Consider the following 216,352-nt stretch of genomic DNA (forward strand, 5'->3'; position numbering starts at 1 on the left):
CGGGGATCCGCATTCCACGTTTAAAAATAGGTCCCAGGGTTACAATGGGTATGGAGGGATCAGGAGGTCTGGTTTTCTCCTCGTCACCTCCAAGGATGAGCAATTCTCCAGTTTCCCAGCTGCTGGATGCTTCTGCTTGCTCCACACTGCAATTTAAAAATTCATGGATATGTCCAACACCCATATCCTGTGGTTCAAGTCCCACAAGTCTGGAGCTGGAGCTTTGTTGATCTGGATGCATTCAGAAGTACATCTGCTGGTCAGTGGGGAAAAAGAAAAAAAAATCAGATTAAAAGAGTGAGGAATATGAGACTAACTGGTACCACGAAGGCTGCTGTCTACATATTTAGGTTTAAAATGTTTGCAGTTTGGAGATCTATTATTTTTCTGACACAAAATAGATAAAACAGTGCATCTCTTGCTATCACCAAGCACGAAAGTAACCTTCAGGAGAACTGGTTGGGAATTTCTGTATCAGGTTTCATTCTTCTTTGCCGGTCACTGTTCTTGCAACTTGATGTCAGGCACTACTGTGAGTCAAAGAACCATCAGTTATACATATTTTTAGCTTATTAGGACAAATTCCTGAGATGCCTCTGATGAACCAGGCTTTGTAGAGGGCCACTGTATCCTGCCAAATGCATGGTCTGACTCCAGTATATACTTGTGCTACCTAACACAGGACACTAACTCCTTCCCTCTACTCTTTCTTTGTACTGCAGAATCAAGAGGCCCACAGTCCCATCTCGTCCCCTGCTGTGCAGGCACTCAACTATGATGGTCTCTGTCATAAGGCAGAGCTTCCAACTTAAAAGCTGTTTGTTTTTCCTATTTGTGTTAAACATTCCTCTGCTGAGCGATTTTTAATATTTGCTAAATATGCTTTAATTACTGTTCAGAACTGTCTCTGATCTTTTAACCATGTTATAAAAGGAGTTTATATAGCAATTAAAAACAGGTTTTACCCCAGAGCATGCACTCGAGTAGCCAGTGTCGTATTTCTGATAGCTAACAGCATGTTAAAAATGGATTTGAGCCAGGCATCAACAACAAAAAGAGACTTATATATGCTTAATTTTACCACAGTGTTTTTAAAGTCAGAACCGTATTTTGAATTCTCTTATTTGGGGCCAAAAATCCTTCCCCTGAAGGCAATGCTAAAACCCTATTGATTTAGGTCAGTGGGGCAGGATTAGGTTCACAATGAGTCTTGTTCTTTAAGAATTAGCACAGACTTTGATCGAAATTAACATTTAAAATGTGCACTGACAAGACCACCAGTGGCCACGTGAGCATACACAGATGAATGCTGCATTTTAGTTTTACAGCTTTGGAGTGAAAAATGCATTTCTGCATTTTTAGACCAAAATCTCTCATTCACATAGAGTCTGGGTCCCACACATTTTGTATTATTTTTTAAATGAACTCTGCATTTTGGGTACCTCAAAAGTCAGGCATTGCTCTTGCATTCATTTATTCAGTGGGTTGTTTCAACCTGAGTCTGATGAGGGATGAAAATATGGACCTGGCTTCCACGAAGACCTTAACCCATAGCCATTTCAGATCTCCAAGCAGCACCTCCTCCTGTTTCATTGTTAGTATTCTGCTCATCCTATTTTTCCTGATTTGCTTTAGTCTGTCTCGTGCAGGTTGTAAGCTCTTCAGGGCAGAGGCAATGCCTCTATTTATAAAAGAGCCTGTGAAGTGGTGCTGCTGAATCAAGTGGTTTGTTGTAATAACAAGAAATTTTAGTAGAAATCTGAAGTGGAAAAGTAGTTTCCTGGTGTAGCCACCTCCGCTCTGGACCAGGCTTTAGGGGAGACTGAGAAGTGGAAGAACTCCAGATATCTTTCAGGTAGGAAGGCTGCAGTCAGAAAAAGTCTCAGAGCTAGGTTTCCTGTATCTTTTGACTTCCAGTAAAACACCATGATGATGAGAGCAGGCGGTGCCCTCCTCCCATTGATTCTGCTGCAGACAAGGCTTTCTTCTGACACCTGCATTTCACTCATGTTCCCCAGCGACTGGCTGGGAACCTTTGCACAACTGGCACACAACACGTGCATTCGCACAAAACGCTCTCGTTCTCGTAAGGCACATGGTTTCCTGCCTTTGTGGGCCAATTATGTATTGTTTCAATGAAATTTACTGGCACTATCCAGCTCTCCGCTTTTTTTTTTTTTTCCATTCATGCAATATTGGCTGTCGTAAAACTGATGCTTAATGCATAGATTGGTGATTCTAATACTCAGCACACAGACACTACTAGCTTCAGTACCTGTAAAGGATCGATGTATTTTATCATCATCACAGGTGTGAACATAAACTAACTTCATTTACACTTGGATTGTAGAAAATTAGTCTAAACTCTAGTTAGCATATTGAGGCACTGCAGACTTCATCTTTCTATTCACGTAGACTCTCAGATATATCATTTTCTTTTTGTTACAGTCGAAGTTGCTCTTTCAGAACAGCCATGCAGAGGCATTTTCTGTCACAGTTCAGCAGTGTTTGGGGCCATGGCATTTGTCACCGCGTTTCTAGTTAAAGGCTTTTTAAGGCATCATAAACCGCCGTTTGTAAGTGACTGTGCATTAGCTACCATGATTCTTGCAAACAATAGCAGTTAATGTGCTTATTGAACTGCTTGGTACGGACATGGTTTGCTAAAGTGAGGGGGAGCCCAACAATGCCTGTCTTATTGCATTCAGAATAGGGCAAGTGCACGTCGGCGAGCAGAATGCCTGACCTTGTTTCACTACAAAATTTGCCCGCTATTCTTTCTTCATGGAAACACTTCCAGGTTTTTTGAAGGGACCTTTCTCTATCAAACAGCAGCTGATTATTTAACAAAGTACAAGGCAGTTTCCTCTCCAGCCAACAAAGGCAGGCACTGCACTTTATCTCCGGGGATTTCTCCTGGCAGCTTTGCTTTGGGTTTTGAGAAATAAGGCAAGGACCATGCAGTGGAGGAAGAAGCAGTGATTTAAAACCCTCTGACTGGAGCAAGTTTTTAATAACAGTTGTTTTCAAAACACGAGCCAAATGCCAGTCTAAACCACAATGGCAGGTTTTCCTAAGTGATCCTGTGTACTACCATGTATCTCCACCCCGTCATTGAGTGCCGGTGTGCTAAGTCATTTTAAATTCACCTTTGAGGTCACTTTGAAGCCAAGTAGCTGAAGGCCCGGTTTTAACAGGTGAATTCTGGTTCTCACAGTATGTTTACTGAAACCAGCTTTCGCTCTGCAAACATACTTCTTATCCCATCACCACTGCCTCCCAACAAGAACGCTGTGCTGTTCTCTTACTTCCTCCACTGAAAATATCCCCCAGATTTTAAGCTCCAGGAAACAAGCAAAGGGCAAGGCTTTTTTTCTTACTTTTCTCTTCTAAGTTCATGATTTTTTAGTATACAAACTGAAAGCCAGTTAACCCTCTCTGTAACAAATTATAGCTTTGATGCCTCCTTCAAATCTAATATAAAATTGATGCTAGGTTTAAGAAGTAATTATAACAAGATCTTGATTACCACATACCTGAACCACAGTTTAATAATCAGCTCTTGCTCTGCTCTGGTTTACAATAATGGTTTTGTCATACTGCTTTGTCTTTACAGAAGCTAATGAAAGACACTTCACATGCCCGTACCTCTTTTCGCCCTGGGAATGTCACAGCTTCTAAGGACAGAAAAGTTTTCCCACTGGCCTTTTCTGTGGAGGATAAATCTCCATCATAAAACATTTTCTAGGCAGCGGAGCAGGATGGGGTGGGGGGGGTGTGAGAATGTGTTTCAGAGCTTTTTCCCTCGTTGTTGAAAGTGCAAAATAAGCCTGATGCAAGCATCCAGACAAGCGGGTACACTTGGCCTGACTCCTCTTTTGCAGTTGATGAAGGGTGGCCAAGGACTGTTGGTTCTATTACATAAAGCTTTGTGTGTGTATTTAAGACCATTCTGGACATTTTATTATTCAGCAAAACTCTTCTAGGAAAATACTCAGTCTGGACAAAACTCCTGACAGAAATCAGCTTAGCAATGTCAGAGAAGATCCCCTCCTTGCCACCTGATGTTGCAGCAGAGAAGTTCTGAGTGTCCCAGGGTACTTAAATCTCCTTCCAAGGGCTGGCCATGGCAGGACTGAACGCAGAAAGCAGCTTTTGGAGGAGACACTGCTGCTCTCAGATGATACAGCATGGATACTCTGTCAGCTGGGAGTGCTTGAACCCAATTGACAGCTGGCAAACTTTGAAGAAATAAAATAAAACATCTTTTGTGACATTACCATGAAGCAAGATGAATTATCTTAAAAGGCAGTGAGAAGAGAAACCCTAGGAATAGAAAGATAGGGTGGAATAAGATTTCATTCGCTTCTTGCCATCTGGGAATAAGATTTGTGAGGAAACATTGTTCTTACCCTTCTAAACGGCCAATATCTTCTCAAACCCAGCTAAGCTGAGGCCAGGCAAGGTTTGTGGTTCACATTAGCAGATTCTAATGACATGAGTTTACAGTAATAGTCTAATAGTTCCATGTAACAGTGACTCATAGCTTATTACTATAGCAATAGGAATGTAAAGAGATCTCATTTGAAAAAAAAATTATTTGGATAGTTCACATCCTTTCCTCCCTACTCATGAATTCCTGTGTCTTTGACTGCTGGCTACTAAAAATAGGATCCTTTTTGTGTACCATCTAGAGAAAAGGAAAACCTAGAATCACAGAGACAGTAGGAGGGGGCCAAGGTCCTAACATACAGAGCCTTTGGGAAATATTTGTAATGAAAGCCCTCTGAGCATGCAGGAATGTCTTCAAAAGATGGGAACAATCTAAGTCTAAGAAGATATTTTGCAGGAAGAAGAAGAGTTGATGAATCGCACCAGCTCCCAGCTTTGGTATTTTGCACCATGAGGATGGGAAGATTCATCTCTCTATTAGATATAGAACCAAGCTACAGTTTTGTCTTGGAGAAGCTGTTCCACTTCAGCAGCAAGAGAGGAAGCTTCAGGAAACAGCCCAGGATCAGCCCTGTGGGCTCATGAGCCAGAGAGGAGCCACAAAAGAAGGAGACTCACTGGGAGTCACTTGAAGTCATACAAATCTCTTAAGAACAGCTGCAGGAAAGGGGAACTGGGGAGACGTGAGTAAGGTATCTGCAAATTAAATGGATTACCACCACCACCCCTTTGAAAAAAAACAAAAAACCGCATGGCACCTCAGAAAGAAACCGCTGAAGTGCGAAATCATGCGGCAGGGAGAGCTGTCACAGAGAATCAGAAATTGATTTAATAGAGAAAAATTGACTGCTGCATAATTTGTGCAGATTTCTAGCTGAGAGAGAGATATCCACAGCTCCTAAGGGCTTAGCTGCGGGCACCGTATGGTGAAAGGTGTGGAAAGCAAAATTTTATAGTTGGTAATTCTACGTGTACTGAATGCTTCCTCTTCAATACTGAACAATTAAAATCGATGACAGGATGCTAGGTAACAAAAGAAAATGACTGATCAATATGCATGTCTTGGAGCTGAAGAAAAACCCGTCTGCCGAGAGCAGCATGCTGATGAGGCGAGATTTCTGAGAGCTCAGATAGAAAATCTTAAAAGCTTCCATTCCCGATGCTCGATAAAACAATGTAGCTAAGCAGATGCCAGATGCAGTGCTAGGAGAGGTTAAGTCACCAAGGAGGCTAAAGAATAACTGTTAGGAAAAACAGGGAATATTCATTTTTAGACTAAATAGCTTTAGAGTAAAAAAAGCGTTGCTTTTTCTTTGCCTTTCTTTCTAAAGATCTCAAAAGCCCTTTACTGATATTGAAAAATTATGTTCTTTGCATACCCACGTGAGGTTTTAGAGATGCTGAGACACTGACATTTTAAGGCCAACATCCATTTTAGTCCTCAGCTCAAATCGCTTTAAATCTCATTTCCACATATATTTCTGTTGGGAATGTCTGCCAAATGATGCCAAAATTCAAACACTAAATCTTCTAAGATTCAGTAGTTTTAAATCAGTTACCCAGATTTCTGAACACTTTTGAAGACGTTGCTGTAAAGCAGTCTGCAGGGTCTGCCATGGCTCCGGCAGGACAGGGAATGGCACGTGGACCTTCAGGTTCACTTACCCAGTTTTCCTCTCCTGAACGGTGTTTTTTGTTTCTGAGGCAACAGATTGTAAACTGGCACACGAAGAGTTAAGTACCATAGGACTTACGGCTCTTACATTTAGTTCTGCTGACACAAACAGAAGGTGAACATAGATGAAGATTAGAGCCAGAAAAATGCTGCAAAAACTTTGTGAAAGTTCACTTCATTGTAACCCCCACATTTGCCTGAAACATATTTCCTGTGAGTCCATCCTTTTCCTTACTTTAGCATCCTAAACAGTGGATAAAGACCCATTTCATCACCTCATGACTTTGATTTCATTAACAAACCAGACAAGATTCATAGCGTTGAGCTGACACGTTCTCACTGGGCTTGGAGCAAAGGTTCTCCTCCTCCTGGTCCTGCACCGTCTCACCTGCAGAGCCCTCCCACTCCCTCGGTGCAGGTGAAATGAGCAGCCATCTACCTTACGAGCCAGCAGGACCTTTCCCCCGCAGACTGGCACCCAGCCTGGCATTCTACTTTGCTCTTTCCCCATGTGAACGCATGGCAGGGCTGAGAGCTGTATGAAATCTGGCCAGTCCGGGGAGAGCCTGGATGCTTGGCTGTTGAGGAAACCCTGGCACGTTCCTCCTAGTGCCTCCGTGCTTCCAGCCATCTGCTGCCTGCCTCCTCACACGGGGGGCTCTGCATTTGCTGGGAAGGGGAGGCTTGAAAGCGCAGCACGGAGCCAGCCCCAGACACCGCGCACGGCTGTCCCTGCTCTGCAAGGCAGTGAAGGAGGGTGTGAAACAGGAGGAGGAAAACAGTTCCAAGCGACCTTTTATAAAGAGATGTAAAGTCTTTCACGGCCAACGAAGACCACGTTCATTCCCTCTTTCCAGTCCAGGCCCCACCAAAACCCAACCTAAGCAAGCCTAGGAATTGGGGAAATTGAAATTGAAGCCCCTCCGCCAGCTGCCAGCCAGGAGGATCTCCAGGTGCAGCAGTTCACACCTGCTGGTGCACCATGACATGCCTCTGTGGAAACCATCTTATCCAGCTGAGATAGAAGAACCCGCTCTCTGGTGGACACGGACAGCCCCAACCTCTGCCACTGCATCAGCAGCTCTAGCAGCGGAAAAGGGAGGAGAGAAAGGCGTGTTGCTAAGCCGGGCTCTGCTACAGGAACAGAAAATGCATTGTTTGTAAATCAGACTTTGGAGCAGCTTAAGACTTAAATACACCTTCAATTACTTAAACCTTTGCAGAGCAGCACAGCCCCAGAGTGGATACGACCAGCCATTTTTATGCATAATTACATTTTCTTCCCTATGCTAATTTTTTTCCTGTAAATATGCCCTCTGGAACAAGCAGTGCCTCAATCATGATAAAGTAATTCTTTTCATGTCGGCATAATGAAGAACAGAATTTGATCCATCAAGGGGCAATACTTCATCTCTCACCCTCCATCTCTGAAGCTTGGAACGTTCTGCAGCAGTTACTGAATTTCACCAGGTAAATGCTGTCCTCCAGTAAATGAGGAAATGCTGCCGACGTTCCTGCATTGAAATGGAGGATCAGGAATATTTCTTCTGGCACAAGAGGAATGACAGCTAGAAAAGAGCTACTGCAGCTGGACCCCCTGACCCCACCTGAACTACTGCCAGATACAGGCAAAAATCATTTAACTGCTCAAACCGGGTAAACAGGTGAGTGGTGTAAAGCTGCACTGAAAGAGATGGGATGCCAGCACTTCTGGGAGTAGGACTCTCCTGGCAGGCTGCTCTTGCCAGCGATTTCCATCTAGAATAATATATTCAGGGATGGTTTCCATATCGCTGTCCATATGTTCACTTGCAGTAGCCATAGCAAAGACATTACTTCATATGCTTTATAGGGAATATTGTCCAGCAAGCGGCTTACTGTATGGCCTCTCCTGTTGTGAAGCGCAGCTCGTCCTTGACCTCCAGAAATTCCTTCCAACCAACGCTTCCGTGATTCAGTGATCCTTCATCTTTCCCCATGGCAGGGCCTTGGCCTGACAGCTGCTGGGTTTGCAAGTTATTTCCCTGGCTTGGACTGACTCCGAGCCAAAGGAAATAAAGCTGGCAAAATCCTCCAGATTGCTGCACTGCAATATATCCCCTGCCGGGGCCTCCAGAAGGGATGTGGAGTAGGATCTAAGCGCCCAGCATCCCTGCTTGCTGGGGCGGGAGCAGAAGCCCTGGCTCCGTCCCCTCCAGCCTGTTGGGTACCAGGGCTGAAGCAGGTCCAGGATGGCGACACGCACAGACCACAAAGTCGAAAATGAGACCTGGAGAAGAACCATGCGCGTCTGAAGTACAATTCCTTGATAATTTTCCTCCTGGCATGACACAACTCTACCTCTCCCTTCTCCAGGCACAGCCAAAAACCTCCACTGAGGAAGATGTTTAGGCAAAACATGAAAAAAAAAAAACAACCTACCTCATATCATTTCTGATTAACACTTCAAGACCTAGTATTTATTCTCTGATGCCCAAGGAGATTCAGCCTGCTGGGTTTTAATTCTTTATTTTAAAATGTTTTCACAAGTAGCAAAAGGTTGTTTTTTTGAGGAAGGAACACAGAATTGTTGACTATTTTCAGAATGGCTATACAACACATATGCTTTTCCACAGATTCGTATCAGGATAGAAAGTAATATAAATATATATGTAAATATAGAAAAATAAATGATTTAGTACTAACAGGTTCAACTAGGACAATTTCAGTGAGGAAAAAAAAAATGGAAAAAAAAATTGAACAACACAACTTTATAAGACCCTTTTTTAAAGGTATTCAGAATTTTGACCTTTCACTGAGTATGAAAGAGGGGAGAACCACAACTGCCACTGAAATGTGTTTACAATAACTAGATTTTATATCATTCATAGATGTCACACTTTATCAAGTTACTGTGACAAGACAGATATGAAAATGCCAGAAGTGCATAAACTCTGTTTTTTACATAAAAGAGGATATATATTTAAAGCGCATATTTTAAGTTTTAGGGCTGTTACCTCACTTTACCCCAAAATAATTATTTTAGCCTACAAGACAACTGTAACTGCTTGCAATAAAGCAACAGTCTGACAGTACTTGCCCGGCATCTGAGCCAGGCAGGCAGAAGGGCTGGGGCACAGAGAGCAGGATGATAACGAGATCCTGCCGAAGCACTGACATCTTACGCAATTAACTGGAATATTTCATTCATCTACCAGAAGTCAGAAGATTTAGAAATCCAGCTCTTGTTTTTGCCTTTCCTTGCAGAAGCAGTACTTCCCCTGTTTGGCGATCACCAGATCATCTATTACAAACATTATTTTTTCCTCATTTCCAACATCCCAAGTCCCAAACCACCTGTCAGGACCTGTGCAGAGGACACCACGTGAGGTTCAATCTGCCAAAACTCTCCCTATTTTTGGTACAGCCTCCTTAGAAGAGGGTGCAAGGGGCAGTGGAAGAAAACCCACTCCTCTTTTCTCCACCCCGGACCTCGGCCGTGACAGCGGGTCAAGGCACAGCTGGTCCGTCCCTGCCGTCTCCCCTCCATCCCAGGCAGCGGGCAGGAGCCCTCGGAGTGCCAGCACGGGCCATGGCCTCCCTCTAGCGTCTGCAGCACACCTCCTGTGCCTGTGCTCCCCCCTCACCAGTGACCAGAGTCCTTTCAGCTCTCAAAACAAGAGGAAACTGGTTTGGTCCTGTGAGTAATGACCCATAATTAATGTTTATAGACACTCCAGAGTATGAGAATTCACGGAGCCCCAGGAGCGCCTGGGGATCAAGCAGCCTCCAGAAACTCTTCTATAATTAACATTTAATGATTATGCAGAAACCCTGAGGCAAGCAGCTGTCTCTGCTTCTGCAGGAGAGGCCTGAGGGCAATAGGACATGAAGATGAACTATTTAGAAACCCATCATCAGCTTAACTTTTGTCCTCCCATGCCCACGGTCTTCTCACTTGTTCTAGCAAGACAGAGACGTGCAAACGTCACCTTGGCACAATGGCAGCAGTTATATTGTAGGAGAGACTGAAAAACACCCAGCTCGTAGGCCTATCCAAAAATGGCCCCTGACGCTATCGTTAGGTGCGCGAACAAGCTTTGCCCTGTTCAGGACAAGGGCTGGCAGCTCTCAGCCAGGAGGAACCAGCAGCGGCCCATGGACAGGACTGTGCAGCACCCGATGGTAAGGGACCATTCATTGAAAGGGTGGGTGAGGCAAAGGCAGGAGTGCACATTTCTGTCTGCACCTCAGGCCTGGTAATGTTTTAAACCAAATCCTGGGGGGAAAAAAAAAAAAAATCACATCCAGATGCAACCTTAAAAAGGTAAACTAGTAAAACATTAATCCATAAAATCAACATGAGTCAGTGGCTGAAGTAATGAACAAAGTGGCAGAGTTCAAGCAAGTGCAGATACATAAGCAAGATTCTTCTCTTCCCAATTCAGAAAGTAAGTATTTACTGTAATTTACTATAAATCCATTTAATACACCAATGGGTCTCTTTAAAATGCAACTTTGGACAGAACTCTTGCCCCCCACCCCTGAGCATGGAGAACTGGTAAGATCCAGTAGTCGCTCTGCAGGATTCAAGGCTAAGTCTAATAAGCAGAGCGTATCAGTGTTGCTCCTAGCCTTAATCACAGAAATACATTAATGATCACAGTGGTTAATTAAAATATACTCTTTCCTATTAATGTAACATTAGCCTTTATATTTCAAACAGCCCAGCTGACAATTTAATACACTCTTTTAAATTTAAATTCAGTATTTATCCTTGTACCTTTGAGGCATCTCAAAAGCTGCTGTGTTTTGGAAGGCTCTTCAAGGTGAAACAATTTAAGATCTGGACCCACTTACGTGCAGAGCTCTGTTCCTGGTCAAGTCAATGAGCAACGGCAGCCTGCACTTTGTGCAGTAAGGACTTTCACTGAAAAGCTATATTTTAAGACTGTATTTCTACTAAAGGAAAGCTCTATTGTAAACATTTAATAAGATCTGGGAATATAAAATCCTGGTATAAGGTCACTTAATCAAATGTGACCTGAACAGAGACAGACAAGACCAACATGGTACAAGAGCTTTTAAAATAATAGGAAGTATTTGTTTACATTCAGGTTTTAAATGTGTATTTTCTGTATTTTCAGTGAAAGTGCTTACTGCACAAAATGCTGGATGCTGTTGCTCACTGACTGGAACATCAACACCCACACAGTTGCTTTATTTCCCCTTCCAAGTTATGAAAAAGTGCTAGAGAAAATTCTTTGCTCCTGGTCACAGGCTTTAAACACCGATTGCAAGGATCCAGGTTCTGAAGTTGTAAAAGACCCTGCATGAACGACCCCACGGTCCGAAGGCACAGCCAGGACAGACTACAGAAGAGCGCCCTGCTCTCAGGACTTTGCATCACGGCAGCATGAGGGATTTTGCCAGTCTCATCCAGAACCATTTTTTGGTGCAAGGATTGGTGTAATCACAAATTGTAATGAACCGTAAGATACTTGGAAACTCGTTCTTCATGGTTTTGCACTTGACTGGAATCAGCCGTTTGAGACGAGCACCTGAAAGACAGGTCATACAGGCAGAGGATTACACAGAACCACAGTCAGATCCTGTATCCATTTCCTCCCCACAGCAGCACACACACCACAGGATCCAGGTTTGCTCCTGATTGCGTGTCATCTCATTATAATGCAACTACCTCTCACCCTGAAGAACAAGTTTCTGAATCCCAAGCCCTCTGCTAAGAACACTTCACTCAAATACGTAGCAGGACCCCACCTTGCATGTGTAGGGCAGCTTGCGCTGGTGGGAGTGATAAAGGCCTAACGAACTGCAGACATAAAAGAACAGAGCACGGTTTCTTGTGGAATGCAAACAGGAATACACAGTCCTGACTACTTCCAGGTGTGTATGAAGAGAAAGTTGAGAGACTAAGCTGCTTCTAGATGGTCAGCTTTGCTGCGTTATCTCCAGTTCTTTTTCTTCCTACCCTGATTTACTCAGATAGGCTGCAGATGTTACCTACCAAGGGGCTGCAAGGAATCACTCTGCTAACACGAACTGCTTTTTCTGAGGCATTCACCAGATGAGACAGCTCTCCCTGTGATTGCTACTGCTTGAAGGAGCAGCTCTTCTAAAGAGGAACCACTCTCCTTATAATTCTCCATAGGGATAGTCGCTACCAGCTAAACTGTGCTGCCCAGCGCAAGTGATGACACTGAGACCTGCATGAGGCAAATAACCAAGATTTCATAACTGCAGCAGATGCTTAAGTAATCCGTGGAGCTCCCAGAACTTGCCACCAAACCCTTCTGCGTGTTATTTACCCCACGCAAACAAGGAACTCTGTGATTTCTATAAGCCTGTACTTACACGCATGTTTTTACTGGTAGAGTTCAGGTCATTACAGATGGGTATTTCTTATCCTGTTGTTCTAATGAAAGGTATGATGCCAACAAAGAACTGGTGAAGAACTAAAAGGACTTTGCCACAAATCTTGATGACTGGGGGCCGATGCACCATGCTAGGGGTGTTCAATAGATTAACGGCCATCATATGAAATTACTGTTTCAAGGAAGATGGAGCTAATTCATAGGTCTGCCACTGGCTTCGTTTTGGAATAACGTGTATCTATCTGACCTGCTTCCAGTTTAACCTCTGGCATGTCATTTAAAATACCACATCAGATACCTCATCTAGAAAAGAGACTTTACATGCAGACACTCCTACTGATATTACATATCCTCCATACTATTAGGCTGTATTGCACTTACTCCCCAGCAACATACGCAAGTGTAGGATAACTAGTGGTTAGAGAAAAGCAATCTGAACAGACTTGACAGAAGTAAATTGGTGGATTTTCAATTCAGAACAAAATATGTCACAGATTTTTCCAGTCCAAGTTGAACATTCATTCCATATTTTGTTTACCTATCCACAATACTCAAGGATCTCTGCAAAAAGCTGCATGTTCATTACCTGCTACTCTATTCCCAGCATTTACTCACACCCTGAATTTATTATAATACTTTTCTCTTTAGTAGCGTATTTCCTGTATGGATCTTGAAGCACTTCACAAGCCTGACATGCAGATACAACATCTCTGAAGCAGGCAGCGTTAGCCCACTTGACAGCTGGAGCACTGAAGCAGACAGCTAAGGTGCTCGCTCGCGGTCATGCAGAAGTTCAATGGCAGGGTAAGGAACCAAATCCAGGTCCCTGCCTGCACAACAAAATTATAAAGCCGCTGTTAGTTTTAATGGCTGCTTCTAATAGCGATAAATCTCTGTTTGCTTAGTGAAGGGCATTACACCCAGGGCAAGCCCTGTGCCTGGGTGGATTTTCACACACGTGAAACGTAGGTCAGTGGTGAGAACCCAGGTCTGAGACCATGTTACCAGTTCTGTAACTATCAGCTATTTGTTTTCTCCTTTCTCACCTGTATTTGTCTAATCTATTTAAACACACCTAAGACTACCCCTCATTCTGCATTTGTGCAGTGCCCAACATCACAGCTCTGATCTCAGCTGGAGATGTTACTGTAAGAAAAAGTACAATGTTGATATGCAATTTAAAATGAGATATTTGTGAGATCTTACCCGGGGAAAGACTAAGAGCAAATTTGGTCTGAAAATCACATTCATTGCTTTCCAGGTAATCATCTGAAATGACCACCACCATCCTCCGACACCTGAAAATGAAGCAGTCAGGGGAGAAAAAAATAAGATGTCAGCAGAGATGCTTCTCATTCTCACTGGTAGAAGTATGTATTCTGAATTGCTGTGGTGGAGAAATGAACCCGCCAGCTGTGTTCCAGCAGGAATTAACTACAGAGCAAGGACTACTGACAAACAGATAGCTACGTTATACACAAAAACCTCATTACAGATACACACTCATATACCAAAACATGAGGAAATAGCAAAGTCCAGATTGCCTATGCAATCTTTATTTGGTCCTCTGTCTATAAATTACAAACAATGCCACCTTAATTATCTGCTTACATGCTGCCTTTATTGACTGAGCATAACCAGTACTTTTTAGTATTAGAATGAACTGGACAGAGGTTTTTTGTACTCATATTACTGCGAATTCACCTGGTTTCATAAATTTGAGCTCCATTCTCCAGTCTGTTGCTTACATTCGAGGTGCCTGGTTGCAAACTACATATAAGGCTTTTTATGGAAAGCTACGCTGTAAAACAGCCAAAACAGTGAGGCCTTGTGAAGGTCTCTGTTAACGCCAAGCCCCCTCCCTTTGAAAGGCTGGTGTTTAAAAGCCAAACACCTGCCTTGGGATTTTTCACTCCCTATCTGGGGAGTTGCTTTCATGTCCCACAGCTCCCACCGCAGCCGAGTCCCACACAGGTCTGAAGGATCCTTGAAGTCAGTGCCAGAGCCAACACCAGTGCTGCCCCCTTGAACTGTGGGGTGGAGCTAACTCAGCCTGGAGCTCCATTCACTTCCAGATCACCTCCAAGGATGTGACTGCAGGATATTACAGCCAAAGAAAAGGGATCGAACGTAAGCAGCATCACTATAGTGGCATTTCCCTTGTGAACACAATGAAGCGACATGTTTGGGAATGCTCAAGTCTTCCTTCTTGAGCCAAGAGCATAAAACAAACCCCATAAACACATCCTTGTGCATTTTTACTGCTTCACTGGCACCACACTGCAGACATCATGGTAAAATGAACATAATGTTCCATTACACTCAGCTGTCCCAGACAGCCACGGTTCACTTACCTCCTTTCTATAAGTTCTCCGCTGATGGACCACACACACGTTCCTGGCAAGACATCCCGATCAAATACACAGAGCTTCAGTTTGAACTCTGTTTGTTCCAGCTCCCTGATCATCTCCTGGACAAACTGAAGGTCCTTCTGACAGTAGCAGATGAAGGCATCAAACATCTCTGCTGTGTTCCCTGAAACCATTAAAGATTTAGCACTCATCTTCTACTATAAATGAAGTTCACTCCTGTAGTGAACTTTCACTAGCTCCCACAGACTTTGACTCAGAATCAGGAGGTTGACAGAGAAGCTCTGGCCAAACTTGCGAAGGTAATTTAACACTTTCCCAGCCAGGTACCCTTCAGCCTGGCTCCTGTCCATAACAGGGCTGGCAGGAGGTAACACATGTCTATGCCTTGACTGCTTTGGTTCACAGTCCAGGCTAGTCACAGAAACCCACATCTGCTGGCAGTGGTTAGGGAAGAATAGCTAAGATGCAGACACGCAGAATCTGCAGAGGCAATAACATCCAGCCACAGGGAGCGGGGGTAGACAGAGTCTGGGAAGAGCCAGAGGGAGCAGAGTACCCCACATGATGCAACTCAGAGCCCTGATGCTCCAGGATTTCACTGGGCATCATGTATCTAAAATATCCTTACGGCTCCAGGAACTAGTTCTCTAGTTCAGGTCACAAAGATACAAACCTCCCAACCAAAACCCTCCTGCAGGCCCTTCATCCAGCAGTCCTGACACTCGCTGTCTACTGAGCTACAAGGTGGGCCTTGAAATTTGGAAACTGCAATTTTTATGGCTAAGATGTCAAACTTGGGTACCTGAAGTCATATCCTAATTGGCCCTGTATTCCAAAGATGTTAATGTCTGGCAGCTCTCGTTTATTTAGCACTTAATGAAGTATTAAAGTGCTATATTTTAAGGGCAATGCCTCTCATAATTAAGCGCCTTAATACTGCTGGATTGTTTCCCACTGCCTTATTTTTTTTTTCATATCAATGTCACTACATATATTTTCAAGTTTTTATGCCAGTTAAAGCCTACCACAGTGAAAAAATAGGTCAGGCTCTAAAAGCTGCTGGGAAAAGTAGGAACCCGGCAGGCAGATCCAGCTCCAGAAGCATCCAGTGAAGCAGAAGGGTAGCTGTCTGCCAGGCCAATCAAACCGTGGGTACTGCTTCAGGGGCACAGCGCCAACTTGGGGGTCACGTCAGGCAAAACTGCCATGTACAAACACCAGCATGTTGGTCTATGGACATTTGGGGAGGGTTAACGATGTCCCCACGTACAGCAAAGGTGACCACCCACAGTCAGACGAGTCAGGGGAGCATCTGAAGAGGTGAGCTGGCACAGATCCATTCAGCCTCGGCTGCTGCTCTGTCTGTCACTGAACTTTATAAGATGTCCGCTTCCTCAGCCCACGGCTGCGCACGCAGCCCAGCGCACGGGTGGAAACGCAGAAGAGTGCGCACGCAGCCCAGCACGCAGTTGCACATGCACACAGTTGCACACGCAGAGCTGCAGGCACAGCCCAGCAAGCACACACACAGGGAACTGTGTTTCCTCTCTCCCCCCACTTCACACCCAGCCATACTTCAAACCCTGCTTCCTTTTTATTCAAGGTGGTTAAATCTGCTGAAGACAGGGCAGCATAGCCAACCAATCATCTCTGACATCCTTCCCCCCTGACTCCAACCCACAGTGCTTTCAGCAGCTGTTGCTCTGTGCCAGGCTGTGCTAAGGGACACGTTTCTGGGAAGTCTCCTCCCATGCGTGTCCAGTGGGCTCTGTGCCAGCCTGTTTCTGGGTACGGCGTTCCCCAGGATTACTTTTCCTCTCTGCCCTAGGGAACAGGAAAAATGAAAGTGCCTGCAGACTACCAGCTAAAGCATTCTGGCCTAGGCTATGAAAAGTCACGGGGAGTAGTAAAAGCAAACAAGTCTGTGCTTCCTACGGGGACCTGCTACAGCTGAAGGCAATTCCAACACAAGGTATCAGGCAGCAATGTAATCATGGGCGCTTACCGTACGGATCATCCCTGGTGGTGATGCCCATCAGTTCTGACGTCTTCGGCACGCTGCTGTCTACTGCTGGCACTTGAAGCGGCTGGTCGGCCTGCTCCTGCTTCTTCTGTAAGTATTTCCTACAGTCCTCCTCTGCAAAAACACACAACCAATGCAAGAGGCTTTACACTGCTGGGGTTCTTTAAAACAGGAACAGCTATTTCATGGATCAGGGATATCAGAAGGAAACCCCCTGTCTAGTTTTTTTGGTACCTACAATTTCTCTCACCCCTTTTTGAACCTCTTGATACTGGCTCTACCACCTCCTCTAGCAATTAATTCCTGAAGCTCGCTCTTGCTTTTTAAACACTTTATTCATTTTAAACCATCTCCTATAATTCTTAGTTCTAGTATATCCCAGTATACTTTCAACAGATGCATCATGTACATAAAGGTCTCAGCTCTACTGTCTGCTCTCACTGTTATGCACTTCAGAGTATTTAAAAACATAAAATAATTGGTGGGGATTCTCCATTAGAAGTCTTCATATTAGCTTTTACTAATAAATGTAGACACACACTAGCTTGTTCACACCACCGCCCTATCGCCAGCCAGAACTGCATGTAAAATTCTAAGGAGCCCCTAAAACAAGCTTTATATCGTGCAAGAGTGTCCTGGTTTAACCAGGATAGGGTTAAGTTTCCCCAGCAGTGGGGGGGAGCTCTAGCCGGGTTATTCAGATACCATGTGGACGTCACATCCTGGCAGGTCACATTTTCCTGGCGCGGGAGCGCGGTGCACTCGTGGTTTTGTACATCGTGCTTCAAACTTCTGTATTTGGTAGCTATTTTGCTCTGTTCATTGCTATCACTATTACTGTTATTGTTATTGTTGTTGTTTGTTGTGTTGCTATTGCATTGTTGTATTAAACCTTTCCTTATTTCAGTCTTGGGGCTTTGTATTTCACTCCCTTTGTGGGGGAGGGGCAGCGGCCGCGTGGTCTCAGACCCCGGCAGAGGCTAAACCACCACAAAGAGCTAGTGGAGATCCTCTTTATCTCAGGCAGAGAGGGTGTGTACCTCCCCTCTGGGATAACTGAAGGGCAAGCAGGCCTGTCATCTTCACTGCTGTGAACTTCCCAAACAGGACAGTGATGGACACAGATCTATTATAAACAGATTTTGTTTAAAAATGAATGATAAATCTCAATGTTAAGTCTGTGGAGAAGTGACAAGAAACCTTGCAGCCTCTGCCACTCTGCAATATGCAATCACAGAAGAACTTGAAAGTAAAAGGAGATTTGAAAACAGGAATTAACAAAAATATGAAACTCCCTAGAGACTTCTCCTTTACTTAAGATTTTAAAAAAACCCAACAAGTATCAATCAGAAAAGTACTGATCACTCAGAGAGTTAGGCTGGCACAGCTAGAGATCACTGGTACCATGGCAGTAGCAGAGTAAAGGATTTCCTGGCAGTGCAGGATGAGGGTAGGAGCCCAGTAAGCGCTGCTGTAGTACAGCCCTCATTGGTAACGAGCAGGTCTGCAGGCAGCCCAGCTCCTGAGGCCTCATCCTCTGCTTCTATCTCATAGTTTTGCATCTCGTGACTGGATTATCCCCAATCTAATAAAGAGTCAGATCTGATCAAAGCTTTTCCTGAGGCTGTGGCATTCCCAGTCTGCCTCTTTCCTCCTCCTTTCTCCCCAGACCTGCAGTGGAGAGAAGACTCAGCTGCATTCTTTACCAGGCAGAAAGTTCAGATTTCAGGTCTTTCCTTACTTAAGCACAGCCTCGTGTCCCACCTCTCTGCTAGCTGACTGTTGCCGTGAGGTGTGCACATTTCGTGTCAGGTCAGTCAGTGTCTTTGAAATCACGATTAAAGGCACTTTGAATTGACCAGCGGGTTCAGAGGTTCCACGGGAAGAACTGGCACACAGGCACCACCTTCCATGTGCCTTGGTCCCCTAGGTAGCCAGGTTCACAACCCAAAATATTGCTGAATAGGCAAGAACAGGCAATTATTTAAAGGCATACTAATACTAGTGCTCAATATAGAAATGTTCATTTTAAGCGTATTTCCTCCATGTCTTCTCTTCTTGCTTCTCCCAGCTGCAAAAGTGGCATCTATGATGCCCTGCCCTGCGTTTTTCTAGACTGGTGCCCAGAGCTCATCACCCCACTACTCATGGCTGCCACACATTCTCATTAACACAAGCATTCTCCCGATTCATGTAGTCAAGCCTACACACAGACTTCTGATGGCATCATGCTGTGACCCCAGACCCCATTTATCCCTACAGGATAAACCTGAGAGCTGGGCAAAGCTTTCAAAACAAAACACCGGAGCCTCATGGTTTTATTACAAGTTCAAACCTGGGACCATATCACACTGAAACTGCCAGTAGGCCCAGCAAACCTGCAGGGATGAAAGACATTCACTAATCTGGCATGGATTAGTCCCCAGATGGAAACAATGCCTGACTGTACAGGTTAACGAGAGCGACCGAGGGTCAGAGATGACTTTGCAGGCCCATAAAGAAAAAGGATGCAAACCAATACAACGAAGTAGCAAAAAGCTCCTCCAAGCTAAGCTGTCTCGCTCCACCCAGCATCTAACTAACACAGTGCGGGCTTTACATTCCTCCAATGGTCAAACAAAAGCCTGAGGTATTGGAGAGAAAAAATAAAAACATGACACCTAAAGTGCAAAATGATTAGCACGATGAGAAGAGAGAGAAAACAGACTCAGTAACCGTTAAGCAGGAAAGTAGAACTTTTATAACAGGTCAGGAGGAAACAAAAATCATTGAATTTCATCAGGGAAGAGTTAGCACAAACGTACCAAACCAAGTGACTTCACATCCCTAAAGATGACTGTACAACAAAATAAGCTGCTGAGAAAGATCACAGTTAGGGCAGACCTGCTGGGATGGAAAAGCTGCATCCTGCAAGTGTCTGTACTCCAGACAGCGAAACAGAGGAGCTGCTGAGACAGCCCCACTGTACAGAGTGGCCAAAAGCTGAACTATTCAAGGCCGCAGGAGACACCAATTTTTAGCATTCTAAGCATAGCCAGCAATGGAGCATACAATGAGAAGACAGGGAACTGGTTCTGCAGTAGAAACCACAAACCAAACATGTCCTCTGGAGCTGCACAGCGCCAACGAGTTGCGTTTAACGGGGATCCTGTGTCCCAAAGGAGCTTGGCTCATTTGCCCACACAAAGGCATAAGGTGTCACTTGAGAGACCCCAGAGTGTCCAAGACATCTGTTAGCATGGTATGCCACTGGATGTACAAATGACCTGTGTCCATCAGGAGGTAGAGGCCGTGTGAGATATCCTGACGCCTCTCAAATGACTTGAGATGTGAGCAGCCGAATAGTGCCCCAGATCTGCACCTCCTATGATGAAAGCACAGACTGCAGAAACCTCAATACTGAGTTTTCTGAATCTGAACTGAACCCCACTGCACGAGTCCTAATGGCATACACAAAGATGCCCTTGGCAACAGGAAATACTGTGCATAAGAGTGCACGCAACTGTCCATTTCCTTTCCTCTTATGAGGATAAGTATCTCCAACTTCTGCAAGAGCTCAGAGTGCTAGCATGAGGTAACAGGCCCTGGCTGCAATCCTCAGCCAAAAGTAATAGGATAGGAATGGCCATGCTGGGTCAAGGCTGAGGGTCCATCTACACTAGTATCCTGTCTCCAGCAGTGGTTAAAAACAGATGCCTAGGGGAGAACATAAAAATAAAATAAGTGTACAGTGATATTTTCCTACAATAATATATCTTTTAGGTATAATCTACAATCTATTTTCATAATCTATCTTTTGGACAATTTGCAGTTAAGGAATTTCCTGAGCCAGAGGCAATATTTTTGTGTTGAATAGCCCTCAGCGGGTTTTTCTTCCAAGAATTTATCTGTCTCCTCTTATCAGCGTGACCCACCGCCAGGCTAAACTTGTGACTTTCCTGAAACTCAAGTTCCTCCCACTCATTCTGCTGTTGTCTATTCAGGCTCTGACAAAGACTGGCCACCACATTCCCTTCCAGGGGTCCAGCTCCTCAATTCAGAGCTGGAAGAAGCCTCGGTGATGCCAATGTTTCTGTGAAGCCCCAGCTCTCTAGCACAGCTGGAAGCTTCTGCTATTTGTTATGAACCTCTGATCAGTGGATCATGAAGCACACTGAATTTTTTGTCTTTCCCAACACTGAGTCTTCAGAGTGTGTTCTTGAGTAGGAAGAACTACAGGCATATGGGAAAGTCCTCCATTGCTCAGGAGGACATTGGTCAGGTTGTCTACATAGATGAATTTCTACATCTTCACTTATCTCCATGAGTAACAGGAAGTGAGATTTATTATTTCTTCATCACTAACCCAGTAAGCTCTATTATACAACACAGGACTTCAATGGAGTCTCTGGCTTTGGGAATCCTTTGGCAATGAATTTTCCCTTCTGATGACAGCTGGCTTCCCTCTGAAATTCTGTGATCATGAAGAATATGAAGAGTCTACAAAGAACAGGTCTTCAAAACAGTACTACGATCTGCATACTTCTCACTGACCTATGTCAATTTTTTTCAGTTTGCAAGAAAATTTTTTTCCCTTCCATTATGTGGTTCCACACACTCCTCATCTCTCCCTGCAAATACCTTCCCATCACACTAGAACTGCACGTCATCATTTTCACAGTCCAGTGTCTGTGCAACCTGTCTCCTGGCTGACCTGGCCCAATGTGTCCTCTGACACACAGAAACTTTATTAAGACTGGGCTCTAGATTACTTTCAAGGGCTCATGGTTAGCAGAAATACAGTGTGCTTCTCCCTTCTCTCCCGGAAGCTATGCGAGGCTGCTATGAAAACACCGAGGAGGTCACTCCACAGTCTGGCGAGGGCCTTCCTGCTTGCGTGGGATTTTTTCTTAACATCACCTCCCCGGACAGAGCAGCAAAACCCAACACCAGCAGCATCCCCTCCCTCCCTCCCTGCCTGCCTCCCCGGCATCAAGGAAGCACCGCGCTTAGCTGGGCCCCGCTATCGCAGAGGGCGGCAGGAGCCGCACGCAGCGCTCCCAGGACAGCCCGGGGCCCCGCCAAAGACACGGCCTCCCCGCGCCGGCCCACAGCGGCGCCGCAGAGGTAGGGCCAGGCTCGGCCCCGCAGACACCCGGGCCTGTGGCAGGCCCTGGCCGCCTGAGGGGCCACCGCTCCGCCGGCCTCCCCGGCACCTCCCGGCCCGGGCGCGGAGGGCTCCCCGCTGCCGGGGCCGGCGGCGCGGGTCGGGTCGGGTCGGGTCGGGTCGGGGCGGGCGGGCCCCGCTGAGGGCAGGGGCCGCCCAGGGGGCCGGGGGTGCCTCACCCACGCTGTCGGTCAGGTCGAGGAGCACGTCGTGGCGGCCCAGGCGGCGCAGGAGGTCGAGGAGGCGGCCGACGGTGGCGCCGCCGGGGCAGCGGCACTGCCAGTCCTCCAGCAGCGCGGCGGTGGGGTCGGGCCGCGCCTCCAGCCGCCGGATCTCCAGGTACTCGCAGCCCAGCTCCTCCGCCAGCGCCGTCCAGTCGGCGGCCGCCGCCGCCCGCGGGTTGAGGTAGAGGCCGAGGCGGCGCCGCACGCCGTAGTTCAGCGCCACCATGGGCATAGCGTGGAGGTCGGGCCGCGACGCGACGGGGCCGGGGCCGGGGCCGGGGCTCGCCGGCGCCGTGGCCATGGCTCTGGCGACTCCCGCGGCCCTTTCGCTTCCCGCCTCGCCCCGCCTCGCCGCCGCCCGCCCTCCCCCGGCCGCCGCCGCCGCCGGGCGCTGCCCGCCCTCCCCTGCAGGGTGCGCGGCGGCCGCGCGTTTCCCGCCGCCTGGCTGGAGGCCGCGCTGCCTCGGAAGGAGGCGAACGGCGCTGGGCCATCGCCCTCTCCTTCGGCTCCGCTCCGGCCGCGGGCAGCCTCGGACGGGAACGCGCGGGACCCGTGCTGTGTCGGGGGAGACGCTTCTGCCATGCAGGGAACAGTGCTGTCCCTAACGCTGTTCTCCCCTTTTCCCCCCCGAAATCACCTCAGGATGGCTACATTCCCGTCCAGCCCCCTAATACGACAAACGGTGGGATTATGAACATGGCCCCGACAGGGCAGGTGTTCAAAATCACTTGGTTTGTCTCCTTTAGGGTAGAACTCGCTTTTGTGTTCAGCAGCAGTTCTTCTCTCAGTCCAGTCCTGAGCCTGTCTACCCAAGTCAGTGTTGAAAGAGATTTAACAGAAGTTACAAAAGGGGCCCAAACAGATCCCTAGTGGTAGTAAATCCAGAGCCATATCCCATCTACTGAGAGAGGGCTGCTTTGGGGATTGAGGAGTTCAAACCTGGGCTGTCCGTCTGGTGACAATGTTCCACGACAGCACAGATAGAGCTACCTCCAGATTCCCAAACTCTTCAAGCAAGCACAACATTCTGCATAAAACCAAAATGCTTAAAGTGGCCAGGGAACCATTTTAGCCAGTTTTTAGTGCTAAGTACAAAATACAGTTTTCAGCTGTGAACTGAACAGTTTCCAGCTTCCAGGCTGGCACCAAAAGCAACCTGGGCACTGCAAGGACTCCAGGGCTGTTTTCAAGAGGAATTTAGTGTTTCTCCAAAGTACTGTAGGAGACACAGTAAAAAACCGTCCTCTGAAGTCTTGCTCTGTCTATGGATCTCTGTGGAAATGAGCAAGATAAAATATTCCAGTAGCAAAACTTTTAATTGCACAATGAGTGGTAGTTTTAAAGCTTTAAAACATGAAAAATTAGCATAAGAAAGTTCACTAGAAAGAGTTCTGACTGAACAGCTGCCAAATAAACCATCTGCTCCAGTTTGTAAAGAGAGAAGTTTAGCTGTGACAGCTGTAAGCACCAGCGGAAGGCAAAAGGCACTGGAAAAGTAGCCACACCTCCTCCAAACAGAAAGGCCACGCCATTTTGGTTAATTAATATTAGTTGGGCAGCCCCTTGCAACCAAAGGACTTTACAGAGTTGAGAGTGATACAGTGTCCATGGGGGTGAGACCCTCAGCGCCGAAGGGCAGCCAGTCCTGGAGAGCGACAGGCGAACCGCCTCGGAGCTCACAGCAGCAGCCTAAGCACTGAAGTGAAAACACGAGATCCCATCACCACAAGCAGTGCTAATCCACAACCTCCAAATACCCACCTCCAGCTCGTGTCCCTGGGAACGCTGAAGAGGCAGATCCCTAGTTGCTCTGCTGTGGCCAGACTTCTACGCTGGCTTGGTTCAAGGAGATTAACTGTTACCCTGGCATCTTCAGTAGCGTAAGCTCACATGGAGCGCTTCTCCAGCACGCACCTGGACAGCCTTCACCATAGATCTTTCTTGTGAGGAAAGTAAAAATCTATCCCCCTGTCCTTGTGCTGCATTGGCATGTGTGCAGGTCCTCCCCTGCCCCTGGGATAGGGACTTCTTCCCTGCTGCAAGTGACAGATGAACAGTGAGATACTGACTGATGCTGCAGAGTAAATCTGATCGCAAAGCAGCCTTGACATGCAGAAAAATGTGCACATGGCATTTCTACCCCCAAGTTCACAAAAAGGAGGGGAGGCCTGACAGGTACAGCTCTAGGCTTGGACTTAGGAAACTAGGGTTTCTGGTAAGGTGTGCGCATGTATTTTCAAAGGTATTTTGATACTCAGTTTGGGGGTGATAGGAGGGGAGGCTCTTCCCCAGGTCTCATTAACATTGGGCCAACGGTTCCTCCCAGTAGTATTTTAATTTCATGAGCACAGTGTGGCAGTGGAGCCGCACAGAACCCCAGGCGAGCTGGAGAGTTGAGAAACCAGTGTCTCACCGAGGGGCTCCTCCACAAGGTCCTTTCTCAGATCTCAAATGCAGTCTTAAGCAGAAGGGTAATAATCCAGGCCCTTCAACAGCATGGCTGAGAGCAGAAGGCTTTGCTTCTGCAAAACTTTCCACTCATGGCAAAGGAATCTGGCCTGAGAAGTTTGGTACTGCACCTTGGGATTAAAACCCTAAATGAAGACATGCTTCATTCTTCATTGAACATCATATGACAACTACATTTGAGCCTTCACAAAGTATCCTTACTTGGGAGGAGGCAGGGAGGATGCATGGGGGAAGACAAAATGCTGAAAACCCCTTGAAATACACAACTGTCAGTTACATCTATTTCCTTCTTTCCTTGCAGCTTCACCATCACTGGCCCCACCCAGACCTACAGAGCACTCTCCTTCCATAGTCACCTCCTCCAAGAACAGCAGCCCAGTCAAGATGCAAGTCTTGATGTGTCGCAGGATCCACGTCTTAATCTGTGCCCATTCTAAAGGGCAGATACATCCAAAAAGCAAAAGTGCAAGGACCAGTCCCCATATTTACTGGTCTGGCTGACTCCAGTTTGGATGCATTCTGGCATGATAGGAGTTCCACCTCATGAACAGAGTGGAAACTGAGCATCAGCCTTGGCTCCCTCCTGTCTGTCTGCATCGGGGGGTGGTTAGGCCAGTGGAGGCCTTCAGAGATACCCCATCCCTCTGCTCATATCTGGCACTATGTATCCAGAAGAAAACCTGAGCAAGAAAAGCTACCTAGAAAATAGTAAACAAAAAACAGACCTGGCACAGTTTATATCCATTTGATGTAGGGTGGCTTTGTCAAGACTATTTTGTGACAGTCCTTAGCACATGGTTCCCTCAAACTGTTCTCGAACAAGGTTCTGGAATGTGTTTGTTGGCCCTGGCAAAATAGTGCTGGGGAATACACTAACAGTGTAACTGGCTGGCTGAGAGGAGGTCCGTACTTGGGCTTGTGCCTCAGATCTATTTAGTTTAGTAAGACAGACACAGCTAAATAACCCTGGCTGCACAGTCCCTGTGCAGGGCTGGACCACCTTCTGCCGTGAGGTAACGTGACTTTGCATGAAATCAATTTTTCCCCTTTATACCTGAGGAAGAAGAGCAGAATTCACAGCCAGTCCTACAGATGCAGGGCAGCTGCCTAGAGCCCTCCGAATGCCATCCAAACCTCCCCAGTATTGACGGGCTTCTGGTTGATGTGTCGGCTCCACTCTGGGGCTGTCACAAGCGGTTGTGTGTAGGTCTCACCTAGTTACTCCTGCCTGGGAGAGAGCAGCACTCAGTGCCCAGGGGGTGCGAGTATCTTCTCCCTTTATGCCCTGTAGTTCTGAGACTATAGCCAGACATAGTCGCCCTGCAAACAGAACCAACAGGACAGGATCCATTCAGTAACAATCTCTAAGTGCTTCCCAGCACGGGTCTTTCTTAACAAGAAAGAAAGAACCTCAATTTCCAGGTAAAGAAGCTGGTGTACTACAGCATCAGTTACCTCTGTCAAGTCTTAGACCCTCCTGCTAAACTCTCTACCCAGAATTAGTGCCTAAACACAGAGACCTGGACAGAGACTCTTCTCCCAGGCTCACCTGCAGACAGAGGAGGGAGACAGGTGCTTTTTTGGTACAGGTCACCTGCCCTATTTAGGACATAAGGTGATGAAGTCACTCCCAAGAAGTCCTTTTTTTCTTTCCAGTGACTGTGAAGAAAACTAGGGTGACTAGCTCAGCTGCACACCCTTTTACTTGCCCCCCTGCCCCCGAGTCTCCCATTAACTTTACTGCTGTGTCCCCTACTAGGACTAATTTCTGTTTCCTTACTAAGTCCTGCCAGCTATGGTGCTGAAAGGCAACAGCACAGCTTGCCATGAAGCTAAGGAATAGGGTGGAAATGGGTGATCCAGTATGTGAACACTGGCTAAGCACATGGAAAGGGCGATTTATCTGCTCCCACCACTTAGGATAGTCAGAGGAGTCACAGGTTTAATCTACTCTCAAGGACCTCCCGAGGCACCATGTGAGCAGCTCCGTTTATTGAACAGTCTTTCTTGTCACTTGTGAGTTCTCCAAGAAGCTGCTCTGTGCTCAAGGAAATGGCTGTGTGACATATGAATGGGATGTGGCTGTTACCCGGAAGAAATGGTGATGAACTAAACACACAGACCAAGGGCAGGGCAGGGAGGGCATACAGAGCACCAGGCTCTTTGGGGACAGTAGCAGATTGTAAACATCAGATCTTCCTGTACAGCAAGGAACCTGCTTGACTGTTGGCAAGATCACAGAACTGTTTTTGCAGCAGTGTCCACAGAGCAGATTGATCTCCCCTGTTCCCTGAAACTACCGCATATGCTTTGCTGCACTCTTCATTGTAAGACAGCCAAACAAGACTTGGATTGCCATCATAATCCAGGCCTTGTTTAATCATGTTAAACTTCCTGTTGTCCTGTGGGTCATGGCCAATACCAGCGCTGTATAACCAGTTGCCGTAATTGCTCAGATGTCATAATCCACCTTGAGAACAGAGGAAGAAAACAGTAAGAAGAGCTGGTCTGGCCCTTGGTGAATCTTCTCTCCCCATCCACCCCTTACTTGAATATAATTTTGGTGTATTTGAATTCCTCACATGGGAATCAATCTGGCCCCACTGGGGTAGTTAGAGCTCTCCCATGTAGGTGCAGTCATCTCTCTCAGAAGAGGACCATGCTGCATGGCTGTTTTGTACAGCTGGGATCAGCTTCCCAGGCTACTTCACTTCGTGGTCCTTAGGTCAGATAGGTAAAAGTCTTTCTGTTTCCTTTTTAAAAAAAAAATCTCTCTCTTTCTGCCATCATCTGGCAGACTTCATGACAACTAGCCCTAGCTTTTGAGTGCTAATATTCCAAGAAACAGTAGCCCAGTACATTTCAAGTATGAGAAAATTCTTCCTGACTGGTTACCTAGAGATCACAGACTAACAAAATCATCTCTGTAGATCCTCTTAGTTAGTCTGGAGAGAAGTCTAACTCAGACTGCATGGAGTGACCACACAGAGTGTATGAAGATGCAGTCAGTACAAACACTGCAGTTGTTTCCCTGCCATACTCAGCCTTCATCAGGCAATAAGCCTCAGCTCACAGGGACTTGGCAGAGAGAGGTGCTTTCCTATGGAGACACTAGAGCTCTCCTGACGTATGTAGTAGGCTGCACATCATCAAGTTATTCTACATCTAAACAAATAAAAAGCTCTCAAGGATGCTTACACAAAATGGAGCAAGGCTCCTGAAACAGGCACAAATGAGAGCAGAACGTGGTCCAGTCTTGAGTGCTCTTCAGCTGGTCAGGGTGGCTTAAATCCAACATCAGAAGCTTTCCAGTTGTAGGACAATTCAAACCTAGCTCAGGAGGGGAGTGGCAGTGATAGCAAATAGGGTGTGGGATCTCTGAGCGTTCCTAGGAGGGGTGTCCACATTGCGAAAGCGTAGCACTGGCAGCTGTGGCACAAGTTTGCAAAGACACGTCACTAAGCAGGTTCAGTGCTGTTCTCTTCTCCCTTTACTGCAGCTGCAGCAACAACCAGTCCACACAGTGGATTCCAAAATCTCAGCTGCTCCTTAAAGTGAGGAGCTCCACGCACCCAGATGGCAGAAGGCACAGGGGAATGGGCTCAGCCAAGTTCCCTTCCCCTTCCTCTGCAAAGCCAGCCGAGAGCAGGGGTCAGGGTGATCAATAGCCAGCTATGCTCCCTGTGCACCAGGCTTCCCCTTCCCAGCAGCACTTCCTCCAGCCGGTGAGATAAGGAGGGGAAGAAAGATGCCATCGGAGGCCTGATTGTGCGATTAAGATGCAGGAGAGTGTGTGTGGGAGGCGAGGGCAAATCCAAGGGGGACTGGAGGAGGCAGGCTCATTTCCCCCTCAGCCTTGCCCCTTCCTGGCATTCTCTTCTGTTTGTTTCTCTCCCTTTCCTTGGGGCCTGACCCTGTGAATGAAATCATAGCTGAGATTCTCTGTTCAGGACACCAGACGTCTCTGGCCTCTCCCCTGGCTTCAGTGGGTTGCAGAGAGCTTGCCCTAGTCTCCCTGCCTGTTTGGTGTGGATGACAAACACCCTCTTCTTCACAGGCATGCGCAAACACTCGGTGGGCCTTTGCTAGAAGTATCAGAGATAAAATATGCATTGCTTTCCGTTTTTAGAGGCAAGTGAGACCAGTTTCAGTTCTGCACTGGCCTCTACCATTCAACAGCCATGTTCCCCATCAAACTGATGTCTCCTGTATGTTTGGGGATGCCACCAAGTTAAAGAAACACAACTGTCAAGCAATATTTCAGTGTGACACAAGCTGAAAGGAAGGGACAGAAGGGCACAAGGACCAGCCTGTGCCACACCAACCTACAGTGGCAGTCAGCATCTGGGGCTTCCCGAGGTGAAACAGCTAGTGCAGAATGCTAAATCCCACTTCCACCAAGGGTGGTAACATTCATGCCCATATGAATAAAAGTAACCCAGGGAGCGTCTTTCTAGTGTGAGACCTTCCAGGTCTTCCTCACTTGGGGAACAGGACCTGGGATCTTCCGTGGCCCTCTGAGTCTGACTGCAAAGCGAACCAAGCTCCTATCTGAGGAAGGCAAGGCTGCCCGCCCGTCGGAGCAAAGCCTCAGTTTCTGACTCCCAGCTCTTAATCAGCTGGCTGAGTACGAGGCTTGCCGGTGCATGAAGCGATCTGCCTTCTCTGTGAAATGAGGTCACCTTTGTAACTGGTCTGAAAGCCATAGCTGATAGGTGCTATCAAAAGCCAGATACTACAAATCATTCAAAACGGTCCTAGTGGCTCACTCTGCAGGACAGGCATGCACAGATGTGTTTGCGCATTTGTGAGTGTTGTACCATTTTTCTGGAGGGCCACTGTGTGTCACATACAGTACACTCAGGCTACAGGAACTAGATCATCCATACTGAAATGCAGCCCCTGCTTGGCAAGTCACTGCTACGAAGCTTAGGGCACGCAGGGTATCAGCTATCATACAACCCACTGAAACTGCAAAAGAAATGCACTCAAGATTTTCCATCACAAAATCTGGTGTGAGCTACCAAGACTACTTTCTGGAGGATGCTGCAGAAGTCCTGCACCATGTTACTGTGCAAGCCCAGCACTACTCACAGCACTAGTGTGAGTCACAGCAATGGGAAGAGCACCCAGATCCTCCTGTAGATCTCTGCAGCCAAAGCTGCAGGGAAGCTCCAAGGAAGCTCAAAAAAAAATATTACATTCACAAAAAAGGCTCTTTTATTACAGATAATGCCAAGGTGACTGGGCTTTCTCTGTACCTCCAGCCATCCTAGGGAGTAGAAAGCTTACTAATTACCAGTAGCCTCTTGTATCGCACAGACAAGATCTCTAATGTGCAGCTGATATTAGTATTTGGTCTTTTTCAGTCTGTACCATTCAGTCTGGTGCAGAACAAATGCAGATTCACTTCTTCAGCCTCAGTTTTCACTGCTCAGCATGGTGCTACTGACGGTGTCTCCATCAGTATCACCAGAGATAATGGCAACCAAGCAAAGATGCACAGAGCTGAACTGGGGACTGCCAGCCTGTTCAGACCTTCCTGGGAAGAAGCTATGGGAACTGAGGACAGAGAAGCAATTTAACTATTTAACTGAGCTTGCATGGCTGCTGATTGGCATATGAGAAACAAATCGGTGCTCCAGTTGGCAGGGAGGCCAGTGACTCACCAGAATGAAGAAGGATGCCTCTAGCAAGGGCAGAGCTCCCTGGAAGCTGATCCAGCTATTGTCCATACTTGCCTGTTCTTGACTAGATGGCTTCCCTGTCCACAGTGATCAATGCAAAGACGCTGTGCCAGCGCTGGCTTCAGTGGCCAGAACATACTTCTTTTTATGTTCTGTTTCTGGGCTGTCCTCCTCCCCAACCTCTGGGGTGAGCAAGTCAGAGCACTGCTAACATAATTTATGTTTGAAGGTTTTCTCAAGTGTGACAGATGTCTAGCTAAAACCTTTACATGGAGGATCAAAACTACCATTGCAAACTTCCTAGCTACATCTTGGTTGATGGCAGCTTCACTCTGGCAAAACTTCCTTTTCTTACGTGAGCTTTGGCCAGTACATACCATGCAAGCAGTATATAGATGCACTTCTATTCAGCCTGAAAATTACCAGTCATCTTCTGTATCCTTCCTTATTAGGCAGAGCTAGTCCTCCTGTCTGTCACTCAGGACAGGGAGCACAGGCAACTCCACAAACACAGAGGGTTCAGTCTTACAGGCAGGTATTCGAACCATTCTGGCCCCATCCCCCAGGCCAGGCCCAGGTCCTTGGTGAGAAAGCTGGCAACATTCTGCCACCCTCTGTTAGACATGAAACCCCATCGCAGCCAGCTCTTGCATGTTGGCATCAACAAAAGGAACCCCTGTTTTGTCCTCTGCAGAGACAAAAGACAGCGCTGGGACACGATGACATTTTTGGGCACTCATAAACCAACCTGTGGTCATGCATTCACAGCCATCCAAGCAGGTAAGGCAGTGCCAGCGTACAGCGGCAGGGAGAGATTTCAGTGAGGTTTAGCTGGCGTGCAGCCACTAAGATCCACTGGAAATTAAATAGGAAATTAGACTGAAAATGAGGAGAATTTTTGGCAAGAAAACAAGGTACAGAAAAATCTCAGACTGGAAAAGCAATCAAGTGGATTGCAGAGAATTTTGCAGAGCGAAATAAATATACAGACAATAGTGAGATGGGCCAAGAACAGAAAGATTGACAGGTGACTAATAGCAGAGAGGGATGTATTGGACAAGTCCCCAAGGGTTAGTACCTGAAAAGTAGAGAGCCTTGTCTGTTGTTAAGGAAAAGATTTATTGTACCTGTGTACAAATGGATACACATGGCATTAACGTGAAGAAAGATATGTAGGTGTGTGTTTCACTGATTCTGATATTTTAATCTGTTAGTCCCTCCAAGTTTTGAGATATTATGATTGCTATTCATGTGACAACAAAGCTATAAAAGCTAAAGAAAAGCGAGGATATTAAAAGGCTGTGGCATAATGAAAGATGTGATTTATTCTAATGTTTTAACCTTCTAACCAAAACCAATCAGAAGAACAAAATGCAGCAGGCATGGCAATCTAGCATTGACAAGAAGGGCTGGTCAGCCTCTGTGTGACTAAACAGAAGGGATCAACAGGTTGTAACACTTCCACCTAGGCAGGAAAATCTAGCTGCAGTGCACCTCACGAGGCACGGACCAACCGGACAGAGCCTGGCCATTCATGATACCCTGTGGGCCTGCTCCTGTATGGTGCTCAGTCTCGGAAGGGAAGCCAAGTATCCTGCACTCCCAGCAAATCGAGGGGTTGGATTCTTCTTTGCTGGCAACAGTTTAAATGACAGGCCCTGAGAATGCTGACAGTTCCCCTACGTAAATCTGAGTTAGGGTTTGGGCACATGTTAGCATTGCAGACACGTGAAAATCAAAAAGACACTCAGCCAAACCTGCAGTTTCTACTGACCTTTCCAATACTCAAAGAACTGAAGGTCCTTTTTCCAGGGGACCTCTTTACTTTGAAGCCTGACTGAGGAAAAAAATGAACTGCCAATGAAGACAAATGCTGACGTAGGCAGTTATTAATAAAACAATGACAGCCAGGGGCACCTTGGTTGACAAAATGTTAGGATGAAGTGTAATACCTCTCAGTGGTATTACAAACAAGCCATGTTCCTTCTTGCAATGGTTTAGAGATGATCCATTCCTCCTTTCAGGTGTTGCAAAGGGAAGTCTTGTGCACTCAAAGGATGCTCAAATCGTAATGGATTTTGATTATTTGTTTTGTTGGTGTTTGATTTTTTTTTTTCAAATTAAAAATGACTTACATGTCACACCACAGCTGGAGATATGCTCTGGCCTAAGCTAGTATTTTCTTGTTCAGCTTTACTCCAGGACAATGTTTATGTGAAGTCCATTTCTGTAGCAGAAACTAAACCCAGAATTACCTGGCAGCAGTCCCCGGTAACATTTTGCTCCTGCAGTGGGGTAGGAACAGATGAGGGGGATGACTTTATGTTTGCAGGGGTCCAGTGGCAATTACAGTCCTTGCCTACAGTCCAGGCAAAACCAGAGGCCTGCTGCCTCTGGGGCATCTCATCTCTAGCTCCAGACATCTAAGGTTAGTCCCACCACTGCCATCCAGTGCCATTTGAGATGCTGTAGGGCATTTGAAAGAGCCACAGAGGCCTGGCAGATGTGACACAGGCCCTGAGGGAGATGTGCTCCTCTGCAGCCACAGCCCGATGCTGGGAAGACTGCCCTAGGGCATCTAAAACAGTGCTGTACGCTCAGGTGTGGGCACCTACCTCACATGGAGAACAGCTCACGCAGCACAGGCAGCTGTAGGGTTTTCTGACTATATGGACTAGGTATTTGTTGGACTGAGAGGTCAGAGCCCCATTTCACATGTAGACACCCACACTAAGACTCAGGGTCTGGAGCTGAATCTCATTCTGATTCCTGTGTAGTGCAAGGCAGAAAGAATATCTGGTTTCTTGGGATGCACACTGCTGGGTTGGTTTCTGCTCTGTCACAGATTCTCTGGTACACTTGGGCAAGCCTGAAGCCTGGATTCTCTCCAAAGCTGGAGTGTCTCCGGAAACAGCATCTTTACTCTTATTGTGCTGCTGTTTCCCACTGACACGTGTTAATAACACTCCCCGTAGCTAATCAGATTCTGGGCAAAAGTCTCAGTGTCTACACAGTGTCCAGCACCATGGTGCTAACAGTAAGTCCCCAGCAACATCCCAGGGTGGTGACACAAGCGCTATGAAAGAACATTTGTACAACACAATGTTGACAGCCTCTTCTCTTACATTCTCTGTTGTAAGATTGTACCTTTCCTCTCCAAATATGGTGATTCATACACACCTCTTAATGAGAGAATCCTTCTGGCATACTTCAGGGCCACAAATCGAAAGTAATTCTGCCACACCAGTTCAAACAGGACTCTAAAACACAAAGCCATGTCTGTATTTCACTGTGGGTCAGATAAAACTACTGAATTAAGATTTTGCTTCCATAGCACCTGTCGTTAACACCATGATGTTTATTCACAGCAAGCAACTTCACATACCTTCCCATGATACCAGTTCTTGCCCCCAGCCTACTCACCTAGCTTGCACCTGGATGACTATAGTGAAAGCAAACTTCGCATGAATCACTTGGGAATCTTTCCTTAACTCGAGTGCAGGAGCAGAATTTCAGGAAACCTGTTCCTCATCCGTCCCTACTGGGATGTAATTCTCCAGAGAGCAGGGCGAGGACCCGATTCAGCTTCGCACTTCCGCATGAGCAAGCTTGTCAGCACATTCCTCCGAGCTTTGCACCAATTTAAGCAATAACCTTTGTAAGGGACTTAAAGGCACCTTTCAAAACTGGGTTTACAGTGGTCTAGCTCATGAGATCAGGTGCTAGGCCTGCATAAAATAGACAGTTTTATATAAAAAGAGCTTCTTATAAAATGATGGCACCCCAGCCTTTGAGACCTGCTTCAGCTCTCTGGCATATTGGAAATATTCTGCTCAGCTGACGTTTAGGCTTACAAGATCTTTTCTAAAAATCTCATTACAAAACAGGACACTGTCCAGATGCTAAAAACTAGTGTGGTGATACTGAGTTTCAATCAGTCCCTCATGTGCAGCCACCACGACTTGTATTTCACTGTACAATTGGCTGTAGTGCCTGGGAGTTTGACAGCTTCTTTTTTATAATTATTTATCACTTTAAAATGCTCAGATCACCATGGCCCCTCAGCTGCAGGCAGGCTGGCTGACTATTAGATGGAAAAACATGAGTATGTTCATTTCTTGAAATATTGTCTTTGAAAAAAAAAAGCAAAGCATACTCTTCAACAGGAAAAAGGTCGTGTGAATTGAAATTGAGTATTTTGGTCGGAATTGTTGGCAATGTTCTGCCTGTTTGTCACCAACCATTGTGCTGTTTGACATGTTGAAAATGTAACAAACCAATATGAAAACAGTTCTACACTATGCACAGACTTTGTGGTTTGGGTTTTTTCCCATCCAGGTCCAGTGTTAGGCCGGGCTCTAACATGAACCTACTTCTCCATAAGAGCTCCCTACCAGGCTTTAATTCACAGTGTCTGGGCAGATCAGAGTACATGAGCAAGTTCAAGGCCAACCCAGGGATGGATATGGTGACCTCAACTGTCCCCCAGACTCCTTCAGGACAACCTGCAGGCAGGCAAGCAGCCAGTGGTGAGGTGAAGAAGAGCACGGGTGACAAGGCGGGGTGCATTAAGCCCACTTCCCAGTCCCCTCTTCCCCTCTGCTGTGGTGGTGTGGTCATGGCCAGGCAGCCGAGCAAGCACGGGGCATTTGCTGGATTGTGGCCAGATGTCCTTCTGACACCATGTGATTTGTGCAAGTCACACAGTCACTGAGCCTTTTGGGTGAAACCCTGCTCATATCCTTGGCGTGAGAAACCCTCTGGGTTTTATTTGTAAATCATTCTTCTTTCTTCTCATCTAGCCCATAATAACAACACAGAGAGGGATGGTGATGATTTACAGAGATCAGTTTTAAAAATCATGAACCACATTTTCCAGCAATAATAATGACAACTAGCATTAATAATCTTTACTTAAAGTGCCTAGAGCCTCTAGATGTCAAAGGCAGACTAATAAATCCATAGTGAAACAGAACTGCAATGCAACCCAGAAGAACCGGACAGCAGGCACAAGAAAAACAAGCATTAGTTAAGAAGAAAGTTAAGAAATCACTCTCTCGTGTGCGTGAGATGCCTGTTTCCTTTTCAGAGAAAACAAGCCACAGTGATTGCGCAGGGACATACCAGTATATGCTCTGATTTGCCATTCTCTCTTTTTCATACTTCTGGATCTGCTCATAGATGTATCGAGGTGAAATGCAGCCCAGTGCCAGCCTGAAAGCAGGATGATGTCCTGAATGCAATGCAGGACTGACAGCTTGATGTCTGCGCGGAGGGAGTGACGGGGCAGCTTTGTGTTTAGAGTTGTCTGAAAACTTTGCTCAGTTTGCAGTTCTGCCACTGACTTCCCAAACAGCTTCCCCAAGTCAAGTTGTATGACATTTTTGCAACTCTGCAGTCTGAGAATCAAAATCTGTCCCCTTCCCAGTGTATGACTGTTAAAGGAGTCTCCAACCTACTGAGATAAATCATTTTACAGAAATTTGACAAATTTTGCCTAAAAGACTTTGATCAGCTGGTGACTTAGCGCACCCATGACAAACCCAAAATGGATCTCAAATGTGAAACTCCACATCAACTGTCCCAGCTGTTCGACAGCCCTCCTTTTACTACAAACCTATCTATCATATGCCCAGGGCTCCTTTTCCTACAGTACCTTAGTGTCTCATTTGAGCAACCACAGAAGACAAATGACTTGCTGAAGATCTCAGGCACGGTAAGAAAAGTAGGGAATCAAACCCAGCTCTGGCATTTCAAACCACTGGGCTCCTTCCATTTGTTCCAAATCAGTGCTGTGCAAGACAGGAAAGAGCTTGTAGACTCCAACCCCAGGTAAAGGGTGATAAGGAACAACTTTTACCTTGATTTTCCTAGAAATGTATTTTACTGCAATTTCCCACTAGGGTTTATGGAAACATTTGATGTTCTAATGGATTTTGGAAAACAGGAAGAAAGGGCCTGAAGAGTTTTCCCTTAATTGTTGACCAGCTCTAACACTTTGAAATGGCCAGTAGGAGATGTGAGTGACTGGCTGCAATCTAAACCGGTCTGATTTTGATTATCTGACAGAGAAACACTTTGGGGCAGGCAGATCAGGACTGTCTGCTCTGGGCAAACGGCCAGCTTGGCAAAACTCGAGTGGAGACCAAAAATAATGAACTCCTGCAATGCCAGTGGTCCCGGAATCCCAAAGTGCCACCAGGTGGAGCCATCCACTGCAACCACTGAAGCCAGTTGAAAATAAGAAATCCTGACCTGTAACAGCCTCAGAAAATCGTTTCACACCGCAATTCTGTCGGAAAAACACTCCAGATGTCCTCAGCATTAGGCTGAAGTGGGTTCTGCCGCTGCAGTTTCAGTCTGGAATTAACTGTGCCCCTTCTAGCACCAGACACTAAAACCCCTAATTAGAAGTCATCGTATTTACCCAAACCAGAGATCCTTTTGCAATAGGAATAATCAGAAGTGTCTCTTCACTCCACAAAACCATGGCCAAAGACAAGTGGTGTGTCTCTGCAGTGCCCTGTCCACATCACTGCTCCCAGCACACTGGGCTCTCAGCACAGTACTGCTACACTTCAGCAATTCCTAATTGCAGGGATGTTCCCAGGGAACCACTGTCTGGAAGCGAAATAAAGAGCAGCTCTGAGGCTGCTGTACCCCAAGCAAAAGGGCAAAAGAAATCACACCTAGACCCCTACCCATGCCCAGTGAGCACTCAGCAGACAGGTAACATCAGTTTGGGATGGGAGCAGGAAAGGAGCTTCCAGTCTCACAACAAAAATCTTTACCATGGTGCAAATTTAGTTGAGTAATCCATTCCCACCAGTCCATTCAGAGTCTCCTTGTAAGATGCAACCGGGTTCTGTGCAAGCAAACTAACAAAAGGTTTTAATACTTTATGTGCAACCTGCCAAATACGTTTTCTTTCTAACTGGAGCCAGAGCAAACTGGCAGGGCTGGGCTCCCTCTCATGGCTGCCTGCAAGGACTACAGAGCTGCCCAGTTACTGCCTCCAGTGCACAGGAACTGATCAGGCCAGCAGTTTCCCTTATAGCTCTGTCACAAGCTATGCTCCCTGCTTCAGCCTGTAGCACATTTCTTTCTACAAGCACTGTGAACCTGGCTGTGCTGCTCCCTGCCCATACCCACCTAACTCTGGATCAATAATCCACTTAGAAGCACCAGTGGGACTGGTGGCTGGTTCCCCTGTCCATGTGGCTGCTTATTTGGGTTTGAGAACAATCGTGCCTGACAGCACCCAGCAGTCAGCTGCAGGAAGCCTGTTATTTCTGGGCCACCCACATTTACAGCAGGGGGCAGATCTTCCATTTTCTGAGCACTCCATTGACCATGCAGAGGACATAGGGAAGCCTGATCTCTATCCCCTTCGCTGCACAGGTTACAATTGCTAAAGGGCTGTTCTGGCTCACTGGGGAAGACAATATTTGCATAACAAAAAGGAAGAAAGAGGTTTTCCAGCACTGCTTGTATTAACGCTGGACCAACAGTAGAAGCTGTGCATGCTTGCACTGGTTTTGGCTGGGAAAGAGTTAACTTTCTTCATAGTAGCTTGTGTGGTGCTATGTTTGGATTTGTGATGAAAACACTGCTGATAACACACCAATGTTTTTGTTACTGCTGAGCAGTGGTCACACAGCCTCAAGGCCTTTTCTGCTCCTCAGACTGCCCCACCAGCCAGCGGGCTGGGGGTGCACAAGGAGCTGGGAGGTGACACAGCCGGGACAGCTGACGCCAGCTGAGAGAAGGGATATCCCCTACCATATGGTGTCATGCTCAACTGGGGGAAGAAGAAGGAAGCGGGGGATGTTCAGAGTGATGGCGTTTTGTCTTCCCAAGTAATTGTTACACATGATGGAGCCCCGCTTTCCTGGAGGTGGCTAAATATCTGCCTGCTGATGAGAAGTACTGAATGAATTCCTTGTTTTGCTTTGCTTGTGCACGAAGCCTTAGCTTTACCTATTAAAGTGTCTTTATCTCAACCCACGAGTTTTCTCACTTTAACCCTTCCGATTCTCTCCCCCATCCCACGGGCGGGGAGCAAGGGAGCGGCTGTGTGAGGCTGAGCTGCCTAGTGGGGTTAAACCATAACACTGGTCCCCAACAGCAAGGGAATGCAGGAACTTCTGTAGCACAGCTTGAAAGAATCCCCTGGGAGCTGTCCCAGTGAGGGCACTTAACCCATCTCAGCTGGAGAGATGCTACCCCCTTTATCCACAAAGCTGTGCAGGGCCTGATGCTGTTGGCAATCAGCACACGTGTCTTCATCTAAATTCACACAAGGCAAATTTAAGGCAGTTCCTCAAACTAGACCAGGAACAAGTTCAAAAACGGTCAGGATGCACAGACAAAATGCAGTCAGGAGCAGCTTCACTCCACCAAAGCAAGGGAGCAAGAAGTAGCTGTAATTATTGGCTGCAAGTTTTTAAACCAGACTACTCGGAACTTCCTACTATTTTTAACTGTGGGCAGCAGCTTGGGTTGGTTATTTCTCACCCCATTTGCAACTGCAGCCCTTCAGGCTGCTTTTTACTCCTCCAAAATGGAGGAACTACATTGCTGATGGCATGGAACAAGGGAGTAGAAAGGGCAAATCAAGGTAAAGGAGCTAAAAAATTATCCCAATTCCAAAAAGTTGATGGGGAAAAAAGACTTAAGAGGGACGGCCACTAACCTAGGTTCCTAAGTATTTGGCTTACATTCCCAGTTCCTGGATGACCTCTTTTTGATTTAGTTTGTCTCTCTGAAAAACTGAAATAATGCTAATTCCCTCCTTTGTAGAGCGTTATACAGGAGCTAAGGAAATATTATTAGGAAGTGAAACTGCAGCCTCACCCACTTGCACAGCCATATGTAGAAGGGGGAGGATGCCGACAAGGAAGTGTAAGAGTTACCGTGTCCCAAAAATAATACTGGAATCTCATTAAAGCCTGGGTCTCTCCTCCACTGCAGGAGATGTCTGTTTGTCGATCAGTCACAGGATCTGCCACAAAAAACACCATCACCTTGTTATCCTCTTGGAAAGTTTCTCAAGGGTAGGGAGCTTAAAATCTAGGGATGTTCAGCAGTAGGGATGTCTGCTTTGGGGACATAAGATTGTGTCCTGGTCTTCCTTTTTTTAAAGGACCACATCAAACATATTAAAAATTACTGACTAACAGGATGTTTTCTACCCAGCCACAGGGCAGCTTCTTCACACAGGGAATTTATCTTCATTTGCTGTACGAGTGAACAGAGGCTTAGTTACAGTTTGAAGAGCAACCACTGCCTTTGGGAGGCCTCCATGTTTTGATTCTCTTAGCAAGAGTCATCTCTGAGTAGGATTTCATGGGAGCAACTGCCAAATAAAGTTCTCTTACCCTTCTGTCCCAAATCCTCCATTGCAGGGATATACCCTTCTTCCACCCCTGGAGCCAGAGGCTTTAGCTGATCTACCACCCGCAGGGATGGCCAGACCTTCGCCTCAGATTCCACCGCTTTTCGGAAATGGGTGTAGACATTGGGCAACCTGCACAGATTGCAGCACAGTCAGATCTCCACAGGATGGCTACCCTGGCCCCTCCACACAGCACCACATAGCTTCTGCAGATGGAGGGTTGGCTTTCCAGGCTGCGTATCTGTGACTTGTGTTTGTACATTGCCTGACACAATAGAGGTAGATGCCCGTGGGGCTAGCAGCAATGAGGAGTTCAGTCCTTCATCGGGTTTCTTTCTGCTTCTGATGCAAAATGTGCCTTTTCAATTTAAGGTGTGTCCTGATGGGGCAATCCATAAGGGTCAGATTTATCTCACCTAACTTCTGATTACCCCTAAGACTGACCTCAATGTAAAAATTTGTAACCTCCTCCTGCCTTTTCAGTCAATAGAGAGAAACGGGCATTTTTATGGCCTGCCTCTTCTGCCCTATTTTATACATTTTCTATAGGATACCATGAATCACTCAACTCCATCACCTACACCTCAAGTGACTATTGAGGGAGCTATGAAGAGTCCACACTCAAAGGGCCACTGTCACAGGCAGCTGCATTTAGCCAGACGGGGTAATGGAGCAATTTAGTCCAGTGTCACAAAGGGTCTAGGCACTGCAGACTGAGTATGCAAACTGTGCTGGTGGAAGGGCAAAGAGAAAACAGTCCCTCAATAAACAGTCAAACAAACCCCTTGGTTTTATGCATATTGAAGCGTAAATCCTACTGGTACAGAGGGATGAAAGTGCCCCTTCCCCTTGATGTGTATGAGCATGACAACACTCTTCCATAAATGAAGATGGACTAATGGGTCCCTTCCTCGTGGGACTGGATGACTAAGACCCCTCCTGAGCCATTCACTGGAGTGAGAAACAAATGGGACAGTGGAGGGGTGAGTGATACCATGGAGCACCCACCTGGCAATAGGCCCCGAAGGGCAGGTCCTCCCGATGATACAGCGTGGGTGCCCAGAGTGTGTGAATCTTCACCCTGTGCTGACTACACACCTGGCACAGCCTCTTCTCCACGTCCTGCTCCTCCTGCGTGGCCTAGGGAGAACAAAATGCAATGAGGCCATGGCTGCACGGCCTCAGCTCCTGCATGCCCACAGACCCTGGTCCCTGGTCTTGCCCTCCTCCCTCATCTCCACATTTAGCTTCAGCCCTTTGGAGAGAGGTGGTTATGGACAATCTCTGAGTATTTCCCTCTGCAAATACCTGCAGTGCAGGTCACAGAGTGATTCCTGCATTAGACAGCTCTGAGGTCCAGACTCTGCTAATACTGAGTGCATCTATGTACATATATACATACGTGTGTGTGTACACAAAGCCTCCAGACCCAGTGGTTTGGATCCAGAGCCCTCCATTGAATTCAGCAGGCTCTGGATCAAACTACTTAGCTCTGTGAAGACAGGTCAGTGACATGCCAACCCCATCAGCAGTCCAGGACCGGACTCTTATGTTCTTTAACATGCTGGTGGGCAACTGCCTAAATACGGGTGCTGTCAACTCACCATGGGCCTTTTCTACACTCAGTACAATATGCCCCCTGGCAGCTAGCTCCTGTGCAAGGAAGGCGCCAGGAAAAGGCAGCTTGATGCAAACAGAAGGAGAAATGCACTCAGCTGACCTAAAATGTCAGTTGCCGGAAACTCGTCTTCCTCAAGACACAGCACTTGCAAGTGATCAATCACAAATAGCTGCTGTCATCCAGCAAGGACTCCCACCCAAACACATACACCATCCCCATCCCAGGAACTAGCCAGTTTCCCCAAGGTTAACAATACCACAGGCAAGAAAGGCTCTGAACACACAGGATCTGTATCACTGCTTGACTGTGGAAGAAACCTCCACAACCTAATTTTATCTTTTAACAACGTCACTCAGATATTTCCCTTACCTCTTAATGGAAAGCCACAGCACTGACAGACCCCAACTGAGTAATCAGATCACAGACCACATCTTCCGGCTTCCCCTTCCTCACAACCAGGGTACTGCAAACAGAAAATACTGGCCTGTATTAGGTTTGATGTTATTGTTATTTGTGTGTACAGGAGGCCCTAGTCCCAGCCCAGGCACCCATGTACTAGTTCTCTCTGGAGCACAGACAGTATGTGGAGGCAGACAGACAGGATTTGACTAACCTACATTTTTTAGGACCCAGTGAATGCAGTTTGCAAGCCTCTGGGGCTAGGTTTGTGTCAAACACATTTCTACTACCCCAGATGCCTTACAAAGGATGACTGGGCAGAAAGCCAGGCTGTTACCTAAAAGTAAATGTCAGATCTGTTCATCCTCACACACTAAGGCTGAGATTCATGAACTGATTCCTCTTTCAATTCCCTTCACAGGTAGCGGTGGCCTGTGGGCAGACCCCTCTCCACTTTCATGTGGGAGTATTCAGACAAATTCTTTCCTCTGAACGCTCTGTGTTTGTAAGAGTCAACAAAACTTCCCTCCCACCTTGCAACCTCACCAACTGCCCAGCTGTGTACCCAGGGAACCAGACCAAAAGAGAAGCTGTGGTGAGAAAGTCTGTTAAAGGTGGGTGCACAGGTCTGTGAGGAGCCTCATACGTGACTCTGTCCCCTTCCCTGTCTCCCTCTCTCGCACACACACACACACAGACTACTGCATCATCTAACACAGGCCTGTGATGGAGAAGTTCTTGAAGGGGTAATACAGTGTTTTTATCAGAATAATTTAAAGCATAACTGAAAAGTTTCTTCAAAAGATGGGCTGGGTTTGAAAAGGGCAAGGAACAAGGGGTGCTGCTGAGAGAGCTGCTCCCCTTACTTCCCACAGAAAAGCAGAGACCAAACTGCCCACAGGGAACACTGCAGACTGGATGTGGAGGAGAATTCTGTCTACCACTGCATTAAGAAGATACTTCATGGTTATAGAAATGGAGACTAGGTCTTAGCATGACTCTATAAGCCAAAACGTCTTGCTAACATTTTTTTTTCATCTTGCTTTTTTGTCACAACTCTTCACAACCACACATCTCTCACTGCAGAAGACCAGTCTCCTATCAGCCGCTGACAACAGCACAGCAGCACCCAAGCAGCTCTGAATCTGTTCACTACAGGGTGTGGGTGCAGATATCCACTGATTAATTCTTTCAGTCTCCTATAACATTCACCATCTGCATGGTCCACGCTGCCATTTCTCTTGTTTTTACTACCACTGTTATGCTGCTCTGGGAGAAGACAGGCTGGCTGACACACCTTCTGCTAAGCAAAGCCAGATGTTATCTACGGTAATGGAATTCTTCAGCATGTAGACCTTCAGGCCCTGGTCTATCCCAGGTTTCTAAAGGCATAATGAAGAAGGAATCCCTCAAGACCCCCTTCCCACAGTGCAGTCTACCAAAGAGATTGGGTTTAGCGGGACAGGGCCTGAGCAAACTTAACTCTCCAGTCTCACAAGCCAGGATCCATGTTGGTCTGTCTCAAGCCAACTCCTAGGGAAAACTCGCTAGGGACAAGGAAGGACACATCACAGTGGCTAGTGTTGTTGCCTACATCTCAGAAGACTGACGTTCATGACTCCAGTCGTAAGGACTCTGGGCAAAGCGCTCAAGGGTAGTGCCCATCTGTGGTATCTGAGTTAAAGAAAGCAAAACCCCGCATGGTGCGCAGCCTGGATGGCTCTTCGCTCCTTTGCAGATGCCACAGCAGGTCATCTGAACAGGGGCTATGTACGGGACCTTATTGTACCTAACAGAAGGGCTGTGGCTCTCTGAAATGAGTTATCAGAGCCCAGACTATCTGACATGATTTGACTCACAGCACGGATATGCATATAAAACGAGTAGAAAAATAAAAACAGACATATCTGCACGGCACTTTCTCAGCTACCTTCCTTTTTTCTTGAGCATTTTTCTTCGATGCTTCACTCTTTCCAGAAAAAACCTGAGCCGATGGGGCCCTGTCTGTGGGAAGCTGTAGCGGTGGGTGCCCAGGTGGTGCCGGGGATTGATGCAGCAGAGGGAAATAACGAAATCTACATTGCTCTGAGCCCAGCGAAGCACCTGGAAACACAGAGAGGGCCAAAGAAGCTCTCGGGAGCAGGATACAGCGCGCACCTCCCCTCAGCCTACCCAAGAGCGGGGTTTCTTCTAAAGAAATATCCGGGGCGCCGCCGGCCGGGCCCTACCTGGTATCATGGGCGCGCAGGTCGCAGCGCAGCAGGCAAACAGCCATTCTCGCTGCCCCCGACATGGTGCCTCAGCCGGCCCCCTCAGCCCGGCTCGGCTCTGTCCTCCCTCAGCTCGGCGCCTCGCAGCCCGGCCCGCTGCCCCCTCAGCCCGCCGCGCCGGGGAGGAGCCGTCCCGCCTCCGGCTCCCTGCGGCCGCCCCCACCATCTCCCTGCGGGCCCGTGGGACGGGCCGGTCCCGTCCCGCGTCCCGTGAGGGCGGCGGGACCAGGAAGAGCCCTCAGCGGTGTCGGCCGGGGCTGTGCGGGCGCAGAGGAGGCGGCGGGGCAGGAGGCCCGTTTCCCTTGCTCTGGGGTCCCCACGCCTTTCCATGGCAGCTTCTCACAGGAGCCCCGCCTCGGCCCATCACACTTATTGCTGAATTTGTGGGATTTTTTTTTTTTTATTTATTTTTATCTCCATAATCTCTTTATCTTCCACATAACTGGCACTGGAAACCACCTCACACAGACGCGTGGCCCCGTTGAGCCATTGTGCTGAGGCACAGCCATGGTGAAACGACCCCCTGCAACGAGCACCACTCACCCAGCTCTGACAGTTAGTATTCATTAGTATTTAGCCTTTAGGTGCCAAGGCCCGACTTGACTGCACCCTTGCCTGCTAGAATGTGAACCAGCTTTGCGGATAGCTTGTTCACCTGCTCGTTAACAAAAGGTGAGCTGTAGATTAGCAATAATAAATGTGTTTGACTCCCGACAGCACCAGCTGAAGTGAAAAGGCTTACCTCATCCTATAGTTTCCGTAAGTCGATGTTGGACACCAGTGATCACACATCCCTTACACACTGAATTGTCCCTCGGGATCCTTTTTTTTTCATTCAATGGCTCTCATAATAAGAGGAAATGCAAAAAAATACCCAGCTTGGCTCAGAGGTCTCCAGCCACATGCTCCCCTTGTGTAACTCCCCTGGTTCTCCTGGAGTGGGAGAGGATGGGGAAGGGGTTAACATGTTGCAGCAAGGAGTTGGTGATGATTGAACATCCAGGATGCCCAGAGAGGTTGTGGCTGCCCCTCCCTGGCAGTGTTCAAGGCCAGGTTGGACGGGGCTTTGAGCAACCTGGTCTAGTGGAAGGTGTCCCTGCCCATGGCAGGGGGGTTGGAACTAGATGGTCTTTAAGGTCCCTTCCAATGCAAACCAGTCTACGATTCTATGAAATTAATTGCTACAGCTCATTTAAGTGCCTGAATTGCTGAAGTGGAGCTTTTGGTGGGGCTACACGAACTCTTAGATGCTCACCAAAGATTAAATGTGGTACCCAAACCCCAGTGGGCCCTGGGGAGTCTTGGCTTTATTTCCATCTCCTCCAGGCCTGCAGGTCCTTTGCATGCAATCTGCATTGGCTGGCTGTGGGAAGTGATGCCAGTTCCCTGTGTAACCACATGACACATCATCTCCTGATTCCTTTTCTGTGCAACAAGGGCTCCTCTTCCTGGCTCATCAGACTGCAGCCTGCTATAAGAACCAGTGACTCATCCCAGAGGGTGAAGGAAAAGTAGAGCCAAAACTTTAGCTCATGCTCACGGAAAACACTGTTGTCGGTTTGTAATGCATATGCCATAGAAGCAAACACTTCTCTTTATTGTATTAGAAATGAAGGGATTTTACAAATCCAGTTTATAAATCTTCCCTGTTTGCCTTTGTCTTCATTTGGACAAGGACAAATAGTGCAGTTGGCTTTGCTTTTGTTTGCAGTCAGGTTTCCCCCACGATGTCTTGGTTGACATTAAGCTGGTCCAAGTCTGGCAATAATGACATCCTCTTGTAGCTTACTCATAGCTGCTAGACAGCCACCCACTTGCATTGCATCTGCAAGAGGTCTTATTTAATGGGTGTGCAAAAGAGAGGTGCCCTACTGCCTGAAAAAGGTTTATTTCCTATTGGCAAGGAAGGCTGGTTTCCACTAAACAGAAACCTCTGCAACATAAATGAAGAGAGAAGATTTGAAACTGTTGATATACCAATGAAGAAACAAAAGTGAGTTTAAAAGCAAGTGAGTCTCTGCGAGCTTTCTATTTGTATAGATAAAGGGTGCAAGGTGTCCAACATCGCGGTAGTGGCAAAAGCACCATGATTTTGCACCAACACGGCTGTTAAATGTGACGACCTTGGCAGCAAGAGCAGGCAGGAAAAACAGATGTCCATAAAGGACAAATAGTCTGCTCAGGCCCAGAACCCAGACCTCCTTACACCCAACACCATACCCTTTCTGTTACATGGTTGGAAGTCAGGTTTATTTCCTTCACACTCTTGTAGGAAAGTACAAATCTTGCTGCACACTCAAGCCAGTGCTTTCTAAAATAGTGCTGATTGCATCCACTCTGTAGTCTACCCTGATAATAAAGGATGGTAGTTTTTTGCTTACACAGTTGTTTCTCCTTAGATTAATAAAGGATGATTTTTTTTGATTACACAGTTGTTTCTCCTTAGATTCTGCATTTATGTCTGCTCAGTCCCTGCTTCTGTGAGACCTTATGAAATCATCCTCTGAAAATATGTGTAATGGGGGTGTTTACGAAAAGTGGTGGTGAGGAGCACTTTGTTTTAAAATTAGAAACCAGGAGACCTGGCATCATGAACTGCAGGCTCTCCAGTCTCCTTGCCTGGATTTTCCATTCAGATGAACACAGTCAATGAGAACAAAAGCTTTGTTTTTTTTCCACTGACACCTGTCTCTTTACTCCGAGACGGTGTTCCAGCTTTCCATTCTCCCTTTGGGAAGCAGAGAAGCTTTGCCAACAGGTGCGGCAATACCATCAGTCTCTATGCCAGTAGGGAGGAGAACACGTTTTCCGTTGTCATTTTTGTTCTTTTAAGTATCCTCCAAGAAACGGCTTCCTTCCTGGAACCCTGAAGTTGTTAGGTAATTCATGGGACATTGGGGAGGTCTGTGTACTTTGACAAAATTACACAGGGGACCTGTGATAAAAGAATTGGATGGCCATGAACTATTCAGACCTAGGAGAAACCTAGGGACCAGGCTAGACATTATTTAGCAATTGCTTCTTGCAAAGTGAACAGCGGCACACAATGCCTTGGACTTGGACAGACCCCAACTCACAAGTCAATAATCATTTAGCGGTACTCTTCCCCTTGCTGATTTGGGTGTCCTTTTCCACTCATTAAAGCCATTTATTGTCTCTTGTTTATTCCTGGAGTTGAGTGTTAACAGTCAGAAATGTCTGTTGTACCCATCTTGGATTACAGAGCCAGAGAATTGTCCTGTCCTGTCCTGTCCTGTCCTGTCCTGTCCTGTCCTGTCCTGTCCTCTCCTCTCCTCTCCTCTCCTCTCCTCTCCTCTCCTCTCCTCTCCTCTCCCTTTCTGCAGCTAGCTTGCTGTGATGGAAATTCAACAACATACAAACACCAGTACTTTTGTTTTCCTAGACAGAAACAGGCTGCCGGGAAACACTGAGGCAAGGGAAGGCAGAAGTCTTCCTCAATAGTGACAGCCTTCTGTCGAACAGCAACAGTGTTTAAGACAACAGACACAGCAGCAGCAGGTTCACCCATGCACTGAGCAGCACTGCAAACAATAAGGTAGAAGGTGACTGCACACGTGGCTGTGAATTCTTCGAGAAGTTTTGATTATGTTAAAGGCTCACACTTGATCACCTTCCCCCAGGACAAAAAAGCTTTCCTCTGCTGGACAGTTTGCCTCCAGCACTGCTGTGTCATTACATCACTGATTACAGTCTTTGAGATATCATCCATCAATGTCCATGTTCATAAGCATCTGTGCCCAACTTCATTCATGATGCATACCACCATCTTAATTCAGATTGTGTTTCATGTGTCTAAAGTAACAAATGGGCCTGAATAATTTCCTCTTTCATTTCGGAAGCAAATCCCAACTGTTGCTTCTTTTAAGTCTCTCTGAAAATGATGCTTTTGCTCTTAGCTTGTCATGCATGAAAAGTTTGACATCATTATTTGATGTTTTACTGAGTCTCTCTCTTGAGCCCTTTACAGAATCTTGAATCATGTCATCATTAGCTGTTTTCATAAAAGCATAAAACCTTCATGATCAACATATAATGCAGCACTGCTCAGACAGAATGTAGTGACTCTGTTACCAGTCCTGCTGCGTCCAAGTGTATGCTCTAATGTCTCTTTGGCTATGACAGGTTCAATCTCATTTTCCTGAATTTGAGTAGCATGCTAAATCTGTCCACCAGCATGAAAGACCTCTTTCTTTTTATGCATATCTGATACTCCACCTAGATCTACCTTTCAGCTTTTTGAACCATTAGTTACAGTGGCAACCTGCCTTTACTGCCAAGACCTCCCATTCCAGAAACAATGCTTTGATGTTTTGACTGCAAAAGGCTTGGCACTCTCCTTTGTGGTGGAAGCAGAAGGACACAGACCCACTCAAAGAGTTCAGATCACTACCTGCATAAATACAGCCACTCTTCTTACTAGTAAGAGACTTCCCTGGAGTCATTTGTCATGCCTTCTGGTTTGGAGGGGTTTTGCCATCAGGTACTGTGCAGGGACCATCTGGCCTTGGTTCTACTATGATGGTTCTTGTAGGAAAACATACAGACTGATTGCTCTTTGTAGTTCAGCTTGTGACCACTATTCATTAAATCTGTCATTTCCTCTTCTGCCTTTCAGCGATATTTCCTCCATCAGGAACCTAATGACCCTCTGCATGCTCTCATCCACCTACAATTACTGGACCTGTCTGAGGTTTGCCAAGTGGCTTAAATACTGTTTAGCATCTAGTATCAGCTACTGCTCATGGCTGTCATATGAGTTTGAAACACACTCTCACCTGACTTAAAATAGTAGAAAAGCCCTCAAAATAGTAGAAAAAATATCTACCCAGGTAAAGGATCAGACATGCACAACTGTAAATGAAGTAGCTTAATATTAGTTAAGTGTACTCACATCCTTGGCTGATGTAATTCAGTATGGCTTCAATGGAGCTAACCAAGGACTTGCTTCAACCCTCAGGTTGAAAAGGCTTTTAAAGCAAAGAAAGAAATTGTGGTTTTGTGGTCACCACTAGACCCAAGAACATCATGTCTTTGTTGTGTTCTGATCTGTGCTTCTCCCTGTGCTCTTGGAACGGATCATTTCAGCCCTCTGTCTACAGCAGAATTTCTTCTGCTGTAAAATGGATGTAACATCACTTCCCATGTAACAGCACAGGGCATTTTGAGTGTTGACTGCCTTCATATTAGAGACCCATCTCTAACAATGCTAATAAAAGCACAGAATATTCTAGACAAAAATATTTATAGAAGGATATAGTCAAATCATCTTAGACATTTAAAAACACAGATCCAAATGTTACTGTCCACTGAGTTAAATCAATAGTCACTAGGCCATTTCTGACATGCAGGCTGTGATGCAAGGACAAGAAGAACTGCAGCCTAGATGAGTCTCAGTGTCTACTCAGCTCAACAGCATGTCCACAGCAGATAAGAGCACTGTCTGGGACAGAGTAAGATGTTAAGAGTCCTGCCATGGACGCTGAGGGCCAGTTGTCCTATACAGCATTTTCTTCTTCGTATCCCCCACTGGATAGAGGTTTGTTTATGTTGAGTTTTATTTTAAGGAAGCAGTATTTCTGGGAATCATATAAACACTTTTGCTGGGTAATCATTATGAGAAGGAAATGACTTTATAAGGGCTCCTGTATGGGTTTCACATCTATTAGAATTTTCTCCTGGAGACAAACCTCAAAGCCATCGTGGTCTTGCAGCCACGTCCTCCTTGCCCTGCAGAAAGTCAGGTTCTTTACTGGAGACAGGAAGAATCAACACTGACCAAGGATGTGAAGCATTGGCCCGCAGGCTCAGTGTAGAGAGCTTGGTTCTGATCCTGCAGGTGACAGTGGCATTGTGGTTTGGCCACGCGTTACCAAGGAGAATGGCAAATGAATGGAAACCAAAAAAGAGTTGAGAAAAAAGCCTTCACTTTCTCCACTTCTCCCCAAATTGTATTTACTGTAGTCCCCACCAAATTATACCTAAAATAGCTTTTGTCTGTTGCTATTTAGCCATTTAGGTCAGCTCTACCAGCTGCATTAACTTGCCCCTATTGTACTGTTGCAGTTGGATCGTTGCCATTCTCCCCCCATGGGTTTTCTACAGATCTATATTTCAAAGTTATGGCTCTTGCAAAGCTCTGCTGTGTGAGTTCAGACAAGCTAAAAAAAATTAGTCATGTTTCCTCTAGTCCTGCTGCTTTACTAGGCTTCCTATTTGCAATCAAATTATTTTTAATTTTGACTGTGTTCCTATTGTTTGCCAGGAAGATAATCATCTTATCTCGCCACCGGGATATTTCTCTCCTTTCTCATGTAGTTTCAGATGGATTAAATAAATACCCCTTACACAAAGCACACCAAGCTGGGCAAAAGGGCATTTCGCCATCACTGGCTGATCTGAAATTTAGGAAATGTCTCCCTTTTGGAAAAAATAAAAGATTGGAAGGACTCAGACATGCTATAATGGCAGCTGTGCTAATTGTATGCACTCAGTTAATTTTTATCCATCTCAGAGTAGCTTTATGGAAACATGTGGGTGAAGTTAAAAGTTAGCAAGTGACATGGCTTGGCTTATCGGTGCCAAACAAGGGCCACAGATGATCATTGTCCAATGTTTTGGTAAGGGAGAAGCCAAAAAACACCTGTGGTTCTGTGGGACCCTTCTGCTTCTTCTTCCCAGATGAAATGGTGTCAGCTGCACACAGGGAACAGGGCATCCTCCACTGTGCCATCTGTCTGATGAGAAGGCTTTTCACAGGACCACCCAAGATGCTCTTCTCCCCCTCTATGTGTCTGGAGGTCGTATCAAAGGGACTTAAATGGGAGCAGGTCACTTCACTGCATTTTGAGGTCTGATTCTGAGTCCTTTTCAAGGGAAGGATAAATGCCCAGCAGAAGTGAGCAGGCTGCCAGCTCAGAGCAAACCGAATGGGGAAGATCAGGCACCTCTCAAACCTTTCCAGTTTCTCCAGTATCCCCTCCATGGAGGAACTGGCTCGTTAACACGCAAATGACAGTCGCGCAATGGAAAGTTGTATGGACAAGTGACACCGCTCGAAACCAAACTGCTCTGTTTTGTGTTTTATAACCTTCACCCATATACACTTTCGTACTGCTGGATGCTGAGTGGTTTACGTCCAGCTTCCTAATTATCGAAGTGCTGCTGCTTGTATTTTACCACAGATGAGGAAGTGAGGACATATGGCTTTCGTGATAAGAGATTTATGTGAGCTGTCTGTGCAACAGTGCTGTAACTTTCTATACAAGTCCATTTATAAAACAAAACATGTGTAAACAGTCAGGTTTTGATTGTTTTGGTGATTTCTTCCCCCTCGTGACAGATGTAAAGGAAAAACTGTAGGTTTCCACTTGATGTGTGCAGATAACTTTACGACCAATGGGAGAGATCCCAGTTGTGGTAAATCAGTCTCTACTTCCCTTGATTTCTGTCACCTAAAGTCCAGCTCCACGTGGGTGGATGGGAAAAAATACAAAGAAACTCAGGCTCAATGGCTGCTCATATATGATTCACTTTCAGCTGTAGGAGTACAAATATGCCTGAAAGGTTCTGGTAAGAGCTTCTTCATTAAGAATAGAGTAAGGAGTGCAAAATACCAATTGAAATGGCAGCTGTAATCCAGCGATTATAATGGGTGGCTTTGACTACATCCCTGTAGATCGGTTACCTTTCAAATCAGGTGAGTGATTAGAGAAGTTGGGTCATAATCTCAAGGAGCAAAATCATATTGAATTCAGTGGCAACAAAGAACAGGACAGACTGGATATACATACCTAAACCCATGTCTGGACCATGCTCTTTCAGTCCTTCTCTGATCCTCTACTCAAGAGGAGCCAGTTGCAGGGTGGAAAATGTTTGTTCTTCTCAGGAAAAGTATCAAGATTTTCTCTGAACTTTCTGGGAAGGATGGAAATGCAAGATGTCCCCTGTGATTTTTGGCTTTCTTGCAGTTTCAGCTGTGAATGCCACAAGAACAGTATTTCTTGTGCGATTTTTCATAATATTCAGGTGCCTGATGAACCCATAATTATTCTGGGATAGTTCTGACCTTACCTGAGAAAGTCTAAACTGGGTCTGTTTGCAGACAGGTAGTACAACTCTTCAGGGCTTTCAGCTCCACACCTTTCACCAGTGTGATATATAGAGTCACCCTGCAAATACTGTTTGGATGACACCAGTTCCAAGCTCCATGCACACATGAAAAAGCATCACAGAGAAATTCTCTCTGATGTCATTTGCTTAACAACCCACCCAGAAATCAGACCCTCTTCACTTTCACTTTGTCCTTTTTGGAGATGATTTTTCCGTCTGTTTGGGTAGAGAAGGTGAGTCATAGAACAAAGACAGCGTGGAAACTTATATTCAGCTATGAAAGTGCATGTGACAACTACCAGGAAAAAAAAATCATTCACGCAACTCAATCTCACTGTAGTCACACCCAGCTTGGAAGAAATACGAGTTAAAACCTGTTCCTTTTGGTTGATCGATGCTGCTGGCTGCTGCATGCTACTACCTTCCTCTGCGTGTCACACTTAGCCTTCAGCATTTGTTCCTTAAGACCTGAAAAATCTCTCCTGTCAGCTGCGTACAGCTAGGTGGATGGACAGAAATGTTGCATTAGAGAGGGCTGGGGGCACCCCTTTGCTCTGACCCCTCACAGAGCAACTTTCTAACTCCCCCAATATGGGGTGTTGCAGTATTCCCGTGTGGTCGATGGGCAACAGTGCATGGAGAGTGCTCCTCTGCTCTTGGGTCCTCATGCTTTGAACCCTCTTCTCTAGGACGAGGCCCCTGCATTTTATCTTCAAGTGCAGGACTCACCCTTTCCTTTTAAAATACGGTTGCTGCTGCTGCCACCTACCTTTTACACTGGAGTGGATGCTAGAAATTTCCCGTACACCGAGCCTGGGAAGGAGGCTGGGATTTCCTCCCCAGCCTGAGGGATTATAAACCCAAGTTCTAGCCCACGGGATTCATTTGTTGTGTGAGCAGGAGGCATTATCTGCTGTCTGTGAGAAACCGTTTTCTGCCACAGCAGAGGAAAGATTTCAAAACTCGTCGAGAAGGAGAGATCACTTGTTGCTCTTGTCTGGTTGTGAGGGTTTTCATACAGCAGATCTTGGTGTCTGCCCTGCAGAGCATATGGTTGTATCAGCCAAGGAGCATTTCATGTAACAGGAGAGGAAGAGAAAGGTAGCTGGGAAGTGTGCAGCCCCTCAGCAATAGGGATCTGAACCTGGCTCTCACCCTTCTCAACCACTCCACGACGTGGTTCTTGTAAAATGGAAGCAGAGGTAGAGATGAAGTGCTGTCCCCAAATGTCTGTCCCCAGCAAACCTCTGTATACGTTCACGTGTATTTCGGGAACAGCACAAGGAATGCTGACACATGTGGTCTGTGGGTCCTGACCAGGTTTATCTATCAGTCCCCAAATCGCTCAGCTTAGCAGCAGTCAGAACATGTAGGAAATGGGGGAGTATTTAAGCAAAATATATGTGGCTTCTATGTGGGTAATATCAAGAGAGTCATAGGACAGCTCTAGCCCTTTTTTTCCATGTGCTTTTCCACAGCAAACAGCAGACCCACGATTAATCTTGGGCGAGGAGGAGCTGCAGCCGATGCAGGTCTGACAAGCCCAGGTGCTGCCATGCAGAGGTTTTGGCATCACAGGCTTGTGTCTACATGCTGAAATCCCACCCAAGTCCATTACCAGCTCCAGTCTTCAGCTGTGAAGCAAATCTCCACAACACATTTTCTGAGTGACTAATTGGTTTCTTTTCTTTACACCGAGATGGCATCATTCCTGTGCAGTTTGCCAACTAAGTATAGGAATGATTTCACCCACTGCCAATACACAGCCATCTTGATGGGAGAGAAAGCCTGACAGACGTCTCACAGCACACAACAGCTTTATGCTGCCGTTTAGGACAGGAAGCAAGAAAGGATATTATATCAAACAGAAGGCATGGGAGAATTTCAGGTTAGACGAAGCACACAGAAGAATTGTCACAGAAGAATTGGGTTGGTGCTCTGGGACCTGCGTTTGCTTCCTGCAGGAACCCTAACATAGCCCAAAATAGTAGCAGTTAGGTAAAAGCCAAATATCTTCCCCTTTTTCTGCACACAGAAAATACTAATGCTTATGTCATTAAAGGAGAAACATAAATAGAAAAGCCTGGGGCTGTGATTTGCAAAGTGCTTGGTCTGTGGATGAACCATCAGCTTTTCTAATACCTATTACCCACTTGTGCCAACAGACTGTTCACTGAAGATATTATCAGGATGATATAGTCCTTCATATCCACCCCAACATGTCAACTAAGAAGAATCAGAGCACACATCTATACATTTTGCATGTGGCATAGTTTTCATGTCACCAACTGGCACATACACCAGCACAGCATGGGACCACGTGCACCAAAGAATGTTTCCTAACGGCAGTTTGGACACCGTTTTCGAAAAGAAGGGAGAGCTTGGCCATATGAGTATAAGGTATGCCACTCCTGTTATCATCAGGGACAGAGAATAGCCCGCATCTATTTTATTTCCCCATATGGACCCACTACAACCACTGTCTGCAACACACTGTTTTTACCAGTGCTCTCCACTGTGCACTCTCTATCAGGTTTTCAGTCCTCTCCAGAAACATGGTGAAGCCAGTCAGCCGGCATTTGTAGAACACATGAAACTATGAGCAGAGCCACACACCTCTGTCTGTTCTTCTGCCAGGCTTTGTAAGTGTTTTCAAGAGCAACTCACGGAGGCAGAATCCGGGGGCAGATCCTTAGCACACCCATCAGCAGAGAGCTGTTGACATCAATGGAATCAGGCTTTACACACATGACGATCTTTATATCGTTTAGGAACACCCTAGACTTGAAACCCCTGTAGCGGGATTCCTGGGGCATCAAACACGTTCAGAAAAGACAAGCTGCTTGGAAGGAGTTTTCAGCAGTAATTGGTGCTTGCCTAACTGATTCCCATTAAAACCAGGAGGTTTTAAATTTGCTGCTTGTCACTTAGTGCCTTATAATACTTGAACCTGAAGTCCTGGGGTCCTGTGCCTAGTTCCCAAGGTAAACACATGTGATTTATTTCAGAAAGGCATCTGCAGCACAAGAATTCATTACATACATACCCAATGGGCAGCAGCCAAAACATTTCAAACGTGCCAAGTTACCAGCATTTTATTAAAAGCTGTTAAGAGTTAGAGGGGAAGGTGCAGAGAAAGGCAACCTCCTTCCCAAAGCCAGGTGGTTTAGAATAGACTTACGCCGCTTCCCAAATGGATGAGGCAAGCGGGAGTCAGAGGTTCCTTCCAGCAACAGCTCGGTCCCCTTGGATGTCTCTCCATAAGCTGCACAAATATTCTGGGGAGGGGGAGGGAGAGAGAAAAGAGTGAAACCTATTCAATTACATCAAGATCACGACTAGCCCTAGTAAAATCATTTATGGAGTGAGGGAACCCAGAGCGGTTTGGGCTGGAGCCATCTGCTGTTATTTGGTATATACAGAATTGGTTTCTATGGATTTTATTAATAGGTCACGCGATTGTATATGAGGATGTGAGATCCGAATCTCTCAGGAGGGGTCCCTGGTTGGGGTTTCTATTGCCTTTATAGGCAATGGCTCAAACTTTCTTGCAGAGGCAAGTTCTTAAAAACTTGAGGGGAATGGGTCTGGGTTTAGGATTCTGCGCATTTTTTTCTCTCCCCCTGCCAAAATCTTGAACTGACTTTGTTCCTGTTTCTCTCCACAACACATTTACTAAATGGGGAAACAGGGAAATAATCAGAGAAATATTCTTACTTACTTTTTCCATTGTCTGCATGAATTTTCTCTTTTCCACCAGACTGAGTGGTATCTGGTACAAAACTCAGGTCCCACTTTGATCCATCTTTCAGGCACAAGGCTCGTGTTGCCCCTTTGCTCAGGGGTGAATTTTGCCTTTACGCCATCGTTGTCTCTCCCCACACAGAGAGTCAAGCCCAAAGGGACTTGGACGCACAAAGGAGGCTTGGGACAGGCGGGTGTAAATGGGAGCAGCCCAGAGGCTGCTCTACCTCCCACAGGGAGCTGCGTAAGGAGCCCTGAGTTCTTCTGGAGAGCACGCTGTGACAGCGGGTCAGAGCTTGGGAACAGCTGAGAGCCTCCCCCCTCCCTTTGGTCTTAACTGTGGCTGGCTTTTGCTTCAATTCCCCCTAAAAGGAGGCAAAACCAAGCCAGGTTATCAGGGAGCAATCCTTTCACCACATCCTCACGCCCTGCCTGCATGGAGAAAGCTGGGCGCTGCAGAAAGCTGCACTGCAGCAAGGTTTCACCAGCTTCTCCAAGGCTCCAACCCATGGAGCCTCATCAACACCGTTTCTCATCATCTCCTGGTTTTTCAAGTTAACCCGAAGTGGGACAGTTCGGTCCCAGCCCCCCTCTTTCAGAAGGTCCCAGAAACCCTCCGCTGGAGCACAGGTCAAATTCCATCTTTCTTGAAAGCAAAGGCGGGGGATCCCACGGTGTCTAACCGGGCCTGATCCGAGCTGCGGGACCGGGGGAGCCCCACCGGGACCGAGCGGGGCTGCGGGACGGGGCCTCAGCCGCAGCGCCGCCCGGGCTGCGAGTACCGTGTCGTGTGTGTGTGTCCCGTGTGTCCCTCGTGTCCCCTCCCCGGGTGGGAGCTGCCCCGCGGGCCGGGCCGGGCTCCACCCCCCGCCGCGGGGGGCGGCCCCCCCCAGTCTGTGGGACCGATCGCTCGATCTGTCGGTCGGTCGATCCGTCTGTCTGTCGGTCGGTCGGTTTGTCTGTCGGTGGCGGGGGGGGCCAGCCCGGCCCCCCCGCACCCTCCCATTGGCCGCGGCAGCGCCGCGCGTCACCGCTTCCTCCCGCTTTTGTGCGCCGCCCCGCGCCCCGCTGCTGCCGCCGCGCCGCGCCGAGCCGAGCCTTGCTGAGCCGAGCCCTTGCTGAGCCCAGCCCAGCCGGGCGCTGGGACCTCCGTGCTCCGACCCGCCGGGCATGGCCCTCCGCGGGTAGCTGCGCCGCCGGACTGGTAAGTCTCCCCGCTCCCCCCGCCCAAACCCCGGGGACGGGGCGGTAGGTCCCTGCAGCCGCGGTGCGCGGGTTCGTTTCGCTCTTTTAATTGTTGTAATTGTCTTTTTCGCAGCGGTGGCCGAAAGTTTTGCAGCCGGGTCTGGCTTCGGCGGCTTGTTCTTCCTCCCCTTCCAGCCTTGCAAGGGGGGAGCTCGTCCCTCCGGGCAAGTAGCTCGGCTGGGTTTGGGGAGCCGTAGGGGTCGAGCAGGGGGTTGGAGCGGCTCCCCGAGAGGGGGGCGTGAGAGGCCGGGGGCGTGGGTGCGGAGCACGGGCAGGACCTGCCTCCCCTTTGGGGATTTACCTTCCCTGGCGCCGGGGCTCCCCGGCACAGCCCCCGCCTTCTGTTAGCGCGCTCGGGCAACTATTTTTCCCAGGTTCTTGCCTGGGTGCCATGAGTCAGCCCGGGAGCCCGTCCCTGCCGCAGCTGTCTGACAGAGAGCGCCGGGATTAGACCCGAGCACAGCCGGTCCCGTTCTCGGACGGGTTGAACCGTGGAGCCAGCGGGTGCGTTGCTGGCGGCAGGCGCTTGGGCCCCGCGTCGGTGGGAAGCGTCACGGCCCTGCCGGGGAGCTGCGGGGATGCCCGCACGGCCCTCGCTCTCCAGCCGCACCGTGAGCAAAGTCCTCCCTGCGCAGAGCCTGTCCTGAGCGGTGAGGATGAGCTGAGCGGCGGGGAGGCAGGCTCTGCGGCGGGCACGAACCCCCGTGGGCGAGGGCAGCCGGTACCCGAGCGGCGTCAGGGACCGTGCCGGCTGGCGGAGCTGGGGAGTTGGATTTCCACCCGGACGGAGCGAGCGGCTGTCGTGGGGAAGCCCTGCCACGAGTCAGGCTGATGCTCTGGGAGGATTTGTTCTGCCGGCACCAAAGCTCGGCCCTCGGCGGCCGGGTGGGGAGCGAAGCGGAGGTGGGAGCCGGGTGCCAGCGCGGGTGGGTGTGTGCCGGCGGGCTCGCCAGGTCGTGCGCGGCGGCCAAGCGCGTCTCTCGCTGGCCTCGACGCCTCTTGGAGAGCGGTTTCCTTCTCGACTGCTGCTTTTATCCTCCTCTTCAATTCCTGTCTTGTAATCCGGTGGTTTTCGGAAGTAGACCCGCTCCTGGTTTGGTGCGGGGTCTGCCTGTATTGCCTGTGCGTGGACTGAAAACACGGGGCTCACTTGGGATTTGGAGGCTTGGGATTTGTGTGGAGTTTAAGTGATCCTAGGGATTTCCAGGGTCAAGCTCTTTTGCTTCTACAGTGAGTGTGAGCTGTTTGGGGGAATTTCCTTCTGTGGCACCTTGTGAATTTGTTTCCAGCCTGACATGTGCAGTTTGGTGTAGCTCCGTGCAGGATTTGTGCCTGGAGCACAGCTCTTGAAGCTGTTCCTCAGGCATGTGGGAGCTTGGCTACGTTTAGGGGCTTGCCTGTGACTGCCTGTGTCTTGTCATACCTGCATTGGATGGTCCAGTTTCCAGAACTCCTATTTTGACATTAGTTATAAATGGCGGTTCAAGGTTTCCCAGGACTCCTGCAGATTTGGAGCATACCTCCACAGCTGGGCACAGCCTTTGCCCTAGGAAGGTTATGCAGCTTGTAAAAGCTCCTCTGTTGGAGGCTGGACGCGAGGCTGGATGGGCTGCCAGCCTGGTGGGATGTGGATTTAAAGGCTCTTTTATACCTTCCTTCTCTAAACGCGTTTTGGTACTGTAATTTTTTCCGTGTGTCTTAAATCTCCATCAGAAACCCACAGCTCTGCCCTGTCAACGTGTGCTGATGGGTGATGTGTTTCTTTTTTTGGAGGCTGTTACAGCCTATGAGAGAAGTGTGCTCACGAAGAGAGATGTAGTCTGGATTTTCATCCAGGATGGAGAGACCGCGTCGTGAAGAGACAGTGATTATGGCAGCCAGAGGAGTGCAGTCATCTCTCCATCCATTCTGAAACATTGCTATTCCTTGATGATGCTTCTTGGTGTTAGCATGCAGGTTGGACTTCATGTGTTTTCTGAATTTTCCCATTGGGAAGATGCCGGTGAGGATCGCACAGTGTGTCTGGCTCCCTGTCAGAGCAGTGGGATGGAGTGTGCTGCTGAGGCATGGAAGGTGATGTGCTTCCAGTCCAGCTCTCCCCAGATGAACATGGGAACCAGTGCGAAAGCTGGGGGGATCTTCTGCCAGAGGAGTCCATGAAGATGATCAGGGGGCCGGAGCACCTCTCTGACAAAGACAGGCTGAGAAAGTTGGGGTTGTTCAGCCTGGAGAAGAGAAGGCTCCAGGGAGACCTTATAGCGGCCTTCCAGTACCTAAAGGGCACTACAGGAAAGCCGGAGAGGGACTTTTTACAAGGGCATGTACTGACAGGAAAGGGGTGATGACTTTAGACTGAAAGAGGGTAGATTTAGATTAGATACAAGGAAGAAATTCTTTACTGTGAGGGTAGTGAGACACCGGAACAGGTTGCCCAGGGAGGTTGTGGCTGCCCCGTCCCTGAAAGTGTTCAAGGCCAGGTTGGACGGGGCTTTGAGCAACCTGATCTAGTGGAAGGTGTCCCTGCCGGTGGCAAGGGGGGGTGTAACTGGATGACCTTTAAGGTCCCTTCTAGCCCAAACCATTCTGTGATTCTGTTCTGGTTGGTCTGGCCCTGCAGTTGGAGACCTGCAGGTCGAGGCTAGAGGGAAGTGAGTCAGGGTTTGCTGTAAGAAGGGATATCTTTTATTAGACTGCTTGGTGAATGTAGACTGGCTTTGGAGCATACAAGCCTGTCTACATGCAGAAGCAGCAAGCTCAGAGCTGAGAGTTAGGAGGGAGTGATTGCTCTAAGCTTACCTTGGCTCTTCTAATTCAGGAGATCATATGAAAGAAAAAGAAAAAAGAAAGAGATATTCAACTGCAGTTCAGCCTGTACAGTTCATCTGGTCTAAGGAAATACATTTTCTCTCTCTACAAATCTCTCTACTCTTTTAAATCCTGAGACCCAGCACAGGAGAGGGACATGCATCCCACATGCCAGCCTTTCTCAGGAGGTGGCTGAGCCCTTTGCAGCCCAGCTCCCATGAAGGGGAACTGTGGGCGACGGGGCTAGGGCTCACTGATGCCTGACAGCAGCAGGAGGCTGCTGGTCTCAGTCACTTCCACTCCCTTCTCTGCACATAGTACAGGCCAAGTGCAATGTGCACAGAAATGTGCAGAATGTCAGCTGTGCACCAGGGAGATGGAAAATGCATTATGGAGCCATAAGAAGAGGAATATGGAATTCAACTTTTTTTTTATTTCCTCAGACACTTTTTAGAAAAGCTATAAATGGTCCACTGATCCGAAACCTGGCAGCTTCACTCTCAGTCCCCAGACTTTATATATTTTCTTATTTAAGTTCCACTTAATGGGGAAATGGGTGACCAGGCATTTTCAGTGGGTCCCTCCAGGGAACAGTTCCCTGTCCCCATATGTGGCCATGCATGCTGCGTCAGGACCACACTTGCCTTTGCTGAGTGTGATACGAGATGCAGAGATGACAAATGTCATCTTGGTTGTACCTGAAACATGCTGTTTCTGCGGGCTTGCCCTGTACCCCGTGCAGCATGAGCCTTCGTCTGATGTGGTGAATGCTGTGGTGAGCATCAGATGGACGAGTGTTTTTCTGTCCGTGAAGGTGCAAGTGAGCATGCGTGAGCATGGATATGTGGGCAATTTTGTTTGTTTTCTGTCTGTCCCTGCAGTTCTGATCTGGTCTGGCTATGTAATCTTCCCATTAGTCACTAAAATGGCACCACTGTCCAACTGAATCAGTCTGTCCTAGCTCATCTGTAATGATGCAAGAAAGAAAAAGCAAAGATCTCCTGTAAAATAGATGCTCTTCAAAGCCACAGGGAGACTATTCCCTGCAGAAGACTGATAACACAGGAAGGGAGAGCAAGAGAAGAACACTGTAGCGGGGCTAGCAGAGAGTTTTGGGGCTACAGGCTGGGGGTACACGGATACCTGCTTTGTTTCAGCTCTGGGGCTGTTGCTTCAGGAGGTTTCCCTGGAGCCACAGGGCTTGGGGCCAAGCTGAGACGAGAATGGTGGAGGATACATTAGTGTGGCCTGCGGTGGGGACCTATGGAGGAGTTTGGCCCAAAGCCGGCTCACCTGGTGCCACAGCAGTTGAGGTGGAAGGGTTCAGTGAGCTGGAGGTGTGTGGGTTCAAGGTCGAGCCCTGCGGCTGCTCGCAGCTCTTTCCCCTGCCTCCCCATATCTGTGACCCAGGGTGGGGACATGCTATTGCTTGTCATTGCTGTGTCTGATCTCAGGTGCCAGCTTCCTTTCCCAGAGCACTTGAGACATCTGCGAAGGCTATCCAGAGGGTTTGACCTGAACTTTCTGAGGCTTTTAGAAGTCAGGGACACGTGTAAGGTATACCTGTACCCTGCTGGAGAGGGGGATTCAGCTCCCAAATGCATTCCCCAAACACTTTTTCTTACCCTGAAAGATCCTAATATAAATGTTAGTGGAGACCAAGGGACTCAGAATTTAATGAGAATCCGTAGTAGGCTGGAGCCTGTCCTGCTCTCCTGAGGTAAAACCCAGGTTGGCCACCATTTTATGCAGAACTAATCGTCATTTCTGTGAAAGCTCGCCTAATTTTATACTCTCCACTCTGCAAGATGATCTGGGGCAGCCCAGGGAGGACAAGCCACAACAGCAATGAAACCCAGGGTGGAGCTGAGTCAGGGTTTGGCTCAGCACTGTAAAGCTGCAAGGGACAAAGTCCGGTTGGCAACACGTGCTGCGTGCTGTGCCCTGCAGCATGGGCCAGATCCTGGAAGGAGCCGGCCAAACTACTGTGTGGGCCACTGTGTAAACAGCAGGTGTGTGGGCCAGGTCCTCAGTGGGGTGGGAAGATGGGGTGAGTGTTCAGGTAGTGATTAAACACCAAATTGCCTGAAAAAATAGCCCTAGGTGGGTGAATTAGAGCCGCTCTGCAAACCTGCTATGGCCAGGAGCTCGCGTGTTAAATAACAAAAAGCCATCTGATTGATAGCTAGATGATTCAGAGGAAAAAAGACTGTACGATTGCTTTGACAAAATAATTTGTGAGATAAGAAGTCTTTGCAAAGGTGGTAGGAATGTCTTAAACCCAATGCTGCTAAAGGGTGTTGGTGACCTCTGCAATGCTTTGAGTGCTCCTGCACCACTAGGACTGTCCTGGAGCAATTGCATTTGTCTTGTCTGTGTGGAAGGGTTTCTTGCACAGCAGCTTTCAAATGCCCACAAATCCCCAAGGGACAACTGAAAAGTTTGCACGTAACAGTAATTAGCCCAGCCATCATGCGCAAAAGTGAACCAGGTTCTACTGCTGCTGCCTCAGTGTGGAGGTTCAGAGGAAGATGCTTCTTCTTTAGGGTATCTGTTGAGGTCCATCCTTGTTGAAGTTGTCCTTGTCCTTCAGTCCTGAAGGTAGTTAGACTAGATGATCATTGTGGATCCCTTCCAACTGAACTATTCTATTCTATATATGCACATGGAAGTCCATCTTGATCAGGATGGTGGATTACTTGGTTGCTTAGTGCTTTTGTGCTACAACCTCTTTGGGTTTTTGTGGCTGAGCAGAAGTCAGATTATCAGAGCCTAGTTGTAAACTGGAAATAGTGCAGTGCCCTCCCTGATAAGAGCTTAAAAGAATATAGCAGATATTTAGTCTCTTCATAGGGTGCTGTTTGCACCTGTTGCTCTACAAGATGACATGAGTGATGCCCTATCCCAGGGCGTGAGGACCCTGCAGAAGGGTGGTGAACACAGGGTGATGGGCATATCTGGCTCCTGCCAGCTCTCAGTAATGGGGAAATCTTGCCTCTGATTCGGGTTAAAGGGTTGGGGTATCCCCTGCATGGAGTGGCTTGAGTGCTGTGATAAGGAAGGCTTGATCAAGGAAAATGGCCTGGGGAGAAAGTGTAGGGTGAGACCTGTTACAGCTGGTGGTGAAGGTGAACTGAAGGAAAGGGATGTGCGCATGCATAGAAACCCGGTTTTAAATATTTAAATATTACATTTTTCCTTTCAGCCTCTCATCCCTCCCTCTCTGCCACTATCTGGGAAGTGCCCTGTAGGGGACTGTCCCTTTTTTGCATGCTGGGTCAGTGCAGTGCCATCTCAAAGGGCGGCTGATAGTGTTATCTATGGCTGGATGATGATGATGGGTTGATAACTCAGCTTGATATCTGCAGCAGAAATAACACGGTTGCTGTGGAAGTGGATGGCTGAAGGGAGGTGTGTATGCTGGGATGGTCTAGGAGCATGTAAGTGATGAATAACCGGTCCTTGGAAATAAGAGATTTCGGCTTACTTCTGTTGAGATTGGTCAACACATTGATATAGTGTGGAGCTGTGGAACAGGGCTCGTTCAGCTGAACAGATGAAACATCTTCCAGTAGAGATACCAGGCTGGGCCAAGCTCCTGGAAAGCCTTTCTTGCTGATGCAAAGGTGCTCACACTGCAGCCTCGATGCCTTCTGTTTGCCTTTCAGCACAAAACTGCACCACTGATCCCTCTGCTGCAATCCTTCTGCTGGCTTCCCTCTTGCAGAGTGGCTTTTGGGAAACCTTAGTGCCCAGTTAATAAACTAGTGGAATGCATTTGCTGCTCTTTGGTCTTAGTCCCTCAGTGCCGATGCTAACAGAGTAGCAAGAGTCATTAGGGAAATATGCAAAATATTTCAGTTATTTCTCTTTGGATGGTGCTGGTGGCAAGTAAAAGAGATAAACAGAGACTGTATTGAGCTGTGCTTAGGTTATTGCATCATTGGTTTTATTGAAAGGTTCAAGGTCCTGCTCTGAATGTTGTTGCTTCCTGGGATAAACCCAGTGGCAGGGTGCATTCGAGCTGCTCCCGAGCTATGCTGTGCTCTGCCAGGGGGAAAAAGGGTAGGGAAAGGTGTCGTTTTAGTGCTCTTGCTATGTATTCCTGCTGAACGGTGGCTGCAGGGGGATGACTGCAGTGCCTTGAAAGAATCACGATGGGGCAAGTCCTGTCATGCTTCTTTTTTGAGTTGTCACTGGAAATCTCTGCACTTGGTTCCCAGGAGCTGCTCCTCTGATGGTGACAGCCAGGGGAAGCTCCTGTTGCAGGCTTCTGGGTGTTGAAGCTGGGAGGGGACCATCAGGGCTGCCTGGATGTAGGACCATGCAGCCCCACACTCTCTCTTGCTCCCTGTCCTTGACTCACCCTTCTTTGCTGGCTGGGAGGATCTGCTTCACCAGTGGCCTGGGCTGATGCCTGCTTGCTCCCTCTCTTGTGATATGGTCACTTTTGGCTGTGCTGCCTGGGGGTTATGAAGTGCTCCTGGATGCTGACTTGAGTCATGGGTGGCTCCAACAAAAGGACAGCTGTGTTGTTTTCTACGTACCCTGATGATGGTCTCTGTCTGAAGACTGGCTTGGCTTCACCTCACTTGAGCATAAAGGATTTGAGGAATGATGCCTGCTCTTGCCTATTTTAGTTTGGGGTAGGGATGCTTGCTGGGGCTCTCCACAATCTCTCCCCAAGGCGCTGCACTGTTAAAGATGTGCGTGATGTGTGTCACTGTGTTACCTGACTGATGACTCAAGAAAAAGAGAAAATGTTTAATCATCGCAATATTTCAGCAACTTCACCTACAGCATTACTGGTGTGACTAACATCTGGTGCATGCCCAGTCAGCTTCAGAATGGGGCTGTAAGGGATGAGGATGTGTTTTCTGTTTGCAGTTTGTGTTGTAGGAGGCAAGGCCAAACCATTGGCTTTTGGATCCAGTGCAAAAGGTGCTGAAAATTGTAACTGTAATTGTAACATCTCTGGAGGGAAAGCTGGGGACAAGCTAATTCAAGTCTTGGTCTATATCCAGGAAATCCAGTGGAGAACTTCCCTTTCAGGAAGCTGGTTGGGCTGTCCCAAGGAGGTGGTGTGGCGTGCTGTGCTGTTATCCTGGACCACCACAGAGTCCCAAAGCTATTGGGTACTTGGACAAGATGGAGCAAGACTTCCAGTACCTGGTTCAAAATTACACGGGAAGCTGACTTGCCTTTCATAGAGTGCATTGCCAGAGAGGTGCAGTTTGGTGTCTTACCTCTGCAGGAGCTTCTCAGCTGTGGTGGCTGTGTGTTTGCTGTGAGAGTTGCCAAGAGGTGATGAAGGTGGGAGGTGGGTGTGGAAGAACATGGGATGTGTTGGAAAGGGTCTCCCCTTGCTGCAGGGGGAACTTCCCACCTCCCTGACCTGACTTGGACTGGATTTTCAAAACCTTAACCCTGGGTTTTGATGGATGGGTGCCATGGACAGGTATGGTTGAAGGGACCGAGGCTACATCACTGAACACCACTGTCTTTGTGGATGTGTTCAGGAGTGTCACTGAGGGCTTTGAGTGGTGCCCCTGCAGTAGCCTCCCTCACCCAGAGAGGGTGGTAGGAAATTATATATATAATACATATTTTGAAAGCCTGCTTTTCCCTTTGCAGTGCTTGGATAAACTGCATGTACATTTATTGCATGAGTCTTGAGGTGGCAGTAGACACAGCGGTGTTTTGCTTAACCGCAGGTTGGCGTCCTCCTGGTTATTAGCTTGCAGTCCTTGAGAAATGAGAAAACAATTTGGTCAGCGGCTGATAAAAGCTTAAGTACATCTTTCATGCACCTGTGTGCATATGTGCATCGAGTCATGTGTGTATGGGCTGTGCAGTCACCACAGACCCCAGGTTGGAAGGGATCTGGTGGATGAAGCATCCTGCGATTCTTACTACAAGCCTGCTTGCCCCAGCGTTGACTTTTGGGCCAGCAGGCAGCAGGCTTCCTATCTGCCCTGGCTCATGGGAAGAGGGCGGGTAAGGGACTTGCCTTCTTTTTGCTAATACCTGCCTTTGTCTGTTGCTTCCCCCTCCATTCACCGCTCACAGTGGGCAGCTCTGCCTGCTCTGAGAGCAGGGGCTGGGAGGTGGGGTGCTGAGAAACACCCCTGCCACACAAGGATCAGACCATGGGGGATCCCGGCTGCTGAATGATTTGCTAAATGTTTCTATAAGACATACATTGTAGCATGTCTTATAAAACCTCCTGCAAGATAAACTTGCCACGAGGCTCTATTTTGGGGCAGTCTCTGATGTAATCTGTTAAGAAATGGTCTGCTCTTTGACTTACTGCTGAAAGTCTGGTTGTGGATCGATGACCAGTTGCTTACCTAGCATTACCAAAGCAACGAGTTGTTGCTTTCCATGACTCATGAAAATGCACTGTAGGCTCTCTTAAGAATGGCTGAGATCATTTTTTGGCTGGGTTTGAGCATCTGGTTTCCTTAGCAAATAGCAGTGGGGGTGAAGGGAGGGGGATTTCCAAACTCGTTTCTTTGTACGTGTGATCTGTTTTTTTGAGCTTGCCTAATAAAATATTTCATTTCAAAAATGGGGAGGAGGGGGGAAAGACCTGTAACTTCCATGTCTGTTTAGTTTTTGTAGCATGTCTCATTTAGTCGTGTTTTGCTGTAAAAAGAGGAAGGGTACTAATAACATTACAGAGCCACAAGATGTATTTTTCCTCTTAAATAAGCAAGCACAGAAACTTTATGGGTGGTGTTTTTCTTTTAAAGCAAATCCTTCTGGGGAGGGAGAAGGAGGTGCAGAGAAAATTCTGCAAACAAACCCATAATTGCATCACGTTTTTTTTGTTGATAATGTTTGCTCAAATAGAGGATTGATTCTATAGAGATGCAGCAAGGCAGAGTATTAGCAAAAGGTGTTTCAGTGATTGGTCAATCTGATTTTAATTTTTTAAAAATTATTTGTTTATTTGTAGACCCTTGATTCACTTTCAGGTTTTGCCTGCACAGTCTAAAGGGAGCAGCACTGGTATCCCTGAGAACCGAGTGCAGCAACAAGATCAGCATTAACGAGGAGAATCAGAGTGGCGATAGCTGTATGATAACTTCAGATAGCAGGAGGTCCCCAAGTGTTTTGCCACCTCTGCAAACAGGTTGCGGCAGCCTCTGCAGTATCTTTCCCAAGTCTAGCCACACTTTGCAGGCATCTGAGAGTGGGTGGAGAGAAGGGAAGGGAAATCCTTGGTAGGCAGAAGGTAATTGAATAGGGAGGTATGGGGAGTGGTGGATTTAACGTGCCTGTGCTTTGCAAGGTGGAAGCGAGGGTTGGGCAATGTTAGCTGAGCTCAGGAGTTTAATAGATGTGGACCAACCTCTCGTGTACCATGCATGCTCTCAGCCAGTGCTTGGCTCTGGTTCAATTGAACGGCTGGGGCAGGCAGAAGCGTGTCCCAGTGTGCTGCGGGAATGGGTTAGAGCTGCTCAAGGGCTGCAGAGGGGCAGCAGATCTGTCCTGGGAACAGCAGGAGCACAGAAGCATAATGGCCCGACTGTTGGCCAGGGGTGAGCGGGAACAATGTGACTGAACAGGTTTGTGCTCACTTCCTTTTAATCTCACAGATGAGATAATACAGAAACCCAGAAACGTTTGCCAGCGAGAACAGCGAGGCTTCCTTTTTTTGCCCCCATGCCTGTCCTGTGAGGCAGGAACAGATGACTTGCTATCGTCTCTGGCTGCACATCTGATGAAAAGCAAATGCATCTTGTTCGAGAAATGGCACAGCTGAGCTCGTTGGGGTGATGGATGCTACCCCTTGGGGTTGACTCTGGGTTTGCTGCCTGTACAAGCACCCTGCACCAGAAGCTGGTGTGTATGCCACAGTTTCTCAGGTCCTTCCTGTTCTCCTTCTCTGAATTTCTCTGCATCTTAGTTAGTTAGCTTTGGGCGGAGTGGGTGAAGACCACTGGTTTATCAGAAGTGTAGTGTTCACCCCCTTTTTCCATGGATGTAATGTATTCAATGCATAGCATAGCACACCCCAGATCCAAGTCTTGTAGATCTTAATAGTTTTCTTCTGTGGGAAAAAAGGAAATAAATGTGACCTGCAGTTTTCTCTTCGGGGTGCTTGTGTTGCATGCAGGGCCAAAGTTTATTACCCTTAAGAGGTGGCTAGCTGCAGTCCATGTGCCTGTAGTGCTGTGGGGGCTAGCACAGTGGGCCGAAGCACTGCCCCGGGGCTCAGCAGCAGCATGGGATGAGCTCTGTAAGAGCCAACAAAGGCTTTTTCAGAAGGTCAAGTCCTTATTTACAGACTAGTTATCAACATAAGGTATTTCTGCTGGGCAAGACCCACCAGTGGCTGTAAATCCAGTAGTTTTGGTGAGCAGAGGATGCCAGCAGATGAGCTGGCATTAGCTGACTTCCAGGGCTTTACCCTGCTTGATGCCAGATAAAATAAGTGGAAGCAAAATTTGGAAAGCTGTTTTCTGCTATATTATTATTTTATATAAAACTGCTGTGCCTTCATACTGTCCCCCAATGCGTAATGCTCTTTTGACGGGGGAGGCCAGTATCAGGGTACCTCAAAGGGGATACCTAATTTCTAGGCAGGTGTTGCTATGAAAGCTGTATTTTCTCATCTGTAACTTACAGATGGGGATGTTGGAAACCCCCCCAAATTAAGTAATTCCCTGCCAGACTAAGGTTTCCAGTATATAGTATTGGGGAAAAGAATCCTAGATCACATTCTTTCCTCCAAAAAATGAATATTTAAGTTAATGATTTTTTTTAAAAATAATTTTTTCTATTCCTTTTTGTTTGAGCATTTCAAACTTCATGACTTACACTTCTTTCTTCAACTTTTGACATCTACAAGTACTTCTTTTTAACAAAAAAAAAAGGAAGTGTGGATTCTGATGTAATCATGTGACTCTAGGAACGGAGTACTTATGAAAAACACTGAATCCTATGAGAATTGGCAATACTCAGGGTCATCCCATGGTCCAGCAGCTGAACTAGAAAATGAAGAAAAACCTTCTACTCCCGACTCGCTTTCCAGTGTTGCTTCCCCATCCCTTGGTGACTGTATTGTTGCAAGAGATCCAGATTGTGTGGCTTTTGTGGTTTTTACGGTGTGTGTGGTTCTTTTATACTTTATATGGTAAAAGGTTTTTTTTCCTTACATGGTGAAATTTGCAGATCTGTGATCCTGAGACTCTCAAATGCTCTTTGGATTATGTGTGAGGATGGTCTCTTGTAGAAACCTTGCGTATTGGTGCATGCTTTGCTTGAACACACCTTGGAGATGCTGGAGTAATGCAGCCGCTGGACCCTTCTATGCATGACTGCGCTTCTTTTGCCTTTTAAAACCAAGAGAGGGCCTTGCTGCTGCTAGTGGCATGAATCAATGCCAATGCAAATTGCAATGTAACCCATACTATCTAAGCTGCATTGCATTTTCTTCTCCCCAAATGCTTTGGTTCCTTGCATTTGCCTTTCTGGGGTGTTTGGGTTGTTGGGGTTTTTTTGAGCTGTTTTCTGACAGTCTGTTGCAGGAGGCTTGACCTGGCTGGTTGATGGAGGGGATGCTTGCTGTCTGTTCTCTTGCCAGCCTGCTTTCTGCAAAAGTAAACTGAGTGCCTCTCCACATTGGGGTCAGGCTTGAATGCTCAGAGAAGCACAAGTACTCAGATAATACAGAAACACAGTTCCTCATTAGGGGACTTGCTCGGGTGCCTCGGAGCTCACTGAAGCCGAAAGCCAGGCAGATGCAAGTCCTTTTCTTAACTCTCCCTGGGTAAGTCCTGTTAGTGTGAGTGAAGTCACAGCCAGAAAATGAAATGTTTTCAGAGGGCAACATTCTCCCAACATAAGCAGGCAAGCAAAGCCAGCATGTTTCTTTACAACGTGGGAGATATTTATCTTGTGACTAAGCATAAAAGTTAAGAGATGGAAAAGGTCCTATTAGATCATCTCGTCCACCTCCCTGCTGGCGTGCCGTTTTTCTCCCTGATGTATATTTATTAATAGACAGTTGGGCAGACAGGAATAGTTTACTCAAGGTACTATGGAAGAGTAGCAGCCAGCCTGTGCAGGTGAGGGGCTCTGCATGCGTGTGACTTGACTTGCACGTGTGCAAGTTGCTTGCAGCAATAGGATTTTGTAGTAAAAGAGCCAAAAGCTCTAGACTCGACATTCTTTGCATGCTTGGAGCCTTCCTGTTGACTTGCTGGGACTCTGTGCAGGCATCAGCTCATCTTTTTTTAACGTTCTAGGAATAAGCTAATTTTACTTTTTATTTATGATGGAGTAGGTGGTTTGAAAACTAATAATAATAGGCAAAAAAAAATTAGAAGCCTAAAAATTAGAAGTAACGAGAGGTCAGCCAGCTAGACATCTGCACAGCTGGCCTGGGCTCCACTGGCCATGATCTATGACAGTGGTGTGTGAAGACTCCCAGAGGAGATGTCAGAAAGGTGCAGGTGGAAATGCTATTGCTATGACAAACAGATCAGTGCTGGAGTTTCAGGCCAGAGCCTGGGGACCGTCAACACTGTTTCGTTTATTACTCCTCAGTAACCATAGCACAGCCTTGTGCACGTGTATTTTTTTTCATTTTGCACTCCCCGATTTAATTTGCAGCTCAGAGTACTTAGCATCTCCCAGATTGAAATTGCTGAGTGTTGAGTATAAAGGGACAGAGTCTGTCCTTAACTAATTCAGAGAAGAACTAGAGCATGTGCTCAACACAGGTAGGGGATGGGAGCAGAAATTTCATATCCAGGCATATGCTGAACTGCCTTCTCATATTGAGACTGTTGGCTTTTGCATTTAGGATCACACTGCTGGCTCCAAAGTCAACACCAGTGTGAGATCAATATTTAGGATTAGAGACCAGGACTGCTCTGTGGTGCAGGTGAGCAACCAAGACTGCTCTGCCACCAGTGAGATGTTTTTGCTGGTGGTGACACTGTGTTGGACATCTGGGGCTGTGCTGTAGGGCCCGATGATCTGTTTCCTGACACTACAGTGCATTTTGTGTAGTTTTCTGGAGGTGTTAGGGGCCATCTATTTCTTGGCTGAGCAATTGCTCTGTTGAATCAGGAGAAGCTATCCCCTAGGTCCATGGAGGGTAGGGGCTGGGTGTTTCATGGTACAGACCATGTCCCTGGCACCAATAGTCTTTCTCTTGGCATATTCTGTGGAAGTGACAGTATCGCAGATGACGTTTTCCAGGAAAACTTCCAACGCTTGTAAATGAGCTCTGACATGGGCTTCGCCTCCCTTCCCTCAACCAGACATCTTCTAGAGGGGAGGGAGTTGGAGCCAGGCACAGTGCATGCAGGGAGCAAATCTGCCTTATTATTATTTAATTGAGAGAAAACTTGGTCTAAAGATGTAAAAAGCAATTTCAAATGCTGTCTGGACACCGCCTCTTCTCATCAATTAGCAGCATTAAATGCTCAGCAGGGAGGATTAATTAGAAAACTGAAATCTTTCCATCGTGACAGCCTTCTGGTTTCCATTGAAATGCAGCTGAAGAACTGGAAAGGCTTCTGTATTTTGTTTTGATATGCAGGCATATGTTTCTTTCCATCCTGGAAATTAATTCTGTCTGTCTGTAATGGGGCCGTGGGAATCAATATTGAGTTGAGCTATATTTCTCCAGAGCTTTCTTCTAAAAGTAGTTGACTGTTTCCCCACTGTGCCTAATAAGTGACCTGATTTTGGAGCAGCTGAGCAACTGGTCTTCCTGTTCAGAGGTGTTGTGCAGCTGCCTTGACAGTTCAGGGTCGGTCCACAGTCTCTTGAGAGTGATGGGCTTCTCTCTTCCGAAAGTCTTCAGGTCAGACTTCCTCTGAGATGTGTGAAAAGGCCCACAGCCTTCTGCTGTCTGTGACTCTCCTTTGCAGTGCACCAGGTTGGATGCCATAGGAGAGGAAATTACTCATCACTCTTGCCTCCCTTGCAGACTGCTCTTGGCCTTGGTGAGCTGTCATGTTCTCAGCCTAACACTCTGTAATGCCCTAAGCTGGATTTGGAGGCAAGATCTGACTTCTCCTCAGTTTCCTCATCTTTCCATCTGTCCATTGGGCTTTGGGAATGAAGGAGAGTCAGTGCAGCAGCCGTGACCTGCTGCCTTGCACTGGGGGAGCAGGTCACCGTTACATGACGGCTGTGGGTGACACAATTTGGGAAACTCAAGGTTGCTTCTCCTTCTCCAAAAGAAGTTGCCTTGCATGCACTGGAGCAAGCAACGGGCTGTGCATGGGCTCTGCAGAGCCACAGCTATGTGAAAACTGTATAGCGAAGGTCTGGCAGGAGAGGCAGGGCAGATCTGGGAGGCCCTGAGCACTTTAAGCTTCAGGCAATGCATATGCTCTACAGACCTGTAAGGTTGTGTGAGCATATGGCTGTGTGCTGCCCAGTCTGGTTCCTGCACTGTTGATGGCTCATTTTTTATTGTGTTTAGTCACACATGAAGGCAAGTATACTTGAGTTCATGTGATACTACAAGTCAAGAGGGCAAGGAGAACAAAACCTCTGTGAAAGCAGACCCACGTGTTTCTGTTTCATAACCCCACCACCACCCCACCGACAGCACGCACAAGCCAGAAGCTTGTAGAGACAGCAGTGTCCTGGGGCTATGCAGAAACATGGTCCTTCTGCCCAAAACCACAGCATGTCTTTTAATCTTTGCTTGCCACTAAGCTCTTGCTGAGCTCTGCTTCCTCCCTCGGTCTAATCTCAATCCAGAATTGCATGGCAGAAGTGGCATGAGCACGAAAAGGACCTTGCAAATTCTGCGGTGGCTCTTGGGGGCTGATCCTCAGGTCCTGGTCTCCCCACATGCTGTGGAGCTCACGCTTCTTGCCCATGAGGAAGGAGCAAAATAACCAGGTAGCTGCTGAGAGAGTAGAAAGTGGTCAATTAGTCCTCAGCCCTTGGCTTCGCAGTCGATTGGAAAGTCGCATTGTGATCAATCAAATCTAGACAGGCTGTGGGGGTGAGTCTGCGTCTTGTTAAAGAAGAAGCTGTGCGGCGGGATGGCTGTGAGAAGGACTATCGATTGCAGCCGGTTGAGGGTAAATGGTGGCATACAAAGGCTGGTAAGACGACTCACAGGGGATACATTATCCTGTATGCTGTCAGCGGGATGTTGCAAGTGAGAGAAAGCGAGTCAGCTAGAAGGTGGGATGAGTATGGAAGATGGTACAGTGACTTCAGAGCCCTGATCCTTCCATGAGGTCTTGCTGCCCACCTAGGGGATGGGATGGACCTCCCTTCTTCCTGGTCCAAAGCTTGGTCACTCAGTGTCAACTTCCCTGTTAGAGCATGTTGGACCAGTTGTGAAGTTCGTAATGCTTTTGATACTCTTAGAGGTCAGAGCTACAGAGACAAGGTTGGTCCCTGCCTGCCATTATCCTTGCGGAGAACTGGGTGTCCCAGTCCCTGGTGCAGATGCCGGCTCTGAGGCCAGGTCCTTCATTTCACAATGTTGGTTTTGCAGCTCTTTGGCGTAAAGCTTTGTTCATGGACACTCTTCGTTTCTGATGCTGGATAGCAGATTGGTGCTGCACAGATGCTTTTCTCCCAGTTGCTTTTCCTAGGAGAGATTTTGCTCTGAGACAAATGCTTTTCTGAGGGCATATTTCACCTGAAGGTTTTAGTATCTATTTCTCTTTTTTGGTTTCTTCTCCTTCTTCCTGTTTTTTTCCCGGGGACATAGAAGAAAGAGGCCCGAAGCCTCACTTTTCCAGATACGCTTTTTTGTTTTAATTTCCCTCCCACAAAGTCTTCAGTCATTTGAGGAGAAATACAAAGATAAGGCCATGAAAACCTGCAGGAGGAAGAAATTACAACACTCTTCTGCATTGGCTTTTATCTTATACATAGAGATACACCTTCTCCTTTGTCGTGTTTACTTAGGGGAGTATTCAATGAAATCAGAGAGTGTCCATTGGTGTAACTTGCAGTAGGGTTTCTCTCTGCTTTATAAGTGCACAGATAACTGAGGACAGGATTTTGCCCTGTAAGAGGGGAAATGATACAGAACAGTGCTCTCCTCTAGCTGCAGACCTTCATCCTCAGCAGGTAGGGCTGCGAATTCAAATGATCTTGGCTCAGGTAGCTTCCAGGAGGTGAACGTAGTGGGTTGCAGAAGAGTGTCCTTTAGACTTTGTCACTTCAGTGCCTGATTTAAAAATTTGCATTTAGGCACAGTGTATGGTGGGACTGAGGTGGGCTTTGGGGTGTAATCACCATGTCTGCAAATTGCTTTGGCTACACCAGTTGCTGGAGGAGGCAGTTTCTCTGTAACAAGCGTGACTTCAGGAAATGCAGTTCTGCGCTGTGTAGACCTTGGTGCCAGTAAAAAACCAAACAGGTGGGGACCACCTGTATTCTGTGGAAATTTGCGTTGCTTGACTTGTCTGTTAAATACATAAAAAAATACATTAACTCTGACCTGATAGGGCTGTGCTGTCTGATTTTTGCTGAGTCTTTTCTAATCCTTTTTATTTGCATGCTTGTTTTATGGGTTTCTAGAAGTTTGAGATCTGTATACAAAACCAAAGCTATTTTATATGCCAGCATATATTACTGATTATTTCACTGAATTTGGTAAAAGGATTATTACTGTAAAGCAAGAAATGAAACTAACTAAAAAAAAAAACTGGAGCATGCTGTCTGCAGCATTTCATTTACAAAGTCATTTGCAAGAAGAGGAAGTGTTGAGAGGGCAGAGGTTTTAAGATCTCAATGGCTATTTTAAAGGGCTGTCATGGAAGTTAACAGCAGGAGTCATGCAGGTTTTAAAGCTCTTATTCTATCTACATGTTGTGCTGGAATCAATAGGATGGCTCAGGAGATTTTTCTTCAGAAGCAGCTGTTGAATACAGCTGCATTGGCTGGATCACTGACTAAAGGTATCCTCCATTGTGCATGATGGCTCTGAAGCACAGATCTCTTCTCCCAGCAACATACCTTGTGAAAAAGGTTCTTAAGCTGTTTTGGGGTGCCATGACCAAAAATGGGGAGAAAAAAACTTGAGCTGATGAGTATTCAGATAGAATTGCTTGTTGGGTTTCATGCACTGTAGTTCCCAGACCACTAGCTTGCTCCTTACATGAGCTGTGCTGATGCATGTCACTTCTTCCTTAGCACGCTGATCAGTGCACGCTCAGAAAAGGCTTTTTTTTCTCCTCATTTTGGCTTGTGGAGTCTGTCCCTTGAATCCACTTGAGAGATATGCCTGCAAACCTGGCCTTGTTACATGCATGTTTGCAAAAAGTCCATCCCAGTTGCACACTCATAGAATCATTTAGGTTGGAAAAGACCTAAAAGATCAAGACCAACCATAAATCTAACACTGCCAAGTCCACCACCAAAACATGTCCCTAAGTGCCACATCTACATAGATACATAGTCTTAAGTGGCTACTTTTTGACTACCCCTGTGTGGTGCATCCTTTGGATAACCTGAGTGGAAAAGGCCATAAGAATAGGGTCTTACATGTCTGAAGTGTCACCAAAATTTAGATGTTTTCTTGTGTAGCCCTGAAATATGGATCCCATTTTCAGGGCAGTTCTATGTGCACAAGGTTAAATGTTCTATAGTGTCTAGACAAAACTATAAGGATGAGGCTGAGATGATCTGAGGAAACCTGTAGGCCTGTAGACTGTTTGACTGAGCTATCAACATGCATACATTTGTGTTCTCACCGTTAAAACAATCTCATTTGCTTTGCTGTTGTTTTTAACACTACCCCAGCCCTGGCCTCTGAAGCTTTTTGAAAATAACATTTACAATAATATTTTTAACAGTTCCGTAGTATACAAAACTCCAGTGCCCTGGCAGGACTCCCGGAAACTTGCAGAAAGTTAATGTGGTCAACTCTTAAAAAGGAGAGATTTTTTCCACTTGACTCTTGCTTGTTAAACTCTCTGAGCCCAACATGTTGTTCCCTGCTGCTTGAAAAAACAAGGAAAGTCCCAATTTTAGCAATGCTCGTTTGAGTAGCTTTCCAGCTGAGCCACATTTCAGGGGCAATTGTGGCTTAGTTGTTTTTTGTTGTTGGTTTTGGTTTTTTTTTTACAGTGGTGTCCCTACACCTTCAAACCAAAGTGTTAAGTGGTGCTCAGGCAGGAATAAGTAGGTGCTGCTTTCCCTGGAAGCCTGGGGATGATAAACTTCAGAGGGAGATGCCACTTGCTTATGCTGCAATAGTGGCAAGATGTCCAGACTTGGAGGCCATGTTTTATGTTGGATGCTGAACCTCTGTGGGGTAAGAAAAGCCCTTTTTGGGGTAGATGATACTGTAAATCCCATTTCAAATCAATGGTAGGCTGCTGGTGACCCCAGCTCTCAATGCTGGGGGCACCTACATCCTTCCTTCAGTAAGTCTCTTCCAGTCACTTTTTTGTCTTCCCTCACATCCAGGGAAAAATTGCTCTTCTCCATCCTTTCCTCCCTTGCTTTACTTCCCACAACTTAGATGCACTGAGGCTGGAGTCTTGTTTAGCTGGACAGTACGTTGCTGTTGTCTCCCTTGAACTCAGTCTTGCTTAATCCCTTCCCAGCCAGGAGTATAGGGAGAAGAGGGAAGAGCTGGGATTAATTTTTTAAATGGATTAATAATTTTACATATAGCTCTTGTGTGGATACACATACTCTGTACTCATGTAGCCGTAATGATGTTGAGCCACTAATGCTGCAGAATTTTATTCTGCTCAGTCAGATCAAAGCTGCTTTTATTCTAGATTAGAGCATCTATACTGGGCTTTCCTGCAGGTTAAGTAACCTCCAGCAGTTTCCTGAGCAGACCGAAGTCTCTTGCGTGCACAACACAAAGCTGGAATATGAGTACTGCATTGTCCCAACATCCCTGGGAGCTGACACTTAGCTGAGTTCTTACTTTCATTGCTTGATAGGAGGCATTTGTGCATGGCAAGGTTAGTAGGGCAGTAGTTTGTAGATTGACAGTGGAGATTTAGCATAGATTTACAGTGGAGCCTGGTTCTGCTAGCCATGGGAGTGGTGGAGTGCCATTTTAGACTCTTGCTGGTTTGTGTTGTAAACTGCCAACACTTGAAGGCTCTGATCAGGGAGCTTAGTGGGAGGAGAAGGGGGATGCTGCTTTGAAGTTCATTGGAGTAGAAAAAGGATTTTTCATCTTTTTTTCCTCTTAAATTTTTCCCTTCCCCCCCCCCCCCGTGTTTTTTAAGGGGGATAATAAAAGGACAGAATTTCTACTAGAAACAGGAATTTGTCCTTCTGTAACAGGAAGCTGCTGGTATGTATTTTTGGGAAGCCACGGAAATCATCAGTGTTTGCAGTCCAATTTGAAGGCTGGCTGTCCTCAGGATTGAAGAGATCTGCTAAAATAGAAAATCTTTTTGCTCTCGTGTATCCATGGAGATTTCCTGCACTGTCTGTCGGAGTTGGTTTGCTCACAAGAGCTGGGCAGTGGGATCTCAGGGGCTTGCTATGGCAGAGGTGATGGAGAAGAAAACAGGGTAGGGCTCTGCTGATGGAAAGGTCACCTGTTTTTTCCAGAGTTCGTTTGCACAGTTCCTGTAGGTGGATGCTTTTGTAACTAGATATGGATTGCAAAGGTCTGGAAGGTCTCCAGAACGCCATTAGAAAAGTCTATTACACTGATAGGAGAGTTAGCCTGGGCTATCCCAGGAATTTAGGGTTAATCTAGGCTATCTGCATGTGGCCCTTGGTGCAAACTCTGCATGCAGCTTAATTGCTGAAAGTGTCGCATCAATTTTGAAAGCAAAAGTGGTGAAGATTTGAGCCGTTTCCTGCTCTTGATATAATCAGATGGAATTTTTACACTGCTTTCTTGGTGGGTTTCTACTCTCTCTGGATTCAGTGTTGCGTAGACTCACTGGTTCCTTCTCAAGATATGATTTTTGACCTTTCCAAGCCTGTTCATTATTTCCTTGCCTCCTCCTTTGTCTTGAAAACGGACAGAGCAGAGTCCCTGGCAGCCATGGGCTCTTAGGCTAAATGGTGCTGTCCAGAGAGGAAGCTGCACCAGCAAAAGGAACAACGCACTTTGGGGCACATGTACGTCTCCGCCTCTGCTGCTTTCTTATCGCTTTCCCTTCCTGCTTGTCTCTCTCAAAATAGGTTGGATAAATATCCTCCTGCTTGCCAAAACCAAGGCACCGGAGCTGCAGAAAATTGTTTTAATCCATGTTTGTGATCATTCCTGGTTCACGTCAGATTTGTTATTGTGTTTAAATTGATTTGACTGAGCTGGGAGATTTTCAGAGTGCCTTTTTCTACTGTTTCTGCCCAATGCATGGTACATAGCACTCCAAGATTTGTGTCTGTGTCCTGGTGCGCACAACTCTTGTCGATTGAGTCAATGTTGCCTGCCATGACTGCAGGACAGGAATGTCTTATTCTCTCCATGCAAGTCTGATGAAATGCTTGAGACGTTTCTCCATTTACTCATGCTGTCACACAGGTTTACAACCAAGAAATCTTTGTGCTTATCAGTCAGCTAAAGTGGACTCGTCTTTGCTGATTGCTTCTATCACACTGCTCTTTAAAAGGTGCCCATCTTTAGGTGGGTTATGCCTTTATTCAGTCTAGTATGAAGTTTTTCACTAGAGAGCAGGACTGGCTCCAGTAGGCTCAGGTTTACACTCTTAAGTTTCTTGGTGAGCAAAAAAGCCTCAACCCTTGCTGGGCACAGAGCTTTGGCTAAATGCAGCATGCCAGGTAACTGAACCCACTTCTGCATTGTTTTTGGGCAGATAAGCAGATAGCCATGAGTAGCACTTGGCAAGAGGTAGAGACTCTGGGAGGGCTGTTAGGGACATGCCTGCCATGAAGGATGTATGGGGCATATATTGCTGCTGTGAGCTACCTAGACTCAGTTTTTTTCCCATGCGGTCAGAGGAAAGCTGGTCCAGCCTTGAGGAACCTTGGCTGGAATTTGGAAGGCCTAAATTTAGGTTTCTGCTTTGATACAGGCTGCCTCTGGGACTGACTTTCCATGTCCTGCTGTCAGTCTGTTCCCCAAGTGAGTGTCATCCCATAGGGATGCTGCAAAATGTAATGTATTAAAGATGGTATTGCTTTAAGGTTGCATTAATTAATGCAAAAATCATTACAAGTATAATGTATTAAAGACAGTCTGCTCTTAACAAAAGGAGACCTATGGCACAAATATAAGTTGTTTACTCCAAGATTTTAAAACAATAAAGGTACCAGGTTTGTACTGCGTTACCTTTGGGTTGTGTAGAGGAGGGCAGACTCCTGGTCTCAATTCCGAACTAAATGGTTCTCTTTCCTCCAGCCCCCATGATGGTGGGGAAATGCTTTGTGAAGACTGGTCCTGTTCAGTCTCTGTCCCCATTGACATGTCAAAATTAATCTGTAACCTCTGTGTATGTTTGTTATTACAGGGTGGATGCTTGAGAGTGGAGGATAAGGTACAAGTGTCTGGGACCGGTGGAATGGAGGCCTGATGTAGATGGAAAGATGGGTAAGAACTGGATTCCCCTGAAGCAATTAATTTTCTGCAGCCTGCTAATTTTGACTGGGGCTACCAATCATGATAACAGAGTGGGAGACACGTCCAAGATGGTCTGCCTGAATATTACATTGTTTTCTTTGGTTTTTTTGCCTTTCAGTGGTGCTATAATGGACAGATGCTCTTCTTAACGTCAGTGTGATCTGGTGTGTCATGTTCTAGGCGTAGCCTCTTCCCAGGTCTGCCTTATATTTCTGGACAGAGCATCTTCATTCCTTGTATCTCTTCTCCCAAGGAAGCTTCTGTTTCACACAGAGCTTGAGTATATTGTTTTTCTAATTGGTGACCTGGATTACTTGCACCTTCCCCCTCTTCTGTTGGAATAGTTGTGTATCAGATGCTCTGTGATGCTGAGGGAGACTTTTTTTTAAAGTGAAAATTATTTATAGTTCTGGAGGTACATAAAGATTTTGACCTTATCTCTACTGCTACAGAGAATTCGTTATGTCAGAAATCAGGACCACTTGGAAGTGCTGGACTTTCTCAGTTTTAGCATGTGAACATATCACATGAACAGGTGATAAGTGTGAGTGCCCCTGCCCCCCTTCAGTTTCTCATGCCATTGGCCCTCAAACTTATCACCATTACTCTTGCAAAATCATACCTCACTTCCAGGAAAATGTCCGTGCTCTGCTACTGTGCTTGTAACCTGTCACACAGGTGGGACACAGCTGGAAGGGTTGCCTGATGTCTTCCCATCCCTGCTAAAGGCCTTTGCAGGAGATGCATGCCTTACTGACAGCAGCACTGCTGGGTTTGGGATTCAGCCAACGTTTCATATATTTGTGAGCATGGCAAAGTATGAGAAAGCTCTTTGCAGTGTTAACATTGACCACAGAAACAATTCCAAATTGGTCTACAAGCCATTCTGCCAACCAGTAGCAGTTCCAGCAGCTGTAGGGGTTTCTGCTCCTTTCTTTAATTTTGCAGAAAAGAGAAAGCTCAGCAGGTTGAAGAACAAGGCCAGGTTCTATTTCACATGGGTGTCAATGCCCAATTAACATGTGGAACTAATTGGATTATCCTGTTCCCTTCACCAGAAGAGGCAGGTTACAGAGGAGACTAAATTTATCTCCTGAAATGGCTTCCTGACCTGCTGACCCAGGAAAGGAGAAGAGGTCTTGGAGTCCTGCTTGAAGCTGAGCACTTCACTTTTACATTTGCAGCATTTACACAATTTCACTCAAAACTTTTCAGGGGTGGTTGAAATGGTGTTTTTAAAAAAAACAAAAGGACAGGGGGAATACCAGTAAATTTAGGGATTGTCTTTCCAGACCTGGTAGAAAAGTGATTCAGAGTTTGATAGTGGTTTGAATTTAAAAAATGAAAAATGTGAAGCCACTGCCACACCTTAACTGTTTGTCCTCCCCCATGGAGAAAGTAGAAGAGCAGCATTGACCCCATCCTGGCTTTACCCCTCTGATTTTTGTTCTTTCTGTTACCTAGAAGAGAGATTTTGTGGGGAGAGGACAAATTTAAAGCCAAGTAAAAAAAAAAAAAAAAAAAAGGAAGGGAAGAGAAAGTCCAGACCTGCTTCTTCAATATAAAGAATGACAAATTTCAGTTTAAAATCCCTGGTGAAAAACCCCAAAATTTCTTAGAGACATTTTCACTTTGAAGGCAAAAGTCACTCCTTTGTCAATGCAATATTTTTATTTTTTTTTTTAAGACAGAAAGTTCAGACCTGCTCTGAGCACCAGCAGGGCATGAGCTGCTGGCTCCAGTCCAGTTCTCAGCAGCTAGTCAATTTGACTTCTTTTACAGATGGTACGGTTGATATAAACTGCTCAAGGTGCCTTCAAACTGTCAGCTGTAAACATAATATGGATGCACTGGGGAAGCAATAATTGCAGGAATACTGTAGTGAAGAGAGCACCCTTTTGCAAGGCACTGTGACTGTTTTTTGGGAAGGCAAGCTGAATTGGTAGGAGTCTTGTGCAGTTTTGCAGCTCTGCTTACACTTGTGTGTGCGTGGAAGGTGCTGTGCATGTCCCTTTCCCCAAAGGTCATTGCTTGGAGCATTGCTATAGCTCATCACTTAACACAGCATCAGTGCCTGTGTAGTGACCAGTGAGATCTGCCAGACTGCCTTCAGAAAGTGTGTGGTCCTGAGTCTGGTCTCTGGCTTGACTGTTGGGGAGAGAGAGATGAAGTGATGTGTATCTTGATCAGTGTTGCCAAGTGGTGTTTGTTAGTTAAAGGATCTTTGCAACAGCTTTGACACACAGAAAATTAGGCTAAGTTTTGAGGTTTTGTTAGTTTCACTTCCCCCCCTCCTTTCATATGTGTGATTGTTTCCTCTACTCATTTTCAAGGGAAGAGCAGGGAATTTGCAGTCATGTCACTTATTTCGTTCTGGTCGACCACAGAAGAGGTGTGTTTGATGAAGTGATCTCTGAAGGTCTATTCTGGGTTTGCCTTTCTTCCTAGGATCCTATTTATAGTCTACTCAGTATCTCAGAGTACAGCATAGGACTGTTCACTCCTGGACATGTTCTAGGAAAGCTGCATGGCCTTGATGGAGACCGCAAGATGGGAAGTGGGGAGTTCTGGCATCTCCGTGGGCTGCACCTCTGACATAGCAGCTTGGTTGGGTCATGCGGTGCAGTGGTGCTTGGACTAGCCCTCTGCAGCTGTGGCATCCTGGCACTGCAGGTAGGTTGCTCTGCTGTTGCAGGTTCAAGACAGTATCTCTACATGCGCCAGCTTGGGGCCAGCCTAAGTAGAGGTCCTTGGCATTGGGTCTTATGATGTGTAGACATGACCATGACCATGTCACTTAAAAGTTATTTATTCTCTTAGTGCTGTTTGTGAAGGACCTGGATGTATCTCTGCAGGATAGATCAGAGGGCTTAATTTTGGAAGGAAGAGCAACTGAATACAGCATAGGATCTCAGGACTGAATTGTTCTGATTTTGCTTCATGCTTTGGTCTTCAATAAACCACTTGGGCTCCCATTTAGTGTTGTCCTGGGACACTTTACTCCTGATGTGTAACAGCTGTATTTGTACTGAAGCATTTGACTCTTTGTATGGAAAAGGAAGGTGATGAGAACAGTGGGATGGTTTGTAGGTGGAAATGGCATTGGAAGGACTGTGATTTCTAGAGGGAGAGATGTGGCCATGCTGTAGGTGTTCAGTCACTGCTTCAGAAGCTGACCACATGTTTCTTGAGTGGGTCAGGTCTTGGGTATGGAGGTGAATCTGAGAGAGACATCTTCAGGAAGGCTAGTCCCCAACACACCTTGCTGGACATTGATCATCCAAAACTGGAGCCTGAAGTGGTTATCCGCTGTCAGTTTGGTACTATAATTCCTGCTGGTTAGAAGAACAATAAACTCATTTTTAACATGGTTGTTGCATTGCCATTCTTCTCAGGCATCAAAGAGTCCAAGACCTGCCTCTTCCAGCCTTGATTATGAGAGAAAAATTGGAGTGAAGAACATGGGTGTCCTAAAGCAGAACGTCCCAACTCTTACTCCTGGCACAGAGCAGTTCCTCCAGCTTGCAGTCCATTTCCATCTGCCACCTCTTCATGAGGGTCCAAGATCTCTTTATAATTTGATCAAAATGTAGCTGTGGACCAGCAAGTGCATATGACACTTACAAAGATGTCCATGTCTCCAATACAATACAGTGGAAGGACCATGGTCAATAGTGTTTAAAAATTGCTGTTTAAACACGACATCACAGTAAAAGTAATATAAAAAAAATGTAGAAGTTGGTATAAAAAACACCAGCTTGTTTATCACCTAATTTTTTTCTTTTTGTTTAAAATTGATTTAAGTGTTCTTAATTCTGGTTGTAAAACGCTGTGTGCATGCATGTGTTTCTGATGATAAAAACCTCGAGGAACACTTACCTGTTCTCTTCAGTGTATGTGCATATAACTCAAAGGTTTAGGTCTTTAGTACTTTTCTGGAGCGAGTGTGACTTCTGCTTCGGCAGAAAGGTAACCTGAGGTGCAGGAGATGGGAGAATGATGCTTATTTACAGTATTGCCTTAACAGAGTGGGTGTGTTTGGAGAAGAAGACTGCAGGCTGGCCTCTTGCTGAAGGAGGACAGGGACCTGTTTGCATAGCCACTGTCCGACCATTTAACCCAATTCAGTGGTTTTTTGGAGGCTGTTGAGACTGAGAGAACTGCCCCAGTTGGTGGGGGGGGAACAGATTGACTTTCCCTATCCCCATGCACGCAGGCATTGATGTCTCAGTTCTCCCATGCCTCAGTTTCCTTATTCTTCAGTCTAAGGCAATGGTTTTGCTCTTCACTTTCTCTTTGTATGTTGAGAGCTATTAAAAAAAAATCAGGTTGAATTGCAGTAGCTTATCTTATAATAAGGCACATCAGGCTTTTTAGCTTGGGTTTTGTCATTTTCAAGAGGTGTCCAAGTTACAAAGTGTCCGTGTTTCCTTCTCCCTTTCCTGGCACCATACCCATTGCACCCAGACCTCCTGTTTAGGGTCACGCCAGACACTTTGGGCACCCGGGGAAAGTGGGACTGGACCTGCATTGCTGTATTTGGGACATTGCATCCGTTGCTGCAGCAACAGGTTAGGAGTTCACAGGCTCTGGGCTGTGGCTTTGAGCACTGGAAGTAGCTGGGCTGGGAGGGAGAAAGAGGTCTTTATGAGCCTGCAAATAACCTTCAAAGGTATCGGAGGCAGTCAGGGGAAATAACTTGCCAGCTATGTTTCTTGCTGGGTAAACATTCTTCTCCTTTCAAGTGTGCTCAAGAGAGAGGTATGGGTTGTGGGGAGAGGTAATATCCTTTATTAGACCAAACTGATAGAGGTGGAAAAAACCAGGCTGCCTCTTAGGCACATAAACCCTTCTTCAGAAGGAGCAAATTTTAAGCTTAGCAGGAAAACAGGCTGGAAAAATTGCCCAAGTTTAATTTAATTATGTTAATCCATTAAAGGAAAAGGTAGCTAGTGTCTGTGGAGCAAAGGGCAGGGTTAGCAAAAAAGTTGTGAAAGTTTGTTGTGGGGTGAGAGAGAGAAACCAGTACCTGGTACCTTTGAAGTGGTAAGTTTTGCAGGCAGATGCTGTGGGAGAAAAAGCATCATGCTGTAAAACCAAAGAGCCTTTTTTTTTTGTGTGTTTTTGATGCTCAGCAGAGCTACAGGCATACAACATTTTCTTAAATGTGGTTCATTTTGCTTTTGAAGGGTCTAGCCCCTGCCTGCAGTTTTCCTAGACTAACTTTAATCTGCAAAAGCAAATGAGAAACAATGGGTTTGTCCAAGAGCAGTGTTAGGTTTATGGTTGGACTCGATGATCTTAAAGGTCCTTTCCAACCTAAATGATTCTGAGGCAGAGATTTAGCATGGCTTATCTTGCAGCACTCTGTGCTTTCATTAGGAAAGCCCTGACTCTCACTGCTGTATTCCTGTCTGTGCCTCCTGTCTTCCCAAGGGCTGCAACTGGGAGCCACCCAGGTCAGGGCTGGGAAACTTTTGGCATCTGGAATGGTCAAGGCTGAGTTAAGTTTCTCTTTGGTGCTCTGTAGGGTAAATGCTTGCTCTTTGGCTAATAGATTTGCTTATTTAATCTTCATCATGCTTTAGATCTCTTTATGAGCTTCAGTAGTAGGGGACTAGGATGCGCTCTTGTTGTTCCCTGTGTGCCTCAAAGGGGTTTGTAAACACGGTCTGCATTATGGTTTCTGCTTCACAGCCAAGTTTAGAGGTGCTTAGGAGCCAAGCAGCTTACCCAGTTACACCTGTGATAGCCAACAAAATGTGTCATGGCCCATGCTTTGGCACTGCACATGTGGATATGGCCAAATTCCTCCCCCACAACGTGGTGGCCTCATCTACTCCCCTTATAGGGAGCAGCCCAGGGTGTAGGGGAGCTGACTGGGGGCCTACGAGGTGGTATGGATGAAGCAGACGGTGAGCTGGCAGTTAGCTGTGGAAGGTCACAGGGCCAGGCTTGGGTTCTGGTCTTGATTAGTTGACTAAATATAAAATAGTCTAAGAAGCATAGAGCTCATCAGAACTCATCTTGTGGGTCCTAGCCCTGCGTGGTGCGCTCGGTGCTGGAGACTGATTCAGGGCTAGGCACCATGCTGCCACCCTTTTGGCAGCAAAATGACACCTGCTGGGGGCTGGAGAGGCTTTTGAGGGGTGACTTCTTAGAGACATGGTGGGTATGACTGGTACACCAGGGTCTTGTCCTGTCCCGCGTGGCCTGGGACACGGTTGGACCTGTGCACCCTGCTGCAGCCCAGGGTGCCATGGTGGCTTGGGCCTGGGCTATGCCCCACCTCCCTGCGGTGACAGGGTACGGGGTCAGTCAGTAAATGCTGGAGAAGCACTGAAACCCTTTATGTTGCTAAAAACTGGTGTGTTTTTTATTACTGAACCATCATGTCTCATGTTCCAGGATCCAACTCGCTGTCTGGATATGAGGGGCAGTATGTGTTTTCCCCAATTCTGCCCTCTTCAGCAAATATTTCCCCCCACCATATGCAACCCAATTTTAGGTCAGATGTTTGTTCCATTAGCTGAGGAGGGTTGAAGGGTGTGGGGTGCCTTGGCTGGACCCCCACAGGTTGTTACAAGGCCCAGCAACACCATGCTGCTGGAGTAGGAGGACTGTGAGAAGGAGGGAAGGAGATCAGGTTTTGTGCCTGAGCCGTTATCTGAAAGCCACAGGATTAAACCCCACAAGGGCAAAGATTTTTGCCCATCTCTAAGCTGTCCAGCTCTGATACCCAGCACAGTGCAGCCTCTGAGCAGCTCTCCTCATCCTGTAACACTGGGGAGTTTACATGCCCTCATCCCTGAGCTAACGGAATCCAGCTGTCAGTATGTTGTACGGGCTGTATCTAGGGGGAAAATGGCTTCTTACCCGGGCTTCGCTGCCCTCAGCTTTTGCAGGGATGTGTGGGGAACATGTGGTGACGAGTGTGCGTGGGGATGGGGCCATGGAGGATGGCAGTGTGTTGTAGAGCATGAGAGAGCTCTGCTGGTGGCTCTGATCCCGTGGAATTTTACTGCGTGCGGCACTGTCAGAGGGACGGCTATTTTGGGAGCGGAGGGTTGTGGTGAACTGCAGACGTAACCCTGCTTTCCCTCCCTGCTGAGCTAAACCAAACACCTTTTGGATCCTGAGTCCTTTTCCATTGCAAAAGTCCCCAGTAAATCTCTGGGACAAGGGTATGTCAGTATTGTGCCACAGCTCTTCGCATTCATCAAGAGAAATTTCTTTGATGATTTGTGTCTTAGCCACTGAAACTTTTACATAACTGATAAAACTTGCCATTCAATGCCCTTGAAAAATTTTGGTTTTAGTGTTTGTAAGGTACTGATCACTCAGTGTTTTAAAGGCATTGCTCTTGCTTTACTTAAACTGAGGTGCAGTCCCAGTAGCATTACCTTAGCTTTTGGTTTTCCCTGGGGAAGTTCAGAGGGCAGTTGAAGTTCTTCATGATCTCACACCCCGGATCTCAAATATGTTATGACATAAAATATTTGTTTAATTGACAGTTTATTCTCTTTTGCTGTTTTCTCAATGCTCTTACAGACGTGTTAAAGAGTCCAATCACTTAGTATTATGTTGGAGGTGTTTGCTTATTTTAGTACTTCAGTATTTTGGGGACTGGTTGGGTCCTGTCATTGTGGTGATCAGAATTAGTTATATATGTGATCTACAGTTTTACTAATTATCGTTTTAAAAATAACTGGTTTAGCTTTTTTAAAAAAGATTCTTGCCTTCCCCCCAAACCCATTCCTGATCACTAATTTCTGTCCCCTTTTGCAAGGGGATGTAAAGGGAAGGGTTGGTTTTGATCTAAGCAGGTTCTCTGATCTGTTGACTGTGCAATTTTATGAATAGTTGTTTGTGTCACCTGAGGGATAGCATGGAGCAGAGGGGGAATAGGAGGCAGGAACCCTCAAAATGAGTTTTACCCCTGAGAAAAGGGTCTGTGAGATGGTATAACTGTACCCTAAAACTACAGATTTTGGGGGGGGCATTTGGCATGATGGACATCTGTAGCTGTCAAAAGCCTCTCATGGGTTTGATTTTGTTTCTTTTCACACAGGGGTTACTGGTTGTGCTATAAAGGCAAAATTCAAAGTCCAAAATGATGCCATTTATGGAGAGGAAGTGTTTACCATTGATTTGTCAGGTAAATTATTAATAATCTTCTATACCTATTAGATGGTGCACCTTTTAGCATCATAATTCCTTGGTAAGGAGAAATGTGCTTTCAAGAAACCCCAGCATCTCAAAGCATTAGTTATCTATGTGAATTTGTCTGTCCCAAGCATAAGACGTCAGTGAGCAAACTCCTGCCAAGAAATCCTGCATATCAGAAGGGTCTTTCCTCACTTCCTCATGTATAATTGCTCTGTTCGACCTGCTGAGCTGTGCCCTGCCCTTGAGTCATACACAGGGGTGACCTTGCCATCCCTTGGGTGGGGTTGCAGGAGGGTGAACGACAGCAGGATCCAGCTGCTGGCGAGCCTTTGACTTGCAAAGGGAACATACTCCACTGGTGTGTCTGCTGCAGTGCACAGTAATCTGGACTAGGGGAGAGTAGCTGGATAATTTTTCTCTTTATCAGATACTGGACACCGCTGCAGACAGTGGCAAAATGATTTGTACATGTGGGCTTAATTTCCATGGAGGTTTATCTGCATCTTTCAATAGGTGGATGCATGCAGCAGTCTGTTTTGCCACAGGTCATTCACAGACAGCCCTTCTAGGAGGATGAGTTGCAAAAGAGTGTCTGCACCTGCCTATGAGAGTGTCTGGGTCCCTTCTTTACTTGCTTAGGGGTTTCTGTTACAGTCCAAGTCAGGCTCTTGAGCTTCGAGCTCACTGGTCTCCTCAGTATTGACTGGACAGTCACTGTGACAGTGTTTACTTACTAATTGATCCCTTCTGCTATTTAGAATCATAGAATCATTTAGGTTTGAAAAGACCCTTGAGATCACCGAGTCCATGATGTCTTGGTACCTCTGCCCCTGGTATTTTGTGCATAGCCTGAATCCTGGTGGCAGTATGTGTCTATTGACAGTGTTTGCAGGTACTGAAGAAACCCAAACATCCTGGGTTTCTCTTAATCTATTTTTCCCTTGGCTTTTGGAGAAAAGGCAGCATTTGTCTTCACAAGCAAGTTCTTTGACACCTGCTTTCACATAGGTTAGTCTTGTCTAGTTCCCTGGACCACGAAAGCAAACCCAGGACTGGTATGACATTGACCTTCTGATGAAGGCAGGGGGCAGTCCAGGTTGCTGTTGGTCCGGTAGATGTGAACTTTCACTGTAACGTGTGGGCCAAGTTTTCTGTTACCCCATGTTCACAGTGCAAATAGAAATGAAAAGGTGTTGTGGCCACTGAATGTTGTATGCTACTCTGATGTTTGCTCTGCTCTTCATAAAGAAAAAAAAAAAAAAGACAACCAGAAAGAGCAGTAGGAATGAATTAAGGATTACTCTAATGTAAGAAGCTACATGTTTCCATTTAGTTAAATGAAGAGGGGTTAAAAGGCGATGAGGTCACAGTCTGTGAATACCTGCAGAAGATAGGGGGAGATTTCTGTTCATAGTGGGGTCTCTGTGATACAAGACTGTCAAGATCTAATGAGTAGAATACAAAGCAAGCTATGCTCAAACTGGAATTGAGAGAGATATTCACTACTGAGAGGTTATTGGAATAAGTGTGTGAGCTCCTCAAACTGAGTCTCTCTGGACAGCTTTCTGAAAGAGGCTGTTTTGCATGATTCCAGGTCAAGATTGTGATGTAGAGGCTGCTAGATGAATTTCTGTGGCCTTTGCGTACACCCAGCAAGGCTAGATAAAGTTAAGTCCTTTCTGAATTTAAGCTCCATTAATGTATTTAGCTCTGGCTGTGGATTTGTATAGTCTTGAGCAAGACTTTGGTCTGTCTCAGATTCCTGTCCATCAAATGAGCTATAAAAAACAGCTCATCTCTCTTTCTATCTAACAGTTTATCTGAAAGTCCATCGACTGCCCTTTGCAGTTACTGAGTGATGCTGAGGTAGTGAGTCTTGGCTTTCAGTTGAGGTTCTCTTTGGTAAATGATAAATGTCGTATACCAGTTAATCCAAAAATTGTGTATTTTCAAAAAACAGAGAAAATGAAAGGCTGATGTCCTTTGCAGGCCAAAGTTAAGATTGTCAGTGTTATAGTCATGTGGTTCCATATTTCTTTTCACTATGTTTTACATCATTTCAATATTTTTGTCACTGTACATTCAAAGTCTTGCCTTTTGAAAGTGCTTTTACTGAAGGCGACAATGTTTCTGTGAGGCTTCCCATACTCTCTTCATCCTTTCTCAGCCTTCACAGAACTCTTCTCTCTGCCTGGGGATATCCCCAGCGGTTGCCTCACTTTCCAGAGAGGTGGATGCTAGCAATGGAGGGTGCCACTGGAATTTACACAGGCACAATGGCTGAACTGGGCTATCAGCGTCACGGTCGCGAAAAGCACAGTGGGATCTTTAGTGACCACAAGTGGTCATGTCTGTGGTTTTACGTTGGATCCAAGCGGAAGTGTATGTGACAACATGTGGCCCCTTAGCTACACACTCCAGCCTTGCTCAGTAATGACTCAGAGGACAATATTCTTCTCTTCTGCAACGCCCAGGATTTTTCCCCAACTTTTCCCAGCCCTAGCTCTGCCTAGAGTGTGCAAGAGACCAAAATCAGAACTTGCCGTGTTTTACAAGACTGTTTTACTTCTGCAGGCTTTTCTGTGTGCTTCATCCAGCTGGTGCTTTTTTTTTTTTTTTCAGTGTTGATGGAAGCAGCTTCATGGAACTACCGTAAGCTGCTTCTTAGTAATGACCTATTAGTGAAGCCAACAATAACAGCACTGTCTAGACCATCTGAACACAGCTAAATTATTCCTTTGTCCCTTCTTCATTTGCTTTCTCTCCTGATGGTTGAATTGTTTTGGGTGGTCCATGTTGACCTTCAGGCTTGCTATTTCTCCCTTGCTTTTTTTTTCTTCTCCTTCAGCTATGAGCCTGCTGTACTAAGACTGAAACTCCAGGTTCCTCTCTCCTGCACGCATGCTGAAACCGAAGCCATGTAGCACCGGAAACATGTATCTGAAGGGCAGATGTGGCTTTTTGATTTCACTTCATAGCTGATTTTGCTAAGTGCTGAATGCCCTAGATTCACCTTGGTAGTGCCTGGGACCTGTAAGTCTTAATGTCTTACAGAACTGAAAACTTGATGAGAGAAGGAGGTATTCTGGTTTTTATATATATCCTGCCAAAATGCATCAGTGTACTTTTATTGAAGTATAAAACCAACCTTCCCTTGTCCGCTGTAGCTCCACTGGTCATTGCTTCCTGGGAGTGCTCTTGGCTTGCTTCTTCTTTGTGTTCCTCTCCTCTGTGTGACTATGGATATTTCCCCCTGCCCCCAAACCTTTGGGAAATTAATATCTTTTGAGACCTCTATTCTGTTTGTTTGGAAGTGATCCTTGGCTGGATGGGCTGGCAGTGTGATCAAATGAGCTTTGTCACAGGAAGCTGATTTAAAAAACACAAAATTGGGTTGTTGGTGGGGAGTAGGGAAGAAAGAAATGAGTTTCCCACTAAGGGAAATAAATGAAAATAAAGAAAGAGCTGAGGATGGAAGAAGAGACATAGGGGACAAAGGGACAGTGCTAAACACAATTGATTTTTACATTTCATTTTTGCTGTCTGTGTAATCAGTTTTTCTTTGTCCTGGTCTTCCATCATAGAAATATTCCTGATTACATGTTGTGCTAGGGAGAGAGCAGGCTTCGCTGTACAATTCATCCTGTCAACCTACAATACCTTAAGTGAATTTGTACAAAAAGTTGCAAGAGTGAAGCTGGGTCAGAAGGATGTTCAGGAGCAAGAACCTGCGCATGTTGTGCAAAGTCAGTGGTTTCCAAGAGTCTCTGAGTCCATCTGAGCTCTGCAGATACTTCATTGGCATTGTGCAACTTGCAGCTGTTTTGTTCTGGCGCTCCGGCAAAGCCTGGGAAGATGTTTGCTGTGTAGTCTCAATGCTGCCTTCTCACAAGGCTGAAGCATATTTGGGTCCTGCAGGGCTAGATCAGGAGAACCTGATCTTGCATGTCCCTTGGGCACGGGATTCCTGTTGATTCCCTGCATGTTCTCCCTGGGAGAGTTGTCCATCCTGCACCCTCTGCTTGCTCAAACCAAGCCAAACAGAGAGCGAACAGCCTGTGACACCCCTTTCACTGGAGAGGCTTGTGAGTGGCATTTGGATTTAATTATCCAGTAAGTTTCAGTGCTTATTTGAATTTTGACTGAACTGGCTGAGCTGGCCGCTTGTTTCCATGGAACAAAGTTCTCCACCCTTCTTGGGAGTCAGCTTGGAGACCCCAAGAGCACTAATTAGGACAGGCAAGAGGCTTAGTCTGGAAAGCATCAGTCCCTGTGCAAAGCTGTCATGGAGAGGACTGGGAAGTGTCAGTTTTGCAACCGATGATGCAAATTGTGCTCCTGCTCTGAAGTTGCTTCAGAGCACGGTGTGGGGGTGTAGTCGCTTTGTTTTGAACAGTTGAGGCTTTGGTCATAGTTCCTCTGAAAACTGCAGTTCTCTTGGACCAAAAACACACTGTTAAAAGTAGTTTAAAAGCTACTTAAGCACATAGAAATACATTACTTCAAGGTAATAATATACTTCTGCTTGTGCTTAAGTTGTGTTCTTTCATGCTCCAGCAGCAGCAAACAACCTTTCCTGCTTGTATAGGAAGAAGTTTTCTTACCTTACTTTGTAGCAGTGATGGCATGGATATGTAGTTTGGGTTTTTTTGACAAGTAACACTCACGTTTTATAATAAAAAATTCTCGAATGCTCTTTGGCATCATCTTTTTGGTAGTTGGAGGAACAAAGATGCTGAGTTGACAGCTAAATAACAAGAAATATTTTCTTCTTTTTTTTTTTTTTTTTTCCTTCTAGTACCTGATTTAGGACAGCTAGAACCCAGTGTTACACCACTGATTCTAGGCTGATTAAGTTGATGGTTGGGTGTTTCTGAAAATGGGCTAAATTTAAGCAGTTACTGAAAGTGAGTGGATGCCTCTTGCTTTGCTATGTTGGGAGAGATGCAAAATTTGGTCTCTTCTGGCAGAGGTGTGTAGCCTGACTTTCTAAGGAAATGTGACTTTCATAATCATGCAGGTGGGGTTGCAGCACCAGGAATTTTTAAACCTGTATTTGATAGACTCAGAAGGCTTCATTGCAAAAAGTTTTGACAAAATTGATGGCTAGGTAGAGGAGGAAGACTCAGTTATTGCGTTGAGGACAGTGTAATAACATACCCAACATTTCCTGGACATTGGAAACCCCTTGGTGTTCAAGAAGACCCAAGTCCCTGGGAAATTTGCCTTCCTTGCTCTGTCAATCAGTAAATAACTTGTCACAAGTTAGTTTCAATACCCGGATTTGGTGGTCAGCATAGGCCCCAGGTGGTAGTATAGGCAGCCAGGACATCCAGGTTTTCTGTACAGCCTGCAGAGGTGATTTCCAATTGCAGACTCTGCATTTTGCAGGGTTGCTCACTTCCAGCTTCTTTCTAGTGAAATTGCATTGCAATCTCTTGTGACTACTGTCTGTGTGAGTGACAAAGTAACCTCCCTGGTAGGGAGGGGTATAACACTGAAGCAGTGACACTGAATACTCATCTCTAGTGGCAATAGTGATAGGATCCACTTCAGCTCAAAGATCTCTCTTTTTTGATATTTTCAGTGATGCCATGTGTTCATCAGACATCCTGGCAAAAGCATGGTGCATGCTATTGCTCTTGGCTGCATGGTTAAACCTTGTGTGTACCCCATGGGATGTGGTCTGTGGGGGGCTTGGGCCAGTTCTTGGGGCTGCCAGGTCTTTCTCTTGGGAGCAACGGAGGGAGCAGCTCACAGTCGCTCCAGAAAAGTTTGAAGTCACTCTGTCCCTGTTTGTTGGTTTATTGTTATTTTTCATTATTATTACTATTGACCTCCAGCAAACCCTGCTGTCCCTCCTTGGGACAGGCAGTGCTGAATCTTATGAGTTCTGGAATACCCTTGCAGGGCACCGGTGGGTTAACCAGAGGTGCATTTCCTTGCAGATGCTGCCAGGCATGTCCTGGGAGGTTTGGAGGTAGGAGAGTGGTGGTGAAAGTGGTTTTGCTAGCCAAAGCCCGGCTCTGCCACTGCCTGTTGAAGCCCTGTTTCCCTGTGACATTGTGAACTGCGTTTTGTGTCAGTGAGTTCAGGAAACTTTTGTTGTCACTCAGGTTGGAAAAAAGAAAGGGGTGAGGGGCATTTTAGAGATTATAGCTTTGGTGGAAAATTCCTGGAGGGTGGTGCATGGGGTTTTTGGTTTTGTGGGTTTTTTTTAACTTACACCTCCCCCCTTTCCCTTCCCCCTCCACAAAAAAGTTTTTTTCTCCTTTTTTATGTTGTTTTTTTCCCTACTACAAAATCTTCTGGAAAACCATGCTTGTCCCCAGAGGTCCCTTTTAACAATAAAAAAGCCCCCCAAAACCCAAACTATGGCCATTCTTGTTTTTTTTTCTTTTTCTTTCCTGAACTAGAACTGAAAGTTATCTTTTTCTTGAGTGTTTTCTTGTAGCATTTCAGGTTATGCTCCCTGCCACCCCACTGGAAAAACATACCTGTGTTTTTAGGTAGGGAAATGTGGAAGGAAAGAAGAATTGCACTTTAATGTACTTTGAGATGAATCTTATAATTTTGTCAATTATATATTTAATATTTATATATAGATTTATATTATATTTTAACTATATATACACACACATTGCCTACAGGAAAATGTAGGCATTAGAGCTCATTCCTGAGTTTCAAAATAAGTGACACTAGATTTTAAACACTTTTCCCTTTATTTCTTTAATGAGTTGGCTTTGGGTGCACAGCACACATGAGAATTCTTTTTCTCACATCTTTTTTTTTTTTTTCACAGCTTCAGTCTGATAGGGCAACTCAGCAGGAGGAGCAGGAAAAGAGGAGATGATGTTGTATCTGAGCATGAGGATATAGGACATATACCTCTCTGGGGAAAGAACCTCAGTATTTGGGTCCAGTCCTGTCTGATTTCGTATCGTTTTTGTCATTTTTCACATCTGAGCGGAGTTTGAGTTAAATCTGCAGGCTGGCTTGGTGTAGGGGTGGCTCTATCCGTGGAGCCACTGTTTTACAGAAAGTACAGTAGCTGTATTTGTATTTTTACAGCAATAGCTGTATGTGCCTAATACCTGCCTGTCCTGACTGTATCATGAACATGGAGCATGCAATGGGTTCTCACACCCACCTAATGAATATGCTGTGCCCTAGGTCTTGATAGGGTTTTTAGTGCTTGTGGTTGGTATTTTGCAATGTAATCATTTATAGCTATAACCACAACCATAGATGTAGAAGTGTTGAAAAGGAGGAGATTAGTTTCAGATCAAACGGGTCCTTCAAAGTTCTCTGGTTACTGCAGAAACTGGAAAAACCATAAGATATCTCAGTGTGTGTGTGTCTTCTATGCAGCATAGTTGAGTCTGTCACTTCTTCTAATGAGTATCTTGCCCTCTCCCGTGGTTTTCACTGGCTCTAGTTTTGAAAATCAGTTGTGGCTCTTGAGCATCTTTATGAAGAAGGAGGAAAGGAAGAGATGAAGAACTGTGGTGTACTCCATCACCTGCTGCGTGAGCTTTCTGAGTCCTGAAAGGTTTCTGTCCTGTAGAGCGCTACCTGGACAGTGCATCTGGCCTATGTGTCCCTCTCCAAAGAGCCCCATGAGCAGCAGACATAGGCTGCGAGCTGGAGGAGCTGGAGAAGCACTGGTCACCCACACTCAGCCACTGGCGTTTCTGAGGATCTGTCTCACCTGTGATGAAGAAATCTGTATTTCCGAGACATGATGGACTGGGAGGGACTGTGGTGTAGTTTTTGAATGCCTGTCTTAGTAGGAAGGCTAGACATCATGTCTTTTGACCCATTGGGGTTTAAAGATTGTATTTGCAATACTGTATTTTTACTCTGCACTTCCAGGAGCAAGGTTACCTTCCACGCTTAAGTTGTCTTTCCTTCTTTTGCAGATGAAGAAGAAGCTCTGAACTCTATTATGAAGGATTTGGCAGCATTGGGCAAATGTGGGGGGCTGCTGGACAACAACAGGAATAAAAACAGTGTCCACTCCAGCAAACAGGTAAGGCATTGCTTGAGTCCACCTCAAACTCCAGTAAGCCAAAGAGGTGGACACAATGCTTCCCATGCTGGGAGAAAAGAGTTTAAATGTTAGAACTGAAGTGAACAAGTGCTGCAGGAGCTCAGCACATCAGAAGTAACATAATTTTACCAAAGCATAAGCTTTAGGACCCCTTTTTAAAGAGCTGAAAAGAAGCTACAGGCATCCCTGTGTCACAGAGGAGCAATGGAGGAGCAGAGGAGAAGAGTGATACTCCAGATCATTCACAAATATAGCAATAGAGCCTGCAACTGGTTTTAAATCTCAAATCCCATCCCAAGGCACTTCTTTTGCTTATCACTGAAAGTAGTAGAACTTGTTACAGGCTATGCAGCTTTGAGATTTGGATTAGTCAAATGTTTTCTATTGACAGCATTGATGAAATACAGTATTTATCATGTGCACATTTTACTTCAGATATTTGAGAGATAGACTGCCAACTTTGAGCTGTAGACACCCAGGCTCTTTTGGGAGGAATAATGTCATTCTTATATAAAGTGTTTAAATATTAATTACTGGCATTTATGCTTCTAAACCCAAACATTTTGGCCCTGTTGCACATTCAGAGTTGATTTAGTGAGCAAAAACGTTGTCCCTTGAGCAATGTCAGAAATTATTCTCTGACACTGATATAATAGCTAACGTGGATTTAGTCGCCTGTTTGTGTATGGAACAAATATTATGTGAACACAAGTATTCTGAAGAAATAATTCAGTTGTCAAAATAGCAAGAAAGAAAGAAGGGGAAAAGTAATTAAGAGGACTGGGAAGCTGCTGGAGAAGCATGCGAGCAAATCCACTTGGAATTCTACTTCTAGTGCTCAGAATAAGCTTGCAATCAACTTTGCAATTGCTGAATGCCTAGTGAGGAAGAAAACAAATTGTCGTTTACTGTTGTCATGCATATTTTAATGGCACTTGCGCTACTGACAAAGAACCCTGGATCCAGAGGGGAAAAATCCTTTCCCGAATCCCTCTAGACTTTCTAGACACATGCAGATAAAAACACGTGCGCATGTAGCATGTCTGTTTTAAAGTGTGTCCTGGTGGTAGCAGCTGTCCAAGTTGAATCACTGGATTTGTGTTCAGTTCATGCTGAAATAAGTCCAAGATGTTTACAAAACTGACCGGAGAAATTCAGAGCTGGCTTTCTGCAGCTGCAGGCAAAGCAGACAATCCAGCGCAGCTTTGGATGGCTCTGAGGGTAGCATTTTCTGCAAGTTGATGGGTGGGGACCATACCAAGCCATCTCGGGTTGCTGTCAGGATAGCAAAGCTTTTCAGACTTCTCTTAAATAGCATACTTGTTTTCTCACAATGGGGCAAAATCCCTGTGGTCATTTTTTAAAACTGTTGCTGTAAATGCTGCAGATACACAGCCAGATAATTAGTTGAAAATAAGGAAAATAATAGTTTTCATTGGCTGAATTCTTATCTACAGAAGTTTCATAAAGATGACATCTTGCAATCAAATTCATATCCACAGCTCATCCACTCTGTATCTTAATTTATAAGTCACCAATAGAGTTATGTTGTGCTCTGTTATCAGCTTGAGAATTGTTGGCTGCTACTTGTGTTTAATTTTACTATATTAGGAAATAAACTTTCTTTCTCAATTATAACATCAATGCTTGGAGAAACATTGCCTCCTTTATGATTTTTCTTTTTATCCATAAGCGGACCAGCCGTAGCTGCGTGCTTATTGTTACTCAGAGCTCTCCGATGGAGGAGACGCAAATAGTCAGCATCCCGCTCTCCTCGCGCATACAGGGTTGAGGATTCAGACCGATAGGCCCCACGAGATGAAGGGCGTTGGAGTATGTTGAATTGTTGCTTCACTAAATTGGACTAGCTGGAACAAGTCTGGCTCGCGGAATGACGGGAGTCTAGTCTGTGAGGTGGGGAGTGGCCAAAGTAGGTGGAATTAGTGGGGACTTGGTTCATTTTGCAGCTCAGAAACTTTTAATCGACTTGTTTGGGTCACTTTTAGTTGTTTTTTTTTTCTTGTTTTTTAGCACAGACATTGATGGGGGGGAAAGATTGCTTTGGAAATGCTGTTGATGCCTGTGATTTGTGGTTCCTTTGGTACTTGGTGTTCCCTTTTTTTTCTTTGTTTTTTCTTTTTTTCTTTATTTTTTCCTGTGATCACGTTGACTGGTTGAGCTGAAGGATGCACTGCACAGTCTCCCTTCTTGGAGAGGGAGAGTGAGGCACTGGGCATTTAGATGCTAAATTTTCCTCTTGGGAATCTCATTGTAGGTGTCTCTTATGAGGCCCTGCAGCAACATCTTCACATTGAAATACTTGGGTCTGGACGTTCAGTTGTTAGATTAAAAAAAAAATAATCTTTTTTTTCTGTAGAAGAATTCTTTTCTGAGGCATGGGAATCCTTTACTCAATGTTCCAAATTTTCACTGAAAAACACTTTAAATAAGAATGTGTTGACTAAGTAGCCTGTCCCATTGTGGCTTGCAGCAGTTCTTTGGTCCACAGAGAAACACAACAAAAGTGCTATCTCATTCCTGTCTCCTGGAGGGGTTCCTTAGTGCTCTCTTGACAGCAGTTGAAATTTGAAGCCTGCCAGATAGTATTCCTGGTAGACTCGGGCCACACAAGAAAGTAGTCTGTGACGGTGCATGCTACACAGTATTATTCCCAAAAATATTGACAGTTTTGCTTCAGATCATCTTATGAAATGAACATCCTTTGGCAAATTGCATAAAAATGTTTCATTTTTTAGTTTGCTTTCCTTACAAATGAGTTCCGGATTAAGGCTGAGTTTCTGGATGTCTAATGCCTCATGGTAGAACAAGCTGGAAATGAGAACAGCAATACTTGACACACGGTGCGTATGAGTTTCCTCCCTTAGATTGCCCAGGCAGCTGGCAGCAGATGTGATGGCTGGGCTTGAATCTCCTGAGTCCTGGTGAGGTGTGTCAGCCTCTACATTACGCTGCCTTTCTGCCTTGTGAGAAAACAGGGTAGAGGGGTAGAGATGGACACCCTTTTCCTTCTGCGTGTAAGCTGCAATCTTTAAAATGGAGCCGTTCTTTGGGAACAGAGGGATCATCCTGACATTATCCCTAGTACATCCTCTGGACTGTTATTCCTCCATTATTCCTTTTATCACTCCATTATTCCTCATGCATCCTCTGGTGTGGCTGGAAGGAGTCCTTTCAGGCAGTCTCCTAGACTGAACAGACAAAAGAGTTTGTTTATAGCAGTGGCTCTGAAGAGGGGAAGGAGGAAACAGCAGAATAAAGATTTGCATTGTAATCACGAAGGAAAAAGATGAGTGGGATAAGAAGGGAGACCACAAAATTAGAAATCCCAAACAAAAGCATGGAGGAGAAAGGAGCGATTACATTAACATTTATTTTGCATCTGTCTATTTATGTGCACATCCATTTATTTATATGAATAGTGCTTGGCAACTCGCAGTATGAAGTTGATTGTCAGTGCTGTGCTTTGGTCTAATGACAGGTCATTGGTGTGGGCCTCTATCACAGCTGATGACAGATGGCGATTCCTCTGCCATGTTAATTTTGATTGCAAGTTCTCCCACAGCAATAAAGTCCAATACTTGTGAGGAATGTTTTCCCATGCATGACAAATGTCAGACTGACCTAAAAGTTGTTCTTTTAGTAAATTACCTCTGGACTGTCTTTTCTTTGGCAAGTTGGATGCAGGACAAGGCTTGCTCGTCACTAGAATAAAATACAGCTCATGTTCTAGGGCTCTCTGTTTGTAGGTTTTTCAGCAGCCTAAAATGAGTTTGGCTTTATCACCTCTGTTTTACTGTTGGGGAATACAATGTGGGTCTGTAAATATCACCTTGAAGATGGGAGTCTCTATGAGATCTGCAGGGATTGCCCCACCTGGAAGGCAGAAGCAAGGGACCAAGAGGGCAGCAGGACCAGCTGGGAAGGGCTTGGCTAGGGATGGAAAAGGCAGTGGAGTCCCAGGGATTTGGGGAAGAGGCTTTCCCTTGTCTGTGTGCGGAGCTGACTTGGGTGCTAAGAGGGTAATAGCAAGGAGAAATCCAGCTGGAAAAAAAACTATTCCCTGCCAGATAGGTGGTTTTGGATAAACATTTTGAAGCCTGTGATTTCTGCTGCTGTATAAACAAAAAATATCTGTAACAGGGAGCAATCTAGACAGCATCTTTCCAATGAGCTGCTCATGTGCTGGGCTTGCTTTTTCAGAGGAAAAGAGCTGTAAGGATCCAGGGGGACCAGGATATCTTGTAGCTTCCACCCCCCGAGAGGAGAAGGGGGCAATCCCAGACAAACCCCTTTCTGTCTGGCTGCTGAATAACCCGAAGCGCGTGGGGGTTCTGTGCAGATAATTCCTAATGACGCGGATTAGTCATCTCCTATTGCGGTTTAGGGACACGGTCCAGCTGTCTGGCTTGTAACGGACGTCCCATTGCTAAAAGCAGGGGCGAGCACAGAATTAATGCAAACAACGTGCATGTCGGGGAGGTGCAGAAGTCCTCTCAGCCTGGCCCTGTGGTGCTGATTTCTCTTGGCCAGAGCCAGAAGTTGAGGAGAAATCCCACCGCTTTGTGGCTTTGTACAAAGGAGTAACTAGAGCACTAATGCTTGAATGCTGCACCGCTCAGTGGGGTTTTCTCATTGTTTCCTAATCCAACAAGTAGAAAATTAGAGAAGTCAAAATAGTCCCTCTGTTTACCCTCCAGCATGCAGAAGTGGGTCTCCTTCATTGCCCTTATTTTACCCATGGGGAAACTGAGGCAAAGTAAGTGCCCAAGGTCTCATGGGTGGGTAAGAGCAAAGCTGGAATGAGCCCCTCTTGGTGCAGTGCTGAAGGGAAGAGGAGGCCCCTTGTGATGATTTTTTCTGCCTTTTCTGACCTCAGAAGGGTTAATGCTGGAGTTGGAGGCTTTGTCTCAGGTGGTTTGTGAGGCAACCATGGATTTGGGTAGAAGAAGTGATCCAAAGGCCCTGTCCCTATAGTGTCTCAGCATGGGCAAAGCTGTCCTCTGTTAAGTTTGACAAGAGCAGCTTTAAAAGCAAGCCACAAAGGTGGAGTCCGACCAGAACACCATTTCTGATGGCAGCTGAGTTTGGGAGGAGAAGAGGACATGACGGGGAGGTCTTTGAACTTGGCGCTGGTCTAGGAGTTTGCGGCGTGGCAGTTTTACGTGCTTCAGCTCCCGGTGCTACGCTAGCACAGAGGCAGACGTGAAAGTGTGGCGCCGTCTCCTCTGCTGGGTCCCTGCCCGCAGTCGGTGGATTGAGGTGGTGTAGTGAGGGTGTCCCTGTGCCATCGGACACCCTTCTCCACAGGCATGGCATTGCTCAGCTTCGACCTATACTCTGATCTGATCAACCCTCTGGGTGTTCAGCAGCAAGGGTGCTCAGCACCTTCTGTTCCTCCGAAGTGCTTCCATTTTAGGCCTAACCGCATGTTTTCCTGCTCTCAGTGTGTGCTTTTATTACAAACAGCAGTCAGCTCTTCAGGGATCTCTGTATAAGATCATGATTCACCTCATTTGGAAACACTTTTTCCATTTTTTTCCAGCGTTTTCCTTAATCTAAACCAGCATGCAGGGCTGCTTGCTCTAGCTCTGGGGGCTGAGCTTGGCCGAGCCTGCCAGCGTCCATGGTCCCCAGCCAAGCGGGCAGAAGTGGTTGCCCCCTTTCTCCCCCTGATTCCCATCAGTGCTTCCTCTGGAGCTTGGCAGTTGTGGTCTTTTCTCTTCATGAAATTAGAAGTTTTGAGGAAGGAGCTAAAAATACCTTAAGGAAAGCCTGGAAAGATGGTGATGGGTTTGTGGCCACTGCAGTGGCTTTGCTTTTTCCTTTCTGAGTCGGATAGCAAGAAAGAGTAAAATACCATTTGTTAGCAGGGCTGGAGGAAATGCCAGTACAAGTATCTCGGAGAAGAAATTATTCCAGAAACGAAGAGAATTACTGTGGTATTTCCTGTCAGGGTTGTCGCTTATTTTGTTTGTGTCGCAGCAGGGCCTACAGGCGCCAGCTGAGATGCGGGCTCCTCTGTGCCCTGTGTCATATGGAAACGCATGCGGAGAGGGAAAGCTGCGCACTACATACAACCCAGGGAGATCAAACATCTAAATTTTGTGCTTGGCTCTCCCACTCTGCTTCACAGAATGAATCACAAAATGGTTTGGGCTGGAAGGACCTTAAAAAATCATCTAGCCTATCCCCCCTGCCATGGGCAGGGACACCTTCCACTAGACCAGGTTGCTCAAAGCCCCGTCCAACCTGGCCTTGAACACTTCCGGTGATGGAGCATCCACAACATCTTTGGACAACCTGTTCTAGTGTCTCACCACCCTCATAAAAAATTTCTTCCTTATATCCAACGTAAATCTAGCCTCTTGCAGTTTAAAACTGTTGCCCCTTGTCCTGTCACTACAGGACCTGGAATAAGTCTCTCTCCATCTTCTAAAGCCCCTTTTATATATTGAAAGGCTGAAATAAGGTCTCCTTGGAGATTTCTCTTCCCTAGGCTGGGCTTTTTCTTCACACCCTTAGGAAAAGTGCCTCGTGCCTCAGTTTCCCCTGCTTCCTCCAATACCTGCCTGAGCTTTCATAGCGCTCCATGAAACCATCAATGAAATCCTCTGCCAGAGCTCAGTGTTGAAGGCTAATGCCTTGCAGCATGGCCTTACCCCTCTCCTCCACCATATTCAACACATGCCATTCTTGGATGTTTCAGCTTATTCTGCGGCACCAACTAATGAGCTCTTGATTGTGGGGAGAACAAGGCTGCCATTAACCTCATTTGACATCTGATGGCAGGGAGGGTAAATAGCATGACTTGGATTGTGCAAGGAGGAGTCGATGTTGTCTTCATTCCTCACAAAATTGCAAAAGTGAGTAGGACCCAGCAGCCCCCACCACCTGCACCTCTTCCACAACCTGCCCTCAAGCATTTGCACATTGTGTTGAGGTCCTTACAGAGAAGATGCTGGTCCTGCCTTCCCCTTGATCATGCGTTTGAGATGCTGGGTGCAGATTCGCGTGAGGTTTTGCTCCAGCACTTGGCAATGCCCCAGACTCCCTGTGTAATCTCAAACCAGTTGCTCCAAACCAGATTTCCATGGGTGTAAAAAATCACAGCCTGCTCCAGCATTTAGGAAGTGCTTTGCATCCCCTGGGACTTCCTAGTGCTTTGGGCACTGCCCACATTTTTTTTTTAACGGAAAAAAGTATTTGTTGCTGATAGCAGTGATGAATTCAGCTTTAGCTGTGGGTCAAAACCATGGCCAAGCCAAAGGAAGACTGAAAAATAAAACTGTAACCAACTTCTCAGACTATAGATAAATATATATTTATCCCTCTTCCAAATGCTTGCGAGCTTAAGGTCTTGGTTTGTTTGAGGGAGGTGAGAAGTTAGTGTATTTTATATCAGAAAAAGAATAATCTAATTAACAAATGAAGTGAGTTTTAATTCCCCTATTGCAGCCAGTGTGTTTGTTGCTCTGCTCAGAAGCAGAGTGGAGCGGTGTGGGGCAGCTGGCTTACTTCTGTTGGCTTTGGGCCACAGCACATCAGCTATGTTGTTGATGTAGAAGAAAAGGATGCAGCAGGGTCGTGCCTCATTTTTTTTTCCTTTTCTTTTCTCTCTGGAGCTTTATATGAGTGTTTTGACATTTTCCAGCCACAAGCTGTTTTTCAAAACTTATTTGTCTGCAAAATTTTTGTTGTTCAGCATAAACAGGCAGCGTGTGCTATGTCCCAGCTCGGTGCAGCATTTGGGTCTGTGCTGAAAGTGAAACCTGTGTTTTGAAAGGTTTCCTGCAGCGAGGCTGGAGCTGCGTGAGCTTTTCCCCTTACATGTCCTGCTCCTTTGTAAGGAGAAACCTTGAAAGTTCCTTGCCCTGATTTTTTTTTCTCTTACTTTAGAGAAGGGTTTTGCAGAGCTACATGCAACGAACCCATACCGGCTGACTTAATGCCAGCGTCCAGGAGGGATGAACCAGCCAGGCCCTGTTCAGAGAGGCACATGCAAATAACAGTTGGCATAAAAGAGCCTGTATATTTTTTCCTTTTCCAACAGAGATAATCCAGGATGGCAATCCCGCCCATATTTGCCTGTCTCTATAGAATGATTTGGACCTTCAACACTAAGTTGGCTATGGTCATCTCTTCTCCTTTTGAATTTTGGACTGGTGTTTTTATGAGTTGGGCCTGGTTCTAGAAGCAAAGCTGGAGTTTGTCCAAACATTGTGGGTCTGGAGAACTGGCTGTAGACACCAAGGTGATGTAAGTGCCTGTTTAGCACAGGCCTGTAACACTGCTGGAGTGCCCCATTTGGTGACTGTCCCAGCACTGGTTCTTCCCAGCCTTTCTGGAAACAGAAAATGCCACAAGCAGAGGTAAAAAGGATGCGTTTCAGATGATCCAACATGTTTACCCTGAATCTGATGGGGTTTTTTTAAGCTTTTCAACTGAATCGCCTCCAGCCTTGACTTCCTGAACTTCGGTGGGTGTCTGCAGAACTCGAAAAGCTGTCAGTTTAAAAATAAACCTAAGGATGCTCATCCAGCTCATTTTCCTCATTAGAGACAAAGCTGTTTCACTGTGGATCTGCTTTCCCTCTGAGAGGATGGAAAGTGTGCCTTCATGCTCTGGCAATCCAGGGTTAGAGATAAGGCCCTTGCTCAGGAAGGGCTGTCACCCACCCATTTGGGGATTATCCCTGTGAGATGCAGGCGGTGCGGGACCAAGCCCTCCCTGGTGTTACACCTTGGAGGGAGGTGGCCAGCACATTTTTCTCTGTGGGAAGAAAACTACTATTTGAGGAGGCTTGTCTGCACTTGTGGGGGCAAAACCCTGGTTGACTGGGGTGACTGAACCTGGTCTGGGAAGTGAAGAGGGTTTTGAGACCATCATAAAGTCCTTGAATGAGCCAAGGAATGCTGGAGGGATGCTTGACTCAGGCTTGGTCTGAGAAGCTGAATGAATGAAAAGGCTCCTTGTAGTCTTGATCACTGCTAAATATGCACAAATAGAGGATGGGAGAAGTGGCTTTTACTAGTCCCTACAAAGTTGTGTGCCCAGTCTGCCTGTGGCTCTGCTGGCTCTTTGGGCAAATATAATGATTTCTCTTGAGGTGAGCAACAGGTCAGTTCAGGGTGGGCATTTACTGCGTATAGTGTAGTGATGCCTGATATACTTTGCATTTTGTATGTCCTCATAAAATAACACCCACCCTCACCACCACCCCAGCACTGTTGGCTTTTAAAATCCAAGACTGCCTCTCCACTTCCACTATAGGATGCTTGCTTTTACTTCTTATTGCTTTGCCCCAAATATTCCTGTGTTCTATTAAACATCCTCTGAGCTTTCTTTCTGGGTTTCCAGCAGAAAAGTACTGGGGTAAAACCATGGGAAGCACTGAAGATGGATGGACATCAGACACTTAACATGTTTGCTTCTGATAATAGTGGCTTGTTTCCAACTGAGTTGAGAGCATTCACAGTTTTCCACTTTTATGAATGCATTTTATTAAAACTAAGTTATACAGATGCCTGAGTGTCCTCTTGCTTACAGAAGACCTTATTTTTTGACAAGCACGTTTATCAGCCATGTGGAGTTTCCCCAAAGTCCACAAGTCCAGCAGGCAGCTTGGCCCTAAATAGGCCAGACACCCACTGAAGTTAGGGAAGTCTCCCCGAGAACTCCTGTCAGCTTTGGATCTGCGAGTCAATCTGGGATGCAGTTTGGGACCTAACTATTTTCTGCTTTTTCTTTCAGCAGCGAAATGTCAGGATCAAGTTTGAATATGAAGGAGAGAAAAGGTATGTACCCAACTCAGTCCCCTACCTGTACAGGGACAGATTACCTTTTTTACCCAATGTCGTCCTACTGATGTCAGCCAGCTGCAGATGAACTCACAGCAGGATTCGTTCCCCTAAAATCAACTACAGTTTTATATGCAAGAGCCTTGCCTCGTCATCCTGTTTGCTGCAAGTACCTCCTGGGATTTGCACGCAGGCAAAGTGGTTCCAAACTGGAAGTCATTAAATGCCTCTTACCAGGGACGTAGGGTGCATGCTTGGATCCTTTTCTCTTTTTAATTCTTGAGCCCTGCTGAACGACAGCTGAGCTGCAACTCTACAGAAATGTGTTCTTTGATTAGCAGCCTATGACACTTACTTAAGATAACCAGATTTTGGGCATGGGTCCCATAAAAATAGAGCTGGGAGTTAAAGCTTGCCCGCCCTTCCCTGCTTGACATTTTCATGGAATCACCTCTGCTTGATGCTTGGTGACTGTGGCGGGGCAGGACACAGGGCTGGAAACTCACAGGCTGATGGTCCAAGTTGCATGTTAAAGCCAAAGAAAATTTAAGTTTGTTACCGTAGAGCTAGACTGTACCTGCTGATATGTACCTATAGGGCTGCTGCATGTAATGGTGCAGGAGAGTCACAGGGTGCCAAACTGCATCATTCTCTCTTCCATTGCTCCTCCCTCTTCAGAGCCACTTGCTGAAAATGGAGATGATAAATCACTGACCAGTGCCTGATCCTGGGTCTTCTCCAGTGAAGGGCTGCTGGACTTTCTTCTTTTTCACCTGTACCTCACAGTAGGAAGAGGAGCTGCCCTAGGATTTTTGGTAGATATTCTTGCAGGGTAGGTCAAGTCCCTGCTTGGGCATAGCAGACAGGAAGTGTTTCTATGAGTGTAAAAGCAAGGAGTGAGCTTTATGCTTGATGATAGAAGAATACAGGTCCTTTCTTCTGAACTACCAGTCTAATCCCGAATTCCAGTATGCTTCTACTAAATTGAGACTATTGTTGTATTTGTTTGTGTATACAGGATTATCCAGTTTCCAAGACCAGTCAGATTCAAAGAAGTGGTGCAGAAGGTCACAGATGCTTTTGGACAGACGATGGACTTAGTCTGTGTGAACAATGAGGTACTCTTCTCCTTATTGCTAAGGGGGAGTTTTACAGTGCCTGGGGCCCACTTCAGAATTGAGCAGTGGTTTGTTCTTAAGGCCTTAATTTAGTGTTGTACATGGATGTGAAGAAAAATAATCTTACTTTGTGGTTCCCAGCTAGTGAGCGTACAAGAGCTGTTGTCTGGACACAGCTCAGCTGGATTCTCAGACTCCAAGCCAGGCTTTTCCCTTCACAAAATTATTTCAATTAAGGCCTATTAAATGGTGACATAGGAACATTGTCTTTCCCCCAGAACAAAAAATCCCCCTAACTGAGGCAGGGAGGGGATTAAGTAACTGAGATGATGGAGACATTGTCAGTTCAACTGCACAGTCAGCAGCAGTAGATGTTTTCCCATTAGTACCCTCGGGTCAATAGGACCAACTTTCAGAGTGTGCCTGGCTGGTGAGAGCACACACAGCACAGAGAGGAGAACAGCTGAGACCAAATGGCTTTCCTGAGAGCCCCATGAAGTGACTGTAGGCTACTGCGTGACTGGGTTGGATGTGAAGCCTTCCCATCTTGGGGGCAGTTGCAGGAGCATGGTGAAGTCCAGAGCATGAGGGACGGTGCTGCTAACACAGTATACTTCTATCTAGCACTGACTTTGTTTCACCCCAAATCCATGTGCATGTTCTTGTGGTTAGGTCTGCAGTGAAATGTGCACCACTGAAGGTTCCCTTAGCAGGTCCTGTGGCCACATACGAGCAGCCAAGAAACCCTCCTTCTGCAATCCTTGCATTTTAAGGCTTGAAGACCTTTCTTCTCCAACCTTCTTTATAACATAGGCCACTGTGTTTTTCCAACTTTTTCTTTGAGCCCAGCACTGTATCTGAAAGGAGGGTACTGATGAGTCCTTTTACCTAGAAGGGGGAAACCCTAGGCATCTGTTTTGGTGTGCTCAGTGTTTTCTTGTGAGGCATCTCGCCATGAGCTGGGCAGGCATCAGAGCCACTGGGCTGTCAATGTGGTTTTGGCTTTGGGAAGGAGGAGAGGGCCAGATGACAAATAGGTGGGCTTTTTAAAAAAAATTCTTTTGGATCTGTCCTGACAACTTGCTTGTTCAAGTAACAGCCTTTCATTAAAGTATGAATGGAAAGAGAGTGCATGAAGAAATCTTTCTCTCTTTTTTTTCTTTTTTCTTTTTTTTTTTTTTCTCCCTTCTGTTTCAATGGAAATTTGATCCACAAAAAAGTTGCTATTCTTTTATAATAGGTACCTCATGATACCAGTGTCCGCTGGGTTTTGGGTTTGAATGCCAGTCAGGTTTCTAATCTTGGGCATTCTCTGACAGCCCTCCTGGGAAAAGCCTGCCATTGAATTCTCCAGGAATGACTCATTTCATTCCAGGTTTCTTTCCACTGGAAGAGGAATTTTTTCCAACAACAGCAAACAGAAGCTTAAATAATGCATTTTACCCCATGTTAGAGACTGTCTTCCTGGGCATGTGCACAGCACACAGCAGGACCATGAGCAGGCCTTTGGGTACTCCTGACTTCTTAGAGTTGAGGATGACTTTCAGTGTTTTGTTTTTCTATACATAAAAATTCCTCTTTGTGAGAACCCACACCTTTGGGAAGAGGTCTAGGCAGTAGTAATTCAGAGTTGTTAATTGTGGAAACACTATAAATAGACAAAAGTGACCTTTGGGGAGATAGCCTACATGTCCACATGGTGACACCCCGGCATCTGGCTCCTAGTGTGTTCTGGGTCAGGTTTTTGAGTCTCATGACTGCAAGTCTCAGAGGTCACCTGACCACAGACTCATTACAATAAAATGTTTCACCCTTTCTTCATGCTCAAAGGGAACTGTGCAGTAATTCCTTCTTGCCGTCAGATGTTTCTCTTGCAGTAGCACCTTATAGACCAAAATTACACTGAGATCAACAGGCCCCTACAAAAGCTCACTAAATGGCAGTCCCTGTCCCAGTGAAGGAGGAGTTCTGAAGCCAAGCTCAGTGAGATGAGCATGCCAGCTGGGTGGAGCAGGGGCACTCATGAATCACATCCTGGTGGGACCATGGAATCAGCAGGCTTGGGCTGGTATAGATAAGAGCAGGGCCTGGATGTGGGTGTACATGGGGCATGTCTGCATGTTAGTTCTAGGCTGGGCTCATCTTTCTGGTGAGCAGGACAGCAAAATCTGGCCTGGCCATGGACAGCATGGCGTAGTGTTTGCTAGACATAGTTGGCTGCGTTATGGATTGAAAGACAGACTTCCGCGGCAAACGCTCTGTCTGAATTGGTCTGTATGCACCGCTAAACAGCTGCTTCGGGTGTGACTAAGTGTTACCTTGTCGTTTGTTCCATCTCCGTGACCAACTTGTGATATGTCCTTGGGCAGAACACTGAATCTCGATGTGCCTCTAGTTCCCTTCTGACCTCCTTGCTTGTCTCCTCTGAGGCTGTCCCTCAGCATCATTTTGGAAGGTTAGGGAGAGTTAAAGCCTAGGGAAGTGGTAGAAGTTCCATTATGGGGGGGAGGAGATAAAAGCGTATTTAACAAACATTTGTCGAGAATTGTTGATGCCAGTTGCTTCTGCATTGGGCAGGAAGATGAACTAATTGACCTCTCAGATTTTTCCCCAACCCTGTTTCCTACTATTCTTTGGCTTTCTGCAGTGTCTTACAGAGTGAGGTCTAGCAATACTGTTGTAGTTGGTGAAAATTCACCCTTTGCACTCACTTTCTTAGACTGCAGTGGATTGTCTACCAAGTCCCATACTAAAATATTAGGCTTCAGGGGAGTATACTGTGTAAAAACAAGAAGAAAATCTAATAAGCTCTGTTTAGTGAAACTTTGATGTAGGTAAACTTTGCTGTTCGTCACAGCTGCTCACTCCATAGACAGAATAAACCCTGTTACTAGAAATGCACCCTGGCAATTACTTCCATGGTTCTGCATGAGTCTATATTTAGTTTCATGCCCAGTAGATATCTGTTCCTGATATCCATATGTGCCACAGTCTGGAAGCCAAATGGAGCAAAATCTACTTGCCAGATGTGGGTAATAGGTAAAGCCAAGCTAAATACTGGCTCCAGTCCCTTTTACAGGAGGGCAAATTTTGCCTGATGTTTTTGGCTCCACTGAAGCAGGCATGCAAATGTGTTAATGTTGTGATATTGGAGTGAGATGGAGTGACCTGCAGAACATTCTGTTCAAAGCAGCAGCTGAAGGATTGCTCTGAACACTTCTGAGGAGCTCAGTAAAGGGGTGGGTGAGCAGTGGGACTATACTTACAGTTCAGAGTTAGCTTCTGCTTGGTGGTGAAATGAGGGGGAGCCGGTCTTCACCGTTCTCATTTCTGTTTGGGTGAATGCAGGAGAGAAGGCTTGTCTCCAGTTGATACACCTGTGGAACCCTTGTGAACTTCAAGAGGGTTAAGCAGTGCATGGAGAGAATATCTCTTAAGCTCTACTGCTTAAGGAATCAGACTGTCTGAGAACAGCTGCACAGCATTTGGGAGACATATTCAATATCATCTTCATCTGATATCTGCTGTGAACACAGGTCATTCATTCAGATCCCAAAGTTTTACCATGAACCATGGTCTAACCATTTACTCCATGGACCTACTGAAAGCCCTAAATAGTTGGTATCTACCTGGTACTTCCCTTTCTTTCATGTCCAATCCCTGTCCCAGACTGGGAATCTGTTTCCAGCCTTGCTTGTGAGGGCCAGCCCAGAGAAGACTGGTGTTGGTGTTCTCTGTAAACCCCCCACCTGGTTAGGTCCCTTGCTTGGGAGGTAAGGTACATCTTCCTGAACTTTTCCCCATCTGGCTGGGTTGAGAACTCAAGTCCCTACACCTGTAGGATATCCTGGGGCAAGGCTTTCTCAAGAGTTCCTTGTGGAATCTTTTTCCTACACACAAATAACTAAACAGTTTTCAGACAAAGGGTGCATAGCCTGATTATCCCTCTTCCTGTGTGCATGTGCTAAATACTTTGCTCTATAGTCTTTTTTTCTGTCTTTTGTAGAAATTTCTCAACCACATTTGCATACCTTACACCAGAAGAGCACTCCTAGCTCAACCTGGAGTTCATTGCTTAAATATCTTTTGAGAACTGGCCTGGTCTTTCCTCAGCAATTACCACTGCTTCCAGCACTTACACCTGGCAGCTTCCTTTTCTCACCTGTTAATCCCATTTCTGGATATCTAACTCTCCCATGCAAGCTATAGGGGTCCTGGGTATCTAATTTGGGACTGTAAACTCTACAGAATAGCAGGTTGCATTAAACTTAGCCATTGCAGTGCCCCTTTGCAGACCTGGCTTTTAGTATCTCAAAGCTAGTTGCCTAAGGCAGGTGTAAGCTCAGGACCACCACAGTGGTGGGAGCTTGGCTTTCCTGGTGGGACATTTTGAGCCCCTCACTACAAGAAAGACATTGAGGTGCTGGAGTGTGTCCAAAGAAGAGTCATGAAGCTGGTGAAGGGTCTAGAGCACAAGTCTTATGAGGAGCAGCTGAGGGAATTGGGGTTGTTTCGCCTGGAGAAAAGGAAGCTCAGGGGAGACCTTATCGCTCTCTACAACTACTTGAAAGGAGGTTGCAGCAAGGTGGGTGTTGGTCTCTTTTCCCAGGTAACAAGTGACAGGACAAGAGGAAATGGCCTCAAGTTGCACCAGGGGAGGTTTAGACTGTGTGTTGTGATCTTAAAGGTCTTTTCTAACCTAAATGATTCTATGATTTGATGATGTTAAGCCTGATGTTTATCATATGAAATAGGTGGCCCGCATATGTCTGCAAAATAGGAACGGAAGATAACTCTCCTATCACACAGGAGAGGAGAAACTCAACCCAAACCTTGAGGTGCTCACAATGTAGAAACAGCAGCCACATGGACGTCTAGGATCAAGCTTGGCAGGCTCATTCTGTGGTCCTTGGGTGGAGGAGATGACTGTGGCAGTTGTCTGAGGTGAAACCTCATCTTTGTTGGCCAGGGCGCACAGTTTTCCCTTGACCTGGTCATCTCCGAAGTTCTAGCCTCAGCGCACACAGTCTGAGGTGTGTTTGCCTACAGGCCAACAGCCAAACCCTTGGCAACACCCTGGGATCAAAAAGGTAGACACAGGTGGCTTTTGAGTGTTGTCTTCTGTGGCGGTTGATCTGAGGTGTGTTTGCTGTGGCTGGTGGCATGAACCCTGATCACCCAGAGGGCTGACCTGCCTTTCAGGAGTTCTGGGCAACTGTGGTGCCCAGTAAGACCAGTGAGAGCCTACTGGGAGCTGTGGCCACTCGGTCCCTTTGGTAGGTGGAACTGCTGTGTACTTTGGCACAGCCATGAGTATAACATGTGCTGTGTTGGCTGGATTTAGTCCCAATGCCTGAGGCAACCTACAGAGGCTGAGGCCTGGTTTTTATGAGATTAGGCAGAATGTCCCTGAATGAGGGACAAAAAGTTGTGGTTTTAATCTTAGCCCAAGGCAGCAGAAGGCCACAGAGTCCCTCTGAAGCGCAGCTGTGTTGGGTGTTGGAAGCTTTGCAGGCTGTCTGCAGGATGTGGTGCACCACACAGCAATGTCAGGAGGGTCAAATTCCCTCTGGAGATATGAAGGCAATAGTCTGCCACTTACCAGGAAAACATCAGGACCCTTAGCTGCCTGATAGACATGGCACTGTGTAGTTCCCAGTTCTGTTAACGTTATAAAGAGCAGAAGCTGAATTTGTCCTGCAGGGAGTCAAAGAAGGGGTTCTTGGAGGGAGAGCAATGCACACCTTTCATATCAAAAGGGAAGAGCCTCTTATTTGTGAGATGTTCCCTGATTTCACCTGATACCCAAGCACTAGGGAGACTGCATCAGTGAGCAGGAACACAGGCTGCAGGGGTAGGGAAGGCCACTAAGGATCTACCAGAGTAAATCCATGGGTGCAGTTCGCTGCTTTCTTGGAGCACCATTACATGATCATCTTCCGAGGAAGAAACCTAGGAAGGATGTGTGGGGCTGTTTTGGGGCTGGGTAGCAGTACGTCTTGCCTACAAACTCCCAAGATCAGAGCAGCCCCAGAATAGCAGGCAGCAAGCCTAACATTTCATCTCAGCCCTCTCCTCTTCACACTAGCTGAATTGGTGATGTGACCTTTAAGCTGTCTCCTTGCAGATGTTTTTTGTTGTGATTTTTTTGCGTCTGTTCCTTGGTAGATGAGAACTTGCAAGAAAATGTTAGAGCTTGGCAAGCTCGAGGGCATGGGGGCTCTGTTTTCCATCCGCCTTCTCAAGTTCCTCCCTTGTCCCCCGATTCCCAGGCTGCCCACTGCAAGGATCTGCCTTCCTCTGTTTACCCAAAAGTGTGACACTGCCATGTGCCGGTGTTTGTTCAATCCCTTCCAGCTCCTGATCCCGCTGAAATCCCAGGAAGATTTGGACAAAGCTATGGAACAGTTGGAGCTGAGCCCTTCCCTGAAGAGCCTGCGGATCCTTGTGAGCGCTCCAAAGAAAGCGAATGTGAGCCCTTCGCCTTCTCTGCTCTTTTGTGTCCAGAGCGAGATGTCTTGTTATTGTGTTGGGGAGTGGAAACGAGTCTCCTGATGGTGCAGAGCAGAGGGCAAGCTGGTCATGAGGGGGGTCAGCCCTGCTCTGGCTCAGCTGCTCGGAAATCCTCCTGTGGTGGCAGCCCAGAGACTGATCTCAGCTCCCTCTAGCTCCTCCTGCATCCTGTGAAGGGTTAAATACCATAGTGATCCTCAAACAAGGCCAAACCCTAAGAGAAGCCCTTGTGCTTTCTGCCCAGGGATGCTGTCACCATTCCTCTGTAGCCTCTCCTCCATATACAGGGTGATGCCCTGGCCCTTGCCATGCTGGGTGGCAGTGTGAGGGTTGTTCTCTCCATGTGGTGCTGCAGTACTAAAGGCCAGGAAGAGCTAACTGGAGATTCGTGCAGTCTCATGCAGGACTGTCTTTTCTTCCATATTTATTTATTTGTTTTTCCTGAGCTCAGTGGTTTTGCAGTTAAGCCTGTTAGCTTGACCTCGCTTGCACAGAATGTCTTGCCAAAGCACATGTCGTGCTGCCCCAAGCACAGGCTGTAAAGCAAGGGATTTGCAGATGTTGCAACTCTGTTTCTTCCTTATATTTCCTAGAAGTACTGGAGAGACTGGGAGTCTTGAAACTCATAGTGCTTGTCCTCATGCTACCGCTGGTGCTTGAAGCTCCTGGAACTTCTTCACTCTTTTGAGAGGCTCTCAGAAAGTGAAGGGACCAGAGTCCCAGGGGAAAACTGAGCCATCAGTTGGGGTTTCCTAAATCCTGGGCAGAAATAGAGCGATTTGTCCTAGCAACCATGGGAACATAGCAGTATTGCAAGTCAGCTACTAAGAGCAGGAAAGCCAGGTAGATTCATTCATACCTTTGAGAGTAGGTCCATCTCTGAAACATACGGTTCCAAGGCCATACATAAAATTATCACAAAATCACAGCATGCTGTAGCGTGTTATCTTAGTAAGACATGGCCACTACCCTTTAAATTGCCAGCTGGATATGCATTTCTTTGCTCTCCCCCTTATCCACCTTCCCTAGCAGAGCCTGATCCTCCACTCTGTTCCTCTGCTCTTTTACAGAGGAACCTCTGCAGTGCCCAGTCTGCCACTGAAGTCTAGGGAGTGTGGAGGAGAGGCTCTGATTTTGGGATTGCAAACCTGGGTTCAGGGCAGGGATCAGTCTTTGTATCTATCTGGAAATAATGCAGGAACAGTCTTTTATGTCAAATATCTGTATTTACCATTATCAACTGGAGCTTAATCTTATTAGAGTATTTTAAGAACAGATGTGAATTGTTTGTGAATGATTTTTGGATCACTAGATTACGTGCATGTCTTCTTTTTTTTTTTTTTTTTTTTTTTATATATATAGTTCTTGGGTAATATGGTCATAGGGACCCAAATACAGGGTTTCACATGGTGTGTCCACAAGGCCTCTGGCTGAGTCTGATCATTTCCTTTGTCTGATTACCAGCTCCTCCAACCGAACAACAGTAAACAGCATGAAATGAGGATCTCCCGATCCATGGGTGATATCATGGGATCCCTGTACAAAGACTCTGAGAGGACACGGAAGTATTCAACAGGTCAGTGAAATACAACACTGTGGGGTGTTTTGTGCTGTTACAAGCTGGCCACCATCCCCTTTCTCTTTTCTATCACAACTCTGTAGCTGCTACAGTCTGGACAGCCACCCTGATGTCTCCCACGAGTAACTCAGTGCAGCTGCTGCTTATCCTCAGCCTGAGGAAGAGACTCTGCAAGCTGCACAGGTCAGATGAGGTTGTGCTGAGCAGAGAGGCATGAAAGCTAAGAAGAACAGGAGATCTGAGGTGTAATTTGAGGGGGGAAATGCAGTGATAAAAATCTCCAGTGAATTCGATGCTGCTGAGCTTTATCAAAGTGAAGAGTGAGGATCTATAGAAAGCCAGGGCTTTCTGGGACCTTGACATACTTATTCCTTTAACCATCTGCTGTTGTTCTCTCAGCATCTCTCTCCCTTTCCCAGTTAGCGGAATAATGTAACTGAGTGGGCTTGTGTTCCTTAGCTCCTGAGCTGGGACTGGCTTCACCACATAAGGATCAAATATGTGTCTCCATGCCACCAATCTGTTCTTGTAGGTGAAATGAAGTCTGTGGTAGCTGCTTTTGTGGTTTCTCAGGAGAATGGATGTGTGCAGTGTTTTGCAGTGGTCTCATTTCAGATGAAGCAGAGTATCCCTTTCCTTCAGAAGTGCTGGGAGTAGATAACTGCAGCCTCTGAAACCAGGCTGGCAAGTGCCTGGTCTCTTCTTGAAGCTCTGCAAGGACTGGAGTTTGTTCATAGCCTTGTATAGTCTTTTCTTTGGTTTTCTGTGCTTGAGTTTATGCTTTTCTTGATTTCTAAAATACTTCTAGCTTTCTAAAATGACAAGCACTCTTGATAAGCTCTCTGTAGGACTTTTTGTGTGAAGAACCTTGTAGGATTTTGTAGAGAGCAGGGTGCTTTGTGCAGAACTGGTAAAGCAGCCCATAGGATTGTATAGCAGGGGTATGATTACTCATATTACAACCTATAGGCAGGATTAATGATTTTGTCATACAGTGAACATTCTCTGCCACGTCTGTGGGTGCTGGTTACAGTGTAATTTCTACAGATCCCTACTGTTTTCTTACAATTACTTGACAACTGTAGCAATGACAGCATCAGAGGCCTTGAATAAAGTGAGGCCCTCCTATACAAATATATGAAGATATAGAATCACAGAATCATCTAGGTTGGAAAAGACCTTGAAGATCATCCAGTCCAACCATTAACCTAACACTGACTGTTCCCAACTACACCATAGCCCTCAGCACTATGTCGACCCGACTCTTAAACACCTCCAGGGATGGGGACTCCACCACTGACCTGGGCAGCCCATTCCAACACCTAACAACTCATTCTGTAAAGAAATACTTCCTAATATCCAGTCTAAACTTTCCCTGGTGCAACTTGAGGCCATTCCCTCTTGTCCTATCGCTTGTTACTTGGTTAAAGAGACTCATCCCCAGCTCTCTGCAACCTCCTTTCAGGTAGTTGTAGAGGGCGATGAGGTCTCCCCTCAGCCTCCTCTTCTCCAGACTAAACATCCCCAGTTCCCTCAGCTGCTCCTCGTACGACATGTGCTCCAGACCCTTCACCAGCTTCGTTGCCCTTCTCTGGACACGCTCAAGTAATTCAATGTCCTTTTTGTAGTGAGGGGCCCAAAACTGAACCCAGTAATCGAGGTGCAGCCTCACCAGTGCTGAGTACAGGGGCAAGATCACTTCCCTGTCCCTGCTGGCCACGTTATTTCTGATGCAAGCCAGGATGCCATTGGCCTTCTTGGCCACCTGGGCACACTGCTGGCTCATGTTCAGCCGGCTGTCAATCCACACCCCCAGGTCCCTCTCTGACTGGCAGCTCTCCAGCCACTCCTCCCCAAGCCTGTAGCACTGCTGGGGGTTGTTGTGGCCCAAGTGCAGCACCCAGCATTTGGCCTTACTGAAACTCACACAGTTGGCCTTAGCCCATTGCTCCAGCCTGTCCAGGTCTCTCTGCAGAGCCTCCCTACCCTCGAGCAGATCAACACTCCCACCCAGCTTGGTGTCATCTGCAAACTTACTGAGGGTGCACTCGATCCCCTCGTCTAGATCATCAATAAAAATGTTAAACAGGAGTGGCCCCATATACTTCATCTTCCAAAGATCGGCTGTACTTATATGGCAGTAAACACTTCCAAACTTCTTTCTCTGTGTAACAAAAGAGTATTTTTCTCCAAGGATTTGCCCTTTCTCTGTCTCATAGCCTGTGCTGCCTTGATAACATACCCTGTGGTTTGCTGCATCTCAGACAATGATATATAGGAAATGTTCTTCTAGGGTAGGTCCAATTTAGCCCCTTGTGCAGCCATGCCCAAGTCTTGCTGAAGCCAGGGGTGGGTGGTACGTGTACAAGAGCTCTCTTCAGGCCTAGTGTTTGGATGTACTAGGGTTGTCTTTTTCTATTGTGGGTTTGTTTTTTTTTTATATCTCACATGGCTCTTGAGAGTTTGCCCAGAGTCTGGCAGAGTCACTAGATGACCCTGAATGAAATGCACACACAAATACATGGTAAGGCACAGAGCCTCAGTAGAAACCGTGCTTGAGCAAAACATCTCTGCTGCTCTTTTTTTGTCACTTGTTAAGCTGTTAATGTAAGCCAGCAAAGAGCTGTGGCACCAGGAGCTGTCACTAATGTGTGAACTGAGCATGATGGGCAGAATTGATTCCATGTGTAACTGTGCTAGTGAGAAATTAGTTTTTGAAAAGTTAGAGTTTCCTGCTAACTTCCATGCCATGCTTTGGCCTTTCCTTACTGTTTTGGAGCTGCTGTAATACCAAGAGAGTCCCTGACTACGTCCACACCACTGACTGTGAGGTGTCTCTGCCTTGAAAAGCATCCTGTAGATAAGACAAAACAGACAAAAGAAGAGGTGTCAGCTCTGCAAGGGTGAGAGCCTGAGGTACAGATGGATTTTGAGGGAATATCTGAATAGCAGAGTGGAGGAATGGACTAACATGCCGGTTTAATCTAGGTAACAGAGGAGGAGGACTGGGCAGCACCAGATGTAGGGTGCAGAGCGTGCTAACGTTGGGATCTTCAGGAGGGTCTGCATGCTGATTGCTAATGCACCAAAACTGGTGTCCTCGGTGCTGTTCTGTAGTTAGGTAGCAAAGGTAACCAGTCCACCCTACAGTCATCCCTCTGTTTTTTCCATGCAGACCATCAGTCTTGCTCTTAGTTTGAAAAGAGTTTGCAACAAACCCTCTGCACGGTAATAGCACACCAGGCCTCTCTTTGGAATTATCTGGGGTCTGTATGAAGCTCCTGCAGCCCTGCTTAGGAGATATTCGCAATCCAGCAGATTCATTTTCTTGACCTCCTGAGTCACAGAACTGGGTAATCTAGCAGCTGGGCAGCGAGCTGAAGGGGAGAGCAGTGTTTCAAATGAAGGCATAAAACTGAACGTCAGGCAATAGACAGACATGATCCTGTGTTGTGGTTCCCTGAACCAGGGATTTCATTGAACTTGGTAGATAGTCAAAAGGCAGCCTAAGAGGCTGGGATTTCTGTAGGAGAAAATATTTTTCATTTGCAGTTGCAAGGTATTTCAGTGTTTGCTTCTGCTGTCATCAAAGTGGTTGCTATCAAGAAAGCATCTTAACTCAGTTTGGCTTTTCTGTTGAAATCACATTTAAAAGGAGATTTAAAGTGACTTTAGAAAAAAAGGTGGTTCAGGGTCATGTTCTCAGTGTTTCTGAGATGTCTCATGTTTTTCTGCTGACTCTGCCGTGTTAGCAGCAGCGAAAAATAATAAAACTGCATGTTGTTGGCACAAGCACATTGGAAGGCGGGTAGATCTTCTGGGGAAGATTTGGCTATTTTTGCTTCTGCTGGACAGAAAATGTCTTCACTCCATGTCCCTGAAAAACCTTATGCAAAGTCAATATTTTCTTTTTTCCCATAAACTTTTTCAGTGAATCCCCCTTTGGGGGGGGAATGAAAAATGTTCCAGTCTCTGGGTGACCAGCATCTGCAAACGTTCAGCTGAGTGCCAGGAAACTTTGGCTAAAATCTATTTGGGTTCTGGATTTTCAGATAACTGAGGGTTGTTTTTATTTACTTTGAGGAAATACATGTTTCAGAACATTATCCACAAATTATTCAAGAGCCCCATTCCAGAATCACCATTTCAGTGGAAAGTTCCCCAAAACTTTTTTTTTTTTAATTTTATTTTATTTTTCTATGGTGGCAAACCAGGCTGCTGAGCTGTGGCATCATGTGCCTGCCAGCCCTCTCCAGATCAGGAGCGAATGCTGGCTGCATCCAGGCTGTCAAATATGGACCAGCCATGGGAACAGCAGGACTTTCACCTGGGAGAATTGACACAGCAGTGATGGTGCTGAGGTTTGCATGGGTGACTGGACACATGTGCAGCAGCATTTAACCCCTGCTAGCAGGGTGGGAGGATTTGAATGCAGATCTCCAGAGAGAAGACAGTACAAAGACTTTGCTGGTGCACAGGCTGGCCAGATGACTCTGAGGAACAAAGGCCTGGAGGTGATATCTGTGCTGTTAAATTCACAGGGCCAAGACATGAGCACTGGCTAGCCGTTGATGAGGTTGCTTAACCATTAGCACATTCCCTGGCCAACCTTGTACCAGTGGCTGCTGTCCCAGCAGTGCCTGAGCACAAATTGGGGTAGCATGGGCTAGGGACCTGTTGCAGGAGTTGAGATGGATGAGACTTCCTCTGTTTTGAGAAGAGGAGGAGAATTTGTCTGTGTGCATCATGCTAGCTGCTTTAGGGCTAGAAAATGGGCTCTGTCCTGCTTATTAGTGTAGAAGTACCCTAAGGTTTACCTTAAGATCCTCAGAGGATCAGCATGGAAAGGAGTGAGACGTGTAGGGGTCCCACTGAAAAAGAAGAAATCGGAGGAGATTTGGTCTATCTGCTCACACCTCCCCTCAACAGTCACAAAGTGAGAAATTTTCTGCAGGTTTATCTCCTCCCCTTGTACCACTGCATCCTGAGCTCTGTGTTTCTGCCAAGGCTCAGAGGAATGGCACATCTTGATGTCATGTCCCTCATTCAGCTCTGCGGCGATGTCATCCCAGGGCTGGGTTCTCCAAGGCTGCAGCTGTGAGCGTAGGTGGCTGCCAACAAACCCTCCCCAGCTCTGACTTTTAAGGGTCTTCACGTCTACATCAGGACTCCTGTTTGATGCTGATCAGTGATGGATGGAGTTTTGGGAAGGACCTGCCAGGGCAGGGAAAGGGTGAAGCCAGAGAACGCGGAGGCGGAGGAAAGCCAAGCCTGGCACAGGAGACCTGGCTGTACGTGCAGCGCCACAAACTCTGCACATACTGCATGAAAGACACTTCTTAAATAAAAATAACAGAAGGGAACATGAAAGACCCCAGCAGATGCCAGCAGTGACTGTAAGTCTCCATGCTGGCCTGGTTCGCCCTGCTCAGGACATGCTGTGCTCTAGTCTCAAATATATGGCTTTACATTAGTGCGTGTAACATGGAGCAGGAATCCCTTCCCAAAGCACCTTGCTCCAAAGGGTAACTGAGGTCAGATGCTCAATCGGTGCCAATCTGCAGAGTTTCTCGGAGTTCAGGAATCCTGAATAGAGCTGCTGAGATCTGGCCAGCATTCAGCTTATAAAGTGCCTCACAGCCTGCCCCATCCCCACTGAGTCTGAGGGCTGGAGCTACATGTCATCCTGTAGACCCCAGGAGGACAGTGTCTTGGGGGTGTCCTCTCTCTGCCTGGTGCTGCTGCTGTTTCTTGGTCAAGTGTGAAGAGCATCTGCGATGTATCAAACAGGCACATCTGGGCTTCCCTGTCCGTTTCTTCCTCTGCCTCTGGGGGGGTAAAGCAGCATTTTCTAATATATCCAATATGCCTTGTGTTGCCCCCACTGTGAATTAAACTTGCCACTGAGTACCACAGTTGCTCTCTCTCCCTGACCCCTGTTTTCCATTCCCCCCACACCAGCAGCACTGAGATTGCCTGAGGTTTTGTTAATGGGGCAGGATAGGACTGGAGAGGGGAATCAATCTTGGGTGCCGGGGCTCTACTGTCTTCCCTCCCTGTCTTCCTCCCAGGTGGATGGGCACACATGGATGTGAAGCAGCAGCAACCAGTGCTCTTGGAGGTGTGAAGCTGCATTAATTACTTTAAGCAGCTCTTCTACCCAAACAGCCTGGCTGAAACTGATCTGGTTCAATCCAGCAGTTTCCAGGCGTGCAAAAGCCTAAGCATGTTGTTTAAGTTCCTTGCCTGCTGGGAAATGGCTAGTGTCTTATCCCCTTTTACAGTTTTTGGCAGGAAATGTGACTCTGGAAGGTCAAACACAACTGACCTGATGACTGGGAGTAGTTGTTACAGGCAAAGGCTTAATGTGAGATCACGCAAAGTCTTTACGCTTATGATAAATCTCATTTAACTCCCTGGGTTCAAAATCAAACAGGGCATGTACAGCTCTTTGTAAAATCCGAGTCAAAGACTTTCTGGGCAATGAATGGGTTGTTGCAGCGAGAGATCCCAGCACTGCACGAGCAGGCCCACACCTCATTGTAGCAGTAACAGAAACTCTCAACAGAGCTAAGATACAGCGGTTACACAACGCCAAATCCTCCAGCAGCTTTTTGGAGCAAGAGCCACCCAAATGTCCTTATGATGCATTCTGGATTGACATCTGCTAAGCAAACAAGGGGATGATAATGCAGTGATTTATTCAGGGTGCCTGAACTGTTAAATGGTTAAACGTTTGTTTATTTATCTTCAAAGAGAGGATGCTGTACTTCCCAACTGGTTTTGTTTTTAGGGCTGGTGGAAAGCCAGTTCATTATGAGCGCGACAGCACTTGAGAGATTCTCTCCCCTTGATCTTGGCGTTACTTCAGTTGGACTTTTTTCCGCTGTGTTCTTATCCTGCAGGAAATCTGTGAAGGAGAAAATAGGAAGATGAAAAAAAGTAACCCAAAGCCATATGACTTTTATTTTTGCAATCCGAGCAAGGAGTCTGGAGGAAGACATACCATGGGATAGAGATATCTATGTATTTGGTATAAATCCAGCAAGCCTGATTCAGTGATATTTAACGCTGGTGTGACACTGTTAACGTTAGAAGCTCCTGATGCGTATCGGCTTAAGTGAAAGGTGGGGACTTGGATTTGTAGTGTTGATCATGCTGATGGATTTATGCCAGAGATCAATCTGACACAGTAACTGTGATGCAGAAGAGGCAGAAGTGTTGTGTTGATTGATCAGTGTTGACTTTTCCCGATGGGATAGGCCCCTTCCCAGTACCTTTTTCTTGCAATATTGTGCCTAGCCTGGGCATGTTGTTACCAAATGGTAGCAATGAACCAAAGATTTGGCAAGAGTGCTGCAAAAAGGGATACAAAGTGTAAGGAAACACATCTCCATGTGCTTTCTAACTCTTCAAGGATGTCTACTTTTTAGAAGTCTGCTTAAAAACAAGTTGTTGTGTTGTGTGAAGGCTCACATTGCACAACGCTGACCAGTTAAAGCTTCAGCATGGAGCAGCACGGATCTACGTCAACAATTCCTCACCATGAAGTGATGACAGCCCAGGGATGGAGGGGAGGGACTGCAGAAAGACAAGCAGAGCCAAGCCTGTGCATCTGGGCCAAGTGAGGGCAATGCTCCCTAAAGCCTGAAAAGGCACAAGGAATCAGTTAGCGTTGATTTGGGGGAATAAGGGGAGGAATGGGACATCTATGTAAGGAAGCTGTGGAGTTCTCTCCCAGGTGCAAAATAGAAACCCTCTTCTGCTAAACAAGCCCTGTGGGGGAGCCTGCAGAAGCCTTGCTATCTGTGCGGAGGTGCACACCATGCACTGCAAAGCCCTGGGGGTTTCCAGGTGGCTCTGCCTGGTGTGGAGGCTCTGCCAGCTGCAGGCGTGGAGCCTCTGGGGCTACAGACAGGGGAGAAAACCCTCCCTTGGCAGGAGATGTGACAAGCTGATCCCACAGGTCGTTCCCTTCTGGGTGGTTCATGGATTTGAGGGCTGGTTTTCCATCCTCTTTACTTTCATATAGGGAAGGGGGAAAGAAGATGGGTATTTGAGTGCAAATTGTTTTCTGTATAAGAAGCGTTTAAGTGATGTTGCACTGAGTTCACTCGGGCTGTTTCCCAGATTGCTGAACAAGGCAGTGATGTGATCCAGGGAGGAGATGCCTGGAGGTCAAAGAGGGAAGGTGGGTTTGGAGTTTGTGTTTTGCTTTGAGATTGACTGTATCACAAGAAAACCCTAAAGTCCTTTTTTTGCTGTCATCAACAGCACCTAGATACATTGCACAGCTTTTAGGATTCAGGGTAGGTTGAAGGCCAAAGTTTGCTAAATGTTGTGTGGCCCCACAGTAACAAACTGTCCCTGTTGCAAAAGCTTTGTAGGACATCCATAAACAGTATCACATCTCTAGCTTCTCTGTTCCCTTCCACATAAGTTCAAACCCAGCAGCATGTCCAGGAGGTCCGTGATCACTGGAACAGCGTCTCTGGAAGGATTTGGATGTGGCAAGTCCTCTCTTTGACCCATGCCTTTCCTGTGTCCTAGGCTCTCTGCACACTGGCCGGAGCTCTCCACCCCCGGGCAGCGTTCCTGAAGAGCAACAGCAGATTGCTCGCCAAGGATCCTATACCAGCATCAACAGTGAGGGCGAGTTCATCCCTGAGACCATGGATCAGAACGTAAGTGGGGCCAGGGCATGTCAGTTAAACTAGAGCAGCATTAGGCATAGGGGAGGCTGTGCCCTGAGTGCCATTCCCACCATTAAATCCCCAGCGGGCCCTGTGCATGGGCCTCAGGCCAGCTTTTTCCAGGAATGGGTGCCCCTGGGCTTGCAATGCTCAAGAAACAGCAGGTCCGATTTCCAGGAACCCTAAGAGCCAGCTACAGTGGTGATGGCAGCATGCTCGGGAACATCAGGTAGCTCTGGAGGAGCATAGATCTGGGACACACGTGCATGCCAGCTGCCGGGCCCTCGTGGCCGCAGCCTTCCCAGATACCAGGGACCACAAGGGAGTGTGCCAAACAACTGATTGCCTGCGGTTGCAACAGCCTGGGGATGTCAGCAGCTCTCACTGCTTCCCGTGTGCTGTTTCTGCCTGAGCTCCAGTTACAGTTCTTGGCTCTGCCCACAGCTTCTCTCTATGGTTTTGTCTCTCTGTCCCTCCCCCATATTTTTTTTTTCCTGTCTTAATAAGTAGTTTGTATATTCTAATTCCTCAGCAATAAAAAAGCAGCTAGTTCTTCAGCAGTGGTGAGCAATACCTCTTCCTCCAGTCAATTTGGTACCCACGATGGGGGAAGCTCTGCAGTGTCGAGGGACCAGAGCAGAAGCAGCTTACGCCTCCCTCTCCATTTGCATCTCTGCTCAAACTATAGCTCTGAAGAGCTTAATATAGGTCCTGTGAAGTCACCGGGGCTGTCTGGGCACACAATTCATTCTTTCAAAGCTCTTGGAAGGGCAGGACCGGGATCCACAGTTTGCAGGAGGGCTGGCTGTGCAGGAGGGACATGGAGGGACATCTGGAAGGCACTAAGCTCACTCCACAGGCTGCTGTGACGGCCCCCAAGGATCTTGCCTGAGGAGACATGCATTTTCTACACTCAAATAGCACCCACTAGCTCTGCTTTTGTGTTCAGGCTGTGCCAGTGTTTCCATGGCAAAGTTGTGTTTTCAGCGGTTTATTATATAGCCATTAATAAAATAAGAAGTCACTCCGGGTGAGTCTTGGCAGCGTCAGAGCGCAGATGTATCTTGTGCTCCTTGCAGCCAAAAGTTGGCTTTCTATTGTTTTCACATGCCTTCCAAACACATTTAGTAGGATTAAGACAAAGTGTGTGTGTGTGCAGGGGGAGGGTCCCCATGAACTCCCCCTTGGGTGTAAATCAGCGCAGCTCCACTGGCTGTTACTGGAGCTCCGTTAGCGCTAGCTGAGCTCTGAGCCTGCTCCTGATGAAGGTTCCCAGATGCTCTCCTCGCTTTTCCCCAGGATCACGCTGTGGGTGGCCTGCTGCCCTTCTCTGGCAAATTAAATGTAGGAGAAAGGGAATTTGGGGATATGGGTTGTTTTTTTTTCTCTCCTCCTTGAGCAGCCATGCTTTTCCCCATATGGGCTTTGCCCTCAGAATGTCCTTGTGCTGCAGCTTCCATATGTGCCTCATAGAAAACCACTTACAAGCTGGTGCTTGCTGCCTGTTGGGGGATGCCCCTGTGCAAGCCTGTGATGTAACTGTGGTCTTTGCCTTGAGATCAGCTTGGCAGATGAACAGAAGTTGAGTATGGAGCCTGCTTGGATTCCCAATTTTATGCTTTTGAGAAATGTATCTGTTTCAGCATTGTTTTAACTGCTGGGAGAGACCTGGTGTGGCTGGCAGAGGTGGGGAGTGGGGTCTAGCAGAGCTCTTGCTCCTCTTTGGCTAGTGTTTTTTGAAGGATGAGGCTTTGGGGTAAAAACTGGGAAGCAAAGAAAAATTGCACTTTCCAGTTGGAACTGTTCTGCCAAAACAATGCAAGCTGTTATGACAACTGGTCGAGGAGGTCTAACGCAGGAGCAGCGCATGGAAGGGGAGGCTGTTGCTGTACAGAGGGAAGGAGGAGCGATGTGGGTCCAGGAGCCAGTGAAGTGTGACTCCACGTGGTGTTTAACCCTCATTGTTCAGCTTTCCCAGGAATGAGCTGGTCTTGGGGCTGGCTGCGGAGTAGAGGTTAGTGAGTGTCCAGAGTGGGTCTGCAGCCAGGAGGAAGCATTGTACCAAACATAGCATAGCATGGCCCTGAGCAAGTTCTGTTCCACGTAGAAGTGCACATAGCCCCTAGGTTTGCCACTCGATACAAAACCTCTATTGTTACTAACCAGCTATAAATAACCCCCTCCCGTACAATGTCTCATCCAGGAAGCAACACAAATGCAGCTTTTGACTCACTGAGCTAGTGAGAGCCAAGCCAGTTCCTCCAACAAAAAGCCCTGATGATGCTTTGCTTATCACTGGAGAGGAAGGCTGGTCTTGTGTGCCAGGGCAGCTCAGGATGTCAGGAGTCCAGGGCTGCAATCCTGGCTGTGGCCCACAATATCCATTTGGCCTTGGGCACATCATTTGTGTCCTGATATTTATGTTTTTATTATTATTATTGTTTTTTCACAAATACTTTGAGTACTTTGAATCTCATTGACTTCTCGGCATGCTTTGAACGTCAGGGTGCTAATTATCTTTGCCTCCATTTCCCTACTAGCAAATAGTAGTTGGAAAGAACTATAATCCAGAGGGGCACCGTAAATGGATTTCCACTGGGAAGAAAACTTCTGTTAGATTGGATCTCATCTGTACTGGTGCTGGCATCAGCTGGTGTAAATCAGCCGGCTTCAGTGGAGCTTTGGTGACCCTGCGGAGGTCTGCTAGTATCGGAGCTTGAAGAGCTACAGTGCATAGTTTTATGTTTTTTCCCTTTTCTTTCACTGTCAGATGCTTGAAGCTTTCATCAGCCCTGATGAGTCACTGTCTGGGAGCTGCCAGTCACTGGACAGATCTGTGGACAGGTGAGTTGTGCATGTCACCATGTTCACAAGCTGAAATGCAGCCTCTGCTTCACAGCAGGAGAGGAGCAGGGTCAGTGGCATCCCCTGAGGTTCCTGTTGGGATGAGGATGTACCTGAGAAAACCAAATTTATCCTGAGTGCTAAAAGCCATATCCCAGCACAGACATCTGTGTGATGGTATGATTTGGATTTCAGTAATCTGAGCTGGACAGAGTAACTGGGCATCTGCAGACAGCCTGGCTTTCTGTACCCAGATTTTCTGCTTTGGTCAGATCCCTCTCCTACCCCTCTGGCTTTCTGCAGTCAATACTCCATTAGCCTTTCCAGGCCTCCTCCTCCCTGGGCACGCTATCTGCTCTCCACTGACCACTTGTAAATTTGGCAGCCCCTGTGCACTGCCAGCAGCCACAGACGTGTCAGTCAAGGTGCTGAGGACACCAGATGAGCAACAACTAAGTTTAGCTTCTCAGCAGGAAGCAACTAGGACACGTTGTACTAACACAGGCTGCAGTTCAATAGTTGGTGCGGCTGGTTGGTCCAAGCTCACACGTGCACAGCAACCGTATGTTTACTGCTGTGCATGGTAGGCTGTGTATAAGACACAGTGTCCTTTTGGGAAGCAATATATATATTTTTTTTTCCCTCTGCATAAAAGATTTTCTTTTTTTTCCCCTGTTGCTTTTGCCGTACAGCACCAAGGCTGTGTTCCAGCAAGTCTGCGTTGTGTTGATTTGATTGTGTAGTGTGCTTCAGGTTTGCAGCTCTGTGCGCTTTGGATTTGTCTCAGCATCGAGGTCCGTTTCCTTTCTGTGGCTTTTAATAATTTCCTGTGATGTATTTGCTCATTGTTACCGCTGTATCGAAACTGGATTCCTTGTGGTCCCAGCCTCTATGCCCCAGCTTTGCTTTTGCAGACTTTGCTAGGAAGAACAACAGAAGGAACACGGCCTGGTTGTAATACTTTGTTGTGAACTGAGAGAAGAGTGTTAGGCATGTTTGTGAGAGGGTACTACGGCTTGATTTCACATATAAAGAAGCAGGCAGCTGTGTTCAGTCATGGGGTCTGGGAGCTTGAAAAAGCATGAGGAAGGCTATATTCTTCAAAGGCAGAAAGAGGAGTAAGTACAGCTATTCCTGCAAAGATGTAGCTGAGCCCTTGCAGCCAATTGCTTGAGATGGCATTAGCCTCAAGAGGGCAGAGCTAGTCACCAGGCATGGTGACCAGTCTGATGCTAAGAAATAACACAACAAATTCTGCTTCGCTGTAGCAAACCTGCTGTGATCAGCTTTGACATGAGTAGATTTTAGAGCACTTTGCAAAACAGATTTCTACTACTATGCCCATTTTATTAAAAGGGAAAGAGGAAAAACAACCAGTCCAGATCACCCTGTTGGCCCCTAGAGAGGCTGGGGTGAAGTTAGGATTGCTGAGATCCCCTTGCAGTGCTTTATCATCCTCTCAATGTAGTTTAAAGACCTTGAGCCTTGAAGCACCAATCCCACACTCTCCCTTCTGGTCTTCTGGGAGGGTGTGTGTGCCCAGTGATGGTACAGCCCCTCTTGCATGAGGAAGGTGGGGAATGATTTTGCAGAGAAGGGGAGACCTACATGAATCGAGCGTGACTGAAGGACTCCAGTGTGTACATCTGCAGCAACTAAGCAATGTTCATTGTTAGGTTAATGGCTGGACTAGATGATCTTCAAGGTCTTTTCCAACCTAGATGATTCTGCGATTCTGTGAAAGCAGAGTTGCACAGCTGAACACTTGATGTTGAGGGAAATCTGTAGCCCTCCTCCTGTGCTGTCTTGTGCATAGGTGTTACGGTCTTTGGCTGCTTCGTTTCAGCCTGGTGACTCTGTTTTTTGCAGAATCCCTTTTGTTTGCCACAGGAACAAGCTGCAATCCAGCAAAAAAACAGTCTTCATTCCTGTGCAGCTTGAGGATGGGAGCTCATTTGGGTAGACTGGTCTGATCAGTGCATCTTGTGGTATAGCCTGTCATTTCTGTATGTAATCACTTCCTAATTCATTCCATAGCCTTTCTGATATAATAAAGTCTATCCTTTTTTTTTGTTTCATCCCTTTGCAGCCCTCCCTTTACCCAAACCCCTGTTCCTGGAAGGAAGACCCATCCCAAAGACAGTCTTGACTGCATGGGTAAGCACTCTTGGAAGTTTGCATTCACTTAAAAGTATAAAAAGCATGTAGTAAAGAGACTGGATAAAGGCTATTAGAGAGATGACACTGCACGAAAAGCAATTACAAACAATCAAGTAAACCCACTCCATCGCTCAGGTTACACTTCAGAAATGACCCTGCAATGATCAAACATGAATGTTCTCTAAAATCAAAAGGTCCAGAGCATCAAACACAGGCAGGGCTGCTCTTGTCGTCATTAAACCTTCTTGGCTCTGCAGCAACAGTGGCAGTAATACTGAAGAACCTTTGGGCCTGGTTTGGAAATCAATTTACAGCAACAACAGTCCAAACTGGGTAGCAAGGGCCCTGAAATAAATGGATGCGAGCAAGTAAAGCTGTTGAAAGATCAGAGATGACTTCTGTGTTGATAGAAGTTGCTGAGGGGACCTTGCTGTTGTATTTGGAGACAACTGTGAGGTACTGACAAGCTGGAAACAACCTTGTGGGATCATATTTCGTCTCTGTTAGTACCGTGCGTTGCACTTTCAGGATCCCAACTTCCTACATAGCAAAACCCAAGTCCCAGACTCTCTAGGGAGTTATACCTCTTCCACTTGCATTAATAATAATCTGTAATACTGCAAATGCTGTTAAAGAAAGTGTACTGGTAACTTGCAAGGATCATCGGTTACTGCTTAATCACTTATAAACATCCAGCTGGTTAAATCATGGAAACTCTGTAATATTGTAATGACTTTCACTATTAAAAATGAGCAAATGGCAGTCAGCCTGTGGCATGATAACTCATTTCTGGCCTGAGGCAGGATTTCTAGATTGAACTGTAGAGATGAAGCTGCGGTCAGTCCACGTTGCTGAAGGTTTTAATACATCCCTAGTGGTAGGGGAGGCATTTTGGTTTGAGACACCACTCAGCATCGTTGCTCACACGTGGCTCACTGAGAACCTCCTGACCTGTCCTTGTTGCTTTTCTTGCTGACCATATTTCAGCCATTATGTGCTCCTCTTGCGCGCTGCTGTAATGGGGAAATCATGCTGAAGTGCAGCAGAGGCCAGGAGCGGTCTCCAAGGAGCGGCTGCTGGCCCCAGGCTAAGACAAACAAACAATCAGAACGGACTGTGTCATTAGAGTTGGATGGAGGAAAAACAGGAGGTGAAAGATGGGGGGGAGGGGGGAAATGACAGATATTTTAATCTCAAATTATTCAGTGCTACCAGCAATGGCTTCCTGTGCTGTGTTTTTTATTAAAAAAATATGTCCTTATCTCACATGTCCATCCATCTCTTTCATAATCTCACTCTAATCTAAACTCTGATAGTCTTTAATCCCTTCTGTATATTCTAAGTCTATCTTTCTAGCATTTAATCAAAATAAATATAAAAGTTTGGAGCTCTGGAGGTATAAATTGGTCTCTGGCTTTCAGAGGTCAGGAATTGTATCTGAGAAGAAAAAGGGGAGAGATCACCCAGTGTTAGCCAAGTGCTGTTTTTTTACATTTCCCTAGAAATAGCTGATACCAGAGCAGAGGTTTTGCAGTAGATGGATCTGGGCCTGACCCTGGCTGGTAGTTCTGTTTCCACACTAATTTTAGCATTTTCCATATGCAAATAACATGTTTAGTGCTCTGCCGTGGAAACCAGGCATGGTCTATGTTAATCCCCTGCCTTGTATTTGAACAGTGTGGGCCAGGATCCATAAAGTCAGCAGTTAAGCCTCTTTGCTTTTAGGGTACCAAGACCAGTGTGTCTAACCCTTATTTTTGACTAAAGAGTGCGTGACTAGATAGATTTCAGAGTGAGCCTTGGGGAATGTATGATTGTGTTCACGAACAGCTTGTCACCTCATTCTTGCCTGTAATTCAGTGTGAAGACCAGAACTCTTTCCCATAAGAAGCAGTCTGGGCATTTATACTGTGTCTTCTTCCCTCCTGTCAGATTTTGACATCCCGTTCTGTGAGAGGTTTGGGAAAGGTGGGACCTTCCCGAGGCAGTACCACCTCTCCCAAAGTCGCAAGGACTACAGTGATGGTAAGAAAACAATGGAGGATCGGGGTGGGAGGTGCTCAGTTCAGGATCTCCATGGCTTATGACAATTCTTAGGACTGGAGAGACGTGAGAAGGAGAGGTTTCTAATAAAGGGAGAACCACCAACTAATTTGGGATTCACTTGTGTATTCTGAAGAGCATCCTCTGTGAGACCTTGCAGATCTGCTCTTGGAAAGTGCTGGGCATCTACAGCGTGTATGAAAGTCATTGCTCAGCTCCTCCTCTGCTTACACTGGTTGTTTTAACTTAACCACATGGATGATTGGCATTTCTCATCCCTGGCAATATTAGCCTTTCTGTTCCCCTAAATTGCTTTCTTTTGAGGATGCTGGTTTGTGACCTTTACAGCAGGTTTCTCACAGAGCTGTAGGAAATCCCCTAGCAATTTCAGGGTACCAGTATCTGTTCACATCTCTGTGTTAAGCTGGTGAGCTCTGAGCTTTGGGGACCACTTCATGACCTTCTTACTGCCTCTTCTTTCACTGTATAAGACTGCAGGTGGTGGGAGGCAAAACTGAATAAGAATCAAATTCCCTTGGAAAAAAAATACTGAGGACATGCAGACAGCATATTGAACCTTCCAGAATGAACTTCACCTTTCACTGACACCACCCTTGTGAAAGCAATTATGAGATCTGGCATTGTTTGCATGATCATTTATATTGTGGATTTAGGGGATGGCAGGGATAATTTGCAGTGTAAATCCCTGCCTGTTCAGAGTTTAACTGTGAGTAACCACCAACAAAAGTCCTAATGTAGTTAAACTGTTGCATAACCCTCTGGAAACATCTGCATTAGATATAATGCTTGCTGTTAACAGCTCTTCAATTGAATTAAAAATGTTCACAGGGCTTTGCTTCAGTTTCATTAAACTTGTTTTGTTTAATTTGAAGAGGTGCATCACTGGATTTGGGCAGCAACGTGAGGAGGTGATGATAGGTAGATCCAAGCTGGTGTGTGCGTTCTTGCCGTAACTCTTCCCCTTTTCTCCTACAGGCCGGAGAACTTTCCCCAGGAGTTACTTCCCACAGGAGAACCTGTTTCAGCTTGTCCCTTCTAGCCGAACCAAGAGCTTTAATGGGGACAGCAAGCTCAGCACCTTGCAGTACGATGAGTACAGGCCCAAATGGTGGAACAATTGTGAAAAAGGTCTACAGGTCTTCAGCACCTCCCCCACAAAAGCTAGGAACTGTAAGTGAATCAAAGCCACCGGTGTCTGAGGTCTCAGTACATCCAGGTCTCGACACAAAATTAAGTTGCCGTGACCTGCTGAGTTACTGGGCATTAACTAAGCTAACCATGTGTGAATGCACTTTGATTCCACCCCCAACATGAGGCACACTGTGCTAGCTTATGTCTCAGTGAGGAAGATTTAATACAACACACTGTATCTTACCTTGGCCTGGAGCTGAGAGCGTGTGTGGGGTCAGCTGGTGTTCATCACTTGCTGAGTTGCAGAAAATTGCGTCTGTGTTGGACTGTCAGTTTGCTCACGCAGCAGAAGCTTCCAGGAGACTTGGGATGTGGGAGAAAATGTGTCCAGAGTCTCCATTCCTTGGCTTACATTGCTATCACCCCAGAACCCAAAGATGGTATTGCAGGCTGCTCTGGTATTGCAAGACTGGCCATGTTATAGAAATTGGTGCATTCTGGGCCTGTTTAGTGATGGATAATAACCTCGAAATGACCAGTGAGATAAAACTCTTTACTGGTTCCTGCCTGGGTTGTCGTTCAGCCATGCTGTACCCTGCTAACTAGTCCTATAGCAGAGGACAAAAAGTCCAACATTGGCTAAGAAAGCAGTTTTTGGAGGAAGGACTCTTAAAGAAATGTGACTCTGGTGCTTGCAGCCCAGAAAGCCAACCATATCCTGGGCTGCCTCAAGAGAAGTGTGGTCAGCAGGTCGAGGGAGGTGATTCTCCCCCTCTACTCTGCTCTCATGAGACCCCACCTGGAGTGCTGTGTCCAGCTCTGGGGCCCCCAACATAAGAAGGACATGGACCTGCTTGAGTGGGTCCAGAGGAGCCACAAAGCTGATCAGGGGGCTGGAGCACCTCCCTTATGAGAAGAGGCTGAGAGAATTGGGGTTGTTCAGCCTGGAGAAGAGAAGGCTGCGGGGAGACCTTATAGTGGCCTTCCAGTACTTAAAGATGTGGAGGGACTCTTTATCAGGGAGTGTGGTGATAGGATGAGAGGTAACGGTTTTAAACTGAAAGAGGGTAGATTTAGATTAGATATAAGGAAGAAATTCTTTACTGTGAGGGTGGTGAGACACTGGCACAGGTTGCCCAGAGAGGTTGTGGCTGCCCCCTCCCTGGCAGTGTTCAAGGCCAGGTTGGACGGGGCTTTGAGCAACCTGGTCTAGTGGAAGGTGTCCCTGCCCATGGCAGGGGGTTTGGAACTGGCTGATCTTTAAGGTTCCTTCCAACCCAAACCAGTCTATGATTCTATGATTCTGGGACTTGTTTCTGCTTTATACTCATGCAGACTGGGAGACATCCTCCCCTACCAGTAGCATTATTGCAAGCCTGATTTGCACTTTGTAAGGGCAGATGGACCCTGATTCTGAAATCTTCTTGCTGTGCTCTTCTCTCAACCCTCTCCTCTCTCATATAGCTCTGCAGGCACCTGTGAACTGGAGGCTGGGGAAGCTGCTTGGAAGAGGAGCTTTTGGGGAAGTTTATCTCTGCTACGATGCTGACACTGGCCGGGAACTGTCAGTGAAGCAGGTGCCTTTCGACCCTGACAGTCAAGAGACAAGTAAAGTGAGTACGAGGGCAGGACGTTGTCCTGCAGCACGTTGGGGAATCCTGGGCTAGAGGCTGCAGGTAGAGGTAGCAGAGGGGTCTGTGTCTGTGATGGAAGGCAGTGTGTGGAGACAATATGTGTTGTTTGCTCTCTTCAGAGCGATCCCAGATGGCTTGTGGCACTAGTCAGCATGCTCTGGTGACTTCTCTGCCTCCTAGTTCTTTGGTCATGTTGGTCTGCTGTGTCTCAGATATCGTCTCTTGCAGGTCTGTCTTGCTCTTCCTTAGTTTCAGCCTTCTTGCTCCCTTCACCTTCTTCCTACTCTGGGTGCTGCATTAGCTTTGCTGGTGTCTTCATTCACACCTTTCCAGAAAAACTCCTTGAACACAAGCAATAATAATAAGTAAACCTGTCTCAAAGACAAGCCCTTGTGTATCCCATCCGTCTTTCTCCTTACCTTTTTCTTAGGGCCATGCTCCTCATTTCTGAGCCTTATGTTGCTGATGTCCTCATGGGCAGTTTCACAGGTGCTATGAAAAGAATGCTCACCATGGACTAATATTTGGATAATATTCTCAGAGTAACCATTCCCTTTCATCACACATTATGTCTGTTTTGTTGCAGGAGGTGAACGCCTTAGAATGTGAGATTCAACTGTTGAAGACTCTCCGCCATGACAGGATAGTGCAGTACTATGGGTGCTTGCGCGATCCTGAGGAGAAGAAACTGTCTATCTTTGTTGAATACATGCCAGGGGTAAGTGCAGTTCCTGCTAAAGATTATCCTGAGCGACAGAGAACAGATTTAGACTGCCCTGGAGTTTGGTGAAATTTGGATCTGGAGTTAAGCTGTTCAGCTGAGCTGCTCTGTATCTAATGAGCCAAACCAAAACAGTGGATGCATTCCTAAGGCTGGGGAAAGCTTAGGTTGTGAGTCAGATGTCATGGTGAAGCCCCACAACATGACGCTGGGTGGAATCAAAAGCCTTGAAGGCAGGTTTTAGGTTTGAGTCCTGGAGCAGGGTGTGTTCCCAGTCTGGAATCTGAACTTGGTGAATGTAGGACATGATCCAGATCTGGCTCCAAACACTGTGGCTTGAGCCTATCCTTAAGTATTTATTGCAAATCCCTGCAGGAAAAGCTAATAGTACAACTGTCCACCCACAGCTGTCACCAATTATTTATGGCTTTCAGCACGTGTGTATTAAAAACAGTGTTACTCACTTGTAAGTCTCCTGTTCAGGACAGAAATTTTTGTTGGTAGCATTATCCTCTCATGCAGGAGTGGCTTCAGTTTGTGACTTTGCTGATATAGGATGAAATAGCCCTAGGGAAAAAGAAGATCAGAAATCTTAGAGGGAGTCTAAGCAGGGGTTGGAGTATGTGCAGATTAGTTGAACATTTTTTTCTCTGTTTGCGAGCATGTGAATGACATCAGCCATTTAGACAAAGTCATTGGTTGGTATAAACCAGCATAACACTATTTACATTGCTGGAGGATCTGTTCTCCTAAGTGCCGCCTGTCCAGCTGGATTAATTCCCCAGAGTGTGGGAGAATAAACCCTTGTTTATACAGAGATTTGTAAGGTCAGAAGGGACTATTAAGTCATCTCGTCACAAATAATTTTGGTCATTAGTAAACGTGCTAGAAACTCCCCTAATGCATCTTGCACGTGAGTAATCAGGTGGACTTCCACACGTTTGAGTCTCTTCCATGCCCTGTCCTCCCTGTCTCCCTGTGGGCAAGCATCTCACTTTCAGGCCTTACCACGAGGCATGGACCCGGGAGTTTCAGCAGTCCCTCTGCTGCTTATTCTGCAGTGTGCTGATGTTTGTTAGCAGCCAGGAAACCAACATTTGATGCTGGGGCAGTGTCCAGAAGGGCTGGAAGTTGAGTGTTTGTTTTTTTTAGTGATAAACCAGAGCTCTGACCAAATACAGATTGACTTTTGTGCTGCAACAACGGCTCATTTCACAAAAGCAGCTCAGGGCTTTGGTTTCCAAGGCCAGTGGAAGTGAATGAGTTCCCAGACCTTGCAGGACAACAGCTCTGCAGTGCTGGATCTGGTCAAGCTTCTGATTTATCACAGCCAGCTTGGCAAAAGCTTCATGGGGCCAAGCTTGGGTGCACTGACACCTGGCATTCCTATGATTGCCCCCATTAAATAGCTGACTCTGTATTTTCTGTCCTGCCCTGCCCATAAACAAGTTTTTTGAATTTATGCTTGGAAAACAGAATGGTCTATTTGACCACAGGCCTTAAAAACCCCATTTCCCCTTCTTGTTTGATGTCCCCCCAGCAGCATGAGGGAGACCAGGATAAGAAAGCTTGTTTAGTTGTGGGTGAGGGAACATACCCTGCCTACAAGTTGTACGAGGGGGTAATTTCAGAGCATCTTGGGTTACTTCAGCAGCAGTGTGAAAGGGAAGGGAGAGGCCCATCTACAGGATCACCACCAGCCTCAAAAGAAGGCCAAAACAGTAGCTGGGCAGAGCAACAGCAGAGGTGGGTGGATGTGGAAAAGCTGATAAAGTTTGACTGACTGACTTGGAGCAGAGCAGCCCACTGTTTCCAGAATCGAAGGACTATGGCAATCTTGGATCAACCCCAGAGCTGCAGGACAGGCAGAAACTGGATGAGTTTCCCCTCCTGCTTTCCAGATAACTTGAATTCTGGAGGTAGAGCTGGGTGTGTCCTCTCTGACTGAACCCAAAGTCTACCTCTGGTTCATTCCAATTGGACAGAAAATATAGCTAAAACCAAGGGGGGTTAACCTCTTGCAGATGATAGATGTCTGCACCCCTGCTTCCTTTCCTCTTTGATCAATAAAATCAAACCAGTCAGAGCCTGCATGCCTGGGTCAGAAATTCAAGTACTTGCAAATTGTCTACCCTGGGTGGTCTTACTGAATCAGTCCCATGTGGGGCTGATCATGCCCCTCATGACTCTGTCTGCCTCATGGCAGTGTGTACTCCTTGCTGTGAGAAGTTGTGGGGGCAGGCTTCATAGAAGACTGATTTATCAGCTTGAAGAACGAGTCGAGTTGATCCTCTCACTTGAGTTGTAACTGCTGATCAGTTTGGTCCTTCTCCATGAGCTATTGGTGACGTCCAGCCACTAGAGGGGGAAAAAGATCTGTCGTGTTGGCAGAAGGTAGCTCTGGTGGTACCTTTTTCTCCACTGGGATTTGGGACGCCTTTGCTCCATTAAGCACTTAGTGGATTTTTATCTTGCTGTTTCTACAGAAGAGTGGGGGGTTTTTGAGCTGGAAGATAGAGTGGTCAGGAAAGTTTAAAAAGCCACTGTGACATGATGGTTCTGCTGGTCCTTGTAGTTGATGTGTGTTGCTTCTTTGCAACAGGGCTCAATAAAGGATCAGTTAAAAGCTTATGGTGCTCTGACTGAGAACGTCACACGGAAGTACACCAGGCAGATCCTGCAGGGAGTCTTCTACTTACACAGCAATATGATTGTCCACAGAGACATTAAAGGTGAGTAGATAATACAGAGGGGCTTCTTGCTTGCTCGGATTTGTTCAACCCAACCTCCCCCTGCCCCACTATAAATCACTGTGCAAAACACGGTGCTGGGATCTGGTATTTAAAGTATTTTTACCCCTGGCCTTCACCAACTTGAACTATGAGAATCTTGAAGAAGCAGCTGAAACCAAAATCTTGTGCTATCTTTGTGCTTGGGAAGCCCAGATTAAGTACTCTTGAGAGGGATTATTGTTAACTGCCCTTACACATCTAAAAACCTGGTGTAACACACCCAAGAATTGAGAGGACCTGGCATTCAGAGATCTGAGGCTCTGTTCTGCTCTCTGTGGGTGGGGAGGATGATCTGTTGTCTCCCGTTCATTGCTCACTCTTGGGAAACCTGCTGAGTGAGGAGATGCCGGTGGGAGTCAACCCTCTCAGAGAGCAGCTGCCTTAGGAGAGAAGGATTTTACATAATGCCAAGTCCAGCCCCACCAAGGCCCTTTGGGCTCTCTCATGTCTGTCTCCTTGCCTGTGTCCTTCCTGCTGTCCTCACTGTAGCCACTTCAAGTTGCTGCTTCATCTCTTGGGGTTTTTGGTTTTGCTTTTCACCCCAGGTGCCAATATTTTGAGAGATTCTGCTGGAAATGTGAAACTTGGAGATTTTGGGGCCAGCAAACGCATCCAGACTATCTGCATGTCTGGAACGGGGATTAAATCTGTCACGGGAACACCATACTGGATGAGCCCAGAGGTTATCAGTGGAGAGGGCTACGGAAGGAAAGCTGATGTGTGGTAAGGAATACAGTAGAAACCCCACCACTGCTGCTTAAATCAAACAATCCCCTTAGGAAGTTGTAATGGGAACAACAGGTATAGCTAGTAGATGGAAGACAAAGCAGTTCCAAGGATGGAAATAGGAGCTGAATGTTAAGATCAATTATGCAGATACCTAGAGGGAGCACGTTGTAGCTGAAGGTCCCAAAACAGGAGCACTCAGAATCACAGGTTGCTTTTGGAAGCTCTTATTATGTGTGAGGGTTATGTGCAGCTCCACCCCGTAGCTTCTCTTTAATTCTGGAAAGCAATAAATGAGGAGAAAACCCTGTCTTCGTAGTGTGCTTTCTGTTGGGTGCCCAAGCAAGTAGGGTCAACAAAAACTAGTTCCTCCAACAGAACCCTGCTCTGGCTGATGGGAGGGAAGTGTGGTTCAATTCGTTAGGAGCAGCGATGAATGGAGATGGCAGAGGGAGTCCCTGCTGAGACAAGGACTCCTCAACAAGCACAGAGAAACCTCTTAGGCTCTTTGCTGCTCATCTGACTTGCTCCTCCTCGGGTGCACATTGGAGATGAAGTTCGATGTAGGCAAACGTGTTTCATTCTGGCTCAGCTTCCTGGGGAACTATGTGCTATTGCTGAAACTGTGGTGTCTAAACTTGTACCTGTGTTTCCCTTCAGGGAATGCTCCGATAAGCTCTCTCACACTTTTATGAAACTTAATATCTGACAGATAATGTAGGCAGAAAAGCCACCAGCTTTAGGGCAAGGCTTGCAAGTTCACTTCCGCTAGTGGGGTGGAGAGCCCAGTGCCAAGGACCTGTGTAAACAGTGAGCTTCAGGGGGCCATGTGCACCAGAGACGTGCGCCCATCTCTGATGCGGGTTTGCTTCCTGTGCAGTCCGTTTCAGGCAGGCACAATCCTAGAGTCGATTAGACTTCAAATGCACAGCCACCACCCCGGTCCCTTACCCGCTGTCTCACCCCTGTGTGCTTGGCATTGTTGCAGGAGCGTGGCCTGCACCGTGGTGGAGATGTTAACGGAGAAGCCGCCATGGGCAGAGTTTGAAGCCATGGCGGCTATTTTTAAAATTGCCACCCAGCCGACCAACCCCCAGCTCCCCGATGGCGTCTCGAACTCCTGCCGCAACTTCCTCAAGCAGATCTTCGTGGAGGAGAAGCGGAGGCCAACGGCTGAAGATCTGCTGAGGCACCCCTTCGTCAACTGCGGGCTCTGAGCCCCTGGCAGCGGGGATGGGGAAACGCCGGTGGGAGGGGGGCGGCCGCCAGACCCGCGGCCTTTTGCGCTCTGCGGTTCAGACCTCTGCCCTGGGCCGTCCTGGCAGTGGCCCCCGCAGGTCCCTTCTTGCTCATTGCTGGCTCGGCACCCGCCACGTTGTTGGATTTCCAAGCTGCGCTCAGGACTGTTGGCACCGGGAATTCGGAGCGAGGGATTTCCTGGACTGTGCGGGTGCTAGCCTTGGACCAAGTAACCTCCTTGCCGCCAGCAATACTGGGGTCGTCCCCCCTCGCCGTGTTACTTATCTCTTGGGAAAAGCGCAGCAAATGGGATCTGTCCTCCCCCCAGCACGACAGTGACACTGGCAGCGTCCCTGGGACCAGTGGAGGAATAAGATGCTCAGTGGCGATCACCACCTTTTGCAGAGGAACAGACAGGGACTTCAGCCAAGCCGGAGGAGATCATCCTCAGACTACAGAGTCGGGGGGACCCAAGCATCCCCGTTCACAAGGGGACCGAACCCTCCTGGAGGTCATGGGACCAGCCGGCGTCTCCAGTGGGGCGGCATTTAATACTGTTCTGTGCCTTAAGCGGTTACAATCAAGGAGTGATGCTCGACTCAGCACAAAGCATGGAGTCGGGTGTGATGATGCAGCGGCCGTGTTGACTTTGCCTTTGTGCATGTGCGTGTGTGCATGTGTGTGTGAGCAAGTCTTGGAAGAAGGGGTCTTTTCGGGGTGTAGGAGGTCTCTGCGGGGTACACCCATGGATGGATACCTGGGACCTCTGCCATGGGCTGTATGGAGGGATGTTTAAATGCTGTCGATGCCTGCAGTGGGCAGGGCTGAGCACCAGCCAGTTCATGCTGGGAACCATCAGGGTTGAGGTGGGATCTTGGTGAGGGCAGCTCTCTGCTCATGGCCGCAGCCCTGCTAACCCGTGCCTGTGCTGCTACGCTGGGGCTGGAGGGATGCCAACGTGTTTTGGAAGCAGAGCTGCAGGAAGAGCCCAGTGAGTCCCTGTAAAACCCACATGGGTGCCTAAAATTAGGCAGAGAGGACTGACACCTGCAGATCTGGGCTGCCAAAGGCTGGGTGCATTCTCCTCCATGCCTTCTGGGACCAGCCCTGGGTGCAGGGAAGGGGGACATCACCTTCACGGTGGTGCCCAAGGGAGCAGCTGCAGGACCGTGAAGCTTCAGACCAGGAGAGCAGAGCTGTGTCAGTCGAGGGCAGCTGGAGGCAGATTTCTTCCCGCAGTATATTTCAAGTTGTAGGAGGAAATGGGCCAGATGAAAGCTGAACTGGGCTACAGCCTCTTTGACCAGCACTACCCTGCTGGAAAACCTGGGCACAGAGCATGCACCGAATCCCTGGAAGCTAATGAATTAATCAGATCTTGGTTATTTTGGACAAATTTGCACCATCCCACCTGCCCCTTCCCTGCTGCATTAGCTATTTCTACCTGGCTCAGCAAAGACTTTAAATACGCAGTTACTGGGAGGTTGCTATGTTCAGGCCAGTGTGTCAAACACCAGTTTATTTTAATATTGTTTTTAATTGAAAGTAAAAAATGTTGCTTGGACTGAAGAGGAAATTGAAAAATTGGTTGTTTGTGTGACTTCACACATCCTCAAATTCTGTCACGTGGAAGAGATCAAGACTTTGCACTGCTGGTGTGGCAGTGGGAGCATTTCCTTGTCCGCAGCTCTGAAAGAGAAGCAAAAATTGGAGTTATTTTGGTTTAAAAAAAACCCACAACACTGGTAGTGTCAGGGCGACACTATTCCTTAGAAATTTGCCTGCAAAGCTGCAGAGGCCAGTTATTACCCAGGTTGGGCTCCAGTGAAGCTCTGGGGCTGCGACAGGGCAGCACCAGGGGTTTGTGCCAGTTGCCCATGGCAGTGATGGGCAGCTCTCCTCTGGGAGGGGACCTGAAGTCGTCTCCTTTCTCCAAGGGTGAATGAAGAATTTTATTCTGTGAATAGGACCAAATCCATCAGTCTGTTCAGTCATGTGGGATGGATGGAAAAAAATACAAGAAAAAAAAAATCAGTGTTGGCTGGGAAGGGTTTTGTCAGAAGAGGGTAACAAAGTGTGTTTTTACCAAAGCTAAAAAAAAAAAAAAAAGACCCACATTTTTAAGCTGTTTCTCCTCTTTCATTGAATCTGTTTGGTTTTGATTTTCTCAGCCCTTCAGTGGTGGGTGAGTGTTTTTCTTCTTTCCAAAGCCTTGAGAGCAAACCAGGATTTCTGGTCCCCCTGGGCTGGGGCTGCCCCAACACACTCCCAGGGCCCTCAAACCACCTAAATCCTCCTGTGGATGGATGTGGCTTGTGTGTGTGTGTGTGTGTGTGTGCATACGTGTGTGTGCACGTGTGCGTGTGCGACTCACTCCTCAGGTGCCTTTGCCTTTTTATTTTTTAAAACCCTTGCAGTGTTCCGATGTACAGAATGAAACTAGGAAAAGAGAATGTAATATTATGCCATGTAAAGTTGTTTTTTGTTTGTTGGTCGGGTTTTTTTTTTAAATTTTATTTTATTTTGCCTGTAGTGGGCTTGGTGGCTTTCCCTTGCGCGCCGCATCGTCATGTATCCATCGAGAAATTATTTTCTCTGGGGGGAAGGCTGGAGTGGGACATCGCCTGTCCCCTGCACACCAGTATAGTCCCTTCCCAGTAGGACACATCCCAGCTGGCAGCGGCTGTGCAAGGAGCGGTGATGGGCACACGGTGCCTCCTGGTGTGACCGCCCCGGGTGGCAGCGGGGCCGGGGTGGGTGACAAGGCAGGGATGGAGCTGATAGTTCGGGGGGTTCACTCGAAATAACAAGCCTGTGCAGTTCTCAGACCCTACAGCCCTGCGTGTCCCTTTGCCCTGGTGTCCCACTTTGTTCAAATGCTCCAAACGCACATGGCTTTATATTTTTAAAAAACTATTTAATTATTTTTATTTTAAAATTTCTTTTATTTTTCTTTTTTATTTTTCGTTATTTCTATTTCTTCTTTCCTCACCTTTCACCCCCTTTTTTTGCCCCCTCCTTTCTCTTTTTTTTCTTCTTTTTTACGTTTCTGGTTTAATTTTTTGTTTATTTTCCTTTATCAAATTATTTTTTATTTACTTGTTTATTTTAATATTTATTTATTAGCAGTTGGTGGGGGGGGTTGTTAGTTTCTTTTACGTTTTTAGTTTAATTTTCGTTGCTCCCTCCCTCTGTGGCGCCCACAGCCCGGCTGAGGCGGGGGGCAGGGCCACGCCAGTGACGGGCTGCGCCCGCCCGCGCCGGAGGCGGTGGCGGTGACAAGATGGCGGCGGGGCCGGGCGGCGGGGCGCTGCGGCGGGCGCAGCTGGTGCTGGGGCACCTCGCCGGTTCCCCCCCGGGGCCCGGGGCCGGGGTGCGGGCCGCGCCCTGCGGGAGCCGCGCCGGCGTCTCGCCGCGGGCCGCCAGCCCCGACGATGTGGTGGTGGTGCACGGGCGGAGGACCGCCATCGGCCGCGCCAAGCGCGGCGGCTTCAAGGTACGGCCCGGGGAGGCCCTGCCCGCCTGCCCCCCTCCCGGCGACACTGCGGCCGCCCTGCCCGCCTCCCCCCTCTGCGGCTGGGCGGCCCGCTCCCCGCCGCTTGCAGACCCCCCCCCGAGGGTGCTGGGTCGGGCTCCCCCCCCCTCCCCCAGGCATTGAGGCCCCCCCAGCTGCTGAGCACCCCCACGGGCAGTTGGGGACCCCCCCCGCTTGCCTCCCCTCCACACGCACCCGGGTGCTGGGCCTGCTCGCTGCCTCCCCAGCCACAGCCGAGGAGCGGGGCTCTGCTTTATAAACGGTCTAAAAGACATTTTCTGATGGTTTTGATGTCAGGGGGTGCATGGCCCAGGTGCGGCAGGACCACTGGCATCCCCCAAAAAAGCCAGGCAATGCACCGACAAGTTTCCCAGCTCCCCATAAAGCCTGGGGTAGGTCTCTACCACGCTGCTGTTAGGTGCTGTGGTCGAACAGAGCAACCGCTCAGAAAAGCAGCATCTCCCTCGCCTGCCCAGCTCACTCCTTGGCGTGGACGTGCCACCCTTCTCCTGGAGTGGCCTTTTTCTCACTGGGTGGCAATCGCAGAGCCGTGGGGTTCTGACTGAGGCACGAACGTGGTGCCAGGATCATTGCTTGTCATCCTTCAAAATAGGTCTCCTTGTGCTGGTGGTGCTTCCCACCAGCTGAGGGGTCAACCTTGTTTCTTTCACAAATGGAGGGACTCCACTTGCTAAGTCTTGTCATACAACTCACTGTAGTTGTTTTGTTTTGAAGGCCCTACAAAGTGTGCTCATATGAAACCGAGCTAGGTAAGAGCGCAGTGTGTTATAGCGCTCGAGAGGTACCTGGGGTAAGACCGTGCAGAGTAATAATGCTTTTGTAAAAAAAAACGACAACCATCGAGAGCTGAGAGGTGGAGTAAAGCTGCCTGAGCATCGCACACTAGCCCTCTGAGGGTGAACTGGTGACAGGGCAGTTACTGGTGTTCACTGAGTAGTGCTACTCCCCTGTGCTTTTAGGATACTACACCCGATGAACTGCTGTCTGCCGTTATGACGGCTGTCCTTCAAGATGTCAATCTTCGTCCTGAGGCCCTGGGAGACATCTGTGTGGGTGAGTGAACAACCTCTGTCCGGACTTGAAACTCCTGGTCTGGATAGCTGTCTGGGGCAGGTTGCTCCTGGTATCCCATGGGACACTTGCAAGTATCGTGGGGTTGGAAGGGGTTAGTGCGTAGCGTTAGGTTTATGAAATCAGTGCGTCCTTCACGACTGTTCTGTCACGTGGCGGGGCTCTGATCTGGGTGCTGGATGATATCAAGCTGCAGTGATGTTAACGTCCCTTCGGTGCCTGTGGCAGATAGCGAGGAAAATGCAACCGTTTGACTGGAATCGTATCTTTGCACTCAGGAAACGTGCTGCAGCCTGGAGCTGGTGCTTTGATTGCAAGAGTTGCACAGTTTCTAAGGTAAACTTTCAACCAGATCGAGGTTCTTCCTCTCCTTCTCGGGCCTTGGCTACAGAGCAGCACTGAGTCAGAGGTTGTGATGAGGCTCATGCGCTCCCAGGAAGTTACAGCAAATCACCTTTTGCCTAGAAATTAGACTTTGATCGAGTGTTTGGAGAACACTGATGGCAAAGGGACAGGGAGGCAGAGGTGAGGCTGTTTAATCCATTTGTGCTGCCTGTGTTGAGCCTCTGAACGAGAGATCTTGTTTTGTGGGCTCCCAGCTGCACCTGCTGCTTCTCCGTCCTGCAAGGCTGTGCTTCTCTCGGCTCTGCATGGTCCCAAAACCATGGAGTTGTCTCAAGGCTTTCTGTTCATTTTGTGGAGTTGGTGGTTGATGGCTCATACTGAGCTGGATTCCAGCTTCCAGATAGTTCAGCCAGTGTCTATTGCCGAGTGATGTTTGCCTGTGTAAATCAGCATACAACCGCCACTTTGGAGAGGTGCAGCCACAGGCCCCCAGTAATGACGAATGTTGCAGAGCTTGTCAGTATTTCTGGCCCTGATTAGACCTCAGGAACTAGGCAGATGAGAGGGCCCTGGTTACGGAGGACCTGTACCTGTGGGGAAACAGCACTCAGAGCCGCTTGCAAATCAAGTGTGGAAATTATCTATGAACTTTGCTTTCTCTTGGTGCAGGACTAAATAGGTCAACAAATGTATAAAGGGATCTGTCTTGAACTTGAGGGTTAAAGTTTAACCAAGTGGCTTAATGCTTTCATTAGAGGTTTGGTTTGTTGTGTGGTATTTGTCACTGAGTCTGTGCCAACGCTGTCTTATTTTCTAGTGGTATTCCAGAGTCGGTGCCGTGCTCGAGTGTGAACCGGCAGTGCTCCTCTGGGCTACAGGCCATTATCAATATAGCTGGTAAGTGTTAGGGGCACTTGGATTGGAGTCAATGCCTGGCCTGCCCCAAGTGCTTGTTTCTCCTGTCCTCAAATCTCTCTGAGCAGTAAAAAAGTGATAATGTTTTCTGCTGTTAGGAACTTTCAGTGTGTTGTTGGCTGAATGCTTTTATATCCTCCAGTGGCCGAGTTTACCCCTAGAGAAGTAACTTGGTTTTCTGGGGATGAGTTCTACCATCACTTCCACATCAGGCACCTTCTAGAAGGGTCGCTCCTGTCCTCTCTGGTTGTGTGTCAGGTCACGGTTGGTCTTCATCAGCTCCTTGACCTGGCTTACGTTCTGGCAGGCTGTAGGGCAGAGGGATTGCCCCATTTGGCTGTGGTATGTGCCTCAGGTGTGCATGAAACTGCAGCTGGAATGGAAGTGCTTTTGCTCCTAATGATAGTAAGAGTGTTTATGCACTGCTGTTACAGGTGGCATCCGAAATGGATCCTATGACATTGGCTTGGCCTGTGGGTAAGAAAGTCTTTCTATGGTACTTGCTTAGGCTTCCTGAAGGTAGCACCCTGTCCCTCTGCAATAGTTCTGTGTGAGGAATTAGAAATCCCTTCCAACCAGCTCTGTTCCCCTCAAGGAAATAGATGCTGTCCTCATTTGACAAATGAGTGAATAAAATTAGGACCTAAATTTAAGTGGTGGAATGCAATTTGTGTATTTCCAGAAGCTGCTGAGTACTTTTGCAGAAAATTGCATCATCTTAAAGGGTCTGAGAGAGGGTGCTTGAAAGTCCTTTAATTCCCCTGGAAGTTTTGGTCTTGGTGACATGTCTGCTGGGGTTGCAATAAGAGGCTGAGTATCTCTTACAAGCAAGCAAAAAGCCTGTTTTATTAGGGTCCTCTGGCCCTGCTGTAGGATGCCACTTGTGTGCAGAGCTCTGACAGCCTGCCATAATTAGCTTTATAACTAATCTCCAGTTAACTAGTGTCTTAGAAGACTAGCAGCTATCTTGGATAAAGAAATTAATATCTTACCCATGCTAATAACTGTTCTACAGACTTACAGATGTTCTGCAATGGACAGGCATGCTGTTCTTTGCTTCAGCCCTAATGTCATAAGAAGCATTTATTTTTTTAGAGGGTTATGTAAATGTTAGGTTGGCTTTGGAGAAATACTAGTGACCACATACACGTTCACTTCAGAAAAATGAATTAAAACAAAGTATTCAGTAATCCTGAGTCAAAAATGTTGGGTTTCTCTATACCTTGGTAACTCTTAAGTCTTTCTTGACTTATTACTATACACAGTCATGTGGTAGTCCTTCGGAAAATGTTTATATTTACAGCTTCTCAACACCTGCGTGTACCTGGTTGAGCAAGAGCTGATGTTGAGAACGCCCTTCCCTTCTTTAGACTGCTGTGAAAGAAACAGCTCAGCAAGACAGGCATGTTCTTCAGATGGAGGCAGAGCACTTGGTGTTCACGGGGAATGCTTGTGCTTGAACACGTGGTGCTTTTCACTCGTTCCCTTTAAAACACTCGTTTCAAGAGTTGCTTGGCCGTGTCCACCAGAATGATACGCTTAATGGTACTGAAAGGCTCAAAGGGTTTGGCATCCAGCCTTTGCACCTTTGGGTGTGCAAACCACTGGGTTTCATAGTGGGAAGTTTTCTGGCCTCTACTCTGCAGGGTCCTCCATGAAGACTTAAAATCCATAAGTTACAAATAGTTTTTGTGACTTGGGTTTATCCCAAGTCATGCTCTGCCCCTGAGTGGAATCTCCCACTCCGTAGGCGGAGAGGTACTGAATGACAACACAAAACGCAGTAGCTGTGGTTTGCTCTTACTTAAAACCTGATTCTATACCTTCCTTCAGGGAGTAGATGCAGCTGAAGTCAAGTAATGTAGCATCCCGTGTTAGAGTTAGTAAGTGCTATCAGGAATTTAAACTATAAGCCTGGTAAAAAACCTTATTTTCTGCTTGTCTTGCGTTTTCCAGCAATAGTTTCTGTGTTACTTACTTTTCATGAGTGTATTTGTGTGGTGCAGAGTAGAATTCAAACCCTCTTCCCATCGTAGGCTTCATGGTTTAGGCTGACTTTACAAAAGCTCACTAGTCTTAAGTGGTGGCTGTGTATTTCTGCAGTAAATTTGGATATCTTTAATCTGTTAACTCATTTGTAGGTCAAAGACTGCAGCCTCTGGGATCCATGTCTTAAATTCTTTCTGTTGTGAAATACAAATGGCGTAACTCACTGAAGTCTCTTTGTCATGGTTTGCTTAATGCTTTTCTTCCTGTTCTTAAGCTGTAAGTGACATTTTTATGGATGTTGACAATCCTGCTGGAAACTCCAGTCCTAGGACCTTAGGTTTCTTGTTATGTTTGGGGACAAAAGTGCCAGAATCATTAGTAATTCCTTCCTAGCTGTGGAAACCCAAGAAATGAACTGTTGACGTTGGTATCCTGTTCTTAGTGAAACAAGGACCAATTTAATCTAGAAATCAGTTTTCATTTCATGGTAGTTCTTATATTGATGATTGCAGAACTGCCTCAGCCAGTTCGTAGTTACTAGCTGGTGATAGGAAGGCGTGTTGTCAAGATGCTGAGTTTCCATCAGTCTCAATGGAGCAATTATCACAAATGTAGTATGAAGGCACTGGTTGCAAATTCAAATTTTTCCTGTGTTTAGTGTGGAAACGATGTCCCTCAGAAGTGCAAATAACCCTGGTGATATCAGCTCCAGTTTGATGGAAAACAGTAAAGCTCGAGATTGCCTTATTCCTATGGGGTAAGTGTTTCCCTTTCCAAAGTTTAAGGCTTTTCTAGATGGTCTGTCTCCTCAGTGACCTCAAATCAACCTGAATGCAGTGAGCTTGGATGTGTATGTGTTGGCATCCTCCTTGCTTGTGGTAGAAAATTAATTGTGTGAAATCAGCGACTGATGAAAGGTTTCCTTGTCTTATGTCTTGAGCTTAATGAGCAAAAACTTGAGGGAGGGATTTGAACCTTGCTTTGGTTCGTGATTTGGTTCAGGATCTGCTTCTGCCAAGCCATTCTAGATCGAGAAGGCAGCAGTTAGCTTTGAGACTGAAGCCACTGCTCAAACCTTGTGTTGCCAACTCCAGCTCCATTAGCTGTGTTGTTGGATTAATTCTGTGATTTCTGTTTTCCCCAGAATAACCTCAGAAAATGTGGCAGAGAAGTTTGGAGTTTCCCGAAAGAAGCAAGATGCCTTTGCCTTGGCTTCCCAACAAAAGTAAATGTGGTTTTTGTATATATTTTTTTAACCTTTAAGTTAAGGAATAAATACAGATAGAAAATGCACTGCTACTTCCCAAGAGTGGTTAAGTGCAGCCTTCGTGCTGCCTTCCAAACCTTAATAGTGAGTAAAGAAGCTTGAGGTGGTCAGAGCGAAGAGCGGTGCGTGTCTGGGCTGTGTGGTAAGGAAACCCGAGTCCAGAGCTGGACTGGGGACTGATCTAGTGCACGTATCACCAGGCGCGCGAGCCTTGAGCAGCGAGCGCCCCTGTGTTCTTCAGCATCGAAAGGATACAATGGTCTCTGAGAGGTTTCTGAAACGAGTGCATGGTGTGGTGTTTTCATAGTGGCTTTGGCTCAGTATCGTTTGAAACTGAACGCGGGAGTGGCAGCAGAACAAATCTTTCCTAAGAGGCAGTATTTACATGTAGCTGTTTCTAGAGAACTGCCGAGCCTGTGAGAAGAGTGCCTTGTCTTGGCTGCAGGTGTTTGGCTCCAAGTGAGTTCAATCCTAACTCTAATAACCTTCCTCTTAGGTTGAGTTGCTGCCAAAGTCAGCTGACCCCGGAATCCATGGGGCTGCACTGGCAGTCCAGTGGCAGGTGATACGTTAAAGTTGCTGCCATCAAAGAGTTAAACTGACTTTCAGAGCTCTGTTTAAGCATCACCCCGGTCCAATTATTTATCTAATACAGGAAGCCACTGCCCCGGCCAGTTAACCTTTAAATTCTGGCCCTGCTTCTTAGGGAACTTGGCATGCCAGCCTTTCTCACTGACACCGAACTGATAACGCAAAAGGGTATGTGAACACGATCCTCGCCTCTCGCATGAGGAAGGGGGTGATTTTCTGGCCTCGGTCTCAGGATGTCTGCAGAGTTACTGATCTGTCCTTCAGCACTAACTCTTGCTTACCTGGGAGTATTAAATATTTTCATTTCATTAGTAAAAGTGTAAAATGGTGAGGGGGTAAAACAAGCTTTCAGTCTCCAAGTCGTATTCCCTGTAAAGGGTGCTCTGCTGCTGGAAGGTGAATCTTCTAAATCAGCTCTACTGTGGAGGCTTCTAAAATACATTGTTGATAGGAAAGATTAAAACTACGTGCCCTGAGCTAATTCTAATTTAGCTATTTTCATTCTGCCTACTTAGATCAGTGTGGTCGTGTCAGTTGTTCCCTACTGCTGTCTCAGGGATCAGACCCAATCTTCGCTGCACCTTTACTGCTAAATTAAGTGATACCCTTCTAGGTAGTCACGGTGAACTGTGCAACATACTTTGCAGTAACTTTGGGTTGAAAGATTACATTTAAACACCACAAGATTATACCTGAAGCCTGTGGTCTAAAGCTCAACTTGTCTTTAGTAGGACAAAACCAGGAATGAGTGAAACTTTAGCTGTTCCCTAACTTGTCAGAAATTACTAGCATTATGTGGAGGCTTAGCTCCTTTCCCCTGTTGTACTGCAAAACTAAGAATTGATGTTTGAACACTAGGATTCATTTAGTTTCTTGCAGTTGTGATGTGGCTGTACCACTGGACAAGTACAGCTTCGTGCTGTGGGCTGGTGGTGGTCAGTCAGTCACAAATGTGTTGATGGGAACAGAACGGGGATCTTGCTCCAAAGTGTGTGATCCTGTGACCCAGGTTTGGGGAGAATGCCCATAATGTTAGTGATATATTTCCCGTAACATAGAGTTAAGAAGTTTGTCTTCTCATGAATGGAAATAAGTATTCATCTGTCATCTTGTCCACTGCTCAGCGATGATGTACGTGTGTACCAAGTCGCACCTTAGTTCATTCCCTTACTAACTGGTTTCCTTGCCATTAGTTCTCTTGCAATTCACCTCCAGAATATTTTAACCTTTCATGCTCTTCTTTAACAGAGCAGCAAAAGCTCAGCAGATGGGGCTGTTTAAAACAGAGATTGTTCCAGTGAAGACCACTGTTCTAGATAATCAGGGCAACCAAAAAACAATCACCGTGCACCAAGATGAAGGGATTAGGCCCTCCACGACCCTGGAAGGCTTGGCAAAGCTGAAGCCTGCCTTCAAAGAGGATGGTAGCACTACAGCAGGTCAGCTCTCTTGTTATATTTGTGTTGTTCCTGCAGTTTACCTGCCTTGTAACAGAATGTGCTTAGACAAAAAAGGTGTTAATAGATCTCTTCTGACAGGTAATGCCAGCCAGGTCAGTGATGGAGCAGCTGCTGTTCTCCTGGCAAAACGCTCAAAAGCAGCGCAGCTGGGACTCCCAGTCCTGGGGGTGCTTAGGTCCTTTGCTGTGGTTGGAGTCCCACCCGACCTCATGGGCATAGGACCCGCCTACGCAATCCCTGTAGCTGTGGAGAAGGCGGGTAAGAACTTGGCACAAGGCAAATCAGACTCTGTGGACTGAAATTTAGCGTGTGCGGCTATCAGCCATAGGAACAGTGAACTTAAATTCAAATCCTTAAAGAGATCCCAGCCGGGATTATTGTAATGCTCTTCACTTGTACTCGTGTATAAATTGTTATTCACTCACCGTTGAGAAGCTCAGGATTAAATCCCTGCACAGTCTCAGCAGTTCACACGTGGCAAGTGATTCCGTGTTCGTTTGGTGCTGTTTTCCTTAATATGAGGAGCATGTGGGTTTTGTGTTTGGGTTTTAGGTTTTTTTCTTTACAATTCTGGTATCTGACCAGCGGAACAGGCTTTTCTTGGGGTTTTTATCACACTCATCAGGTTAAATGGCTTTTATAGCTGATGATTACTGTTGTGTCCATTTGTCATTGCTATGGTTGTGTGCTCACCTATAGTTTTGCCTTTCAGTCTTGAAATACCCTTCAATCTTTGATCTCTCTGCAAAGAAATCACATTTGATCTAAGGAAAATTGTCAAACTCAGTGACACAATACCACAAACTGTGGCTTTTTGCAGTCTTTAGACGTTGTACGTAAACATGTGTACAAGTATAGACTCCCCACATGGATCCAAAGTCACCCTCTTTTTGTCATTAGTGGAGTAGAACTGGAATTCACAAAGGGAGGCTGTGAGTGAATTATTCTTTGATATAGTCATAAGGCAAAAATATCTCCTAAATCCTGATTTTCCTGAACCGTAGGTCTGACTCTGAATGACATTGATATATATGAAATTAATGAAGCCTTTGCAAGCCAGGTGAGTGAACATCCTGTCTGAGTTGCTACATTGCTCAGTAGCCGAGTATATTTCAGATTGGTCTCCAAATTAAGATTTGAACTTGTTCCACATGTTACATCTTCAGACAAATGTTAATAACATGTGCAGACTGTATTCCCTTTCCTTCAAACAAAAATAAGCAGGGCATTGCTTATACAGCTTAATATTTAAAACAATGGAAAAATGTGTCCACTGAATGTAATCTTTACTATCGTATCCTCGTACCAACTTGCAAAATCTGTTTCACAAGGGCTGTAATTTGTTACTGGGTGGTATCAGTGTGAGTGTGTTGGCAGTCCTTCATGAAAAGTAGAAACTTCACTGCCGTGTCTCCCACAAATCTCTGACATGCCTGTCAGAAAGTACATGGGCTCAGTTTGAGATGAAGTTGACAGGCTTAGCGCTCTTCTGTGTGCTTGGGATTTGTAAAGTAGTTCCACCCCTTTCCCCTGGGAAAGGTGGTCTAACTGGAGTCAGGCCCCCAAGTACTAACCACCTAACGCCTTAAGAGAGCTGACACAACGATGCGGAGTTTGTGTAATAACAAACATAGCTTGAGCTAAATTCATTTTAAGCACAAATCTTTTGAAGTCCCTAGAGCTGCCTGGGATGGTTTGCTGTCCCTCTTCATATACAGACGAGATCACCAGCCTCCCCTGCAGTCCTCTTAGCTCTCCACTGCAGGAGAGCTGAGAACTAATGGAGGCGAGAGCATCTCCATGAACCCATTCCCTCTGTCTTTCTAGGCTGTGTACTGTGTTGAAAAGCTGGGCATTCCCATGGAGAAGGTCAACCCCCTGGGAGGAGCGATAGCACTTGGACACCCACTGGGCTGCACTGGTGCTCGTCAAGTGGTGACTTTGCTCAATGAATTGAAGCGCAGAGGGAGAAGGTGAGCACTGAGGAACAGTATTAGCCTCCATGCCTTACGCGTGTGTAAGTAACGTAGGCGCGGAAGTAACCATCAGTTTGGGTGAAGCTTTCTCCATCCCTTCGATAGCTTTGTGTGTGAATTCCCCGTGGCTCTCTGCGGGGAGGGCTGTGCAGTGTCTCGCTGCCCATGAACACAGAGTCCCTGCTGGTCCCTGGTGGTGCAGGGCCCCGGGGTAGACGCCTCCCGCGCGCAGCGTTAGAGCAGCGTGTCCGTGGTGGGAGCTCTGCAGGGCTGGGCTGCATCCAGCTTTGCGAGGGTTTGGTCTCTGCTCAGCACTCGGGCTCTTCCTGACGTATGGAAGAAACCCCGTAGCTGCAGCTGGCTGGTTCTGCCACTGCTCCCGTCGGGGCTGGCACATAACAACATCACTGGACTTGCACCCCAGGACGAGCTGTGCCCTGGCCCAGAGGGGAGGGTAACAGTGATGGGAAGCTGTTAAATACCAAGCCAATCAGGCAAAAACTCTAAACCACCTCAAACTGAAGTGGAAGAACTCACTCTGAAATCAGGCTTTCTGCTCTTTTTCTACAAATCCTACTGCATGTCATCTGACTATTCAAATTTGCCTTGAACTTTTACATGGCAAAGTCATGTGAAGGGCAGTGGCAGGAGGCAGGAAAGGAAGTTTCATCCTCAACCCATCTGAATCAGAGCAGTTCTAGCTTGACCCTGCTGCTGGCGTGGCCGAGGCCGGTGGCTAAGGAGCTTGCTTCTGGCGCACTGCTCCTCTCCACAAAGCAGGCAGAGAGAAACGTGTGTCCCAGTGCTCTGCAAACACCACCCCGCAAGAACTCCAGGGCACCAGGACCTGCTCTGGAGTCAGAATCTCTTGGTGACACAGGAAAGCAGTGGGTAGCTCAAATTTATGGTACTCTTTGTTGTGCCAGATGATCTAAACCTGGTCTGTCTTTTTCTTAATTCCATGTGTTTTTTTTGTTTCAGAGCCTACGGTGTTGTGTCAATGTGCATTGGAACTGGCATGGGCGCTGCGGCAGTATTTGAGTACCCAGGGAACTAAACTTCAGTGCACTGACGAAACCACACAACAGCTAATTCTCAGCCTTCTCTAGTAACAGCAAATGATTTGCACTGTGAAATCAATTGGATTCAGGGATTCGCTACTAGATCTACAAATTTTAGGCACAAATTGTGAAGCAGAGTAAATCATACAGATCTACTAAGCAGTTGGGAAAATACAAAACTGGTATTTGCTTCAGAGTTAAAAAGCATCCTGACATGAGAAGAGAAATCAGTTCAGCTGAAGTTCAACTACAGGCCCTTGTGTGGTGATTATGAATGAATGTTTCTAGTTTAATCAATCCCTTTATTCTGTGAATATTATCAGAGAGAAGTAGCTCATGGTACAGTGTTTTTATATGACAAATTGTCTAAAAGGGTTGCTCAGAACAAAAACATCAGTGCACATGAAAAGGCCTTTCCAGGGTTTTCTTGAAAGATTTCACCATCTTTCAAGAAGTCTAGAACAGCTTGTTTTGAAAGCAGTGCAAAGACTTGACATCATTTCCTTCACAACTGTGCCTGTCCTATCCTCGTCATAAATTGGCTATATCTTAAATTGTCGCTGTGCTGGGGGATGTGCTGTAGCTTTCTACTTTTAACCAGGCTGCTCTGATGCCTCCAGCGGGGGAAGATGGAAGGACGAGAATGTAACTTACACAGGAGGTGCCTGAATAGAACTGTTCTGCTGAATTGCCAGGAGCCAGGGATTTGAAGGTGGACGTTCCATCTTTTACAGCACGTTTCTAGTTATCAGCTTGTGTGACTCCAACTTAGAGGACAAGCTTATGCTTAATAATATTTACTTAGCTAACGCAAAACATGTTTCAGCATTACTCTTACTGCAGGCACTACCTGACCATCAGTGACACCTCAGTACTTCTATGCACTAATACAAATGTGTATTTCATCTTGTAAGGTTCTCCCTTATCTGTTCTCTCTCTTAGGAGCAGAAAGATTACTGAAACTGAGAGCTAACGGCTTGAAAAAGAAATGTACTCGTGATCTTTGACATGTTAGAAAAGTTTAAATTTGTAACACAGACTGAGGTTCTTTGTCCTGACTCTTGTTTTTGCACTCAGCAATACAATTGGGTTCTTGGAATATATTTGTTTTCTTTTTGTGATGCTTGTTAGTTGAAGGTCAGGATTGGTTAGTGCTATTTGATGTTCTCACATTCCTGTGCTGTAGCCTGTTTCACTCTCCCAGCTGTCACGCATGCTGTATTTTAGAGCAAGAAGATTAGATTATTTAGAGAGGGCAGAGAGGTATTAGCATCTTTGAGGGTCCTTTTTTTCACACTGAAGTTCCCGTGTGTAAAAGGAGTTCTCAGTCCTAGTGCAAGTCTGTTTTAAACTAGGCAGAAGGCAGCTATCGTGCTTTTCTTCTCCTCAAGTGTGGATTGCAGCCCCCTCCTCCCCACACACACCGCCTTTAACAAAAACCTTTTATATGATGGGAGTGGAAAACTTAACAGGCTCAGAAGTGGGAATTTCTGTGACCTTTAGCTAAAGTAATACTAAAAACATTTAAAGAGAAGTGTGAGTAAATGGGAACCATGTGAGGGGAAAGAATTAAAAGGAAGAAGGGTTCCTCCCTCTGTAGCTGAAGGGGATATTCTCAGTACCCAAGCATGATGAAACATGCAGGTTGGTAATTTTCCAAGGAGTCCAGGGAAAGTTGGCTCTTCCCCTTTTCACGTAAGGCACTGAGAAAACAGGCCGGGAATACTGTCCTATTCACTAATTCTTGCTTTTTATTATGTGTCAATGTCCATTTTAATCTCAAACAAATAAGGCAAAACAAAAGCTACTTTTTAAGGTATGAACAGTCGTTAATTGTAATTTGAGTCATACTGTGATATGGGAAGGGTTTTGGCCTAGCTGTTACCAAAGCTGCTTTGCAATTTAAACCCAATTATTTTGCAGAGCCTGGTTCAGTGGGTAATGGTAAGCTTATCACGGTAATAAAAGTACTAGCACAGAATGAGGTTATGACTGTTTTCTTTAAAGTACCATGAGCTTTTTTTTCCTCATAACTTAAATTTCATTCTGCTAAAATTCCAGTCCATATTAAAACAACTGAAGTAGACAAAAATACAGGCTCCACTGATGGCACATCTGCATCCGACCCATTACCTTGACATTTGTTCCACATAGTCTTGCTTAAATTAAATACAGGTCTTCATACTTCCCATCATATGTTCCTCGTCCCCTGAGCTGCAGCTTGCAAGGCTTCTCTCCCAGCGTTCCAGTAATGGTCACGATAGTTTCGTATTCAATGTCACTCCTAAAATGCAGAGCAGAAGGACAGTTCAGTTACAGCTAGATGCGATTCTGTGTTTTAAGATGAGATTTGTTACTTTGCAGAGGAAAAGGGGGAGAATGGTGCCCTAAGGCCCTAAGACATAAACCGCTCCCGGTCACAAGCACTGGTCTCTAACATTAGTGTCAAGTCTGTGGGTAGCCATTCACTGCAGTGTCACCTCCCACGGCTACATACAGGGTGTTTGAAAAGAGTGGTCCAGTCTGTACCTGAAGTGAAGACATTGGATTATTAACTTCACGTTTGAAAGAAGAACTTGAATCTCTTGTGAAATTCTATTTTAGTTAAATAAATAAAATGAAGGCGTGCTGGGGGATAGTGTTTGGGAGCAAATGCCTGCACTGCCTTGATGTGAAAACTCCTCCCTGTGACAGACAGAGTTTGAAACGGAAAAGTTTCTGTCAACTCCCCTAAGACAAGGGGCAGTCAGTGGAGTCCTGGTTGTAAATGAACATCAAGAAGCTTACAGCAAGCATAGTTTTGCATTAAGTGGAAGTCTTGCAGCGTAATTTGCCTAAGGCTAATGCTACCCAAACACTCCTGAGACTGTGCATCTGAAGGACTTCTCTGCCTCTAAGAGACGGCTGGTGTAAAGGCCTGAGGCAAGAGCCTGTCCTGCCAGACAACTTTTATTTTTCCTTTCTTGTACACAATTCCCCTGCAGGAAGACCGCTTATTTAGGGAGGCGAATTATTAAAATCACCTCACACCTTGCATGTAATTATGTACTAATGCCATGCTGGTCCTGAGCTCTGCTGTGCTGGGAATTCTTCGTCTGGAGCTGAACAGACAGCTGGCTGCAATACAGCAACATCTTTGCTTTCTGGTACTTTCAGGCATGCTGATGAGCGTATCTGCTGTCAGACAAAAAGAAGCGCTTCAGGCATATTCAGAAGCACTCCAGAAAAATTTAGGCAGTCAGAAGAAGCCTGGGGAGGTCTCTGGCCCACGACAACGCTGCTCCAAGTAGGAACAGCTTAGAGCAGCTGCTGCTGAGAGTTCAGTCTCTCCAGTGATGGAGAGCTCACAGCGTGTTCCAGGGAGATCGCAGGTACAACAACTCGTGTCACCTATAGTTTGCTTCTTGAAACTTCCTTGTCTGCAGCGTTCAGAGATCATGGAAATACTGGCATGGACCTGTCTGTCTTTTAAACTTTCTGCCACTGAGTGATAACTTCCAAGAAAATAATTTGTAGTGGAAGCTGAATTTTGTTACAGGAGTTGCATCTCCCCAGTTAGAGCAAAGAAATGAAAGGGTTTGGGTCACTACCTCTGCCATTCACAGCTAATTCCTAGCTTTGACAGAGGTTATGATAAGATATCCATAATTAGAACAATATTAGACATTTATAGGACAAAGAAGATAATTTTCATCTGCTCTCTTCTGTTCTTTGCTGTCATTTGCCTGCAGCTCACATTATCTTCGTTGTGTAGAAAACCTTTGGACTAGAGGCAACAAAAATACATTGTTTTCTTATCAAACATCAATATGACTGTAACACTAAACATGGCTCCAGGCTAAGCAAGGGTAAACCAAATTTTATCACTGCATTAGAACATTTTGTTCTATTTGCTTCATCAGGAGGGCAACGAAGCTGGTGAAGGGTCTGGAGCACATGTCGTACAAAGAGCAGCTGAGGGAACTGGGGGTGTTTAGTCTGGAGAAGAGGAGGCTGAGGGGAGACCTCATCGCCCTCTACAACTACCTGGGATGAGTCTCTTTAACCAAGTAACAAGCGATAGGACAAGAAGTAATGGCCTCAAGTTGCATCAGGGAAGGTTTAGACTGGATATTAGGAAGCATTTCTTTACAGAACAGGTTGTTAGATGTTGGAATGGGCTGCCCAGGGAGGTGGTGGAGTCCCCATCCCTGGAGGTGTTTAAGAGTGGGGTTGACATAGCGCTTAGGGATATGGTGTAGTTGGGAACTGTCAGGTTAATGGTTGGACTGGATGATCTTCAAGGTCTTTCCCAACCTAGACGATTCTGTGAAGGATCCCTGAGACTGACTGCAAAAGACACTGCGCTTTCCTGCATGACAAACAGGTGCTTTACTGGAATTTTGAGCTACTCCAGACACACTTCTCCCTCTGTACTAATCAAGTGCTGGATGCATGAAGGACTCAACTGTTGTATCAGCCTCTGCACTGAATTACAGGCTAGAGCTTTGCACTCTATTCAAGACATTGCCCTAAAGAAAGGGATTTTATCCAGTGGCACACAGCCAGTGTGTCATGCCAACTGTTGGAACAGCATGATATCGAGTGGGTAAATCTGAAGTCTGAAATTCTGGGTGCCAAATCCAAAAGAAATCCCATATATGGGAGCAGTGTAGGGAACACGGTCATATGGAAAAAGTACCAGCTGAGGCCCAGGACTGGCAAGTGTTAGAAGCAAAATGAGCAGCCTGGTATCACAAGAACACAAGAAGGCAGCAGAATCGCTCTTTGCTTTCAATGTCTACTCACACTTGAGGCTTGACAGAGAATAACAACAAGATTTCAGTCCTGTTTACCTTGCAGTAAAGCTGATCTGCAAAATCTCTTTGGTAGGTGGATCCCCTTCACGTGCCTCCAAAATGCCATTAGTAGGGGCGACAGAAAATACTTCCAGGTCATTATGCCTTTCCTGTTCATCTGCAGTGAAAGGGGCAAATATCAAACAAAGCAATGCAAGCCCCTTTGTGTAAGTTTGTACAGCATTTAGCACCCAAATCAATGCGTCTCCTTGCTGGCCAACTAATCAATCCTGTCTTGCACTGTGAGAGGTTTTCTGTGCATGTGGCCAGTGTCTGGTTTCATCCTCTAATCAAGAGGCGTGGTCAATGGCCTCCACTTCAAAATGGTAAGGCCCTGCTCTTTCATTTGAAGCCCATCTGTTGTTAACATCATCAGGCACAAGCTCAGACCGAACTCATGAGGAGCTACTGCTTCTTGTTGCCTCTTAGGACTGTGTATAAATCAGCAAAGCGAGTCTGCTACTTGTGGCGGTTGTGATTCAATCTTTTGTTTAAATCTGAAGTAACTGCTGAAATCAGTAGAGATACAATGATGTTAAAAAAAAAAAAAAAAAAAAAAAAAAGAAAAAGCCCACATAACTGAGAACAGAAGCTGAGCTGATATGTTTGCAACCAACATCATCGCATATTGGCTATATATTGAGTGTGTGCAGTTTTACTAAATAAAAACACGGAATAGTGAAACTATGTAACGAGGAAATCCAACTGCAAAACCAGAATACCCAGCAAAGCAGTCCAGTAACTTCTACAGCCACTCCTGTTACACAGGAAGACATGTTCAGTCTTGGTCTGTGCAACAAAGCAGGTCTTGAAATCAACCATGTCACAAGAGAGCTCCAGAACTGGAACAGCGAGGTACGCAGTCACTGGGACCAGCTGCAAAACAGAGGAAAGAGAAAGGAGAAAAGCACCCCACCTTATTTTTGTAGAGCTTTAATAATATCTGCTACAGCTGGGTCATTATTAACCCCCAGCACTTAATCAAGAATAGTTGTTCTGTGTTCTTTTGCAATAGAATCAACTCCCCATTCTACAGCTTTGAATGAATAAAATTGTTGCTTGTTTTACAGTTCTGGGATAAGTTTTCAAACCAGACACTGTGGTCTTAATGAAGTAACATGGAGTGAGCACTCTCATTTGTTATTAGGATTTTCTGTGGGGATGCAGACATTACAGCATCTTGTCCCTTAGGAATGTATATGGCCCTCTGTGAGTCATTCAATTTGTGCAGATTGCCCAAGATTATTAGTAATTTGACTGTATCTTAGATATGGTGCTCAGATCTTACACAGATCAGTCCTCAGAAATACCTGGTATGGAAAAAAAAAAAAAAAAAGCCTGCAGTGTACTGGAACTGCTGAGGACTTGGGGGGGTGGTTATACCTTTCCATCTGGAAGAGATCGGTCTTTAAACATGTGTGGGCTGCGACCACACCACATGAGTTTTAGACAGACTCGGGAGACTTTCAAGAAGCACTCGGGTACTGCAGGAGGCGATGCTGGGTGACTCAGTCGCTGGCATGTTCACTGAGGCAGCCCTGACCCCACATCCCAGAAGGACGTCGCACGTCCTGCTGTGGTGGAATGTGCTGCCTTTGACTGAGCCGTACCGGTCAGGCTGTTGCGCCGTGCGAAGAGCTGGGGTACAAATACCAGCGTGCGGACCCAAAACCACTCTGCAGTCTCAACAGTCTCCTTTTGCAAACCTGTGGCCATTCACTTCAGCTGGGTGACACAATTTACTCCAGAGGTGGCTGTATTTCAAAGCCGAGTAAATCCTAAGGCACAGTCATTCTGAGTCAGATGCTGATAAAACAGTCCCTGACCTGTCATTCTGATCTTACCTGGGTAGTGCAGTTACTATGTTCAATGACCAGATTTTGATTAAACTTCAGCTTTCTCTCTCCGTTCTCAAACTGGAGCACTTGGAATCCAGGAAGCAGCTGGGTATCTGGCAAATGTTGATACATAAGTAACTCCAGAGTTGTGTGGAATGACACTTTCACCTGTGGGAAGAGGAATTCAGATGACCATCACGTAAGAAGACACTGTGTGCAGGAAATCCAAAGTAAACACTGCTCAAAGGCCCAGGCACACATTTTCCCACTGGAACCCAAAGGTGTCATGCCAGCAACCAAATTCCCACTGGAACAAAGCATTATAATTAAAGAAAAAACACAGCCATTTCCTATGAGTCCAGTACACAGAGATGGAGTGTAAAGGTGAACAGCTAATCTCTGAACCACAGGGGAGAAACAGTTTCTAGCAAGACAAAGGTTCTAAATTCCTGAGGTTACAAATACCATATTCCCAAAGCTGTCTTAAACATGTAGTCTTCTTTTTTTCCCGCACACATAGAATTAAGACGTGTGTGTCTCTATGTCAAAATAAACACTGAAAAATGAGAAGCGCACTTCAAAAATGCAACTGTTACTCATTCGTTGCACCCTAGCTAATTCTTGACTCCGGGACTTTGATTCCTTTAATGTCATTGTGTAAACCCAAAACAAACCAAATTTTTCTCTGTTTGCACTGCCTGCATCTAATTTAAGGAAATGAGGAACTGCAGTCTTGGGAAAACTTTTAATTTGTCCAGCATATATATGGCTATTGATTTAGGTGAGCTCCAAAAACCACAGGTTTTTCTGCAGGAGTTTACAACAGGTCAGAGTTGAAGAGGAAAGCACATCAGGGCCACTCTAGGAAAATATTTTGTACCCGCAATATAGCAGGCAAAATTGCAGTAATCAGCATTTGCTAATATACCACTATTTCCCCTGAAATTGGGAGATTTCTGTACTGGTTGTGTTTTTCTTGTGGTTCATCTGGGCCACGCTAACACACCAATTACTAAACTATCTATTCTGGCACAGGATTATTATTTTTTGAGCCTACCAGCATGTTTTGCTGTGGATAAAGTACAAGTTGTGGTTGCTGTTCTTTTTCGTCCTTCTTGCTGTGGGATGTTTTGGTGCTCTTTTTGGGATCCGTGCTGGACAGGCTGAAGGGCGTAGACAGAAGGAGCCTGAAGTACAGAGGAACCTTAGTGCAATTGATGAGTTTCAAACTCTGAGTCATTACTGAATCTGTCAAAACCTGGTGGAGAAATGATCCAAAATTGGTTAGTTTTAACTCCCTTGAGAGGTTTGTGCTAGTCTGTCTGGTCATTCAGCACCACCAGGGATTTGAAGGACTTTACCCCAAAGCAACCCAGTATTTTCTACTTGTGTTTTTCAAAATTTCTTAAGTAAAAACCCAAAATACAAATAATGTAATAAAGTTTAAAAGTCTTTGAATGTCAAGGGTCACAGAAACTGACCAGGCTGCTCTAAGTGACTCATTCTGCTATCAGACCTTTATGTCCTGAAAAGAGTACTACTTTTTCTACTTACAAACTCCTATACAAAGAAAGAGAAAGACGTATAAAATAGGCATTGTCTGAGCTCAGCTTTGCTTATTCCTGGCTAATAAGTACTTGTAGTCCTTTTACCTATCTTGCTATGTGCAATATAGAAAATTGCAACATGAGGCTGCTGGGGATAAAGCTGCATTTTAAAAACCACGTGCACGCAGCTCTGAATTCTCGCAGTAGTACAAAGGGTGCATGAAATACTTACTCCTAACAGAGGCTCATCTGGTATGAGATCACTTGCCATTGAATGAAACACCACTCCTCTGTCATGATCCATGTCTATTTTTAACCTGAGTGTAAAGAATCAGAGCTGGTCAGAGCCCTGCCCTCCAGGCTGTTTCACCCTGCGAGCGTACCAGCGGTCGGTGTGATGGTACTTACAGAGCAAGCCTTACGACAGCCTGCAAGTCCACTCGTAACGGTGGAGCTTCATAGCCGTGTCTGCGATGCACTTTGTTAGGCACTGTCTTTGCAAGCTGACAACAAAATGAAAACAGAAATGATGTATAAAGTGATAGTGCTAAAAGCTGAAACCCCACTTCTAGCCCGAGAGGCTGTTTGTAGCCAAAATAGGATTCTGCTTGACAATGTATTGCCTGTTTGTAAGACACGTGGGCAGCGCACAAGGAACAGCAACAGCTAAGCAGTAGTTGAACTCTGAATGGCTGTGGTTAATACAAATGCAGATGTTTCTTCCCTCAGCAATCGGAAACATTAGGGATGTTTTTATTAAATATTCTGTTATCATCCATTCATTCTACCATGCACCATTGCAATGGTTCATGTCAGAGAATAGCAAAGCAATTCATAAAACACCATTCAAGCCTCACATTAGCCTGTGAGCTGCGCTTGCGGTTGCTGAAGAGGAAGTTTCCCAGAGGAGAGATACGCTGTCCAAATTCACACAGGAAGGTGGATGCAGAGCCAGGAACAGAACTCAGCAGTCCTGAGTCTCAGTCCCATTGTTAAATATTGTTATCAATAAAACCTGATGTTGTGATAGCGTTTCAAACCCTGGGCTTTTGTCTGGGGTCTGCTGCACCAGACAATGTAAGAAGATGGTGACATTCCCACCCTAGAATGCTTCCAAGCTAAAAGACAAATGCAACAAATTAACAACCCTGGAAGGATGTATGGGGTAGCAGGAACAAGACTGTTTATACAGACTGGCCAGGTACACAGCAGCCTGTACATAAATTACAGGAAGGGAAACGATTATTTTCTAGTCACCTTTAGCCTTGCTGTGATAGTTTACCTTGTCGTCTAGGCTCATGAAACCCAGCACAAACCCTTCACACTGCACTTCGGTCACGGTCTCTGGGAGGACGCGTGGGGTGAAGGAGATGCAAACGGAGATGCTGCCACCTCCTGGAACCACCTGCAGTCGAGAGACAGCTGTTCAGGGGGGCTGCCTGGGATTGCCCAAGCGTCCTCGGCACTCGGCTGCTAAAACTGAGTTGCACAAACAGCATGAAATCTCCTGGGAATGGGCTACGCTCAGGCTTGCATTAAAATGACCACATGTGACAACAAACCCGACAGTTATTTCAGCTGGAAATATCGGTGTAGCCACTCTTTAGCATCATCAGAGTTTAAGCACAGTCACAGACCAGCTCTCTAAGTTCACAAACATACGTACATACCTGTTTGTTCGTTTTTAAAAATGCCCAGTTCTGCCCACTCTTACTCCATGGTCAACTCAGATGATTCTCCCACAACTGACAGCACTCACAGATACAAGAAGTATTTTTTGAAGGGTTACAAGTGTGAATTAAGAGTAGTTTACAGTTCAGTTTGCTCTTGGCTATTTTTTTATTTTACATGACAGCAGGGAATGTAATCAAATGCACTAGCCAGCTACAGTGGATTTTCTGGGATTTACAGGTTGAATAGATTCTGCTTTCTTTAGGTGTATTATGCATATTATGGTGAAATCCTGCTGCAGAAATATAGACAGGTTATGATTCAATCCTCCTACTGCTGCAGAAGAACCTTTGCCATCTCTCTACAGAGCCAATTCATGTCCAGCCGAGTTTGTAAGCTCAGGGACCATGTGGCACGTACTGCTTTCAGGCTAGTGCTGTGCAGACACAAACTCCCCCATTTTGTGTGATCACAGGGAGAGGTGTTTGGTCTTGCTGGACTTACATTCAGTAGAAGCAAAACTAGATCAGCTCTCCTTGCACTGCATTCCCCTGCTCAGAGTGGTGAGGAGCGTAAGAAAGCTCTGCCTAAGGTCTAGCAGGGCCAGAGCAGAGCTAGAGAGCTGTGTCACGTCCTACAACACTGCAGGGTCTGTGCATTGTGGTCATAGATAGAGCTCAGCTGTTCAGACATGGACTTAAGCCAGGTCTGGCCAGCTGTGCTGCACAACACCTGAGCTAACAGACCTTCTGGAGCAATAGCAAAAACATGGAGAACATTTCTGCAGAGGACTACCTGAATGGCTCCATAGGCATCAGCCCCATTCCACATGGGCCAAGCTCACTGCTGGCTACAGCCGGTAGAGGCTGCCTCCACAATGAGGCACTTGTTTATCTGAGATATCTCAGCCTCAATCACCCCAGAGCTGACTGTAGGCTTCATTACTTTGAGATGTCATTTCTGTAATTATTTCTTCTATGTAATCTTTAGCTCATTCTAACTTGTAACTGAAACCCTTTGGCAAAAAACTTCCTAATATTTAAGGATCAGAACTGACACACTTATGTTTTGGACAACGCTGTCACTCAGAGCTTTCGAGCGCTGTCTTTGCTTTATCTTATTCCTAAGGAATTGTGACCCTGTGGCCTGTATTTGTACAGTTACAACAGTTTATTCAAAGGAGTTGTCTACAGAGCACTCCTTTCCCAGCAGCCTGCTTTCCAGCTCTGCCACGTCTACTTAGCAAATCTACCCTGGTTAAATAACATGCTTCCACAGCTCCAGGCTGGATGCCTCCCACATAATGCCACATGTTTCACCAAGGCAACACAAGTGGGAAGACCAAAGATGCTACTCTAGAGAGCCTAGAGACTCCAGTCATCAGTTAACTGCTCAAATGTAGGTAGGAGGCTTTCTGTTTTCTGTTGACTTTGCAAACTCTTCTCACGGTCGTCTTCGAGATCCCAAAGCCTCCCAACCTACTGTTTCACTGTTTAGTAGTCTCTACCCCAAGCCAAAGCTACCTCCTCCTCCTCCTCTGTCTCCTCTGTCCTGCAGAAAATATGCTAAATCTAAGCACAAAAAAAATGTAAAAGCTTACTATCTGTCTTGGCGTAATGGAGTAGGGGTTGTGTGCAGGAACCCCTTCATGAGGTCGTATAAGTACAGAGACAATTTCCTGTACTGTAGGTTCTTGAATGATGGTTTCCTTCTCTTTGCTGTCCGAGTCTGAAGACTGCAGGGACACAAGGGTGGGGAATGGTTAAAACTGTTACGCTGCAAAGGAGGAATGCAAGTGAAGCGTACAGGGAATGCTGCACTAGTCAGTGAGTATGGCCAGCTCCAGTTTCTTTCTTTCTGGCACAAAAGCTGGACACGTGGATGTGTCCTGTACATTATTTTTTTCATGTATAGCTTTGCTCTCCTGAAACTGCTCCTGAACTCCTTGAAAAATGTGCATGCTTGGGTCCTATTCTACCAAGAGAAGCATTCAACTGTGACATCTCTGGCCCATTATACAAACCAGAACTCTAGGGCAATAACGTTCTCTTGTTGCACAAGAAAGGTTAGAGGTGTATTCAAAACAACTATGCCTTCTGAGCTGAAGCAGAGAAAATGTGATTTTAATCTTTTCTGTAAAGCTTTTGCCAGAGAATTATACATATCCTCATGGTATCTTCTCCCTGTCGCTCCTAGCCCTTCAAGAGAGTCAATTGTCATACTATAATCAAACCTCTCATGTAATAGGTGTTACCATATTCTAGCAGAGTAACTGAACCAATCTAACGTTAGCACTGGGATAAATACCTCCATATCATTAGCTGCAATTTGAACTTCGCAGGTTAGATTCTGCTCCCTGACTACAGCACACATTGACACCATAAAGCACCCATGAGAAAAGTAGACCCAAATTAAGGAGTTTTAGTTATAGCAACATTTTCATGTAAAAATGGCATTAGTTTTCCAATGACAGTATTTTAAAAAGTATCTCATCAGCTTCTTTAACAATCTTAAGAAAAGGACAAGCTGAAGAGCTATTTGCTTATGGCTCATTCTGGAAACTGATTGCTGATACCAATAGTCATCTATCCATGTATTGCTTTTTTGACTGTGAGAGGAGCTGACATTTCTTTTAACAATCCAGCTCTTAGTTACAAGTTACATCGTGTGTTATTGTTTTCAACCTTTCATGCCAAGAAACCCATCATGTATCTCAGCAGCAGTATAAAAAACAGACTAACAGCTGACCTCATCTGTGGTTTGCAAAGCTGGATAAATGCTTCCGCAGGGAATGGCAGTTTGATCCAACTTTGACACGATCTCTGACTCTGAGGTACTACCAGCTGATTCAGTCTCATTTTCATCCATGTCCTTAGGAGGAAAAGGGTCTCCAAAGAACATCAACAGGTCCACCAGCTTTTTATCATCTTGCTCTTGGTTGTAAATTTCCCAGTCCAGGCGGATGTCTGAATTGAAAAGGAGAAAGGAAAATGACTTCTGGTCATTGAGAAGACTCGTAGCTTAGTCGGTACCGGAAAACCAGAATATCAAGTAACAAATTTGTGTCTAGCAACTGGATTTGTATTAAAGCACATCTTAAGCTTTCCATGTTTGCTGTAAACTAAAATGACTTAAGACCATGTGTGCTGTGCTCTTGTTACAGCTTGGCCACTCTCTAGGTCCTAAACTATACTTTTAATAACATTAAAATAAATTATGAGTGTTTTGTTTGCTAAGTAAATGTGTTTGGTGGAATTCAGAAAGAAAAATAAAGGTGATTGACCTTTGCTCTGAAGAGCTTAAAAGTCTCACTCAGGAGATAAAAAGACAAAACACAGAAGAGCCAGATGATGCCACTAAGAAGCAGGTAGCACATCTGATTGACCAGGGTTAGTGCTGTGAGAGATTTACAAAAAATAGGATGGAAAATCCTGAATTCCCATCATTTCAATGAGCAAAACCCCAGACACATTAGGATAGGATGTGCAGTTTCATAGTAACAACACATTGAGTCAACTACATATATTCTACTACACTCTGGCTGCAGCTTACCTGCTTTACTGTTACAGAAAGCAAACCAATATTCATGGCAGTAATGCCATAATGATAAACACTACTATGAATATAAAGATCTGACAACATGTATTATTCTTCTGTGCAGGCTAAGTTAGAAAACAGCTTACACACTCTCTTATATACTATTATTATTATTTTTACAAAAACCATCTTGATAAGGAAACAAGTAGGCCTGTTAATTAATATGTTGATGGATTCTTCTATTTTTATTATCATAAGGAGCGCAATGCAAGTGTTGATGTTTGCTGTACAAGAGTCATTCTTACCAAAGGGAGAGGCATTGTTGAGCCGGACCCTCCGAAAGACAGGAGACCCTCCAGAGACATGAGTCCCAAACCTGTGGGGGGGGAATCTTGCTGTCAGTACATGTAGAAAATAAAAGTGAATGTCTGAAATCATTGAAGATTTGTTTAAGAGTGGAAACATATCTGGCTGCACTGGCAGCCTGTTAAGAATGGCTATCAGGTAAAGCATGGCCTATACTGTGAAGAACAATATTTCTTTATCTAATCAGACTCTTTTTTCCCATTTTCTTAGTTGACTCAGACGTTTCAGCGTAAACATGTGAAGTCAGCTTTTGTGAAACATTCTGGCAGCGGCAGCAAATGGCTACGCAGCAGCGGAGTGACCCGTGTCAGACACGGATTTCCAGGTGCGCAAGAGTTTTTTTACGGTGAATAGCTAAATCCATTTTCTATGCCCTGTTACAGAGCTGACATTGTAAATGCTCTTGGCTGAAGTATGATGCACAATGCTAATTCCTAATTCCTCTGAAGTCAGAAAGAAGCAGTCATGCTGTATGGCAGCTGGCTGAGCATGCAATGTTGTGGTCCCCATAAACCAACCCTTTTACCTCTCGCCCAGATGTGTAGATGCAACTTGCTGTATGAGGGGGCTTAAACCTTCCCCCGCCCCTATTTACCTTGGGGCTGCATTTCTCCTGGTCCAGGTAAAGGGACAGGGAGAAATGAAATGTAGATGATGATAACTGCCACCATGTACCAGCTGCCATCTCCACAGAATCAGATGAGGCTGGACTGGGTGAACTATGACTGTAAGCCCAGAAGAGTGATTGCTCTCGATAAACCTGAGAGAGCTCGTATGTAGAATATTTTCTAATTATGCTGGCAGAGACAAATGTATTGGTGTTATAGAAGAAGATACTGTACTTTGGCAGTCACTTTGCTGACCTTCTCATTATATCACAAAAAGATGGGAACAGGTGTGTATGTTGGCTATAGTCCAATGGTATTTAATTCTCTGACAGTATTTTGCACTATACCTGATTATGGGTTGCTCTGTTTGTGGTCCTGTCATCTGTAGGAAGATTGGACAGCCTTTCACAGTCATGTGCATAGGAATTAATTTAGGTTGTAAGTCTCCCACCTATTAAAAATGAATTTTTGCTATTAGAATCAAGATAAAACTTTAGTTCTCTGGGTTATAAAATTATGCTTTGAAAACTGATTGCTTTTGCAAATATTTTTGACTGGTTTCTTTTGACAGCATCTAATTCATATACTAACGAAAGCTCTTCTCAGCCGGAGAATGCAATACCTCACGCATTCATCAGCTTCCCTACAGCTTTCCATACAACACGATATATTGTATTGGTAGAGCAGAGTAGTGCACTGGCCAGCTACCAAACAGATTTGATAAATCAGAACTGCTCCAGTCATTTTAAAGGCACATGAAAACCTCCCAAGGGATAAACACATTACCCCAAAACTAAACCATGCACTGTAAGAGCAAACAATTGTTCTTTACTTGTCAATGGAGGTAGCAGTATAGCAATATCTACCCTGAATTCTTACAGAAGCCTTAACAAACTGAAAAAGTATTTTTAACAGAAAGGAACCTGGGAAATATAATTGGTGTAAAATCTGCCATCTTCTTCACTGAAAACCGAAACCCCACCTACCTTACAGACAAGATCATCCCGGTACTCTCCCCACATGTTGTTGTAAGCTGTTATTTCTATGATTAGCTGCTGGAAGGCTTTGAGAGTTCCTGTGGAAGGTTGTATATGGAAAGCTACTCCCTTCCCATGAGACATCACTGCTGCTGCAAACGCTGAAGGAGCACAGCAAAGAAGCATTTGTTGAATTTTGAGGAAATGGGACAAAATTAGTCTTTCAAAGAATATATAGGACCATATTTTTGCTGATGTTAACCGGCCTAACCTCACTGGCTTCAAAAAAATCTGGGATCATTTACACAACCCACATTTATACCACTTCACCCAAGATCCCTTTTGCAGTGGGTCTAATCTGTTTTTTGAGAGTTAGTTCTTGCAGAGATTATTTCATAGGACTCCCTTCCAACAACCTGATCCAGGACTCTTTGGGATATGCAAGGCACTAATTGGTTACGTGAAAACACACCCTCAATTTGAGAAAAATATGCTGGAATTTGTGCAAACTGGTTATCGTTCCATTAGCAGCTGCCTGTTTACCTCTGTGTGCTCTTCAACACAAAGAATGAATTACAAAGAGCAAAGCCTTTCCACATTGAGTCACCTAGCCTTCTAAATCAATAACCTTGCATGGAATCTGTCAGAACAGCACTTTTCCAATCTTAAGTACTAATTCAACAGCTGAAAAGCTCTGTCTTTGTAACAGATACCAAACACTATGGCAAGGTACCAATATGTTCAAGTTTTATTTTGGATACAGAAGACACATCCACATTTTATAGCATTTCTTTCCCATTTCCCTCCTCCCTGGGTCTCATGTGGCTCCAAATATTATTATTTTTCAGTACAACACATCAGAAATGATAGATGTGCTGTGCTGTAGCTTTCCACAGTGGAGAAGGTATATAAAAGGGTTTGAGAGAGAAAAGCCTGCTGCAATGGTATTGGAAGACTGTATAAGAGGGAAGTAGCCAAACGTTATGCATGTCATTCATACTGTGTGCTGGGAGTGATCCTGGGAGTGAACTGTCACCAGAATCACTCATCTTTGTTTCAGACTGTTGTTTTCAAGAAAAAAAAAAAGAGGAAAGAGAGAGAAAGAAAAGGAGGACGAGAGAGAGAAAAAAAGGAGCAGGGGGAAGAGAGAAATTGACCTTATGCCTATGCAATGTGGGCTTTCAAACTCAAGAATGAACCAAGGAACTAAGTCATTTAACAGTGTAGACTTAGCCAGATACTCCAAAAATAAAATGATGTGCCTGACTGGCACATTTAATGCTGAATATGTTAGTCAGTTGGCTTTTGTCTTCTCTTCACTGAGGGGATAAACAGCCATTCTCATACCTGACTGTGCCCTTCTGGCTGCATGCTTTGTGACAGGCCCTCTCCTTTTCACCAGGTAGCTTGAGGAGCTTGGGGGGAAAAAAAAAAAAAAAAAAAGTCACAACAATTCCGTGAAATGAGAAGGACTCTGCTAAAGTAACAGCTCTACCTGACTCCTAAATTAGTGGCCATTATAACCTAAAGAAGGACTACCTACAAAGCATTTTTTGAAAGTAACATACTTAAGAGCAAACCAACTTGAGAGTTGTAAGACTCTGTGTATAATCTAACACAACAGAGCCTTGGCTGGTGTAAACCAGCTTATGTTCATTGGCAACATGAGTGTTTTGCTGTTTACACCAGCTAAATCTTCCATCCTTACATTGCAAGCTCTCTGTTTCTACAGGAAAGCTCATCAGCAGGTTTCATTACTACAAGAGCTTAAGTAAGAGTAAGAGCTTAAAAAAACCCCCACCAGAGCACTGCAGAAAATGTATCTTGTGACAGAGGCAATAGCATTCTGTCCTGATTTCCTATTTAATCCAGACCTAAATTAGTATTTGAGTCATTATGCAGAAAAGCAAGACTTACAGGCAGATTCCTTGTTCTGGAGTAAGTGAATAGACAGTAAAATACTCAGCTTCTAGTTTGAATGGAGCACTGATTCCAGTGTGATTGGTAAGAATTAGCTGACGCTTTACTGTGTCTTTGTATGCAACTTCAGATCCGAAGTCCAAAAGAAGATCGCATGGGCTTTGTAACATTCGTCTTTCATCTCTGTCAGAAAAAAATCACATTAGTATTAAAATATCAGTCTTATTTTCTTATGCCACAGATAATTTCAGTAGATTTTAAAATGTGCGATATGCAAGGTGGTTGTGATAACCAGTGTAAAAGGACCATGCAGGCTATGATTTTTGCCATTGGCATTTATTGCTTTTCATTTTTTCACTTCTGTCCATGTAAGGATTTATTTTGGGTAAAATTTTTATCATGTATAACAGGCTGTTTTATCCTGTATGTTTTAACATGCTGACCTACCAATTAAAGCCATTGTTACTTATATAAAAATACATGAAGATGAGCATATTCCAAAAGGAAGTAATCATGCTATGTATCAAAAAAAATAAAATTAAAATCAGTCAGATATACCAAGTCAAAGAGAAGTATATTCATCTTTCTTTAATATCATGTCTCAGTGCAGCAACAAAAATTAATGGTCCAAAGTACAGGGCCTTGGGTATAATTCTATAATTCTAAATTTGCATCTCAGAGTTGACTTTGCAAATTTTTGGCATTCCAGAAAATGGTTGTTACTCACAAACATGTGAGGGACTGCAGAGGTCCCACACTTTGGTTACCAGGGAGAAAGGTAATTTTTCGTGCTCTCCGTACACAAAAGTGTCAAGGCAACTGGCAGGTTACAAGTGCCAGGAGCACAAGGGAGAACAGACACAACACATGAACATGAGTTTCACTAATGTGCAGTTAACTTCATATCAATTTATTGTTCATGAATTAATGGATTCACAGTCATTAATTTAATTTTCAGCTAAACAATGGTGGGAGTGGAGAAGTGCTCTTCTCCAGTCTTCTCTTGGGTTTATGCAGATGCTGACTGTGGCTGGAGTGTAAACCCAGTACCTTTTCTTCACATAGGCACCTTCAGCACAGTTTACTATCCTTGCTGCCTACAGCAGGAGGAGGAATGAAGTTTACGTAGATTAGGGTGCTTTTTTCCCCTCTCTATAGTATTTTTGCTTTGGGAAGAAGTAATTTCTGTTCAGTTCAGGGGTAGACCCTTGATTTACCTGGCAACTCCACTGTCACATGGTACTGAGTAGGTGACATGCAGTCCTTTCACTTTTCCAGAAATGCTCAGAAAGAGGGGTTCAATCATGTCTTCTATGCTACAGGAAAGGGCAAGGTCTTTCAGCTCACCCTGAAAGGAAAAGAGTCAAGTTTCCTTGTGAATGAAGCAAATATCACAGAGGAAAGGCAGCCTCATTAGGAAATTTATTTAGAAAACATGTATAAACTTCACTGGACTAAAACCAGAACTACAATAAAATTGTGAAAAGTTTTACTGAATTGTTTTAAGTGCATTTTCTGCCAGCATCAGTTTTGCTTAGAAGGCAGTACCAAGGTAAACATCTGTGGCTATTTCTTGGCTTTGTACCTGTCTATACAGTCTATAAGCCTAAAACTGCTCCATTAGTGATTTTTAACACACTTCCTATACTGCAAGTGTTGAAGCTCCAAGCATTAATCACTTTTAGTCATGCTTAAATAATCTTCCAAAACCAAAGTTTTATTTCTACTTGGCTTTAAAGCAGGACTTGTAGGATGAATTAAGTGGCCCAGTTACACTAGTACTCTGGTTAATTCAACACTATTATTCTTTTTTGCCTTATCAATACGTGAATCAGTGCATCCTGCATAATGTAATAGACTGGGATTCAGCTCCAGATTTAGGCTTCTAAATGTAACTCCCTAAATGTGAGCCCTGGAGTTCATCTATAAAGGTGAACTCCAAATATGAGCTCTAAATATCTGCTGATTCATTAATGGTACTTAGGCATCTAGCTCACCTTTCTTATAGGTGGCTCAGATGGCATCCAGTTCCCCAGCCATATGCAGAAGTGCCCTTTCAGTTGCCCAACATGTCCTGCTGAGCTTCCAGCTTTCCATGAAGAAGGCTCAAGTTTACTGGGATCCTATGCCACATATGCCAGACATACATGGGTATCCAAGATCTGCTAGGGCATCTCTGATTGTACTGAATAAATGAAACTTGGGTCTCCAGAGGCTGTAATGGGAACTAGTACACCATACCTATAGGAAGCTCCTTTATTTACTTGCATTACATCAGCTGTTTGAATACCCCTATAAAGTCTATGGCTGAATTCCTGAAGTTTGCAAACTCTGCAGGCTACACCCTATTTTGCAGACTCTTAGTCCCACCAGCCCCTTTTAACTTTTCAAATATAAAAATGTCATGAGCCCAGTTGCATTCAGAAAACCAAATGTATACTATATATGCCAGTCTGCTCCATTTCATTTGGAATAATCCAAAGCGAGGATCTGTATGCTCCAAGACAAGTGATAAGCATTAAGAGTAATTGAATAGGCATTCCAGGACAAAAGAAAACAAGAACAGCTGAAAACAAAGAGGCAGGGTAGAAAAATCACACACTATGTGGACTGCTTTAATTCTTGCCTTCAGCAATGGTGCCTCTAAAGCAAAGCAAATTCAGAGATATTGTACAGAAAAAAAAAAGAGCATTATTTTTTGTATATAAAAATCCTTCCTTTTGCCAGATGGACGCGAGATGAGAATGCCAGTGTTGCTATTTTGGTAAAACTGCATCAGTTTTTAACTTACCATGATGTTAGCTGACAGCTCTATGCAGAATTCTTTTTCTTCATTTGGGCCTAAGGTGCCACTGGCTGGCAGGACAGTGGCGGAGCAGAAAGCTGCCTGACTTCCAATGAGCTGCCAAACAGAAAGGACAGACATTCAGCTAACTCTGATTCTTTCAGATTTTCTCTTCAGATCAAAAAGGACTATAAAGACAGAGTTATTCTCAGGTTTAGGTCACTTTTAGGTAGCAACACATACAGTTTGTTGAGGCTTGCTTTACAATTCCCCCACGGTTGGTAAGACCCTCATGCCTACATTCATTCCAAATTACTTCAGGTGCCCAACTGAGGCATCTGGGCTGGGAGCACTGTCATTCCTCTCACGGTCACAAGCCTTTCCAGGGTGAAGTCAGCATATCTGGTATTGGAGCAGAATCTGAGGTGCCCCATCTCTCTCCACTGACTACAGAGGTGGCCTAAAGAGTCAGTCCTGGGATTGGCACCTTCCCTAAGTGACTAACTGCACATGGCATGAATCCAGGGGTTCAACTTGGCTGCTCACACATGAACATTGGATACCACGTAAAATACTGTGGATATCCCTGCAGCTGTTCCAAAATGTTTTCCTGTAGGTCCTGTATCATCCACATGCTCTGTTAGGACCCCTTGGGCACCTGAGGACATCTTGGATGGCACTGAATGCTTTTATGTAGGCAACTGAGCTGAACCCTGGATGTCAGAGTAGATCTGAATGACCAAGGCACTGACAGTAGGACTCAGCTTACAGGCTAGTCACCCAAGTGTATGTGTAGTAGGTGTCAACATACCATCGTAGCCAACAGACATGCAGGTTAGTTGTACTAGAAAGCATTCTGCAGACCAAAGTAGGTGTCCATTTTAAGAGGAGACGAATGCTTCTCTGGACTCCATTGACTGTATAGATGGGGTAGGATTCAGCTGCCTAAACACAGGTACAGAGTGTAGCCAAGCCATACATGCATGGCTGGCTGGTGTGACAGGACTTACAAGAGACCACACTTCTTGAGTGACACCTGGAGGTCAGGAATAACACTCTACAGCACCCAAAACAACACTAGACTCATATATTCTGGTGACTGACTTGCTGCTCAGATTTCCATTGACTGAAAAGAGAATTCAGACCATAGGTTACATACTGACATTAAATTTAGGGGTCCTAATCTGTAAGCTGAATCCCACCCAGAATGTGAAATTTAATCAATATTCATACCCAATTCAAAAGCACCATTGTTTCTTTGCTCTACTAAATTAAATACAAACCCTAAACTGCCACGGTACTTGTTTAATACTCTGGTGGCTTACATCCTATTTCCCCTTACATCTCTGCCCACCCATTCTCCTGGGGATGATCCACAGACAGTAAGAGCATATTGACATCAACTGGTAGTTAATCTTCTCATAAAGGCTGGTCTCAAGTTGAAGTTCTGCTCATAAGCCAGTAAAAAGCAATCACTACTCAAAACATACATCAGAAAAGCCTTTAAGAGCAGTTATTATTTGTATTTTGATAGAAATTGCAATTTCCATCCCTGCTGTATGCTTCATCCATTAGAAGTGCATTTACCTTTCCCCATAAGTATTTTGCTGGCAGCAGTGTCTGGTTAAAAAGTTTGCTGGTTGCTTTGGCAGGAACTCCAGAATAAATTTCACTGAATACTAGATGACTAGACATCAGGCACGCTTGGGGGGTCTGAACTTCAACAAAAACAGGAAGATGACTGGAAATAAACACACAGATGGTCTATTGTTATCGTTAATGAAATGCACTAGACATACAGCAGCACGCTGGAAAGAATGATGATTATGTTTATTTAGCAATATTAGCGATCGGATAGTTCATTGATAGGTTACACAACCCCACTCTGAGTTCCTGCTACGTATTTTTGTTTTAGGAGATAAAACTACCTGAAGTGAAAATCACATGTGAATCTCAGGAAAAAACAAAGCAGGGCACCACTTTTCCCCCTTACCTTGCTTGTCCATTTTCTACCTCTAGTTCTAATACTGTCTGGAGACGCTGGCACAGCAGTGATGTGAACTGAACTGACACACTGCATATACCCAAAGGAGGTATTTCTCCAGCAGATGGTTGAATGGTAAAGGGAGATACCTAGGAGAGGAGAGAGGAAACAGAAATTTCTTTGATGTCTGCAAAGCAAGTGTAGAATACTGAAGCCACACAATCTAATTAGGACTTGCCTGTGTCTAGTTTTTCCTCAGACATGTCCTTTCTCTCTGCCCCTAGAGTCCCACCTGGGCTGATTTCAGTAAGCACAGTGCTAGCTTTGTGAAAACCTGGCTAGACAAGGAGGCAGCACTTTGCTTCTATGGGGACAGCTAATAAAAAGGCAATGACCTAAGAGAATGGTAGTCAGAGCCAAGGGCATAACAGGTACGCCTGTGCACGAAATGAGGGAGAATGTGAAGGAGAAGCAGCCAGCAGTAGTAGCAGTGTCTCCTCCCACACGGAGGGGCTGAGCAGCAGCTATGCAATGTGCCACAAGTTGAGGAGATTCTTGGACAGAAGGTCAAGGAAGGAGGGCTGGAGGAGTGAAACAGGAAGAGCACCAGTGTGGGGTGGGGACTGGAGAGGTTCAGGAAAGGAAAGGGGTAGCTCTTATGCAGGAGGAATGGAGCACTTTATCTATATCTTCACTGGGATATGAACAGGCTCTGGGATGACAAATTCAAGAGATTAAGTCTAAAATCTCTCTTGGGTTCAGGAATTTGTTGGGAATGGCAGGGGACAGAGGAATAACAGTGAGATGTAAGGGCTTGAAGACTGTGAGCACAGGGTCTCCTCCAGGGCACCCCTATCCCTAATCAAGTACTTCTGATTAGAATTGTTCTGGGGAAAAGGGATAGACACACACACACAACTGTTTTGCAAGGCTGCCATACCCACCACTCATAAATCTTTTTTTTTGCCATCAACTTTCACTCAAAGTTGGTGAGATATCTACATGATATGTAGAAAAGAAAACAAAGCTCAAGAACTCATGGGGATACAGTACAACTTCGTGCAGGCTTCCATCTCCTGATGGTCAACAGAAAGTTCCTGCTTAACAAGCTCCTCTCTCCTTTGCAAAACTGACAGTCTGTCCAGAAAAACAGAACATCTGAACAGCAATGAGACCAATTTTGCTGTGAAACAAGTGAACTCAGTTTCCTGCATGGGTAATTATCTAAAGAGCCCTACAGGCAGAATTTGGCCTTTTATTACAACAAAAAGCACTTAGCCCAGAGTCCAGATTTCCTCACTTCCCTTTAATGCATAACACCAAGGACAAATCTAGCTACAAATCCGACTGTGAGCCACAAATAATCAAAATAAGTATTTTGCCACCTTTTCCTTTTTTTAATTTTAGGAATATGTGATGGTTTACAGATAGCAGCTCTCACTTAATTCTTTGCCACCAGTATCACCTCCAACCTGCTTTAGTTATTTCATATGAAATAGTGGAAGGAGCTCTGAAGTCAAAGACTGGAATGGACTGCATTTGACACATCACAGTCTAGATAATACTAAACAATAGCTTTGGTATTCATTGTGGTAAGAAGTTCACAGAATCACAGAATCATCTAGGTTGGAAAGGACCTTGAAGATCATCTAGTCCAACCATTAACCTAGCATCGGCGGTTTCCAACTACACCATATCCCTAAGCACTATGTCGACCCGACTCTTAGACACCTCCAGGGATGGGGACTCCCTGGGCAGCCCATTCCAACACCTAACAACCCATTCTGTAAAGAAATGCTTCCTAATATCCAGTCTAAACCTTCCCTGGCACAACTTGAGGCCATTACCTCTTGTCTTATCGCTTATTACTTGGTTAAAGAGGTTCATCCCCAGCTCTCTGCAACCTCCTTTCAGGGAGTTGTAGAGGGCAATGAGTTATCCCCTCAGCCTCCTCTTCTCCAGACTAAACAACCCCAGTTCCCTCAGCCGCTCCTCATACGACATGTGCTCCAGACCCTTCACCAGCTTCGTTGCCCTTCTCTGGACACGCTCGAGTAATTCAATGTCCTTTTTGAAGTGAGAGGCCCAAAACTGAACACAGTAATCGAGGTGCGGCCTCACCAGTGCCAAGTACAGGGGCAAGATCACTTCCCTGTCCCTGCTTGCCACGCTATTTCTGATACAGGCCAGGATGCCATTGGCCTTCTTGGCCACCTGGGCACACTGCTGGCTCATGTTCAGCCGGCTGTCAATCCACACCCCCAGGTCTCTCTCTGACTGGCAGCTCTCCAGCCACTCCTCCCCAAGCCTGTAGCACTGCTGGGGGTTGTTGTGGCCCAAGTGCAGCACCCGGCATTTGGCCTTATTGAAGTTCATACAGTTGGCCTTAGCCCATCGCTCCAGCCTGTCCAGATCTCTCTGCAGAGCCTCCCTACCCTCGAGCCGATCAACACTCCCACACAGCTTGGTGTCATCTGCAAACTTACTGAGGGTGCACTCGATCCCCTCGTCTAGATCATCAATAAAGATGTTAAACAGGAGTGGCCCCAAAACCGAGCCCTGAGGGACACCACTTGTGACCGGCCGCCAACTGGATTTAACTCCATTCACCACAACTCTTTGGGCCCGGCCATCCAGACAGTTTTTTACCCAGCAAAGCATGCGATCATCCAAGCCTCGAGCAGCCCATTTTTCCAGGAGAATGCTGTGGGAAACGGTGTCAAAGGCCTTACTGAAGTCGAGGTAAACTACATCCACAGCCTTTCCCTCATCCAATAAGCAGGTCGCCCTGTCGTAGAAGGAGATCAGGTTTGTCAAGCAGGACCTGCCTTTCATAAACCCATGCTGACTGGGCCTGATCATCTGGTTGTCCTGCATGTGTTGTGTGATGGTACTCTGGATGAGCTGCTCCATCAGCTTCCCAGGCACCGAAGTCAAGCTGGCAGGCCTGTAATTTCCCGGATCATCCTTCCGACCCTTCTTATATATGGGCATCACATTGGCCAATTTCCAATCTGTCGGGACCTCCCCGGTCAGCCAGGACTGCTGGTAAATGATGGAAAGCGGCTTGGCGATCACCCCAGCCAGCTCCTTCAGCACCCTCAGGTGTATCCCATCCGGTCCCATAGACCTGTGTGTGTCTATGTGATGCAGTAGGTCACTGACTGTCTCCTGGATTGCAGGGGGGTCGTTCTCCCAGTCTCTGTCCTCTGGCTGAGGAGGCTGGATTCCCTCAATACAACTAGTCTTGTTATTAAAGACTGAGGCAAAGAAGGCATTAAGCACCTCAGCCTTCTCCTCATCACTTGTTACCATGTTTGCTCCCGCATCCAGCAGGGAATGGATACTCTCCCTGGTCTTTCTTTTGCTGTTGACATACTTATAGAAACATTTCTTGTTATCCTTGATTGCTGAAGCCAGGGTAATTTCCAGCTGGGCTTTAGACCTCCTGATTTCTGCCCTGCATAGCCTCACAGCCTCTTTGTAATCACTGTGAGTGGCTAGCCCCTTCTTCCAAAGGCTGTAAACTCTCCTTTTCTCCCTGAGTTGCAACCAAAGCTCCCTGTTCAGCCAGGGGGGTCTTCTCTGTCGCCGGCTTCTCTTACAGCATCTGGGGACTGCCTGTTCCTGAGCCATTAACACTTCCTTCTTAAAGAGTGCCCAGCCTTCCTGGACCCCTATACCCTTCAGGATCGTCTCCCAAGGTATCCTTTCAAGCAGGTGCCTAAACAAGACAAAGTCAGCCCTTTTGAAGTCCAGGATGTCAGTTCTGTTTAGCACTCTCCTGGCCTCTCTAAGAATAGAGAACTCTATTATTTCATGATCGCTGTGCCCTAGTCGTCCTCCGACCGCCACATCATCCACCAGTCCTTCTCTGTTCACAAAGAGGAGATCCAGCAGGGCACCTTCTCTGGTTGGTTCTCTCACCAGTTGCGTCAGGAAGTTGTCTCCCACACATTCCAGGAATCTCTAGGACTGGTCCTGCTCTGCTGTGTTGTATTTCCAGCAGATGTCTGGGAAGTTAAAGTCTCCCACAAGGGCAAGCGATCGTGAAATTTCTCCTAAATACCTATAGAATATTTCATCCACCTCTCTGTCCTGGGTGGATGGCCTATAGTAGACTCCTACTACAACATCTGCCCTGTTAGCCTTCCCCCTGATTCTAACGCAAAGACATTCTACCCTGTCTTCACTACACTTGTGCTCAAGACAATCATAACAGTCCCTAACATACAGCGCCACCCCACCACCTCTCTTTCCTTGTCTGTCCCTTCTAAAGAGCTTGTAGCCCTCAACAGGTGCACTCCAGTCATGGGAGACATCCCATCATGTTTCTGTAATAGCCACAACATCATAATTTTCCTGTTTCATCATGGTTTCAAGCTCCTCCTGTTTGTTACCCATGCTGTGTGCATTGGTATACATGCACTTCAGATGGGCTGGTGTTTTGCCCCCTTCCCCCTTCAAATCTAGTTTAAAGCTCTGTCAATGAGCCCAGCTAACTCCTGCCCCAAGATCCTCTTCCCCCTCTGGGACAGGTGCATTCCATCTAATGCCAAAAGGTCTGGTGCCCTGTATACCAACCCATGATTGAAAAATCCAAAGCCCTGACGGTAACACCAGTCTTGGAGCCACAAGTTCATCTGTTGAGTTCTCCTGTATTCTTTTTCATCCATTCCCCCAACTGAAGGGATGGAGGAGAACAGAATTTGTGCCCCCGACCCCTTAATCACTTTCCCCAAGGACCTGAAATCTCTCTTAATTGTTTTAGGACTTCTCCTAGTAATGTCGTCACTACCTACTTGAAAAACCAGGAGAGGGTAGTAGTCCTTGGGTCTCACTAGAGCGGGGAGTTTTGCCTTGAGGTCCTTGACGCAGGCCCCAGGGAGGCAGCAGACTTCCCTATGAAGTGGGTCCGGTCTGCATATAGGGCCTTCGGTACCCCTCAGAATGGAGTCACCCACTACAATGACTCTCCTGGGGTTCTTTTTAGAACTGGTTTTAATACCTGGTCTAGAATGACCTGGCCTTGGTGGACCTTGGTCTTCCTCCTTGTTTGTCTCATTTCCTTCCTCCTTCTCTTCCTCACTCAAAAGTTCCAGGGCCCCGAATCTATTGTGAAGGGCACCATGGAGGGTGAGGGAGGTCGGGAGAGGATTTTCCTGCCTCCCTGAGCAGGGACCTGTTTCCAGCATCCCCCATCTCTTACGTCCCCTCCTTCTGCCTAGTAGCAAGAGGTTGAGGGATTACCTACCTCGTTTGGAGCCTCCATTTGCTCCTGTTGCTTTAGGGGTGCTAGGGTGTTACTCCACCAATCAAGTTCCCTTTCACACTCCCTAATACTTCTTAATCTCTCGACCTCTTCTTTGAGTTGCACCACCAGGCTGAGCAGGTCATCCAGCTGATCACAGTGCACACAGGTGTTATCACTGGTGCCTTCCAACAGGACTGACAGTCTCAGACACTCCCTGCAGCCCTGAACCTGGACCGCTGCATGTTGGCGTGGCAGTTCCGTCTGGGTCGCCACGTTCTTTCTGGTGGTGGTTTTGACCCAAGTGGAGACCATGGTTCAGTCTACTCGTGGAGGACAATAAGAGAAACTAGTTCAGATAGGCTCTAGAGCCCAGAGATAGACTGCGCCCTGTCTGCTCGCCCTGCCTGCGCGAACTGAAGTTATTTTAGGACACAACTGTGTGTTTCAGAGCTATTGTTTGGAGCCAAAAGGCCCAGTTCAGTAGGTGCTGAGATTCGGTCCAAGATGCTGTTGTGGGTGTGCGGGAAGAATGTTTAGCAGCCTCAATTCTGATAAAGTCTTACCCTTTTAGCAGCTGAAATCACTGTCATACAGGAAATACTCTATGTCTCTTTGGATCAGGCTGGCAGTGAATTTGTAATAAATGGAAATAGAGAAAATTGCAAAGAAGCATTTATTCTCAAAGAACTTGTGCACTTATGGAGCTGTACAGAACCAGTTTCATAAGAAGGCACAGAAATTAGAACTTTTGATATCTGGAATGATTACAACTCCTAAGCATAAGGAAGAAATAGCTAGGGAGGGAGCATAGCCAGCTATAGCAGTGACTTACCTCTTCATTCCTTTCAGCTAGACAGACCTGGCTTTCTTGCATTCTCCATTGTGCTGGCAGCTGACACAGATTTTTAATCTCAAAGGTTCTTAACACACTCTCACCCTGCTTAGTCAAACCTAACCGGAGTGATGGAACATCAATATAAAGAATTGGACCCTAGGACACCAGGAAACAGCTGTCAGAATAGACATTTCTGCCAAAACTTCTTAATTAAAGAAGCATACATTATCTAAGATTAACATTCAGTTTCACAGAGAATAGCAGAAAGCAAATGCATTGCGTGTAACACAGAAAAATTCTTACTGTCATGGGAGTATCAACATTGCCTCAATAGTTACTAGACAGGAAAAATACCTCCTGTTTGTAACTGCTTTTGATTTGTCACGCCTCTAAGAGGCAAAAAGCTTTATATGGAAAATGGCCAGGCCCCACAGTTAGTCATCCCGCAACACTGAACTGTTCCTTACCTTAAAAGCAGCCTCAACGTGCAGCACAACTGGCTCTGGACAGTGTTCAATTTCACACTGCAGGTTACGGCTGATGCACCCAGGTTTGCTTCCAGTAACTGTCAGTTCAAATTCACAGTACTTATTCATATCTAGAAAAGAAGAATTCAGGTCCTGTCTCACCCTTTTGCAATGAAACCACCTGCTGCAAGCCTGTTACTGAAACTCCTGGAACCAAATTAAGTTTCCTGCTGGGTCCAGTGGGTTGGGGATCATGTCTTGTTTTGCAGCTTGCATTATAGTGCTCTGTGACTTTTCTCTTCCACTCATACCAATTTAAATATTTCTGTCATTAACTGATGCTTGCAAGTCACAGAAACTTTACCTATGACGCCAGTATGAGGTTCAACTTCCATGATGTCACAGGCCATGATTTTCTCCCATGTGTACTTGATCAATGATTTGCTGTTATTCCACATCTAAAACAGTTAAAATCAACAAGATGATTAATGTGCTTTAAGGCTTCATAGCAACAAGCCAATTTGCTGAGAGTACTGATGCACTGCAAACCGGGTATTGCAAGTCTTACATCACATACTTTGCAAACTCTAACCATGTTCCGATCACCACTAAATATTATGATGTACTAATATAGCTTGAATCTAACTACAATATGCTCTATCTTCACCTGAATCTTGAAATAAACCAAGCACAGTAGGAGTGGAAAGGCACAGAACTTCATCTAACCTCTGACTTGAACAGTACTAACTCAGCACTATGCACTAGCTACTGCTATTTTCACGATAATGCTGTGTCCTCTCTTTCGTTTCTCCTCTGCCATGTAAAACAAGGACAAAAAGAAGTGGGATTCACCTGTCTGGATTTCAGGTGTCTGCAAAACAGATGCAAGAGCTACCTCTGAACTCATCTCCTAGGATTCTCTGTAATGAAAATAAAGCCAACTAGAGAGTGCTGGGAGTAATGAAACTAATCACCCCCTGGATGCTGCTAACAATCTCTGAGGACTATAAGGAAAGCTTAGCTCAGGTAGCTCAGATGTGGAGATCACACAGGTGAAGGTGTTTTCTAAAACTTGAAGAAGATCCATTAACCATTCTTTCAAATAACATTATCATATTTGAAGCCTTTTAAACTTTTTCCCCATTTTTCAAAAATGTAATGGACCTTCAAACTTAAACTTCTACTCTTTCTTTTGAGAGCAGCCCTTTTTTGCCAAAGGATCTGTTTGTGAGGGAGATGTAAGCTCTTGAAATCTTTGGCCTGCTCTTCAGATCTATTCAGACATTATTTCATAATTACAGCAAATAACTTTGTTCTCTGAAGCACAATTATCTCTAAACACAGTTCAAATGCTTATCTTTTTAAGACTGAAACAACAATTGGAAACTGTGAGGAATGTCATTATATTATCAGTAAGTGACTTAATTACCTATACCACATGTGTAGCTATACTGGATTACTGGAAAGTATAAAATGGCTGTCTTAAGTTGGAAAAGAACTTCTAGGAAGAGAAAGCATAAAACTAAATGCCAAATAGCATTCTAAGAAAAAATGGGAAGACCATTAACTGGGAAATGTCTTCCTGCCTGGCTCTTGCTAGCAGGCCTATTTTCCCCAAGTGAGTCTAAGATCAGAAAGATCCTGATCTATAGTGAGGAGAATGCTGAGTGAGTGGACAATTGCAGCAGCAGTCTGTCCCATAATGGCCAAACAGAAATTATCAGAACCTGCAGGTAAGAATAAGGTCCTGTAAGCTGCAGCATATGTGACTTTTGTGGTTCTTCTGTGCTTGATGTAGTCCTTTGAATAAATAGTGCCTCTGTTCTGAAGTAGTTAAATCATCCATTAGCTATTCCTCCCAACTGGAAAACTTTTACATTACAGGAGTGACAAAGTGATAAGCAACAGGTTAGTGACCCAGAAGAACATTTAGAAGGCTAATACTTTGTGGTATCAAACTTGAGAGGTGGAAAAAGAACAAAGCCTACTGCCTGGAGTGTGGGGCTCAGGAGGCCTGCTAGGGGATTTCAGTACAGACCCTCCTGGAGTCACAGCCTCCTTTAAAAGTATTTAAGAAAAACTAAAATAACATGAATTGTCTGATATTTTCTAATATACCTATGACATCCAGTGATGCAAAGCACATGATATCAATGAAGTCAAAAGCAAACGAACCTTAAATGTTTTCCTGACATTCACACCAATAAAGTTTTCTCCAGGGATGATAATGGCATATGGTTCCAGAAGAAGCTGAAACGGTTCTGTTGATCCTTTAACTTCTATTTCCAGTGCTATTACATCCTCTGCTTTGTATTCTGGGATGTTTTGAAGCATCCCCTCTTTCATTAAGCTTTGGGAGGAAATATGGTAGAATTATTAAGCATTTTAAACTAGTGTTTAAACTGGATCCCATCTTTTAATTGACAGATCAAAACTGAAAATCATCAAAAGTTTTTCAACTACAGATTGCCAGTGTGCAACTACCTCAGGCTGGGGACAATTAAAAACTGAAAAAATTCCAGTGGTTCTTTAAAGTACTCTAGTCATCCCAGTCTGTTCATGAACAAGTATGTAAGTCATAGACTGCTGTGACAAACAGTAATAACAGGAAAACCTGCTGGAAATCTCAGCAGAAAGCCTGGAGAATAAATGGCAAAATGACAGTATTACCTTTTTCCAAGAGAGGTGCAGCTCTAGCTAGGGCTAAGGCATGTTTTCAGACATGAGGGAAGTTCACAGAAACACTCTTTTCACCACTATTAGTTGTGCTGATAAAATCTTTCATAACTGTCAGTCCATCATCACCAGAAAGATAAAGAATCCCAGTAACTTGATGTAATAGCATAGCTAAAATGTGGCTACACATCTTACCAGGAAATAGTTTCTCAGCTTACCAAGGTGATTCTGGGATGTCCCTCAGTACCATCTGAATCACACTGTGATAAGTCTTCAGCTACATGGATGAAGAGAGGATTTTAATCTCAAGTAATCAGTTATGTTGAGGATTAAAAGGATAAGCGATCACCATTGGAGTACTAAGCTCTGATAAACGATATTCAAACCGTAGAGTTACTAAAAGAAAACATATTTGACTGCAAAACATTCAGCCAGATTCTGATCTCATGGTGTATGGTTCCAAGAAAAATACTCATTCTGACATGCCTGTTATTATTTCCCTAGTATATTGCATACTACACACAAGCATCTGCAAAGATTCCCCAAATTAAGCTCAGTACTGCTGTACTAACTTAAAGTTTCTCCTTACTGCTTCAGGGTATTTAGCTTAATTGACCATCACTCTGATTTTGAGTAAAAACCACCATTTTTCTGTCATGGGAAAAGAGGATGCCTTCTATATTCTAATGGAGAAAAAAAAGGAAACATAGAAGCAGGCCTTAAATCTGAAGGGCTTTGCAAAAGACTCATTTGTTTGTAGACAGATATTAATTTAAATGTATATGTTAATTCAATGTATTTTCCTATTAACTAACTAAACTACCTAAAAAACTCAGTCAGTTTCTCTTCAGTACTTATTTGAGGTATTCCTGTGTCTGTCAATCACCACAGCATGAGATATTCCCACTCTTGAGCTTACTTTGGATCAAATTTCTTTAAATACAGTGAGCTCATGCTCCCTATTTACACAGACAGAGGAGCAGAAACTAAGACAACAGTCACTGGTACAGCTGCATTCAAACATTGTCGCATCCCTCTTTACCCACAGCTGCATACCACCATTTCTGTGCCAAAGGTTACTATTATTCCCTTAATTTACGACACAGCTCTTCACAGGACCCATTTCAGCCCAAAAAAGCTACAGCTGGAAACAGTTTAAATAATCACTGTTTGCTAACCAAACTTATTTAGGCTGCAGTAGGTATGGGGCATATCCCCAAAGCAGCTCACGCAGCAGAAGGGGAAGGGTCAGGAGATTGTGAAGGAGCTGGTAGTATGGTGAGGGTGGTAACTTTACCAGCCAGTGCAGCTGCAGCTACAAGAACATGTCCATAGTTTCAGTGTAAAATTAATTGTGTCCAGTCAGTACCAAAAATTACATGAGATCAGAAACCGTCTCACATTTTGCAGTCAAAACATGTTTTCTTTTACTGTCTTTCTACATTTTGAACACTGTTTATCAGAGCATAGTACTAGCTAATAAAATTTAATTTAGAAAGCTGCACAACAAGGATTTTATGACTTGCATAAAAATACACAGTTGGAGTTTGCAGATAGGAAGGAATCCCAAGCCATACCTCCTGTGGAGTGTAAGTGAGAATAAACTCATGATTCGCATGGGGAAGCAAAACTCCCTGCTCAGGATTTAGGGAGAAGGCTGACTCTGTGTCTTGACTGTATTTGAGCTTCATAAAGTCTGCAGTTTCTTCTGGTATTAATGGTTTTTGATTGGGCTTTATTATCTGCCAGTAGAAAGGAAGTTCTGTGTGTCTGCAAAGAGATCAATAAACAACAAAAAAGCTATGATTAAAAAATTTTATATTTTTGAGTAAAATATTGGGAGAAAATTTTCAGTTCCTTTTTCCATGTAGGGAATTCCTCTCTTTAAAAATTACAGGAGTTAAACTTACCAGTCTTTGTGAGCTACAAAGCTGATGAGGCAGCATAGAGTCAGAGTATATAAGTTGTACAAAGAACATGCTAATATATGGAAGTAAATTATATAAATGTGTAAGACATGTTAACAGTATCCAGCTTACTGAATCACACTTCTTTACCCAAACAGCATTCGGTTCTGGCATTATGCACCTGTGGTTTCCAGGCCACAAAACAAACTTCCAGAGATTTCACTGTAGCAAGTAGCAATTTATGTTCATGTATCCAAACCCAGCACTGACCTCCTCGGTGCTTTGAGGGTCTGCAGCTTCTAACTACTGCAATCATTCACATTAGTGTACTTCCTTTATTGCCCAACTGATTTTGAGCAAAATCAGGATGACACTATGTTCAGTACAATGTCATTGTACACAGGGACATATTCCTTGACTTCAAATAGAATTTATATTTAAATCTATTAGGACTCAATAGTAGGAATCATGTGAAAGTTTGAATATGAGTTAGTTACATTGGGCTCCTGTTTTAATCAGTGGAGATCCAGTGGAGTCAAGGACACATTATGACTTGTTCTGTGGGAGATGCCTACAGTCAGATTTGCATCCTTAAAAGCATGTATTTCCCTGCACTATGAAAGGAAAAGAGTATAAGGTGCTTTAGCTCAGTTGCACAAGTATACATTGTAGACATGTAAAGTTAGATAAATCTCGTCTAGATGATCCTGTTAAATACTTCCTGCAACTCTACATATTTACAAATCTTTTGGAGTTGTAGATTTATCTATATTGAAGTAAATATATTGACCCTGACTCTGAAGTAAATATATTGACCCAGTGTATGAGCCAAATGGTATGGCTAATGGTTGCCATAATGTTTGATCTATGTGTAATGTTCTTGCTCTTACAAGCATACCCTTGAACCTTAATTACAAAACAATGGAGCAAAAAGAAGCAAGGCTTCTGTACAAAGCTTATCAAGTGCATGAAGGTTTCTCCAGCTTGAGAGAATATGGTATCACAAATCAGATCCCTATCAGTATGTTCAGACTGCAGAGCACTACTCTATTAATAGTAGGTACGTACATAGAGTTTCTTATAATCAATTTCTTCTCCTCGGTGGTGTGTGGGTTTTGAGGGTCAAATCGTATGAGATGCTGTGCTGTTACATCAGTAACTTCACCAGGTTCAGGTTTGCTTTCTCCACCCGTGACAAACAAAAGCTCCAGAGCTATCAGCTGTCCAACCCCTTGAAGAAACAAGTAGGTATTACTGTTTACCATCTGGCTATTAACATTGTTCATATTACTCATTAACAGCAAATGCCAGCAATGGCCATTACTGATGATACCTGGTGTTTCCTCAAGTTACAGAAAGTGTTAATTGTACAATATTTTCCTGATATTCTTTGTTTATCAACATATATCAGTAGAGATCTTAATGAATTTAACAGATTTGGATTTCAGGGTCACAACCTCAGCTCACTTACATCAGCATCATTTCACTGAAGCGAGCAGAGTGTTTGCAATGGTTGACAATGTGGCTCACAGATATTTTGAGCAGTATATTAAAATAAAAATAAACAGCAAATGCATATTAAAAAAATTCCAAATGAAATACCTGCAATAAAGTAATTAAATAGACTACAAGTCAAGCCTAACGGTATAGCTATTTGCAATTACATCACAGGACAAGTACTAACATTTACAGGATTTTCAACTGGTTTCATTAGCTAATCCAAAGACTGCCTATCTCTCCTGAATACCCTAATCCAAGATTTGCCCCAAATTTGCTTCACAACCAAATGTATTTCTGCCCTGTTAAAGGTGCTGTTTTGTAGTTTGCCATGTTATCTTATTGATACAAAAGTCTAATAAATCAATTGCACCTGATAACAGGGTTTTATTTCTGCTAGTTAGATTTTACATTTGGATTTTTGGCTACAGTGGGTTAAGAGCTCAGTGCTTTCTGAATCCCATGTATTTCATGCACTGGGATGGAGCAGTAATAATAATAATAATAATAATAATAATAAATGCTTAGCATTTAACACCATCAGGGGACAAAGTATTTGCTTAATGCAATGACATAAAACGTTACCATTACTTCAAGCCATCAACAACCACTCACATTATCTGAATATCTATGGTGTTACAAATGCAGTCTCTGAAAGGTGTTAGAAACAAACCTGTGACTGTAACATCATTGACCTGGCAATTGTCACAAACAATGGCATATGTCTGCTGTGAGACTTCTGGAATAGAAGGGAAAAACACTACCTGAAAGAGAGAAGTGAAATAGCAATGTCTGTAACTAATGTATCTTCAGGAAGTAATAAACTTCAATTAGTAAATGTTCACTAAAGGACTGTTCTAGTGATTAGTAATTAAATCTTACATTTGCAAGAAACAGACTGTGTCACACTCCCTTAATACAGACCAGAAAGAAATAGGTGTTTTCTGGGTCACTAAACTGACATCTGTGCATCCGAATGGTCACCAGAGGGTTAGTTGTATGAACTGCACCCTCGGAATTGGATCTGCCCTCAGTCACTTACTGAGTACACCACTGCTGACTATCAAGCTACAACAGTGTGAGCAGGGCAGCTGCTGTCTGTCCTCCCTGAGTTCCACCTCAGCAAATATTGTTCAGGGCAAATACCTTTGGCTGTGTAATATGCACCATGGTTCTCCTGCCTGCTATCCATTACCACTATGCGAAATACATGTCCTCTTTCTCCCCCACGTGTGCCTGGCTCTGTTGAAGCAATGCACCTGTGGAGGCAGAAAGGAGGAGAAAAATTTCTCCTTTATCCACACCTGCCTGACCCAATCGTCTTATCCACAGCGAGAAGGTAACGATAGAAAGAAGGGTTGGAGGCTAACCATACTCACCATATCACTCTTCCTCTTCCCACAGGAGGGGAATATAAAAAAATATATATTTTATATTATATATAATATATATAAAATAAAATATGGCCCACATACATAATATATATAATAGATAACAAAATATATAATATATATTTTATTTATAAATTTGTTTCTAAACGTGGCCCACATCAGACAAAGCAGTGGTGACAACTAGTAATGAACATGTAGTGCAGGATCTTTCTCAGTAAAGAGCGCAGCATAAGTGAAGGATTTGTACTTGCTGCTCTACAGTGAAAGAATTTTTTTCCCAAAATGTCCTTTTTTTCCAAGGAAGCTCAGAAAGGAAAAGTTTTTTGAACTTGATGCCCCAGCTGGACTGAAGTTAGCACTCCTGTGTTCTCAGATTCCTGTTTTCTCTGACAGGATTTTTTGTGTGGGGAAAATCTGACTGGTTTCTTAGAAGTTGCAATGAAAGACTCTCCAGTAAAACTCACAACTGCAATTCTTCCAGCATAATTGCACAAAAGGATTTGAGCATTTTTGCTCGCACAAACCCAAATTCACAAGGTCCAGCCAAGATCTTCTAAAATGATCTTGCTTGCTAATATATTTGGTAAAGTACAAATACTTTCTGTAGCAGTTGGTACTAACCTCTACTGTTGTACTCTGCCCTGGAGCTAGCTCAAAAACAGCAGGATGGATTGCAAAAGGATCTTGTATCACAAAATCAACAATGTCAACATCCTAAGATGTTAAAAAATGAAAAGAAAGATTAATAAATTAAATTGATCGGGTTGTTATTTTTAAAATACAGGGTTACCTAAAACAGGCAGCATACTACATCACCACTTACTATAATTTTTTTTCACACATCTCAAAAGTATGAGGCTTATGTATATGGCTTAATTAGAAGAATGCTCCATGCTTTATAATTACCTTGGTGAAAGCAGGAGGGACGGTGCTGTCTCCAAAGACAAAAGATAGTGTCAGAAGCCCTAATATTCCTGTTCACAGAAGAACAGCTATGCCTGACCATAGGAGCTCTGTCTGTTTCTCCATGCTTATGGCTCACCTTGAGTTGGAACTGTAAAATGTTTCAGGAGGGAGGACCTGGCACATCAGCTATCCCGTTAGCTTTTTCTCCAGCACATAAAATGCCGATCTACCAGTCACATCTTATCTTCTTTGTCGGTTTCACTTAGACCCTGTTTGTGATGGGAAGCTAAAGACAGAGCGGTACTGGAATGGACTGCTAGGGTTTACAGGTGCAGCAAGGTCAGTAAGTGATATCTTTGGTGGGGAGGGGGAGGAAATTAGCTCAAGCAATGCTAGAAACTATTGCATTTCTATTGCGTTTCCCTGATCTATGCCTGAGTTTACTTCACCACTGAGCAAGACAACTTTTTTCCAGAGGCAAGCCAGAGCACAAGCAGAAGGTAGGGATATCCAGGGAGATTGATCTCAAGGATAAATGTGAATCCCTGAGGGAACAGCACAATACAGATGTCTTCAGCAAGGCCTTATGACTTCTGTGCTAATATACCAGGACTAGCTCAAAAGGCCATCATGTCAGGGTACCTATACCATGCCATGTCCAGTATTTCCCTTCTAATCACTCACCCTGAAATTAGGAGGTGGCCAGGCTTTCTTTGGCATTATACAGAACTTGCCAGTGCCAATTCCCTCATTTCTGCACAAAATCATCGTTACTTTTTTTCTTCCAACAAGGCAAGAACCACAGTCTATAATGTGAGGCACTGTAATGAGTAACACAGAAAATCAGACTACCCAGACAGTGAAGTCTAGCAGCTGGCCAAGCCAGCTACTTCTTAAATAACTCTTTACAGACAACATTACTGCATATGAATATGCCAGGTGCTGCAATCCTAACAACCCTCAAATTCTTTCCATTTGAATGTTAAACAGTATGAGGTGCCTATTTCTACATTCATCTTAGATTTTAATGGTATTTGCTACTTAAAGACACTATTGGATGATATCAAAAAGTAAGATGATATTTTAAAAAGCTCAGTATAACAAATATATAATGAATTTACAAAAAATCAAAGCAAGTTTCTGCAAAAGTAATCCTGGTTGTCAGTGTTGAGGCTAGATATCTGAGAGGTGAATCCTGCAGATATGTCATATCCATATATAATTAATGTAACATTCCATGAATATTTATTAATAGCATCAAATATTTATAACTAAATCATAACTCCTTAATATTTAGGATTAATAATTACAGTTAGGAGTTCAGGAATTGACAAGACACAAACCTAGAAAACTGGCTCCTATTCACTCCTCTCATACAGTGAAAAAAAATGAGCATGATGTGGCAAGAACAACTAATTGAGGAATAATTTGACAGGATTACATTTTATTAACTAATAAATCTATTATAAGTGAAAAGGAGATAGATATTAAAATGTAGAAATCAAACTGTAGAAACTGCACTGCCAGCTTCATCCACATTTGTTTTGTGACATAAAATTGGAGACGATCAAATGAAAAAAAACCCAAGTCTATTTAACTTTAGAGAAACTTAAGGACTGGACATTACTGACATGTTAACACTGGAGGTGCTCTTTTAGCTTGGACTGGGATCAGAAGAGGTTCTGATACTTGAGTCTCCACTAATATACAATCTTCATAATCTCCTAGATATTCAGGAATAAATTGGACCGTATACTGGCATGTCATCCCAGGAGCAATCATTCCTCCCTTTCCTGGAAATTTTCCTTGGAAAAAAAAAATGCAGGGAATTAAAAAAATTAAAACCTCCCAAAGCTGGCACATGTATTTATGATCACATCTCCCTCTGGAAAGGTGCCTGTAAACTCTCCCCATTTATTGCCTAAGTCAAGCTGATAAAAACAAATGACCCCAAAAGGCCTGCCAGTGTAATCTGTGTGCGTGCATATCTTCCACTGAACTCAGAGAAGAATTTTTGTCTGAAATATGATTGTCATAACTACAGAAAACACAGTGAGGAGAAACCTAGAGACATTACCCAGTTTTCCTCTGCCACAGACAACAAGGCTTACATGGGGGCATCTAACTTCTAAATATTCCTCCAACATTGTGACTGAGATACCACAATCTCCTTAGGAAATCTATCCCAGTGCCTGGCTATCCTACTACAGGAAAGATGTTTTTCTGAACTTTCCTCTAACCTAATCTTCCTTGCTGCAACTGAAGTATGGTGTTTCTTGCCCTCTCCACCCAATGGTTTCAGTAGAAACTACGTCTGTTCCTACATGAATTTTGGATAAGACTCAATTTAAGTGTTCCATGGCTACATTTCAATCTAACCTCAAACACCTTAATGTTAGTTAGTCTTCCTGAATTCCTCATTAGACCATTTGAATCTGGTTATGCGTTGCATGTGAATGGCCCTAGAAACATAAGTCAGCCTTCAGTTGCTAAAGAACTGAGCACTATGGGTAGCAAAACCAAACAGAGTATCTCTGAAAAATCTTTGTTCAAGCAGATAAATTAAGATCTCTTAATGTTAACATCTTAAAGGCAGTAAAAAGTACCCTTACCTGGCCCAATGGCAAATGCTGAAGTAGAGGGTGGGATAAGTCTTACATGATGACATGTTGAAGTGATGTTCTGCAGCTCTATAGTCATCTTAATTTAAAAAGAAAAAATATAATACTCCATTGTACTTATCATCACTCATTCTAATGTTTGAAATTCCCTAGTACTCTGCTAGTCATAACTAATTTATCATCATAACCAATCTAAAAATCACGGTTTATTCAATAAGAGCTGAATCAGATACTACCAAAATGAGGCGGAGACTGAAAAGGGTTCCTTTTAGTTTTTACTGGTTAGTGAGTCAGTGGCATGTGTGAAAGAGTATCTTCAAGGAAGCTAAAGGGTCATTACTTCAATATAAGGAAGAAACTCAGACTTTTGTTAAACTGCAGAAAGCCAAAAGATTGGGTGAAATATGTAGATCATGGCAGGACATAATGCTTCTCAGTGGTAGAATTAACTCTCTACAAAGACGTAAGTTCTCACCTCATAGACCTGGCCAAGTTCATAATGAGAAAACAAAACAGTAGGTGGATTGGCAAGAAACACAGGAACAAACAAGGCATCACTGAAAGATAAAAAAAGGAGACATTCTCTTACTGCCTAGTTCTTTAAATACTGATAAAATGAGAAATTGCAAAATGTATCCTTTAGCAAAACCAAAATGTCATACAGACATATTTTATTTCCTAAGAGACTATACAGACATTTAGCTCAAAATATCTACATGTAAATCCACAGTAATTCTATAGTGGAGCTCCCTCTGGGCTCCAGCTCAGAATCAAGAAACTGTATATACTGCATACCCTTTATTATCTTCTGCTTTTCTTCCGGCTATGGTTTGTTCCACCTTTTCTTGAGAAATGACAAGAGATTTGCCTCCATGAAGAGCATTTGGTGGGAAAAAGCGGGGGTTCTTCAAATAATTCTGCTTTTTCTCAAGTTTGGTAAGGTAAGAACACTTACTTCCTTCCTCTGCTTTGCACTTACGCTCTTTCCAGGCCAGCTTCTGTGAGGCATTAGTTTTCTTTGAAAAACAAAGAGATCACAGTGCAAAATTAAACACAGCAATTTTGAGCATGATGAAAAAGGTATCTGTACATATCTGATTAAAGCTATACAGCATTGAAAATTCACATAGAAATACTGTATTTCTCTTTTCTTAACAGATCAAGTAAAATAAGTACTGGAGCCAAATCAGCAACACATTGATATTCACCCTTTGTTACAGGAACAGCAATAGACCCTACAGTTCTGACAGACTAAAACAAATAAATCTGTAAAATGTACCTTACTTGTCTTTTTAGTCTGGTGGCTAGAGTCTGGGGTTGAAGGCAGAGTTAATGTGCATAAAAACACGTTTGGCAGACTACCAGGTATTTTCTGTAGGTGTGTAATCTCTGCAGGCATCTGGTACCGTGAGCCTGAAGAAACACGCTGTTCAAAACTAAATGTCTCTTTGATGTAGCCACGTTCTGATTTTCCTGCAACTCAACGAAAAATTTAATTCTATAAGAGAAAAATGTGAATTATAAGCATTTATTCTAAGCATAGGTGTATTAATTTATTTTATGGTAAAAATACACTTCAAATCCTCTAGAATTTAATTTACATTTATAATTTATTTTGCACGAATGAAGCTTAGTGCTTTAATAAGAAAGGTTTTAGAAATACTAATTAAACAAGCAAGTTATATTACTCTCAGAAAGCTATGTTGATCTTACAAGTGAGTGGGACTTAGAATGACCTGTTCAGTTTACAAAAAGATCTATATGATGGACTTAGGACAGTCAGAAAATTGACATAAACAGGATGTACCATCTAGTCCCATGTTCCTATAGTTAGACAACAAAATTGCCACCTCAGAGGAAACTCTGAGATTAGATTTTTGGCTTTGCTTGGAATTACAATGGAAACAAAATCCCAACTCTTGGAATTTGTGACTAAATTGATTACTCTGAAATGTTTATTTTGACTTGACTGAAAAATTTAATTTTAGTGATACTAAAACCTTTTACTTGGCTCACACATGAGTAAAAGAAGTAAAAAAGCCTTGACATTGCCCAAAAGATTTTTCTTACTGATCTTAATTTGCAAATTAAACTGATATATTTCCAGAACTGTAAAATTTTAAACTCAAAATAAAGAATACAATTTTATTTCACTGAAAATATTTTTACTTTAATATAACCACTTCCCTTCTCCATATACAAGATGCAGTTGCAGCTTTGTGCTAATGAAATTGAATAGAGGCAGAGCAATCACAATTAATATAGTTTTTTGTGTCAGATGTAAAGACTTGTAAACAAATCTGCTACCATCATTCGATTTCATATTTAAGCACATTTAAACTCAATAATTTTTAATTTATGAATTTTATTTTGACAATGTCCCTTTAGAGGAATATTATGCTTATAATACTAGAGTTCCTTCTGCTTTGGCAGAAAACTATAAAAATATACTCAGATCTCCTACATCCCCGAATGCTTCAATTCTTACAGAGTGTTCTAAAAAGTCTAAATTATTCCCTGCTTTAAAAGTTACCTTTTGGTGCTCTAGTAACAGGTAATTTATCAGTGATGTAATCATCAGGGCAGGTTAAACGATTTTTTCTGAGAAGTTCATTATCCACAATCCACCTAAAAGAGGATGCCACTGCAACAGTACAACAAAAAAACCACAATCAAAAAAATGCAAAAGCTTAGCCCCTTAAGATACAATATCTTGATCAATCCAGAGTAATGTTGTCTTTATAACTTATCACTGTCAGGTAATATTTTTGGATAGAGAAACAGTCTGGTATTTTAATCCCAAGACTTAGACATGCATCTCCACAATTCTAAATTCAGTTCAAACCCAGGTATGCAGCCATCAGAGAAATGTTTAATCTCTGTTTGTTGCTGCTATATATCAAGGTATGCAAGCTTGTAATAAAGCTAGGTGGTAAGTCATTAGTTGCTGACTTAATACCTCGAAAATGACCTGTTAGTTTAGTTTTTTACAGTGTTAAACAGATGTTACTCGAATCTCTGCACAAAATCCTTCAAAGTTGCTCTATTGATATAAAGCCAAACCAAAAGCTCACTGAATCTAGTGTCGGTCCTACCAGTGATTTAGACAAACATTGCATCAGTCTCCAGGTACCATAGGCATGTACTGGGAAGAGACAGTACCTCCAGAATCCTCACCTGGTGGCAATCCTATTTTGTGGAAATCTTCCCCTGCATCTGCCTCCAGCATGTTTAGGGCCCTTTCTTCTTCAGTTTTGGCACGATCCTGGGCCCAAATGATGTTCTCTTCTATTATGTCAGTTTCTGTCAGTCGGCACTTATACTCAGCAAGAAGCTATCACAGGCATGGGTGAATGTAGAGAAAGGAGTGTAATTTGAGCTGTTAAGATCTCCTTACAGATAAATGTTTTCCATTTGCCTTTGAGAGGTAAATAGAAATAGCTTGGTAAAACATCATTACTGGCCTGCTAAAATACTGTCATTCCTACCATTTGAGCTGGGTAAGAAGCACTGCCTAAGAAAAATGTGTGAAAGATGAGGAGACCCTCTCAGGGCAAGCAAAACATCTTTTTACCTTCTGTGGGACAGTAGCTACTGCACTGTATTTTGCCCGTAAGTGTAGGAATAAATTTTAAGTGGATGTTCCCTCCTAGTTACTAGGATGGTTTCTAAAACTCCAAAATAACCCAACAGTGATACCTCCCTCCTCCTGATATATTTTGGATCAGTGCCCAGTGTGGTAAGTACAACTCTAAAAGAAAAGTCCTGCCTCAAAGATGTATCAAAGTAAGTTAAAGAGAGAATATACCAGAGGCACAGAGACATACAAGACCAACACAAAGAGAAACTAAAAGACATTGGTCTCAAGAGCATCTGTAGCCTAACTGAGCTTTCTGTAGAACTTTTATGTAACAAGATTTAACCTTTTGGCTCATTTAATATAACTAAATAATTCTATTTAATCTTTTTAATAGAAAGGTTAGGATGCATCTCAGCTAAAATGAGATGCTTCGTCCTCTCCTGCTCATTCTGGAATCCCTCCGCTATCACTGGAATCCAGGATACAATTCCACCTCAGGCCAAGATTGATTCCTAAAACAGGTCAGATGGATTGTGCCCTAAAAGTGCCTGGGTGGGGGGTTTTTTTGGTGGTTTTTTGGTGGGTGTTTTTTTTTTTTCTGATGGTACAGAGAGCCTTGAGTAACTAGTTCAGATGCAACATACATGTTACAGACATGTACTGTCAGTTGAAATCTTATCCAAGCAGTCCATTTCAGGAGTAAGTATTCATGTTTATTACTCAGAACATACTGTGTCTACTAATGTATTAATAAATGACTCAAAAGAAATACAAAACTTCAAATTTTTCAGCTCTGAGAACCTTTGAGGGGGTCTGATGACACAAAATGGAAAAAATACCTCCAGCAATAGCCTCTACTTTTCTACACTGACAATAACTATCAGAGCAATGATAATCACTGATAATTACAATGATAATAAATGATAATACAAGTATTTTGCATTCCTACTGTTGATTTCATCCAAGATTCCCAAACAGCATTGCAAACGCTAATGGATTGTCATAGTGCACCACTAAGGTAAGCATATATAAATAATATTTGCAGCATCTGATTTCAAAATGCAGCACATGAGAATACTTCATTGCAAGATAGGAAGTCTAGTACGCTGACCAGCAGTTACAGGGAAAAGTTGTCAGCCAGCAGAATAGGCAATAAGGGACTACTGGTTTTACTGGTTTTACTCTGTGTCTGAAAAGTTGTCCAGAGCCAAGAATATCATGAAGAAGCATGTGGTGAATATTAACTTACATTAAAGCTTCTGTGGGAAACTGTGAAGTAAACTTTCATTAAAATGTCAGTTCTAGGATCCCACCCTGCCTTTTTATTTTATTTTACAGAAGATTTAGAAATTACGAAGTAGCAATGAAAGCTGAACAGAGCTCCAAACTTTGACTTGGTTTTGACTCATACCTTCTGCAGCTCCTCTGTGAAACTCTCACGATAAACATCATCTCCTCCTCGAGACTTGATCCAGTTTGCCTCCATGTCTGTCCCGATAACATCTCTAGTGTACAGGTCCTCAAAGGTACTAGCCAGCAAGGGGGAGATGTCCTGAGGAAAAAAACCGAGGGTGTTAGTTCTTAAAGCCGGAGATAGGATTGGAAGAGATCCCTGGGCATGTGCAAACAGCTGGAATTAGCAAATGGAAAAGTGGGGAAAAAGGACTGCGAAGGTACCCGGGAAGGACCCTGAAAGGGGACATAATGCATGTGCGCACATGAACACTGAGGTGTGGATGTAAGTATGTGTGTGTGTGTGTACACAAGGTTGTGTGTGCACACAGACAGTGTGTCTGTGCTGCCTGGGTGTGCATGCAGGTGATGGTGACAGACGCAATTCTCTGTGTGCACACAGTGTGTGCATGTGCCATAGTTTATTCAGGGGTGTGAGTGTACAGGGCTATGTGAGTGGTGTGTGAGGGAGAGAGGTATAAGCACTGTGCAGGGTGTGTGGGGGGAGGTGTGTGTGTGCATGTGTGCAAGGCTTTGTGTAGGGCATGTAACTGTGTGCTCCAGGGTGCATGTGGGGGTGTGTGTGTATGTATCTGTATGCAGGGGTACGTGTGTGTGTGTGTGCACGAGACTGTATGTGTGTGCCTGTGTGCAGGCCTGTGCATGTGTAAGGTTGTGTATAGGTGTGTGAGGGGCGGTGTAGTGGGGGGTGTGTGTAAGGCTGTGTACAGGGGTGTGTAGGTATGTGTAAGGGGTGGGGTGTGTGGAGGTATGTATGTGTGTGTTGGGGTGTGAGGAGGGGTGTGTGGGGTGTGAGGGGGGGTGTGTGTGTGTGGTGGGGTGTGAGGAGGTGTGTGTGTCTGTGGTGTGTGGTGGGGTGTGAGGAGGGGTGTGTGTCTGTGGTGTGTGGTGGGGTGTGAGGAGGGGGGTGTGTCTGTGGTGTGTGGTGGGGTGTGAGGAGGTGTGTGTGTCTGTGGTGTGTGGTGGGGTGTGAGGAGGGGGGTGTGTCTGTGGTGTGTGGTGGGGTGTGAGGAGGGGGGTGTGTCTGTGGTGTGTGGTGGGGTGTGAGGGGTGTGTGTGCCCGTGCGGCCCAGTCCCGCTGCGTTACCTGCGTGCCCGGGGGGAGGCTCCGCTGAGCCATGGCTGTCCCGGCGCTGGGGTCGCCCCGGCCAGCCCGGCGCCCTCGGCCTCCAGTCGCAGCCCGGCCGCGCCGCCGTTGCTGAGCGACCGTGGGGGAGGGAAGGGCCAGGCCGCCGGGCGGGGGACCCGGCCCGGGGGCGGAGCGGAGGCACCCGGGGCTGAGCTCCGTCCGAGGCCACCCTGGAGCGGGATAATGGGGACACCCCCCACTCCCCTTCCCGGCCTTCCTCAGCCCTCACACAACCCCTCGCCGCCTTCCCGCCGCCCTGCCATTGTACTGGGCTGAGGGCGGCTCCCCGCGTCTCTCTGAGACTCGTACCTGGTTTCTGCCCTGCTGCTGTCAAAATAGGTATTTTTTGTGCTCTTTTAAAGCAGCGGAGCTATATGAAATAATAAGAAACGAAATAAAATGTTGACTTGAAACTTTTCAGGGGATTCGGGCTTTCCAGGAGGGCTGGTTTGCCCCTCCGCTGCCATCAGGCTCCAGTACAGGCCCCGAGTTTGGCAGCTGAGGGAAGGAGCTAAATCCTCTCCTTCTTCCCCAGCTGCCACACGGCACGTAGAGGCAGGGCTCGGCCCTGCCGCTGCAGCCGGGCTGCGAGGGCTGGAAGATGGGGTAATCCATCATCAGCCCCAGAAACTATCCATCTTCCCCTTCTGCCTGCCCGAGCACTCTGGCTGTGTACACCGGTTGCTAACAACAGTTGCCTGCTCCTGCTGACTGGCCGATATTTTCCTTAGAAACCACCCTGGCCGTAGCATTTGCTGCCTGTCCTGCCTCCTTTTTTTGTTTTCTGTTTTTCTCCCCCTTGCATCTTGCTTAGAGTGAAGGAGCCTGGCTGTGGGCCGCAGGGCTTCTCCACCACTATCGGGGTCAGTGGGCTCCATTGGGGTTACTGTAAAGGGGGTTTGCGAGGGTTGGAAGTGGATGTGGGCAATGTTACTGCCCTCTGATGGTACTTCACAGAAAATAACCATTGCAAAAATATTTATAATTCACCAACAGGTGTTGTTCCACGAGCATTTAAGCAAAAGGCCTGGGGCACTTGTGGGTGGTTGAAAAACTGGTGTTTGTAGGCATGTGGCACATGAGCTTGTGAATACACAGTGTAACAAGCTTTAGTTCATCAGCATACCAAAGCCTTCCTTTTGATTAAAATACCAGATTAGACTCCCAGGCCCTGCTGCGTTTTTAGTTTCCCTGTGAAAAAGGGAAAGTTGCCCAAAAAAAAGTTTGGCAAATCTGCAATATCCTGTTCCAAAGGTTGAGGCAAGTCAGAGAAATCACTGTTGTCTGACAAGGGTAGGACCAGGTACCTGTGTTTTCCAATAGAAAAGGTTCACAGCTTTGTTTCTGTGCAGGTACGTAGGTGTGCCCTTGCCTTTAAAAGTAGGTTGGACCATCCACATTTTGACATATTTCCATATCAGAATTCCAACTTTTCTTGCCATGTGCTATTACAGTTGATTATAACATCTGTTTGCTAACTGGAATGTTAATAAAATCCAGCATTTTTTAAAAAATTCTTTCCCAGCCTTTAAGAAAGTCTCAGAGTAGTGGCAGTAAAGCAGATGTTTTTGTTTAAAATAGTATATAGATGTACACGAAAACTGACTGTGGAAAAAACTTTCTGTACTTTCATCTTTACTGTCTTTCAGTAACTTGCCAAGCAGATCATCTCAGTTTAGAAGCTACATTTTTTTCCCAACAGCAGTCCAGAAATGCTCCATGAAATCTGGAAGTAAAGGGGAGATCCATCTGCCCAGTAGTCAAAAGCAAGGTCAGAAGTGAGGGCTTAAACACTGGTCCAGAGCTTACAATTTTTTCCCATATGACACTGGTGTATTTTTTGTTAGATCTCCATTTTTATGCTGTCATAATTTACTCATATAAAGTTAAAAAATAAATGCCACTGTTTCCATTGTAAAGTTGTTTAATTCGCATATATATTCACATTTCCATAGAAATATGATGAACATTAAGAACAATTTGCATATATATCATCCTCTTTAGCACCATTCTAAGATATTTAACTTCCACAGGCTGAAGAGAGACTCAAGCATGTAGGAAATGGAAAAAAAAAAAAAAACAAAAAACCAGAAACTTATAGGTATAAATGTAGGCACTTTCTCTAACTGCCATGTATGACTTCTACCAGGCATTTTACCTTGTATTGCCCCTCTGTACCATGTAAGGTTGGATTTTATGCTGATGTTTTGATCTGGATTGTGTGTGTGGATCTGAAAAGACTCCTGAGGGCCCCACTTTGTATGTTTGTGTGCAGTGTGGAGCACGATGGCTTTTCTCTTGGAGGAAATTAATCTGAAACTAAGCTCTCCAGGAGTTCATGTCATGTGCTCCGTCAACTAATGAGATCTCAATCAACATGACCAGGCAAAAACTAATCTGGAATAAAACATCCCCAAATGCCTACAGAGTGGACATTTTCTCCTGAGCACCAACTTTTTTGCACTGCAGCTCTGCTCTTAGTGCACCAAGCCACTTGCTAAGGTAGATGTAGCCTAAGTCACAGACCTTAGAGGAATCTTAAGTTCTGCTAAAGTCCATATTATTCCACTCTTAAAAGTAGTCTCCATGTCTTGTCAGGATTATATTGCTTTTCTATATTTATTTTGTTCACACCCCCCAGGGTGTGAACACATCCCATGTGTTCACACATCCCTTGTCATCCCATGAGGACTCTTCAAAGTTCAGCTGTTGTCCAAAACTATGCTTTCTTCTGATATTAACATGTTCAGAAAGGGTCCTTCCCATTGTAACCTAACAAAATCACCTTACAGTCATGTGGGTGGTTTGTTCAGGCATCCAGGTACCAGATGACACTATGGATAAAGCAAGCCCAGCTCCTTCTTTCTGCTTGTTAGCTTTCTAAGGCCATCAGATACAGAACATATTTGTATATAAACCAGCCAGATGTGATTTGAATGCAATCAGGGAGCTCAAGTACTGAATAGGAAGCGATGTGTACATAGCAGAGTGGAACTGTATCTTACACTTTTTACAAAAACAGCAAGCTCCATAGCAGTTTTATTTACCTTGCTTATATTTTATCAAAAGGATAGACAGATGTTATGACCTGGGTCTGTAAGTCAGCCAGTATATTTCTTTATATATTCTAAAGCAACAGACAGCTGTGTTTGACTAACTATAATATTAAATTATTGTTAACATGTACTCCTTAAATGTGTAAATATTGTACTAATAATAGCATCCTTTCACCAAATCAAAACAACTTGCAGAAAAGTTCATACATTTATCTTCATGGTGACCCCAAAATCTTCATTAATGTCAGTGGACTTCCTTACAGACGGAGGACTCACTAAACTGATTCTGCTCACTTGATACTTGAAAAGTTTCTTTGAAATGATGAAATTTAGGACACTCTTAAAAATAAAAATCAAAGTTAAAAACTCTGCTGAACGTGCCACCCCCATTATATTAATGCAACAATATGGATTAATTTGAAAATATGTATCTATACATATTTCTAAAATATAATTCAAATTATATATATGAATATTAAAATACATACAAAATAGCCTTGGGTTATATATTGATTAAAGAAACCTCAGAAATCCATAGGGTTAAGAATGCATCAATGCTCCAAATATTTTTGGATGTTTCTAACATTTTCTGAAAACAGCACAAATTGTGCAGACTTCAGGTGTCATTCTTTAGATGTGGGAAAGAAAGAGTAATGATATTGCAGTACTACCTTTTGCACCGGAAGAATTTCACTGTTTTGCATACCTGCATCTGGGTAGCAGAAAATTATTTCTAATTATTTCTATTTTTTTGCTAAGGTCTTCTTAGCTTTGGGTTTTTAGGAAACAATTCCCAGAAGTACACTGATGAATGATTCACTTTGACGTTGCTGCCCTCCAGTGGTCTTACTAAGGTTTCCATGTATTCAGGAAAGCCTTTAAAAACAAACATTGTATTAAATTTCTGTTTAATTTAATTAAACAAATTAAATTAATTTGTTAAATTAATTTGTTAATTTGTTAAATTAATTTGTTCTGATCAGGCAACTGAACAGGTAAAATTACTTCCATCACAATCTAGCATTTTCTCTTACCAACGTACTAATTAAAGGGTGTTTATTCACTACACTGACAAAACTGTGTATTATCCCGTAATTATTTCAGATGCAGCCAACAGGTATCACTGGAATATGGGTCTCCTTTGCATGTTACCATGTGTATCCTGAAGATGAACTAAAACCAGCATCCACAGTCTGATTTTAAAACCCAAGTAAAGTTTGCAGAAATGGAAAATGGAGAAATAACCTTTCAGTTTCAGGTGAAAAATGCCAAACAGCTCAATTCCTGAAAGCTGGCTTCTCACACTGCACTGCTTCCTTGTCCTGCCAAAGTTGTTTTTTTCTTCAAATGTCCTAGTTAGTTTAAAGCCTATCCATTTCTTACAGGTCTCGCCTTGCTGTCTGTACTTAGATTATCTCCAGTTCTCTTGGAGACAGTTTGAAATAACCTCTGACTGGCAGTTCCACCTGGATATTCTTCCTTATTTTCTCTCTTAACATCTTGTGTGGTATTATTTTCTGGATGTCTGCTGATTCGCGGAAACAAACTCTACATCTCAGAATGAGTTATAAAGCAGGTATGTTTACTCTGGGCCAGGGTGCAAGGGGATTCTCCACGAAGTTTGCACACCAACAGCACATTTTACCAGAAACTTATAGAGTGTGGATATACATATTCATTGAATTACATAATACAAATATACATATACATGAGTAAGGCTGGGTTAGTTCAAAAGGCTGGTGTCAGCAGTTTATGTTGTCTTTGCACCTGCGCATTGCCTCCTGGTGGTCATCTTCGGGGGTCTTTGGAGGAAGGCCGACAGTCTTTCTCACCTTGTACTTTTCCTCGGAGCATGCGCAGATTCTCTTAGCCAATTTCTTGAATAACAAGAGTAGTTCCTACTGGTTTACCACCTCTATCTTATCTAAAAGTACCAGTATATTAGTTTCTACTGACCATATATGGCTATCTATCCACTACAAAGACTAAACTTGTTAGAACCCATCTGCTTTCCAAGGACATGTCTCTTATTTTTGCCGAACATAGTAATTCTTGGTAAGTTTCCACAGAAAACTGCTTTGTTTTGATGAATACAGTAGCCCTTGGTAAGTTTCCACAGAACAGTCATGGCAAGCAGGATTGTTAAGCAATATTCAGAAATCATTATAAGTTGTTATAAATTGCTATAAGTAAATAAGTTGCAAAGCAGGTGATCATTTCCTTGTATCACTGCTGACATGAGTCAACCCTTTCACTTGCTTCCAGTTTACACTTCCTGACTTTAGGCTTTTCTTTGTTTCCCACACCTCTCTCCTGTATCTACAAGTGTGTCCCTCACTAAAACATGTCAGTGGGTATTACCGTACTTCTGCTGAAATACTTAGGCTGTCATTTCACTCAAGTCGCATGGGATCCTACAAACCAGACACACCCAACATGTAGGAGAAGCATGTGGAAAATGCATACACAAAGGAGGCAGTCATTCCTTTCCGACAGTGTCTGGGCAGATACATCACTCTCTAATTAAGCTGGAAATGGGCTACGCCTCCACGCAGAGATCCAGCTGAAGGGTGCAGTGCTGGTGTGACACTGGGACTCTCAAGCAGAGCAGAACAAGGGGCTCATACTCCACATTCACCAGCATGTTCACAGGTCCCTGGGTCAGAGACTGCAGAGTCTGACCTCCTTTTGTCAAAACCTATTAAATTTAGCCCAAAATAGTTTACCCAGCAATGTGTTTTGTTAAAATCTTTGTACTCCACGACTAGCTGGGTGTCCACTGATTATTTATAAGGAGTCTATAAAAGCTAACAAGGAAAGCAACCTCTGGTTAGATTCACAACCCAATATTTGGCTTCTGCTTCTGGATATGCCTTTGTTCCTCAAATTAAAGAATAACATTAGCTTTTTCACACTCCTTTTTTTTTTTCCTCCTGTGGTCATAAAGGCTCTTCTCAGTGATACTTATGGTAAATGAATATGTTTCTTGGTATATCATCTACATCGTGGTGCACCACAGCCTTCATCTCTTCAGATCTTAAACACTTTGCAGTAACAAAAAGATTTAACTGATGCTTAAGAGTGTTCTTCTACCCTTCAGGGATGTCACTGAGGAGATGTCTGTACCCCATACCTACAGTGCAGATTCTAGGTTTGCATAGATATATATATATGGACTAGGTTTGTGTGAGCCTCTTCTGTCCTGAAAGCAATTTAGCATGGCATGGCAGAACTCCACAATAGTTAACTTATGCTGCTGGAATAACCCAATGACTCTTTTTAGCAGGAAATATGGTTCTCTCTTCCCTTGATTCCCTTTTGAGTTTCAGTTTCTTTTGGAAGTTGTTCTTACACAGCAGCCAGGATTTCTATAAATGCAAAGAAACCTTGGAAGAGGAGAAACTTTCTGTCTGTTCCTTCTACTTTTCCCCCTGCCCTTGGGAGCTCCTGTCTGACATCACTCTGTTACTTATTTTTTAGCCCCTTGTGACTTCTCTGGCTGGGTTCATTCAGCCAAGCCATGGCTGTCAGAAAACCATGGGCCTGTCTTGTGCTGTCCCAGTGCCTCAGTACTTTACCAGACTTTCCCTCCTTGCCTTGAAATTTTTTTGTGCAAGAAATTAAACACCTTTTTTTTCTTACCTTTATCTGGTAAGCTTTTTCTCAGCCTCCTGTCAGCAAACTCTCAGACACAATGTGTTTGCAGATATTCCCCTGCTCTCCTGGCTTGTGCATTGGGTGAATTAGTTAAAGGGAAAAATGCAAATCATTCTTCCTGCTTGTCTGTGCTCTAGATGTCTGTAATGTGAAGTTGTGCTGAGCAAGGCTCTCACCTGGTATAGAATGGGCTGAAGTCTGAATCTTTGGAGTAGAAGATGGAAAGGACCCACCATAGGCCTCCTGTATGGTGCAGTGCAGTGAGGAACTACCATCTTATTCAGAAGGAAAGGGAATCCAAGCACCCCTACACTTAGGATTTTTCATCTGGATTTGCCCCTGGCTCTTGGTTCTGCTTTAGTAAGAGCATGAGCAAAAATGTGCTTGAAGCAGATAGTGATCCTGACAGGCCCAGATTCAGACAGCTTGCATTTAGCGTGAACTCCTGAATCCAGTGTTCCCTCTTGGACAGCATGCTGAGGGCTAGAGGCAGCCACTTGAGAGCACTGGGGATGAAGCTTATAGGAATGTCAAGCCAGGTGAGACAGAAGTTTCTAAGATGAACCTCAGGAGAAATGCTTTTAAAATTTTACATTAGTATTGAGTTATTTTCACCTCCCTGAAAACCAAGCTCCAAACAGTATTTTTCCTGGCTATGTTGTTTCAGGGTGGTGAATGGGGTGGGGTTTAAATGTATTTTTATCCCTTTATCCTCAGGAACTTGGGCACAGAGAAATGACCCAGAAGGCCATCTGAGTTAACACTGCATATCTGAACAAGAACATCTTGCTTTAGTCCCAGAAGATCTGAAGGATCAAAGTGGAGGACACTGTTCACTTTGGGACAACTTGAATATGGAGTGCTAGAGCTACCTCCAAAGACCTTGAAAGATAAGTAAATTGATCACAGGCAACACAGTGCCATCTGTTGCATAGAGTTGGAGTGCAAGGACAAGACATAGGCTGTGCTGTTGGAGAAGGGTCTCTGACTGCCATCTTTCAGAGAAACAGAGGTCTCATAGCTGCTGCAACCTGGCCCTGGTGGCAAAAATGCAAGGAACTGTCTTGGATTTGCTAAGGACAGCCTGGCCTCATTTTTGACTCTTGCTGCCCAAGTTAGCTCCAAACTCTGCCCTAGCTCCTGCAGACTGGGAGGAATCTCACTGAAATAGTGTCTGTAGGAGTATGGTCAGGGGAACTCAGTATGAAAGAGAGAAAATCCATGGGAGAATGTGAGAGGTGGTGGTGTCCTGAGGGCATGCAGAGTCTGTCATCAGAAAATGAACAGCTCTGTTATCACCTTGTTTTCCCAGCGTATTATTTCAATTTTGCTGTTAGGGAAAGATAAGGCTGGCTCAGCCAAACCAGCAGGCTTGTATATGCTTTTCCATGTAAGCCCTGCAGTGGATCAAAGAAAGCGAGGAGGCAGCTTGGTTCAGTAGCCAGATGAACTGGTACGTGCCTACAAAATCAGCATCTTCTCTTCTGCCCAGGCTAGCAGGACATGTTCAGCAGAACCCTTTACTGTGACCAGGAAATCATGAAGCAAGGGATATGTGGTTTCCATTTGCCTTCATTTATTGCCAGCTAACTGGCCTTAGCCTAAGGCACTGAGACAAGGGCAAGGAATTGCCTTAGTGGGGAGGTCCCAGAATAACTGTTTTTCTCCCCATTATGCCATGCTGTAAACCACACTTAATAACTCTTCTATTAAGTTTATTACTTGTGTTTGTATTATAACAAATCTCTAGGCAGGCTATTCTATGGGCTAGTTACATGATCTTTTAACACTTCAGGGCTTATTTCTAGCGTAGGAGCTTCCTTAGGGTTCTGAGCGAGGAAAGGTCTCCCAAGGGAAGGTATTGCCCTTAGGACAGTGTTGCCTACAGTTGCCTACATTTCAGTGCCTGTCATGTAAGATGCCCAAGGATGCATAATACATTTGCCAGGGACTGGAAGACATCGACACAGGATCTATCGGGAACTCACAGCCTTCTGGAGCAGAAGCAGAAGGCCAGCTGGGACATTCTGCAGCACTTGAAATGACATGAAGACTTCTGTGTTTAAGCAGCCAAGTACTGTTTTTAAAGTTGTTAAATTCAAGGAGCAGCATTTTTCCCCCACAGGAACACCCAGACACTATCAGTGACAGATTAACCATCAAAGTATGGCCTGACCCTCAGTGCTACAGTTTCACATGGAATCCATTACAGTGTTCATTTTGACCTGAAAACAACCAGTTTCCCAACACAAGAAGAAATGCTTCCATTTTGGGCGCTTCACCATATTTTTCATATGCAGCAGAAAGGGAGAATTCTTTTGCACTTGACCTTAAAAATATACACCCCTGAATCTCCAAAGTGCAGCCCAGAATTATCCCTGATGCATTAGAAAGTGAGCAAAACCCTTCAAAAGCTCATTTTAACCTGGGCAGCAGCTGACACCTTGGAATTAAAAGCATCAGGTCTGCATCCTCTTTGGGGTTGAAGAATATAAGGCATAACAGTGAGAACATGTCCCATCATGTCCTGCTCGTGCATTCTTGTGCTGAGACACCACATGGTTGCAACACTTTTAAGTGAAACTGTTCAATAAGCAGCCAAAGCTGGTTTGTTGGGTTGCCTTCTGTTTTGGCAGAGCAGCCATTTTTTCCTTTCATCTAAAGAAGATCGACCAGTGATATAAGTAGGAGTGTGTCAACTATGAGCACAATTTCTGTAGAAAAATAGATGTCCATGGGGATTCTCACCTTCTGCTCCACCAAGCAAGTGACCAGAGAGAGTGAGGAGGGTGAAGTTTTCAGGATTCAAGGATCACATGGTGGGCCTGGGGAGCTTACAGAGGTGCCTCAGGTGCCACAAACTCAAAGGCAAGGCCCTGACCACAACTTCAAGGTTTTCTTCTCTGGTTCTTGTATGGCCCACAAGCTCGTAGCTGGGATCCCACTAGTACATATTAATAGCAATCGGGTAGCTCTGTATTTTAGTTTCCGGGTATTGTTCCCACAGGCACGTCTGCATGCAGTTGCACAAACCAGGTCTCCTACAATCTGAGGGGGTGCATGTCTGTGTTAGGGCATTGCTGGTTTAGGTGCTCTACAGCAGGAGCAGGAAGGAAATGAGTCATTTAACCTTTTTGCCTTGGCGGCACCAGGCTTGCAGAACTGATGAGAAGGCACCAGAAAGCAATAAAATACTTCCTCAATGGTCAACTTTTATGGTTCTTTCTGTACCCTGTTATCCCCGTGGTGTTTTCTTTTCAAAAATCCAAACAACACCACCAGCCAGAGGAATGTGGCTGCATTTGATTCTACCAGGAGTATAAATGCATGATTTTGGAAGTAGCAGTTACACCTTTACATATAAACTTGAGTTCTACTTTGCACTTAAAACAAAGGTTCATTATTCCCTTTGCAATAAAATTATAGCATATGACTCAGACTTACAATACTACCTCTCTGAAGAGTACTTACTCTGTCTATTTTGAGATACTTCAGCATCTTAATTTGGTCCTCTTCAGTCTTTCAAAGGCTCCCCTCTCTTCAGTGACGCTTTATTGAACTGTGCTCCTTTCATCTTATGAAATGAAACTAGATACTAAAATAAGCTAAGTTAGAGGTTATCAATACTCTTCTTGAATACATTTGATGAGATTTTAGAAGTTCATCCTTTTATTCATTTAGGAAATATGCTAATCTAAAAATTAATCTAGTAATAAATTGTCACCTTTTCTGATCTTTTTTTTTGGGGGGGGGGGGGATCCTGAATGATTTCAGTATGTGTTTTTCTCTTCATCTTATGTCTGGCTTTTCAAAGAGCATGGCTGATTATAAATTAACACTAAAAATGCTGGCCATTCATTAGGACTCTAGGAGACACAGGAATTCCTTGCATACTTTCTGCATAAACATCTGCTCTGCATAAACATTTCTGCTCTGGAGATATTAGCAATTCAAGACCATTTTCACACTCTGCATGAGTTGTTTGGATGGGGTGGAGGGAAGTCTGATGTCTCTGAGCATGTGCGAATTGTAGTTTTAACTCTTTAGGATCAGAAATAAAAAATGCCTTACTTGTAACGTCACAGATTACCTGTGTTGCACACTCTGGAATCACAAGATCCTCATGTTCAGTTTAAACTTGTGGGTCAGTCTCATATATATTAGGATTTTCTAAACTGTAGGTATAATTCAGACTTTCCATATTTTCTGTGCATTTAAAATTCATATGAATTGGCCACACCGAAAAAAAATGCAATTAGGTAATGATATGAACAATTGCATCTAATTATTGTGATTAACCCAGCTACAGAAAATTAAGCTGACAGATGAAGTATATTAAAAGGAACCATTATGACATTAATCATCAACCCTCCTCCATACTTGTCTACCCCAGTTCTATTGGCTGTAAAGAAGCAACGGTTCAAGAAAGAAGAGATACCTGTCAAGCATTCCTGACAGCAGATGATTTGGCCTAATGACTGTGGTCTTTTAAGGTTAGAAATGTGCTTGCTGACCCAGACGTTAGTGATTGTGAAGCTCAGCGTCTCAGCTCCACTGTAATCTCTGAGATATATCAAAAGGAGCCATTAATGTATGAAAGTGACAGGACCCTGGGACCAGTCTCCCACTGTTCTTCTTTCCTAACAGTGTGATAATCACCCCAAGTAATGTCTTCATACCACTAAGTCTAGTACATTACTAGGTTCCCCAATTACGTTATTGTTTCTCATCCGTGAGATATTAACTTCATATTAATGGTCAGATTTACTAAATCATTCACACAGTTATAAATCACATGTAGTTGTCTGGTACTGTGTGGCTGATCCGTGCTGTTTACTGATGCACTGTACTGAGAAGTTGATGAAATGTTTGCGCGACATTTTCTTTGAGCTTCCCATTCACTGTTAATAGATGAGCTTTTCATAGCTTTAAAAGAAGTCTCTGGGGTTCCTTCCCCCCAAAAAAATCTTGTAATAAGTGTTTAAGACTAAATGTACTTTTCTGTACAGCTCTCTGGTAAAGACATTTTCATTATCCCAGAATCAAAACATTTAAAATCGGGGAATTCAACATTAGAGGGCTCACTTAAACCTAAATTTGTTACAGCATAGAAATGCACAAAAATTGCTCTCAGACACTCATAATTCTATCCTGTAGTGACAGAAATTAGGTAAAAAAATATGAAAAAAAAACTTTCAACACAAATTAAAATTAGTCTGAAGACAAAATTAGTGAGATGTCTAAATCATACCTAGTACTATTGGGCAGAGGTCAAATTAAGTGTCTCCTTTATACTGAAATTCCTAGAGTTATAATGAACTTTTGGGCATAAGTAGGGAAACCTAGGTCTTTTATTCCCAAATCTTATGCATAATCTTGCTTTTTCCTCTATTTTCATATAATTTTTCAGTCTGAAATCAGTGTGAGACTTGTTGAGCTGGTAACGCTTTAAGTCTTTAATTGTGACCAATACAGTAATAGATGACTCTTCTGATTGTTTTATTGCTTTAGTGGTTAGAGCTGCTAGTGGAGCTTAATAGTTAAGATATACAGAGTCAGGTAGGCGTATTTCTGGTGTAGTAAGTCAAATTTATCTTCTGCTCAAGCAGAAATATATCATTAATTTTAATGGGACTTGTATGGGATTATGCCAGCAGCAGGTTTAGTTTTACACATCCCATCATCTGTTGCTTCTTTTTCCTGTGACCATGTACTACTACTCTCCTGAACAGGTGCAACTCCTACAATAAATGGTTTAAATGCAGATGTATACATCAACATCATCCAGTCTGAAGATATTTTGGCACAGCTGTCTGTGGTGGTAAACGAGGCATCTGGCTGCCTTACCCATTCTCTGAACTTTATGATACTGTGTTGTGTTAATTCCATTCCAACCTAGTTTATAAACTACAGTGAATTACTTTGTCCAGTGATTTGTCCACAAACCCAATAATCTCACTGTTCTTGGAGAGTCATAAATCCCATTCCTGAGATTTTTCCAATTTATCTCCTAAGGGAACCTGATTTCCAAAGGTGCTGAGGTTTGCCAGCTCCTGCCGAGCCATGAGGCTGCTCTTCCCCACACCACAATGTGTTTCTTGCAAGTGAAGGACCAGCAGCTGCCAGAAACCTGGCAGCATTGGGAAAATGTGCTGGTAGGTAAATGTTGGGTGGAACAGACTCAGTGGCAGGATCAGTCCTTTGAATCCCAGATCTTGCACAGGCAGGGAGTGCAACGTGTTATCAAGAACTATGTCCACCCAATGAAAGATGGTACTGATAACAAAACAGTAATGATATCTTTACATAGGGTGAGTCATTGGGGTGACTGGAGCTGGCCTTCTCAACTGATATATAGACTGCTTTGTAAAAGCCCTGAGCAGTTCCCAAAATGTAAAAGGCAATTGAGAATTTTACACTTTGCTGTCCATCTATTATTGACCTATTTTCATGGTGGTTGGATGTAGAGAGACCCAATGGTCTGAGGATGGTAACACACCCCATCTAAACCAGTAAACAGACTGGGAAAATACATGAAAAAACATTTCAGTGAACAACCAGACCGTAACAGAAGTGGCTGAAAAATTCCAGTTCCGCTTCTGCATTGACATGAACTCTATTTAATATGACGTTTTCTTTTGTGCTGGTTTCAGTAATTCTCCTGCTGACAAAAAAATAACACGTGGCTACCAAAGCTCCCTGCTGGCCATGTAACCCCCAAATGCTTCTTACACTCCTGCTGTGTCACAGCGGCAGAAATCCTGAGTCGTTTTTGCAAAGCAAACAAAGCACTTTGCTGTTATCTTTGGGAGAGGCGTTGGGAACATTTCTGGGTGATGAGGAGGGTGTGTGTGAGAGTCTGAAAGGCAGAGGGAGCCAGGAGGCATTTTCTCCGTAGGAAATACTTGGTGATCAGGCAGTGTGGCATTCCTCTGAGATGAAAAGCTACTCCTTCCTCTCTCTACAATTAAATCAACACTTGAGTCATGCCTTTCGGAGTGGAGACAGGTAAACTGCTTTGCTTTGGGTTTGCTGTGATTTATGGTTCACTGTTGAATTGAACCCTGCAAACATTTTTGTCTTTGAACTCTGCAAATGGTCTTTGCTGCCTGGGCTGGGCTGTGTGTGCAAAACCAGAGGAGAATGCAAAGGGGTGTAGTCATGCAAGAAAAGGGAGGCCTCCTTGACTTTGCACAACTCCCATTCAGCTGATGATCTTGGCACCTCTGCATATGGACATGTTAGAGGGTGTGTTACAGAGAGAGGCAGGCTCCTCACCCAACCTGGCTGACGTTTAACTCCTTCCAAGCTCACTTAAATGACTAGAGAGCAAGTGGGTTAATCAAGGTGTGTCCTGGCTTTAGGACTTGTCCCTCAGTAAAATATCATGGTGCTGCCCTTGTACTCTTTAGGTGGCAGCTTTGCTTTGGGAAGGCAATGCCAACCCTACAGCCTGTCTCCAGACCTAGAAATGCCCTGACTCTGCTTCTTGATGAGCTCAGAAAATGATGGTGTGGACAAGAAAATAGCAGGGTGCCCAAAGCAGGCTTTGGGGTTTTCTATTCATTTGAAATATAATTGCTTTTGTCTGATGGTGTACACTTCAGTGTTTGAATCTCTTTGGCTGGAAGGTGAGTTGGTGCAGTGAAAAGGCCTGTCTTAGCCTCAGCAAAGAGCTGAGTGTGGCTCAGTTCTTGCTGTCTTTGCTGGAAGGTCTTTGAGCCCAAGTCTGGGCTTTGGCTGAGCTGAATTAAAGGGCTGTGGAGCAAAATGGGCTTTCTGAGGCCTTTGTTCCTCCTTTACTCAGAATCTGGGGGTACCAGAGTTGTCACTGGCATAAGCCTGAAGCTCAGGACTGAGAAAAGGCCTTTTGTGATAGTCAGGGGGGATGATGCATGTATTGTGATATGTCCTCCCTTCCCTCCTCCACCTCCCAGGAGCTTCATCTCCCCGCCCCGAGGGCAACTTGGGAGCAGCAGCAGCTGCTTAGCTCCTGCTGCCTCAGGCACGTTTGTGCAGCAAATCCATATGCACATAGTCTGAAGAAAAGTCCCAAGGAGGAACTCACAACACCTCTGGCCTCTTGCCGTTCAGAGATTCCTGCTCTAGAAATGCATCCTACCTGCACCCCTCTCTAGTTCGACTGAGAAATGGGAGTCCTGCTCCCTCCTCCAGCACTGGCAGCCCTCTTCTGTGGCTGCAGGGATGGGAGAACTGGGAGTAGGATTGAGGAGCTGTGATTTCCCTTCCTCCTGGGTGCCAGAGCCTTAAGGTTGAATTTCCCTTGGAAGGGAAAGACTGAGGAGAAAGGAACAAAAAATAACAGGTTGCTTATTTCTTGAGTCATTTCCATGTCTAGGTTCCCTTCCACACTTAAGAAAATTTTGCAATGTAGACTTTGAGTCCTTACCTATCCTCTCTCTCCTGCACTGGTATTTCTAAATATTAATGTATTATTCTGCATATGGGTCCCATCTTACAGCTGCTACCCATGCAGACAAGGAGAACAAACCCTGTGCATCGAGGCCAAGAAGGCCTACAACTGCCTGCTCCTCTCCTTAATTTACATGCCCTTATCCTATCATTTTAATTTTTATTGGTATTCTACTTTTTCATCCCAACCTTACCTTCCTTTTGGAAGGTAGTGAGGAGGAGCTTAGGTCCAGGTACAGCAGTGGGCAGCCAGGATCCTGACTCCAAGAAACACCAGAAAAATGGAGAACAGGAGCTGCCTTGGACCTGTGGCTGAGACACCACAGGGAATTCCTCACATTCTTCTTCAACGTGGCAGAATGATTTGGTGATTAAAATCCATGACAACAAAGGCAGGGAAATAAAGCAGCTTCCTAAATCTCGGGAAGCCATTAAATGTAATAACCTGCAGCCTGCAAAAAGCAGGGAGACACCAAGCTGGGCTCAGCAGTGAAGTCACTGCTTGTGGGTGGTGCACACAGGAGTCCAGAGGGAATAAATCCAGACCTCCTTGTAATCTATAATGTATTTGTGGAATTCAGGAAAGTGAGTTTTTCTGTTAGGTTTTGTCTTCATTGCTAAAAAAGGTGTGTTCCTCCTGCAAAACAGTCAGTGCATGTTAACTCTCCTGCTGTAAAATCCTGGAGGAGGCAATTTTATCAAGGAATAAATAGAGCTAAATCAGCATGGGCAAAGAGTATGCAATCACCTTGCTCAGTTACCTTGCAATAAAGGAAAATATTTTACAGTCCTGTAGTTATCTCACTGTAAAAGTTATTTTTTAAAGCAGAGAAGACAAACCTGCAGTGCCTAAAAAAGGTATCAAAATGACATCTTATGGATGCAAGGACCAATCTGCTCAGAATAAATTGTGTGTATTTAACTTTGACCCTTAGCAACATTATTGCTGCTGTGAGTAGAGACAGCATGCACAAAGGAGTGCTGTTTAATTTTAATCATACTGAACTCTCCCCTTCAAATCCTGGTTTGATCTCAAAGATCAAGACCCACAAAACTGGTCGTGAGCAAGTTAGTGGATAGAGTTTAGGAGCTGTATTCAGAACAGGGAAGAAGCAGTCAGCTTTTAAAAAACAAGCAAAGATACAACAACAGTCGGCTGCAGCATATCTTAACTACAGATTTTGTTGTAAAATGAATTGCTCTCTTAAGGCTTCCAGATGAATGCTGACTTTTTACAGTTCTGTCACCAGTTTTAAACTTGCCACTCAGCTGTGATGCTGGTTTAACTAGGCAGATAGTAATTCCCTTTCACACCTTGCACCTTCTGGATCTGCCAAAATCTGAACCAGGAAGGAATACATTAAGTGCAGTGATCCAAAATGGGGATCAGAGACTTGATTCATATGATATTCTCAAACTGCTATATTATCCTTAGAATATTGTTTGTTAGTAGGATTTCTTCAGCTCACAGGAGCCCAATAGCTCCTCATGTCATGTTGGTTTCATTGTTATTCTGGACATATATTGGTTTCAGCAATGCAAAGGCAAGGGAAATCAAACACATGTGGTGTGCATGCAGAAATACAGCTAAAAGGACTGTTGCCTTCTGAAACAAGGCACTGATGAGACCTGTGCTGTGTGATCTCTGTTTCAGGGTGCTTGCTGCAGGATATCACCAGCTCTGATGGTGACTGCTGTACTTTCCGATGAATGCAAGAAATGCAAGGCTGGTTGAGTGCCAGGCTTGCTCTGAGCACTCATACAACGTCAAGCCCATCAATGATTTAGGAATGGTGATGACTGAGTTTAGGGTGACAGAAAGGTCCCACAGTGCTCAAAGCAGCCTAAATGGCTGGAGTTTCCAGTCTGGCTGACTCATCCACCAGCCTCTTGTACACTCCCTCCAGTGCTCTTCCCCATCAGCTGAAAGGGCGAGGGGTTTTCATGGTGTCCTCCAGAAATCCCCCTGCCTTAAGGTCCCATTGCCTTGAGGCTTTTAAGGAATCTCCTGGGTGCCTCCAGCTGCTCTCCTGCTTGCCAGCACCTGACCTTGATGCCAAACAGTTTGCCCCTGCCCAAGTCAATGTCTGGTGTCTGTGGGTTTGCAAAAGGGCTGCTCCTTCATGGGTCCTTTGGAAAGTATCTAGTGGGAGATGAGCCCCGCCATGCCATACTGGTGGCCATGAGGTAGAGAGTGGGCTTTTGAGGAGTCATGGGCTGAATCTCTGCTTTTTTTTCTCCACTTGTTTGGTTTTGTGATTTTTATACTAGCATGGGGAATTTTGCTATATTAGGGTAGTTTTCTTAGGTGGTGGCAGCAGCCTTATATCTGTGGACTGTAAAGCTATCTGAGAGC

General features: G+C 45.3%; 5 protein-coding genes across 8 annotated transcripts; 2 read left to right on the plus strand and 3 right to left on the minus strand.

The window, feature by feature from the left end:
• Nucleotides 1–8,619: 8,619 nt before the first annotated feature.
• Nucleotides 8,620–22,615, minus strand: MYD88 (MYD88 innate immune signal transduction adaptor). The gene is made up of 5 exons (XM_074869441.1): nt 22,222–22,615; nt 16,879–17,010; nt 14,856–15,036; nt 13,708–13,799; nt 8,620–11,667 (listed from the first exon to the last, which is right to left on the minus strand). The coding sequence occupies exons 1-5, from the start codon at nt 22,565–22,567 to the stop codon at nt 11,513–11,515; spliced, it is 906 nt and encodes a 301-aa protein (XP_074725542.1). The 5' UTR covers nt 22,568–22,615; the 3' UTR covers nt 8,620–11,512.
• Nucleotides 22,616–24,191: 1,576 nt separating this feature from the next.
• Nucleotides 24,192–44,077, minus strand: LOC141949817 (cryptochrome DASH-like). Its single transcript, XM_074884268.1, is given in 18 exon segments — nt 24,192–24,302; nt 25,885–25,951; nt 25,953–26,080; nt 26,928–27,190; nt 27,193–27,205; nt 30,952–31,053; nt 31,055–31,110; nt 32,197–32,255; nt 33,599–33,682; nt 35,547–35,636; nt 37,214–37,287; nt 39,338–39,426; nt 39,803–39,951; nt 40,828–40,841; nt 40,843–40,959; nt 41,810–41,903; nt 43,770–43,942; nt 44,063–44,077. Coding segments are annotated over 18 exon segments (1,698 nt in total).
• Nucleotides 44,078–56,919: 12,842 nt separating this feature from the next.
• LOC141943814 (mitogen-activated protein kinase kinase kinase 3-like) lies at nt 56,920–141,344 on the plus strand. 4 transcript variants are annotated; one of them, XM_074869475.1, is made up of 17 exons: nt 56,920–57,187; nt 79,449–79,528; nt 95,650–95,759; nt 105,555–105,595; nt 106,617–106,716; nt 113,074–113,187; nt 114,694–114,805; nt 123,359–123,492; nt 126,272–126,345; nt 128,435–128,502; nt 130,438–130,530; nt 131,545–131,739; nt 133,165–133,313; nt 133,921–134,052; nt 136,658–136,787; nt 137,393–137,570; nt 138,562–141,344. In XM_074869475.1, exons 2-17 carry the CDS (start codon nt 79,525–79,527, stop codon nt 138,788–138,790), a joined length of 1,863 nt encoding a protein of 620 aa, XP_074725576.1. In that variant the 5' UTR covers nt 56,920–57,187; nt 79,449–79,524; the 3' UTR covers nt 138,791–141,344. The 4 variants fall into 4 exon arrangements, with proteins under 4 accessions (XP_074725576.1, XP_074725569.1, XP_074725581.1 ...); XM_074869468.1 differs by having other exon boundaries at nt 56,922–57,187; nt 105,552–105,595; XM_074869480.1 differs by lacking the exon at nt 79,449–79,528 and having other exon boundaries at nt 56,922–57,187; nt 105,552–105,595.
• A 360-nt stretch (nt 141,345–141,704) lies between these two features.
• On the plus strand, nt 141,705–155,024 carry ACAA1 (acetyl-CoA acyltransferase 1). Its single transcript, XM_074869501.1, has 12 exons — nt 141,705–142,308; nt 143,328–143,421; nt 143,718–143,775; nt 144,602–144,681; nt 145,134–145,176; nt 147,347–147,445; nt 147,833–147,913; nt 149,795–149,985; nt 150,085–150,264; nt 151,011–151,066; nt 151,834–151,979; nt 152,964–155,024. The coding sequence occupies exons 1-12, from the start codon at nt 142,096–142,098 to the stop codon at nt 153,037–153,039; spliced, it is 1,317 nt and encodes a 438-aa protein (XP_074725602.1). The 5' UTR covers nt 141,705–142,095; the 3' UTR covers nt 153,040–155,024.
• On the minus strand, nt 155,024–197,857 carry DLEC1 (DLEC1 cilia and flagella associated protein). The gene is made up of 37 exons (XM_074869451.1): nt 197,660–197,857; nt 195,846–196,002; nt 195,202–195,312; nt 193,948–194,141; nt 193,464–193,684; nt 193,144–193,225; nt 192,660–192,747; nt 191,679–191,852; nt 190,732–190,868; nt 189,763–189,855; nt 188,424–188,514; nt 187,322–187,484; nt 185,924–186,116; nt 184,565–184,623; nt 183,846–184,020; nt 182,035–182,128; nt 181,671–181,801; nt 181,201–181,359; nt 175,124–175,263; nt 174,718–174,871; nt 173,137–173,247; nt 171,563–171,693; nt 170,343–170,528; nt 169,773–169,840; nt 168,435–168,586; nt 167,796–167,899; nt 166,780–166,850; nt 165,755–165,903; nt 164,538–164,672; nt 162,549–162,671; nt 161,675–161,769; nt 161,499–161,583; nt 160,777–160,977; nt 159,726–159,887; nt 158,604–158,757; nt 157,879–157,999; nt 155,024–155,327 (listed from the first exon to the last, which is right to left on the minus strand). The coding sequence occupies exons 1-37, from the start codon at nt 197,732–197,734 to the stop codon at nt 155,204–155,206; spliced, it is 4,863 nt and encodes a 1,620-aa protein (XP_074725552.1). The 5' UTR covers nt 197,735–197,857; the 3' UTR covers nt 155,024–155,203.
• Nucleotides 197,858–216,352: the final 18,495 nt, after the last annotated feature.

This window comes from Strix uralensis, chromosome 1 (assembly GCF_047716275.1).
Source record: "Strix uralensis isolate ZFMK-TIS-50842 chromosome 1, bStrUra1, whole genome shotgun sequence".
NCBI lineage: Eukaryota > Metazoa > Chordata > Aves > Strigiformes > Strigidae > Strix > Strix uralensis.

What these genes read in the sequence shown, in the direction of transcription:
- MYD88 (XM_074869441.1), bottom strand. Translation starts at nt 22,567, where the DNA reads ATGGCCACGGCGCCGGCGAGCCCCGGCCCCGGCCCCGGCCCCGTCGCG. An exon ending in CACCAGGGATGATCCGTACG is followed by an intron (nt 15,037 to 16,878) that starts GTAAGCGCCCAT and finishes TAATGGTTTCAG; the next exon opens with GGAACACAGCAGAGATGTTT. An exon ending in TGCTCTTAGTCTTTCCCCGG is followed by an intron (nt 11,668 to 13,707) that starts GTAAGATCTCAC and finishes CCTGTCTTTCAG; the next exon opens with GTGCTCGTCTCAAACGGCTG.
- LOC141943814 (XM_074869468.1), top strand. An exon ending in GCGCTCCAAAGAAAGCGAAT is followed by an intron (nt 113,188 to 114,693) that starts GTGAGCCCTTCG and finishes TCTGATTACCAG; the next exon opens with CTCCTCCAACCGAACAACAG. An exon ending in TGTCCACAGAGACATTAAAG is followed by an intron (nt 136,788 to 137,392) that starts GTGAGTAGATAA and finishes TTTTCACCCCAG; the next exon opens with GTGCCAATATTTTGAGAGAT.
- ACAA1 (XM_074869501.1), top strand. Translation starts at nt 142,096, where the DNA reads ATGGCGGCGGGGCCGGGCGGCGGGGCGCTGCGGCGGGCGCAGCTGGTG. An exon ending in GGCCATTATCAATATAGCTG is followed by an intron (nt 144,682 to 145,133) that starts GTAAGTGTTAGG and finishes CTGCTGTTACAG; the next exon opens with GTGGCATCCGAAATGGATCC. An exon ending in GCCTTGGCTTCCCAACAAAA is followed by an intron (nt 147,914 to 149,794) that starts GTAAATGTGGTT and finishes CTTCTTTAACAG; the next exon opens with AGCAGCAAAAGCTCAGCAGA.
- DLEC1 (XM_074869451.1), bottom strand. Translation starts at nt 197,734, where the DNA reads ATGGAGGCAAACTGGATCAAGTCTCGAGGAGGAGATGATGTTTATCGT. An exon ending in TGTGACAGTGGAGTTGCCAG is followed by an intron (nt 170,529 to 171,562) that starts GTAAATCAAGGG and finishes TTTTTCTGACAG; the next exon opens with AGATGAAAGACGAATGTTAC. An exon ending in GCTGTCGTAAGGCTTGCTCT is followed by an intron (nt 161,584 to 161,674) that starts GTAAGTACCATC and finishes CTTTACACTCAG; the next exon opens with GTTAAAAATAGACATGGATC.